Source organism: Salvelinus namaycush, chromosome 4 (assembly GCF_016432855.1).
Source record: "Salvelinus namaycush isolate Seneca chromosome 4, SaNama_1.0, whole genome shotgun sequence".
Lineage (NCBI taxonomy): Eukaryota > Metazoa > Chordata > Actinopteri > Salmoniformes > Salmonidae > Salvelinus > Salvelinus namaycush.
The window spans coordinates 66618561-66862353 of record NC_052310.1 but is presented as its reverse complement, the minus strand read 5'-3'; the positions used below and the strand labels follow the sequence as shown (position 1 = coordinate 66862353).

At 43.0% G+C, this 243793-nt stretch overlaps 3 protein-coding genes across 3 annotated transcripts; 2 read left to right on the top strand and 1 right to left on the bottom strand.

Moving 5' to 3' along the window:
- Positions 1-2836: 2836 nt before the first annotated feature.
- gpr142 (G protein-coupled receptor 142) lies at positions 2837-57115 on the bottom strand. Its single transcript, XM_038990891.1, is given in 5 exon segments — positions 2837-2956; positions 2958-3638; positions 3961-4118; positions 5984-6144; positions 57102-57115. Coding segments are annotated over 5 exon segments (1134 nt in total).
- A 1465-nt stretch (positions 57116-58580) lies between these two features.
- Positions 58581-83889, top strand: LOC120045970 (BTB/POZ domain-containing protein 17). Its single transcript, XM_038990890.1, has 6 exons — positions 58581-58683; positions 63376-63503; positions 63730-63887; positions 80412-80570; positions 80841-81000; positions 83134-83889. Exons 1-6 carry the CDS (start codon positions 58581-58583, stop codon positions 83887-83889), a joined length of 1464 nt encoding a protein of 487 aa, XP_038846818.1.
- Positions 83890-92662: 8773 nt separating this feature from the next.
- map2k6 (mitogen-activated protein kinase kinase 6) lies at positions 92663-159304 on the top strand. Its single transcript, XM_038990641.1, has 12 exons — positions 92663-92753; positions 140083-140146; positions 143973-144021; positions 145021-145134; positions 145425-145544; positions 151370-151486; positions 152704-152755; positions 154021-154148; positions 155137-155214; positions 156596-156735; positions 158089-158134; positions 158432-159304. Exons 1-12 carry the CDS (start codon positions 92663-92665, stop codon positions 158507-158509), a joined length of 1077 nt encoding a protein of 358 aa, XP_038846569.1. The 3' UTR covers positions 158510-159304.
- The last annotated feature ends 84489 nt before the right edge of the window (positions 159305-243793 follow it).

Here is a 243793-nt window from a genome sequence, read left to right as displayed (position 1 = left end):
TCATCATGGCAGGTAGTCATTTTAGTGTGCTTTCACATGTACATGATTTAAAATCAGTGAAGGCTGCTGAGGGGAGGAGTGCTCATAATAATGTCCGCAACAGAGCGAATGGAATGGCATCAAATACATGGAAACCATTTGTTTAATGCATTTGATACCATTTCACCTATTCCGCTACAGCCATTACCACAAGCCCATCCTCCCCAATTGAGGTACCACCAACCTCCTGTGTTTAAAATGTATTTTATGCCCTCCTGAGTGGCGAGACTGTCTAAGGCACTGCATCACAGTGCTTGCAAGTGTCCCTACAGACCTGGGTTCAATCCCAGGCTGGGTCATAACCTCCCGTGACAGAGAGTCCCATAGGGCAGCACACAATTGGCCCAGGGTCATCTGGGCTCTTTGCACTCTAGCAACTCCTTGTGGTGGGCTGGGCAACTGCAGGCTGACTTCACTTGTCAGTTGAATGGCATTTCCTCTGACACATTGGTGCAGCTTGCTTCTAGATTAAGCTTGCAGGTTTTAAGGAGCGTGGTTTGGTGGGTCATGTTTTTATTCACTTGACCTTTGCCTCTCCCAAGCCCGTTGGGAAGTTGCAGCGATGAGACAAGATCGCAATTGGATGTCACAAAAAAAGTGTATTATATAGTAGGCAATTAGCTTACTCTCAATTTCACTAAGACCAAATATATGCCATTTAGCAGTCGCTTTTATCCAAAACAACTTACAAGTTCATACATTTTACGTATGGGTGGTTGCAGAAATTGAACCCACTACTCTGGCATTACAAGCACTATGCTCTACCAACTGAGCTACAGAGGAACACAGGAGATGTAATCAACAAAAATGTGTCAATTCTCTCTTACTGCCTGTTCCTATTAGTGCAAACAAATTAACTATCTTATGTAGTTGAAATGTCTTCTCAAACCAGTTATACAATGGCTATGACGAGGACAGAAAACTATGTCCTTATTTAAAAGCCTTTCACTGAGGACTTATTGATGAGCCAGAGGTGCGTGATTAAATGCTTATTTCAAGATCAAAGTCTAACCATTGTTCATCAACTCTTGGGACTAAATTAATTAATTGCATTAAAAATCAATACACCAACAGATTGCACTTGCCAATTGTTAATTCAGTCGTTAGTTAGAACCATGTATAGAGAAGAGAACACTCAGCTCCAAACAAATACTGATATCACAAAGTGCTTGTTGATCCCATTTACACATGATAATGCAAATTTGTCAGTAAGTGTGGATGTTTCAAGAGGACACCTTAGCCCTGTGCTATTTACAATGAAACACAGGTTCTCATGCCTTATTGATGAAATATCTCATATTAAATATTGTCATTTGAATTTGTCCTTATCGTCTTATTGATGTTTCTAGGGGCTTGCACAGGAGCAGATGGAAAATGTACTTTCTGTGTGCCGTCCGTCAGTCTGATGTGGGATTTGTTTAGCTAGCTGAGCTGAAGCCCACAGGGGGAGTGTGTTTGTAGAACAGGGTCTTCTTCCCCTGCTGCGGCTTTTAGGCACTTACAGCAAGCATTCATTTAAACCTCCATCCACTTGCGTTTTCATGAAAAATAACCACAGCTGTGGTTTGCTCCTCGCTCTCACTGTTGAAATGAAGTACTTAATGCTATTTGTTTGCTTGATTGGTTCAGTTGTGCTGCTCAGCAAGCCTGTCACACTGTCATCTGGGCAAATAGGCATGTGAAATGTTCTCTTATAGTAAAGAATAATGCACTATATGAAAATACAGTCTTACTATTACTTAACTTATGTTCTGTAAAGGAAGAGCATTTTGAATTTCCTTCTATTGTAAAGTGATTCACATAGAACTAAACTGTCCCCCTGTAGAGAACTGAGAGGAAATGGTGAGGCTATGCTCAATGTGTAAATAGATAGATGAGCCATTCACTTTAAGTGGCATGCACATGATGAAAGCATCATCTCTTTTCACAGTGTCTCTTCTCTCTATGTGTTAACTAAAGCACCATGTTCATCTGCAGCCACCAAGACCAAATAATGTCCATATGGCATTCTTTCTTTTTTTACCAATATAAACAATAGCATGTTACATAATTACAACTAGCTTCCATATATGGAAAGTAACATAAAGTCAAGCCAAGCACTCGTAATGTTACAAGCCAAATCTTCCCCCTAACAAAAAATAAATACTTTGTGCCATTATAATCTGATTCCCACTGGACATAATAAATAACATGTTGAATCAGAAAACATTCTGCTTGTTTTGAGTCCAACAACAGTTCAGTAAAAGGCCCTTTTTGAGAATGTTCACCTTAAAGGGTGATTGGCAGCTGTCCACGGAACATGGCTGGAATGCACTCTGTGGTTCTCTGTGGTTCAGAGGTCATAAGTGCTTAGGGCGACCATGGGATAGGGGGATGGATGGTGGGATGGAGGGATAAAGAGATGGGGCAATAAGAGGATGGGTAAAGGGGGTTGATCTGGGGTCTCAGGGTGAAGGTCACATGGTTCGTGGGATGAGGGGATGGGGTGAGGGGAGGGTTTGGTCTCAATTAAGGGGGTGTCTAACCTTCAAGGTCACTTAGTCCGTGGGATGGGGTGTTGGGGGGACAGTGGAATGGGGGGATGGAGCGGACGGATAGAGGGATGGAATAGGAGGGAAGAGGAGGGAAGAGGGTACAGGGTTTGTCTCAATTAGTCAGGTCCCATAGTTAAGGTCAAAGTCACATTGTTCATGGGCTGGAGGAATGGCATAATAGAGGGGATGGAGAGATGGGGTGGACGAGGGGGTTGGTCTCAATTAGAGGGGTCTCATCTCAGGATTAAGGATCAAGGTCAGGGTCACATGGTCTCGTTAGGGGGGTGCGGTTGGTAGTCTCGGTGTGAGCGTTTGTTTGTCCCGCTAGACAGCAAGGACGTAGAGGCTTTGGCGGGGGCCTGCTGATTGTGGATTATCCTTCGGTGGTACAACGGACCCACCCCTGAGCAACAGAACATCCCTCACGGCCGCTCTGAATGGCTTACTGACGAAACAGTAGAGGAAGAAGTTGACTGCAGTGTTGAGCATGGCCAGCATGTTAGACAGGTCATAGGCCAGGTGGACCCGCCAGTCCTTGTGGACAGAGGACACGTATAGATGATAGATGACCACTATAGTCCTGGGGGCCCAAAGGATGGCGAACGCAGAGGTAATGGCGAGCAGCATGGCGGTGCTCTTACCCAGGCGCCGCCGAGGGGCCATCCGGGCCCCGCTACCACCACGCTCCTCCTGGCACGGGACCTGTTTCTGCCGCGCCTGCAGCCGGTGAATGATCAGCAAGTTCAGAACCAGGAAGATGCTACACGGCAGGAAGTAGATTATCGTCACATGTGTCCATATGAGGGCAGAGTCCAGGGAGGTGGGCGGGCGGGCGACGCGCCACATGTCAGACCACCAGAAGAATGGTATGCCTGACAACAGCGCCAGGAAAAAGACGACGGTGATGATCCGCCGCGCTCGTGCTGGGTAGCTGATCTGGCGGTGGAGGAGCGGATGGCACAGTGCCACGTAGCGGTCCACGGTTAGGGGTACGGTGGCCCAGATGGATGCGTGGTTGGCAGCAAACTCTGCCATGCTAACCGAGCGCAGCAGGAGGGTGGGGACCTAGAATACAATTAAACACAAAAACTACATTTTATGTGAGAAGTCAGGACAAAGAGGAGATTCACATGAGCAGCAAAACGACAACGTTGATCTACTGTACTTGAAACAACATGTAGGCAGGTCGATTAGAATTCAAACTTTCTCCCAAAATAGATCACTACACCTTTATCGTCCATTCATTACAACAAACAATAAAATGTTGTCCTTTGCTCATTTCTCAACATAATTGTGCCCACTTTTTTTCAGTGCACTGTCGGGGATTTGAGCTGGCAATCCTTTAGCTATACGTCCACCTCCTTAACCACTGGACTACTGTACCTACTTCACGGTGGAACACAGCTGTTTCTAGCAGAAAGCCCACGAAGATAATGAAGAGCTGGGAGAGGATGTCAGAGCCGGTAAGAGCCAGCAGGTACACATGCATAGCCTTCTTAGTACGGGCTGCCAGCCGGGATAGAGCCACCGCAGTCAGTATGTTTACTGATAGATTGAAGGGGGAGGGAGTGGAGAGAGGCAGGGAGGGAGTGTGTAGGCAGAGAGAGGGAGGAGGGAGAGACGGGAGGCAGAGAGAGGGAGGGGGATTGAGAGAGGGCAGGGTGGAGAAGGAGAGGGGGAAGAGGGAGAGAGGGGAGGGAGAGTGAGTAAGAGAGCGATAGAGAGAGAACATTTATTTAAACACCATTCAAAGTCCATTATACACTACATGACCAAAAGTATGTGGACACCTGCTTATCAAACATCTCCTTCCAAAATCATGGGATTAATATAATTCATCCCAAAGGTGTTCGATGGGGTTGAGGTCAGGGCTCTGTGCAGGCCAATCAAGTTCTTCTACACCGATTTCGACAAACCATTTCTGTGTGGACCGCGCTTTGTGCACGACCACATTGTCATGCTGAAACAGGAAAGGGCCTCCAAACTGTTGCCACAAAGTTGGAAGCACAGAATCGTCTCATTGTATGCTGAAGCATTAAGATTTCCCTTCACTGAAACTAAGAGGCCTACACCGAAACATGAAAACAGCCCCTGTCCAATGGCGGAAAGCTTTACACCACTCCAGCCAACTCACATTGCGCATGGTGATCTTAGCGTTGTGTGCGGCTGCTTGACCATGGAAATCCATTTCATGGAGCTCCCTACAAACAGTTATTGTGCTGACGTTGCTTCCAGAGGCAGTTTGGAACTCGGTAGTGAGTGTTGCAACCGAGGACGAACGATTTTTACTTACGATGCGCTTCAACACTCGACGGTCCAGTTCTGTGAGCTTGTGTGGACTATCACTTCGCGGCTGAGCCAGTGCTGCTCCTAGACATTCCACTTAAAAATAACAGCACAGTTGACCGGGGCAGCTCTAGCAGGGCAGAAATTTGACAAACTGACTTGTTGGAAAGGTGGCATCCTATGACGGTGCCACGTTGAAAGTCACTGAGATCTTCAGTAAGGCCATCCTACTGCCAATGTGTGTCTATGGAGATTGCATGGCCGTGTGCTCGATATTATACACCTGTCAGCAATGGGTGTGGCTGAAATAGCCGAATCTACTAATTTCAAGGGGTGTCCACATACTTTTATACATATAGTCTACTTGGCTCATGCAGTATTACCGGAAGATATTCTATGGAGGGAGATATTTGTTCTCAGGAAGCAGATAGTATTTCCAAGAGTCCCTTTTTTATAGCCTGGCTGCCGTAACAGTGTGTATGTGTATGTGTATGTGTATGTGTATGTGTATGTGTATGTGTATGTGTATGTGTATGTGTATGTGTATGTGTGTCTGTGTCTATGTGTGTCTGTGTGTATGTGAATGTGTGTGTTTTTCCAGTAGTGTGACACAGTAGCTGCATAGACTTCAGCTGTATTTATATGTAATCAGCTATCATTGTCTGGGGTTCTTTTCGGTGACTTGTCAACAGCACGATATTCCCACTAAAAACAATTGGCGCACATTCTGTCTTCAGCCCTCCGCTCCAACCCACAGACCTCTCAATCCCCACTGGGAGTAATTAGTTCACTGTGCCAAAAGGTCATCTGGAGGATTCAGAGTGAGGGAATGCAGGCGGCTGATCTCAGATGAGCCCTCTAGTCTCCTGCTTCCCCTCCCTCCCTACAACCATCCCTGCCTATGTTGAATCAATAGCACATCACTGTGATCGGCACGTCTGCCGATGTTGTAGCCCCACAACAACACCGACAATGTCAACACAGTTTACTTGAACTGAACACAATCCATTAATGTGACTGTTGTTTTGTCTTGTTGCTCAGGAACGTTGGAGTGTTCATTTTGGAGACTGAGACAGTGTGTGCGTGTGCCTGCATGTGTGCGTGTGCTGTATGCGTGCGTGTACCTGGTACTCCCACACAGAGGAGGGAGCTATAATAGATGACAGGGAAGAAGCCCAGAACACATGTAGACCTCTGCAGATCCCCGTCTCCTGGTTTCAGGCCCTGCCCTGAAGAGCTGGGCACTGTGATGTTGGGCCAATCAAACATGACCTTGGTCGTTCTCCTGGAAGAGAGAGGGAAAGATTTAAAGGGAGGGTGGGAAATGGGAAGAGAGGGAGGAAGATTTGAAGGGAGGGTGGCAAATGGGAAGAGAGGGAGGAAGATTTGAAGGGAGGGTGGGAAATGGGAAGAGAGAGGGGAAGATTTGAAGGGAGGGTGGCAAATGGGAAGAGAGGGAGGAAGATTTGAAGGGAGGGTGGGAAATGGGAAGAGAGGGAGGAAGATTTGAAGGGAGGGTGGGAAATGGGAAGAGAGGGAGGAAGATTTGAAGGGAGGGTGGGAAATGGGAAGAGAGGGAGGAAGATTTGAAGGGAGGGTGGGAAATGGGAAGAGAGGGAGGAAGGGAGATGGAGATACAAAGAGATGGAGGGAGAGAGGGAGTTGGGGAGATAGAACTATAACTATAAAATAACCATAAAACTATAAAATGACACTGAACAAAAATATAAATGCAACATGCAACAATTTCTACAATTTTACTGAGTTACAGTTAATATAAGGAAATAAATAAACTGAAATGAATTCATTGGGCCATAATCTATGGATTTCACATGACTGGGAATACAGATATGCATCTGCAAAGTTGCTGGATATTGGCGGGAACTGGAAAACGCTGTCGTACACGTTGATCTAGAGCATTCTTAGCGTTGTGTGCGGCTTTCCAAACATGCTCAATGGGTGGTGACATGTTTGGTGAGTATGCAGGCCATGGAAGAACTGGGACATTTTCAGCTTCCAGGAATTGTGTACAGATCCTAGTGACATGGGGCTGTGCATTATAATGCTGAAATATGAGGTGATGGTGGCGGATGAATGGCCTCAAGACAATAGGCCTCAGGATCTCGTCATGGTATCTCTATGCATTCCAATTGCCATCAATAAAAGGCATTTGTGGTTGTTGTCTGTAGTTTATGACTGCCATACTATAATCCCACCATGGGGCACTCTGTTCACAACGTTGACATCAGCAAACCGCTCGCCCACATGACGCCATACACGCTGTCTGCCATCTGCCCGGTACAGTTGAAAACGGGATTCATCCGTGAAGATCACACTCAGTATACAGTACCAGTCAAAAGTTTGGACACCTACTCATTCAAGGGTTTTTCTACATTGTAGAATAATAGTGTTGATGTCTTCACTATTATTCTACAATGTAGAAAATAGTAAAAATTAAGAAAAACCCTTGAATAAGTAGGTGTTTCCAAACTTTTCACTGGTACTGCATATATATATATATATATATATATATATATATATATATATATATATATATATATATATATATATATATAAACTCGTCAGACGTCATGATACGTCATCAGAAGTGCGCACTGAATTTGAGGGCTGAGAGAAAAGAGGGTGTGTCGGTTAAGTGTTTGGAATGCAGCCATTGACTGACCAGGTGAATCAAATCAAATAAAATACAATTTGATTAGTCACATGTGCCGAATACAACAGGTGTAGACCTTACAGTGAAATGCTTACTTACGAGCCCCTAACCAACAATGCAGTTAATTTTTTAGAGATATATATACTACCGTTCAAAGGTTTGGGGTCACTTAGAAATGTCCTTGTTTTTGAAAGAAAAGCACATTTTTGGTCCATTAAAATAACAAAAAATTGATTAGAAATACAGTGTTGACATTTTTAATGTTCTAAATGACTATTGTGGCTGGAAACGGCAGATGTTTTATGGAATATCTACATAGGCGTACAGAGGCCCATTATCAGCAACCATCACTCCTGTGTTCCAATGGCATGTTGTGTCAGCTAATCCAAGTTTATCGTTTTAAAAGGCTAATTGATCATTAGAAAACCCTTTTGCAATTATGTTAGCACAGCTGAAAACTGTTGTCCTGATTAAAGAAGCAAGAAAACGGGCCTTCTTTAGACTAGTTGAGTATCTGGAGCATCAGCATTTGTGGGTTTGATTACAGGCTCAAAATGTCCAGAAACAAAGACCTTTCTTCTGAAACTCGTCAGTCTATTCTTGTTCTGAGAAATGAAGGCTATTCCATGTTAGAAATTGCCAAGAAACTGAAGATCTCGTACACCGCTATGCACTACTCCCTTCACAGAACAGCGCAAACTGGCTCTAACCAGAATAGAAAGAGGAGTGGGAGGCCTCGGTGCATAACTGAGCAAGAGGAAAAGTACATTAGAGTGTCTAGTTTGAGAAACAGACGTCTCACAAGTCCTCAACTGGCAGCTTCATTAAATTGTACCCACAAAACAGCAGTCTCAATGTCAACAGTGAAGAGGCGACTCCGGGATGCTGGCCTTGTAGGCAGAGTTCCTCTGTCCAGTGTCTGTGTTTTTTTGCCCATCTTAATCTTTTCTTTTTATTGGCCAGTCTGAGATATGGCTTTTTCTTTGTAACTCTGCCTAGAAGGAATCAGGAGGATAAAATTATGGTCAGATTTGCGTAATGGAGGGCGAGGGACAGCTTTGTATGCATCTCTGTGTGTGGAGTAAAGGTGGTTAGAGTACTTTCCCCCCGGGTTGCACATTTAACATTTAACAAGTTTCCCGGCATTAAAGTCCCTGGCTACTAGGAGCGCCGCCTCTGGGTGAGTGTTTTCTTGTTTGCTTATGGCAGAATACAGCTCATTCAGTGCGGTCTTAGTGCCAGCATCAGTCTGTGGTGTATGTAAAAAATACAGATGAAAACTCTCTGGGTCGATAGTGTGGTCTACAGCTTATCATGAGATACTCTTCCTAAGACGAGCAAAACCTTGAGACTTCCTTAGATATCGTGCACCAGCTGTTATTTACAAAAATACATAGTCTGCCACCCCTTGTCTTACCAGACGCCGCTGTTCTGTCCTGCCGGTACAGCAAACAACCAGCCAGCTGTATGTTGATAATGTCGTCGTTCAGCCACGACTCCGTGAAGCATAAGATATTACAGTTATTACAGGAATCCAGGTGAAAGCTATGTTCCCTTATTGATGTCACCTGTTAAATCCACTCCAATCAGTGTGGATGAAGGAGAGGAGACATGGATTGTGTATGTCTGCTATTCAGAGGGTGAATGGGCAAGACAAAGGATTTATTTGCCTTTGAACGGGGTATGGTAGTAGGTGCCAGGTGCACCGGTTTGTGTCAAGAACTGCAAGGTTTTCCACACTCAACAGTTTCCCATGTGTATCAAGAATGGTCCACCAACGTGGTTGTAACTCAATATTAGGAAGGTGTCCTTAATGTTTTTAATGTGTACTCTATCTATCTATCTATCTATCTATCTATCTATCTATCTATCTATCTATCTATCTATCTATCTATCTATCTATCTATCTATCTATCTATCTATCTATCTATCTATCTATCTATCTATCTATCTATCTATCTATCTATCTATCTATCTATCTATCTATCTATCTATCTATCTATCTTTCTTTCTTTCTTTCTTTCCTTCTTTCCTTCTTTCTCTCTCTGTCTCTCTCTCTCAACTGTGTTAAGTGAGGTGAGTGAGGTGAAAGTGGACCATGGAGTTGGTCAATTAGACTGAGCTGAGCTCACAACAACAGATGGACAGGAATGACCCCATCAGTGGTGCTACACTACGCTCCATGATGTCATCATTTCAATCTTTATCTCTCTCTCTCTCTCTCTCTCTCTCTCTCTCTCTCTCTCTCTCTCTCTCTCTCTCTCTCTCTCTCTCTCTCTCTCTCTCTCTCTCTCTCTCTCTCTCTCTCACACACACACTGCCCTCCTCATCCCCTCTCTCCTTCACACACACACACACACACACACACACACACACACACACACACACACACACACACACACACACACACACACACACACACACACACACACACACACACACACACACACACACACACACACACACACACACACACCCGTGTGGTAGTAGCAGGATTTACAGCTTGTAGCATAGTGTCAATGTAGCGTATCGGACCTGAATAGGTTGCTCCTGCGGCATTCGGCATTCAGCGGTTCCCTGTCTTTATAATTTGTGGTGTGCTTTATCAGTGGAGGTGTTCTCTCTCTTTCTCTCTGTGTGGCAGTAATATTGACTCTCTTGTCTTTTTCATCACTCCTCTAGACTATATGGTGGAGTTATATTTCAGTACAGTATGTCATCAAAGCGGTTTTGCAGATCAGATGTGTGTTTAGCCATTTTAATGAGCCACACAGTCAGCATTTTGTTGTCTCCGATAATGTTGATACTGGAAGTGTTATTGTGTCTAACACAAAAAAATCACTCTCAATTATGCCAATTGATAGAAATTCTTTAAAATGGATGTAAGACTTTGACCATTTATGCTGTGCTTTAGAGAAAGGTCTAATTTCCCTTGTCTTTGGCACGACTAGATAACAAGACTTTACATTTACATTACGCGTAAAACACAGGCAGGTAATGGTTCCTGTAAGCCTGATGGTGCCATCTTTGGAACAAATCTATCTGTTTTAACAGTATTCCACTTCTTATCCATTTCCAGCCCTTGTAATCCACCAGTGAAATATGTTGTAATGAATCCTTTATTATAATGTCTGCTTACTCCGCCGTGCTCCGCTCCGTCAGTCTTTGCACGGAGTCAGCAGCGGCCCGATCGAGGGCCATAAATTAAGTTCCGGCTTGCCACTGTCTCTACCTCTCTACAGAGGTGTGCTCTGAGTACTTAAATCCCTGTATGTCATTATTCTGAAATATCTTTACTCATTTTAAGCGGTCTCTCTCACAGCCTGCACCGTTTATGTTATGTAAGTGCCACAAGCACACTTGAGACAGAATGTCCTGGAGTATTTCCCAAATGTAACCCTATTCCCCTACACACTAAAAACAAATGGTTCTACATAGTGCCAAATATGGGTTCTTTGGCTCGTAACCATAGCGGATCCCTTTTTGGTGCTATGTAGCAGGGGTTCCAAAATGTTTTCACCCAGGGCCCCTTTCCAGCATTGGGGGACATCAAGTGCCCCTCCCCCCTGCACGCGAGTGCCACGTCTATTTCTATGGGCACAAGCAGTGTTCATGACATAAACTGTTCACACCCCTCTTGTAAGTAGGTCTAATAAAAAAAATCCAACTTCTATTAGGCTGTTAAGCCTCAGAGCCTACCTCAGCCAGTTAAGTTATTTTATATAGGTCTAGGCTCCGAAGAAATAGACTGCAATTAAGCCCTCTTGTTGTTTGTAAAGTCAAATTAAGATTATTGTTGAAATGAATTGCTCGACTGGTGTAAGTTTTCTCCGTCTGTTGGTGTGCAACATTTGCATTACAAGTTAGCTGGCGGTTGCCGCCAGTTGTTTTTTAAATTGAACCTTTATTTAACTAGGCAAGTCAGGTAAGAACAAATTAAAATTTACAATGACGACCTACCCCAGATGACGCTGGGCCAATTTTGCACCGCCCTATGGCACTCCCAATCACAGTTGGATGTGATACAGCCTGAATTTGATCCAGGGACCATAGTAAAGCATCTTGCACCGAGATGCAGTGCCTTAGACCGCTGCACCACTCGGGAGCCATGACCAATATATATTAATGTTAATGTTCTGAATTTTTTATGTTCTAATATATATATATATTATATAAAAAAATATTTAAAAATAATAATAATAATAATACTTTTTCCCCTTTCCACGTTCAAGATTCCAATTGATAAAGTGTTTTTAGCCACAATCGGCCCCAACCCCAATTAATGCATTTGGGCACAGTCGATAGCGTGCTGGACTTTGGGCTAGAATGTTGAGGGTTCAAATTCTGCTCCCTGCTTGTTTCATTACGTTATTATGCCGGTCTCAGAGCAAATAGCCTGGATTGTTATTCCCATCTCATTCCTCGCTCTCTTCCACGTGGCTCGCTTGTGGGCGTGCTGGCAGGATGTACTTTAAAAAAATTCTGTGTATATGAATTACAAATCAGCCTTTACTTAAATCATGTTTCTAGTCTATTGCATAGTTACAATGTGTAATCATTGATGTCCCAGGAGCAGGAGTGGTAAACATTGTTGAAGTGTATAATTGTAATTCATCATTCAAAGAATGGAGTTTGATACACCTGGTATTGAATATGACTGGAAAAGAACGTGCTAAACAGCAATTTTCATAAATTTACTTTATGACAAAAAAATATGCACAATCATTTTGCTTGACTTGTTATGACGTTATAATTACTTAAATTTGCTTCCACCGTAATGTTTTGTCAGCCATCTTTGCTGAAGAAAGTCACCAGGGACGGGTGGCTCGTGTCAAATTCGTCATTGGAACCATCCAATATGAACTTTGGGACCCAAATGCATAATGAGTGCTCTTACTCCCCCTTGCGGTGGTCTGGAGCAATGAAGCCGTGACGCTGGGAACCTCTAAGTCCCGCTGTGTAAGCTTGCAACTTTAAAAGGAGGAACCACTGTACTGAACAAAAACATAAATGCAACAATCAACAGTTTCAACGATTTTACTGAGTTACAGTTCATTTTAGGAAATCAGTCAATTGAAATCAATTCATTAGGCCGTAATCTATGGATTTCACATGACTGGGCTGGGGTGAAGCCATGAGTGGGCCTGGGAGGGCATAGGCCCAACCACTGGGGAGCCAGGTCCAGCTAATCAGAACTAGTTTTTCCCCGCAAAAGGGCTTTATTACAGACAAAAATACTCCTCAGTTTCATCAGCTGTCCTGGTGGCTGGTCTCAGATGATCCCGCAGGTGAAGAGGCCGGATGTGGAGGTCCTGGGCTGGCGTGGTTACACATGGTCTGCGGTTGTGAGGCCAGTTGGACGTACTGCCAAATTCTCTAAAATTATGTTGGAGGTGGCTTATTAAATCATCTGGCAACAACTCTGGTGGACATTCCTGCATTCAGAATGCCAATTGCATGCTCCCTCAAAACTTGACATCTGTGGTATTGTGTTGTGTGACAAAACTACATGTTTTACAGTGACTTTTTATTGTCCCCAGCACCATGTACCTGTGTAACGATCATGCTGTTTAATCAGCTTCTTGATATGCCATACCTGTCAGGTGGATGGATTATCTTGGCAATGAGAAATGCTCACGAACAGGGATGTAAACAAATTTATGCACGAAATTTGAGAGAAATAATAGCTTTTTGTGTGTATGGAAAATTTCTGTGATCTTTTATTTTAGCTCATGAAACATGGGACCAACACTTTAAATGTTGCGTTTATATTTTTGTTCAGTATAGAACCCTTTTTTGAAGATTCTATAAAGAACCATGCTCACAAGGTACTACATGGTGCTATAAAGAACCCTTTCCTAAGCTTCTAAAGATAACTATTAAAAAAAGGTTCTACTGTATATAGCACCAAAAAGAGTTCCGCTATAGTTACAACCCTTTTTGGTGCTGTATACAACCATTTTTAATGGTTCCTTATAGAACCTTTATGGATAATGATTATTTAAAGAACATTTATCAATCTCAAAGGTTCTACCATATGAAGAACCATATACGGTAATTATTTTACGGTTAGACATATTATATTGTCAAATTTCTATAGGTGTTATTATTGACAAGTTGAACCCTGTGAGCTACCTCTGGAACAGCTGAGGATTCCTGAGGAGAAAAGTAAAACTGATGTAGACAACAGTTCTCAAATGACACAAGGCCATACCATCACTGGTCATCATCATATTTAACATGTAATGCGTAACGCAACAGATTAGATAAACTGGAATGACACTCACTCATGGTTGCACAAAATGAGCTGTGCGAAAACCACCCACCTAAATATTCTAATAGAGGAAATAACGTTTTTTGAACTGCAAAGAACCATTGAAGGGCTCAGTGTTCTTTGAATCATTATGGTTCCACGTAGAAAAATCACCCTTCCAAAACAACCCTTAAAGGAACCCTCTTTTCTTAGTGCGTTTACAATGTTATAGGCTCTGGTCAAAAGTAGTGCATAGGTTGCTGTTTGGGATGCTCATCTTAGGACAAGCTCTGAGAAAAATTATAGTCGTGAGAGAAACACATTTCTCTACTCCGTCTCTAGTATTATAGAGTGACAATGACTAAACCAGCTAGCAGTCGCGAGTCAACAAACCTGCTATCCTCTCTGTAATACAACATTGTCTTTAAGAGGTAGAATTATCCACAGAAAAGTATTCCACTATATACAAATCCAAGTCCAGCCATTGATATTGGTTTTAATTAATAGCCTCAATGTCAATGGAAAGTGCAGATACAAAAAGATGCCTGCATATGGATTTTCATATCATTCAAATATTTTATAGTGTGGATATTGTGGATATTATTCAGACTATTTTTTCAGACTACTACTCCCTTATTCCAAGAGGCAGCTGTGAATGTTTAGATTCCTGGAAGGACATTCTCTTTTTTAGCAAGATGTTCTTTATTACAGTAGTCAGCATATATAGTCAACGATAAGACTATACGCCTGAGACATTCTGTACCAAGTCACTGTCCACTTACTATAAGGTTAGTAGTCAATGTACAGCCTGAGACATTGAACATTGGGACAGTCCTTCTTGTGCTAGGTCAATGTCATGGTCCTCCAACTGTAAGGTTTCCCCCAGTGGATTCAGGATCCTTGGCAGAAATGATGTGTCCCAGAGAGGCTACACATGCTGAGGGTGAGATTGGACTGTGGATTCCTGGCTTCCTGAGAATGACTGTCTCCACCCTAATTGGTGTTAGAGCAACTACACCATACTGCTCTTCAGCAGCAGTCTGTAAAGCCTACACCGCCATTAAAGTCTTGCTACCCAGGGGAAATATAGTCCTATTGTATAGATCTGATATACTCATAGACAATCTTCATTCCCACCAGGCTGGTTTGCCAGCAAAGCATCAGCCTGAGCCGAGACAAAGGTCTCTGTGGAAATCTATGTGCAAATGAGGAAAACGCCTCATTCAAGACAACCAAATTAGTAGCCACTAGCCAACTCATGCAGGGTCTCATATGCAAATGCCTGTAGTGTATGGGACTGTATCCAGGCACTATTATAATAAAGGAAAGGGCTGCCCTGAGGTTCAGCTCCATCCAGATGAACAGTGGGGGAGTGGAGCACCTGTGAGTGGAGCAGAGGTAGCCTGGTCCCAGCGACCCATGCCATCGATGACCATATAGGAGTTGGCAAGACAACACAGAGCAAATTCTCCAGTGCCTATGTGGGTCCACACTTTTGAGTGTTAAATTAACACTGTGCTTAGTGAGGACGCTGTTCCACTTAGTCAGTTACGGAATTAACACTTTCAGTTTCATGAATAACACCTCATATAGTATTTTTAACACTAGAAAGGGTATATAGTTTACACCAATGGTGTTATGCAATAACACTTCATAAAGTATTTTTAACCATGACACCAAAAGGTACATATCTCTTGACAAGGTCCCTCAGTGTTGGGTTAAGGACACTGCAATACAAGTCTTTATTGCCACATGCCCCTATGTAAGTATTTACAAAAACTTCAGAACTGTTAGCATGCACAGTCTAAACTAATATAACGATAAATCACTTAAACTGGTACAACACTTCCATTCACAGGGTGCCAAAAATAACAGATTGAAGCCACGCCCCCAACAAGCCATGCCTCCAATACAGTGACAACCCGTCATTCAGGGCAGGTGGGGCAGAGCCTGTTTTGCATGTTATTTTGGCATTACGTGTCACATATCAGTTTACAAACATTGTAAAAAAAAATATATCATTGAGTTAATAAAGCTGCATACAATCATGGTCTCTTTCTTGTTTTCTTGAGTAAGGCAGCTCCAGAATGCAGGTGCTTCAGCCTAGCTCAGTGCTTTCTGTGGTGGTGGGGCAAGCCAGCAGAAAATATGGATTGTTGCACCGTGATTGGCTCAGTGTTCTGTCACTCATGCAGACATCACGTCACCGCCAAGTCCAAGGGTAGAGCTAGAAAATTCTAGCCCCATTGGGTGCTGCCATAGAGTTACATTAGAAGTGCCCAGCCAAAAAGGCTCAAGGTCATTGGGCACAGATAACATGACGTCAAATCACGTTATATGTACAGTAGCTAGCAGTCATCATCATGAATCAAATTGACAATCTACTGGCAAATACTTTTTAATCCTTGTCATATGAAGAGAAATAATGAAGCGAAATTATAGATAAAACATATCGGTGCTCATTGGCCATTGGACCTAAACATTACACAACAAGTTGGAAATCGCAAATTCAACAATGAGTGGTTTGGAAGGAATCAGTGACAGTGGCTAACTGCAAGCATTGCGAAGCAATCACTAGCCTGCTATTCAGTGGAGTGGCTGTGTGGTCCCAAATCTGGGATTAAGGGGCTCTTTTCCAGGTCTAAAGTGATAAACATTCAACATTGGCCATGCTGTCAATGAAGCATGATTTGTGCCAAGCTCAAAACAACTTAACTCGGAACTGCGAAAACGTGACTTCAGTGAGTTCAAGACAACTGGGAAGTTGGGAATAAACAAGCTCTGACTGGCAAAATACATTTTGAACGGTCATCCAAATCGGAATTGTAAATCCGGCCTCTTTCTAGAGCTACGACCTGAATATCAATGACGTCATCATGATTCGACCTTGTTTTTTTCCGAGTTCCCAGTTGTTTTGAAAGCACCATAAATCCAGAGAATGCCAGACTTTGACGACAAAATTTGCCCATGAAGGACTGCCGTGCCACCTTCTTGTTCAATAATGTATTGTTTGCTGCTGCATAAATGGTGTAATATGCCAGGGAGATATGTATACTGTAGCTAAGAAAGTAATACTAAGTGTATGTTGTGTAGTAAGATGTTCGTAGCCCATGTGCCTCACCCTAATAATTTGGTCTATTTACCCATTTTAATTTCGCCTACTGTTCTGACTTGGTGGTGCACATGTAGCCTATAACTTTGTTTAGAGAAATGTAATCATCGAATATTGTAAGAGCTTTCATTGTCTGCTTATAAGCCCCCTTTATTTATCCTACGTTCTGACTTGGTGTACAGGGAGAACATTGTAAGAATGGCCCATGTTCAGAATTCTGTCACTGTACATTTCAAAAGTGCTGAACAAATAGTTATATTGACTATGTCTGTCCTAGCTCGCTCATTAATGTCTTAATCAAAATTACAGATTGCCTCTTAACTGCTTGTCGTCCCCTTATGCCATAATTTGTACATCTCAATTGTCAGTAGAAACCACATTTGTTTAAGCAAGTCAACTATATCAGCTATATTTCTTTTAAAGGCAGTAAACAAGGTTGAATGAACTGTTTCACTGCCAGACAAGGCTCCGCTGATAGCCAGGTTTAGCAGTTGTAAGATGTTGGGACTGCTGTTGGGACAGCTTTATATAGGCCGTTTGTGGGCACTATTTGTCAACGTTACAGTGCAATTCCTATATTCTTTAGTGTTGTGTTGTGGCTTGGCTGGCATGCATTTTATGCCCCACCAAGATTTGCATGTTAAATCGCCACTGCTCAAATATAATTTCCCAGTATGCCTTTTCGAGTGACCACCCATGACTGTATTTGTTAGTGACAGAGATATGTTTGTTGAATTTGTTCATGTTCAGTTCTGTGGACTTCACCAAAAGAGATCCTACTGTAGGTGAATGTTATCAATGAAATGTTATGACAGTACATATATCATAAGTCCTTACTTTGATGGCCAAGTTTTACCTTAACACAGTGGTGTTAGGAACCTCTGGTTTACGGGCCACATCAGGCCTGAAAGTTATAGTATGCTGTCTTGCGAAGTGATTCTAATTGAATCCAGGTAGATCCAACAGTGGACTTTTTATTCACTCACAACCTGCATTCAGAAGAACTAGCTTGCTCTGTAATACAGAATGAGTACTACTTGGATTTCAATTACTTATTTTTTTACATTTATTTATTAAAAATTAATATTGAAAATAAATATGTTGATTTCGCAAATGTTAAAATATATTGTTGAACATAATATATTCTACGGGCATATCGGAGTTGTGATCCAATTTATAGGCATTACCAACAGAGTAAATGTGAAAATGCATTCAAAATGGTCGCCCTCTGCTGATGATTTGCAGGATGTGCAAAGATACAAGTAAAAGGAGGGTTGTGGATGGTAACATTGGCTAGGTTTCCATCCAATTGGCGACAGATTGTCATGCGAATATTCTAAAATCTGCATGAAGAAAATATGTGCATTTTCACACCAGTGGTGTGTTTCCACCAGACGGAGTTGTTGTGGATAAAAGTCAGTGTGTGATGACATAGTGCACACAAAAACAAATGTTTCACTTAAGTTTTCATATACTGAATAAAAATCTAAAGTTCAATGTGTTTCCATCGCATGTTTAATTCTACCGATAGTTTTGTTAGAGGCTTTAAATAGCAAATGTGCCTACTCTGGTCTTGGTACGTGTGCTCTAGCCAACAGCTCGAGAGATACAGTACAGGTAGACTAGTCTACATTATGAGATTATTATGGATAAGAATATTTGTATTTGTCAAACGGCAGTCAAGCATCGATCATCATGTCATAAGACCTTTTATTGGAAAGGAGCATCAAGATCACTGTGCACTCTCACCCTTTGAAGTTAGTCATAAATTATTTAATCTATTGCCTAATAAACTGCATGGTTTCCTGAGTTGAAGTGGGAAGACCACACATCATATCATCGCGTAACTCCAAGTTTACTTTGATATGATTTCCGCATAAAAGCTATTCCACCACCATTTCTCGCATAATTAATTTTACCGGCACAAATGCAGGAATGCCCACATGCAGGAACACCCCTGAATTGCAGGCTGCAGTTGCACACTGTTGGTTGGAATGGTTTGTTTCAATATCTATGTTTGTGCATGTACTGTACATTGATTGATTGATTAATCTTGTGCTACATAAACATAAATAAACATACATTTTTCTAAACTAATCCAGTCAGTCAGTTAGATTTTTTACACTCCGTTACTGAAATGTTTGTTCGAGTTTAATTGCCTTAGGTAATTATAATCCATAAAACGTATGTAATAACTCCATTATGTTGCAATTATAAAGCAATTGCCAAAGTCCTATGTAACAACAATGTTTCTATTGTAATAATCACAAAGTTATGGTAACACTTGACATCAAGTTCTTATATATGTGTAGTATTACCTTATGTCTCACTTATTAAGAAAAAAATATGTGTTACATCATTTTGAAGCTGCAAAGATGGTCTACTTGTCACGCTCGTCGTCCTCCTCATCTGAGGAGGGGAAGTTTGAAGGATCGGAGGACCAATATGCAGCGTGGTATGTGTTCATCATGAATTTAATAAACAGAGAACACTGAACAAACTATACAAAACAATAAACGAACAAGAAGCTATATAAGAAATGTGCTGACACAAGCAACTAACATAGACAATCACCCACAACCCACAATGACAAAACAGGCTACCTAAATATGGTTCCCAATCAGAGACAACGACTAACACCTGCCTCTGATTGAGAACCATATCAGGCCAAACACAGAAACAGACAAACTAGACATACAACATAGAATGCCCACTCAGATCACACCCATACCAAACAAAACATAGAAACATACAAAGCAAACTATGGTCAGGGCGTGACACTACTCTCATGTTTAGGTGATTCCATGTTCCTCATGTATTTAATTATACCTATAAGATTAAGATTCATATCTAAGTGCCCTCCAAACCATGTGCTTATGATCATATATTTAGAGTAATTAAACTAAGTGTTGTAAGTATTAGTTCTTCATTTAATATTTGGCAGCCATCGAGTAAATATTTTTGGGGCGTCAAATAATTTGTATATATTCAAATAGCTTCAAAAATTATTTGGTTTTCTGAGAGGTATTCTAAATACTTTCAAATATTATTTGTTTTTCTGAAACCCGTATTTGAATAGCAAAGAAAAAGTTGCCTTTTAGTTTAAACTCTTTATAAACTCTATTCGACTACCTTGAGAATTTGAAAAGTTGGTATTTTCAAATAAACTACAAAATATAACTATTTTTGGCCCAGGTCTGCTCAACATTGGTTATTAACACCAACACTGTGGTTCCTTTACACCATTGAGCGCTAATTTCATTCTTAGAGAGTTAATTTAACTCCTGCATCAACAATAGAAATGTTACACAGAAAAATCAACACTAGGTAACACTGGCCAATTTGCTGTGCATGAACAGTCCTGGGACAAGGCTAGATCTGAGCGGGGTTTGGTATCTTGTGTCCACCTCTGAGCTGAAATAACCTCCATCTTTAGATTAGCCCCTCTGCTCCACTCAGTCTTCTCAATTATTCATGCAAAGGGGCAGTTTCAGTTCACCTGCTGGGCGCTCGTCTCGCGGCCTGGGACTGGGAGATAGAGATAGCTAGGGCAGGGCTCAAGGACAGGACGCCGGCTGGTGCGGTCAACATAGTGATATTGTGCATTTCAGTGATATCACCATTTCAGATGAAGATCAGAGAAAGGAGAGGAGAAGAATATATTTCACCTTTTGAGAGGAAAGTGTGGGTGAGAGTTCAGGTTTCATTTTGGCAGCTAAGGCTGCTGCATACAGTACAGTGCTGGTTGTGACAGGAGGACAAAGGGAAAAGCTGACTAGACACCAGAATGTGCCAGTTAAAGAAGCCTTCAATTCACTCCTTTCAGTTCATAGTTAGACACACTCCCTCTCTCTCTCACACACACACACACGCACACACACACACACACACACACACACACACACACACACACACACACACACACACACACACACACACACACACACACACACACACACACACACACACACACACACACACACACACACACACACACACACACACACACACACACACTGGACGGAGCACTGCCGTTCACATTTTACAACTCTGAAACTGACCTGTATTTCCAGGGCAGGCGGCCACAGATATTAACATGACACAATCCAGAAGTACACTTTGGCATCAGAAGTAATTGGCTGCTATTTTTACTCCACGAATCACTCTAGAGTAACTCTTCCATATAAAACTTGAGGTTGTTGAAAATAACAGAGAGTCAAACATATCCTAGATGTGCAGATTCACAGAAAGTACTTTTTAGTCAGACTCTCTCTCTGGTTCATTTTATATTCATGTCATTTAGCAGACACTCTTATCCAGAGCGATTTACATGAGCAATTAGGGTTAAGTGCCTTGCTCAATGGCATATGGACAGACATTTCACCTAGACAGCTCAGGGATTCAAAAGAGCAACTTTCGGTTACTGGCCCAAAGCTAGGCTACCTGCCGCTCTTCTGCCTTCTACTAGGGAGTTTTTCCTCCATGGTGTAAACTTTTACAATCCTGCGCACTGTAAGGACTAACAATAAAAGTAAAACAAATGTAAAAATAATGTCAGAAAAGATAGAACTGACATAACTGTGTACCTCAAAGAACAGTAAATCATACAGTAAGAATCCAGTATATAAACATTTGAAGAGATAGCTGCCTTTCCCTTGTACTCTATTCCCATGTACGGTCAGCATCTGTTGTACCTGTGATGCCAGACTAAACTAGTCATCATGTGTCATCAGGTAAAAGGAGAAGTAAGACTCTTACCTTTACAACCGTTCTTCACAGTATCTCCCCATCTGTCTCATAGGTCCCTGTGTCTGTTGACCTCCATCTGTAGCCGATTCCCTACTGCTGCAGCTGCCAGTGACACTAACGACCCACACAGCCACTGGAGAAGAGGAAGAGGAGAGGAAGAAGAACAGAACTGAGCTCCCTGCAGCAGGCTCATCACTGCGGCGAGTGCAAGAGTAAGTGAATGAGGAGAGGAGGAGAGGAGAGGTGAGACCGAGGAGAGGGAGAGAGAAAGAGAGAGAGGGAGAGAGAGGGAGGGGTGGGGATCAAGAAAAGGGATATTGATCTTAGGATGGATAGAAACAGGTAAAGGAGGGAAACTGTTTGTGGAAAGCATAGAGAAATAAAGACAATGAGAGCAAGAAACAGCATAGAAAGTAAAAGCTTTTATTCAATAACCCTACAGTTTACATATAGCAGAGCTGTACACTCCCCAGACTGAAACCAGTCTGTGGACTAAAATGCAAGCAAACCTTTTTACCTAATTTCTACCAGCATGTCACATGTGCAACCAGAGGGAAAAAGAGACGCATATGAAGCTCTCCCTCGCCCTCCATTTAAAAAACCTGACCATAATTCTATCCTCCTGATTCCCGCTTTCAAGCAAAAACTAAAGCAGGTAGTACCAGTGACTAGCTCAATACGAAAGTGGTCAGGTAAAGCAGATGCTACGCTACAGGAATGTTTTGCTAGCACAGATTGGAATATGTTCAGGGATTCATCCAATGGCATTAAGAAGTATAACACCTCAGTCACTGGCTTCATCAATAAGTGCATCAACGACGACGTCCCCACAGTGACCGTGTGTACATATCCCAACCAGAAGCCATAGATTACAGGCAACATCCGCACCAAGCTAAATGTCGTTTATGCTCGCTTTGAGGCAAGTAACACTGAAGCATGCATGAGAGCACCAGCTGTTCTGGACGACTGTGTGATCACACTCTCCATAGCCGATGTTCACAATGCCGCGGGGCCAGATGGATTACCAGGACGTGTACTCAGATTATGCGCGTACCAACTGGCAAGTGTCTGCACTGACATTTTCATCCTCTCCCTGACCGAGTCTGTAAAACCAACATGTTTCACGCAGACCACTATAGTCCCTGTGCCCAAGAAAGCGAAGGTAACCTGCCTAAATGACTACTGCCCTGTAGCATTCATGTCGGTAGCCATGACGTGCTTTGAAAGGCTGGTCATGACTCACATCAACACCATCATCCCGGAAACCCTAGACCCATTCCAATTCGCATTCCACCCCAACAGATCTACAGATGACGCAATCTCAATCTCAATCTCAATCGCTCTCAACACTGCCCTTTCCCACCCGGACAAAATAAACAAATGTGTGAGAATGCTGTTCATTGACTACATCCCTCTGCAACTGGATCCTGGACTTCCTGAAAGGCCGCACCCAGGTGGTAAGGGTAGGCAACAACACATATGCCACACTGATCCTCAACACTAGGGCCCCTCAGGGGTGTGTGCTTAGTCCCCTTCTCTAATCCCTGTTCACCCACGACTGTGTGGCCAAGCACGACTCCAACACAATCATTAAGTTTGCTGACAACACAACAGTGGTAGGCCTGATCACCGACAACGATGAGACAGCCTATAGGGAGGAGGTCAGAGACCTGACAGTGTGGTGCCAGGACAACAACCTCTCCCTCAATGTGAGCAAGACAAAGGAGCTAATCATGGACTACAGGAAAAGTAGGGCCGAACAGGACCCCATTAACATTGACAAGGCTTTAGGGGAGCGGGTTGAGAGCTTCAAGTTCCTTGGTGTCCACATCACCAACAAACTATCATGGTCCAAATACACCAAGACAGTCGTGAAGAGGGCACGACAACACCTTTTCCCCTCAGGAGACTGAAAAGATTTGGTATGGGTACTCAGATCCTCAAAAAGTTCTACAGCTGCACCATCGAGAGCATACTAGCCGGTTGCATCACCGCCTGGTATGGCAACTGCTCAGTATCCGACCATATTGCGCTACAGAGGGTAGTGCGTACGGCCCAATACATTGCTGGGGCCAAGCTTCCTGCCATCCAGGACCTATATACTTGGCCCAAAAATTTGTCAAAGACTCCAGTCACCCAAGTCATAGACTGTTATCTCTGCTATCGCATGGCAAGCGGCACCAGAGCGCCAAGTATCAGTCCAAAAGACTCCTTAACAGCTTCTACCCTCAAGCCATAAGACTGCTGAACAATTAATCAAATGGCCACCCTGACTATTTATATTAACACCTTTGTTTTTACACTGCTGCTACTCGCTGTTTATTATCTATGCATAGTCACTTTACAAATTACCTCAACCTACCTGTACCCCTGCACATTGACTCGGTACCGGTACCCCCTGTATATAGCCTCATTATTGTTATTGTTATTTTGTTACTTTTTACTTTTTTTTTTACTTTAGTTTATTTAGTAAACATTTACTTAACTCTATTTCTTGAACTGCATTGTTGATTAAGGGCTTGTTAGTAAGCATTTCACGGAAAGGTCTACACTTGTTGTATTCAGCGCATGTGACAAATCAAATTTGATTTGATTTGATGTGAGACAGACTGTATAACACAGGCAAACCAAGGTGACAAATAAATGTCTGATTATTTAGCTGCATTAAATACACTGTAAAACGTTTCCTTTCATTCTTACAATAAATTACTGTCAGCACAGAAGCCAGTCAATTACTGTAGATTTACAGGACCTTTACTGAAACAAAAATGTACAGCATATTACTGGAGCTCCACACTACAGCAAAATGCTGTATTTCTAGAATTTACAGTGTACGGGATGCAGAGTGGTTAGTAAACTGTTAGTTTAAAGTGCAGGCAGCTTGTGCCGATGATGGGCAGTATTTATGTTACAGTGGATTTGGAAACTATTCAGACCCCTTGAATTTTTCCACATTTGTTACGTTACAGCCTTCTTCTAAAATTGATTAAATTGTTTTTTCCCTCATCAATCTACACACAATACCCCATAATGACAAAGCAAAAACATTTTTTTATTTTTAAATTTTGCCAATTTATATATATACACTTCCGTTCAAAAGTTTGGGGTCACTTAGAAATGTCTTGTTTCTGAAAGAAAATCTAATTTTGTGTCCATTAAAATAACATCAAATTGATCAGAAATACAGTGTAGACATTGTTAATGTTGTAAATGACTATTGTAACTGGAATAAGCAGATTTCTATGGAATATCTACATAGGCGTACAGGGGTCCATTATCAGCAACCATCACTCCTGTGTTCCAATGGCACGTTAAGAAAGTATCAAGAAACTGAAGATGTCATACAATGCTGTGTACTACTCCCTTCACAGAACAGTGCAAACTGGCTCTAACCAGAATAAAAAGAGGAGTGGGAGGCCCCAGTGCACAACTGAGCAAGAGGGAAGGTGTTGGCACAATGCTCCCGTTGTCTTGAGAGAAGTGGAGGGTTGGCACTCCCTAGTTTGATAAAGGAATGTTGCGTTTATATTTTTTTTAAATGTATATTTTTTTTAAAATCTGATCTTTCCTGTTTTGCTTTGTTCCACTTTGTGGTTTGCTTCCTATCTTTAAGTTTGGTCTGGGTTTTTCTTTTGTTTTCCTCTTTTGTGCGATGTTTAACGGTGAGAAATCGCAGAATGGTGATTTTACTAAATGACTGAAGAGTTTGACTGTGTGATATTAGGTGGCTTCTTGTGTAAATATTTTTCGTCTGGATTTTAATGATTTGTATGTCTAAATGTATAACTAAATGTATAACCACATTACAGATACATATTTCACACAGAACCACAAAGAATTTGAATTAAAAATAAATAAAAATAAAACATTGACTATTTGAAATGTTGATATTTTTGTAAAAACCTTTTTGAGTGCCATGTTTACTGTTAAATTCTAATTGTTTTTTGTTGATGTTTTGCCTTCTCACTCACTTAAGATTGTACAAACACTTAAGGGCAAAGTGTTGTATCACTGAGACTTGATTTCTGTGTTGGTTTTAAAACATGAAAAAGTCAAGTAACTATAAAACACATGAAGATGAAAATTTAACAGTGAGTAAAAGTATAAAATGCATCAATCTGAGCAACAGCAAGGGCAATATTCAGTAAACAACGAACATGTTGACCGAACGAGTTTGAGAAACAAAAGCCTCACAAGTCCTCAACTGGCAGCTTCATTAAATAGTACCCGCAAAACACCAGTCTCAACGTCAACAGTGAAGAGGCGACTCCGGGATGCTGGCTTTCTAGGCAGAGTTGCAAAGAAGCCATATCTCAGACTGGCCAATAAAAATACAAGATTAAGATGGGCAAAAGAACACAGACACTGGACAGAGGAACTCTGCCTAGAAGGCCAGCATCCTGGAGTTGCCTCTTCACTGTTGACGTTGAGACTGGTGTTTTGCGGGTACTATTTAATGAAGCTGCCAGTTGAGGACTCTTCAAGTCCCTGCTACTGAAAAACATCCCCACAGCATGCTGCCACCACCGTGCTTCACCGTAAGGGTGGTGCCATGTTTCCTCCAGACGTTACACTTGGCATTCAGGCCAAAGAGTTCAGTTTGGGTTTCATCAGACCAGAGAATCTTGCCTTTTACTGTCATGTGCCTTTTACTAAGGAGTGGGTTCTGTCTGGCCACTACCATAAAGGCCTGATTGATGGAGTGCTGCGGAGATGGTTGTCCTTCTGGAAGTTTTTCCCATCTCCACAGAGGAACTCTGGAACTCTTTCAGGGTGACCATCGGGTTCTTGGTCACCTCTCTGACAGCTCTAGGAAGAGTCTTTGTGGTACCAAACTTCTTCCATTTAAGAATGATGGAGACCACTGTGTTCTTGTGGACCTTCAATGCTGCAGACATTTTTTGGTACCCTTCCCCAGATCTGTGCCTTGACACAATCCTGTCTCGGAGCGCTATGGACAATTCCTTTGACTTCATGGCTTGGTTTTTGCTCTGACATGCACTGTCAACTGTAGGACCTTATATAGACATGTGTATGCCTTTCTAAATCATGTCCAATCAATTGAATTTACCACAGGAGGACTCCTATCAAGTTGTAAAAACAGCTCAAGGATGATCAATGGAAACAGGATGGACCTGAGCTCAATTTCGAGTCTCAATAGCAAAGGGCCTGAACACTTATTTTTATTTGTAATAAATTTGCAAACCTTTCAAAAATACTGTTTTCGCTTTGTAATTATGGGGTATTGTGTGTACTGAAAAAAAATATTTTATACATTTTAGAATAAGGCTGTAACATAACAAAATGTGGAAAATGGGAAGGGGAAGGGGTCTGAATACTTTCGAAATGCACTGTACCGTACAATACAATACAAAAAATATTTGGACACCTGCTCGTCGTACATCTCATTCCAAAATCATGGCCATTACAATGGATTTGGTCCCCCCTTTGCTGCTATAACTGCATTCACTCTTCTGGCAAGGCTTTCCACTAGATGTTGGAACATTTCTGCGAGGACTTGCTTCCATTCAGCCGCAACCGCATTAATGAAGTCGTGCACTGATGTTGGGTGATTAGGTCTGGTTCGCAGTCAGCGTTCCAATTCATCCCAAAGGTGTTCGATGGGGTTGACGTCAGGGATTTTAAAAATAAAAATATATTTCACCTTTATTTAACCAGGTAGGCTAGTTGAGAACAAGTTCTCATTTACAATTGCGACCTGGCCAAAATAAAGCAAAGCAGTGCGACACAAACAACACAGAGTTACACATGGAATAAACAAACATACAGTCAATAATTGTCACGCCCTGGCTAAAGAGAGGGTTTTTATTCTCTATTTTGGTTAGGCCAGGGTGTGACTAGGGTGGGCAGTCTATGTTCTTTTTCATAGGTTATTGGTTTTCTATGTGTTTGGCCTGGTGTGGTTCCCAATCAGAGGCAGCTGTCTATCGTTGTCTCTGATTGGGAGCCATATTTAGGTAGCCTGTTTTCCTTTGTGTGTTGTGGGTGATTAATTTTCTGTTTAGTGTGTGTTGCACCTGACGGAGCTGTTTTCGGTTGTCACTTTGTTGTTTTGCTTTGTAGTGTTCAGTTTACCATTAAAATGACGAACACTTACCACGCTGCGGTTTGGTCCTCTCCTTCTCCAGACGACAATCGTGACAATAATACCATAGAAAAAGTCTATATACAGTGTGTGCAAATGAGGTAGGATAAGGGAGGTAAGGCAATGAATAGGCCGTGGTGGCTAAATAATTACAATATAGCAATTAAGCACTGGAATGATAGATGTGCAGAAGATGAGTGTGCAAGTAGAGATACTGGGGTGCAAAGGAGCAAAATAAAATAAATAAATAACAGTATGGGGATGAGGTAGTTGGATGGACTATTTACAGGTGCAGTGATCTGTGAGCTGCTCTGACAGCTGGTGCTTAAAGCTAGTGAGGGAGATATGAGTCTCCAGCTTCAGTGATATTTGCCGTTCGTTCCAGTCATTGGCAGCAGAGAACTGGAAGGAAAGGCGGCCGAAGGAGGAATTGGCTTTGGGGGTGACCAGTGAAATATACCTGCTGGAGCGCGTGCTACAGTTGGGTGCTGCTATGGTGACCAGTGAGCTGAGATAAGGCGGGGCTTTACCTAGCAAAGACTTATAGATGACCTGGAGCCAGTAGGTCTGGCGACGAGTATGTAGCGAGGGCCAGCCAACGAGAGCATAAGGGGTCGCAGTGGTCGGTAGTATATGGGGCTTTGGTGACAAAATGGATGGCACTGTGATAGACTGCATCCAATTTGTTGAGTAGTGTTGGAGGCTATTTTGTAAATGACATTGCCGAAGTCAAGGATCGGTAGGATAGTCCGTTTTACGAGGGAATGTTTGGCAGCATGAGTGAAGGGATCTGTGCAGGGCAGTCAAGTTCTTCCACACCGATCTTGACAAACCATTTCTGAATGGACCTCACTTTGTGCACGGGGGCATTGTCATGCTGAAACAGGAAAGGGCTTTCCCCAAACTGTTGCCGCAAAAAAATGCTGCAGCGTTAGGATTTCCCTTCACTGGAAATAAGGGGCCTAGCTCGAACCATGTAAAACAGTCCCAGACCATTATTCCTCCTCCACCAAACTTTACAGTTGGCAGTATGTATTCGAGCAGGTAGAGTTCTCCTGGCATTCCCCCAAAACCAGATTCGTCCATCAGACTGCCAGATGGTGAAGAGTGATTCCTTTCCACTGCTCCAGTTCCCAATGGTGGCGAGCTTTACACCACTCCAGCCAATGCTTGGCATTGCGCATGGTGATCTTAGGCTTGTGTGCGGCTACTTAGCCATTGTTAAGAGAATTATGTTCTCAATGTTCATAAACTGAACTTCAATTGAACTACTCGGTCTGTTACCAAGAATTTGTAAGATTCTTGTTGAAATGAAACAGACAGAGGCCAGTCTACAATAGTCAGCAATGTTTATTTATGAGAGCTCTGCTTATCATTTCATGTACATTGGTTTATATACCTCTCATTTCGCAATAAATGTCCCTCCTCCTCTCAGACAATGACAATATAGTTTACAAGTCTTCTCCTACTCATACATTGCTTATCCCATCCTGCAACATGTTACACAATCTACTGCAAGCCCAAGGTTTCACCCCTCCCTGGATGGGGAGACTTCCTTCCCTGTTATCAGTTTCACAGTGGTCACAAGTTGTCTGCCACAGTTCCTTGTCTGCTAACAGTCCCTCTTTTCTTATGGACAAACATTCTTCATCATTATTCAGAGACAGGGTAGAATTCTGTTAGATATAGTCCTATCATTACTTTAAATGTATACATCATTTAGTCATTATACATAAAATTCATAACACCATGGAAACCCATTTCATGAAAATCCCAACGAACAGTTCTTGTGCTGACGTTGCTTCCAGAGGCAGTTTGGAACTCGGTGGTGAGTGTTGCAACCAAGGACAGATGATTTTTATGTGCTACCCACTTTAACACTTGGCAGTCCCGTTCTGTGAGCTTGTGTGGCCTACCACTTCCCGGCTGAGCTGTTGTTACTCCTAGACGTTTCCACTTCACAATATATTTTTTAATATATATATATTGTACCTTTATTTAACTAGGCAAGTCAGTTAAGAACAAATTCTTATTTACATTGACGGCCTACCGCGGCCAAACCCTAACGACGCTGGGCAAATTGTGCGCCGCCCTATGGGACTCCCAATCATGTGATACAGCCTGGAATCAAACCAGGGCCTGTAGTGATGCCTCTAGCACTAAGATGCAGTGCCTTAGACCGCTGTGCCACTCGGGAGCACTTACATTTGACTGGCCTGCTTTAACAGGGCAGAAATCTGACAAACTCAATTGTTGGAAAGGTGGCATCCTATGACGGTGCCACGTTGAAAGTCACTGAGCTCTACAGTAAGGACATTCTACTGCCAATGTTTGTCTATGGAGATTGCATGGCTGTGTGCTCAATTTTATACATCTGTCAGCAACGGGTGTGGCTAAAATAGCTGAATCCACTAATTTGAAGGGGTGTCCACATACTTTTGCATATATAGTGTACTTGGCTCGTGGCAGCGTTACGGTAGATATTCTATGGAGGAGGGAGATATTTGTTCTCAGCAAGCATATAATCAGTCTGTCTGTCTGTGTGTGTGTGTGTGTGTGTGTGTGTGTGTGTGTGTGTGTGTATAGTATGTCACGTAGAAAGTCACTGAGCTCTTCAGTACGGGCTATGGAGATTGCATGGCTGTACCCTTGATTTTTTACACCTGTCAGCAACAAGTGTCGCTGAAATAACCAAATCCACTAATTTGAACGGGTATCCACCTACTTTTGTCCTTGTTGTGTATTACAATACTTTCTCTGTGAACAAATTAACAACGGACTTTCTGCATGTTTATGGAGAAGGGCACTCAACGTGTACTGTACTGACACAAATGACTGATGATTGGCTTAAAGAAATTGATAATAAGACGGTGGGAGCTGTATTGTTAGACTTTAGTACAGCCTTTGATATTATTGAACATAATCTGTTATTGGAAAAATATATGTAATACTGTATGGCATTACATCCTCTACCATATTATCGGTTTAAGAGCTATCTATCCAATATAACACAGAGGGTCTTATTTAATAGAAGCTTGTGTGGTATCCTGCAAGGCAGCTGTCTTGGTTCTTAACTGTTCTCTTTTTTTTTTACTAATTATCTACCACTAGCCTTAAACAAAGCCTGTGTGTCTATGTACGCTGATGACTCAACATTATAGATGTCGGCAACCACAGCTAGTGAAATCACTGCAACCCTAAACAAAGAGTTGCAGTCAGTTTTGGAATGGGTGGCTAGTAGTAAATTAGTCCTGAACATATAAAAAATGAACTGCAACTGGTACAAATCATTCCCTAAGTTTCAGACTTCAACTGAATCTGGTAATGAATGGTGTGGCGGTTAAGCAAGTTAAGGAAACAAAACTTCTTGGTATTATATTAGATTGTAAATTGTCATGGTCAAGGCATATTGATTCAATTGTTGTAAAAATGTGGAGAAGTCTGTCTTTGATAAAGAGAAGCTCTGCTTTTTAACCCCACATTGTCACGCCCTGACCTTAGAGAGCCTTTTTATTTCTCTATTTGGTTAGGTCAGGGTGTGATTTGGGTGGGCATTCTAGTTTTTCTATTTCTTTGTTGGCCGGGTATGGTTCCCAATCAGAGGCAGCTGTCTATCGTTGTCTCTGATTGGGGATCATACTTAGGCAGCCTTTTTTCCACCTTAGTTTGTGGGATCTTGTTTTTGTACTGTTGCTTTCCAGCCCTAGAGAACTGTGAGTTTGGTTTTGTATTTGTTGTTTTTTCGGTGTCATTTAATAAACAATGATGTACGACTACCACGCTGCACCTTGGTCCGGTCCTTCCATCAATGATCCTGACACACATTCGACCTAACAAGTCCTGCAGGTCTCCCCAGCCTGGTGGGTCCTGTGGCAGCTCCACGCACCAGGCTGTCTCTCCGTCTCCTCCCTACAGGTGTGCCCGTCTGTCCAGCGCCGCCTGAGCTGCCCGTCTGTCCAGCGCCGCCTGAGCTGCCCGTCTGTCCAGCGCCGCCTGAGCTGCCCGTCTGTCCAGCGCCGCCTGAGCTGCCCGTCTGTCCAGCGCCGCCTGAGCCGCCCGTCTGTCCTGAGCCGTCAGAGCCGCCCGCCAGTCAGGAGCTGCCAGAGCCGCTCGCCAGTCAGGAGCCGCCCGCTAGTCAGAAGCTGCCAGAGCCGCCCGCCAGTCAGGAGCTGCCAGAGCCGCCCGCCAATCCGGAGCTGCCCCTCAGTCCTGAGCTGCCCCTCAGTCCGGAGCTGCCCCTCAGTCCGGAGCTGCCCCTCAGTCCGGAGCTGCCCCTCAGTCCGGAGCTGCCCCTCAGTCCAGTGGGGCCCTTCAAGAGGGTCGCCGCTCAAAGGACGCCAATAAAGTGGACTAAGACTATGGTGGAGTGGGGTCCACGTCCAGTGCCAGAGCCGCCACCGCGGACAGATGCCCACCCAGACCCTCCCCTATAGGTTCAGGTTTTGCCGCCGGAGTCCGCACCTTGGGGGGGAGGGGGGGGGGGGGGGGGTACTGTCACGCCCTGACCATAGTTTGCTTTGTATGTTTATATGTTTTGTTTGGTCAGGGTGTGATCTGAGTGGGCATTCTATGTTGTATGTCTAGTTTGTCTGTTTCTGTGTTTGGCCTGATATGGTTCTCAATCAGAGGCAGGTGTTAGTCGTTGTCTCTGATTGGGAACCATATTTAGGTAGCCTGTTTTGTCATTGTGGGTGGTGGGTGATTGTCTATGTTAGTTGCTTGTGGCTGCACTTGTTGATCTATAGCGTCACGTTTGTGTTGTTGTTTTGTATTAGTTTGGTTAGTGTGTTCTTCGTTAATAAATAGAAGAATGAATTCACATCACGCTGCGCCTTGGTCCTCCTCTCTTCCACATTACGACGAACGTGACAGTGATTGTGCGTGTGAATTACATTTCCATTGCATTACATTAGCACTAATACAAGACATTTTAATAAAACAATTATAACAATAATTATCTGTTCCTCATTGCTCTGTAGGGTATTGGTATTGGGAACTTGAGTAAGCATCGGGGATTCAGTTTATACTCAAAATCAAGGTTTCAAATAAAGCAACAGTTTGAATAACTAGATCTTCTAGCTGGAGCCAAGTATGGAATATTACAAATAGTTATGAAAATAGTTTTTGTTTTCAAGCATAAGAGGTTGCAGAAGAGGTCACCAACACTTTCTTTGCAGAGGAGGTCACCAATGTGCTCAACTGTACATTTGTCCCATTATGGCTGTCCTGCGGTGTCACGTAGGACTGCAGATATGAGTCGTGGCGGTGAGATGGGGGTGAGAGGGACTTCGAGGGGGTCAGAGATATGGGGATCACCAGACCAATGTATTTTACTGGTGATTTGCCCCATTATGGCTCTCCTGTGGTTTCAGGTAGGACTGCAGATCAAAGAAGACAGCAAGGAGGGCTAGGTGGGGGGTCGGAGATAGATGGGGATCGTCAGAGCGGAGCGAGGGTCTCCTCACTGTATGTACTATATGTTTACCATCCTACCGCCCCGCATATTGCACCACAGGCTTAGTCAAGTAGATAATGAACCCCAGAGCCATTGATCGTGCACAGGCATAATTCTATTTCAATCAGGCAGAGCCGATGGCCCGGGGCTGGGTGGTACGTGGGAGGAAGAATATGCGTTAGGGGGGTCTTGACACAAACACAAGAAGAGTGGATGCGAGATCTGCTGATTCTGAACGTACAGTTTTATGATACCTACTAATCTCTCTGCAAATATGCCCCATCACCGTCTAGTTTCAATCTACTCAGTCACTGCCTGCTACCTCCAACAGCTACAGAGGCCTCACTGCAGGGGTTGACGTCATTCGTTAAGAAGGAATGGTTTGTGTGTGTGTATGTGTTTTCAAGAAAGAATGAATCAGACAGAAATTAATCAGAGTTCTGTCCTTTCAAAGTCATAATATTTTATATTTTTCACAGGGGTTACATTTAACAAACCTGTTTTATGACACCATCTCCTCACACTTACAGCAAGCCGTCTATGTCCCAAATGGCACCCTATTCCATACATAGTGCACTGCTATTGACCAGAACCCAATGGGCCCTAGTCAAAAGTAGTGGGTTTTATAGATAATAGAGTGCTATTTGGGACACAACATGTCTCTCTCTCTCTCTGCCTCTAATGGTCAGATGTAAACCTGAGAGGAACCTGGCCTGTACTCTGTATTTTTCCATCTTTCGGTTATCCTGGATCCGAAGCCCTGCTGATATCTTGCACAGTCGGTTACACACACGCACACATACACTCTCACACACACATACATACGCTCCAACTCCCACTTTTTTGTTTTTTTCCCATGGTTAAACAATTATTGCATTTGATATCTTGGCGGATCCCCCACAAAAAAAATCGAACAATGCTGTGTGTAGTTTCTGTAATCACTGCTACAGCCATTTGTCGGCACTCCTTTAAGAGTAATAGTGTGCAATAGTTCAGTCCCCATTATTCCTTTTTACCATCGGCAACATGTTCTGCAAAAACACACTCCCCGATCACACATTCTAAGCAAGCTAGAATGACTTCTGGGGTGGGCTATCAGCTGATCATCCCAATGCAGAAATCAGGTGTTCTGCTGCTGACAAATAGTCAAACTGCAATTACCCCCTTTCCTGTCCCTGACCCATTATATAACTGGCTAAATGTCAAACATGCATGAAGTAAAGACAAGATTGAGAGCTCAGTTGAACTGTATGCACACAGAAATTATGTGGTTGAATTGTTGATGATCCCTTGTGTCCACATTATAACAGCCTTAGTCCATTATGGGGCTCTATAAGCATGGATATTATTTTGTTGTGGATGAATGCTCTACTAAAAAAAAGGCATGTATGAAAGGGACTTACTATGTCATGGAATGAATAATTTAGAATGCTCAGTTTAATTTATTTAATATGTAAGGCTATGAAGGATATTTTCCAGAAATAACACTTTGCTACTTGGCTCTCTCTTTTAAGTTGTTTCCCATATACATGTAGGTCAGCGTTATCTCTGACTTCCAATATCAGATTGGTTTTCTATCAGTTAATGTCATCTTTACATTTCTTTGATGTTGCCCTGAGGGACAAGCAGCTTTTTATTACTCACTCAAGTGGATGATGTTAGAATGTCCGCCTTCCCGCATGAAAAAGTACTCCTTAATCACTACTCATCACTACTACACAAGATCTACACAAAACCTAGTGGGTTTACTACTTGATTGATATTGATTGATTATATACAGTGACTTCAGAAATTATTCACACCCAATGACTTTTTCCACATTTGCTTTAGCCTGAATTTAAAATGGATTAGATTGATATTTTTTTGGCCTACACACAATAGCTCATAATGTCAAAGTGGAAATGTTTACAAATTAATAAAAAATGAAAAGCTGAAATGTCTTGAGTCAATAAGTATTCAACCCCTTTGTTATGGAAAGCCTAAATAAGTTCCAGAGTAGAAATGTGCTTAACAAATCACGTAATAAGTTGCATGGACTCACTCTGTGTGTAGTATTAGTGTTTAACATTATTTTTTTATGACTATCTCATCTCTGTACCCCACACATACAAATATCTGTAAGGTCCCGCAGTCGAGCAGTGAATTTCAAACACAGATTCAACCACAAAGACCAGGGAGGTATTCCAATGCTTTGCAAAGAAGGGCCCCTATTGGTAAATGGGTAAACAAATAAAAAAAGCAGACATTGAATATCCCTTTGAACCTGGTGAAATTTTTATTACACTTTGTATGGTGTATCAATACACCCAGTCACTACAAAGAAACAGGCATCCTTCCTAACTCAGTTGCCGGAGAGAAAGGAAACCACTCAGGGATTTCACCATGAGGCCAATGGTGACTTTAAAACAGTTACAGAGTTGAATAGCTGTGATAGGAGAAAACTGAGAATGGATCAACAACACTGTAGTTACTCCACAATACTAACCTAATTGACAGAGTGAAAAGAAGGAAGCCTGTACAGAATAAAATTATTCCAAAACATGTGTCCTGTTTGCAACAAAGCACTAAAGCAATACTGCAAAGAATGTGGCAAAGCAAATAACTTTTTGTCCTGAATACTAAGTGTTATGTCTGTGGCAAATCCAATACATCACATTACAGAGCACCACTCTACATATTTTCATGCATAGTTGTGGCTGCATCATGTTACGGGAATGCTTGTAATTGTTCAGGATTGAGAAGTTTTTCAGGATGAAAAATAAACAGAATGGAGCTAAGCACAGGTAAAATCATTGGCCGAGTTCCAGTTTTGACTTAAATCTACTTGAAAATCTATGGCAAGACCTAAAAATGGTTGTATAGCAATGATCAACAACCAATTTGACAGAGCTTCAACATTTTTGGAAAGAATAATGTGCAAATGTTGCACAAACCAGGTGTAGAAAGCCCTTACACTATGCCCAAACCGGATGCGTGCGTGCATCCGCTTGCGCCATCGTGCGCGCAAATTGATTTTGTCCCCCTACACCAAAAGCGATCACGACACGCAGGTTGAAATATCTAAACAAACTCTGAACCAATTCTATTAATTTGGGGACAGGTCAAAAAGCAATAAACATTTATGGCAATTGAGCTAGCTTGCAGTTGCTAGCTAATTTGTCCTATTTAGATAGATTGTCACGATCGTCTTCCTGAGAGAGAGAGGACCAAGGCGCAGCGCGTGAAAAATACATCTTCTTTTATGAAGGAAAAAACAACCACTTACAAAATGAACAAAACAAACGATCGTGAAGCTAAACAGAACTAAGTGCACACATGCAACATAGAACATAGACAACTACCCACAAAAGCCTACTGCCTATGGCTGCCTTAAATATGGCTCCCAATCAGAGACAATGAATGACAGCTGTCTCTGATTGAGAACCAATCTAGGCAGCCATAGACATAACTAGACAACTACACTCTACTCTGCCCCATACACATACAACACCCCTAGACACTACAAAACACATACATTCCCCATGTCACACCCTGACCTAACTAAAAAACATAAAGAAAACAAAGAATACTAAGGCCAGGGCGTGACAGTACCCCCCCCCCCTCAAAGGTGCGGACTCCGACCGCACAACCTGAAATAGAAAGGGGAGGGTCCGGGGTGGGCCCCATCATGGCGGCGGCTCGGGTGCGGGACGTGGCCACCACTCCACCATTGTCAATACCCGCTTTGGTAGCTTCCTCCAAATGGCCACCCTCCAAATTAACCCCACCGGACTAAGGGGCAGCACCGGACTGAGGGGCAGCACCGGAATGAGGGGCAGCTCCGGACTGAGGGGCAGCTCCGGACTGAGGGGCGGATCCTGGCTGGCTGGCGGATCCTGGCTGGCTGGCTCTGGCGGATCCTGGCTGGCTGGCTCTGGCGGATCCTGGCTGGCTGGCTCTAGCGGATCCTGGCTGGCTGGCTCTGGCGGATCCTGGCTGGCTGGCTGGTCATGGCTGGATGACGGCTCTGGCTGGTCATGGCTCGCTGACGGCTCTGGCTGGTCATGGCTCGCTGACGGCTCTGGCTGGTCATGGCTCGCTGACGGCTCTGGCTGGTCATGGCTCGCTGACGGCTCTGGCTGGTCATGGCTCGCTGACGGCTCTGGCTGGTCATGGCTCGCTGACGGCTCTGGCTGGTCATGGCTCGCTGACGGCTCTGGCTGATCCTGTCTGGCGGAAAGCTCTGGCTGCTCCTGTCTGGCGGAAAGCTCTGGCTGCTCCTGTCTGGCGGAAAGCTCTGGCTGCTCCTGTCTGGCGGAAGGCTCTGGCTGCTCCTGTCTGGCGGAAGGCTCTGGCTGCTCCTGTCTGGCGGAAGGCTCTAGCGGCTCCTGTCTGGCGGAAGGCTCTAGCGGCTCCTGGCAGACGGGCGGCTCTGAAGGCTCATGGCAGACGGGCGGCTTTGCAGGTTCATGGCAGACGGGCGGCTTTGAAGGCTCAGTACAGACGGGCAGTTCATGCGGCGCTTGGCAGACGGACAGTTCAGACGGCGTTGGGCAGACGGGCAGTTCAGGCGCCGTTGGGCAGACGGGCAGTTCAGGCGCCGTTGGGCAGACGGGCAGTTCAGGCGCCGTTGGGCAGACGGGCAGTTCAGGCCGGCTGAGACGCACTGTAGGCCTGGTGCGTGGTGCCGGAACTGGAGGTACCGGGCTAAGGACACGCACCTTCAGGCTAGTGCGGGGAACAACAACAGGGCACACTGGACTCTCAAGGCATACTATAGGCCTGGTGCGTGGTACCGGCACTGGTGTTACCGGGCTAAGGACACGCACCTTCAGGCTAGTGCGGGGAACAACAACAGGGCACACTGGACTCTCAAGGCGTACTATAGGCCTGGTGCGTGGTACCGGCACTGGTGTTACCGGGCTGAGGGCACGCACATCAGGGCGAGTACGGGGAGAAGGAACAGTGCGTACAGGGCTCTGGATACGCACAGGAGGCTTGGTGCGTGGTGTAGGCACTGGTGGTACTGGGCTGTAGACACGCACCATAGGGCTAGTGCGTGGAGGAGGAACAGGGCTCTGGAGACGCACTGGAAGCCTGGTGCGTGGTGTAGGCACTGGTGGTACTGGGCTGGAGCGGGGAGGTGGCGCCGGAAATACCGGACCGTGCAGGGTACTGGCTCCCTTGAGCACTGAGCCTGCCCAACCTTACCTGGTTGTATGCTCCCCGTCGCCCGACCAGTGCGGGGAGGTGGAATAACCCGCACCGGGCTATGTAGGCGAACCGGGGACACCATGCGTAAGGCTGGTGCCATGTAAACCGGCCCGAGGAGACGCACTGGTGGCCAGATGTGTAGAGCCGGCTTCATGGCACTTGGCTCAATGCTCAATCTAGCCCGGCCGATACGTGGAGCTGGAATGTACCGAACCGGGCTATGCACTCGTACAGGAGACACCATGCGCTCTACTGCGTAACACGGTGTCTGCCCGTACTCTCGCTCTCCACGGTAAGTACAGGGAGTAGGCGCAGGTCTCCTACCTGACTTCGCCACTCTCCCTTTAAGCCCCCCCCCAATAAATTTTTGGGGTTTACTCACAGGCTTCCTTGCTAGTCCCGTACCCTCATAACTCCGGTTCCTCTCTCCGGTTGCCTCTGCTCTCCTAATCGCCTCCAGCTGTTCCCATGGGAGGCGATCTCTTCCAGCTCGGATCTCCTCCCATGTGTAGCAACCCTTGCCGTCCAAAACATCCTCCCATGTCCACGAGTCCTGGTTTCTTTGCAGCTGTTGTTGGTTCCTCTCACGCTGCTTGATCCATGGTTGGTGGGTAGTTCTGTCACGATCGTCTTCCTGAGAGAGAGAGGACCAAGGCGCAGCGCGTGAAAAATACATCTTCTTTAATGAAGGAAAAAACAACCACTTACAAAATGAACAAAACAAACGATCGTGAAGCTAAACAGAACTAAGTGCACACATGCAACATAGAACATAGACATAGACAACTACCCACAAAAGCCTACTGCCTATGGCTGCCTTAAATATGGCTCCCAATCAGAGACAATGAATGACAGCTGTCTCTGATTGAGAACCAATCTAGGCAGCCATAGACATAACTAGACAACTACACTCTACTCTGCCCCATACACATACAACACCCCTAGACACTACAAAACACATACATTCCCCATGTCACACCCTGACCTAACTAAAAAACATAAAGAAAACAAAGAATACTAAGGCCAGGGCGTGACATAGATAGCTTGCTGTTGCTAGCTAATTTGTACTGGGATACTGGGATATACACATTGAGCTGTTATTTTACCTGAAATGCACAAGGTCCTCTTCTCCGACATTTAATCCACACATAAAACGGTCAACCGAATCGTTTCTACTCATCTCTCCTCCTTCCAGACTTTTTCTTCTTTGGACTTTATATGGTGATTGGCAACTAACTTTCATAATAAGGTGTATTACCATAACCGACCTCAGTTCATCTTTCAATCACCCATGTGGGTGATGGCACGTGGGTATATGCTTCTAAAAGCCAATGCTGAGATGGGAGAGGCAGGACTTGCAGCGCATTCTGCGACACAAATATAATAAACTTCTATTTTAGCACCTGGCAATGCAGAGGCTCGTTGGCGCGCGCGAGCAGTGTGGGTGCAATGCCTGAATAACATGCATGTGTAAATTTATTTTGCAATGCTTATGCACGCGATGCGACTGGTGTGGTCAGCATGTTGTGTTACTGCCTGAATTTAAAATGGATTTAAAAATATATATTCTCACCCATATACACACAATTATGGGGTATTGTGTGTATATGGGTGATAATACAAAAACAAATAAATATATTGAATTCAGGCTGTAACACAACAAAATGAATGCACTGTACATGTATCTGTAACATGGTATACTATATTAAAGGATGGAAACAAGTACTTACCTACACACATACATCGGTATGGTACTCCTGAAGAGCTCTCCCAACGTAGAGTCTTATTCTGGCAGCCCCAGCCAATTCCACGGTCCCCAATCCAAGCAGACGTGATTGGTGGTGGTGCATTTGGCATTGCCTCCACAGGAAAGAAAACTGCAACCATCCTTGCATTCACCCTTGCTACACACTCTGCAAACAATGTGACTTGTGTGCATCCGTCACTACGACTGGGTAGAGTAGATTACTTAAAAGGCTGCTCTGTGCAATTAAAAGTCACACTGGTCGTGGCATCTTTAACGATCCATCCATTTGAGCAGGATGCTGTGCAGATTGTTGCTCCCCCCTCAGACTTGCATCCCATAATCCCTGCCCCAATAATGAGTGCAGTGTAACACACAGGCAAATGACTCCACTTTCCTTTAGAGCAGATGTCAGTCTTTGGATAAGGCTGGTAGCCATCTGCACATTTGAGTTGTACCTGCTGCTGGTCAGTGATGTGGTAAGGCTTCTCGCAGTAATTATTAGACAGTTTGTCAAACATGAGTGGGCCACAACCATTTTTGTTCTACAACATCCACTGTGAGGAAATGTACGCTTTGAATGTTTTACTGTTCTTTCTTTTACCAGTGTTCACCAGATACAATAATCAGGATGAGATGCCTTCCTTCTCTAGGGCAAATATGTAGTGTACAAAATAATCTAACCGGTCCCTATATAATTTAGAGCACCCATTTGTTTTCTTGTTTCTGCAGCAGCAGTGTCGTCTGAACAGTGTCTAGTGAGTTACCTTTATCACTGAACCCTGTCCCTTTCATCATGTGATCGAATTGACTCAGCATGAAATATAATGTTTTGCCATTTTGAAATGTGGTTCCAACTTCAGATAAGTTTTTTATATATACACTGCTCAAAAAAATAAAGGGAACACTTAAACAACACAATGTAACTCCAAGTCAATCACACTTCTGTGAAATCAAACTGTCCACTTAGGAAGAAACACTGATTGACAATACATTTCACATGCTGTTGTGCAAATGGAATAGATAAAAGGTGGAAATTATAGGCAATTAGCAAGACACCCCCAATAAAGGAGTGATTCTGCAGGTGGTGACCACAGACCACTTCTCAGTTCCTATGCTTCCTGGCTGATGTTTTGGTCACTTTTGAATGCTGGCGGTGCTCTCACTCTAGTGGTAGCATGAGACGGAGTCTACAACCCACACAAGTGGCTCAGGTAGTGCAGCTCACCCAGGATGGCACATCAATGCGAGCTGTGGCAAGAAGGTTTGCTGTGTCTGTCAGCGTAGTGTCCAGAGCATGGAGGCACTACCAGGAGACAGGCCAGTACATCAGGAGACGTGGAGGAGGCCGTAGGAGGGCAACAACCCAGCAGCAGGACCGCTACCTCCGCCTTTGAGCAGGAGGAGCACTGCCAGAGCCCTGCAAAATGACCTCCAGCAGGCCACAAATGTGCATGTGTCTGCTCAAACGGTCAGAAACAGACTCCATGAGGGTGGTATGAGGGCCCGACGTCCACAGGTGGGGGTTGTGCTTACAGCCCAACACCGTGCAGGACGTTTGGCATTTGCCAGAGAACACCAAGATTGGCAAATTCGCCACTGGCGCCCTGTGCTCTTCACAGATGAAAGCAGGTTCACACTGAGCACATGAGCACATGTGACAGACGTGACGGAGTCTGGAGACGCCGTGGTGAACGTTCTGCTGCCTGCAACATCCTCCAGCATGACCGGTTTGGCGGTGGGTCAGTCATGGTGTGGGGTGGCATTTCTTTGTGGGGCCGCACAGCCCTCCATGTGCTCGCCAGAGGTAGCCTGACTGCCATTAGGTACCGAGATGAGATCCTCAGAGCCCTTGTGAGACCATATGCTGACACATGCACATTTGTGGCCTGCTGGAGGTCATTTTGCAGGGCTCTGGCAGTGCTCCTCCTGCTCAAAGGCGGAGGTAGCGGTCCTGCTGCTGGGTTGTTGCCCTCCTACGGCCTCCTCCACGTCTCCTGATGTACTGGCCTGTCTCCTGGTAGTGCCTCCATGCTCTGGACACTACGCTGACAGACACAGCAAACCTTCTTGCCACAGCTCGCATTGATGTGCCATCCTGGATGAGCTGCACTACCTGAGCCACTTGTGTGGGTTGTAGACTCCGTCTCATGCTACCACTAGAGTGAGAGCACCGCCAGCATTCAAAAGTGACCAAAACATCAGCCAGGAAGCATAGGAACTGAGAAGTGGTCTGTGGTCACCACCTGCAGAATCACTCCTTTATTGGGGGTGTCTTGCTAATTGCCTATAATTTCCACCTTTTGTCTATTCCATTTGCACAACAGCATGTGAAATTTATTGTCAATCAGTGTTGCTTTTTAAGTGGACAGTTTGATTTCACAGAAGTGTGATTGACTTGGAGTTACATTGTGTTGTTTAAGTGTTCCCTTTATTTTTTTGAGCAGTGTATATATTTTATTTCACCTTTATTTAACCAGGTAGGCCAGTTGAGAACAAGTTCTCATTTACAACTGCGACCTGGCCAAGATAAAGCAAAACAGTGCGACAAAACACAGAGCTACACATAAACAAACGTATAGTCAATTGTTTACAATATAAAAAGCTATGTACATTGTGTGCAAATGTAGAAGAGTAGGGAGGTAAGGAAATAAATAGGCCATAGAGGCGAAATAATTACAATTTAGCATTAACACTGGAGTGATAGATGTGCAGATGATGATGTGCAAGTAGAGATACTGGGGTGCAAAAGAGCAAGAGGGTAGTAATAATATGGAGATGAGGTAGTTGGGTGTGCTATTTACAGATTGGCTGTGTACAGGTACAGTGATCAGTAAGCTGCTCTGAGAGCTGATGCTTAAAATTAGAGAAGTATAAGAGACATAAGACTCCAGCTTCAGAGATGTTTTGCTATTCGTTCCAGTCATTGGCAGCAGAGAACTGGAAGGAAAGGCGGCCAACGGAAGTGTTGGCTTTGGGGATGACCAGTGCAATATACCTGCTGGAGCGCGCTTCACAAAATAGATGGCATCATGAGGCAGGAAAATGATGTGGATATATTGAAGCAACATCTCAAGACTTCAGTCAGGAAGTTAAAGCTTGGTCGCAAATGGGTCTTCCAAATGGACAATGACTCCAAGCATACTTCCAAAGGTGGCAAAATGGCTCAAGGACAACAAAGTCAAGGTATTGGAGTGGCCATCACAAAGCCCTGACCTCAATCCTATAGAAAATGTGTGGGCAGAACTGAAAAAGCGTGTCTGAGCAAGGAGGCCTACAAACCTGACTCCGTTACACCAGCTCTGTCAGGAGGAATGGGCCAAAATTCACCCAACTTATTGTGGGAAGCTTGTTGAAGGCTACCCGAATTGTTTGACCCAAGTTAAACAATTTAAAGGCAATGCTACCAAATACTAATTGAGTGTATGTACACTTCTGACCCACTGGGAATGTGATGAAATAAATAAAAGCTGAAAAAAATAATTCTCTCTACTATTATTCTGACATTTCACATTCTTATAATAAAGTGGTGATCCTAACTGACCTAAGACAGGGAATTCTTACTAGGATTAAATTTCAGGAATTGTGAAAAACTGAGTTTAAATGTATTTGGCTAAGGTGTATGTAAACTGACTTCAACTGTAGGTCTAACAGTTTGGGCCTAGAATGTCTCCCCCTTTGAAGAGGGGGATGACCGCGGCAGCTTTCCATTCTTTGGGGATCTCAGACGATACGAAAGAGAGGTTGAATAGGCTAGTAATAGGGGTTGCAATAATTTAGGCGGATAATTTTAGAAACAGAGGGTCCAGATTGTCTAGCCCAGCTGATTTGTAGGATCCAGATTTTGCAGCTCTTTCAGAACATCAGCTGTCTGGACTTGGGGAAGGAGAAGCGGGGGGGAAGGGGGGGGGGGCTCGGGCAAGTTGCTGCAGGGGGTGCTGAGATAAGTAATGGCTTTGGGCCATTGTTTAATTTTCTACTTGTAGCCCTGTCCTGCAGTTAAATGACCTAATCACCCTCTAGTGGAATGTTAATTTCTTTCAATATTTTGAAAAACCTGCCGAAAATCTGGTGTTTCTATGTGAAACGATGTTGTGATATTTCAGTCTGTGATGTATATAAAGTGTAATATTGGGATGCAAATTCAAAATGTTATGCATTTCAACTCTATATCTGACATGGCACAGGTGTTTTCTTTTTTAAGCCCATAACCATGTGTGTGAAGTGTATACTTTTGTTTCAAAGTAGATTTGTTTAAGACTACCAAGAAACACTGTGTGGCCCTGATTTAGCCCACTGCAGTAGAAGGTAAAGTACAAACTTTTTACATAGTGGAATTTCTGTATGACATCATTGTACTTTACATATATTATAGTCCAGCCAATATCATTGCAGATTAACCTTTGCCCTTGTATAGTCTTGCAGGTCCTTGATTCTCTAATAGATAATGGTCATATCTGGTACGGGCATAAAGACAATTCTATCGAGTTGGGCTTCTAAAGCTGCATAGTCAATCAGATCTTCAACACTTTTCGTGCATGTTGGACCATGGAACATTCTGGGCCATTGACAGTTTGAGTTGCTTGTGGCATTTCGCTGTAGAGCAAGACAGTCACATGTCTACTATCCATTACAGAGAGTTCCTCTACGAAGCACGCAGTAGCTGTTTGAGTGAAACTTGTTTTAGAAACAGTTTGGATGAATTCTATATGTTTCTTAAATTTGAGCACTAAAAACGTTTTCCAAACCACCTTTTCTGATTTTGATCAGAAATTGATTTGTATACCTATTACCATTGTTTCTTTTTTAATATTGTTTGTTTTATTTCCATTCGAATTCCCTCATATCAATCAAATCAAATTGTATTGGTCACATGCTTCGTAAACAACAATGCAGAGAGAAACATGGAAAAAGAAAACAATTATAACACAAGGAATAAATACACAATGAGTTACGATAACATGGCTATATACACTGGGTACCAGTACTGAGTTGAGGTGCAGAGGTACGAGGCAATTTAGGTAGATATGTACATATAGGTAGGGTTAAAGGGACTTGGCAACAGGATAGATAATGAACAGTAGCAGCAGTGTATGTGATGAGTCAAAAAAGTTAGTGCAAAAGGGGTCAATTCAGATAGTCCGTTTAGCTATTTTGTTAACTATTTAGCAGTATTATGGCTTGGGGTAGAAGCTGTTCAGGGTCCTGTTGGTTCCAAACTTGGTGCAACGGTACTGCTTGTTGTACGGTAGCAGAGAGAACAGTCTATGACTTGGGTGGCTGGAGTCTTTGACAATTTTTAGGGCCTTCCTCTGACACCATCTGGTATAGAGGTCCTGGATGGCAGGGAGCTCAGCCCCAGTGATGTACTGGGCCGTATGCACTACACTCTGTAGCGCCTTGCGGTCGAATGCCAAACATTTGCCATACCAAGCGATGATGCAGCCAGTCAAGATGCTCTCAATGTTGCAGCTGTATAATTATTTGAGGATTTGAGGGCCCATGCCACATCGTTTTAGACTCCTGAGGGGGAAGAGGTGTTGTCGTGTCGTGTCTTCTTCACACCTGTGTTGGTGTGGGTGGACCATGTTAACTCCTTAGTGATGTGGACACCAAGGAACTTGAAGCTCTCGACACGCTCCACTACAGCCCCGTCGATCTGGATGGGGGCATTCTCAGCCCTCCGTTTCCTGTAGTCCACGATCAGCTCCTTTGTCTTGCTTAAGTTGAGGGAGAGGTTGTTGTCCTGGCAACACACTAACCTCTTCCCTGTAGGCTGTCTTATCTTCGTCGGTCATCAGTCCTACCACCGTGGTGTCGTCAGCAAACTTAATGATGGTGTTGGAGTCATGCGCGGATACCCAGTCGTGGGTGAACAGGGAGTACCTTTTCAACCTGATCTGAGGTCAGATCAACTTTGGAGAAGCTGCAGTACAGGAGAAGAGAACAGAGATTAAGGTTTTTCCGGGTACCCATGACTGTTTTTCTAGAAGAAATAACAACACAACAAGCATTAACTGAAGGGAATATACTAGACCAAGATGTGCTGTTTTGCTAACTCTGTCACATTTATGTATATTGGTATGAACACTGAAATGTTGATTACTAAGCACTGTCCCTGTCAAATAAATCAAAATGTGTGTCTCTGCTAATTGGTAAAGGTGCGGTCATATTATCGTCAATAATAACAATAAAAAATAATACTATTCATAATAAGGGCTGTATTCAATCTGTATCGCTGAAATCTATCTACCTTGTACAGTGCATTCGGGAAGTATTGAGACCCCTCCACTTTTTCCACATTTTGTTACGTTACAGCCTTCTTGGAAAATGTATTAAATGTTTTCCCCCCCTCATCAATCTACACACAATACCTCATAATGACAACGCAAAAACTGTTAACATTTTTTTTTGCAAATGTATTAAGAAATAAAAACAGAAATTTCACATTTACACAACTATTCAGACCCTTTACTAAGTACTTTGTTGAAGCACCTTTGGCAGTGATTACAGCCTCGAGTCTTCTTGGGTATGACACACCTGTATTTGGGGAGTTTCTCCAATTTCATCTCTGCAGATTCTCTCAAGCTCTGTCAGGTTCTGCTCTGTCAAGCTCTGCTCTGGCTGGGGCAATCAAGGACTTGTCTCGAAGCCACTCCTGCGTTGTCTTGGCTATGTGCTTAGGGTCGTTGTCCTGTTGGAAGGTGAACCTTCGCCCCAGTCTGAGGTCCTGAGCGCTCTGGAGCAAATATCTCTCTATTCTTTCCTCATTCATATTTCCCTCGATCCTGAATAGTCTCATAGTCCCTACTGCTGAAAAATATCCCCACAGTATGATGCTGCCACCACCATGCCTCACCGTAGGGATGACATTGGCCAGGTGATGAGCAGTGCCTGGTTTCCTCCAGACATGACTTTTGGCATTGAGGCCAAAGAGTTCATTTTGGTCTCATCAGACCAGAGAATCTTGTTTCTCATGGTCTGAGAGTCCTTTAGGTGCCTTTTGGCAAACTCCAAGTGGGCTGTCATGTGCCTTTTACTGAGGAGTGGTTCCGTCTGGCCACTCTACCATAAAGGCCTGATTGGTGGAGTGCTGCAGAGATGGTTGCCCTCTGGAATGTTCTCCCATCTCCCCAGAGATCTTCTGGAGTTCTGTCAGAGGGACCATCGGCTTCTTGGTCACCTCCCTGACCAAGGCCCTTCTCCCCAGATTGCTCAGTTTGGTTACAAACTTCTTCCATTTAAAGATTATGGAATTCACTCTGTTCTTCGGGACCTTCAATGCTGCAGAAAGTTTTCAAGATGGAAAACTCCAAGATGGTGTAGCAGTGAAGACGTGTTTTTGTTCGTCCTCTCGTGTACTTTCTTATTTTTCTTATTTTTTGTATATATTTCAATTTTATTTTCACTCTTTTCCATTTTCAATTCGATTATACCTTCCGGTAACCTGCCTCACCCAATGTGATACGGAATCTCTATTATTTTAAATTTTAGAACACATTTTAGAACACATTCAAGAACCACCAGAAGCTAACAAGCTAATTAGCTACAAGCTATTTAGTCATTGTTAGCCACTGCTAGCGGCTTTAACCTTCTGCACAGATACCAGCCCTGTTTTTAGCCTGGATAATACTCACCAGTCTACCAGTATTGGACTGTCTCTCCACTACAACGGCGGATTCCTGCCGTAATCCCTGGACCACTACTTCTGATCTTCACAGCTAGCTAGCACCCACCGTGGCACCCAGTACCCGAAGACATCCCTGAGGCCCACCTCCCGGCCTACTCAGCTGCTCACCCGGACTCACCGCTGCTACCGAGTGGCTATAGTGGCTAACGCCCCTGCCACGAAGCTAGCACCAGTTAGCCGTGAGCCAGGCGCATCTCCCGGCTAGCAAACTAAATTCTACAATACCTCTTTCGCCATCTGGCTTGGATCCTCTGTCGACACGGCGCCCCGCCGCACCACCTCGACTGGTCTGCCGACGAATACTCCATCCGCTGTGCCTTCAACCGGCCTCCGTCGGAGCAGACGCTCCTACTAGCCCCGGGCTACTAACTTTAAACGCCGTGTTGCCCGCGTGCTAGCGTAGTGGTGACTACTTTCTCGGCTTCCCTGTTTCATCTACTGCTGCCCCCTGGACACTATGATCACTTGGCTACTTAGTGACACCTGTCACGGTGAGAGAAGATATTGAATACAATGAAATCACGTTTAACCTCACAGAAGCCAACAACGAATATGTAGCAGCCAAAATGAACATCAACCATCGCACCAAACTAGTGGCTGCATCAGTCTACTGCCTACCTGAAACAGACCCAAACTGACAAACCCACCCTGATCATGGGAGATTTTAATGCAAAACACACATATTTGAACTGTAATACCACCAACCACTCCAGGAAAGTCAGCGTCCTCAACAATGATGAACCCACCCACATCCACATCAATAACTCCTCCAACGACATCCTTAACCTCATCCTCTGTTCTCCCAACATGGCCTGAAAATTCCTCAACTTCTCTGTCAGCCACAATGTATGGCAGGCACTTTGTGTTTTTGATTTAACCAACCTGGAAGACCATGTGTGTTGATCACCTAGTTGGGACAAAACCCTGCAGTACCTGCAGCACCTGCAGAACTCCAGAAACAGGGTTGCCTACCCGTGATGTAGGGAGTGACCACCTCGCCATTCTCGCCTCCTTCTCCTTGCAGGTCCTTCAGGTTAACCCAAAAAAGATACATGATTATTAAAAGGTTGACTGGGAACAATTCAGAGAATGTGTGTTAAGGAAAACACATAACATCACAGACGCCCCAGAGGACCACCAGGATCAGCTGGCAGATAGATTGGGGAAGAGACTCACCCAGGCCAGAGAGGATACAATACCACTCACCACCACCAAGCCACCATCACAACAGCTTCCACACCTCATTAAACTCATGAAAGAGAAATGTAAACTAAGGAGAGAATTCATTAAAACAAGATCACCTCACCCTAAAACAGAAGTCAACTGGCTCCAGAACCACATCAAACACCAGCTCACTCTGCACAAGCAGAAGTAATGGTCCACATTCTACTATCAACTGGACAAAGACTCCAACCCCCCCCCCCCCCCCGCACTTTTTGGCAAAAAATAAAAAAGACTCAATACAAATGAGGTCCACAACACAACACCAGTCCTAGTCCAAAACTGCTAGCTCCTGGAGAAAAATCTAGAAAAAAGTACAAGCCTTCCGCAACTACCTACGACAAGTAAATGTATGCCCAGAAGATCCAAATGGTATTGAAAGTGTGCCAAAGCTGCTTCAGGTCTGTCTTCAAGTACTCCTCCCCAGCCTGGATAACCGAATCAACACAACAGAAACACAAGCTACAAATAATCCAGAACACAGCAATACGGGTGGCCTATCACCTCCGTAGATGCATACCTGTCACCTACCTTCACTAAATCTCCGGTCTGAAAACAATCAACGAGTGCCTGGACCTGTTGGGATAGAAATACATCCACAAAGCAATCAATGAAGAAAACAATAGAAAAAGCAATACTACAAAGACACCCCTCTCTCCACCATACTGAACACCGCCTAACTCTCACCCTACTCCTTACTCTAAACCGGGTCTGTATCCAAACCCCAACCCTACCCTTCCCCAAATGCAACCTCAAGACAAGACACTGAACAGTTCCTAACCTACAACTGAACCCACTGGGTTTTGGTCAATAAAAGTATTAGAATTTTTAATTTTAAAAATTATTATTTGATATTTTATTACCTTTTACTTTATGCTACTCCAACCCTTGTATGTATCTCTCTTACTATATTTTGTACTTGTTACTATTAACTACCAATGAGCTTTCCTTACCTCTTCGAATGCCCTGCCCACTTCCCTTTTCTCCCACCCTCCGCAACGGCGACCAATCAAGCCAGAAGAAATGGGTATAAAAAAGAGCAGATGCTCTGTGCTATTCAAGACCAAGACTACTACTAGCCCACTACTAGCTGTCATACATATGTAGGTACATGTTTCTTGTTCATGTTTGACTGGCTTTGCAGTCTACATGAGGGAGGAGGGATGCGAAAGCAACAGTAAGTGCATTCAACCAAGAAAGGTGAATCGACCAAATAGCACATCATCGCAAAAAAACGTAGGGATGGATCAAAATGTACATAATGGGTACCTGGAGGAAAATGGAGGAGGGTCACACTTTTTCAATTTCAGTCAAGGGGAGGGTTTAGTATTTTTTTAAACCTAGTCCAGGGGAGGGTCATGTCATTTGTAGTTGATGACATTCTATATTTCTCAGTGTTTTAGAATTAGGTACTTATTAGGCTATATATCGATGTATACCCAATGCAGCTCCTAATCTCTGATTCTCCACTGGGCGCACAATATCAAGTGGTTACTTTGTGTGGCTTCAATCAAATGATCCATAGCCTATAGGCTACAAAGTTCATGCTCGGAGAAGCACAGAGCAAAGTTATATTTCTAACGTAGCTGCTGGGATGGTGTAAAGAAAACTAGGCTGAATTACACACGGCAATGGATATTCCAACCCTGAGCATCGGCCTGCTCTGCTCTTGCTGATCAATAACTGTTTTGTGTGCTGTCTAACCAATGGCTGTGCTGTTTAGGCCTACATTGGCAGGCCTACGGAATCAAAGGCTTCTTCTGATTTTTTTAATGTTGATTAGGCCTAGTCCAAAAAAACGTTATTGCGTGCGGACTAGCCTATAACCTATGTTCTGTTCAGTTTCAGAAGGAGAGCACAAAGATGAGAAGGAGGACCGAGGTCAACTTTGATATCTTGCTACTACTATAATTTATTTTATTAATAAAAATATGTTTCTTACCCATGATGTATGCCTATTTATCAGAGTTATTGACCTCACAATAAGCCAGATTCAAATAACTTACATTGTGATGCTGAAACTTTAAGCAGCAGCTGCGGTACAATCAATCGGAAATGCACAGCTGAAAGTAGGCAAATTCGAGTAGCCATAATTTCAACCGTCTTCATTTTAATTAGACTTTACTAACAACAAGAGGGCTTTGTGTTGGAGCCTATTTCTTCCTAGTTTAGAAATAAGAGGTAGACCTACCTGTTTGACAGACGAAATTAGGCTATAAGCTGCTATATCCATAGATTTGTCGGTCAATTCCTCTACCCACCATGCACTCTTAAGCCTACCTTCATGTCAGTGAAGGGCTGTTAAGTTAAAACCAAGACTGAATTGAGGGGTTATGATAGGCTTACTTTTTTATTAAACCCAAAATATAAGCTTATATTACTCCAATGTCTGCAAATAATTGAATTGTAAACAGTGTATTCATGGGTTGCAAGTTGCGTCTTAATGTTATGAAGATTCTCTTGAGAACTGGTGACCTCTATACCAGCCAGTGTCTGAGGGAGGCCCGGGAAGATTGTCAAAGACCCCAGCCACCCACGCCATAGACTTTCACTCTGTTACTGCACAGCAAGCGGTACTGGAGCGCAATGTCTGGGACCAAAAGGCTCCTGAACAGTTTCTACCCCGAAGCCATAAGACTGCTGAACAGTTCATCAAATCGCCACCCGGACTATTTGCATTGACCCTTTATTTGTACTTACTCTCTTGCCCTGACTATATGCACACTCACTGGACTGTACCCACACACTCACACTCACACACACACACACACACACACACACACACACACACACACACACACACACACACACACACACACACACACACACACACGCACACACACACACACACACACACACACACTACATATGCCCACACACATAACACACACACTACATATGCCCACACACATAAAACACACACACATGCATATTGACACATACGTGCACACACACACACACAGACACACACTTTTACAGTCTTCATGTATGCTGCTGCTACTATGTTATTTATCTATCCTGATTGCTTAGTCACGTCTACCTCTACCTACATGCTCATATTAGCTCAACTACCTCGTACCCCTATGGTTGAGACCTTTTTAGAACGTTCACAATAATGGCACAACCGTGTAACGGAGGTGCAACCAATGAATAGACTCAAAACATGGTTCTAACCAGAGCCATCTAAATAGTCTACATACACCTTGATCAGTTCACATTTTGATGCCTTGAAATTAAATGTAGAAAGGGATTAATTTGAATTTTCTCCCTACAAATCTACACAACCTGCTCCACATTTTCAAAGTGAACAAAAAATGATAGGACATTTTCCAAATTAACACAAAATAATGAATGTGTATGTTTTCACATCCCAGAGTTAACACTTAGTGGAAGCATCTTTGGCAGCTATTACAGCGGTGAATCATTTCGAATAAGATTCAATACTTGAAAATACAATATATATAGACATCTTGGTTTTAATATTCTTTCACTTTGAAATGTGGAGTAGGTTGTGTAGATTTAATCCCTTTTTTAGATATAATTTAAGGCAGCATAATGAGAACACAATGGGTGTAATGAGTGCAATGGTTGTGTAGACTTTCACTAGGCACTGTATATGGCTCTGGTTAAAACTATTATTTCAATCTCATGGATAGTCAGTCCATAGATCTGTCTATAAATGTGTATGGTTACGTCTCTACAGCCCCATCCCTCAGATGTTTACCAAAACAAATGTCTTTAGTGTAGCTTTAAGGAAAATGTCAAGTAAAAACTATAAGAGAGTACATTATATAAAACAATGCCTGATGGTTTCTAAGACTGAAGCCTTTGTTTTGCCATCAAATGGTTTTGTTTTTTAAATGTTGTATGTTCATTCATTGTCTAGCTTTCATTTCAGTGATTGTTAGCAAGCTAATGAATGCTGTTACCATTGTCATTTCTACGTAGGTTATATCTGGTTTTAATAACTCAAGGAGTATTTTTTTCAAAACCCCCCAAATGTTTGTTTTTTTAACCTACTGTAGATAACATAGGGGCCATTTTAAATCGTTTCGCTGGCCGGGCCTTGAGGTTGACACGTGACATTACATCTTCTCTGAAACTGCATTTCTGTGTCTGCTGTATTCGGTTAGTCAATCCAAGCCAAATACAGCGGACACAATAAATCTAGGCTTAGGTTTCGGTGTAGGATGCCTTCATAATCAGAGTGATGAATAAGAATTTGTTCTTAACATTGTAAATAAGAATTTTTCTTAACGGACTTGCCTAATTAAATAAAGGTTAAATAAAAATTAAAAAATTAAAAAATCAGGGCCTGTTTGTTGAGCCTTTGTTGTATGGTGACAAGTTATTACATAATCGTAGAGGTTGGGGAATAAGTAGACTTTGCTCTGCTAGTTGTAGAGATGTCGAGAGACATCTGTCGAGAGAAACTGGGGAATAAGTAGTATGTGTCAACAGTGTGCACAACTGGTTAACTGAAGTCAGGTGCAGGAGAGCAGAGATGAGTGAACAGGCACACTTTATTTGGCAGAAGGAAAACAGTCAGACGCAACTGCGTAACGACACTGCGTAACGACACAAAGGCAAAAGCGAATAGCGCACTCGTCACACAAATAATGTACAGCATACAATACCACGGGTTCCAAACAAGACCCGGCGAAAAACTAGCATGAAGCGTCACACATGACACGTAACGAACAATTACACACACAGACATGGGGGAACAGAGGAATATATACACGTAGAGTGATGAGGGGATGTAAAACAGGTGTGCGGAAAAACAAGACAAAACAAAAGGAAAATGAAAGGTGGAGCAGCGATGGCTAGAAGACCAGTGACATCGACCGCCGAGCGCCGCCTGAACAAAGAGAGGAGCCGACTTCGGCGGGAGTCGTGACCGTATGGGAGGACATGAATATGTAAACTTGATGTCCTGCTGGAAAATGTCCTGGAAAAGGTTAAATGGATAGTTCACCCAAATTACAAAAGTACATATTAGTTTCCTTACCCTGTAAGCAGTCTATGGACAAGCTATGCCAGCAATACATGCTTTGGTTAAGTTCCCCTGGCACTATTTACAAGTGCTTACATGTTTGGGAACAGTGCCAACCACTGCCAGGGAAACTTAACCAAAGCATGGATTGCTGTCATACCTTATCCATAGACTGCTTACAGGGTAAGTAAACTAATGTGCAATTTTGTCATTTGTGGGAACTATCCCTTTAAGACGAGCTTTATCTCCTAATACCTGAGTTATTTTCTGTTTGTTCCTAGCTAAGGCCTATCTGAGTGATAATGCAGTAACGCGACATCCCAAATGGCACCCTATCCCCTATATAGTGCACTACTTTTGACCAGAGGCCTGCTGTCATACCTTGTCCAAGGAATAGGGGGCCAATTGAGATGCAGCCTTAGAGTTTACAGTGCTGGTTCCTGCATGTTATCAGACTCATACCACTGCAATGACACTCCTCTTGGCTGACACGTCCCATAAAAATGTACTCACAGATACCTTGATGGTGTCCCAAATGCCTTACCTATATAGTGCACTACCTTTGACCAGGGCTCTATATAGGGATAAGGTAGCCTAGCAGTTAAAAGAAACATCGCTGGTTTGAATCCCAGAGCCAACTAGGTGGAAAATCTTTCTATGTGCCCTTGAGCAAGGCACTTAACTCTAATTGCACTGGTAAGAGTGTCTGCTAAAATGTATTTCCTTTTGGGCAGGGTTGTGACGACATCAGTATCACGATACACAGTGGTATCATGGCAAGGAAACAAAACATGAAGTATTTTTTAATTCTTTAGGAAAACAGCCCTAATGTTGTAAACAAACATCATTATGTTGTCATCCAGAGGCTTAAAAAAAAAAACTTATATCACATAATATTTTACATGGAAAATCAAATATCGCGATACTGGTATTATCAAAACCCTACTTTTGGGACGGATTTCTTGTCTTCAGTGGGTTTTGAGGGTAAATAATTAATTGTCACAGAAGTGCTTTCTCTGGCTGATAGGGAGCCATTAGGTGGAATGAGCTGATTTGCTGTGCGAATGAATTCATCTGTTAACTTACAATGTGTACATACACTAATGTGATTGGTTACATAAGAACATCTTACAGTACACAGAATTAATTTAGTATTTAGTTCATTAACACGGATTGAGTTAGCAGGGGTTTAAAAAGGACAAAACAAGCAATCAGACACACACACACACACACACACACACACACACACACACACACACACACACACACACACACACACACACACACACACACACACACACACACACACACACACACACACACAAACTCAAACAGTCAAGACAAGATACAGAGGATTACTTTATCATCAGGGCGAAGGGAAGGGATCTCTTTATCTAGTGAGGACTCACAGATGGACATCATTATCTTCAGACTGTTTCCATGACGAACGCAAGGACTAATGTTGATTGATGCCAAGAGTTAGATAGCACAGAGGCTATGAGGCTGTGACTCCTTTCGATCATACAGACCAGCAGACGGTTTGTGTTTGACGTGAAGTGAGCCTACCCTCTTGTGGCAATAGGATGCTAGTGTTGATGATTGGCCAGATTTAAGACTCCTGTGCAAAATGTATAATCAAAACCAATGGGTTTATTGTGTATTTTCTGTTAAACAAGTTCTGGCACAAAAATGTGTATCTGAACACACATTAGGAAAGAGAGGGGATAAAATAGGAGAGGGAAAAAAGAGGAGAGCTGTCTCTGAGATCCATCCCAGAGTACTTCTTGCCCACATGGTTAAAGTCCATGCACTCTCTGCCGACCAGGAATTTGTTCTTTGGGATCCCAGCCAGACAATGTTGCCCCCTCTCCTCTCTGCTCTCCTAAAAGCCTAATTAAAAACCCAAAAGACAATGTGACTTCCTGCTTGGATGGTTATTGACTTTGACAGGTTCATCATACGTAATCAATAATCACCCCAGGACAGCCAGAATAGACTAAGGTCAACATTGATATGATACTGGACCACTGACTGCTACTGCTGCTGCTTCCGCAGCCAGCCATTGATTATATTCTGCTGGACTATCATGTTAAAGTTTGGTTCTTTGTGGGATCTTGGGGTAAATTAAAGCCAGTGCATGTTTAACCGGCAGAAGATGAATGGTGGCAATGTACATTTTTATGCCTTTCCCTAACCCTATATATTGTCTGTATATTTCCTTTGTCTATCTTCGATTATGTGTTATGTATGCACAGAGCCGCAACCAAAATTTTAATGGGGAAAGTAAAGTCATTATCTTATCTTATCTTTACCTTAACCTTACTCTTTCCTAAACCTAACATTAATCCATTTTATTCCTTAGGGGAGAGTGGGGTAAGTTGAGCCATTTTTAAAATTCAGTATCACTCCGTCAAGGGAAATATAGTATTCTTTCTAACAAAGATATCTACATTCAGCGTGTTGTGTATCCCTGGAAATAATCAGCATTCATGTAAACATAACCGTTTTGAAAACATAGCTTGTCCATAAAAAGTGGTCTCGTGGCACAACTTACCCTGCGTATGTGGTAAGTTGAGCCGCGGGACAAGCTAAATTAACCTGCCTGCCTACACATTTCTGTACAGAATTAAATATTACCACTACAATTTTAAAACAATGTCTATCTCTACTTCCCAAACACTTAATTCAACACATTCACAATTGAATGTTGTCTTGTAATTATGTTCAGCCTCTTTTAACACAGGCTTAACACCTAACAAACACTTTTAACATAGGCCAGGCCCTGTTGTTACCTCATATTGGGGTGGCAGGTAGCCTAGTGGTTAGAGCGTTGGACTAGTAACCAAAAGGTTGCAAGATTGAATCCCTGAGCTGACAAGGTAAAAATCTGTTGTTCTGCCCCTGAACAAGGCAGTTAACCCACTGTTCCTAGGCCATCATTGAAAATAAGAATTTGTTCTTAACTGACCTGCATAGTTAAATATATATATATTTTTAATATTCCAGTGATAATGCCTTGGAAGAAAAAACATATATTTGCTCAACTTACCCCAAGGCCAACATTTTGACTATATTAGCTCAGGATGCACTTTTATACTATGTTTAGGACCTCATATTGAAGCTTATGGAGACCCCAACTTATGTATAGAAAAATTGTAAAATTATCTACTTTGGTTTAGATACAAGCATCATGAAACCTCTAACACAATGAATTAATTTGACTTGCTGAAAATCTGTTTTTTGTTCCTAACTTGTTTAACAATTTTTCCATTTGGTTGGTTCCTTCACAAACTCCATGAAATGATAACCTCTTCTTAAATATTTGGTCAAATTATTAATTTGGTGTATATACTCCTAGAAACAAGGGTAGCTCAACTTACCCGTTTGGCTCAATGTACCCCACTCTCCCCTATGCCTAAACTTAAATTATCATTCTTTAGTGGGATCATAAGATCTGTGTTTTGTCTGTGTATAGGTCACATTCCAAAAGATGTTTGCTCGACACAAACAGATGGAACGATTGACCATTGATTGTCTCATTTATTGTCTCTCTAATTAATTAAACGTGATCTGGCCTGAAGCTTTAGATACATGATTGGCTTGGGTCGCTGTGTCACGCATAGGGACTGAGCTCGCTGGTAACACTGACACACAAACACATATACAATGAAATGTGCAGACTAACACTACCAAACCTAGTCAATACGTTCTATGGCCTCAATTGTCCCATTTGTATAGTAACCTGATGATGCCAGCATACTAGCTATGATTAAATAATTGAATGAGATATACTGTACATTATTTAGAAAATGTGGATATTTTGGTTGTCTCAGAGCAGGCCACACGCACTAACACACACGTACTAACAAACACGCACTATCAAACACGCACTAACACACTCAGGCACATAGATTTGTTTCGTACACCACAGCATGACATGTTACCATCAATTGATGCAGTAGTTTCTTTGCCAGTGAAGAATCTCTATCCTAGCACCTTCCTAATACTCTATCTCCTTCACATCGCAGCTATGACCGCCCAAGGCCTGCTATACAGATCCAGATCAATGACATGCACTGAGCAGCAATACACCCAAAGAAGAGAAAGTACTACAAAAATCAAAGCGGTCGTCATGACAATGGCCTACCCGGGCGGGCTGGAGACAGATTCAATCCACTAATCGATGGATGGTTCTATTGTATCTGTGCATGTGCAGAATCCTGCGGTCTGGAACTAGCGGATGTGTGCCAAAGTCTATAGACCTAGAAGAGCCAGTGTCCCATATACAGACCCCTCTTCCTCTTTCAGCATCAGGCCAGACCGACCGACGGAGCAGGACAGCCATAGGATACCACATGCCCAGCTAAGAAGGGGAGAAGAGAGAGACAGAGAAGGGGATATAGAGGAGAAAGAGAAGAAGAGGAGAATAGACAAAGAGAGGGAGGTAGAGAGAGATTGAGAGGAGAAAGGGAGACGAGTGAGACAGAAGAAAAGTACTCTCTGTAAGAGAAGAGGAAAAGAAGGAGAGATGCCTGCTGCCCTTCTCAGACCCAGAGTGCCCCTGGCCCAGACCAACCTGATCAGCACGCTGCTGTTGTCTCTCTGTCTCCACACCGGCTCCGTCACTGGAGGTAAGGCCACCCAACACCACCACTGTCTGTCTGACCCCAGTGACAACTCACCTTGCTGGGTAGGATGACAGCAACAGGGGGTTGAATTGAGATAACAAAACATTTCAGAGCAATGTATTGTAGATGGTCATTGTAGGTGCATATAAACCTTGGGGGCATAGTAAATGTAACAGTGGGAGTGTTTGATCCCTACCTAGCTAGCACATTTGGTTCCTTGGAAGTTTTGGGAACGTATTTTTAGGTTGCCGGTTCAAAGAAAGTTTTACTCTGATTTTGAGAACGTTTTCCAGTGCGGTATTAAACATTTTCTTAAAACTTTCACTGAATGTTTCAATAAGACTTTTAATACCACTGTTGGCTTATTTTGGATTAACTTTTTTGAACTCTTTCCTTGGGCATTAATTCCTTGGGCATTTTTTATTGTGACACAGCATCAGTGAGATGCAAACCTATAGGTTGTTATCAATAAAATGTCACTATAAGGTGCAGAGCGTTCGATTTGCCTGCTGGGGGGCAGGGAAACCCTAAACTCTGCTAAAACCATTGATAACTAGGTGCCGTTTTCAAGGGATTGTTAAATACATGTTAACTATTTACTGTAGTATCGTCACATCTTAAAGAGCGTAGTCAGAACTACAAATGTCTGACTATTCCATGTAAAACAATTGTGCACATTTAGCTCCATCGTCCGAGTTATACAGAAAGTAACTGCATGTGTTTAATGATCAGTAAACATCAATTGATCATGTAATTTCAGATACGTAAGGGTAGCCACACGATATCTCTCAATATTGGCCACCAGTAATTGGATATTTGAGTGATATAAAATAAAGTTTAACTATACCTGACAAGTATGAGTGGTTTAGGTAACTTTCCATCCTTTGTGGGCTCTGCCTGTCAAGCATCAGAAGGGCACATTTGCTAATAATGTTTACTTTGCAAGCTACCAGTAGAAACTTTGTACAGTTGGCTAAACATATATTAAGTAGACCTAATGTCATTTTTTCACTGACCAATTTAGTCCTACCTAGTGGCGTTAGCTAACATCCCTTTTTCAACATTGTTTTAAGAGTTTTTCAAGATTGCTGCTGACAGACATGATTGGCTACATTGATTGATTGACCACGTCAAACTGGCTGGCTAACAAATATTGTTTGATTTGCTTGCCGTCTATAGTGATGATTACAGTAGCCCGACAGACAACTTTACCAGGACTTGCCAATGTCAAGCTCTTTCCAAAAGCCTAATTTCTGATGAAGCAAGCTAAATAACATGCCAAATGAATAGGCTACCCTCACGTATCTGACAATACATGATCAATTGATGATTACTGATCATTAAAAGCATGCAGTTACTTACTGTATAACTCTGATGATAGAGATAAACAGTTACTTACTGTATAACTCTGATGATAGAGATAAACAGTTACTTGCTGTATAACTGATGATAGAGATAAACAGTTACTTACTGTATAACTCTGATGATAGAGATAAACAGTTACTTACTGTATAACTCTGATGATAGAGATAAACAGTTACTTGCTGTATAACTCTGATGATAGAGATAAACAGTTACTTGCTGTATAACTCTGATGATAGAGATAAACAGTTACTTGCTGTATAACTCTGATGATAGAGATAAACAGTTACTTGCTGTATAACTCTGATGATAGAGATAAACAGTTACTTGCTGTATAACTCTGATGATAGAGATAAACAGTTACTTGCTGTATAACTCTGATGATAGAGATAAACAGTTACTTGCTGTATAACTCTGATGATAGAGATAAACAGTTACTTGCTGTATAACTCTGATGATAGAGATAAACAGTTACTTGCTGTATAACTCTGATGATAGAGATAAACAGTTACTTGCTGTATAACTCTGATGATAGAGATAAACAGTTACTTGCTGTATAACTCTGATGATAGAGATGAACAGTTACTTGCTGTATAACTCTGATGATGGAGCTAAATGTGGAATAATTGGAAATGTGTAGACTATGCTCTTCATGAGGTGATGATATTAAAACCAAATAGGTATAGCTAACATTTATTTAACAATCCCTTGAAAACTGTATGTAGCTAGTTGTCAATGTTTTAGCTAAGCTGCCCCCCAGCAACCAAATCGAACACTCCGTACCGTATTGTGACGTTTTATTGATAAAGACCAATAATCTTCTGTTCCCTATCCATGGATTTAGTCCACTGTGCCACCAGAATAATATTCTTAAAACGTTCTTTGAACGTTACTAATGTTTTCTTGTGGTTTTTATGTAACGTCTTCTTGAAGTTCTGAGAACATGACTTTAAATAGAACCATGAGGAAATCTGCAGAAAACGTTATGCCGAAGTACTGAAATACCCACGGAAGAACGTTGTTTCTTAAGCGCTAGCTGGGTATCCTGCACAATTCCCAGAAAGTTATGGGAAAGTTGTATGCAAAATAACCATAGGACCACCACGCTCTCACCAAGCTCTAAGAAACATATGCTATGCTATGCACACTTGACCTACTCCAATTTGCCTACCGCTCCAACAGATCCACAGAAGATGCCATTTCCATCGCTATTCACACAGCCGTAACACATCTATGTGAGAATGCTGTTCATTGAATACAGTTCAGCATTCAACACTATTGTTACCTCCAAGCTCAACACCAAGCTCAGAGCCCTGGTTCTGGAGACCACCCTCTGCAACCGGATTTTGGACTTCCTGATGGGCAGACCACAGGCTGTGAGGATTGGCAACAACCCGTCCTCCACACTGGCTCTTAACACAGGGGCCCCCCAGGGGTGTGTCCTCAGCCCTCTGCTGTACTCCCTGTTCACCCACGACTGTGTTGTTTGCATGACATCAACTCCATCATCACGTTTTCTGCTGACACCATGCTTGTTGGCCTGATAACCTATAGTCAGCCTATAGGGAGGAGGTAAGTGAACTGGCATTGTGGTGCCAGTATTGTTTCCATCCCTCTCCTCGCCCCTACCTGGGCTTAAACCAGGAGCCCTCTGCACACATCAACAACTGACAACCACGAAGCATTGTTACAAGGGAAACAACTACTTCAAGGTCTCAGAGCGAGTGACGTCACCGATTGAAACGCTATTAGCGCACACCCCGCTATCTAGCTAGCCATTTCACACCGGTTACACTCACCTCCCTTTTGACCTCCTCCTTTTCCGCAGCAACCAGTGATCCACGTCAACAGCATCAATGTAACAGTTTTGCTTCCGTCCCTCTCTTCGCCCCTACCTGGGCTCGAACCAGGGACCCTCTGCACACATCAACAACTGCCTTCCACGAAGCATCGTTACCTATCGCTCCACAAAAGCCACGGCCCTTGCAGAGCAAGGGAAACAACTACTTCATGAGGTCTGATAGAAACTGTCTGAGCCTGTTGGTATCTACAAGCCATCAGCATTCTTAACACTTGAATTGGACTGACCACCTGCACTGACTCTCTGCACCTTAGCACACATGCACTAACTCACGCACACACAGATATACACTCATCCACACACACACATACATTCATGCTACACACACATCACAACTGCTGCTACAAGACTCTTATTATGATTGCTAAATACTGCACAATTTCAACACTTGCCCCCAATTCCCCAATTCCTCCTTCCCCAAAACAAGTGTAAATATTGTACTATAAAATGTTTTATCTATTCTACTGAGCCATTTACTTTATGTTTGTATTCTTATCTTTTATTATTTCTTATTGTTGTTGCATTGTCAAGAAGGAACCTGCAAGTAAGCATTTCGGTGGGCGGTGTATACCATGTGTATCCTGTACATACGACTAATAAAACTTGAAACTTGAATGTCAGTGACTGAAATAACAAAACAAAAACTGTTGATGCACAACCAAATTTCGAAATTGCACCTTGTGGATTTGTACCATTCTAACTATCAACAATAAGTTGAGACCCCGACTGAGTTTTGGGAAATTGAACCGCGGGCCTACAAAAGGACGGCTGCCAATTGCCCATTCCTGTTTTCAACAATTAGTGCAGTCTTATAGTAATTTACACTGTCATCCTCATGCCTGTGTGAATCAGTACTGGTTGAGATTTCTGGAAACATTAAGTTAAAGTGTAAATTTACACAAAAGTAACTGATGTTTCTTATTCCCCTTTCTTCCGGAAAAGGAAGTTTGACCAACAGAAAAAGAGGAACTGCCTCTGACAAATTAATAAAAGCTAAAATAGATCTTCAATTCAAATAATATAGTCTCTAAATCCAATTTGAATCTGGTCAGGGCATGTATCACAGCCTACATTAGCAGCACATTAATCAAAGTTGAATTAAAACTGACCTACGATCACCCAGACAGTGTGCACAGCTGTGATGATTGATCCCACGGATTGGGACTCTACCCCCTACTCCCAATAGTCATAGTGAAGGTTGAGGGGGCATAGATTGGGCTTTGTCCCGTTTCTTTATTTAACGACCATCCCTTCCCCCTCCTTCTCTTTTCCCTATCCATGGTGAGGGGGCCCAGGTCATCTCCTGCGTCTATGCCCTTGCTAAATATACCACTTTTCAACCTCATATTAATTATCTCCAGCATCATACCAGTGTCTGCATGTGAATACGGTAAATGTTTTGGTTTTGTAGCAACAAAAAGTTAAACCATAGAACGTCATTGCCCTTTAAAACCTAAAACTTCCTATTCTAGGCATAATGAAGGCTGATGAGATCCAGAATGGTGGCGTGGACACCATCAGCCACTCCCTTGCCCTGGTGCAGCGTCTGGAGGCCCTGCTGGCTCAGGGGAACGGCAGCGATGTGGCCCTCAGGGTGCAGGTAGGAAACTAGCCTAGAGAGTTAAAGAGGCGGGCCAGAGACCGGAGGGTTACCGGTTTAAAACCTGGGTCTTACTGGGAAAAATCTGGTGGCTGACACTGTCCTTGAACCTTTCTGTGTATTTATGTATGTGTCTTGGGAGGATAAAGGAAAGTGACAAATCGCAGTGTCTGTGACTTTAAAAAAAAGTAATCTTCTTCTCTTCCTCCTCCTCCTCTTCTTCCAGACAGTGGGAGCAGAGCAAGTAAAGGTGATCCAGGCCCACTCCCTGATGCTGTCCCTGCAGAGCCCTGTGTTCGAGGAACTGCTGCTCAGCCATAATGGCACCACCCTGGTCCTCCTGGAGACCGCTGAGTGTGCTGCCGTCTTTGACAAGTTCATCAGGTAATAATAATAACTAGATGGTAATTGTACATTAAGTACAATTGATGGGACTTGCTTTAACGCTTTAAACATATTTTTGTAGTGGTGGTAGAAGTTTAAAAAGTTATACTTTACTATTTAAAGCAAAGCAGTTCTAAAGTATGTATGGTTTTGAAAAACGTTATAGTAGTGATAGTGTCTGCAGTAGTAATTGTAGTGACTGGTTATAGTTGAAAAGGTAGGTAGATGAAAAGTTAGAATAGCTTGGACATATGAAAGTTGGTTTGCTGTACCTAGATTGAACAGTTTAAGAGTTACTGTTGGTGAGTTATATTGTGCTAATTTCTGCTAATTTCTATCGTTTCAGACGATAAACAATTTAAGAATTTGAAGTTAGGATAGCATGAACATGTAAAAGTTGGTTTGCTGTATCTAGAATGAAAGGTTCAAGAGTTACTGTTGGTGAGTTGTATTATGCTAATTTTCATTGTTTTAGACAATGAACAATTTAAGAATTTGAAGTTAGGATAGCCTGAACTTGTAAAAGTTGTTTTAGTGTCTCGAGTTTACTCTTGGTGGGTTATTTATGCAACTGTATATAGTTATAGTTGATAAATATCTTTAAAACACTGAAGTTAGGATAGCCTGAATGTTTTAAAGTTGATCTTATAGCATAATCTAGCCCTGCAGACAAAGAACCATATACTGTATGTGCATCATTCCCCATTTTCAGATAATCAATCATTTCAAATTGTTTTTGTTTGTGTACCACATCTGGAGTTTTGCAGCTAAAATGTATATGAAGCACATTTAACTATTCATACTAGTATTGGTATTTTTTAGTTACACAACACACACATTCTCCAGGTTTGCAACATTGTATCATTACTGCCTGACCAGGACCTCAGTCCCTGTGTCTGTTAATCAACACATTACACCAAGAGCTTTGACAGTTTTGATGATGGTCTCATTAGGGCGCCTACCTGCTCTTGACAGTCACAAAGACATGCGTTCATGTACTAGTCAGGCACTAATATCTCATTAAGGCACAAAAATAAACTGATGCCTGTATAATTCTACATGTCCCTAACAAGCCTAGCATAAATAATATAATAATAATAAGAAGAAAGGAAAATAAGCTAAAACAATGTAACGTCTATACAGGTCCATTAACCCATAACGAACAGTAACAATGATGACAGACAATCTGCTTGAATATCCTTGTCTAGCTTACACTACTTGAGATGGTCATACACTCTCTCTTTAGACCAGCAGCTGCAGGATTGCAAGTTCTGCTGGTGTATCATCTGCTTCAAGTTCATTGAGTGTACAATAATATGTCTATTCAGTCACTCCAAGCCTGAGAGAATCAAAGCCTGCTGCTTCTCATATGGGACTGTGTAGAATCCGCTGCAAAGCTGCAACCTGCGCTCCTCCGTCAACTTTACACAATACATTCTGCACGTAACATTATAGGCACACACTCGCCCTTATGCAGGAATCAGTGTAATGTTACCGATAGCCATTAATCATCAGGTGGATAGATAGATAGATAGATAGATAGATAGATAGATAGATAGATAGATAGATAGATAGATAGATAGATAGATAGATAGATAGATAGATAGATAGGATGTAAATGATACGTTCTCCGTACTAATCAAGCAACCACTTTCTTAATGTATAGCCTATTAGCTGATATGTTTCGCTGCAGCTAGTTAAACAGAACTAAATAACGTTGTTAGCCAGCTACCTACGTTAGCCAGCTACCTACGTTAGCCAGCTAGCAAGCTAGCTTGGTTGATATACGGTTCTTCCACGTACCTCTTTTGGACAAGTTTTCCCAGTTTTTCTTGCCCCTTACGATTAATATAGGGTTTCCCCGAAGGCCTCAATGTCTTTCATTGCTTGTCCTTCCAATCCTTTAGTTTGGTCTTTCTTTTCTTTCCTACATTTTGGCGATTTTCATCGGCAGCAGAAAATGAAAGTGCTTGTCCGTCCATTCTTGAGCCTATTTTAAAACATAAAATACAGTCTCATTAGTGCATGAACGTCTTGCGAAACCACTTCATTTAATAGAGATGAAATCAATGTCAAATAATAAATGTCACATATACAGTTGTTCATCACAAGGGCAAGATTGTAGTCAGTAGATGGGGTCAGCTGTTGTGTGGTTGTGGTCAGAAGTGATGTAGTTCTGGTCAGTAGTAGACTGGTCAGAAGTTGTGTGGTTGTGGTCAGTAGTTGCATGGTTATGGTTAGTAGTTTTGGTCAGTAGTTGTGTGGTTGTGGTTAGTAGTTGTGTTGTGGTCAGTAGTTGTGTGGTTGTGGTCAGTAGTTGTGTAGTTGTGGTCAGTATCTGTGTGGTTGTGTTCAGTAGTTGTGTAGTTGTGGTCAGTAATTGTGGTCAATAGTTGTGTGCTTGTGGTCTGTACTTGTATGGTCCAGTTGCTAGGCAACAGGAGCCTTGTCAACACTGCTCCCTTATACTGTAGCTAAAGCAAGTGTGAGAAACATGCTAACATACAGTTTGTTTGTGCTAATACTAAATAAATACTGCACATAGACCCACAAAACTTATTTGCTAGATTCGTGATAGTGTTTATAGACAAAGCAAGGAAAGTGAACTTCAACGCGATGTAGTTTATTGGAATTTGGAGCTGTTATTGGTAAATAATTAATCTGCTAGCTTCTGACATGACTTGCTGCATCTAGAAAGAGAGCAGTTGATGGGTAACTAAAAAAGCTATATCTACAGATTGATACAAGCTATTCCTAATATTTATTCTGTTTTGAAAAGCAGATAAGTAGATTAACATTTTATACTCATGTTTTTGTTTGACTTGTTGGGGTAGTGGTCAAAACGGCAGTTGTTTGGAAAAAGAGTGGTAATGCAGTTACTAAAACAGCTGTACCGTAAGTTCCGTAGTGAATATTGTTGTTCCGTAAACAGATATGAATAGCAGAGAAGTAGACGAAGATGTCCTACCCTCTAACTTTTTGTCTAACTTGTTGGGGCAGTGGTCAAAGTGGCAGCTGTCTGCAAAAAAGTTACAGAAAATGTTGTTGATGTGGTTACTAAATCAGCTGTAACTTTTTATCAGAATCATTTTTGGGGTTCAAACCCCATATTTGAGTAACAGAGAAGTAGACCAAGATGTAAACACTTTAACTTCTTCCCTAAGTTGTTGCAACATGGTCAAAGTAGCTGATTTGTGTCAAAAGTTGCATTATTGCATTTACAGTGAATGGAAGATGGAAGTGATGATTTCACAATGGGGCTTTTTAGAATCTTGAGGAATTCCCAAACAAGGAAATGGAGGACAAAAAGAAGGACAAAAAGTGTAATATTTTAAAAAGCATAAAAGTGATCAAAAGTTGTAAAGAAGCAACTCAAGCGTGACCATTCTGCATGTTTTAACATTTGAATGGTGTTTCTTGCTTAAACGGTGCAAGAGGACTAGTGCGCTTAAAGAATAAGAAGCATGTTGAAGATGGAAGCTGGGGCTTTTGCTTTGCAAGCCACACAATGATTCATTTGATTTATAAAGCACATTTCTCACATCAAAGGCGCTAAAGTGAGGGAGAGCATTGAGTGTGCTGCCTTCTAAGTTTGGGTGAAAAGGGAGACACACACACACACACACACACAAATATATATATATATATATATATATACACACACACATAGTGTGTTGCCATATCTGGTTCTTCAGTTGAGGAGGGAGACTAGAGGAAGTAGCCTGGATAACCATGTGGACCGCTGCCCTCCCCACTAGAGGAAGTAGGTAATAAGTCAGAGGGAATTATATCATGAGGAATTCCCCTCCTGGCAAGCTTTACACACCAAGGTTTAGGGTTAATTGAAAAAAAATTGGAGAGAGGGAGTTTTACTGTATATGTCACAAATGCTTTATATACAGTATTTATGACAGTGTACAACAGTTCTGTATTTTCATATAGCTTGTGTGACATCTTGTGGGTGTACTACGTAATTGACTAATTCAGCATGGTTGGTTGGTGTGAGAATACAGTATATAAATGAGTAGTAAAACCTAATGGTCTATGGAGGAGTCAGCACATCAATCATTGATCATAGTAGTGTTGTCACGATACCAGAATTGTTGGCTTCGATACCGATACTAGGTTTAGTATCTCAATACTTAATACCATCACAATACTTATTACCAAAACGATACCAAAACGATACCACAGCAAAAAAAGAATGCATATTAGCCAAAGAAACAGATTGACACTTGATCCAGACAGATAAACTCAGCTACTGCTCTGTTTAATCGTTGGGCTTCTTTTTAGTTCAATATCATGAACATTTTTCAGAGAGACATGTATGCATTAATTCATCAATTATACAATCAAACAATACATATGACTTTGTTTTTACCAATCTATTTATTTGAATGGTAAATCTCTGTTGATAAAATTTGGTAAAACAAGATGTAGCCTAGAACTATCCACAATACAGGTGAATGCATATTCAATAGGAGTGTGTGCATGCACTGCGTTATTACGCTTGTTTTGGCTGATTTCATGGGGTTACAGATGACAAACAATCTGTTTTTATTTACTGTTTACGGTTTTCATACTATCACAAACCAGTGGAGGCTGCTGAAGGGAGGATGGCTCATAATAATGGCTGGAATGGAGTTAATGCAATGGTACCAAACACATCAAACACATGGTCTCCATGTGGTTGATACCACTCCATTGACTCCATTCCAGCCATTGTTATGAGCCGTGCTCCCTTCAGCAGCCTCCACTGGTTTGTGATAGTACGAAAACCATAAACACAAAATATGCTGATTTCAAAGCTGATTGCCACCAAAAACTTTATTAATTCACTTATTCGAGTGACAAAGTGTCCCCATGAGTGACAGAAGACAGCCAATCACGGCGAAACTAGAGAACATTACCAAACCCTAAGCTCCGTATTTTCCGCTGGCTGCCCCACCACCAGACCAAGCACTGGGCTAGGCTGAAACACCTGCATTTTGGAGCTGCCATACTCAAGAATGCAAAAAAGAGATCAAATGTGTACTTGGCATTATTAACTCAATGATTATTTATATTTTTACATTCTCAAACTGATATGTGACACGTATTAATACCAAAATAACATGCAAAACAAGCAAAAATATATATTTAAATAATAAACAGTACAAGTCAAAAGTTTGGACACACATAGTCATTCAAGGGTTTTTGTCTATTTTTACTATTTTCTACATTGTAGAATAATAGTGAAGACATCACAACTATGAAATAACACATATGGAATCATGTAGTAAACAAAAAAAGTGTTAAATGAATCAAAATACATTTTATATTTGGGATTCTTCAAAGTAAACACCCTTTGCCTTGATGACAGCTTTGCACACACTTGGCATTCTCTCAACCAGCTTCACCTGGAATGCTTTTCCAACAGTCTTGAAGGAGTTCCAACATATGCTGAGCACTTGTTAGATGTTTTTCATTCACTCTGCGGTCCAACTCATCCCAAACCATCTCAATTGGGTTGAGGTCGGGTGATTGTGAAGGCCAGGTCATCTGATGCAGCACTCCATCACTCTCCTTCTTGGTCAAATATCCCTTACACAGCCTGGAGATGTGTTGCGTCATTGTCCTGTTGAAAAACAAATGATAGTCCCACTAAGTGCAAACCAGATGGGATGGTGTATTGCTGCAGAATGCTGTGGTAGCCATTCTGGTTAAGTATGCCTTGAATTCTAAATAAATCACTGACAGTGTCACTAGCAAAGCACCACCACATCATCACACCTCCTCCTCCATGCTTCACGGTGGGAACCACACATGCGGAGATAATCCGTTCACCTACTCTGCGTCTCACAAAGACACATCGGTTGGAACCAAAAATCTCAAATTTGGACTCATCAGACCAAAGGACAGATTTCCACTGGTCTAATGTCCATTGCTCGTGTTTCTTGGCCCAAGTAAGTCTCTTAATTTTATTGGTGTCCTTTAGTAGTGGTTTCTTTGCAGCAATTAGACCATGAAGGCCTGATTCACGCACTCTCCTCTGAACAGTTGATGTTGAGGTGTTTGTTACTTGAACCATGTGAAGCATTTATTTAGGCTGCCATTTCTGAGTCTGGTAACTCTTATGAACGTATCCTCTGCAGCAGAGGTTATATTGGGTCTTCCTTTCCTGTGGCAGTCCTCATGAGAGCCAGTTTCATCATAGCGCTTGATGGTTTTTGCGACTGCACTTGAAGAAACTTTCAAAGTTCATCAAATCATCTGGATTGACTGATCTTCATGTCTTAAAGTAATGATAGACTGTCGTTTCTCTTTGCTTATTTGAGCTGTTCTTGCCATAATATGGACTTGGTCTTTTTACAAAATAGGGCTATCTTCTGTATACCACCCCTACCTTGTCACAACACAACTGATTGGCTCAAACGCATTAAAAGGAAAGAAATTCCACAAATTAACTTTTAAAAAGGCACACCTGTTAATTGAAGTTCTTTCCATGTGACTACTTCATGAAGTGGCAACTGAGTGGCACGGCAGTTTAAGGCACTGCATATCAGTGCTAGAGGCGTCACTACAGACCCTGGCTCGATTCCAGGCTGTATCACAACCGTCTGTGATTGGGAGTGCCATAGGGCTGAGCACAATTGGCACTGCATCGTACGGGTTAGGGTTTGGCCTGGGTAGGCTGTCATTGTAAATAAGAATTTGTTCTTAACCTTTACCGAACCTCAACCCCGTATCCGGGATCACCCCCCACCCCCCCCCACACTGATTAGCATCGCTAGCATAGCGTCACAATTAAATAGTAGCATCTAAATATCATTAAATCACAAGTCCAAGACACCAAATGAAAGATACAGATCTTGTGAATAAAGCCACCATTTCAGATTTTTAAAATGTTTTACAGGGAAGACAAAATATGTAAATCTATTAGCTAACCACGTTAGCAAAAGACACCACTTTCCTAACTCCATCAGTTTCTTACTCCATCAGGTGCTATCACCAATTCGGCCAAATAAAGATATTGATAGCCACTAACCAAGAAAAAACCTCATCAGATGACAGTCTGATAACATATTTATTGTATAGGATAGGTTTTGTTAGAAAAATGTGCATATTTCAGGTATAAATCATAGTTTACAATTGCACCCACCATCACAACTCGACTAGAATAAATACACAGAGCAACGTGTATTACCTAATTACTAATCATAAAACATTTCTTAAAAATACACAGCTCACAGCAATGGAAAGACACAGATCTTGTGAATTCAGACAATATTTCAGATGTTCTAAGTGTTTTACAGCGAAAACACAATAAATCGTTATATTAGCATACCACATGTGCAAACGTTACCAGAGCATCGATTCAAGCCAAAGAGAGCGATAACGTAATCATCGCCAAAATATATTAATTTTTTCACTAACCTTCTCAGAATTCTTCCGATGACACTCCTGTAACATCATATTACAACATACATATAGAGTTTGTTCGAAAATGTGCATATTTAGCCACAAAAAAAACGTGGTTATACAATGACAATACTAGCAAAACTAGCCTGAAAATGTCGGGCGCCATATTTGACAGTGATCTTGTCTCATGATTAACTATTCATAAACTTGACTAAAAAAATATAAGTTGGACAGCTATCGAAAGACAAATTAGTTCTTAATGCAATCGCTGAATTACATTTCTAAAATGATCCTTACTGTGCAATACAGGGTTCGCCAAGCGAAGCTATACCAAAGAAAATGGCGGAATATGCGTTTAAAATTTTTCGACAGAACAACGATTTATCATCTTAAATATTTCTTACTATGAGGTGATCTTCCATCAGAATCTTGGGCAATGTATCCTTTCTTGGGTCTAATCTTCTTTTGGTCGAAAGATGTCCTCTTGTCCGTCGAAATGCCCACTAACGTTCGACCGGTACTGGAAACGTGCCCAAAGCTTCAAAGTGCATCACCAAGAATTGCCTCAAAATCGCACTAAACGGATATAAATTGCTATAAAACGGTTTAAATTAACTACCTTATGATGTCTTTAACACCTATAACGAGTAAAAACATGACCGGCGATATATAAGTGGCTAAACCAAAGCTTGGAAAGAGATCCAGTCCAACGTCCTTCGTGCGTCAGGCGCAGCAGGAAAAGAAATCCACTTCCGCCTTGTGCTGTTTTATACAGGCCCTGATTGCGCAATCGACTCCATTCAAATTGTCACCACTTACTGACATCTAGAGGAAGGCGTGGGCAGTGTTTGTATCCTCATAGGATTTACAGGGACTTTAAAACTGACCTGGGACCAGAGGCCAACATTTCTGAAATCTCACTCCCTATCAGGAAAAGTGCTGTAGAATGAGTTCTGTTCCACTCAGAGACATAATTCAAACGGCTATAGAAACTAGAGAGTGTTTTCTATCCAATAATAACAATAATATGCATATTGTACGAGCAAGAATTGAGTACTAGGCAGTTTAATCTGTAGAGCAAATTATGCTAATGCGAAACAGCACCCCCTATAGTGGCAAGATTAACTGACTATAATGAAGGTTAAATCAAATAAAAGCTGGTTGAGAGAATGCCAATAGTGTGCAAAGCTGTCATCAAGGCAAAGGGTGGCTACTTTGAAGAATGTCATTGTACAGTTGAAGTCAGAAGATTACATACACCTTAGCCAAATACATTTAAACTCAGTTTTTCACCATTCCTGATATTTAATCCTAGTAAAAATTCCCTGCCTTAGGTCAGTTAGGATCACCACTTTATTTTAAGAATGTGAAATGTCAGAATAATAGTAGAGAGAATTGTTTATTTCAGCTTTTATTTCTTTCATCACAATCCCCGTGGGTCAGAAGTTTATATACACTCAATTAGTATTTGGTAGGATTGCCTTTAATTTCTTTAACTTGGGTCAAACGTTTCGGGAAACCTTCCACAAGCTTCCCACAATAAGTTGGGTGAATTTTGGCCCATTCCTCCTGACAGAGCTGTTGTAACTGAGTCAGGTTTGTGGGCCTCCTTGCTCGCACACGCTTTTTCAGTTCTGCCTACACATTTTCTGTAGGATTGAGGTCAGGGCATTATGATGGCCACTCCAATACCCTTACTTTGTTGTCCTTTTTGCCACAACTTTGGGAGTATGCTTGGGGTCATTGTCCATTTGGAAGACCCATTTGCGACCAAGATTTAACTTCCTGACTGATGTCTTGAGATGTTGCTTCAATATATGCACATCATTTTGCTTCCTCATGATGCCATCTATTTTGTGAAGTGCACCAGTCCCTCCTGCAGCAAAGCACCCCCACAACATGATGCTGCCACCCCCGTGCTTCACGGTTGGGATGGTGTTCTTCGGGCTTGCAGTTCTATTTTTGTTTCATCAGACCAGGGGACATTTCTCCAAAAAGTATGATCTTTGTCCCCATGTGCAGTTGCAAACCGTAGTCTGGCTTTTTTATGGTGGTTTTGGAGCAGTGGCTTCTTCCTTGCTGAGCGGCCTTTCAGGTTATGTCGATATAGGACTCGTTTTACTGTGGATATAGATACCTTTGTACCTGTTTCCTCCAGCATCTTCACAAGGTCCTTTGCTGTTGTTCTGGGATTGATTTGCACTTTTCGCACCAAAGTACGTTCATCTCTAGGAGACAGAACGCATCTCCTTCCTGAGCGGTATGATGGCTGCGTGGTCCCATGGTGTTTATACTTGCTGCTATTGTTTGTACAGATGAACGTGGTACCTTCAGGCATTTGGAAATTGCTCCCAAGAATGAACCAGACTTGTGGAGATCTACAATTTTTTTCTGAGGTCTTGGCTGATTTCTTTTGATTTTCCCATGATGTCAAGCAAAGAGGCACTGAGTTTGAAGGTAGGCCTTGCAATACATCCACAGGTACACCTCCAATTGACTCAAATGATGTCAATTAGCCTATCAGAAGCTTCTAAAGCCATGACATCATTTTCTGGAATTTCCCAAGCTGTTTAAAGGCACAGTCAACTTAGTGTATGTAAACTTCTGACCCACTGGAATTGTGATACAGTGAATTATAAGGGAAATAATCTGTTGGAAAAATGACTTGTGTCATGGACAAAGTAGATGTCCTAACCGACTTGCCAAAACTATAGTTTGCTAACAAGACATTTGTGGAGTGGTTGAAAAAACAGTTTTAATGACTCCAACCTAAGTGTATGTAAACTTCCGACTTCAACTGTATGAAATATATTTTTATTTGTTTTACACTTTTTTGGTTACTACATGATTCCATATGTGTTCTTTCATAGTTGTGATGTTTACATTATTATTCAACAATGTAGAACATTTAAAAAAAAAAAAACATTAATTAGTAGTTGTGACCAACCTTTTGACAGGTAATGTATATTTTTTTAGCTAAACAGTTGGGGCTCAAAACCTTCCTTGAATGACGGGTCGCCACTGCTGCCAGGCCATTGCAGGATATCTTGGTTGACTCATTTTCCCCCGGCTTTGTAAAGACTACAGCCTGACAGGAGCCAAACTTCCTTGTTCCCACCCTCGAAGGCAGTCTTTTGAAAATTGGGGCGGTACTAGTTTACAGGTGCGATGTTACTGTACACTGACTATCCTCAAAGATTGCTAAAGAATTATTATGAATCTGATGATGCCTCCTTCCAAGAAGAGCTGGACGCCAAAATGTTAAATGTTCTTTTTAAATAGGAACATACAGCCCTATTTATTTCTAATCAAATCAAAGTTTATTTGTCACGTGTGCCGAATACAACAAGTGTAGACGACGTTACAGTGAAATGCTTACTTACAAGCCCTAACCAACTGTGCAATTTTTAAGTAAAAAATAGGTATTAGGTAAACAATAGATAAGTAATGAAATAAAAAAAACTGTAAAATTACAGTGTAAATAACAGTAGCGAGGCTATATACAGGTGGTACTGGTACAGAGTCAATGTGCTGGGGCACCGGTTACTCAGGCTCAATGCAAATAGTCCGGATAGCCATTTGATTACCTGGTCAGGAGTCTTATGGCTTGGGGGTAAAAGCTGTTGAGAAGCCTTTTGGTCCTAGAATTGGCTCTCCGGTACCGCTTGTGACTCATTAGTCTTGGAGTAATTACACCTGTAATTACAGCTAGCTAGCTAGCTAGCTAAAATTTGTCTGTGAGAAATCTCATATTCTACACCATGCTGGTACAGTAGGAATACAGACAAATGCCCATGAATGTGTAATAGCATTTTCATCTTTCTCTCACAGACAATACCGCTTGGATACAAAAAAGGTTATGACTCGAGGGGATGTGAAAGGTCCCATAACAACAATCTCCCCTTGTATTAAAGTGACTCCGACAACCTCACTGCACCACCACTTTGTAGAACTGTAGTATTTATTATACACTTTAGTAGTATATTTTCGTTCTACTGTATATATGTAATACATTGCCATAACTGTTCCTGCATACTGCTATGTAAACTCACTGTCACGCCCTGACCATAGAGATCCATTGTTTCTCTATGGTATAGTAGGTCAGGGCGTGACTGGGGTGTTCTAGTCTATTTCTATGTGGTGTTCTAGTTTATTATTTCTATGTGGCGTTCTAGTTTTCATATTTCTATGTTGGTGTGCTTGATATGGTTCCCAATTAGAGGCAGCTGGTAATCATTGTCTCTAATTGGGGATCATATTTAGGTAGCCTTTTTCCCACCTGTGTTTTGTGTGATATTGAATTTTGTATTTTGAGTTAGTGTATGTAGCACCTCTGTAGTCACGGTTCGTTGTTTGTTTCTTGTTTTGTTTTATAGTTTCACTTTAATAAATTATGTGGAACTGTAATCACGCTGCGCCTTGGTCCTTCTCTACAAACGGACATGACAGAATATCCCACCACAACAGGACCAAGCAGCGTGCCCAGGAGGAGAGTGTATCCTGGACTTGGGAGGAGATCCTGGATGGGAAGGGATCCTGGACTTGGGAAGAAATCCTGGCAGGACAGGATCGCCTTCCTTGGCAGGAGACGCAAGGAGAGAAGGGAGAACAGCGACGACGCCGGGGTTCGCGGCCACAAGGAAAGCCCAAAAGACAGCCCACATTTTTTTGTGGGGAGCTACACGGGTTGGTCGGCGGAGCCGAGGTGTGAACCAGTGACAACATGGGAGGAAGTAGAGAGGTGGTCGGTCGACCCAGGGAGAGTGCCAGAGCCCGCCTGGGAGTCAATGGAACAGTGCGAGGAGGGATACCGGAGAATGGAGTTGGCGAGGAGTATGCGGCAACGCAGGCGTTTGGAGGAGCGTGTAAACAGTCCGGTGCAATCTGTGCCGGTCCCACGCATCAGGCCTCCAGTGCGCCTCCCCAGTCCATTACGTCCTGTGCCTGCTCCTCGCACTCGCCCAGATGTATGCCTCCACAGCCCAGTACATCCTGTGCTAGCTCCTCGCACTCGCCATGCGAAGTGTGTCATCGTTCCGGTACAATTTGTGCCGGCTCTACGCGCCAGGTCTCCAGTGCGCCTCCACAGCCCAGTGCGTCCTGTGCTAGCTCCTCACACTTGCCGTGCGAGGTGTGTCATCGAAACGGTACCATTGATGCAGGCCATACGCACCAGGTCTCCGGTGCACCTTCACAGCCCAGTACGTCCTGTGCCTCCTCCCCGCACTCGCCCTGAAGTGCGTGTCACCAGTCTGGTGCCACCTGTACCGGCCCCACGCATCAGGCCTCCCCAGTCCGGTATGTCCTGTGCCTGCTCCTCGCGCTCGCCCTGAGGTGCGTGTCACCAGTCCGGTACCACCAGTGCCGGCCCCAAGCACCAGGCTTTCTGCAACGATCCCCAGTCCAGAGCTTCCTGCGACAGTTCCCGGTCCGGAGCATCCGGCGACAGTTCCCGGTCCGGAACCTCCGGCAATGTTTCACGGTCCGGAACGTCCGGCGACGGTCCACGGTCCGGAACCTCCGGTGACGGTCCACGGCCCGGAACCTCCTGAGACGGTCCACGGCCCGGAACCTCCTGAGACGGTCCACGGCCCGGAACCTCCTGAGACGGTCCACGGTCCGGAACCTCCTGAGACGGTCCACGGTCCGGAACCTCCTGAGACGGTCCACGGTCCGGAACCTCCTGAGACGGTCCACGGTCCGGAACCTCCTGAGACGGTCCACGGTCCGGAACCTCCTGAGACGGTCCACGGCCCGGAACCTCCTGAGACGGTCCACGGCCCGGAACCTCCTGAGACGGTCCACGGCCAGGAACCTCCTGAGAAGGTCCACGGCCCGGAACCTCCAGCGACGGTCAACGGTCCGGAGCTTCCAAACACGGCGTCCAGTCCAGCTCCATGGCAGGAGCCCTCCTCTGCGTCGATGCCCAGTCCAGACACGGCGTCCAGTCCCGCTCCATAGCAGGAGCCTTCATCTGCACCGAGGTCCAGTCCAGGCACAGTGTTCAGCCTGGGTCCATGGCTGGATCCGCGGGATGAGCGGGTTCTTCGTCCCGCACCAGAGCCACCATCGATGCTGGCGGATCCACGAGCTGAGTGGGTACTTCGCCCCGCACCGGAGTCGCCACCGACACTAATCATCCCCCCTACCCTCCCCATTTTGTTTCAGGTTTTGCGGCCGGAGTACGCACCTTTGGGGGGGGGGGGGTACTGTCACACCCTGACCATAGAGAGCCATTGTTTCTCTATGGTATAGTAGGTCAGGGCGTGACTGGGGTGTTCTAGTCTATTTCTATGTGGTGTTCTAGTATATTATTTCTGTGGCGTTCTAGTTTTCATATTTCTATGTTGGTGTGCTTGATGTGGTTCCCAATTAGAGGCAGCTGGTAATCATTGTCTCTAATTGGGGATCATATTTAGGTATCCTTTTTTCCACCTGTGTTTTGTGGGATATTACATTTTGTATTTTGAGTTAGTGTATGTAGCACCACTGTAGTCACGGTTCATGTTTGTTTCTTGTTTTGTTTTATAGTTTCACCAATAAATTATGTCGAACTGTAATCCCGCTGCGCCTTGGTCCTTCTCTACAAACGAACGTGACACTCACCTCGGTCTCTAGAGCAAATAAACTGTCTTGAATACAAGCAATGTTTACTTATTTCATATCGTGGCACAGTAATCGACTGTTTTATTAAAACATGTTGACTGTATTTAGTCACTTGTCAGTACACTTGTTAAAAAAAATGATAGAAAACACCATTATATACAGTGCATTCGGAAAGTATTCAGACCCTTTGACTTTTTCCACATTTTATTACGTTACAGCCTTATTCTAGAATGAATTAAATTAAAACATTTTACTCATCAATCTACACACTCTACGCCATAATGACAAATCGAAAACAGGTTTCTAGAAATGTTTGCAAATTTATAAGTAATAAAAACTAAAATACCTTGTTTACATAAGTATTCAGACCCTTTGCTATGAGACTCGAAATTGAGCTCAGGTGCTTCCTGTTTCCATTGATCATCCTTGAAAAGTTTCTACAACTTGATTGGAGTCCACCTTAAAACATTTCTGCAGCATTGAAGGTCCCCAAGAACACAGTACCCTCCATAATTCTTAAATGGAATAAGTTTGGAACCACCAAGACTCTTCCTAGAGCTGGCTGCCTGGCCAAACTTAGACATCGGGGGAGAAGAGCCTTGGTCAGGGAGGTGACCAAGAACCCAATGGTCACTATGAAAGAGCTCCAGAGTTCCTCTGTGGGGATGGGAGAACCTTCCAGAAGAACGACCTTCTCTGCAGCACTCAATCAGGCCTTTATGGTGGAGTGGCCAGACGGAAGCCACTCTTTAGTAAAAGGCACATGACAGCCCACTTGGAGTTTTCCAAAAGCCACCCAAAGGACTTTCAGACCCTGAGAAACAAGATTCTCTGGTCTGATGAAACTAAAATTGAACCCTTTGACCTGAATGCCAAGCGTCACGTCTGGAGGAAACCTGGCACCATCCCTACTGTCATGTCTTTGGCTGTGCCGGATTAAGTGATATGACATGCTATTCTATAAAATCCTTTCTCTGTAATTAATATTACCTGATTGAGCTAATCATGTAAATGTAATTAACTAGAAAGTCGGGGCACCACGAAATAATATTTATAGAGCAGTTATCTTCCGAATAAACTCTTAAAGACCTAGTAATATTTTACATCAATAGCAGTCAATATTAATCGTCACCTTATTTCAGTCTAATCTGAAAGTTGTAAACTCTTGGTTATCTTCACGAACCCTGACTAACAAGTTGAATCAGCAATACAAAATTGGGTTTAATTATGTATTTACTAAATACCTAACTAATCACACAGAATTACATATACACAGAATGAATCATACCTTGATTACAAATTATGTCATAAAGGAAAACGTCCCTAGCGGATGGAACAGATATGACAGCTGGTTACACAAAGAAAAGGGGGTTGGGTTTGAGTGAAAGAGTGGGAAGACTGAAGAACAAAGGGAGAACCGATGTCTCTATTGGGCCGTAGGCAGCTACTCTATTGTAAATACAGAATCTTATGCATTCTAAATTACCGCCCATTTGGAAAAGGAAAATGCAATAAATATTTACTCTGAGCTGCGGTTCAATATGTTGGTGGTAGATGGAAGGCCGTGTTGCACAACAGAGTCCTTTGTCCTTTGAAGAGTGTCTCTGGTGGTGAACGGGATACGTTGTAGTGTCGTCGTTGTGTGGTAGATGGGTTACTCTGTCCGTCCTTTCCTAGCCCACATTTACAGCGGCCGCTGCTAACTCAACGGTTAGGAGGTATCACTTCTGTAGTGAATAAGAGTTCAAAGTTCATACCATTCGCAACCAAAGCTCACGCTGAGGTTGGCTTCGTTCTGTAGTTATTATCTGAATCCTTCTGACATCGGACCGTCATCCTAATGTACCCGGAACAGGAGGTTACATTTTCGTCAAGGGCTTATATAGTGGAGGGAGAAGGGTGTGTTTCATAGTTTATAACCCATGTCTCTTCACAGGGGCGAGCCACTGATTGAGCAGAGCCCTAACCTTATGAAAACCCAAATCTCTCATTTGGAAGCTAAAATTACATTTAATCATTTCACAAATAATTTTATATTTAAACATTTGAATTACATGTTGTGTTAAAATTTTTGTTCAGTATAGAGTATATTTGTTGATCCATTGTCCTACTAAAAGTAGCTGAATATCTATTAATCTGTCACGATCGTCATAATGATTGGACCAAGATGCAGCGTGGTATGTTTCCATCCCTTTTATTAGGAAGAGAAAACTCAAAGAACAAAAACAATAAAGCGAACAAAACGAAACGTGAAGCTCAAAATTGTGCTCACAGGCAACTATACATAGACGAGATCCCACAAAGCACAAAGGGGAAATGGCTACCTAAATATGATCCCCAATCAGAGACAACAATAAACAGCTGCCTCTGATTGGGAACCATACCAGGCCAACATAGAAATATAATTCACCTAGATAACCCACCCTTAATCACACCCCTACCTAACCAACATAGAGAATAAAAAGCTCTCTAAGGTCAGGGCGTGACAATCTCCCCCTTCCCACTCTCTCTATCCAGGTACCTGTATTGTGGAGAGATCTCCCTGTGTCTGGAGCAGGCCACCTCTCTACACAAGCTGGCCACTAAGTACCGCGTCCAGGGCCTTCAGCAGGGGGTCACCCAGTACATGACCCAGAACCTGGCCAGCAACTCCCCTTCTGGACACGTGGTGGAATGGTACTGTACCATTTATTTATTTCATGTTTATTTAACCAGGAAGTCCCATTGAGGTCAGAAGACGTCTTTCACAAGGGAGACCTGTATTTTCATTATGACATCCATACATTAGTCTTTACAATAAAGATTGCATTCATTTACAACTAGTTCAACTTTTAAAACATATACTTGACTTAAATAATTGTTATCACTATTCCAGGTACAAGTACGTAAGGGCATCAGTTGGTAACATGAAAGCATGGACTGGACTATTTGTTGACACCATTGCAGGTACCAGTACGCCCTGCAGACAGGAGACGTGGCCCTGCGGGACAGCTGTCTGCAGTACCTGTCCTGGAACCTGTCCTCTGTGCTGCAGAGTGGGGAGTGGACGCATGTCAGCAACGACCTGCTCATGACCCTGCTGCAGCGCTCAGACCTCATCCTGCAGGTACGCCTACTCCTGGGTAGCCTGATCTCAGATCTGTTTGAGAGGCATTACTCACAAAACTCAGACAACAAAAAATACCATAATTTGGCCGATTTTCATGAAATGTAATCCATTGAATAGTCCTTTCTAACGCATATTTGAGAAATAATTAATGAAAGTCGGCATATTTATGACATTTTAGCCTTTCATCTGTAGATGACACAAAGCAAAAATTACTGTCATATGAAGCTTTACTGCTTGCTCTGTTATGAGCAGGGGCCGTAATAGCAAAACGGGGTCGCATTTTCAAAACGCCAGCCAACAAAAAAATCTGCGTTTTAACCATTGAGATTCAAGTGTTATTTTTCTTCAATAGAGTGATCAGGGGAGTGCAACTATAGTTTTCCTTCACACAAAATACATTAGTGCAACACATTCGGCAGAAAATAGCTTAATTTTCATCAGATGACAACATAAGTGCAACGCTAAATTAGCTTATGTAGTGGACAGTAAGTTTTTACATGTGCATATAAAGTTTATATTATAAATATCTCACATGTGACTCGTAATAAGATGAAGCAATTAACCTATTCAAATGTTTATCTGACTCCATAAAAATAATGAAATTATATACGCAAGCTTTAGGCAATGAGTTGATGTAGACTAACAAGAATTGGTCTTGACAATGGTCTACAGTACATTCGGAATGTATTCAGACCCCTTGACTTTTTCCACATTTTGTTACGTTACAGCCTTATTCTAAAATGTATTAAATTGTTGTTTTCCTCATCAATCTACACACAATGCCCAATAATGACAAGAAAAAACAGATTTTTTTAAATGTTGGCAAATTTATATATTAAAAAAAACTGAAATATCATATTTAAATAAGTATTCGGTACTTTGTTGAAGCACCTTTGGCAGTGATTACAGCCTCAAGTCTTCTTGAGTATGATGCTATAAGCTTGGCACACCTGTATTTGGGCAGTTTCTCCCATTCTTCTCTGCAGATCCTCTGAAGCACTCAGGTTGGATGGGGAGTGCAGCTATTTTCAAGTCTCTCCAGAGATGTTCAATTGGGTTCAAGTCCGGGCTCTGGCTGGGACACTCAAGGACATTCAGAGACTTGTCCCGAAGAAACTCCTGCGTTGTCTTGGCTATGTCCTTAGGGTTGGAAGGTGAACCTTCGCCCCAGTCTTAGGTCCTGAGCACTCTAGAGCAGGTTTTCACCAATGATCTCTCTGTTCTTTGCTCCGTTCATCTTTCTCTTAATCATGACTAGACTCCCAGTCCCTGCTGCTGAAAATCCCCACAGCATGATACTGCCACCATCATGCTTCACCGTAGGGATTGAGGAAGGTTTCCTCCAGATGTGACGCTTGGCATTCAGGCCAAAGAGTTCAATCTTGGTTTCATCAGACCAGAAAATCTTGTTTCTCATGGTCTGAGAGTCTTTAGGTCCAAGCAGGCTGTCATGTGCCTTTTACTGAGGAGTGGTTTCCGTCTGGCCACTCTACCATAAAGACCTGATTGGTGGAGTGCTGCAGAGATGGTGGTCCTTCTGGAAGATTCTCCCATCTCCACAGAGGAACTCTGGAGCTCTGTCAGAGTGACCATCGGGTTCTTGGTCACCTCCCTGACCAAGGCCCTTCTCCCGTGATTGCTCAGCTTGGCCGGGCGGCCAGCTCTAGGAGGAGTCTTGGTGGTTCCAAACTTCTTCCATTTAAGAATGATGGAGGCCACTGTGTTCTTGGGGACCTTCAATGCTGCAGACATTTTTTGGTACCCTTCCTCAGATCTGTTCCTCGAGACAATCCTGTCTCGGAGCTCTACGGACAATTCCGTCGACCTTATGGCTTGATTTTTGCTCTGACATGCACTGTCAACTGTGGGACCTTATATAGAGAGGTGTGTGCCTTTCCAAATCGTGTCCAATCAATTGAATTTACCACAGGTGGACTCCAATCTAGTTGTAGAAAAATATCAAGGATGATCAATGGAAACAGGATGCACCTGAGCTCAATTTCGAGTCTCATAGCAAAGGGTCTGAATACTTTCCGAATATACTTGTGTCTAATGTAATACTGGCTGCAAAATGAATTTCCCCGGCCCGTGGGAATAATAATGTTTTAAAAATATGACTTTGAATTGCAGAGTGAAATGGAGCTCTTTGCGGCACTGGAGGCCTGGATCAACCAGAACGAACCGGATGCTCTAACGGCCGAGAACGCTCTGAGAGCCATCCGTTATGCCATGATGCCCCCTCTGGAGCTCTTCCGCCTGCAGACCCAGTCTCCTGTTCTGGCCCGCTACCAGGAGTCGGTCCGGGACCTCCTCTACCAGTCCTACCAGTTCCACTCCGCCTCCCCCCTCCACATGGCCAAGTACTTTGACGTGAACTGCAGTCTATTCATGCCCAGGAACTACCTCTCCCCTGCCTGGGGGAGTCCTTGGGTCATCAACAACCCCATGAGGGACGACCGCAGCACCAGCTTCCAGACGCAGCTGGGCCCCAGCGGCCATGATGCCAACAAGAGGGTGACCTGGAACTCCCTGTTCTCGCCCCGTTGGTTGCCCCTCAGCATGAGGCCAATGTACTCCGAACAGGGTTCCACACAGCCGACACGCGTTGACGGAGGCCGCCTGCGCATCATTATTACTCCCGCTACGTCGAGTGCAGACTTTGCCGGGGTGAGCTTCCAGAAGACGGTGGTGGTGATGGCGAGGAAGCAGGGAAAGATGGTGGTGAGACATGTTTATAATTTCCACCAGAGCACCGAGGAGACTGGAGACTTCCTGGTGGAAGCCGATCTGCACCGTAAGACGTCTGAGTACCTAGTTGATGGTTCCCTCCATCTACACATTGTGGTCAAGCCGCTCTACCAGACCCTCATCGCTACCAAGAAATGACCACCTTCACTCTTTCTATGCGTCCCAATTCTCTATCCTTCTGCTCTAAGTGTGCACTTGTTCACTTGCCTTCAGGTCACTTGTTCACTTCCCTTCATGCATGTGGAGGAGTGCATGAGTGCACACTTCGGGAGAAATTACCCTCCTCCCTCTCCGTACATGCAGTGGTATGGTGGACACCATGTAAGCCAAGCACCGCCCTCTTAAAGCATCACACTCATATCGCATAATACGCAATGTCAAGGGAGAACCAACCCACCCCATCATGTCTGCAGTGTATGGGATACATGGATAGTAGACGATATCTGTTTGATAGCTTTTAGAAACATTTTGAACAGTATTTATTCAAGATCAATATGTCTTTCAAACTTTGTTTTAGCTATGTTTTAAATACTATTTATCTTGGTGCTATTATACGCCAGGCATTCACCTTAAAGGGGGATTTGCCATTCATCACATCTGACACGGTCACCCTGTTCAGGTGCTTATAGCCATTCTGTTTCTCATGTAGCATACCAAGGCCTACAAACCAAAGTACTAGAAATTGATAGTTAAATGGATTGAATCCATTGAGCCAGTTTGTATAATAAATAACACTAAGGTTATCAAAAACGTTTTTAGATTAGATTAATTGTCACTTATTTTTATTAATAATAGTTAATATTAGTTATCTTAGAAAATGTAAAAAATCATACAAAGTTTGAGGAGCTTTTATTAATATCAAGCTGTTCACTTAGGTTCAGAAACAGAGTGTTTCCTCTTCATTACTGTTGAAGATATATGTTGCTTGTGGTACCATCCAATAAAGCAAAGTTCTTCCAGGGCATTTTCTGTGTTTCCAATATTTTAGAGTGATGTATTACAAGTATAGCTTATGTCTTTGTTTATTGATTATGTCAGCATATGAGTGCATTCAAAGGGGGAACTTCCAAGTTTCATTTAATGTAAATCAAAATACACTTTAAATTAATATTGTGAAGTATCGCTACGACCTCCGCTGAGCCATCAAACAGGCAAAAGGACAATATTGGAACAAGGTGGAATCCTATTATACCTGCTCCGACGCTCGACACACGTGGCAGGGGCTACAGTGCATTACGGACTACAAATTAAGCCCTAGCCGTGACTTGCCCAACGATACCTCTCTACCAGACAAACTCAATGCCTTTTATACACACTTTGACAAAAAACAATGAGGAGCCCTGCGTAAGGGCCCCCGCTAATCCGTAGGACTCGGTGATCTCTCTCTCCGAGGCTGACATGAGTAAGGTTTTTAAACAGGTTAACACTTGTAAGGCCACAGGGCAAGACAGTATTCCAGGGCGTGTCCTCAGGGAATGTGCAGACCAGCTGGTAGGCGTATTCACAGACATTTTAAACCTCTCAATGTCCCAGTCTGTAATCCCCACATTTCAAGCTAACTACCATCATTCCTATCCCCAAAAAACCCTAAGCCATCCTGCCACAATGACTCCCACCCTCAAGCCCTCACATCTGTAATAATGAAGTGCATTGAAAGGCTGGTCATTGCACACATCAAGTCTATCATCCCAAACTCCAACTTGCATACTGCCCCAACAGATCCACAGATGCCGCAATCTCAATTGCACTCCACTCTGCCCTCTCCCACCTTGAAAAGAGCAGCGCCTATGTGAGAATGCTGTTCATCGACTACTGCTCAGCGTTCAACACCATAGTGCGCTCTAAACTCATCACCAGGCTCGGAGTCCTGGGACTGAACACCCACCTCTGCAAATTGATCCTGGACTTCCTGACGGGGCGACACCAGGTATTTGTATTTATTATGAATCTCCATTATCTGCTGCCAAAGCAGTAGCTACTCTTCCTGGGGTCCAGCAAAATTAAGGTAGTTATATACAATTTTAAATTGTATATTGTCCCACCGGGAACCAGGATCAAGAAGAAAAAAGTATGAAAATGTATGCACTGACTACTGTAAGTCGCTCTGGATAAGAGCATTACAACACATAAAAACATTACAATACATTTTACAACAGATTTCACAACACATTAAACGTGTGCCCTCAGGCCACTACTCTACTACCACATTTCTATAACACAAAACCCATGTGTACGTGTGTGTAGAGTGTGTGTGTTTTCATGTGTGTGGTGGTAAGAGTCGGCAACAACACCTCCGCTACACTGACCCTCAACACGGTGGCACCAAGGGTATGTGCTTAGCCACCTCCTGTACTCCCTTTTCCCTGTTTCAAGCCATAAGAATTCTTAAATTGTTTGTTAAATAGTTAACCAAATAGCTCCCCGGACTATATGCATTGACCCCTATCGTGGAGAAATTAAAAGATTATGTTAATTATACTGTTATTGAATCAAATGGTTGTTTTATTTAACAAAATAGGTTTCTTAGAACTCTATTGTGTCTGTGTGAACTGAGAGGAGCTTCTGAGATTTAACTCTAGCAACTGATTTAAAATGGTCTTGTCCTCTCTCAGAGCCCGCATTCAATAGAAGGAGTTGGTGTTGGAGATGGCTCGGGTATGGATAATGATGAGAGGAACTTTGTTTTGGGGGCCAGACCCTGATTTCTACACAATGAGAACAGTCTTTACAGCAGATACTGTCTAATGTGAATTATTGTCATCTTTCATACAAATCCTAACCTTGTGACTCATTCCATATATCTGTTGTTTGTCATGAACATTCAGGAGGATGTACTTTGCTATAATTTGCTGTGTCTCAAATCCGCTCGTTGGGCTCTCAACAAATCATCTAGGGGTGATTCATCGACCAGCTTCATTATTGCAATAATTAATCGATGTTATTAATACAGTGGCTTGCGAAAGTATTCACCCCCCCATTTTAGTCTCATCTGACCAGAGTACCTTCTTCCATATGTTTGGTGAGTCTCCCACATGCCTTTTGGCGAACACCAAACGTGTTTCCTTATTTTTTTCTTTAAGAAATTCCTTTTTTTATGGCCACTCTTCCGTAAAGCCCAGCTCTGTGGAGTGTATGACTTAAAGTGGTCCTATGGACAGATACTCCAATCTCTGCTGTGGATCTTTGCATTTCCTTCAGGGTTATATTTGGTCTCTTTGTTGCCTCTGATAAATGCCCTCCTTGCCTGGTCCATGAGTTTTGGTGGGCGGCCCTCTCTTGGCAGGTTTGTTGTGGTGCCATATTCTTTCAATTTTCTAATAATGGATTTTAATGGTGCTCCGTGGGATGTTCAAAGTTTCTGATATTTTTTATAACTCAACCCTGATCTGTACTTCTCCATAACTTTGTCCCTGAGCTGTTTGGAAAGCTCCTTGGTCTTCATAGTGCCGCTTGCTTGGTAGTGCCCCTTGCTTAGTGGTGTTGCAGACTCTGGGGCCTTTCAGAACAGGTGTATATATACTGAGATCATGTGACACTTAGATTGCACACAGGTGGACTGTATTTATCTAATTATGAGACTTCTGAAGGAAATTGGCTGCACCAGATCTTATTTAGGGGCTTCATAGCACGCACCACTTTTCCCTTTTTAATTTTTTATAATTTTTTGAAACAAGTATTTTTTTTCATTTCACTTCATCAATTTGGACTATTTTGTGTATGTCCATTACACGAAATGCAAATAAAAATCCATTTAAATTACAGGTTGTAATGCAACAAAATAGGAAAAACGCCAAGGGGGTGAATACTTTTGCAAGGCACTGTATGTTTTGAATAAAGTAATATTCTGATTGGTGATTGACATTGTCTCTCCTCATTATTGATTAGAATTTCCACAACACCCCTTTTTGCACTAACATGTTTGACTCAACACGCTGCTGCTACTGTTTACTATCTGTCACTTTATTCCTAGTTATATCTACCTCAATTACCTCATACCACTGCACATCGGCTCAGTACTGGTACCCCTTGTCTATAGCCAGGTTATTATTACTCATTGTGTATCTAGTATACTTTTATTATTACGTGTTTTAATTGTTGTTCACGAAGCACATGACAAATACAATTGTATTATATTTTCACCCATGACACCAACTCCATCATCAAGTTTGCTGACGACACAACCGTGTTCAGCCTGATCACCAATGCCGATGAGACAGCATACAGGGAGGAAGTCAGACACCTGGCAGTGTGGTGCCAGGACAACAACCTCTCTCACAACATCAGCAAGACCAAGGAGCTGATCGTGGACTTCAGGAAACAAGGGCGGGTGCACACCCTACATCCACATCGACGAGGCCGCAGTAAAGAGGGTCAAGATCTTCAAGTTCCTCTGTGTCCACATCGCTGAGGACTTATCATGGTCCTCTCACACCAGCACAGTCGTGAAGAATGCACGGCAGTGCATCTTCTCCCTGCTCTACAGCTGCTCCATCGAGACCATCCAGCCAGACTATTCTCCATGCTCCTGTCCGGCAGACAGTACCGGTACATCAAGGCTCAGACCAGCAGATTCCTTAACAGCTTCTATCCCCTGGCCACTGTTAAATTATTGTTTGCCATTACCATTTGTATCTATCTATTTTATCCTGCTACTCGTCACTATTACTCCTGTTCACATGTATATATTACCACTAGTATATTACCATAAGTATTTATATATTCCCGGTTTTTCCATGACATAGACTGACCAGGTGAATCCAGGTAAAAGCTATGATCCCTTATTGATGTCACTTGTTAAATCCAGTGTGCCTTGCAAAAGTGATTACTGTCCTCGTTATAAAATTATCAACTTTACCCTGTATAACTAAAGATGACCATACAGTATACACCGAGTGTACAAAACATTAGAAACACCTGTTCTTTCCATGACATAGACTGACCAGGTGAATCCAGGTGAAAACTATTATCCTTTATTTACTGAAAGAATGTCATATGAGCAAAATCATTTTGTGAACCGGCGATTCTTAACGTTTGAAAATATTCTTACATTTTTTTATGCTATATTTGGATTGGTTTGGGGTTGGCGGACCGATCCACTCATATCTTAAAAATGTGAATCGGTGACAGATGCATACTGGTGAATCGTTACATCCTTATTAGATACACAAACTCATCACCACGCACGCACGCACACACCCACCTACCACACATGTTGCAGTTGTATTTTTGTGCATTCAAATTGCCATTGTCTGGGTTTGTTTACATCCCTGTTAGTGAGCATTTCTTATTTGCCAAGATAATCCATCCACCTGACAGGTGTGCATATCAAGAAGCTGATTAAACAGCATGATCATTACCCAGGTGCACCTTGTGCTGGGGACAATAAAAGGCCACTCTAAAATGTGCAGTTCTGTCACACAACACAATGCCACGGATGTCTCAAGTTTTGAGGGAGTGTGAAATTGGCATGCTGACTGCAGGAATGTCCGCCAGAGCTGTTACTAACTCATTTAATGTTAATTTCTCCACCATAAGCCCCCTCCAACGTCGTTTTAGAAAGTTTGGCAGTACATCCAATCGGCCTCACAACCACAAACCATGTGTATCATGTCGTGTAGTCGAGCAACTTGCTGATGTCAACGTTGTGAACAGAGTGCCCCATGGTGGCGGTAGGGTTATGGTATGGGCAGGCATGTATTTTATCGATGGCAATTTGAATGCACAAAAATAAAAAAAATTCTAAGGTATCTGTGACCAACAGATGCATATCTGTATTCCCAGTCATGTGAAATCCATAGATTAAGGCCAAATTAATTTATTTCAATTGACTGATTTCCTCATGTGAACTGTAACACAGTAATATCTTTGAAATTGTTGCGTTTATATTTTAGTTCATTATATATATATAATAAAATACCGGAAATAAGAGAAGACGCTATATAGCCTTCAAACATGAAGCAGTTCTTCATGGAAGAGTGGGTCAAAATTCCTCCACAGCGACGTGAGAGACTGATCAACAACTATAGGAAGCGTTTGGTTGGAGTCATTGTTGCTAAAGTTGGCACAACCAGTTATTGAGTGTAAGGGAGCAATTAATGTTTCACACAGGGACATTAGGTATTGCATAACTTTGTTTAGGAAATAAATTAAATAAGTACGTAGCTGTTTCATTATTTGTTCACTCAGGTTCCCTTGATCTAATATTAGGTTTTGGTTGAGGATCTGATAAAATTCAATATCAAAAATATGCTAAAGTAGAGAAAATTAGAAAGGGGGCAAATACTTTTTCACAGCACTATAGCTATATAAAGTTTAATATAGTAGCCAGAGAAAACATGCTGATCATTTATCACACATAGCCATACTCAGATACTGCAGTAAAGTAATACAATGCTGTAATACAATATGCATAACTACATAATTGACTACAGTTCCGACAATCCTTTTCGCCCAAGCAGTAAGAACGTTTGTAAAACAGGCCAATGGTTCTTGCTATCTGGAATCCCTGGGACGTCCCTACCCCCCATTGAAGTTTACATTTAAATGGTTAAGGTAAGGATTAAGGTAGGTTAACGACCTCAACCCCGTATCCGGGATCACCCCCCACCCCCCCCCACACTGATTAGCATCGCTAGCATAGCGTCACAATTAAATAGTAGCATCTAAATATCATTAAATCACAAGTCCAAGACACCAAATGAAAGATACAGATCTTGTGAATAAAGCCACCATTTCAGATTTTTAAAATGTTTTACAGGGAAGACAAAATATGTAAATCTATTAGCTAACCACGTTAGCAAAAGACACCACTTTCCTAACTCCATCAGTTTCTTACTCCATCAGGTGCTATCACCAATTCGGCCAAATAAAGATATTGATAGCCACTAACCAAGAAAAAACCTCATCAGATGACAGTCTGATAACATATTTATTGTATAGGATAGGTTTTGTTAGAAAAATGTGCATATTTCAGGTATAAATCATAGTTTACAATTGCACCCACCATCACAACTCGACTAGAATAAATACACAGAGCAACGTGTATTACCTAATTACTAATCATAAAACATTTCTTAAAAATACACAGCTCACAGCAATGGAAAGACACAGATCTTGTGAATTCAGACAATATTTCAGATGTTCTAAGTGTTTTACAGCGAAAACACAATAAATCGTTATATTAGCATACCACATATGCAAACGTTACCCGACCATTGATTCAAGCCAAAGAGAGCGATATCGTTATCATCGCCAAAATATATTAATTTTTTCACTAACCTTCTCAGAATTCTTCCGATGACACTCCTGTAACATCATATTACAACATACATATAGAGTTTGTTCGAAAATGTGCATATTTAGCCACAAACAACCGTGGTTATACAATGACAATACTAGCAAAACTAGCCTGAAAATGTCGGACGCCATCTTTCACAGTGATCTTGTCTCATGGATAACTATTCATAAACTTGACTAAAAAAATATAAGTTGGACAGCTATCGAAAGACAAATTAGTTCTTAATGCAATCGCTGAATTACATTTCTAAAATGATCCTTACTGTGCAATACAGGGTTCGCCAAGCGAAGCTATACCAAAGAAAATGGCGGAATATGCGTTTAAAATTTTTCGACAGAACAACGATTTATCATCTTAAATATTTCTTACTATGAGGTGATCTTCCATCAGAATCTTGGGCAATGTATCCTTTCTTGGGTCTAATCTTCTTTTGGTCGAAAGATGTCCTCTGTCCGTCGAAATGCCCACTAACGTTCGACCGGGACCCCGAAACGTGCCCAAAGCTTCAAAGAGCATCACATAGAAATGCCTCAAAATCGCACTAAACGGATATAAATTGCTATAAAACGGTTTAAATGAACTACCTTATGATGTTTTTAACACCTATAACGAGTAAAAACATGACCGGCGCTATATTACTGGCTAAACCAAGGCTTGGAAAAAGGCCAGTCCGACGTCCTTCTTGCATTGAGCGCAGGGTCCAAAAGAACGCTACTTCCGTTATTTGGTGATTTATAGAGGCACTGATTGCGCAATCGACTCCATTCAAATTGTCACCACTTACTGACATCTAGAGGAAGGCGTGGGCAGTGTTTGTATCCTCATAGGATTTACAGGGACTTTAAAACTGATCTGGAACCAGAGGCCAAGATTTCTGAAATCTCACACACTGGGAGGAAAAGTGCTGTAGAATGAGTTCTGTTTCACTCAGAGACATAATTCAAACGGCTATAGAAACTAGAGAGTGTTTTCTATCCAATAATAACAATAATATGCATATTGTACGAGCAAGAATTGAGTACTAGGCAGTTTAATCTGTAGAGCAAATTATGCTAATGCGAAACAGCACCCCCTATAGTGGCAAGAAGTTTTAAGCAATGGTTAGGGGTTAGGGTAGGGACGTCCCAATGATTCCACATAGCACAAACCATAGGCCAATGTCTCACACCAAAGATGGTGGATAAATGAAGATAGTACACTCAGGCCTTATACCATTGAAAAAAAACTGTCAGTGCCGGTCTACATAACATGGTGCATCTTAGCTGGGTCTGGTCTACTTAGTTCATCGACTTTCATTGAACCAAAAAAAAAAACAGCGAGTGGGATGTCTCGCTTCCTTTTCCGTCGCTGGCTCACACTGTCTGATCGAAGTTAGTAGCTTTTCAGCTGCCAGCCGTAGCCCATTATTTAAGTGCCGCTGAGAATTCTTTGCATTACAATTGAAAAATTACCCATTTCCAGAACGTTTTGCAAAGTGTGCAATTGTAATATTGCTCTTTGCACGGACACACACGGTTCAAACGCAAAAAGGCTCCAAGTGCATAAAGATCGCTGCTTGTATTTTGCATCTTTATTGCAAAGCAAGCCGCTGAAGCAAGCTCCCGTGCGAGAGCGATGGAGGGAGGGAGTGAGAAAGAAGGCAAAGTCTTTTGTGCTTCCCCTCCCCCCGATCAAAGTAAAGGGGAAATGTCTCAGCCAAAGGGAGGTAAGAATATTACATGCGATCTGTGCAAAAATACTGATATGCAATCAGCTCTGCATTGTCTGCAGGTTGGATATAGTCAATGCATTTTAAAGTTTGATACGTTAAAAGGGTCAGCATTTCCTGTTTAGATATTTTATTTTGCAGAGTTCCTGGTAAGACGATGATGTCTAACAATCATTGCTCATTTTTACGGTATTTGCAGTCCTCTTGTACCAGAGATGTTATAGCGTAGATATAGCTGTCATACAGTCAGCAACACACTGCAGACATAACATTGCAACGCCTTTAAAGCATGCACTATCCATGCACATTTCGACGAGATGTTGCCTGTGCAAGGTAATACATCAAATGCATGTATTGCACTGCATTTGCACTTTCACACAAGGTGCATCCATTAACTGCGAACTGTGCGTACAGTATTGTGCATGCGTTGTACCCAGGTCAAGTTCAGTTCAAACGGCTTTTGAAAATCACACAAGTTACTCTGACCATTTTCTTCTTGTTGCGGTTTTGTTTTCACTGTCAGTGGTGCGTAATGGAAAATTATTGGGACGCCTCGTCCTAGTGACTGAGCTTTGATCCTGCAGTAATAAATAATGTAGACATTTAAAAAAAATAAAAGCTACATTTAGATTTGCTGTGTGAACGTCTACTGATGCAAACAGCCAAAGGAACAGGGAAATAGGCTATTCAAATACGAGTCTCCAAGCAAAAATGTCCTTGCCACAGTCAGTAAGTAGCTAGTAGAATATTTTATGTCAGCTCTAACAGCTTTCCCTTACGAAAACAGATTGCAGTATGCTGCAAATAGTGCTTACAAAATACGTTTTTTGTTATTGCAGTAATTTTACAGTGTTACGCCATAGCAACAATTACTGTGTCCAAAATATCAGTTGACTGCAGTTACTGCACTTTTACTGAAGTTTCAAAACGGCAATCTTTTTTTTGTAAGGGAATTCTCTCAAGACCACTGCACAAAACTAAGCCGAGAGACAATAATCAGAACCAACTTCTATAACCCTCTGGAATGCATTTCTACTGACCTAATGAATCCACAGGTGTCAAATGTATTCTATGGCAGGATGAGTGTCTGCAGGTGTGCGCTGCTCCCTTGTGCTTGGTTAATTAATGATTACTGATTTAATGATTACTGGTCACTGATTAATTAGGAGCTCCCCTCACCTGGTTGTCTAGGTCTCCATTGGACACACATTAAAAGATAAACCAGCAGACGCTGGGCACTCCATGGAATTAGTTTTACACCCCTGATCTAATCTTTTCAGACAGGATTTGCATCATTGAAAGTCTTGGAGTGTTTTCACACCACATGCCTAATTTATTTATTACTCCTATAATAAGATTAGCATAGCCAGGAGTACAAATATCGGATGTGTCACAAAGGGCACCATATTCCCTCTAGTTACATGGAACACAAACCGGCTGCGCATGCTGTCGTGCATACATTTATTTTGCCCCCCCACAACAAACACGATCACGACATGCAGGTTAAAATATCAAAACAAACTCTGAACCAATGACATTAATTTGGGGACAGGTCGAAAATCATTAAACATGTACGGCAATTTAGCTAGTTAGCTTGAACTTGCTAGCTAACGTTAATTTGTCCTATTTAGCTAGCTTGCTGTTGCTAGCAATTTTTATTTATTTTTAATTTTACCTTTATTTATACAGGTTTTTTCTCATTGAGATAATATCTCTTTTCCAAGAGAGACCTGGTCCAATAGCAGCAGGGGGAACAACGTTTCAGACAAAACAACTTACATACACTAACACAACATTAAACAAAACTATAAAGACACATACTGTACAACAATTACATATTACATTAAAAACACAAACATCTTGACTAAAAACAGCTGGCCTAAAAACAATTACACTCTTCTATGATATATACATCGATCAAGTGTTTAAACTCCACCAATGAAACTAGATCATCACATTTTTAAATGTTCAGGAGAGAATTCCAGGACCACGGTGCTAAGTAACTAAAACTATTTCTACCATGACCTGTTCTAATTTTTGGTACTGTTAGAAGCAAATCAGAATGGGACCGTAATTGATATTTATTTACTGACCTGACTAAAAAAGAACAGAGATAAAATGGCATTTTATCCAATATGGCCTTATAAATCAGTGTATACCAGTGTTTAAGCCTACGCAAGGTCAATGACGACCAGCCAACAAACAGCGCTGTAGAGATCACAATGATGTGTTAGACGTTTCTGATTTGTAATGAACCTGAGGGCTGCATGATGCACTGAATCAAGTGCTCTCAGGGTAGTGGCTGAGGCCTGCATATATATAACATCACTGAAATCTAAAACCAACAGTAATGTACATCGTACCAGCTCCTTCCTGGCCTCAAAAGAAAAACAAGCCTTATGCCAGTAATAAAATCCTATTTTCAGCTTGAGCTTCAGCTTGAGCTTCAAGTTCTCTACATGCACAGTGAAGCTCAGCTTATCATCCACCCACACACCCAAATATTTGTACACTTTAACTTGCTCTATAGTATGTCCAGCCAATGTAGCAATGACATGATTTGTAACATGCCTGGCATTTGAAAATACCATGCATTTTGTTTTACCCGAATTTAGAATCAGCTTTAAATCATACAGATTCTGTTGTATGATGTTAAATGCTCTTTAGGAATTTTCAAAAGCTAAAGATAAACTACTACCACTTGAATAAAGAACCGTATCATCTGCATAAAAATAAGATTCAATACGGATTCAATAAGATCCCCAATGTTGTTGATATACAAAATTAACAAAATTAACAGTGGGCCCAAAATAGAACCTTGCGGAACACCTGAGCACACCTTTATGGACTCAGATTTACATCCATCCGCCATTACACATTGTGTACGATTTGATAGGTAATTTATAAACCTATCTAGAGCATGACCAGTAACTCCACAACATTTTAACCTTTGCACTAACACAGCATGGTCCACGGTGTCAAAAGCCTTCGACAAATCAATAAAAACAGGCACACAATGTAACTTCTTATCAAGAGCACAGTGGATGTCATTTAAAACCTTCAATGTTGCTGAAACAGTCCTGTGTCCAGACCTAAAACCTGATTGCATTCCATTTAAGATGTTGTTTTCTTGGAAGTAGGTCTTTAGCTGCCTACTAACTAAGGACTCCAGTACCTTTGACAGTACAGACAATTTTGATATGGGTCGATAGTTGTCAAGTAGCGAGGGATCTCCACCTTTCAGGAGAGGCAGTACATCCTGGGATATAAACATTGAGTTGTTATTTTACCTGAAATGCACAAGGACCTCTACTCCGACAATTAATCCACACATAAAACGGCCAACCGAATCATTTCTAGTCATCTCTCCTCCTTCCAGGCTTTATCATCTTTGAACTTATATGGTGATCGCATCTAAACTTTCATTGTATTACCACAATAACCGTCAACAAAGTTCGTCTTTCAATCACCCACGTGGGTATAACCAATGAGGAGATGGCACGTGGGTATCTGCTTCAAATCAAATGTATTTATATAGCCCTTCTTACATCAGCTGATATCTCAAAGTGCTGTACAGAAACCCAGCCTAAAACCCCAAACAGCAAGCAATGCAGGTGTAGAAGCACGGTGGCTAGGAAAAGCTCCCTAGAAAGGACAAAACCTAGGAAGAAACCTAGAGAGGAACCAGGCTATGAAGGGTGGCCAGTCCTCTTCTGGCTGTGCCGGGTGGAGATTATAACAGAACATGGCCAAGATGTTCAAAATGTTCATAAATGACCAGCATGGTCAAATAATAATAATCACAGTAGTTGTCGATGGTGCAGCAAGTCAGCACCTCAGGAGTAAATGTCAGTTGGCTTTTCATAGCCGATCATTAAGAGTATCTCTACCGCTCCTGCGGTCTCTAGAGAGTTGAAAACAGCAGGTCAGGGACAGGTAGCACGTCCGGTGAACAGGTCAGGGTTCCATAGCCGCAGGCAGAACAGTTGAAACTGGAGCAGCAGCACAGCCAGGTGGACTGGGGACAGCAAGGAGTCATCATGCCAGGTAGTCCTGAGGCATGGTCCTAGGGCTCAGGTCCTCCGAGAGAGAGAGAGAATTAGAGAGAGCATACTTAAATTCACACAGGACACCGGATAAGACAGGAGAAGTACTCCAGATATAACAAACTGACCCTAGCCCCCCGACACATAAACTACTGCAGCATAAATACTGGAGGCTGAGACAGGAGGGGTCAGGAGACACTGTGGCCCCATCCGATGATACCCCCGGACAGGGCCAAACAGGAAGGATATAACCCCACCCACTTTGCCAAAGCACAGCCCCCACACCACTAGAGGGATATCTTCAACCACCAACTTACCATCCTGAGACAAGGCCGAGTATAGCCCACAAAGATCTCCGCCACGGCACAACCCAAGGGTGGGCGCCAACCCAGACAAGAAGATCACGTCAGTGACTCAACCCACTCAAGTGACGCACCCCTCCTAGGGATGGCATGAAAGAGCACCAGTAAGCCAGTGACTCAGCCCCTGTAATAGGGTTAGAGGCAGAGAATCCCAGTGGAGAGAGGGGAACCGGCCAGGCAGAGACTGGCCGGTTCCCCTCATTTAACACAGTAAATTCATCAGGCTTAAGCCATGTTTCAGTCAGGCCAATCACATCAAGATTGTGATCAGTGATTAGTTCATTGACTATAACTGCCTTTGAAGTGAGGGATCTAACATTAAGTAGCCCTATTTTGAGATGTGAGCTATCACGATCTCTTTCAATAATGGCAGGAATGGAGGAGGTCTTTATCCTAGTGAGATTGCTAAGGCGAACACCGCCATGTTTAGTTTTGCCCAACCTAGGTGGAGGCACAGACACGGTCTCAATGGGGATAGCTTAGCTGACTACACTGACTGTGCTAGTGGCAGACTCCACTAAAGCTGGCAGGCTGGCTAACAGCCTGCTGCCTGGCCTGCACCCTATTTCATTGTGGAGCTAGAGGAGTTAGAGCCCTGTCTATGTTGGTAGATAAGATGAGAGCACCCCTCCAGCTAGGATGGAGTCCGTCACTCCTCAGCAGGCCAGGCTTGGTCCTGTTTGTGGGTGAGTCCCAGAAAGAGGGCCAATTATCTACAAATTCTATCTTTTGGGAGGGGCAGAAAACAGTTTTCAACCAGCAATTGAGTTGTGAGACTCTGCTGTAGAGCTCATCACTCCCCCTAACTGGGAGGGGGCCAGAGACAATTACTCGATGCCGACACATCTTTCTAGCTGATTTACACGCTGAAGCTATGTTGCGCTTGGTGACCTCTGACTCGTTCATCCTAACATTGTTGGTGCCGACGTGGGTAACAATATCTCTATACTCTCTACACTCGCCAGTTTTAGCTTTAGCCAGCACCATCTTCAGATTAGCCTTAACGTCGGTAGCCCTGCGACCTGGTAAACAGTGTATGAACGCTGGATGATTCGTTTTAAGTCTAATACGGGTAATGGAGTCGCCAATGACTAGGGTTTTCAATTTGTCAGAGCTAATGGTGGGAAGCTTCGGCGTCTCAGACCCTGTAACGGGAGGAGTAGAGACAAGAGAAGGCTCAGACGCCGACTCGCTGCTTAATGGGGAAAACCGGTTGAATGTTTCTGTCGGCTGAATGAGCGACACCGGTTGAGCATTCCTACAGCATTTCCCTCCAGAAGCCATGAGAAAGTTGTCCGGCTGCGGGGACTGTGCGAGGGGATTTATACTACTATCTGTACTTACTGGTGGCACAGACGCTGTTTCATCCTTTCCTACACTGAAATTACCCTTGCCTAACGATTGCGTCTGAAGCTGGGCTTGCAGCACAGCTATCCTCGCCGTAAGGCGATCGTTCTCCTGTATATTATGAGTACAGCGACTGCAATTAGAAGGCATCATGTTAATGTTACTACTTAGCTTCGGCTGTTGGAGGTCCTGACGAACCATCTCCAGATAAAGCGTCCGGAGTGAAAAAGTTTAATTAAATAAAAGTTGTGAGGGAAAAACTAAAAATATAAACGGAAAGTAAAAACCGTAAAGTTGTCAGGTAGCAAAGTAAGGTTGGCAACAAAACGCACAGCAACACATCTGCTTCTATAAACCAATGAGGAGATGGGAGAGGCAGGACTTGCAGCGCGATCTGCGTCAGAAATAGGAATGACTTCTACTTTAGCCCTTGGCGTCGTAGACGCTCGCGAGCAGTGTGGGTGCAATAATTGAATAACATGGATTTCTAAATTTATTTTGCGACGCTCGCGCACGTGACGTGTCCGGTCTGGTCAGCATGTTAGGGCCATTACATTTTTTTGGGGGGACCAGTATTTCCAGCATTATCCACTAGGTTTGCTGCAGGTAGAAAATCCTGGGAGATGTTATTTAATTGACACACGCTGTCTACAATCAATCAATATCTGGTTGTGCATGAGCGTTTGGTTGGGGGATCGCCTAAAAGCGACCGTGTACTAGGTTCGGTTTGCTACTAGCAGAACTCCAGGTGAAGTGAACGTCTGTGCTTCGCATACTCCCTTTAAAAGACCTTCGCTGGAAAAAATAGAAAAATGCGGCAATATTACTGTTTGTCCCTCTTGAGATGCCGTAGCAACAACATGGCCAGTATACACTTCCTCCAAATATTTGGAATTAATTTAAGATAAATCAAGATCTGTTATTAATTTATTTTTAAAAAATTGCAGAGGAGGACTTAGTCGTGCAATTTTACATCTAACAAGGATGTTTGATGCAGTATTTCTCAACATTTGCATTTAAACTAGACATCTCTCGTTGAATGACAACAAACACTTAATTGAAGAATCCCTCCCGTCCATAGTTCCCACTCCTACTAGGAGTAGTACTGTTGACTAGTGATGTAATGATTCACCGATATGCATCGTTCCTAACATATATATATATATTTTTTTACACATGGCTGCATCGATCTGCGGACCAAATGTAGCATGCTTCAGTCAGAAAATCTATTCAAACATTACGAATTGCAGATTCCCAATTTTTTTTGCTCATATTACTTTTTTCTACCTTCCGAAAACACTTAATATTTGGTGACAACTGATGCGTCCTCTCCTTCAGTGTCGAACTAAGCATGTAACTGTGTTGACATCCATTGATCTATATGTAATTTTGCATGCCGAACAACCATAGGATATATCAGTAGCCTAGATAAACTGTGCACTGTGCCCAGCTTCGCGCGCTGACCGACAGGATGTAGGCGGCCTGTTCCTGATCTTACACATCTGCACAGCACCTACAGCATTCAAATGTTAAAATTGCGCGATATTATGCTTTATTAGTTGAGTGACAACCTATGTAATTTGCTAGGTTATCTATGCACTGTTGAAAATTGTGTTTTACGGAATAAAAGTAAGCTACCGGAGACACATCTCTTATCTGCCTATACCTGCTGAACAGCACTTACAATATATTTTATTTTGATTGTTCAGGTTCACCATAAGCAATAGTTTTGGTAGTTTTGCTTTAAACAATCAGTGTATATGGTCATTTTTAGATAACATCAAATGTAATTAGTCACATGCGCTGAATACAACCGGTGTAGACCTTACAGTGAAATGCTTACTTACGAGCCCCTAACCAAAAATGCAGTTTAAAAAAAATAAGGACAAGAATAAGAAATAAAAGTAACAAGTAATTAAAGAGCAGCAGTAAAATAACAATAGCGAGACGATTTACAGGGGGGTACCGGTACAAAGTCAATGTCTGGGGGCACCGGTTAGTTGAGTTAATAACTCAACCTACATGTACATATTAAAGGGACTATGCATAGATGATAACAACAGAGAGTAGCAGCGATGTAAAAGAGGGGAGGGGGGGGGGCAATGTTCAGGAGTCCTATGGCTTGAGGATAGAAGCTGTTTAGAAGCCTCTCGGACCTAGACTTGGCGCTCCGGTACTGCTTGCTGTGCGGTAGCAGAGAGAACAGTCTATGACTAGGGTGACTAGAGTCTGAATTTTTAGGGCCTTCCTCTAACACCGCCTGGTATAGAGGTCCTGGATGGCAGGAAGCTTGGCCCCAGTGATGTACTGGGCCGTTCACACTACCCTCTGTAGTGCCTTGCGGTCGGAGGCCGAACAATTGCCATACCAGGCGGTGATGCAACCAGTCAGGATTAGAGGTCGACCGATTACGATTTTTCAACGCAGATATCGATTATTGGAGGACCAAAAAAGGCCGATGCCAATTTTTAAAAACATTTTATATATATATATATATATATATATATATATATATATATATATATATATATATATATAGTGTGTATGTGTAATAATGACAATTACAACAATACTGAATGAACAATGAACACTTATTATAACTAAATATAATACATAAAATCTATTTAGTCTCAAATAATGAAACATGCTCAATTTGGTTTAAATAATGCAAAAACACAGTGTTGGAGAAGAAAGTTAAAGTGCAATATGTGCCATGTAAAAAAGCTAATGTTTAAGTTCCTTGCTCAGAACATGAGAACATATGAAAGCTGGTGGTTCAATATTCCCAGTTCTTCAATATTCCCAGTTAAGACGTTTTAGGTTGTAGTTATTATGGGAATTATGACGTGTCGACTATTTCTCTCTATACCATTTGTATTTCATATACCTTTGACTATTAGATGTTCTAATAGGCACACTAATATTGCCAGTGTAACGGCAGATTTCCTCCTCTTCGTCTGAAGAGGAGGTGTAGCAGGGATCGGACCAAGACGCAGCGTAGTTAGTGTCCATGTTTTAATAATAATCAACTGAACAAGACACAATACAAAATAACAAAAGTGACACTAACCGAAAACAGTCCTATCTGGTGCAATGAACACAAAGACAGAAGACAACCACCCACAAAACCCAACACAAAACAGGCTACCTAAATATGGTTCCCAATCAGAGACAATGAAAAACACCTGCCTCTGATTGAGAACCATATCAGGCCAAATAACAAACCTAAACATAGAAACACAGAACATAGACTGCCTACCCCAACTCACGCCCTGACCATACAAACTAAAGACAAAACAAAGAAAAAAAGGTCAGAAACGTGACAGCCAGCCTAATCTCAGGAGTTGATAGGCTTGAAGTCATAAACAGCGCTGTGATGCAAGCATTGCTAAGAGCTGCTGGCAAACGCAGTAAAGTTAACATGAATGCTTATGAGTCTACTGCCGCCTACCACCGCTCAGACTGCTCTATCAAATCATAGACTTAAATATAATATAATAAACACAGAAATACGAGCCGTTGGTCATTAATATGGTAAAATCCGGAAACTATAATTTTGAAAACAAAACGTTTATTTCAGTGAAATACGGAACCGTTCCATATTTTATCGAACGGGTGGCAACCCTAAGTCTAAATATTGCTGTTACATTGCATAACCTTCAATGTTATGTCATAATTATGTAAAATTCTGGCAAATTAGTTCGCAACGAGCCAGCGGCCCAAACTGTTGCATATACCCAGACTCTGCGTGCAATGAACGCAAGAGAAGTGACACAATTTCCCTAGTTATTATTGCCTGCTAACATTAATTACTTTTAACTAAATACGCAGGTTAAAAAATACACTGCTCAAAAAAATAAAGGGAACACTTAAACAACACAATGTAACTCCAAGTCAATCACACTTCTGTGAAATCAAACTGTCCACTTAGGAAGCAACACTGATTGACAATAAATTTCACATGCTGTTGTGCAAATGGAATAGACAAAAGGTGGAAATTATAGGCAATTAGCAAGACACCCCCAAAAAAGGAGTGATTCTGCAGGTGGTGACCACAGACCACTTCTCAGTTCCTATGCTTCCTGGCTGATGTTTTGGTCACTTTTGAATGCTGGCAGTGCTCTCACTCTAGTGGTAGCATGAGACGGAGTCTACAACCCACACAAGTGGCTCAGGTAGTGCAGTTCATCCAGGATGGCACATCAATGCGAGCTGTGGCAAAAAGGTTTGCTGTGTCTGTCAGCGTAGTGTCCAGAGCATGGAGGCGCTACCAGGAGACAGGCCAGTACATCAGGAGACGTGGAGGAGGCCGTAGGAGGGCAACAACCCAGCAGCAGGACCGCTACCTCCGCCTTTGTGCAAGGAGGTGCACTGCCAGAGCCCTGCAAAATGACCTCCAGCAGGCCACAAATGTGCATGTGTCAGCATATGGTCTCACAAGGGGTCTGAGGATCTCATCTCGGTACCTATTGGCAGTCAGGCTACCTCTGGCGAGCACATGGAGGGCTGTGCGGCCCCACAAAGAAATGCCACCCCACACCATGACTGACCAATCGCCAAACCGGTCATGCTGGAGGATGTTGCAGGCAGCAGAACGTTCTCCACGGCGTCTCCAGACTGTCACGTCTGTCACATGTGCTCATGTGCTCAGTGTGAACCTGCTTTCATCTGTGAAGAGCACAGGGCGCCAGTGGCGAATTTGCCAATCTTGGTGTTCTCTGGAAAATGCCAAACGTCCTGCACGGTGTTGGGCTGTAAGCACAACCCCCACCTGTGGACGTCGGGCCCTCATACCACCCTCATGGAGTCTGTTTCTGACTGTTTGAGCAGACACATGCACATTTGTGGCCTGCTGGAGGTCATTTTGCAGGGCGCTGGCAGTGCACCTCCTTGCACAAAGGCGGAGGTAGCGGTCCTGCTGCTGGGTTGTTGCCCTCCTACGGCCTCCTCCACGTCTCCTGATGTACTGGCCTGTCTCCTGGTAGCGCCTCCATGCTCTGGACACTACGCTGACAGACACAGCAAACCTTTTTGCCACAGCTCGCATTGATGTGCCATCCTGGATGAACTGCACTACCTGAGCCACTTGTGTGGGTTGTAGACTCCGTCTCATGCTACCACTAGAGTGAGAGCACCGCCAGCATTCAAAAGTGACCAAAACATCAGCCAGGAAGCATAGGAACTGAGAAGTGGTCTGTGATCACCACCTGCAGAATCACTCCTTTTTTGGGGGTGTCTTGCTAATTGCCTATAATTTCCACCTTTTGTCTATTCCATTTGCACAACAGCATGTGAAATTTATTGTCAATCAGTGTTGCTTCCTAAGTGGACAGTTTGATTTCACAGAAGTGTGATTGACTTGGAGTTACATTGTGTTGTTTAAGTGTTCCCTTTATTTTTTTGAGCAGTGTATATACTTCTGTGTATTGATTTTAAGAAAGGCATTGATGTTTATGGTTAGGCACATTTGTGAAACGATTGTGCTTTTTTCGCGAATGCGCTTTTGTTAAATCATCCCCATTTGGCGAAGTAGGCTGTGATTCGATGATAAATTAACAGGCACCGCATTGATTATATGCAACGCAGGACAAGTTAGTTAACCTAGTAATATCATCAACCATGTGTAGTTAACTAGTGATTGTGAAGATTGATTGTTTTTTGTAAGATAGTTTAATGCTAGCTAGCAACTTACCTTGGCTCCTTGCTGCACTCGCGTAACAGGTAGTCAGCCTGCCACGCAGTTTCCTCGTGGAATGCAATATCGGCGTCCAAAAATGCAGATTACCGATTGTTATGAAAACTTGAAATCGGCCCTAATTAATCGGGCGTGCCGATTAATCGGTCAACCTCTAGTTCAGGATGCTTTCGATGGTGCAGCAGTAGAACCTTTTGAGGATCTGAGGACCTATGCAAAATCTTTTCAGTCTCCTGAGGGGGAATAGGTTTTGTCATGCCCTCTTCACAAATGTATTGGTGTGCTTGGACCGTCTTAGTTTGTTGGTGATGTGGACACCAAGGAACTTGAAGTTCTCAACCTGCTCCACTGCAGCCCCGTCGATGAGAATGGGGGCGTGTTCGGTCTTCTTTTTCCTGTAGTCCACAATCATCTCCTTTGTCTTGATCATGTTGAGGGAGAGGTTGTTGTCCTGGCACCACATGGCCAGGTCTCTGACCTCCTCCCTATAGGCTGTCTCATCTTTGTTGGTGATCAGGCCTACCACTGTTGTCATCGGCAATCTTAATGATGGTGTTGGAATCGTGCCTGGCCATGTAGGCCTGAGTAAACAGGGAGTACAGGAGGGGACTGAGCACGCACCCCTGAGGGGCCCCTGTGTTGAGGATCAGCATGGCAGATGTGTTGTTACCTACCCTTACCACCTGGGGGCGGACCGTCAGGAAGTCCAGGTTTCAGTTGCAGAGGGAGGTGTTTAGTACCGGGGTCCTTAGCTTATTGATGAGCTTTGAGGGCACTATGGTGTTGAACGGTGAGCTGTAGTCAATGAATAGCATTCTCAAATAGGTGTGACTTTTGTCCAGGTGGAAAGGGCAGTGTGGAGTGCAATGGAGATTGCATCATCTGTGGGTCTGTTGGGGCGGGTTGCAAATTGGAGTGGGTCTAGGGTTTCTGGGATAATGGTGTTGATGTGAGCCATGACCAGCCTTTCAAAGCACTTCATGGCTACAGACGTGAGTGCTACGGGTCTGTAGTCATTTAGGCAGGTTACCTTAGTGTTCTTGGGCACAGGCACTATGGTGGTCTGCTTTAAACACGTTGGTATTACAGACTCGGACAGGGAGAGGTTGAAAATGTCAGTAAAGACACTTGCCAGTTGGTCAGCGCATGCTCGCAGTACACGTCCTGGTAATCCGTCTGGCCCGGCGGCCTTGTGAATGTTGACCTGTTTAACTTCTTGGGGATATAGGGGGTGCTGTTTCGCATTAGCATAATTTGCTCTACAGATTAAACTGCCTAGTACTCAATTCTTGCTCGTACAATATGCATATTATTGTTATTATTGGATAGAAAACACTCTCTAGTTTCTATAGCCGTTTGAATTATGTCTCTGAGTGGAACAGAACTCATTCTACAGCACTTTTCCTGATAGGGAGTGAGATTTCAGAAATGTTGGCCTCTGGTCCCAGGTCAGTTTTAAAGTCCCTGTAAATCCTATGAGGATACAAACACTGCCCACGCCTTCCTCTAGATGTCAGTAAGTGGTGACAATTTGAATGGAGTCGATTGCGCAATCAGGGCCTGTATAAAAGGCCAAAGACCGGATGTACCGTTCTTTTCCTGCTGCACCTGACGCAAGACGGACGTCGGATCTGCTCTCTTTCCAAGCTTGGGTTTAGCCACTTATATGTCGCCGGTCATGTTTTTACTCGTTATAGGTGTTAAAAACATCATAAGGTAGTTAATTTAAACCGTTTTATAGCAATTTATATCCGTTTAGTGCGATTTTGAGGCATTGCTTTGTGTTGCGCTTTGAAGCGCCGGGCACGTTTCGGGGTCCCGGTCGAACGTTAGTGGGCATTTCGACGGACAAGAGGACATCTTTCGACCAAAAGAAGATTAGACCCAAGAAAGGATACATTGCCCAAGATTCTGATGGAAGATCACCTCATAGTAAGAAATATTTAAGATGATAAATCGTTGTTCTGCCGAAAAATTTTAAACGCATATTCCGCCATTTTCTTTGGTATAGCTTCGCTTGGCGAACCCTGTATTGCACAGTAAGGATAATTTTAGAAATGTAATTCAGCGATTGCATTAAGAACTAATTTGTCTTTCGATAGCTGTCCAACTTATATTTTTTTAGTCAAGTTTATGAATAGTTATCCATGAGACAAGATCACTGTGAAAGATGGCGTCCGACATTTTCAGGCTAGTTTTGCTAGTATTGTCATTGTATAACCACGGTTGTTTGTGGCTAAATATGCACATTTTCGAACAAACTCTATATGTATGTTGTAATATGATGTTACAGGAGTGTCATCGGAAGAATTCTGAGAAGGTTAGTGAAAAAATTAATATATTTTGGCGATGATAACGATATCGCTCTCTTTGGCTTGAATCAATGGTCGGGTAACGTTTGCATATGTGGTATGCTAATATAACGATTTATTGTGTTTTCGCTGTAAAACACTTAGAACATCTGAAATATTGTCTGAATTCACAAGATCTGTGTCTTTCCATTGCTGTGAGCTGTGTATTTTTAAGAAATGTTTTATGATTAGTAATTAGGTAATACACGTTGCTCTGTGTATTTATTCTAGTCGAGTTGTGATGGTGGGTGCAATTGTAAACTATGATTTATACCTGAAATATGCACATTTTTCTAACAAAACCTATCCTATACAATAAATATGTTATCAGACTGTCATCTGATGAGGTTTTTTCTTGGTTAGTGGCTATCAATATCTTTATTTGGCCGAATTGGTGATAGCTACTGGTGGAGAGAAAAAATGGTGGACAAAGAAAAATGGTGTCTTTTGCTAACGTGGTTAGCTAATAGATTTACATATTTTGTCTTCCCTGTAAAACATTTTAAAAATCTGAAATGGTGGCTTTATTCACAAGATCTGTATCTTTCATTTGGTGTCTTGGACTTGTGATTTAATGATATTTAGATGCTACTATTTAATTGTGACGCTATGCTAGCGATGCTAATCAGTGGGGGGTGGGTGGGGGGTGCTCCCCAAGTGGGACGCAAGCGTCCCACTGTCCCAGAGAGGTTAAAGGTCTTACTCACATCGGCTGCGGAGAGCGTGATCACTCAGTCTTCCGTAACAGCTGGTTCTCTCATGCATGTTTCAGTGTTATTTGCCTTGAAGCGAGCATAGACGTAGTTTAGCTCGTCTAGTAGGCTCGTGTCACTGGGCAGCTCTCGGCTGTGCTTCCCTTTGTAGTCTGTAATGGTTTGCAATCCCTGCCACATCCGACGAGCGTCAGAGCCGGTTTAGTACAGTTCAATCTTAGTCCTGTATTGACTCTTTGCCTGTTTGATGGTTCATCGGAGGGCATAGCGGGTTTTCTTATAAGCTTTCCGCTCCTTGAAAGCAGCAGCTCTAGCCTTTAGCTCAGTGTGAATGTTGCCTGTAATCCATGACTTCTGGTTGGGGTATGTACGTACGGTCACTGTGGGGACGACGTCATCGATGCACTTGTTGATGAAGCCAATAACTGATGTGGTGTACTCCTCAATGCCATTGGAGGAAACCCGGAACATATTCCAGTCTGTGCTAGCGAAACAGTCCTGTAGCTTAGCATCTGCTTCATCTGACCACTTTTTTTTATTGATCTAGTCACTGGTGCTTCCTGCTTTAATTTTTGCTTGTAAGCAGGAATCAGGAGGATAGAATTATGGTCAGATTTACCAAATGGAGGGCGAGGGAGAGCTTTGTTTGCGTCTCTGTGTGTGTGCAGTAAAGGTGGTCCAGAGTTCCCCCCCCCCCCCTCTGATTGCACGATTTAACACGCTGATAGAAATGTGATAAAACGGATTTATGTTTCCCTACATTTAAAGTCCCCTGCTACTAGGCGCGCCGCCTCTGAGTGAGCGTTTTCTTGCTTGCTTATGACAGAATACAGCTCATTCAATGCTGTCTTAGTGCCAGCCTCTGACTGTGGTGGTATGTAAACAGCTACGAAAAATACAGATGAATACTCTCTAGGTAGATAGTGTGGTCTACAGCTTATCATGAGATACTCTACCTCAGGCGAGCATTAGCTCGAGACTTCCTTAGATATCGTGCACCAGTTGTTGTTTACAAGAATACATAGACCGCCGCCCCTTGTCTTACCAGATGTCACTGTTCTATCCTGCCGGTACATCGTATAACCAGCCAACTGTATGTCGATGTTGTCGTCGTTCAGTCATGACTCCGTGAAGCATAAGATGTTACAGTTTTTCATGTCCTGTTGGTAGTTTAATCTTCCGTAACTTGTCGATTTTATTGTCCAAAGATTGCAGGTTTGCTAGCAGAATGGAGGGAAATGGGGGTTTATTCGATCGCCTACGAATTCTCAGAAGGCAGCCCGACCTGCGCCCTTCGATCTCTGCCTCCTCTTCACGCAGATCATGGGGATCGGGGCCTGTTCCCGAGGAAGCAGTGTATCCTTCATGTCGGGCTCGTCAGAGTCATGAAAGGAAAAAGAGGATTCTGCTAGTCCGTAGTGAGTAATCGCAGTCCTGATGTCTAGAAGTTATTTTCGGTCATGAGAGACGGTACCGGCAACATTATGTACAAAATAAGTTACAAACAACGCAAATAAACGAACAAAAAAACAATCGGTTGGGGACACGTAAAACGTCAGCCTTCATCTCCTGCGCCATTTTAATGATATACAGGATAATGTTGATAATTTAATAACGAGGAATCACTTTCGCGAGGCGCATGCATGGCCAAAGCTGGAGGAGAATATAAGCTCACTAAACTTCTAAACGTTAAAAACCATTCGATTTTGAGATGGGGGTAGAATCCAAACTTGTGCTATATATTCATTGCAAAAAAAAAAAACAGGCTACATTGCCCCTCCCACCCCCTAATCTGATAGTGGTAGTCGGGTCATAGATGCCTAGCCTACCTTATTCACACAAACACACACACATAGTACATACACCATAGACATGCATCATTTACACTCACACACGCACACATACAGAAGTCAGCTCAGACAGATCCAGTTCAGAGGCCCAGCTCATGAGCTCCATCAGCAGCAGATTTGATTTTAATTTAGAATGGAAATGAATGTGTTTATGCATCTAATGTTAGTGCATCATATCGCATTGAACAGAATCGCATAGATTCATTCTCTAATCAAATGGAATAATTTCAAACTTAAACGAATCGTTCCTATATCGGAGCTAGGGTTGCACATTTTGGTGAAATTTCAGAAGTGGAAACTTTCTGTGGGAATTACCAGGAATATATGCAAATTAATATTGATAGTGTTTAAATGTAGATGTTTTTTGCAGTGGATATATTTACCATATATGGAGACAGAAACATTTTACCTTATCATAAATAGACATAACTGCAAATGATTAAATCCTTCCAATAGAAAAAAAAAAAAAAACATTTTAGTTACGGATTTAACTTTAATTAAATGAGTTGACTTTTCACATGGGATGATTTCACTGAACAACAAAAGGGAATATGATCCCCAATGATCCATCGCATCTCCCAAAAACGTTTTCAACATACATCTGTAAAATGATAGTCTAGAAACTAAAGCTTTGGTTGGCTTCCATGTCTTCTCACTGGACCTCCTCAATATCCACCTCTTGAACATCAGACTCAGAGGCCTCATCTTCAGTGTCACTTTCCAACCTTGTTGAGGATGGCTCGTGGTCAGGCTCAAAAAGCCTCAGATTTGCCCAGATGGCCACCAATATTTCAACCCTTGTATCGGTCAGCCTGTTTTGTGCTTTGGTGTGTGTGTTTTCCCAAACAAGGACCAGTTGGCTCTGAGGCGGCTGATGTTGGTGGGATTTGGAGGATGATGGAGGCAACAGGGGAAAGAGCCTCAGATCCACCTCACCTCGAATAGAAGTACTTTTGTCAGAGGTTGCTTGTTGTGAGCGCTGAGGGAATTTTATGCACTTGGCCAGATGATTCTGCATCTTTGTTGCATTCTTCACATATGATTTGGCACAGTATTTGCAAATGTACACCGCTTTTCCTTCTACATTAGCTGCAGTAAAATGTCTCCACACAGCATTTTCCTGTAAAGATGAGAAAAAAAGAGTTAAAAAACATTCAATTCCATGTACATATAAATAGTTAAGCAGTTAGATTATACAACTCCTTTGTAAGATAAATGTTTTAAAATGAAACATGTATGGAACAGGTGAATTAACACTCCTCAGCTAGCAGGCTCAAGCAAGCTAAAACTAACTAGCAGAAATAGTTAGAAATGATTTAAACACACTTTGCTGTAGGCTACTATTTACTAGTTAACAAAAATCATGTATGTCATATAAAATATATTCACCCCACCCAGTATTGTAATCAAAACTTACCAGAAAGCATGTAGTCCTTGGCTCAGACAGTGTAGTAGTGTGGGCTCAATAGCATCTCATTAGTGTGCAAGATCTTGAGAATCAGCTGTACATGTGATGGAAGCGTGCACTGCACATGTGATGGAAGAATGCACTGTGCATGCAGAGGGTTGCAATTTCATTGAATTGGGAATTGTTTAACCAAAATATGCCACAAGACCTAGAATTGCCTTATGTGTATCCCACAAAAAAAGGTTCACTGTTAGCTTAACTTTTTTGATGAATTTAAGCAAAATTCCCGGGCTTAACTTCCCATGGAAAATTTCTGGAAATTTACCGGAAAGTGTCAGACCCTTTGCAACCCTACCCCCAACATAATACATTTTTTTTGTGGACCCGGACAAGCACACCTGATTCTATTTGTCAACTAATCATCAAGCCCTTGACAAGTTGAATCGGGTGTTTTTGTCCGGGGATCCAACAAAAATGTGTGCTGTTGGGGATAGGGCTGTGACGGTAATGGTATTTCGGATGACGTAATTGACCATCTAAATGATTGCAGTGTCCGTAACCGTTCGAATATCGCACATTTTCTCCGCTCCTGTGAATGTACATCCATGGGTGGACTTTCAGCCATTGCGAGTGTACCCATAGGAGCAAAGCATGAAATAAAACCAGGTAGTAAAAGCAGGAAGTGTACCCATCAATATGTGCTGTGATTTGTTGATTCAACTGATCAATAACAACAAAAACATTCCACTGCATGAGCCACATCTGAGATGCGTTCAACAAGGGAAAACGTTTGCGAACCCTAGCTAACATTTAAAAAAGTTTGAAAAGGTAGTGTGTGGCAAATTAAAATGTCGAATATTTTTTTATTTTACCTTTATTTAACTAGGCAAGTCAGTTAAGAACAAATTCTTATTTTCAATGACGGCCTAGGAACAGTGAGTTAACTGCCTGTTCAGGGGCAGAACGACAGATTTGTACCTTGTCAGCTCGGGGATTTGAACTTGCAACCTTTCGGTTACTAGTCCAACGCTCTAACCACTACCCGGCTACCCTGCCACCCCAATGAAGAACAGCGGAAGCACTATGGGTGAGTAAAGGCACTATTTGTCAATTAACTTGCAATTGAACAAATGTTGAACTTTGTTAATTTACTTTTTTTGTTTTTAGCAGAGTAACGTAAACTCACCCCATTCCGTACAAATGTGCGTAACCGCGACATTCAAACGAGGCTACAAAGAAACTAATGGGACTGTAGCGACTGTGTTGACTTCAAAATCGGTGGTGTGAACTAGGTTTCTATTCAAGCATTGATCGACATGGTAATGGTTCTATAGTATTGGAGAAAAGTTGAAAAAAACTGACCCTCCGTTACATCTTGACGTGTCATGTCGTAACGTACAGCACGCATAAAGCAACTATTTCTGTCTTACAATCTCTCTCCACCAGGTGTAGCACTTCTCTCATCGTTTAAAAACAAGAAATGGACAGTGACGGGGGTAAGGGGAGATACCTAGTCATTTTTTTCGTCATCATTGCATGCGATCATCATTCTCAAAGCCGCTGTTTACTTCTAAGATCACTTTAGCACCGCCCTAAAAACCCGATTCAAATTCGACACAAACCTTCAAATAGGTATGTAATGACTCATTATATAAACTCTTAATAGTGTTTTATTTACATTTTAGAGGCGATAAGGTGATAAGTTGGACAGATCGAGTGAAAAAAGCAATTTTCCCACACGACATCTGTCCTTCTCACTATCACACATTAGTTTCACTTCCCCACCCTCCATTTTTAAAAAGACCCGACGGGGCTCATTGCCTGCTTGAATTATGCAGAAACGGGCAGTGTTTAGGTCATGTAATTGATTTTGTTGAAGAAATTGTGCTTTACAATGGTATTGACATTACAGTTGATCTGGAAGTATTACGTTTTTGGGCGCTAAAATAAGGGCAATTGTACGGACCAAGGCGATGTACGAGTTTACGTGAGTTTACGTTAACTAGCTTGGTTACTTAGCTAACTAGAAACTCAAGCAGCCTCGTCTTAGCAAGCTTAGCTGGCTAACATTAGCTAGCTTACTCGCTAACCTTTAGCTAGGCAAACTGTTGGTTTGTTTTGTTCTATTTCAGAATTTAACTGGACCTACTCATCTGTAATGGTTTTGATCAATACATGGAGAAATTCTGAAGACAAATTTGAGAGCCCCGTTACCAAGAAGAGTGATGCCTGGGAAATTGTAGCTCTAATGCTTCAAGAGAAAAAGTTATACTGTGACATGGGAGACATGCGATGCGAAGTGGAGTCTGCACAGGTGTGTGTTGCTATGTAGCTACCTCCTCTTTGTCTTTCTTCTCTTTCTTTCCTTTTGCTAGCTTGTTCTCTCACTTTCAGAGAGAGAGAGAGACTGTCTTAGTGTGGCTCAGTTGGTAGCGCTTGCAACACATTCCCACGGGGGACCAGTATAGAAATGTATGCTCCCTTTTGACTGAAATGGAAATGTTGTTAAAGTTCACTCATGATGCCAAATTGTCTGTCACACAGGTACAAGGCCATCATTGATGGACATCAGAAGACTGGTCAGGGGAGAAGAAAGTGAGAGTTCTACTTCATGGAGGATGCGGTGACCCCCGCAGTCATTATATCATCTTTTCCCACACGCAACACTCACACCAACCCCAACATCACTACACACACAACATACAGCACACAATACTAATTACACTGTCACTCAGCCCAGCACCTCCACAGATACCCCACACACAGCATGCTACAGTAGCACTGAAACCCGGTCACCCTCTCTCTCTAATACAACACCTTATAACCCTCATACCAACACCACTCCCTACAAACAATACGAAAATAATACCAGAAGAGATGCTCGAGGGCGAAACTGGACAGTATCATTGCACTTCAAGAAACAAAACAAACACTTCAAGCACAGAGTGAGAAACTATTTTCTTAAACAGTTTACCGCTGCTCTCCAGAATTTCAATGAACAGTAGCCTAAATGTATTTATTTATTTATTGTTTAATTGTCAACTAATAACTCATTCTCCTGAGATTTTCCTTGATTGTATGTTTAACTGAAATTGTTAATACCCAATTGTTTTGGAACATGTTTTATTAAAATGGAAACATAAATAACTGGCTTTGTTAACTTGTGTTTGCACACAAACACACACCAAAAAAATCTCATGTAATACAATAATAATTTATTGATCAAATATGGTTATGTACTATACCTGGGGTTCCCAACTGGTGGTCCGTGGACCAAAATACTAAAATACTGTTACAACACCAGCAAATCAGCTCCAAGTAATTAACATTTTGGAAATCTGTTCCAAAGTATTCACATGCGTAATGGCAAGACACATTTGGTCATGTAGTGTATGTGGACACCTGCTCGTCGAACATTTAATTCCAAAATCATGGGCATTAGTATGGAGTTGGTCCCCCTTTTGCTGCTAAAACAGCCTCCACTCTTCTGGGAAGGCTTTCCACTAGATGTTGGAAAATTGCTGCTGGGACTACAACAACAACCTTTCATTCAATCGAATAAAATAAGAAGAATATGGTATCAAAATAAACTGGTGTGAGTGTAAATGTGTGTTGTAGCTTAGTTCTCCCTCTTCAGCTAGGCTAGTTCAGGTTCTCTCTCTTCAGCTAGGCTAGTTCAGGTTCTCTCTCTTCAGCTAGGCTAGTTCAGGTTCTCCCTCTTCAGCTAGGCTAGTTCAGGATCTCTCTCTTCAGCTAGGCTAGTTTGGGATCTCTCTCTTCAGCTAGGCTAGTTTGGGATCTCTCTTCAGCTAGGCTAGTTCGGCATCTCTCTCTTCAGCATCCTGCCTGTCAGGGATGGGGTCAGGGACGGGGTCAATGGTGGCCTCCTGGTATTTCCTTGGTGAATCCTTCATGGATCAGGACCAAGTTGTGGAGAACACATGCACTGGCAATCACATGGAGTACTTTGTTTAGAAGGAACATTTCCAAGTGCAGCAGTCTCCGCCACTTGAGTAGCCCAAAACCCCCTCTCAATTGTTCGAAATGTGGACCTGATTTTGAAACGCATTTGTTCATCTTGAAGGTGGCAGCTGTTTCTGAATGGAACAATTAAGTCCACACTCAGGGTATGCAAAATCCCTGAGCAGATTCTATTGCTCGGGTAGTGGGTTGGTCTCCAGGTGGGTCTTGAGGTCGCTGGTCATGTACATTCTGGCATCGTGCACAGAACCAGCATTCGCTGTGTAGATGTTTGTTAACATGAGCTGGCTGTCGCATACTTCCTGGAGTTGAAAGGTGGAATGGCCATTTCTGTTTATGTAGTCATCTCTATTGTTGGAAGGTCCCCTGATGGTAATATGGATGACATCTATACACCCAATCACCCCAGGGAACCTTGTCTTTTTCTCGAACGCGGCCTGTACTACTGATAGTTGCTCTACAGAAGGCCACTTCACATAGTCAAGCACCAGCTGTGTGAGGCCTGTGACCACTTGAACGAGGTGGTGATGCAATGTTCCTTTGTTGAGATTGAACTGGTCTGCCACTCCCCTGAAACTTTCCTGGTTGGCCATCAGCCACAGGGAGGCCAACACCCTATTTTTAATGAGTTCACCTCTGTGAGGCACCATAGGAGCCAGGTCCTCGCACAGTATCTGGAACAGAACAAAATAACAATCTGTTAGCTCTGTCTTTAAGCTAAAAACACTTAATCTGTTACTCCTTGGTGTTGTTGCATTACTGCAAAGTCTACCAGTAGCCTATTGATAGGCAGCTTACAGTAGCGTGCCGTGGGCCTGGGGCCTGGGCCTTCAGTGAGGTCCTACACAGTCCCACCCGAATTAATCCACCTCTTATTACAGAAACGCAGTATAACCAGGCGTTGCGTCACCTTGAAATTGACATTTTTATTCAGAGAATTGCAGGGGAAGAGTACAATACAGCACAGTTCAACTAATAGGCAAGAACATAGTCGAGTGCAACAGAGTTATATTAATATTCTTCTTCTATCCATTTCTGGTCCACAAACTTTGAGCTTTAAGTCCCCAAAAAAATAAATACAGTGTGTTCACTAAACAGCGCATTGTCGCACCCAAAGCAGTTTCACCGTGATGATAAAGACACATAACTATTCACTGAAAATAAAAGAAAGAAAACAAATAATTTGCAACATAGGCTATTTGCCATTTTATTTTGTTAATATATAGGGTATTTAATATTAACGAAATAAAATGCGAAACATACATACACATTTAATAAAAAATAACATTTATTGTATGCCTACTCACCAAAGACTGATTATTTGAACACAAAATCCTTCCTCCTTTCTTTCCTCAAGAAGACTTCAATGACTCTGTTGTACAGTCTATCTGTGCGTTTTAGTTCCACCAATAAGTCCTTTTCTATCGACATGGAGGCTAATGCTGAAAGCCGAGTCTGTCCAGTAGCATTTCTGGAATACGTTTTGATTCGCTTTAAGGCCGAGAATGACCGCTCGACAGAAGCCGTGGACACAGGGATAGTCACTGTCACACATGCCAATGTGTAAAGTTGCCCCATGTCCTCATTCAGATTTTTCTGCTTAAGGAAATCAAGGAGATCAGAGGGACTTTTCCCTTCAAAATCAGTCATAGCATACATTACAGTCAGTTCTGTTTTTAGCTTGGATAGGTCGAACAGTGTTCCGTGACTCTCTGTTAAGCTGGAGAAGGCTGTTTGCGGGAATTTTTTCCGGTAGGTCTGAAAGTGCCGGGGGTCCAGGAGGGAGAGAAACATTAATTTTTCGTGGTCTTGAAACCTGTTTCGTATCTGGCAAAGAATGTTGTCCAGAATATTGCTGTGGAGTTGTTGATAGTATGTGCGAGGGTCTCCTTGTGGGCCTCTGCGTGCGCTGGGTAAACTTGAGATGCGCGCTGTGTCATCGTAGATTTGACTGAACCTGCACCTCTCTCGCTCAATTGTGTCACAAAACTCGTTCACCCTTGTCAGGCAGAATTGTACATCCAAAGTTTGTTTCTGTAGAATTCCAAAAAGCACATCCGAATAATTAAAAATCCCATTGAATGTTTCAAGCAAAAAACAAAACTCAAAATCATCCAAACGTGCATTAAATCCATCAGCCATAAGCACAGTATCCCCGTCATGGTCATCATGATGTTCCAGTAAGTGGTTAAACAGCTCCTTTAGGGCAACTCTCTTTTCAAAGACTGCATTGACCAATCTAGATGTATATTGCCACCTCGTTGGTGCAACCTTAGGAAGACGACGCTTGCAGATGTCATCCAGCAGTTGCGTGCGCTTAGGGGATCGTGAGAAAAATGCTGCAAGGCCATTGAGGTTGGCAAAGAAGACCTTGCATTCTTTAAGCTTTGAGGCTCCTTGAGTCAGTACTACATTTAGTCGATGTGCATAGCAGTGAATGAATAAGGCCATCGGTGCCCTCTCCTTAACTTTAGCCTGCACCCCATTGAGTCCAGATGCCATGACTGCTGCACCATCAAAACACTGCCACAACTTTATCCAGACTACATTCATTTTCCTCCAAGAAACGGAAAATAAGAGTGGCAATGTCATCAGCTCGCTTGCCGCTTGTCACATCTTCAAATCAGATAAATCGCTCCTTGACTCCTGTGTCCGCCACATAACGCAGGACGAGTGAGAGCTGTGCTGCATTTCCCACATCTGTTGTCTCGTCCACCATAACAGCAACAAAGGGAGCTTTTTTAATCTCCATTTTGATCTCTTCCCCCATCACTTCAGCAATAGCATAAATTAGGTCATTTTGTATTTTGCCGGACGTCCCAATGAACACTTTGTTAGTGGACAGGTGGTATTGTAAATCTGTGTTGCTTTCAGAAAGAAAAGAAAGAAGCTCCACGTAGTTCCCTTTGTTTGTGGAGTCAGCACTTTCATCGTGTCCCCTAAAAGAAAGTTCCTGTTTACCCAAAAACATGACACAATCAATGAGTCTTTTCAATATTTCCCTATTTTTCTTCACCTTTTCATTGTGCAGCTCCGTTGCCCTGCGCGATTGTTCATTGAGCTGTAGATCCACTCGGGTGTCCCCAAAAGTTTTCAAAAGCACCATTGCTTGTAAGTGCCCAGCCGTACTTTGGTGTCTCGTTGCTGCCTTGGTTAGACAACTCAAGTTTGCAAAGCCAGTGTGGCTCCAAACACCAAATCGATCACTTGCAAATAATAGGCATTCCCAGCAGTACAGTTTGCAGTGCTTCTCGGAGCCTGTGAGCCATTGATAGCGCTCGTAGTTGGAACTTTGAAAGTGGCGAACGAACCCGTTTCCCGCCTGTGACAGGCTTTGTAGCATCGGCGTCGGGCGACCTCTCCTTACAATGTCTAACTTTTCTTGAAAAGTTCGTCTTGAGAATGGCGTTATAATTATATCCTCGACCAAATCGATATCTTCTCCTCCTTCCGCCATTGTGGGTTGAAAAAACAGCTTAGTCGTACGCAAATTAATTCGTTTATCAAATTCAAATTCAAATCAAATTCAAATCAAATTTCCTAGTTCTGAGGATCTGCATAGACCTGCCCATAGGACCTGCTTCTCAATATTGGTAATCCAATCAAAAGACGTGCACGCACTACGCCTGCTAGCTGGCTCCTGTGTAACACTGGAGCCAGCCAGCAGGCGTACAATAGCCAACTCTAAAGCTGATTGGTTGACACTAAATTTTCATTTCCATTCACTTTAAGCTACAAGCACCCGCACTGTTGATTCTGAAGGCCTGAGGGCAGATTTTAGACCCCTGGCAACACATGATGGCTGAATATGATTGGATAAAAGATCTAACATAAAGGCCAGCCCTCCAAATCTCAACCTGGGGCTGGAAGCAGTGCAACCAAGAGGAAAGCTATGAAATGAAGAGTATAATTCTTACTCTGGGGAATAATTTAATACATATTTGTGGGAAAATATATTTTAAAAAATATATATATTCTGATGATGTTTAGGCCAGCAGAGAAGGCCTTGCTGGCCCTGACGGCCCACCACTGGCAGCTTACATAGGTTTACAGTGCAGAGTACTTTAATAGTATAACTTATGAGGATGGTGTTACTAAATTAATGAATTAGGCCTATTAAATTATAGGTAAATCATTAGCCTACTTTTTACATATGGACACTGAAACATCATGTATTGGCCTATATTTTGCTATATACCATGCATTCGGGAAGTATTCAGACCCCTTGACAGCCTTACCCGTTACAGCCTTATTCTAAAATGTGTTGTTTTCCCCCCCTCATCAATCTATACACAATACCCCATAATAACAAAGCAAAAATAGGTTTTTAGAAATGTGTGTGTGTGTGATTTATATATATTAAAACACACACACTACCTTTTCAAAAGTTTGGGGTCACTTAAAAATGTCATTGTTTTTGAAAGAAAAACAGTTTTTTTTGTCCATTTAAAATAACATCAAATTGATCAGAAATACAGTTTAGACATTGTTAATGTTGTAAATGACTATTGTAGCTGGAAATAGCAGATAAAATAAAAAATAAAAAAAACAGCCGTACAGAGGCCCTTTATCAGCAACCATCACTCCTGTGTTCCAATGGCACATTGGAAAAGGCTAATTGATCATTAGAAAACCCCTTTGCAATTATATTAGCACATCTGAAAACTGTTGTTCTGATTAAAGGAGCAATACAACTGGCCTTATTTAGACTAGTTGAGTATCAGCATTTATGGGTTTGATTACAGGCTCAAAATGGCCAGAAACAAAGACCTTTCTTATGAAACTTGTCAGTCTATTCTTGTTCTGAGAAATGAAGGCTATTCCATGCATGAAATTGACAAGAAACTGAAGATGTCATACAATGCTGTGTACTACTCCCTTCACAGAACAGTGCAAACTAGCTCTAACCAGAATAGAAAGAGGAGTGGGAGGCCCCGGTGTACAACTCTGCAAGAGGACAAGTACATTAGAGTGTCTAGTTTGAGAAACAGACGCCTCACAAGTCCTCAACTGGCAGCTTCATTAAATAGTACCTGCAAAACACCAGTCTCAACATCAACAGTGAAGAGGTGACTCCGGGATGCTGGCCTTCTAGGCAGAGTTGCAAAGAGAAAGCCATATCTCAGACTGGCCAATAAAAATACAAGATTAAGATGGGCAAAGACACTGGACAGAGGAACTTTGCCTAGAAGGCCAGCATCCCGGAGTCACCTCTTCACTGTTGATGTTGAGACTGGTGTTTTTGCTAACATAATTGCAAAAGGGCTTTCTAATGATCAATTTGCCTATTAAAATGATAAACTTGGATTAGCTAACAACGTGCCATTGGAACACAGGAGTGATGGTTGCTGATAATGGTCCTCGGTACCCCTATGTAGATATTCCATAAAAAATCTTCCGTTTCCAGCTACAATAGTCATTTACAACATTAACAATGTCTACACTGTATTTCTGATCAATTTGATGTTATTTTAATGGACAAAAAAAGTGCTTTTCTTTGAAAAACAAGGACATTTCTAAGTGACCCCAAACTTTTGAACGGTAGTGTATAGTTTTTATATATGTATATATAATCACATTTTACATAAGTATTCAGGCCCTTTACACAGTACTTTGTTGAAGCACCTTGAGTCTTCTTGGGTATGACCATACAAGCTTGGCACACCTGTATTTGGGGAGTTTCTCCCATTCTTCTCTGCAGATCCTCTCAAGCTCTGTCAGGTTGGATGGGGAGCGTCGCTGCACAGCTATGTTCAGGTCTCTCCATAGAAATCCGGGGTCTGGCTGGGCCACTCAAAACATTCAGATACTTGTCCCGAAGCCACTCCTGCGTTGTCTTGGCTGTGTGCTTATGGTCGTTGTCCTGTTGGAAGGTGAACCTTCACCCCAGTCTGAGGTCCTGAGCGCTCTGGAGCAGGTTTTCATCAATGATCTCTCTGTACTTTGCTTCGTTCATCTTTCCTTCAATCCTGACTAGTCTTCCAGTCCCTGCCGCTGAAAAACATCCCCACAGCATGATGCTGCCACCCATGTTTCACCATAGGGGTGGTCCAGGTTTCCTCAACGTTACGCTTGGCATTCAGGCCAAAGGGTTCAATCTTGGTTTTATCAGACCAGAGAATCTTGTTTCTCATGGTCTGAGATTCCTTTAGGTGCCTTTTGGCAAAGTCCCAAGTGGGCTGTCGTGCATTTTACTGAGGAGTGGCTTCCGTCTGGCCACTCTACCATATAAATGCCTGATTGGTGGAGTGCTGCGGAGATGGTTGTCCTTCTGGAAGGTTTTCCCATCTCCACAGAGTTACTCTGGATTTCTGTCAGAGTGATCATCGGGTTCTTGGCCACCTCCCTGACCAAGGCCCTTCTCCTCCTTTTGCTCAGTTTGGAAGATTCTTGGTGGTTCCTAACTTCTTCCATTTAAGAATGATGGAGGCCGCTGTGTTCTAGGGGACCTTCAATGCTGAAGACATTTTTTTTGTACCATTTTCCCGGTCTGTGCCTCAACCCTTCTGCTCACCTGACTTAGAATTCCTCACAATCAAATGTCAACCGCATTATCTACCAAGGGAATTCTCTTCGATTATAATCACAGCCGTATATATTCCCCCCCAAGCAGACACATCGATGGCCCTGAACGAACTTCATTTGACTCCATGTAAACTGGAAACCACATATCCTGAGGCTGCATTCATTGTAGCTGGGGATTTTAACAAGGCTAATCTGAAAACAAGACTCCCTAAATTCTATCAGCATATCGATTGCGCAACCAGGGCTGGTAAAACCCTGGATCATTGTTATTCTAACTTCCGCGACGCATATAAGGCCCTCCCCCGCTCTCCTTTCGGAAAAGCTGACCACGACTCCATTTTGTTGCTTCCAGCCTACAGGCAGAAACTAAAACAAGAAGCTCCCACGCTCAGGTCTGTTCAACGCTGGTCCGACCAATCTGATTCCACGCTTCAAGACTGCTTCGATCACGTGGATTGGGATATGTTCCGCATTGCGTCCAACAACAACATTGACGAATACGCTGATTCGGTGAGCGAGTTCATTAGAAAGTGCATTGGCGATGTCGTACCCACAACAACTATTAAAACATTCCCAAACCAGAAACTGTGGATTGATGGCAGCATTCGCGCAATAACTGAAGGCGCGAACCACTGCTTTTAACCAGGGCAAGGTGACTGGAAACATGACCGAATACAAACAGTGTAGCTATTCCCTCCGCAAGGCAATCAAACAAGCTAAGCGTCAGTATAGAGACAAAGTAGAGTTGCAATTCAACGGCTCAGACACAAGAGGTATGTGGCAGGGTCTACAGTCAATCACGGATTACAAAAAGAAAACCAGCCCCGTTGCAGACCAGGATGTCTTGCTCCCAGACAGACTAAATAACTTCTTTGCTCGCTTTGAGGACAATACAGTGCCACTGACACGGCCCGCTACCAAAACCTGCGGACTCCTTCACTGCAGCCGACGTGAGTAAAACATTTAAACGTGTTAACCCTCGCAAGGCTGCAGGCCCAGACGGCATTCCCAGCCGCGTCCTCAGAGCATGCGCAGACCAGCTGGCTGGTGTGTTTACGGACATATTCAATCAATCCTTATCCCAGTCTGCTGTTCCCACATGCTTCAAGAGGGCCACCATTGTTCCTGTTCCCAAGAAAGCTAAGGTGACTGAGCTAAACGACTACCGCCCCGTAGCACTCACTTCCGTCATCATGAAGTGCTTTGAGAGACTAGTCAAGGACCATATCACCTCCACCCTACCTGACACCCTAGACCCACTCCAATTTGCTTACCGCCCCAATAGATCCTCAGATGACGCAATCGCAACCACACTGCACACTGCCCTAATCCATCTGGACAAGAGGAATACCTATGTGAGAATGCTGTTCATTGACTACAGCTCAGCATTTAACACCATAGTACCCTCCAAACTCGTCATCAAGCTCGAGACCCTGGATCTCGACCCTGCCCTGTGCAACTGGGTACTGGACTTCCTGACGGGCCGTCCCCAGGTGGTGAGGGTAGGAAACAACATCTCCACCCCGCTGATCCTCAACACTGGGGCCCCACAAGGGTGCGTTCTGAGCCCTCTCCTGTACTCCCTGTTCACCCACGACTGCGTGGCCATGCACGCCTCCAACTCAATCATCAAGTTTGCGGACGACACTACAGTGGTAGGCTTGATTACCAACAATGACGAGACGGCCTACAGGGAGGAGGTGAGGGCCCTCAGAGTGTGGTGTCAGGAAAATAACCTCACACTCAACGTCAACAAAACAAAGGAGATGATTGTGGACTTCAGGAAAGAGCAGAGGGAGCACCCCCCTATCCACATCGACGGGACAGTAGTGGAGAGGGTAGTAAGTTTTAAGTTCCTCGGCGTACACATCACGGACAAACTGAATTGGTCCACCCACACAGACAGCGTTGTGAAGAAGGCGCAGCAGCGCCTCTTCAACCTCAGGAGGCTGAAGAAATTCGGCTTGTCACCAAAAGCACTCACAAACTTCTACAGATGCACAATCGAGAGCATCCTGTCAGGCTGTGTCACCGCCTGGTACGGCAACTGCTCCGCCCACAACCGTAAGGCTCTCCAGAGGGTAGTGAGGTCTGCACAACGCATCACTGGGGGCAAACTACCTGCCCTCCAGGACACCTACACCACCCGATGTCACAGGAAGGCCATAAAGATCATCAAGGACAACAACCACCCGAGCCACTGCCTGTTCACCCCGCTGTCATTCAGAAGGCGAGGTCAGTACAGGTGCATCAAAGCAGGGACCGAGAGACTGAAAAACAGCTTCTATCTCAAGGCCATCAGACTGTTAAACAGCCACCACTAACATCGAGTGGCTGCTGCCAACATACTGACTCAACTCCAGCTCACTTTAATAATGGAATTGATGGAAATTGATCAAAAATGTAACACTAGCCACTTTAAACAATGCCACTTAATATAATGTATATGTATATACTGTACTCTATATCATCTACAGCATCTTGCCATCTTTATGTAATACATGTATCACTAGCCACTTTAAACTATGCAGTTTTATGTTTACATACCCTACATTACTCATCTCATATGTATATACTGTACTCGATACCATCTACTGCATCTTGCCTATGCCGTTCTGTACCATCACTCATTCATATATCTTTATGTACATATTCTTTATCCCTTTACACTTGTGTGTATAAGGTAGTTGTGGAATTGTTAGGTTAGATTACTCGTTGGTTATTACTGCATTGTCGGAACTAGAAGCACAACCATTTCGCTACACTCGCATTAACATCTGCTAACCATGTGTATGTGACAAATAAAATTTGATTTGATTTTGATTTGATTTGTAAACCCCATCCTGTTTCGGAGCTTTACGTGAAATTCCTTTCGACCTAATAACTTGGTTTTTGCTCTGACATGAACTGTCAACTGTGGGATGTTATATAGACAGGCGTGTGCCTTTCCAAATCATGTCCAATGAATTTAATTTACCACAGGTGTACTTCAATCAAGGATGATCAATGGAAACAGGATGCACCTGAGCTCAATTTTGAGTCACACAGCAAAGTGTCTGAATACTTATGTAATTAAGGTATTTCTTATGTTTTGCAAACATTTCTAAACAATTTTTTCGCTTTGTCATTATGGGGTATTATGTGTAGATTGATGAGCAATTGTTTTTATTTAATCAATTTTAGAATAAGGCTATAATGTCACAAAATGTGGAAAATGTGGAGGTCTGAATACTTTCCTAAAGCACTGTAGAAATATACATTTTTTCTGCTTTTAATTCTGTTGCATGAGATGCAATTCTAGGTAACTAGATAATTGAGGCTGGGCTTGTTTTATTATTATTGATTTTATTAAGGAAATCAGACAGAGTTCAGATGTTATTGAAGAGGGGCACATATCATACGTAATACATCCGATACATTATGCAAATTACCTGGAAGGTCTCCCAATCCGAAAGTGAGCCCGAAAGGAGAGGTCGGGATCACCTCATCTTCAATCCCATCAATTGCAACTGCGAGTAGGGGAAGCAGTGCTTCAAAAGAATCGGGCCCAAAATAAAAATAATCATCCACAATTGCTTCAGCTGCAGCAAGCATATCTACTCTTCTTGTTGCATCCGTTTTTTGTTTTGCCAAAAACTAACAAATGGAATGTGTTTGTTCAACAAACTGTTGAAAACAAACCTAGTTCGCCACAAGCGTTGTTTGCTGCTACTGCATTTCGGGTGGCGTTGCTCAGGCAACCTAAGACTTGTTTGCTACAGCACCTTGCTTGTTTCAGCAAGGAGCAACAAAGTTTCATCACGTTGAGTCAATATTGCCGTAGAAACGTACTCAAGCGCATGAATGCGGCCATCCCGCCTTCAGTCAGCTGTTCGCCCCTCCCCAATTTAAATAAACGGTTATGACTACATCCATAACTGTCGTTTATATGGTAATTGTGCCAGCCAGTGTTTCCGTAATGAAATTGTGGCACCGAACATTTGACCGGCAGCATTTGAATTTACTGGACCCATGTCCATTGGGTGTGCAACATGATTAGGGCGTGCTCAGAATTACAGAAATCCCTTTTCGATTAGTGTAATTAATCCTAACATAACATGTAAGTCGAGGATGCAATGACCTGTGTCCTTACCTCACACTTTGTAGATGTTAGCATAATATTTACCTTTCCTCAGACGACAAGACGAGTTTCAAGTTTGGGGAAGAACATTTTCAGCATAAAAATTCACCTATATAATAAAGCATTCCATGCATCATCATTTGCAGACTTATGTAAGATAGTCTACTATTCATAATGTGATGAGTAGATTGGATAGTCATAAGTTAGGTTTGCAATATAACTCAATCACTGTTCGCAAAAAAGACTGTTCAATGCATATCTGAACGAATATAGTGTAGAGACCTGGGCTATAGGCCATATCACATACGTTTCTTTCTTTTCACCGGAAAAACACATTTCATGCAGTTTTACTAAACTTTATATGACTGGCGACATTAGCACAATCTTTTTTAATAAGACAAATTACAGGGTAGCCTACTCTGCTGACACTGACAAACAGATCAGTAAAAATGACGTTGTACGTATAATAAGCCTCTGAGAAGGGGAAACACATTGAATGTCACGTCCATCTAAACTGGAGGAGGAAATTATTATCCAGAAACAAACTTAAGTGGCACTGACCCAACAATGATAAAGAGTGAATATGTGCAGTGCGCACTCACTGTGGATATGGCCTGTGCTCTCAACTGGTGCCAATAAGATTGTCTATATGCCTACTGTTGTTCACAAAATTAAGTTCAGAATTTGTATAACTAAAAGACAGATTAAGAGTATTTTCAGTGTCTTCTCTTTACAGCAAAAGCCATTTGCTTTCCAGACTAGGTTTTCTTGCGATTATATTTAGAAATATTACGATATTCCTGGCTGGGCCTCTACTTTTCACTGACAGTCACAACTCAACAATCATGTATTTAGTATTTGCAGTGCGCGCTGCCCAAATTGCACATGTTGCCTTTCGTTCCGACTGTAGGCAATGCAATTTAAAACAATCCACAAATATTTTTTTTGAAGACTAGGGGAAAGTAATGATCCTCTGTGGTCAAATCATGCTTTAGTAGCCTATCATTTTATTTATTTCTGTAAAGACCGGAGTAGGCTAATTAGGCTATATCATTCAGTTTACTTAGGGAAAGCGTCCCCTAGCCTAATGAACACGCCCCCTATGCGCCCAAGTCAATCTACTACCCCCATGGTAGAAAAGTTAACTATTTCTATTGGTCAGCTTGTTGAGAAAGAAATAGCCCAAACAGAATCTAGGACAGTTGTGGGACGATAGATCCCAAATTCATACAACCAGTAGGCCTAGGCTACATAATATATATTTTTTAAAGTATTTGATGCAACAGATCAGAACGTTTTGCTTAAAATGTTGATAAACGATTATTTCTTAACATTATTAGCGCACAAGGCAGTAGGCTACGCACGAATGTTCATTTGGCTACCGGACAATGAAAGAAAGTTGAAAACCAATCAAACATGAGAGAAATAGGCTACTGGTTTCAATGGCATATGGTTGTCTTTATAAAATAATTGCCTCCAGGGATATGGTTGGCTTTTTGCCTAGGCTACTTTGAAGCAATGTAAAACATGCCTCGTAAAATGTTCAAGTTTCAAACAATTAAGTAGCTAAATGTTTTCAAAATGCATTCTGCCTTCAGCTCATTGCGAAGTGGTGTGTGACACGCTGATGTAGCCTTCCTTTCGTTGCCTATGCATTTGAATGGCGAATGGGAAGCGTGCTTCAATTACCAGTTGAGAAATAAAAATACATAAATAAAAAGCTCTTTTTAAACGTGGCCCAAAACATATTTTTTTTTTTTTTTACACACGATTGCATTTAAAATTGTTGCACAATGATTTGGTTTATAAAAGCGCTGTCTGACAGATTTTGCGCTCAAAGGCTCTGTATCTGTATGAAATTCCATGAAACTATGCAAATTAACCCATAGACCGATAAGCATGATTGGTCAAATATATTTACATCAACTGGTATTTCTATCAATGATTAGGCTAAAAAGCATTATTTTGATATGGGATTTTATTTATTCTCCTGGACAATTGGCTGGTGCCAATTAATTTTTTGGGCTTTTCAACAAAAGAAAATGGCCAAAAGCCAGCTATTAGCGGCTAACGGAAACCCTGGTGCCAGCCCTAGTTGGGGGTCCTCGAGCACCGGAGTTGGGAAACACTGCTCTACAGTGCGTGTTTGCAGGAATAGTTCAGGTTAATATCCATACATTACAACACAATAAGACCACCACCCAAGCCATCTGTGTATTGAGTTTGATGCATCAGGATAATAGTTGGATGTGTATTGAGCTTGATGCATCAGGGCAATAGTTGGATGTGTATTGAGCTTGATGCATCAGGACAATAGTTGGATGTGTATTGAGCTTGATGCATCAGGGCAATAGTTGGATGTGTATCGAGTTTGATGCATCAGGACAATAGTTGGATGTGTATTGAACTTGATGCATCAGGGCAATAGTTGGATGTGTATTGAGCTTGATGCATCAGGGCAATAGTTGGATGTGTATTGAGCTTGATGCATCAGGACAATAGTTGGATGTGTATTGAGCTTGATGCATCAGGACAATAGTTGGATGTGTATTGAGCTTGATGCATCAGGACAATAGTTGGATGTGTATTGAACTTGATGCATCAGGACAATAGTTGGATGTGTATTGAACTTGATGCATCAGGACAATAGTTGGATGTGTATTGAACTTGATGCATCAGGACAATAGTTGGATGTGTATTGAGCTTGATGCATCAGGACAATAGTTGGATGTGTATTGAACTTGATGCATCAGGACAATAGTTGGATGTGTATTGAGCTTGATGCATCAGGGCAATAGTTGGATGTGTATTGAACTTGATGCATCAGGACAATAGTTGGATGTGTATTGAGCTTGATGCATCAGGACAATAGTTGGATGTGTATTGAACTTGATGCATCAGGGCAATAGTTGGATGTGTATTGAACTTGATGCATCAGGACAATAGTTGGATGTGTATTGAGCTTGATGCATCAGGGCAATAGTTGGATGTGTATTGAACTTGATGCATCAGGACAATAGTTGGATGTGTATTGAGCTTGATGCATCAGGACAATAGTTGGATGTGTATTGAACTTGATGCATCAGGACAATAGTTGGATGTGTATTGAGCTTGATGCATCAGGACAATAGTTGGATGTGTATTGAACTTGATGCATCAGGACAATAGTTGGATGTGTATTGAGCTTGATGCATCAGGGCAATAGTTGGATGTGTATTGAACTTGATGCATCAGGGCAATAGTTGGATGTGTATTGAACTTGATGCATCAGGACAATAGTTGGATGTGTATTGAGCTTGATGCATCAGGGCAATAGTTGGATGTGTATTGAGCTTGATGCATCAGGACAATAGTTGGATGTGTATTGAGCTTGATGCATCAGGGCAATAGTTGGATGTGTATTGAACTTGATGCATCAGGACAATAGTTGGATGTGTATTGAGCTTGATGCATCAGGACAATAGTTGGATGTGTATTGAGCTTGATGCATCAGGACAATAGTTGGATGTGTATTGAGCTTGATGCATCAGGGCAATAGTTGGATGTGTATTGAGCTTGATGCATCAGGACAATAGTTGGATGTGTATTGAGCTTGATGCATCAGGGCAATAGTTGGATGTGTATTGAGCTTGATGCATCAGGACAATAGTTGGATGTGTATTGAGCTTGATGCATCAGGGCAATAGTTGGATGTGTATTGAACTTGATGCATCAGGACAATAGTTGGATGTGTATTGAGCTTGATGCATCAGGGCAATAGTTGGATGTGTATTGAGCTTGATGCATCAGGACAATAGTTGGATGTGTATCGAGTTTGATGCATCAGGACAATAGTTGGATGTGTATTGAACTTGATGCATCAGGACAATAGTTGGATGTGTATTGAGCTTGATGCATCAGGGCAATAGTTGGATGTGTATTGAGCTTGATGCATCAGGACAATAGTTGGATGTGTATTGAGCTTGATGCATCAGGACAATAGTTGGATGTGTATTGAACTTGATGCATCAGGACAATAGTTGGATGTGTATTGAACTTGATGCATCAGGACAATAGTTGGATGTGTATTGAACTTGATGCATCAGGGCAATAGTTGGATGTGTATTGAACTTGATGCATCAGGGCAATAGTTGGATGTGTATTGAGCTTGATGCATCAGGACAATAGTTGGATGTGTATTGAACTTGATGCATCAGGACAATAGTTGGATGTGTATTGAACTTGATGCATCAGGACAATAGTTGGATGTGTATTGAGCTTGATGCATCAGGGCAATAGTTGGATGTGTATTGAACTTGATGCATCAGGGCAATAGTTGGATGTGTATTGAGCTTGATGCATCAGGACAATAGTTGGATGTGTATTGAGCTTGATGCATCAGGACAATAGTTGGATGTGTATTGAACTTGATGCATCAGGACAATAGTTGGATGTGTATTGAGCTTGATGCATCAGGGCAATAGTTGGATGTGTATTGAGCTTGATGCATCAGGACAATAGTTGGATGTGTATTGAGCTTGATGCATCAGGGCGATAGTTGGATGTGTATTGAACTTGATGCATCAGGACAATAGTTGGATGTGTATTGAGCTTGATGCATCAGGGCAATAGTTGGATGTGTATTGAGCTTGATGCATCAGGACAATAGTTGGATGTGTATTGAGCTTGATGCATCAGGGCAATAGTTGGATGTGTATTGAGCTTGATGCATCAGGACAATAGTTGGATGTGTATCGAGTTTGATGCATCAGGACAATAGTTGGATGTGTATTGAACTTGATGCATCAGGACAATAGTTGGATGTGTATTGAGCTTGATGCATCAGGGCAATAGTTGGATGTGTATTGAGCTTGATGCATCAGGACAATAGTTGGATGTGTATTGAGCTTGATGCATCAGGGCAATAGTTGGATGTGTATTGAGCTTGATGCATCAGGACAATAGTTGGATGTGTATTGAGCTTGATGCATCAGGACAATAGTTGGATGTGTATCGAGTTTGATGCATCAGGACAATAGTTGGATGTGTATCGAGTTTGATGCATCAGGACAATAGTTGGATGTGTATTGAACTTGATGCATCAGGACAATAGTTGGATGTGTATCGAGCTTGATGCATCAGGGCAATAGTTGGATGTGTATTGAACTTGATGCATCAGGACAATAGTTGGATGTGTATTGAGCTTGATGCATCAGGGCAATAGTTGGATGTGTATTGAACTTGATGCATCAGGACAATAGTTGGATGTGTATTGAACTTGATGCATCAGGGCAATAGTTGGATGTGTATTGAACTTGATGCATCAGGGCAATAGTTGGATGTGTATTGAGCTTGATGCATCAGGGCAATAGTTGGATGTGTATTGAGCTTGATGCATCAGGACAATAGTTGGATGTGTATTGAACTTGATGCATCAGGGCAATAGTTGGATGTGTATTGAACTTGATGCATCAGGACAATAGTTGGATGTGTATTGAGCTTGATGCATCAGGGCAATAGTTGGATGTGTATTGAGCTTGATGCATCAGGACAATAGTTGGATGTGTATTGAGCTTGATGCATCAGGACAATAGTTGGATGTGTATTGAGCTTGATGCATCAGGACAATAGTTGGATGTGTATTGAGCTTGATGCATCAGGGCAATAGTTGGAAGTGTATTGAACTTGATGCATCAGGGCAATAGTTGGATGTGTATTGAGCTTGATGCATCAGGACAATAGTTGGATGTGTATTGAGCTTGATGCATCAGGACAATAGTTGGATGTGTATTGAGTTTGATGCATCATTACAATAGTTTGATATATTATGAGGACAATAGTCATCAGATAAATTAACACAGTCACAAAGTACAACATAATCAGGTTAGAAAACAGACCACCACAGTAGGGCTGGGAATTGCCAGGGACCTCACGAAAACAATATTATCACGATACTTAGGTGCAGATACGATATGTATTGCAATTCGAAACTGTGATTTTATTGCTATTTTATGTTCAAAACATATTGCTCACTATGTCTTCTGTAGAGAGACGAGAGAGAGCAAGGGAGCATGAGAAAATGAATTCAGATCAGACATGCAAATAGAAGTGCTGAGAACATGTTGGCTCGCTATTTAAAAGAAGATGGAGAACAAGCTATAGGATGAATAATACCTGAGTTATTTTTAAATCTAAAAATCGATACTTGGAGTCAAAGTATCGATATTATATTGGCCAAAATAATATTGCGATTAGTAACTAATGATTCCCACCCATCATTAGTAACCTATCTGTGCATTGAGCTTGATACATCAGGACAGTAAGAGTCACGACAGTTAGGCCTAACATGACACATTCATCTGAACAAGCTTTGAGGTCTCTGTGTGCTGGAGCTCTTTGTGAACTGGACTGTGTGCCGTGCAGCTGAAAATGAGAGGAGCATAAATCCAGGCTTGTCTTCGTTCACCCTCCGAGGAGTAACCGCCCCGCGATGCATGCCATCACAGCAGGTCTCGAACACTGTTTTCTCCTTCCCTGGTCTCAAAGGGCAATCGAAGGAGGGCATCTTAAATGCCACCCTATTCCCTATAATAGTGCACTACTTTTGACCAGGGCCCATAGAGAATAGGTTGCCATTTGGGACGCAAATGGCAACAGTAGCGCAGTGCTCCTAGTGCATGTCAAGCACGCCAACATAATAAAATCAATGGCTCACAGCTGAATCTTAACGGTGATCTTGAAGTTTCATGAGTAAGCAATCAATGTTTTCAATACACATCATTGGTGGGGCTGACGCCTTTTGCATGCTTTTCTCTTTGTATAAGCTCCCTCCCTGCAACCATCCTAATTTTGTAAATTATTTTTTATTCAGTGTGTATTTGACTGGAGGACCGTTTTTAGTACATCCGTGTCATGTGTTTAATGAAATTACAGGCCGACCAATTCTGGTCTTTTGCCCAATTATTGGAAAAAGATCTAATCGAACAAAATAACATTTAGTGGAAAAAGATTGGCCTGCCTGTGTAAACGCAGCCTATCAGGATAGAGGGTGAACTTTGGCTCCCCGGCTCAGCTGGAGGCAAAACAGCACTTGTCATCATGGCTGGATTAAATGTGCAAATGTGCACTTAGCTGTCCCCTGCCTGATTACCAGTTACATAAAACCTCCAGCTAGCACACGGAAGAAAGGAAAACATGTCATGCCGCTCCTCTTGCAAAGTAGTGCATTATATAGGGAATATGGTGCCGTTTGGGACGCACACAGTGACAGTCCTCTGGATGTGCGACAGACAGACTGTCTGGAGGTAAATACACTTGAATTAATTCCAGATAGACATTTTGTTCCATATTTAAATACTGATTATTATGAATGTTAGTTTAGCTACTCTTGCATTTTTTTCCCCTCAATTTTGAATGAAAAGTGCTTGAATTATGTGAATCCCAGCTAAGAGGAATGGTGGATTTTATTTTAGCAACACACCTGTTAGGGTTTTGTAAACAGATCTCTCTCCAGCCGTGTGTGTGTGTGTGTGTGTGTGTGTGTGTGTGTGTGTGTGTGTGTGTGTGTGTGTGTGTGTGTGTGTGTGTGTGTGTGTGTGTGTGTGTGTGTGTGTGTGTGTGTGTGTGTGTGTGTGTGTTGAATAAAACATAGCAGGTCACCTGGTCCCAGCAGTCAATAATTTTTAATCTAATCTCGGGGACCAATTTTTTATATATTTTTTCTGTTCTGTAACAGCCTCTCACCTCCAGCCAAATCTCCAGGCCGAAGCCTGGCCAAATCAAACAGCCCAGTAGGCCTAAATCCTGTGAAAATCTGCTATGAGAGAGTTAGCAGGCTGCCACGCTTGGACTCGTAAATAATGCTAGCTCATGTTAGGCTGCTACCAGACCAGCAACTGTTATGGCTGTTCAAGACAAGTGCTTCACTTAATTTCTAAGTTATCGACTTGATCTTACTATGCCTTGGGCCATTCTTCGCACTCTTGCAGATAAGGGTTAAAAACAGGTGTACAATACGACATGAAGATCACATGTATTGGTCGGTCCCCCCATAGTTGAGCAGTGATCTCATGTTGTTGTCATCGTGGTGAAGTTGGCTGCCCCCTAGTTAACCACTACTTAAGCAGGACTGTGCACTGCAGTGACCTGAAGCTGATACACTTACGCACACACAACACCGCCGAGAGTATCGTTAAGTAAACCTCAACCGTCTAAAAAGCGTATAGCCTTGTGGTTGCTGGTGGTGACGAAATGGTTCCCAGTGGAGCTTCACAACATGACAGCTGTAACCCAAAGGATATATACTGAACAAAAATATAAATGCAACAATTTGACTTAGTTCATTCATATCAGGAAATTGAAATAAATAAATTAGGCACTAATCTATGGATGTCACATGACTGGGCAGGGGCGCAGCCATGGGTGGGCCTGGGAGGACATAGGCCCATCCACTTGGGAACCAGGCCCAACCAATCAGAATTTGTTTTCCCCCACAAAAGGGCTTTATTACAGACAGAAATACTCCTCAGTTTCATCATCTGTCTGGGAGGCTGGTCTCAAACGATCCCTCAGGTGAAGAAGCCGGCTGTGGAGGTCCTGGGCTGGCATGGTTACATGTGGTCTGTGGTTGTGAGGCCGGTTGGACGCACTGCCAAATTCTATAAAACGATGTTGGAGGCGGCTTATATGGTTGAGAAATTAATATTCAATTATCTGGCAACAGCTCTGGTGGACATTCCTGCAGTCGGCATGCCAATTGCACGCTCCCCCAAAACTTGAGACTCCTGTGGCATTGTGTTGTGACAAAACTGCACATTTTACAGTGGCCATTTATTGTCCCCAGCACAAGGTGCACCTATGTAATGATCAAGCTGTTTAATCAGCTTCTTGATATGCCACACCTGTCAGGTGAATTGATTATCTTGGCAAAGGAGAAATGCTCACTAACAGGGGTTCTAAACAAAACATTTTTGAGAAATTTGCTTTTTGTGCATATGGAACATTTCTGGGATTTTGTATTTCAGCTCATGAAACATGGGACCAACACTTTGGAAGTGTAGGGTATCTCACAGACTGCCTGGGTGGCCAGTAGGGGCATAACAGCCGCAGGCTCAAGATATGTTATTTTCATCCCTCTCTCTCTCTGTCGTTCTCTGCTCTGGCCTGCCCCCCTCCCATTTCTATTTCCCTCTCTCCCTCCGTCCATCCCTCATGCCGATGTCTTATTCATATCTTCCTCTGGGTCTCTGGAATTTAATTGAGGACCTCTTAAGATTGTTGGGATTCCGGGCAGTGTGGGTTTGGAAGAGGGAGAATAAGCAAGCTGGTTGGTTCCGCCTGCTATGAAAGCCACTCTGGGTTTATTATCTGCAGTGTGAGGCATGAGCCTGTCTGTCTGCACAAAGCTTTTGCTCTATATTCACAGTGCTCAAAGCACTGTCTCCGGCAGCCTTGGTTTCAGCAAAGATCGCTCTGGCAGAGGTCACTGGCTGTTTTCTTCGCCATTTCTTTGGCTTCAGTACTACTGCTTTTAATTACATGCTGACTACACCGGGCATGCACGTGCGTGCGCTTTTGCGCACATGTTGATTTTGTCCATCCACACCAGATGCGATCAGAACATGCAAGTTGAAATAAAAAAGAACTCTGAACCAACTATATTCATTTGGGGACAGGTCGAAACACATGAAACATTCATGGACATTTAGCTAGCTTGCTGTTACTAGCTAATTTGTCATTGGATATAAACATTGGGTTGTTATTTTACCTGAAATGTACAAGGTCTTTTTTTTGTTGCTGTATCTTTGTAGAATATCGACCCATTTTGAGTCACACAAAATTGTGTGTTCTCTACTCAGAAAATTAATCCACAGATAAAAGGGGAAACCTTGTTAGTTTCTCGTAATCTCTCCTAGTTCAGTCTTCTTCTTCTGTGGATTTTATATGGCGTTGGCAATCAACTTTAAGGTGCATTACTGCAACCAACTGGAGTGGGGTGTGGTCTTCATTCGTCTCTGTCACCCGAGTGGGTACATGCTCCTAAAACCAACGAGGAGATGGGAGAGGCTGGACTTACAGTAACTCAAGCATCTAAAATAGAACCAAGTTCTATTTTAGCGCCTGGCTACTCAGACGCTTGTTGATGCATGCAAGCAATTTGGATTAAATTATTGAATAACAGAGTACCAGTCAAAAGTTTGGACACACCTACTCATTCAAGGGTTTTTCTTTATTTGTACTATTTTCTACATTGTAGGATAATAGTGAAGACATCAAAACTATGAAATAACACAAATGGAATCATGTAGTAATCAAAAAAGTGTTGAACAAAAAAATATATATTTTAGATTCTTCAAAGTAGCCACCCTTTGCCTTGATGACAGCTTTGCACGATCTTGGCATTCTCTCAACCAGCTTCATGAGGTAGTCACCTGGAATGCTTTTCCAACAGACTTGAAGGAGTTCCCACATATGCTGAGCACTTGTTGGCTGCTTTTCCTTCACTTTGCGGTCCAAGTCATCCCAAACCATCTCAATTGGGTTGAGGTTGGGTGATTGTGGAGGCCAGGTCATCTGATACAGCACTCCATCAATTTCCTTCTTGGTCAAATAGCCCTTACACAGCCTGGAGGTGTGTTTTGGATCATTGTCCTGTTGAAAAACAAATGATAGTCCCAGTGAGCGCAGACCAGATGGGATGCCGTATCGCTGCAGAATGCTGTGGTAGCCATGCTGGTTAAGTGTGCCTTGAATTCTAAATAAATCACTGAAAAGCACCATCACACCTCCTCCATGCTTCACAGTGGGAACCACCCATGCGGAGATCATCCGTTCACCTACTCTGCGTCTCACAAAGACACAGCGGTTGGAACCAAAAATCTCAAATTTGGACTCATCAGACCAAAGGACAGATTTCCACCGGTCTAATGTCCACTGCTTCTTATTATTGGTGTCCTTTAGTAGTGGTTTCTTTGCAATTCGACCATGAGGGCCTGATTCACGCAGTCTCCTCTGAACAGCTGATGTTGATGTGTCTGTTACTCTGAAGCATTTATTTGGGCTGCAATCTGAGGTGCAGTTTATTGCCTATTTCTGAGGCTGGTAACTATGATGAACATATCCTCTGCAGCAGAGGTAACTCTGGGTTATCCTTTCCTATGGCGGTCCTCATGAGAGGCAGTTTCATCGTAGCGCTTGAGAGTTTTTGCAACTGCACTTGAAGAAACGTTCAAATTTCTTGACATTTTTCGGATTGACTGACCTTCATGTTAATGTTTTAAGTAATGATGGACTGTCATTTCTCTTTTCTTATTTGAGCTGTTCTTGCCATAATATGGATTTGGTATTTTACCAAATAAGGCTATCTTCTATATACTATTATTTCATAGTTTTGATGTCTTCACTATTATTCTACAATGTAGAAAATAGTAAAAATAAAGAAAACCCTGTACTGAGTAGGTGTGTCCAAACTTTTGACTGGTACTGTATGTGTACATTTATTTTGCTACGCTCACGCATGCAACGCGTCTGGTTTTGTCAGCTTGTTAGTCTACAATGTAAAATTAAACTTGCGTTGAATGTTGAGATCAGCGAGAAAAAGCCTAAAAGGGGAGACTTTATATATGATTTTACATTTTGCAAGATAATATGGAATAACTAAAAACCACATCTGTATTTGCATACTGTAACTTGCCAAAATTCTCTCACAGATGTGAAAATATATGAGCAGAATTGTAATCTTAGGAAGAGCTTTTTTTAAAGGCCTGTTTTTGAAACTAACCATATTTTATTGGCTCAGGACAGACAATGCAGCATATTAGCTTATTCTTTCCTTGTACACTGTAAATTATATAATCTATTGATCCTATACCTTTCTCTCTTTCGTTCTCTGAGTAACGATCACTGGACATATTTGTTCTAGCTCAACTGCAGGTTCCATTTGTTGTGATTTTCCTCTCTGGAGAGATCTGATAGAATCCTAATGTTTAAACAGGCCTGCCATAGGTCTGTGTCCCAAATGGCACCTGTAGTGGACTACTTTTGACCAGGGTCCATAGTGCACTATATAGGGAATAGGGTGCCATTTGGGAAGTACACTAGGTCTGCTCCAATCACTTAGTGACATCTTGACTATGCGTGCGTGATTGAGCTATATTCAAATGTTTCTCTCTGCTCATGTAATTCTTTGACATGTATGTCAGTGCATGCATTGTCTTTTTGTATCGTTACGAGTTACTTCCCTTTGCGCACATGTATGTCTATCTCCCATGCATGCAAATCTGTGTGAATGAATGTAAAGCAAGCCTATATGCTACATATTAAATCAGCGTGCATTCAGCAGGGAGCGGTATCTGGCTGCATTGTGATGATTTGCATGTTTGGCCTCTGTGGACTGGAGATGAAAGCTTTGAAAGCTGTTGTCTTCTCGATGGAGCAGAGCGTGCTGTGTCTTGTCCTATCCCATTGAGCCAGAGACTTGGAGGCTGAGGCTTAGTTCCGTGGAGTTTTGCTGAATCACCTAGCAGCATGGCATGCCATGCACAATCATTGTGAAAGCCTGGTAAAGTTGGTGGTGGTGCTCAACCAAAACCACTAACCAGATATTATTTTTGGCCGAAGTTTGGGTTATGAAAATGCATTATTTGAGGTAGTGAGGAAACAGAGGACCAAAGAGAGAGCATGCCTGAAGTATACCCTGCCAGAAGTATACCCTGCCAGCCTGGCATGCATAGTCATTGAGAAAGCTTGGGGAAGCTGGTGCCTGGTACTTAGCCATAATAACCACTCACCAATTCATTGTTTTGGCAAAGATAGCAGTGAGAGTTGCCAGCAGCTTGTCCAAAGGATGTAACGTTGCATAACATACTGTTAGAAATGTATCGTGTAGAACAGATATGATTCTCAGATAGAAAAGGGAGTTGTGTCAGCTCTATTCATTCTATTTCTATCTGCAGCGTTCAGAACATTTCAGGCTGGCAGGGTATGTTATAGGAAGGCTCTCTGTTCGGACCTCAGCCGCCCAAGTTTCACTGAACACACATGCCAGGTTTTGAATAGAGCAGGGAATATTTTGACAGTCTGAAACCTGCAGATAGTTTCATTTGTTCTGTGTCCAAATGTAGTCAAATGTAGACTTATTAGAAGACTATAGTGTCAGTTTTCATTTAGGCTACTATTGTTGTCTGTGTAAATGCGTGTGGGAGGGACCCGAAGTGACATTTTGGTGCAACAAAGCTGCTTTGGAAAGTGGAAGCCATAAGGCATGCAGTGAGGCAGCACAGAGAGAGAGGTGGTGGGGGTGGCACACCCTGGGCTGTGGTTTTAACAAACCAGGACACCCTGTGTGTGGGTGTTTTATTTATATTTGTGAGGTTTCAGTTAGTATGGTTTCCAGCTGTTATGGAATGGATGGTATCGTGGATTGTATGATCGTTTTCCTCACAATACTTGAGTGAAACTTTTTCAACAAAAAATATTCTAGTCCCGTGAGTTCATTGACTGAGTAGACATCATGGCCTACCAGATGTGCACCTGCAGTGGCACTGTCAACAGTGAGCATTAGCCTACAACATCATAGCACAGACTTTGCATTGTCAGGTGGGTTTACCTGACAATGCAAAATACCGCTGTGTGCTGTGGGATTCTCCCAAGTACTTATCTTCAGTTACTTTTAAATGTTCTCACGTTCCAAAACTTGCCGATCAAAGCATGAACAGTATGCCTCCTGGTGCAAGTCAAATCACTGCGCTTAAAGCCAGGTGGTGTCATCACCTGTTTACAGTGTGTGACATGGATGTGTGGCCCAGCCCTGCTGTGTGAGCAGACCTGGATTTAGTGAGCAGACCTGGATTTAAATATTATTTGAAATTGTTCAAATATTTTCAGCGTTTGCTTTAGTCTGCCTGGACTGCCAGGCGGGGTTTCCAATGTTGGGACTTTTTATATTGGTTCTGTTGCAACAGGCAAGCTCAATCAAGCACAGCTAAATTACATGCAATTATTTCAAATGGTAGTTAAACCCAGGTCTGTGTGTGGAAGCACTAACTTCCTCATCCAGTCAGGGGAGGTGTGAACCAGATGCTCGCGTGCACGCTCACACATACACACACTTTGTCGGCGACGGCAACCTGTCACTCATGCCCCAGTCACACCATCAGCAGTGTCTGTAATGCCCTGTTACTGTGGCGTTGTGCCATTTAAACCCTCTGCACGCTCAGTGCAGTACCTCCAGATGAAGAGAGCTCTAACCCACCTGGCTCCACCACTGCAGACATATCTCCTCTCCTCTCGCTGCTCGCAGTCTAACCCACCTGGCTCCACCACTGCAGACATATCTCCTCTCCTCTCGCTGCTCGCAGTCTAACCTACCTGGCTCCACCACTGCAGACATATCTCCTCTCCTCTCGCTGCTCGCAGTCTAACCCACCTGGCTCCACCGCTGCAGACATATCTCCTCTCCTCTCGCTGCTCGCAGTCTAACCCACCTGGCTCCACCACTGCAGACATATCTCCTCTCCTCTCGCTGCTCGCAGTCTAACCCACCTGGCTCCACCACTGCAGACATATCTCCTCTCCTCTCGCTGCTCGCAGTCTAACCCATCTGGCTCCACCACTGCAGACATATCTCCTCTCCTCTCGCTGCGCGCTGTCACAGGGCTTGTTGTGCTCAATTAGGATCTGGAGTCACTCATTGCATCCAACCGTAAGTGTCTGACTGGCTGTCGGGTGTTGGGCTCGGGCTCTGGAAGGGAAAATACACTACAAGATGGGACATCTGAGATGACTTAAAGGAACATTTTTAGAAACTCCAGTTTACAATTGATTGTGGTCATCCAAACTGCTGTTCTAACTTTGTTGAATGTGATTTGCTGTCTTCAGGTGTGTGTGTCTGTGTGTATAATTGTATTGTTCTACACGTTGTTTATTGCTGTCCTTTCTGTCTCCCTCCAGGTAAGAGGAAGCCGGTGCTCTCGCTCTCCAAGGACGTGTTTGAGCAGCCTCCTGCTGCTGCCGCGTAAGACTTTCAGTCGTATTTATCTGCTTTATATGACAACTCTTTGTGTATTCCAACAACACTGTGTTATTCCCCTTGTGTAATTACAAAAAACGCTCACTATGCAATTAAAACGTGGTTACTAAAGTAGCCTAATAGTACCAAAATTGTATTACCATGTCGTTACTAGTGTAATTACAGTGTTACTTGAGTACAAAGGTACAAGAGCAACTTAATATATTAATATAACGTGTTCCCCTGTTTTTTATGATACATGATAATATGAATGTCTTGTTTTGCACACTTTGTACAAAATAATAAAATGCAGGACGACAGAATCTTTATAAAATGTAGCTATACTTTATTAACTAAACTCTGGCGTAACAGATGTGATTGTATTCTCTTTTGCGTTGTGTAAAACGTAAAAGAAGGTCACGTATTGGTCCCAGTGTCTCTGACATAGAATGAGCACATAAGATGTGCGACATGCACCAAGATGACTGCTGTAGCATGGATCGCCTGCACAGAATTATCAGACTGGGGAAAAATCAATAATATACTCTGCCGGTCAAAAGTTTTAGAACACCTTCTCATTGAAGGGTTTTTCTTTATTTTTACTATTTTCTACATTGTAGAATAATAGTGAAGACAAAAACTATGAAATAACACATATGGAATCATGTAGTAAATATGTTTTATATTTGAGATTCTTCAAATAGCCACCCTTTGCCTTAATGACAGCTTTGCACACTCTTGGCATTCTCTCAACCAGCTTCATGAGGTAGTCACCTGGAATGCATTTCAATTAACAGGTGTGCCTTTTTAAAAGTTAATTTATGGAATTTATTTTCTTGCTAATCAGTTGTGTTGTGACATGGTAGGGGGGTATACAGGAGATAGCCCTATTTGGTAAAAGACCAAGTCCATATTATAGCAAGAACAGCTCAAATAAGCAAACTGAAACAACAGTCCATCATTACTTTAAGACATGAAGGTCAGTCAATCCGGAACATTTCAAGAACTTTGAAAGTTTCTTCAAGTGCAGTCGCGAAAACCATCAAGCGCTATGATGAAACTGGCTCTCATGAGGACCACCACAGGAATGGAAGACTCAGAGTTACCTCTGCTGCATAGGATAACTTCATAAGAGTTAACAGTGTCAGAAATTGCAGCCTAAATAAACGATTCACAGAGTTCAAGTAACAAACACATCTCAACATCAACTGTTCAGAGGAGACTGTGTGAATCAGGCCTTCAGGGTCGAAATGCTGCAAAGAAACCACTACTAAAGGACACCAATAATAAGAAGAGACTTGCTTGGGCCAAGAAACACGAGCAATGGACATTAGACTGCTGGGAATTTGTCCTTTGGTCTAGAGTTCAAATTGGAGATTTTTGGTTCCAACCGCCGTGTCTGTGAACGAATGACCTCCGCATGTGTGTTTCCCACCGTAAAGCATGGAGGAGGAGGTAATATGGTGTGGGGGTGCTTTGCTGGTGACACTGTCTGATTTTATTTACAATTCAAGGCACACTTAACCAGCATGGCTACCACAGCATTCTGCAGCGATACACCATCCCATCTGGTTTGGGCTTAGTGGGACTATCATTTTTTTTTTTTGAAGGGAACTTCCTCAAGACTGTTGGAAAAGCATTCCAGTTGAAGCTGGTTGAGAGAATGCCAAGAGTGTGCAAAGCTGTCATCAAGGCAAAGGGTGGCTATTTGAAGATTCTCAAATGTAAAATATATTTTGATTTTCTTGGTTACTACATGATTCCATTTGTGTTATTTCATAGTTTTGATGTGTTCACTATTATTCTACAATATAGAAAATAGTAAAATATTAATAAAAAGGTGTTCTAAAACTTTTGACCGGTAGTGTAACTATAAAAAAAATACAAAACACAATATGTATGAATACCCGAAAGAGACAAAGATTGAGCATATAAGATGTGTGAAATGCACCAAGATGGCTGCTGTAGTATGAATCTGACTTGCACCAAGATGGCTGCTGTAGCATGAATCTGACTTGCACCAAGATGGCTGCTGTAGCATGGATCTGACGTGCACCAAGATGGCTGCTGTAGCATGGATCTGACGTGCACCAAGATGGCTGCTGTAGCATGGATCTGACTTGCACCAAGATGGCTGCTGTAACATGGATCTGACATGCACCAAGACGGCTGCTGTAGCATGGATCTGACATGCACCAAGATGGCTGCTGTAACATGGATCTGATATGCACCAAGATGGCTGCTGTAGCATAGATCTGCAGCAAGGAGAAACCACCATGTATGAATCATGAGCTAAATACTACCACCATGACTTCAACAGAGCATGCTAGCTAATCGCTCATACAGCAATCATATCAAAATGCATGGCTAGAATGACGTCAAACTGTATATTATGCACCAATTAATGTACGTGTTGAACTCGTAAACATCGTAAATATGAAAACAGAACACAGCACTTCAGAACATGATCTACTGCCTGCACATAATTATTGGGCTGGAAAGAATTTGTTTGAGATCTCCCCCTATCTGTAAGCGCAGCCAATGACATTACACCTTATTGACGTCTGACTTGAACCTACCAAGTAAAATACATAAACATTAAATACACATTTTTGCAGTGGCAAGTGGAACCATAAATAACCACGTTACGCTGGTATGTTCGTGTCTCCGGGCATGATGAACTGCAATAACCTCACGACCTGGTTGGTCTTAACCAATCATAGCACAGTATGATATGACAGCAGAATGCAACCGATTTTCGATTTAAGTATGTTTCACATTAATATTACAGGATACAATGCTGCTAAATCAACTTAATGATCCTAAAGATGTCACTGACGACTCTGTCTCTTCCCATGACTAATGAGGATAGAGGAGGCTAGTTAGAGATGACCTTTTGGATGCGTTCACATACTGTTATATTTGGCGCAATGCCCCAGTGATTATTGTTGATGGAGCACATTTTCACTGTCAAAAAGAAGATAACTGTGGACTAATGCTCAGTTTCTTACATTAACATTTAGGCTACATGCAGTTATTCACATGAAATGTGTAAATCATAATGAATTAATGCATACCAGTGTTGGGGTCCATTCTGAATTGAGTTGCAAATTGCTCTGTAATTCCAATTAAATTATTGAATTTGAATATCATTGGAATTTAATTTGTTTTAAAGAAAGTAGAATTTATTTCAATGAAATGTATTCTACACGTCACCAAATGAATGTTTAATTTGACAGCATATATGGTCAGCAATGCCGTGCAGCATAAGGTTGAAATGTTTCATTTTTAAAACTCAATTTAAACTATTTAAAATAATTACAGAGGTCTGGAAATATTCTAAGATCATGTTGTGGGTTGTCTATAATAATGAATAATTCCCTTAACGTTTTTAAATATCAGAAGATGAAAAAATCCCAGAATGCATTAGATCGAACACTGTAGTATGCAAGGGAACAATCTAACATCTCTTGACAAAGAAGAAAAATACAGTTTGACATCTGAATTATAATCAAATTAATATTTGAAATGGTATGTGTATTTTTTTGCATTAATAAGTGGCATATCCTTTCGATAAACTATTTGTCAAGTGAATGAGACTTTCATGGTTCACGTCTCAGTTGAATTGGTTTAAATTATTTACATTTTACTTCAATTCCAATTTTCTGCATCTTGTGGGGTGTGGCCAATTCAAATTCATTGTCTGAATTAAATTAAATTAATATAAATATATTAGTTTAATTCAGAAATTCCAAATGTACCCCAACCCTGATGAATACAGAAAATGTTGTACATGAACTGTTTTGTATCCTAACAACTGTCTACCTTACAGACCCCCAAGAGATTTGGATTCGAAAGCTTGTGTGACCATCGGAGAGAAGGTACCTCATCTAGTTAATGTTCAGTATGCTATCTCTTACTGTCTCTCACATTCTTACCTTTCGTCTACCACTATGTTTTTTCCCACACATGTTCCTTTGACAAAACCTTTATATAAAACTGAAGAACTTACATAAACATACGTTTTACATCTGTGTATAGTTGTTCTAACCTCTGTATACTTTAGGTTGAGTTAGGTCCTCTCTCTGTGGTCTGAATGCAGAAAGCTGAAAGCTTGGCTCAATTAAGGGTCTGAGCCATAAAGAACGGCCTAGCAAACATTATGACCCAGATTGAACACTTCTGATTGTAGGCAGACTGGAATGTGCTTTACTGCCTGACGGGCAGAAAAAATATTTATTTTAAACTCATCAAATATGTGGAATTTTCCATTGGCAAAGATGCAAGGTTTTTTTGTCTTACAATATAGCCTGAAGTCAGTCAGGGCAGCAATTTATTTTTTGGTTCTTGTATGAAGTATAAGAAAACAAAAATGGTCCCATGATATACGTAAACTATTCTTTCAGATGAAAATGGGCATTTGTGGTGTCTTTGGACTCAACCCATCAACCCCTTAGAAGAGACTATATACAGTATTTAGTGTTTCAATGTTGATGTTCCATGTTGATAAAAAACTTTGGTTGGAGTAGATGTTTAAACAAAGACGTAGCTCAGAGCCAAAGCAGAACTCTCAAACAAAGAGAATAAGAGACCCCGTAAAATGACCCCGTATGTTGGTAGATTAGGATTTAGTGTTTCTTTTCGTGTTTGTCGCTCTCTGTTTCTGTTTGTTTGCACAAGATGAGGATTGGGTACCAAAAACCCCAATGACCTCTTGTGACTCAATATTTCTATCCCTCTTTTTGTATTCAATGATTACTTCAAGTATGGGAGAAGTAAGGGAAGGAAGGGAGATTTTTACCCAGTCTTGCTCTCTCTCATTACATCACTGTGTTTGAATCCAGCCTGACATGGCACGCTCCCCTGTCTGTCCTGTGCAGAACGTTGTGGTGAAGGCCGATGACTTGGAGCAGATCGACGAGCTGGGAAGAGGGGCGTATGGTGTGGTGGACAAGATGAGGCACATGCCCAGTGGCTTGATCATGGCAGTGAAGGTATGTGAGATTTGATGATGTAATTGATGTTCACTTTCAGGAGATCTAGGTCAGGTTACTATAGCAAAAGCGCTTATACAGGCAGCCTAATTCTGATCTTTTTCCCCAATATTTGGTAGTTTGACCAATCAGGTCAGTTATTTTGCCAATAATTGGGCAAAAGATCAGAATTGGGCTGCCTGTGTTAACGCAGCCATAGTGACAGCTGTTGATGTAATACATTTGTTGGATGGATGGATGGATAGACTTGATTTATTGATTGATTTGATGTCCTTTCGCTCCCACCCTAGAGGATCCGTGCCACAGTGAACACCCAGGAACAGAAGAGACTGCTGATGGACCTAGACATCTCAATGAGGACAGTAGACTGCTTCTACACAGTTACCTTCTACGGCGCACTCTTCAGAGAGGTAACTAGCTACTTTATAATAACAATAATACTTAGACATTATAGGGTGTTTTTCTTAAACCCAAATACGCTTTACAATAAACAGCCTATTTGTTTATTCAGTCCCCATACGTTTTTGCAATTGCAAAAGCTACTCTTTATGGGGTTCTCCTACTGACTTAGTTTATTCCTATAAGGAACATAGGCTTCCTACAATATCATTACAAAGATGTCAGAGGACAGAGCCTTGTAGATATGCTTTTAAGTATATTGGCACCCTTGCAATTTCAAACGGAGTGCAATGAATCAGAATGTTCTGTTATCTCTTTTTAAAACAGGCTATTTTTACCCTGTAAACAAATAAAAGAGGATTCCTCAAGGGTTCTATGGTAAGGGGGATCTTTCTATGTGGAGAAATAATTACTAAAATAACCCTTTGAGCTCTTTAATGGTTCTTTGCAATTCAGAAAAGTGTTCTTTCATCTTTGAGTTATAATTCAAATGTAGGGGCGGTGGCTCATTTAGAATATTTTGAGGCTTGCTTTGCTCTCAGTTCTTTTTGTGCAACCATGAGTGAGAGTGTCATTCCAGTTGATCTAATATCTGGTGTTATGTCATTACATGTTAAATTATGGTCAGTTGTCTTGTGAATGTTTATTAAGTCAGTGGTTCTCAATTCTTTCATCAGGGATCACCAGCTGTGTTTATTTATTTTATTCGCGAAAAAGGACTGTCGTTGCTCCAATGTGTACCTAACCATAAACATCAATGCCTTTCTTAAAATCAATACACAGAAGTATATATTTTTAGTATAATATTTAGCTAAAAGAAATCCAGGTTAGCAGGCAATATTAACCAGGTGAAATTGTGTCACTTCTCTTGCGTTCATTGCACGCAGAGTCAGAGTATATGCAACAGTTTGGGCCACCTGACTCATTGCGAACTAATTTGCCAGAAGTTTACGTAATTATGACATAAAAGGTTGTGCAATGTAACAGGAATATTTAGACTGATGGATGCCACCCGTTAGATATAATACGGAACGGTTCCGTATTTCACTGAAAGAATAAATGTTTTGTTTTCGAGATGATAGTTTCGGGATTGGACCATATTAATGACCTAAGGCTCGTATTTCTGTGTGTTATTATGTTATAATTAAGTCTATGATTTGATAGAGCAGTCTGACTGAGCGATGGTGGGCACCAGCAGGCTCTTAAGCATTCATTCAAACAGCACTTTCGTGTGTTTTATGAATTCAAGCCTATCAACTCCCGAGGTTAGGCTGGTGTAACCGATGTGAAATGGCTAGCTAGTTAGCGGGGTGCATGCTAATAGCGTTTCAAACGTCACTCGCTCTGAGACTTGGAGTAGTTGTTCCCCTTGCTCTGCATGGGTAACGCTGCTTCGAGGGTGGCTGTTGTCGATGTGTTCCTGGTTCGAGTAGGAGCGAGGAGAGGGACGGAAGCTATACTGTTACACTGGCAATACTAAAGTGCCTATAAGAACATCCAATAGTCAAAGGTATAGGAAATACAAATGGTATAGAGAGAAATAGTCCTATAATTCCTATAATAACTACAACCTAAAACTTCTTACCTGGGAATATTGAAGACTCATGTTAAAAGGAATCACCGGCTTTCATATGTTCTCATGTTCGGAGCAAGGAACTTAAATGTTAGCTTTCTTACATGGCACATATTGCACTTTTACTTTCTTCTCCAACACTTTGTTTTTGCATTATTTAAACCAAATTGAACATGTTTCATTATTTATTTGAGGCTAAATTGATTTTATTGATGTATTATATCAAGTTATCAAAAACCTATAAAAAATAAATAAATAATAATAATTATCAAAAACAATTATCAAAAATAAGTGTTGAAAAATGATGCAGCCACCACCATGCTTGAAAATATGAATAGTGGTACTCTGTAAAGTGTTTGCCAATTTGTTTTTTCAGTATTACTTAAGTTGACTTGTTGTTAACAGAATGCATGTTTTGGATAAAAAAAATGTAATCTGTAATTTAGGTTTATATTGTGGAATAATTACAATGTTGTTGATCCGTCCTCAGTTTTTTCATATCACAACCATTCAACTCTGTAATGTTTTAATTGGCCTCATGGTGAAATCCCTGAGCAGTTTCCTTCCTCTCCGGCAACTGAGTTATGAAGGGCACCTGTATCTTTGTAGTGACTGGGTGTATTGATACACCATCCAAAGCCTAATTAATAACTTCAACATGCTCAAAGGGATATTCAACATCTGATTTTGATATCTTTACACATCTACCAATCCATGCTCTTTGTGTGATGCATTGAAAAACCTCGCCGGTCTTTGAAGTTGAATCTGCTTGAAATTCACTGCTCGATTGAGGGACCTTACAGATTATTGCATGTGTGGGGTACAGAGATGGGGTAATCATTAAAAAATCATGTTAACCACTATTATTTAACACGGATTGAGTCCATGCAATTTATTATGCGATTTGTTAAGCACATTTTTACTCCTGGACTTATTTGGGCTTGCCATAACAAAGGGGTTGCATACTTATTGACTCAGGACATTTCAGCTTTTCATTTTTTATCAATTTCTAATATTTTATATGAACAAAATTCCATTTCACATTGTTATATTGTGTGTAGATCAGTGACACAAACTCTCAATTTAATACATTTTAAATTCAGGCTGTAACACAGCAAAATATAGAAAAAGTAAAGGCATGTAAATGCTTTCTGAAGGCACTGTATATAGCACCAAAAAGGGATCTGCTATGGTTATTTGGCACTATATAGAACCATTTTTTGTTAGTGTGTAGGCACCTGCAACTTAGCACAAGTAGGATAAATTACACTTGCCAAGAATCACTTGCCTCCAACCAAATTAATTAGAATGTTGAAAAAATGTAGTCCAGAACATTTTTGACTTTGTGGCCAGTTGTAAATTAAACAAATACAAGTGTAAACAACAAATGTTTTTTAATGTAAACTTATTTTAGGAGAAACAGTGAATCGTGCATCAGTGCCAATATATTTGGCCGCATCTGTATGTTCATAGAGGCAGGTACCTGTCACGCCCTGACCTTAGAGATCCTTTTTATGTCTCTATTTTGGTTGGTCAGGGCGTGAGTTGGGGTGGGCATTCTATGTTTTTGTTCTATGTTGTCTATTTCTATGTGTTTGGCCGGGTGTGGTTCTCAATCAGAGGCAGCTGTCTATCGTTGTCTCTGATTGAGAACCATACTTAGGTAGCCTTTTCCCACCTGTGTTTTGTGGGTGGTTGTTTCTGTCTTTGTGTCTGCACCAGACAGAACTGTTTCGTGTTGGTCTATTTTTGTTATTTTGTCTTAGTGTTCTGAGTTAAATAAATATCATGAACATGTACCACGCTGCACCTTGGTCCACTCCTTCTTCCTCAGACGAACGTCGTTACAGAACTACCCACCACCAAAGGACCAAGCAGCGTGGTGTAATGGACTCCTGGACATGGGAGGAAATCCTGGACGGCAAGGGACCCTGGGCACAGACGGGAGAGTATCGCCGTCCAAAAGAGGAGCTGGAGGCAGCTAAGGCGGAGCGGCGATGCTACGAGGAGTTGGCTCGAGGAGGCGTGCACGAGAGGCAGCCCCAGATATTTTTTTGGGGGGGGGCACACGGGGAGATAGACCTGAGCCAACTCCTCGTGTTTGCCGTGGGGAGAGATTGACCGGGCAGGCACCGTGTTATGCGGTGATGCGCAAGGTGTCCCCAGTGCGCACTCATAGCCCGGTGCGCTACATCGCAGCTCCTCGCATCGGCCGGGCTAGAGTGCGCATCGAGCCAGGAGGGATGGTGCCGGCTCAGCGCATCTGGCCTCCAGTGCGTCTCCTCGGCCCGGGTTATCCTGCACCAGCCCTACGCACGGTGTCCCCGGTTCGCCAGCACAGCCCAGTGCGGCCTGTTCCAGCTCCCCGCACTTGCCAGGCTACAGGGGGTATCCAGCTAGGACGAGTTGTGCTAGCTCTGCGCTCGAGACTGCCAGTGCGCCTCCACGGCCCAGTGTATCCGGTGCCTCGGCCAAGGAAGAGGCCTCCTGCATGTCTCCCCAGCCTGGCGAGTCCTGTGCCTGTGCTAAGCCCTAACCCTCCTGCATGTCTCCCCAGCCTGGTGAGTCCTGTGCCTTCTCTCAGAGCCAGGCCTCCTGTGTGTCTCTCCACTCAAGTGGGTGATCCATGGCAAGAACCCTCCAGTGGTGATCCATGGCACGAAGCCTCCAGTGATGATCAATGGCAAGAAGCCTCCAGTGATGATCCATGGCAAGAAGCCTCCAGTGATGATCCATGGCAAGAAGCCTCCAGTGATGATCCATGACACGAAGCCTCCAGTGATGATCCATGGCACGAAGCCTCCAGTGATGATCCATGGCATGAAGCCTCCAGTGATGATCCATGGCAAGAAGCCTCCAGTGATGATCCATGGCACGAAGCCTCCAGTGATGATCCATGGCACGAAGCCTCCAGTGATGATCCATGGTAAGAAGCCTCCAGTGATGATCCATGGCACAAAGCCTCCAGTGATGGTCCATGGCACAAAGCCTCCAGTGATGATCCAAGGCACGAAGCCTCCAGTGATGATCCATGGCAAGAAGCCTCCAGTGATGATCCATGGCAAGAAGCCTCCAGTGATGAGTCTCCCTCCTGTCCGGAGCCGCCAGACTCTCCCTCCTGTCCGGAGCCGCCAGAGTCTCCCTCCTGTCCGGAGCCGCCAGAGTCTCCCTCCTGTCCGGAGCCGCCGCGAGTCTCCCTCCTGTCCGGGGCCCGCTGCGAGGGTCCCTGCTCCAGAGGCGCCACATAAGTGGGCCAAGCTTAAGATGGAGCGGGGTCCACGTCCCGCACCAGAGCCGCCACCGCGGATAGATGCCCACCCAGACCCTCCCCTATAGATTTAGGTTTTGCGGCCGGAGTCTGCACCTTTGGGGGGGGGGGGTACTGTCACACCCTGACCTTAGAGATCCTTTTTATGTCTCTATTTTGGTTGGTCAGGGCGCGAGTTGGGGTGGGCATTTTATGTTTTTGTTCTATGTTGTCTATTTCTATGTGTTTGGCCGGGTGTGGTTCTCAATCAGAGGCAGCTGTCATTCTATGTCGCTGATTGAGAACCATACTTAGGTAGCCTTTTCCCACCTGTCTTTTGAGGGTAGTTGTTTTCTGTCTTTGTGTCTGCACCAGACAGAACTGTTTCGTGTTGGTCTATTTAAATTTTTTTGTCTTAGTGTTCTGAGTTAAATAAATATCATGAGCACGTACCACGCTGCACCTTGGTCCACTCCTTCTTCCTCAGACGAACGTCGTTACAGTACCTAGTTACTATCTTAGTCCTCTTCCTAACTATATGGAACATAAGGCTTCCTACACTGCCATTACAGCCTTGATTTATACAATGATGTGCTGCCATTCAGACCGGTACCATAGAGATGTGGGAGGGCATAGCTTTTTATGTTGTAGTCAACATAAACAAATAAAGAATTCCAGATTTTTCTGGATGTAGTTGCCTTCCTCCTGAAGAGAAAAGAGCGTTCCACACGATATCCCTCCACAGCAGAGCACATTGGGAAAAGCTCTTTCCTGTTAGTCGAACCGTGTGTCAGGAATGTGGTCCGACTCTGTTGTGTTTTTCCAATCCCTCCCTCAACCCCTCTCTCCATCTTTGTCTTCCCCTCTTTCCATTTATTTTTCTCTCTATCTCCAATCTCTCTACCCCTCTCCCCATCTATCCATCTCCCCCTTTCGACTCCCTCCACCATCTCTCCATCTGTACATCATACTGTATCCTCCACTATATGAAAGATTGCCCCTTGTTATGTAATCAGGGTGATGTGTGGATCTGTATGGAGCTGATGGACACTTCTCTGGATAAATTCTACAAGCAGGTGATAGATAAAGGCATGACCATCCCCGAGGACATACTGGGAAAGATGGCCGTCTCGGTGAGTAGGACTAGGGCCCAATCCAAATCGTCCCCTGCGCCCTATGTACAATCATACTAGTAGAAGTTTCACCATATTGCTTATACCAATCAAATCCTCTCAGATCTCCACAAATGCATAGGGCATAGAGTTTAGGTGATGATTTGGGATTATTTGGTAAAAGCATGCGTTTTCTTTTTGTTCCATCTTTGAAATGCAAGAGAAAGGCCATACATTGAGATAGGATTCTAGGTGTAATTTAGATGTTATCCACAAGATGGCATCAGTGTGTGCAAATTTTCAGACTGATCCAGTGAAGAATTACATCACTACACAATATTTTGTATCAATATAAATTCGTTGAATTTATGAATGTTCAAGTACATAACTATAGAGAACATACAAAATGATATGGTAATAAACAATTAAAGATTACAGGAATGTCATACATGATGGATCATTAGTATCCCTACAGAATATACACTAACCTTCAAACATCTAGATGGCTGGTCGGGGTGGGTGTGGAGCCAGAGACAACAGTGGGGTCAAACTGTAGAACCCGGTTCCTACATTTGAATATACAAAATGATGCTACATTTTATCTGTGGGACCCTCAGGATGACAAATCAGAGCAATATTACTGAATTTAAGTACATTATTTACCTTCAGAGTTGAATGTATCAAACCAGTTTCCGTGATAAGTGTTTTGTTGTGGTCTATCCTCAAACAATATGTTTTTGCTGTAATAGCTACTGTAAATTGGATACTGCAGTTAGATTAACAAGAATTTAAGCTTTCTGCCCATATAAGACATGTCTATGTCCCTGAAAGTTGGCAGTTGTTTACAATGTCACATTATTGCATATTGAGCAACAACTGTCCCGGTTTAGGGACACCGGTCCCGTAGAGGTTAATTCATATGAGTAGGACTAAAGTTATCAGTCAGCCTAGAGACCAAGATGAATAATACATGGGTTGGTTATGTGTAGGAATATACAGTATATTATGAACGTATTGTTGTCAGATCAGTCAGTCTCTAGACCAAGAGGAATAGCCTATTACTGTACGTGGGTATACATGTAGTTGACTAAATGTGTTAATTCATGCTAGATGCTTAATATACTAAGAATTCATAAATAATAGATGCAACCATATGGATTCCCCAATCTCCTTCTCTTTCTGCTGATGTGTCGGTGTTCTGTTCTAATGTTCTTATGTTCTAATCTCCCTGGTTACAGGTAGTGAAGGCTCTGGAACATCTGCACAGTAACCTGTCAGTGATCCACCGAGGTAACATCACAGAGTTAAATAAAACGTTTTATATTAAAATATGTATATGTTACTGCCAAAACTAAAGGAAACACTTGAGTAAATGATGGATACAAAGTATGCTGTGGTTCCTGAGTTAATTAAGCAATTAACATCCCATCATGCTTCGGGTCACGTTTAAAGGATATGTGTCTCAGTCCCCAGATCTCAACCCAATTGAACACATATGGGAGATTCTGGAGCGGCGCTTGAGACAACGTTTTCAACCACCATCAAAACACTAAATGATGGAACTTCTGGAAAAATGGTGTCGCATCCCTCCAATAGAGTTTCAGACACTTGTAGAATCTATGCCATGGTGCATTGAAGCTGTTCTGGCAGCTTGTGGTGACCCAATGCCCTAATAAGACACGATGTTGGTGTTTTTATTTTATTTTTGGCAGTTACCTGTATTATGCATCTCTATGGGGTACACTTTAAAACAGTTGGACTAGTGTCCATCCTTTAAAACCATGTCTCACCGAAGGTCAAATACTCTATTTCTTGTGTCTAAAACCTCAGTGTTCCATGCGTCTGTTTCTGTATTAACATTGCATGTAGTCATTTAAGATGATTGCAGGTTACTAAAATAAAGTGAAAACTGTGCCTAGCCAGCGATCACAGTCCTTCTGCAAAAGTGTTTTGAGGGCTGTTGTCACGCCCTGACCTTAGAGATCCTTTTTATGTCTCTATTTTGGTTTGGTCAGGACGTGAGTTGGGGTGGGCATTCTATGTTTTGTTCTATGTTGTCCTTTTCTATGTGTTTGGCCTGGTATGGTTCCCAATCAGAGGCAGCTGTCAATCGTTGTCTCTGATTCAGAACCATACTTAGGTAGCCTGTTCCCACCTGTGTTTGTGGGTAGTTGTTTCCTGTTTTGTGTTTTTTCACCTTACAGGACTGTTTCGTGTCGTTCACTCTCTTTGTTGTTTTTTTGTCATTCAGTGTTCAGTTTATTTGATTAAATTTACTATGAACACTTACCACGCTGCGTGTTGGTCCGATGATTCCTATTCCTCATCATCAGACGAAGAGGAGAGTCGTTACAGCTGTGTGTTTGAGACTGTTAACTGCTTCCCAGTTCTGTCACTGTGGCTAACTGACTCAGCAGATTAAATCAGTGATGACCCTGTATCTCTTTCACTTCCGTCACACTCCTCTCTGTCTCTTCCATATCTCTTTCCTCCATCTCTCTCTCTCTCCTCTATATCCTTCCATCTCCTCTTTTTCTCCCCTCTCTCTCCCTCAGATGTGAAGCCATCAAACGTATTGATCAACACACAGGGCCAGGTGAAGATGTGTGACTTTGGGATCAGTGGTTACCTGGTGGACTCCGTGGCCAAGACCATAGACGCTGGCTGCAAGCCCTACATGGCGGTGAGTGGGTGTGTGGTAAGAGAGGTATAAGGGTTTTAAAAGATATAGAAAATAGATGTCTACTCAGTAAAATCAAACTATAAAGGATTTAGGCTTAACGATGCTCATGAGCCAAAGCGGGTCCCCAAAACTGTTGGACAGCTGTGTACGTCATCCAATTCCTATGATATGTTATGTCCTGCAAAAATGGTATGAAAATAAATACATTTCCTACAATTCACATGACCTATTACGAATTCCAATTCATACAATATGTTACTTTTTATTTTATTTTTTACATTGAACCTTTATTTAACTAGGCAAGTCAGCTAAGAACAAATTCTTATTTACAATGATGGCCTACACCGGCCAAACCCGGACGACGCTGGGCCAATTGTGCACCACCCTATGGGACTCCCAATCACGGCCGGTTGTGATACAGCCTGGAATCGATCTAGGGTGTCTAGTGACACCTCAAGCACTGAGATGCAGTGCCTTAGACCGCTGCGCCACTCGGGAGCCCAAATGCTGGCTCAGTGAATAACTGTTTACAGAACAGAGATATGATACATGATGTTCATGTTAATGAATTATTGTACAAGTTTGACTGAGCTGAGCTGACTGCTTGCTGCCTATATGTTTAAGTGCTACATGTCTCTATGTTATGTCATTAGCCATGCCCTTTAATAACCGCAGTTAGCTTTTAACTGCTGTGTGCCCAAACAGTGTGTCCACAGAGCCTTTGATTGGCTGAGCAGTTTTTAGGGCCTGGTAGCACTCAGAGAACAGAATGGGTTGTGTGTGTTTGAGGTACAGATGATGGGGGGAGTTTGGGTCGTCTAGGACAACTAATGTTAGTTTGCGATACTAAAGTGATATTATCCGGGTCTCGTGTATGTGTGTGTGTGTGTGTGTGTGTGTGTGTGTGTGTGTGTGTGTGTGTGTGTGTGTGTGTGTGTGTGTGTGTGTGTGTGTGTGTGTGTGTGCGCGGTTCTGTTCTGTCCCCCAGCCAGAGAGGATCAACCCAGAGATTAATCAGAAAGGCTACAACGTCAAGTCTGACATTTGGAGTTTAGGAATCACTATGGTGAGTCTCTATAAAAAATGTTACTTATGCAGATTATTCATTTATAATAAAAAAAGGTATGATTATTACACTAGTAGGCCTATATTATATTATTTATGAATGCTACAGTAACCACAGATTAAATGTTTCATAGAGAAGATTTTAGTTTTCCTGGGTGACATTTTGTACATTGCTAGTAATAGTCATGTGGAGAGAAAAAAAGTAATATTGAATTGAAATTAATTATTGTGCAAATAGAACATGTTTTTCATGTTCAAGAAAGGCCCTGCCTTCTTTCAGTGAGACATGATGACCCTCTACTGCTCTGCTCCAGGAGAGCTGTTACATATTCCTCTCTCTCATTTGCACATCCTAAATTCTGTCACACCCAATAACAGTTTGGTGTCAAAAGAACATGTGATGATCCTCCAGCTGCCAATGGTAGTTTTCAGAAATGTAGCTGTCTAGGGCAGGGGTATTCAACTCTTAACCTCCGGAGACTGCTGGTTTTCTCTTCTACCTGATAATTAATTGCACCCGCCTGGTGTCCAAGGTCTAAATCAGTGCCGATTAGAGGAGAACAATGAAAAAACACAGTGGAACTGGATTCAAGGTCCAGAGTTGAGTTTGAGGGGTCTAATGTCACAAATCACCCAATTTCTGGCGTTTAACGACAGATTCTTTAGCTTAGTGCATTTTATGTACAACAATACAATGCTGCATTCCTATTCATAGGTTGCACCTCCATTACTAGGTCGCGTCATGCCATTGTTTTGAATGTTCTAAAGCCACCCTCTACCGGTGACGCAATACTGGTGCCCTAAAGTCGTGATAATCCCAGTCATTCTGGCCGGAGGCTAACGACTGTTTAGTGTAAATTACACTACAGTGCCTGGCAATACGATTACATTGCTAAAGTAGTCAAATGTTTAGTAGGAAACAACTTTGCCAGCATTATCATGTCAAATTTACTTTCGACATACGGCAATGTTGTCATTAGCCAGCAAAGTTCCTCAAAAATAGCTAGCAATGCTAACTTTAGCTATCTTAAATCAGGTGACCTCTCGATTTTAGCTAACTAGCTACCGTTATACTGCATCGAAAGTCAATCTGGCGACATCAAAATGATGACAAAAGGTTTTACTACAAATGATTTGCCTCTCTTTGAAAAGCATTGTATTTCCAAGCCACTGTAATGCACTTTTGATTAAATGTTCATCAGCGCTCATTGACGATGCATTGAGTAGAATGCTCAGTTGCTCATCAGTATAAAACAAACGTTCAAAATAATATTGTGACGAAACATGCAACCCATGAATAGCCTGCCCTCTAGCAGTGCCCTGTGATATCCTGTGCCCTGTCATATCTCATGCCCTGTCATATCCTGTGCCCCCCTCTTCAGATTGAGCTGGCCATCTTGCGTTTTCCCTATGACTCGTGGGGCACCCCCTTCCAGCAGCTGAAGCAGGTGGTGGAGGAACCATCCCCCCAGCTTCCTGCTGACCAGTTCTCCCCTGAGTTTGTTGACTTCACCTCTCTGTGGTATGTTCTCCTCTCCTGTAAACCTAGCCTGGTCCCAGATCTGTTTGGGCTGTCTTTCCAAGTCTATGGTCGTTGTTATGTTTGTCAAGACAGTGACAATTGGATTTGGCAAGATATCAGAAGCAGATCTGGGACCAGGCTTACCTGTACATAATTTAGGCCCTACAAAAGTGTTGTCAATGTCAGTTATGTCAGTATTTTCTTTCTGTACCTTGCCTCGTCTAATTCCACTCAAGGTCTTTGGCTATTGTATGAGTCCTACTTGAGCGCTTGCTGGATTGAGACTCACAAGTGAATTTCTCTTGACAATTTTTCCAGTTGTTGTAATAGCCACAAGCACTTTATGACCAGGACAGAATGTGATGCATGTGCCTGGGTTCCAGAGACTAGGCTACCCTCTGTGGAATGTGTCTAAATAGGCATTCTCACCAGCCTGTTATGTCTACCGCGCACTGTTAGGTCTCCACACCAAATATTTAATATCTACTCATGCCGTTTTTCCCTTCACACAACCCTAAAAGGTTTTACATTTGTTTTACATGTAGGCCTACAGTGCAGAAGATAAATTACATTTTCCCACCATAAAACCTTGCTAATGGGTCATCTTGGTCTGTTGTGTTGTACAATGTAGGCCCTAGTTTTTCGGTTTTATGGCGGTCCGAAATGGAAACCTATTACCTACAGCAGAGATGAGAAACTTTGATCTGGGTGGGGGCCACAAAAAATCTGAACTCATGAGGGGCCGGGCACTAGCCTTTTGGGAGCCCCCACCTTGCGAGCAAAACATTTTAGCAGCCTCCCTCTCAACAGCGGAGAGAAAAAAATGTAAGCTTTAAAGTTAATTTCCTGCATTTTGACATTGTTGTTGCATTTTGAAAATGTTGCCATTTTATAGCAAGTTTGCTGCAATTCTACACTTTTGCCATGGGGCATAGAGAAGATTTAGCAATTTTATAACTCATTTCATATTTCTACTCATTGTGCCATGGAGCAATGATAATTTGTTTCAGTTTTACAGCTAATTTCTGGCAATTCTACTCATTTTCCATACTGCTATAAAAAATGTTTGCAGTTTTGAATATGATATCTGAGTGAGAATGATTAACAAAATCAATGGGGGCCCCCCCGATCAGTAATTTGACCATGATTACTAGAAGTTTAGTTAGCTGGCAAAATGAATTTACCAATCTTTGGGTTTTTACTCCGTTGACATGTCCGCTTGCAGCTGATTCAATCTGGAGTAGAGTGGAGTGGGAGACACATTACCAGATATGAGTCATCTAACAGTATCTCTATATGAATCATAGACATTGCAGTTGTAATCCTTTCTGTCATTGCCCTTTTCATTCCCAGCTTAAAGAAAAATTCCAAAGAGCGGCCAAACTACCCAGAACTCATGGTGAGGTTTTTTTTTTACTTTGGAGATGTCTTATTATTTAGTTACACACTTTATTTTCAACTCTAAGAAATGTTCAATACAAAGTGAATGTGACCATGCCCTCTTCCATTACTAACAGTTGACCACTTGATGGCAGACTTAGTCCAGTAATAATTAATTTATATCCAATCAATGCTATTGATTATATATCAAACTTTTGTTGAGTATATTATTTTTTATACTGTATTTGATTTTACATGAATCACTTAAATTGTCTCTTCTCATTTATTTTCTTATCTTTTCTTCTCTTCATCCCAGCAACATCCCTTTTTCATCTCCCACGAATCCAAAGAGACTGACGTGGCTTGCTTTGTCAAGGTCATCCTCGGGGACTGATAAGCAGCCCCGCTCCCTGATCTAAGACAACGCTCTGACCAATTGCCACAGGGGGAGGCGGGCCTTACAAAAAAAGCACCAATCGCAAACCCTGTTACCTGCGGGACTCCAACGCCTCCCCAGTTCCCGACCCCTCCCTCTGGCACAGATGCAAATGGACAGTAGAGGAACTCCGAGGAGATGAATGAGGAGAATGATGCCCAACCATGTTGGAGGAATGAGGAGTTAGCCTTAAGGCCTCAAGGCCCTCACATATTAGATATAGGCAATGGGGCAACGTGTAATTTACTGTTGTTTTGAGGATTGGAGGGCTGAATGGATGAATTTATGATGAATTTAACTATGTGAAATGCGACTCCCGCCGACTCTCTAATTTTGTCCCACCCTTGTTACTGTACGAGACCCACTGCTCAAACAGTGATTTGGATGTTAGTGAATTTAGGAACGTGTGGATTATGCCCTGTGCTATTGGTCATTCTCTAATATATATTTAAACCTGGTGTGAAAACATAAAACAACTAAAAGTGATAAATATACATATGTATAATCTAAATGTTTGTATTTTACTCAAAGAAAGTTGTATTGGTTTACTAATAGACTGCACATGTACAGAACATATCTACTATATAATGGGTGGGTTTCAGTCCCCTTAGATAAACAGATAGTTACAGAGAGATTCAGATTCTATGACTGTCCAATGGTTGAGCTGTAGACCGGGAGACAGGCTGGAGGCCTCAGTCAGACCTGCAATGGGTTCTTCAAAGGAAGTTACTGCAGTTTGCTCTTAACTGCTCTCTAATGTTGTGGGCTGTGTGTTTGGGAGGGTGGGTGGGTGGAAGCCTTCCATGCATGTGTTGTGAGATATATGTGGGCGATGTCATTGTTGTGGGAGGGGTACATCTATTCCTTCCTAGTCACTTCCTGAATATTCTTCTGTTCAACTCGAATAGAACTGGAGATAAGTTATACAGTTATTATTATTTTAAAGATATATAGCTTATTTATTTATACTGATGAGATACAGTATACTGCAGTGTGCTTATTTTATTAACTGCTGTTTTCCCTTTGAAAACTTTACATTAACAATAGAGAAATTTCTTATTTTACTGTTTGTGTGTATTTGTTGTGTGTCGCACTTGACAGGTAATGCTTTACTGAAACAGTTACTCATAACGCAAGCCTTATACACTGACTATACATTAAGGACACCTGCTCTTTCCATGACAGACTGACCAGGTGAAAGATATGATCCCTTATTGATGCCACTTGTTAAAATCATTTCAATCAGTGTAGATGAGACAATTGAGACATGGATTGGGCAAGACAAAAGGTTTAAGTGCCTTTGAACGGGTTATGGTTGTAGGTTCCCGGGGGCGCACCGGTTTGTGTAAAGAACTACAATGCTGCTGGGTTTTTCACGCTCAACCGTTTCCCGTGTGTATCAAGAATGGTCCACCCCCCCACCACTGTGAGAGGCATTGGAGTCAACATCGCCAGCATCCCTGTGGAACGCTTTTGACACCTTGTACGGTCCATGACCCGACGAATTGAGGCAGTTCTGAGGGCAAACGGGAGGGGGGGTGCAACTCAATATTAGGAAAATGTTCCTAATGTTTGGTATACACAGTGTATGTGCTGCTCTAAAAAGTCAGAAAACAAAAACTGTATTTGTATTGGTGGTCTCATCTTTATTTACTCAGCATGTGTCCATTTCTGTCCAATTGAGTAATTTCTGAACAATATTTAGGGGACCCCTTTTGGCTCAAGCGCACCACAAGAAGCAAACATAATGTATAGTCTCTTTTGTGCAGTGTCAGCCCCTCCACATTTCTCTACATTATCAAATGTACTATACCGGCTTAAACGCTGCAGGATTATATAGATTCAACATTAGCTTGCATAGGTTACATAATTAAAGTTTTCTGCGCTTAACCTCTCCCCCACACTTACCAAAACCCAGAATACTTTATAGTAACCCAGGCTACTTAATAACTAACAGGGTCAGCCCCTCCACATTTTTATATATCATCAAATTTACAGTACCTTCAGAATGTATTCATTCACACCCCTTGACTTTTTCCGCATTTTGAAGTGTTACAGCTTGAATTTAAAATGGCTTGAATTAAGATTTATTTTTGTAACTGGTCTACACACAATACCCCGTAATGTCAAAGTGGAATTGTGTTTTCCCAAATTTGTACAAATTAATACAAATTAAAAACTGAAATGTCTTGAGTCAATAAGTATTCAACCCCTTTGTTATGGCAAGCCTGCATAAGTTCATGTAACGGTCCGGGTGGGGTCCGGGTGGGCCTCATTCATGGTGGCGGCTCGGGTGCGGGACGTAGACCCCACTCTACCATAGTCATTGCCCTCTTCAAGGGCCTCTTCAGAGGGACGACCCTCGCCTCCGACCTAGGGTCTAAGATCCTAATTAAAGGCCCCACTGGACTGAGGGGCAGCTCCGGACAGAGGGGCAGCGCCGAACAGAGGGGCAGCTCCGGACAGAGGGGCAGCTCCGAACAGAGGGGCGGCTCCGAACAGAGGGGCGGCTCCGGACTGGCAGGCGGATCCTGACTGGCGGGCGGCTCCTGACTGGCGGGCGGCTCCTGACTGGCGGGCGGCTCCTGACTGTCGGGCGGCTCTGGCGGCTCCTGGCTGGCGGGCGGCTCCTGACTGGCGGGCGGCTCTGGCGGCTCCTGACTGGCGGGCGGCTCCTGACTGGCGGGCGGCTCTGGCGGCTCCTGACTGGCGGGCGGCTCCTGACTGGCGGGCGGCTCTGGCGGCTCCTGACTGGCGGGCGGCTCCTGACTGGCGGGCGGCTCTGGCGGCTCCTGACTGGCGGCTCCTGACTGGCGGCTCCTGACTGGCGGGCGGCTCCTGACTGGCGGGCGGCTCCTGACTGGCGGGCGGCTCCTGACTGGCGGGCGGCTCTGGCGGCTCCTGACTGGCGGGCGGCTCCTGACTGGCGGGCGGCTCTGGCGGCTCCTGACTGGAGGGCGGCTCTGGCGGCTCCTGACTGGCGGGCGGGCGGCTCCTGACTGGCGGGCGGGCGGCTCCTGACTGGCGGGCGGCTCTGGCGGCTCCTGACTGGCGGCTCCTGACTGGCGGGCGGCTCCTGACTGGCGGCTCTGGCGGCTCCTGACTGGCGGGCGGCTCCTGACTGGCGGGCGGCTCTGGCGGCTCCTGACTGGCGGGCGGCTCCTGACTGGCGGCTCTGGCGGCTCCTGACTGGCGGGCGGCTCTGGCGGCTCCTGACTGGCGGGCGGCTCCTGACTGGCGGGCGGCTCTGGCGGCTCCTGACTGGCGGGCGGCTCCTGACTGGCGGGCGGCTCTGGCGGCTCCTGACTGGCGGCTCCTGACTGGCGGCTCCTGACTGGCGGGCGGCTCCTGACTGGCGGGCGGCTCCTGACTGGCGGGCGGCTCCTGACTGGCGGGCGGCTCTGGCGGCTCCTGACTGGCGGGCGGCTCCTGACTGGCGGGCGGCTCTGGCGGCTCCTGACTGGAGGGCGGCTCTGGCGGCTCCTGACTGGCGGGCGGGCGGCTCCTGACTGGCGGGCGGGCGGCTCCTGACTGGCGGGCGGCTCTGGCGGCTCCTGACTGGCGGCTCCTGACTGGCGGGCGGCTCCTGACTGGCGGCTCTGGCGGCTCCTGACTGGCGGGCGGCTCCTGACTGGCGGGCGGCTCTGGCGGCTCCTGACTGGCGGGCGGCTCCTGACTGGCGGCTCTGGCGGCTCCTGACTGGCGGGCGGCTCTGGCGGCTCCTGACTGGCGGGCGGCTCCTGACTGGCGGGCGGCTCTGGCGGCTCCTGACTGGCAGGCGGCTGACTGGCGGGCGGCTGACTGGTGGGCGGCTCCTGACTGGCGGGCGGCTCTGGCGGCTCAGGACAGAAGGGCGGCTCCGACGTCTCAGGACAGACGGGCGGCTCCGACGGCTCAGGACAGGCGGGCGGCTCCGACGGCTCAGGACAGAAACGGCGTACCGGAGACCAGACACGCTGAGCAGGCACAATACGCCCTGGCTGGATGCCCACACTCGCATGACACTTTCGGGGGGCTGCCCTATAGCGCACCGGGCTATGGGCACGTACTGGTGACACCGTGCGCTTAACCGCATAACACGGTGCCTGACCAGTAACGCGCTGCTTATAATAAGCACGAGGAGTGAGCTCAGGTCTGATACCTGGCTTAGCCACACTCCCCGTGTGCCCCCTCCCCAAAATAAAATTTGGGGGCTGACTCTCGTACCTGTCGCGCTGCCGTGCTACCTCCTCATATAGCCGCCGCTCAGCTTTCTCTGCCTCCAGCTCTGCTTTGGGACGGCGATATTCCCCAGCCTGTGACCAGGGTCCTTTCCCATCCAGAATCTCCTCCCAGGTCCAGGAGTCCTGCGATCGTGCTGCCCGATACCACGCTGCTTGGTCCTTGGTTGGTGGGTGATTCTGTAACGGCTGTCGTCCTCTTCTTCCTCTGAAGAGGTGTAGCAAGGATCGGACCAATACGCAGCGTGGTAGGTGTCCATGTTTTAATAGGGAAAACTGAACATGAACACAAATACAAAAACAATAAACGTGAACAAACCGAAACAGTCCCGTGTGGCACAAACACTGACACAGGAAACAATCACCCACAAAATACCCAAAGAACATGGCTGCCTAAATATGGTTCCCAATCAGAGACAACGATAAACACCTGCCTCTAATTGAGAACCAATCTAGGCAACCATAGACTTACATAAACACCTAGAATGAACACAACCCCATAAATCTACAAAAAAAACCTAGACAGTACAAACACCCTAGACGAGACAAAAACACACAAACCACCCTCGTCACACCCTGACCTAACCAAAATATTTAAAGAAAACAAAGAATACTCAGGTCAGGGCGTGACAGTTCAGGAGTAAAAATGTGCTTAATTTATTTTTTCTCATTCTGTGTGCAATAGTAGCTTTTAACATAATTTTTTTATGACTCTCATCTCTGTACCCCACACATACAATTATCAGTCAGTCAGCAACCTCCACTGCTTTCAGCACGACAATGACCTAAAACACAAAGCCAAATCTACATGAGTTGCTTACTAAGAAGACAGTGAATGTTAGGGAGTGGCTAAGTTACAATTTTGACTTAAATCTACTTGAACATTTTATGGCAAGACCTGAAAATGGTTGTCTAACAATGATCAACAACAAATTTGACAGAACATTTTAATTTTGAATAGAATAATGGGCAAATGTTGCATAATCCAGGTGTTGAAAACTCTTAAAGACTTACCCAGAAAGACTTCCAGCTAACATGTATTGACTCAGGTGTGTGAATACTTATGGAAATTAGATATTTATTTATTTTATTTTCAATACATTTGCTAAAATGTATACATATGTTTTCACTTTGTCATTATGGGGTACTGTGTATAGATATGTGAACAAAATGCAATAATCCATTTTGAATTCAGGCTGTAACACATCAATGCAAATGCAATCGAAAATCACATCAAATAGTATCATGCTTTAAAATCTTGCCTCACTGTGATTGATCAATTTGAAGAAAGAAGTTCAACAAATTGTGGATTAAGTCAAGGGGTATGAATAGTTTCTGAAGGCACTGTACCTACTTGGACTGCAGTATCATATTAACTCGCCACGTGCTTGCATAAATTGCAAATGTAGCTGTTAATGCACTTACCCTCTCAAGCCCAGTCTACTAGATTGGGAAAGGGGGATACCTAGTCAATTGGATGCATGCGACTGAAATGTGTCTGCCATAATCAACATCCACAGCACCCAGGGAACAGTGGGTTAACTGCCTTGCTCAGAACAGATTTTTAAGTCTTGCGTTCACTAGTGGCTTGATGCTGTGGCAAAAACTATACAACTAATTTACATGAGATTTCAAAAACATTTCTGAAACTAGTCTAGTTTGATGGAATCCTTGGTTGTTGCATTTTGTTCTTGTGGTGGCTGAAATTGTATAGTAGGTCAATGTCCATTACTATTGTGCTGCTTTCGTAGAGTGACTGGCAGGATGGATGATGATTTTGAGTCTCTTTGCTATTATGCAAGCACTCTCATGTCATCAATATGAAAACTTGAATTGTTATGATCCAGCAGAATGGGAAGGCAGGGTATAACTATGGCTGTTGTGGTAACCGTATTACTGCCACACTGGCAGTCATGAGTCATGACCGCAGTGAAATTCTATTGAGTCACAGTAATCTCTTATGCACTCTGGACATGCGTTGGTAGTACCCAATTCACTAACCACGCTAATGGCCTGGTACTCAGCGCTCTGTTGTCCCTCTAACACAGTGGTGTCAAACTCATTCCATGGAGGGCCTAGTGTTAGCTGGTTTTTGGCCTTTCAATTAAGACCTAGACAACCACGTGAGGAGAATTCCTTACTAATTAGTGACCTTAATTCAACAATCAAATACAAGGGAGGAGTGAAAACCCACAGTCACTCGGCCCTCCATGGAATGAGTTTGACACGTGCTCTAACCACTCTGACATCAATGCAAATGCAATCAAATCAAATATTCTAATCATCTTATTTGTCATGTGCCGAATTCAACAGTGAAATGCTTACTTACAAGCCAACAATGCAGTTTTAAGAAAATACTTTTATTTTTATTTTTTAAGTATGAGATAAGAATAACAAATATTTAAAGAGCAGCAGTAAATAACAATAGTGGGGCTATATAAAGGGGATACTGGTACAGGGTCAATGTGTCAATGTGCGGGGGCACTGGTGTCGAGGTAATTATGTACATGTAGGTAGATCAAACACATCATCAAAATAGTATCATGCTTTTACAACTCACCTCACTGTGATTGATCAATTTGAAGAAAGAAGTTCAACAACAGGTTGAAACTGAGTGGAAAACATGGTCGTGGTGGATGTTGTTTCAAAACCTAACACAACGAAAGGGAGAACGCTTTCTAAGGTGATGATTAATTCAAAACACCCCTACTATTGGAGCTTATGCATACGCATAGGCCTATATATGAACCCAAGTCCGGGAGAAAAAAACTGGTTCATTGGACTGATTAATTGTGCAGGGCGGCTAACATTTAGCCTACAATTATAGTGAATTTGATTTTGAGTGGCCTTTTCATAATTAATAGGCTGATACATTGCTTTAGCTGCAGAATATCTCACTACTGTATGTTTCCATCTCCTTTCTCGTCTTCATTACTTTCTCAAACGCACAGAGTGGCTGTCAACAATTTAATGAAATATGTTACTATCAATGTTCCCGAACAGATTTCACTTGGTTTCCCAAATTAAGCACTGAGTAGCTGCAGGAACAGGGTTGGAGAGCCCATGGCACAGTGCTCAAACAGTGCTTGATGCGTGGAATGAAATATGTGTTCTTATAAGCCCAGACATTTCTGTATTAAAAACTCAAAACAACGTTTTAAATGAGAATAGGCTATTGGTCTGAAGCCCGAAATAGAAAGGGAATTCACATGAGCACCACAATGCCTATTCCACCCATGCTCTACCAAGGTTTTCCAGCACAAAGCTTTGACATAATACAGTAGCTATGTTGGTATTGTACTTTAAACTATGTGTAGGCAGGTGGCCTAAGATTCAAACCTCCCACTCCGTTATAAAACCAGAGTAGCTTACGAAGTGCATATGGGTGATGTCTTTTTCCCCTGCCCCTGTTCCTGCCCGTTTGATAATGGGCCATTCTAAACTAATATGACATTTTAGTAAAGACAAGATTAAAATTGAGTATAGTCTGATAAGTGAAAATATGATCACTTGATGATTAAACAGGGTGTGCAGCCTGAGGCAAGGAACAGAGCACAAGCTTTTTTTTGCGACTTTCTCAAATCATCAATAGCCTATAGTTGCATCATGCAGCCCACATATACTTTGATTTCTAAAGTTTCCAAAATAACTCAAAATCTAGCATATATGACCTGTTTAAAATTATCACTATTACGCTGAGCATAGCCACTTCATATGCGCACTCGCATATAAAATCATATAATATAAAAAAAGGCACAGGATTTATAAGCATATCTTGTCTGCTAAATTAACCATCCTATAGTCTATGGCATGGCGCACAGCCAGATAACATACAGTAGGCCAATTTATAATCTACTCTTCTGAAATACATTTTCTTCATAACATAATGCATCTTTAGACCTGCCTAAAATAAATAATGGATGTATTGTGATGGTGTAAATGAAATAGATTTATTTGACTTGTTTAAATGTAGATGTTCCAAGGGTGCGCATCAGCAACTTGTATGTGTGGAGGCCTGGAGATACTAAACGTGTTTATGTTAATTAACGATCAATTACAGTGAGACTGGCAGTAATTTGCATGACAGTAATCGGCTGACAAAATTTCATGACAGCAACAGCCTTAGGTATTATTGCATTTCAAAAATGAAATACACAGTTCTCTGTCAAGACATTGTTACCAGGTTGTCAGTTTGTGCTTTTTTTAAATACATTTTTTATTTCACCTTTATTTAACCAGGTAGGCTAGTTGAGAACAAGTTCTCATTTACAACTGCGACCTGGCCAAGATAAAGCAAAGCAGTGCGACACAAACAACACAGAGTTACACATGGAATTAACAAACATACAGTCAATAATATAATAGAGAAAGTCTATATACAGTGTGTGCAAATGAGGTAGGATAAAGGGGGTGAGGCAATAAATAGGCCATAGTAGCGAAATTATTACAGTATGGCAAATTAAACACTGGGGTGATAGATGTGCAGAAGATGAGTGTGCAAGTAGCGGTACTGGGGTGCAAAGGAGCAAAATAAATTACAATATGGTGATGAGGTAGTTGGATGGGCTATTTACAGATGGGCTATGTACAGGTGCAGTGATCTGTGAGCTGCTCAGACAGCTAGCTGGTGCTTAAAGCTCGTGAGGGAGATATGAGCCTTCAGTGATTTTTGCAGTTCGTCCCAGTCATTGGCAGCAGAGAACTGGAAGGAAAGGCGGCCGCAGGAGGAATTGGCTTTGGGGTGACCAGTGAAATATACCTGCTGGAGCGCGTGCTGCGGGTGGGTGCTGCTATGGTGACCAGTGAGCTGAGATAAGGCGGAGCTTTACCCAGCAACGACTTATAGATAACCTGGAGCCAGTGGGTTTGGCGATGGATATGAAGCTAGGGCCAGCCAACGAGTGTCACGGCTGTTGAATGAACTGGACATTTTCTTATTATTTAAAAAAACGCAGAACAAAACAAACACTACAAAACAAACCGTGAAGCTAAAGGCTATGTGCCATAAACAAAGTCAACTTCCCACAAAGACAGGTGGGAAAAAGGGCTACCTAAATATGGTTCTCAATCAGAGACAACGATAGACAGCTGTCCCTGATTGAGAACCCTACCCGGCCAAAACATAGAAATACAAATAATAGAACATAGAATACCCACCCCAACTCACACCCTGACCAAACCAAAATAGAGGCATAAAAAGGATCTCTAAGGTCAGGGCGTGACAACGAGAGCATACAGGTCGCAGTGGTGGGTAGTATATGGGGCTTTGGTAACAAAACGGATGGCACTGTGATAGACTGCATCCAATTTGATGAGTAGAGTGTTGGAGGCTATTTTGTAAATGACATCGCCGAAGTCAAGGATCGGTAGGATAGTCAGTTTTACTAGGGTATGTTTGGCAGCATGAGTGAAGGATGCTTTGTTGCGAAATAGGAAGCTGATTCTAGATTTAATTTTGGATTGGAGATGTTTAATGTGAGTCTGGATGGAGAGTTTACAGTCTAACCAGACACCTAGGTATTTGCAGCTGTCCACATATTCTAGTTAGAACTGTCCAGAGTAGTGATGATGGACGGGTGGGTAGTTGTGGGCAGTGATCGGTTGAAGAGCATGCATTTAGTTTTGCTTGCATTTAAGAGCAGTTGGAGGCCACGGAAGGAGAGTTGTATGGCATTGAAGCTCGTCTGGAGGTTAGTTAACCTTACTGGCTCTGGCGTTCCGCTAGCGGAACTCCTCCCACATTCCACTGAAAAGGCAGAGCGCGAAATTCAAAAGATATTTTTTAGAAATATTTAACTTTCACACATTAACAAGTCCAATACAGCAAATGAAAGATACACATCTTGTGAATCCAGTCAACATGTCCAATTTTTAAAATGTTTTACAGCGAAAACACCACATATATTTATGTTAGCTCACCACCAAATACAAAAAAGGACAGACATTTTTCACAGCACAGGTAGCATGCACAAAGCCAACCTAACTAACCAAGAACCAACCAAACTAACCAAGAAACAACTTCATCAGATGACAGTCTTATAACATGTTATACAATAAATCTATGTTTTGTTCGAAAAATGTGCATATTTGAGGTATAAATCAGTTTTACATTGCAGCTACCATCACAGCTACCGTCAGAAATAGAACCGAAGCAGCCAGAGTAATTACAGACACCAACGTCAAATACCTAAATACTCATCATAAAACATTTCTGAAAAATCGATGGTGTACAGCAAATTAAAGACAAACATCTTGTGAATCCAGCCAATATTTCCGATTTTTTAAGTGTTTTACAGCGAAAACACAATATAGCATTATATTAGCTTACTACAATAGCCTACCACACTACCGCATTCATTCATCAAGGCACGTTAGCGATAGCAATAGGCACGTTAGCGAAAGGGAATAAACCAGCAAAAGATATTAATTTTCACATAAACCTTCATCAGACAGTCCTATAACATCAGGTTATACATACACTTATGTTTTGTTCGAAAATGTGCATATTTAGAGCTGAAATCAGTGGTTATACATTGTGCTAACGTAGCATCTTTTTCCCAGAATGTGCGGATATTTTTACGACACTCAACTATTCTGACCAAATAACTATTCATAAACGTTACTAGAAAATACATGTTGTATAGGAAATGATAGATACACTAGTTCTTAATGCAATCGCCGTGTTAGAATTCTAAAAATAACTTCATTACGACATACAGCTTAGTTATAGCGAGAGAGTACCCAAAATCTGGGCGCAAACGACTATTTCACATGTTCGACAGATATATGAAATAGCATCATAAAATGGGTCCTACTTTTGATGATCTTTCATCAGAATGTTGTACAAGGGGTCCTTTGTCCAGAACAATCGTTGTTTGGATTTAGAATGTCCTCTTCTCCAGTCAATTAGCACGGAAAGCTAGCAAAGTAGCGCGAAGCTCTCCTTCCTGAACAAAGGCACACAACGCAACACGCCTAACGTCCCGAATAAATTTCAATAATCTAATAAAACTATATTGAAAAAACATACTTTACGATGATATTGTCACATGTATCAAATAAAATCAAAGCCGGAGATATTAGTCGTCTATAACGGCAGCTTTTCAGAAGGCAAAACCAGGTCCCTTCACGCGCTCTCCAGAAAACAGGAAACTGGTGACACGTCATGCCGAGAGCTTTTATTCGACCCCAGATCAAGTTATACACTCCATTTCTTCTCTCACTGCCTGTCGACATCTAGTGGAAGACGTATGAAGTGCATGTATACTGATATATATCAAGGACATTTATAGGCAGGCCCTAGAACAGAGCATCGATTTCAGATTTTCCACTTCCTGTCAGGAAGTTTGCTCCAACTTGAGTTCTGTTTCACTCACAAATATAATTCAAACGGTTTTAGAAACTAGAGAGTGTTTTCTATCCAATAGTAATAATAATATGCATATTGTACGAGCAAGAATTGAGTACGAGGCCGTTTAAATTGGGCACGATTTTCCCCCAAAGTGAAAACAGCGCCCTCTGTCCTCAACAGGTTAACACAGTGTCCAAAGAAGGGCCAGAAGTATACAGAATGGTGTCGTCTGCGTAGAGGTGGATCAGAGAATCACCAGCAGCAAGAGCGACATCATTGGTGTATACAGAGAAAAGAGTCGGCCTGAGGATTGAACTCTGTGGCACCCCCATAGAGACTGCCAGCGGTCCGGACAACAGGCCCTCCGATTTGACACACTGAACTCTGTCAGAGAAGTAGTTGGTGAACCAGGCGAGGCAGTCTTTTGAGAAACCAAGGTTGTTGAGTCTGCCGATAAGAATATGGTGATTGACAGAGTCGAAAGCCTTGGACAGGTCGATGAATACAGCTGCACAGTATTGTCTCTTATCGATGGCGGTTATGATATCGTTTAGGACCTTGAGCGTGGCTGAGGTACACCCATGACCAGCTCGGAAACCAGGTTGCATAATGGAGAAGGTACAGTGGGATTCGAAATGGTCGGTGATCTGTTTGTTAACTTGGCTTTCGAAGACCTTAGAAAGGCAGTGTAGGATAGATATAGGTCTGAAGCGGTTTGGGTCTTGAGTGTCCCCCCCTTTGAAGAGGGAGATGACTGCGGCAGCTTTCCAATCTTTGGGGATCTCAGACGATACGAAAGAGAGGTTGAACAAGCTAGTAATAGGGGTTGCAACAATTTCGGCGGATCATTTTAGGAAGAGAGGGTCCAGATTGTCTAGCCCTGCTGATTTGTAGTGGTCCAGATTTTGCAGCTCTTTCAGAACATCAGCTATCTGGATTTGGGTGAAGGAGAAATGGGGGAGGCTTGGGCGAGTTGCAGTGAGGGGTGCAAGGCTGTTGACCGGGGTCGGGGTAGCCAGGTGGAAAGCATGGCCAGCCGTAGAAAAATGCTTATTGAAATTCTCAATTATCGCAGATTTATCGGTGGTGATAGTGCTTCCTAGCCTCTGTGCAGTGGGCAGCTGGGAGGAGGTGCTCTTATTCTCCATGGACTTTAGTGTCCCAGAACTTTTTGGAGTTAGTGCTACAGGATGCATATTTCTGTTTGAAAAAGCTAGCCTTTGCTTTCTTAACTGCCTGTGTATATTGAGTCCTAACTTCCCTGAAAAGTTGCATATCGCTGGGGCTATTCGATGCTAATGCAGTACGCCAAAGGATGTTTTTGTGCTGGTCAAGGGCAGTCAGGTCCGGAGTGAACCAAGGGCTATATCTGTTCCTGGTTCTACATTTTTTGGAAGGGGCATGCTTATTTAAGATGGTGAGGAAAGCACTTCTAAAGAACAACCAGGCGTCCTCTACTGACGGAATGAGGTCAATATCCTTCCAGGATACCCGGGCCAGGTCGATTAGAAACGCTTGCTCGCTGAAGTGTTTTAGGGAGCGTTTGACAGTGATGAGGGCTGGTCGCTTGACCGCAGACCCATTACGGATGCAGGCAATGAGGCAGTGATCGCTGAGATCCTGGTTGAAGACAGCAGAGATGTATTTGGAGGGCAGGTTGGTTAGGATGATATCTATGAGGGTGCCCGTGTTTACGGATTTGGGGTTGTACCTGGTGGGTTCATTTATAATTTGTGAGATTTAGAGCATCTAGCTTAGATTGTAGGATGGCTGGGGTGTTAAGCATGTCCCAGTATAGTTCACCTAGCAGCACGAGCTCTGAAGATATATGGGGGAAAATCAATTCGCATATGGTGTCCAGGGCACAGCTGGGGGCGGAAGCTGGTCTATAGCAAGCGGCAACGGTAAGAGACTTGAGAGTAGTTCCTGGAGAGTAGAAGCTCAAATTGTTTGGGCACAGACCTGGATAGTATGACAGAACTCTGCAGGCTATCCCAGCAGTGGATTGCAACTCCGCCGCCTTTGGCAGTTCTATCTTGTTGGGAAATGTTATAGTTAGGGATGGAAATTTCAGGATTTTTGGTGGTTTTCCTAAGCCAGGATTCAGACACGGCTAGGACATCCGGGTTGGCAGAGTGTGCTAGGGCAGTGAATAAAACAAACTTAGGGAGGAGGCTTCTAATGTTAACATGCATGAAACCAAGGCTTTTAAGGTTACAGATGTCAACAAAATGAGAGTGCCTAGGGAATGGGAGTGGAGCTAGGCACTGCAGGGCCTGGATTAACCTCCACATCACCAAAGGAACAGAGTAGGATAAGGGTACGGCCAAAGGCTAAAAGAACTGGTCGTCTAGTACGTTCAGAACAGAGAGTAAAAGGAGCAGGTTTCTGGGCACGGTAGAATAGATTCAAGGCATAATATACAGACAAGGGTATGGTAGGATATGAATACAGTGGGGGTAAACCTGTGCATAGTGTGACGATGAAAAAAATATTGTCTCTAGAAATATCATTTAAACCAGGTGATGTCACCACGTGTGTGGGAGGTGGAACTAAAGTGTTAACTAAGGCGTATTGAGCAGGGCTAGAGGCTCTAGAGTGAAATAAGGCAATAATTACTAACCAAAACAGCAATGGACAAGGCATATTGACGTTAGGGAGAGGCATGCATAGCCGAGTGATCATAGGAGTCCAGTGAGTGGCTTCAGGCAGCTAGCGGGCCGGGGATAACAAGCTAGCAGAAGGGCCTTTGAGGGACGTCGCGACGGAAGAAAGTCTGTTTTGGCCCCCTCGTGCTGTTATGTCGGCAGACGGATCAGCAGGGCTCCGTGTGGTAAACCAGGCAATTGGCAAAATAGGTATAGTGGCCAAAGAATTTGTCCGATGGGCCTCTTAAGCTAACAGTCCAATGTGCTCTAGACATCTAGCGGGCCGCGGCTAGCAGGCTAGCGGATGGGCATTCAGGGGACGTCGCGACGGAGGAGCCAGTTGAGAGACCCCCTCGGGCGAATCACGTCGGTAGTACAGTCGTGATGGGTCGGTGGGGGTCCAGGCCAGTCGACAAAATAGGTATCGAAGCCCAAGGAGTGGCTAGCCGGCATATGGGCCTAGCAGATGGGCCTAGCAAGGCTAGCTCCAGGCTTATTGGTTCTTGCTTCGGGACAGAGACGTTAGCCAGGAGTGGCCACTCGCATAGCAGCTAGCTAGCTGCGATGATCTAGGTGAAAAAAAGCAGTGTGTCCTGCTTTTGAAACTTCCAACAGTGCTTTAAGTAAAATAGTTATATTATTTAAATGTTGCTTAACGAGATTACAAAGATACAGAATTACAAACTGCATACATTCATAACTGTATTCCTGTCTCAAAGACCCAGATTTGAACATGTTGTAAATTAGTGTTAGGGCAGCTGTGTTCTCTGTGCCACCTTGGTGTTTAGTCCCACTTTTCTCTTATCTGTTGCTGCACCTTTCTTTCAGCTCTCTAACTTTGCCGATAACTTCTTCATTGAGGAAAATGTACTTACTATGATTGTGATATGTGGTTGTCTCGCCTAGCTATTTTAAGATGATTGCACTAACTGTAGGTCGCTCTGGATAAGAGCATCCGCTAAATTACTAAAATGTAAATGTCTCACTACAATCACAGACTCCATACCTTTCATTACCAGACCCCCTGCATCCCACAGTAGTGGACCTATTGTCCTTCGCCTCTTGGCATGACAGGTGCTGTGCCATCAACAAACATGATTGCTAGGGTCTGCTCACCCACCATGTGGCACTGATTTGATCCCAGCACTGTTCAAAAGAATGTCTCTTTTGAATGGTGTTCCACTGTTAGCAACTTAAAGCCCATCCTCTTCCATAACTGTTACTGTAAAACGGACAATGTTTTATATTAGATTAGACTAAAGATGGATTATAGGACCACAAGATATAAGTCATAGGTCGTACTTTTTATTTAGCACAGACATAAATACTTATTTTGTAATGGACAGGCAGTCCAAATCTGATATTCTTTTCACTAATTGCTCATTTGACCAATCAGATCGGCTCTGAAAAAGATCTGATGTGATTGGTCAAATACGAATTAGTGGAAAAAATATCAGAATTGGGCTGCCGATCTAAACGCAGCCTAGGTGTGTCCAGTAATCTCCACCCATCTTCTCCAATTCTGAAACAGTCCCATCATTCCAGCTTGCTATTTTTTTGAAGTATAGCTTTTAACTCTACATGCACGCATGCACACACACACTCCCTATCTCTCTCATACACACACACTGACCACTGTGAGTCTTGTGACCACCCACTGATGTCCTGGCCGGGTCCCTTTAGTTGCATTTAGACAGGCAACCCAATTCTGATCTTATTTCCACTAATTGGTCTTTTGATCAATCACATCAGATCTTTTCACTTCAGATCTTTTTTAGAGCTGATCTGATTGGTCAAAATACCAATTAGTGGAAAAAAAGATCAAAATTGGGCTGCCGGTTTAAACGCAGCTTAATAGGCCCAGTCTCCTCTCTATTCATCACACACACCCTCATTATCACTCTGATTAAATTAACCAGTGGGTCATAGAGCTGGTTTGTAAAGCCAGGGAACACGTGAGTTCAGGCTGAGGACAGGAAATCTAAGTCGGGGACATTTTGTCTGTGGCCACCTATTATTTCGGGATAGACTCTTAACATCAAATCAAACAGCTGGCCAGCACCCACGCAGGATGGGGAATATTTGGTTCTGTGCCAAGATTAGTGCCCTGATTCGGTGATTAAGGGCTTGTAGTAGAACACAGGCAGTTAGTAATTACGTCCCCATCTGCTAGTCTCTTTTACAGTGGCGATTTTAGCATGTAAATCTTGGTGGGTCAAACAAAGCCAGCAAAGCCACAACGCAACACTAAAGAATACATTAATTGCACTATAACGGTGACAAATGGTGCCCACAAACTGTTAGGGCCTACATAAAGCTGTCCCAACAGCAGAGCTTTCTTAGACTGCAGATGGACAATGGAATGAATCCTTACCACTGCTACACCTGGCTATCAACGTAGCCTTGTCTGGTGGCGAAACAGTTCATTCAGCCTCATTTACTCCCTTTGAAAAAAAACTGTAACTGATATGGCTGACTTGCTTGAACAAATGTGGTTTATACTGACAATTGAGATGTACAAACTATTGCATAAGTGAACAACAAGCGGATAAGAGGCAATCAGTAATTTCAATTAACACATTCATGAGCAAGCTTGGATGGACGTAGTCAATTAAAAAAAATTCAGCACTTTTGAAATGTACAGCAACATAATTCAGAACATGGGCTACAGTATTCTCCCTGTACACCAAGTCAAAACCATAAGATAAATTAAAGGTGACATATAGGCAGACAATGAAAGCTCTTAAAATATTTTAGGATTACATTTCTCTAAAACAGGCTATAGGCTACATGTGCACCACCTAGTAAGAACAGTAGGCTAAGTTATGAGGGGGAAAGGGACCAAATAATTAGGGTGAGGCACATGGGCTATTAACAGCTTACTAAACAACATAAACTTAGTATTACTTTCTTAGCTTCAGTATACATATCTCCCTGGCATGTTACATCATTTATGCAGCAGCATACAATACATGTTTGGACCTGGCGTGACAGTCCTTCTTGTGGACAGATTTTGTCATCAAACTTTGTCATCAAAGTCTGGCATTCTCTGGATTTATAGTGCTTTCAAAACAACTGGGAACTTGGGTCAACTGGAAAATAAGGTCGAATCATGATGTTAGTGATCTTCAGGTCGGAGCTCTAGAAAGAGTCCAGAGTTCCCGACTTGGTTTTCCGAGTTGGATGAACGTTCAAAACATATTTTGACAGTCGGAGCTAGTTTTTTTCAGAGTTCTCAGTTGTTTTGAACTCACTGAAGTCTGAGATTTCCCAGTTCCAAGTTTCCAATTGTTTTGAACGGGGCAGAAGTCATGCTGGATTGACAGCGTGGGCAATGTTTTCAAATTTTTCTGACCCATGGTGTGTTGTAAGTAAATGTTTATCCTTTTAAGCTTGGAAAAGAAACCCTTAAACCCAGACTTGGAGCACACACCCACTCCACTGAATAGCAGGCTAGTGATTGCTTGGCAAAGCTTGCAGTAAGCCACTGATTCCTTCTAACTTCTCATTGTTGAATTTGCATTAGATTCCGTCTCTCACAGTTGAAGTGTACCTATGATAAAAATTACAGACCTCTACATGCTTTGTAAGTAGGAAAACCTGCAAAATTGGCAGTGTATCAAATACTTGTTCTCCCCACTGTATATATATATATATATATATATATATATATATATATACATACACTACCGTTCAAAAGTTTGCGGTCACTTAGAAATGTCCTTGTTTTTCAAAGAAAAGCAAAAAAAATTGTCCATTAAAATGACATCAAACTGGTCAGAAATACAGTGTTGATATTGTTAATGTTGTAAATGACTATTGTAGCTGGAAATGGCAGATTTCTACATAGGCGTACAGAGGCCCATTATCAGCAACCATCACTCCTGTGTTCCAATGGCACATTGTGTTAGCTAATCCAAGTTTATCATTTCAAAAGACTAATTGAACATTAGAAAACCATTCTGCAATTATGTTAGCACATCTGAAAACTGTTGTTCTGATTAAAGAAGCAATAAAACTGGTCTTCTTTAGACTAGTTGATTATCTGGAGCATCAGCATTTGTGGTTTCGATTAGCATTTGTGGCTCAAAATGGCTAGAAACGAAGACCTTTCTTCTGAAACTCATCAGTCTATTCTTGTTCTGAGAAATGAAGGCTATTCCAATGTGAGAAATTGCCAAGAAACTGAAGATGTCGTACAATGCTGTGTACTACTCCCTACAAAGAACAGAGCAAACTGGCTCTGACCAGAATGGAAAGAGGAGTGGGAGGCCCCGGTGCACAACTGAGCAAGAGGACAAGTACATTAGAGTGTCTAGTTTGAGAAACAGACGCCCCACAAGTCCTCAACTGGCAGCTTCATTAAATAGTACCCGCAAAACATCAGTCTCAACGTCAACAGTGAAGAGGTGAACTCCGGAATGCTTGCCTTCTAGGCAGAGTTCCTCGGTCCAGTGTCTGTGTTTTTTTGCCCATCTTAATCTTTTCTTTTTATTGGCCAGTCTGAGATATTCACCGTATATAGATTTTTCTATTGTGTTATTGACTGTACGTTTGTTTATCCCATGTGTAACTCTTTGTTGTTTTATCTTGGCCAGGTCTCAGTTGCAAATGAGAACTTGTTCTCAACTGGCTTACCTGGTTAAATAAAGGTGAAATTAAAAAAATATATATCGCTTTTTCTTTGCAACTTTTCAACTCATCCCAGAGTCACCTCTTCACTGTTGACATTGAGACTGGTGTTTTGCAGGTATATATATTTATATTTGATGTTTTAATTATTATTTTGTTTGCTAAACAGGTGGGGCTCCAAACAAGTGGGGCTATGCCTGAATGACTGGTCATCACTGCTCTTTTAGCTGGCCAGTGCACTTGAGATTTGGTTCTGGTTTCCGAGATTGGTTGACAACCACGTGAAAACAAATGGGACTCTTCACTCAAATCAAATCAAGTTTATTTTATATAGCCCTTCGTACATCAGCTAATATCTCAAAGTGCTGTACAGAAACCCAGCCTAAAACCCCAAACAGCAAGCAATGCAGGTGTAGAAGCACGGTGGCTGGGAAAAACTCCCTAGAAAGGCCAAAACCTAGGAAGAAACCTAGAGAGGAACCAGGCTATGAGGGGTGGCCAGTCCTCTTCTGGCTGTGCCGGGTGGAGATTATAACAGAACATGGCCAAGATGTTCAAAATGTTCATAAATGACCAGCATGGTCAAATAATAATCAGGAATAAATGTCAGTTGGCTTTTCATAGCCGATCATTAAGAGTTGAAAACAGCAGGTCTAGGACAGGTAGCACGTCCGGTGGACACTCATGTTGCATGTGTTTCTTATATCTCGTCAAATACCATTCTATGTCAAGAAATCTATGCTTGATGCTGTTTATCTTTTAAATTAATCTTCGAACACTGAAAAGCTTTAATATCTTTAGCATCATATAGCTTGCATATGGTGAAAGGAAGTTTCAGCTCAGCCAATGTTAGGGGCAGTTTGTTTGGTTACTGTTTGAATTTACTATTGGTATAGTTTCAAGTGGTGCTGTTGAAGTTGATTGAAAGTACATATGTTATTTATGTGCATAAGAGGTTGCGGACAGTTTTTTTGTCATATTTAAATGTCTAGTGGATTGTCAGATGAGAGGAGAGGGCTCCGTTTTGTTCTGACCGTATAGATTCTATAATATAAATTCTGGCTTATGTCGGACAGTTGCGTTGTCGGACAATTGTGTTGTACTCTACTTATGCTGTGATTGAATATGTGTGGGGGGGAGGGGCAGTGCTATCTTTATCACCACTGCTCCTGCACTGAGCTGTATTTTACGGGAAGATATCACCAGTCACATGTCTTACACACACACACACACACACACACACACACACACACACACACACACACACACACACACACACACACACACACACACACACACAGGGAGCCTGATGTGCAATGAAAGGATGATTACCTTTCTCTCTCTCTCTCGTGTGTATAGGAGTGTCCGTGCGTGTGTGTTCACATCTGTGTGAGTGTGTCTCAGTTCACGTCTGTGATTCTATTTGTGTGCTGGTTAGTAGTACCCACATGCTGTTGAAATTGCCACCCTGTGTTTGTCCTTGTGGCAGGATGTCACAGTGGAAAATATGTCCATTCGATTATATGTCCTCGTTATCATTTCCCACTGTCTGATGATTCTTCCTGGTTTCTGACTTTGGGAGTTTTTTCCAGCTGTATCTTTTGGGACTTTGTGGTTGGTCAAATGTGAATTTTCCTTTCGGGAATTGGAGGGTTGGTTATTAATGAAAAAGGTCAGAGGTCACCGGTCAGATAGGTAGAGATGAGTCGTTCTAAATGGTCATAAACTAAGAATCATAGGAAGTAGTACTTGTCATCATCTTCCTCAGCCTCTTCCTCCTCATAAAACCGGTGACATGATGACATCCCATTCACAAACTGGAAATGAAATGCTTTTCGTCAGTCTGTAGTTTCCCCCATTGTTTATGTTTGTCTCTATGGAATAAATAATGTATCTGTCATGGAGAAGAAGCTGTTGTCTTCTCTATACACTTAAAGCCCTTTCTTCAGAAGCTGTAAATCAGTCGTGAGCAACATCATGGTTCTGTTATTTATTTGCTGGACTATATCAAGTGTAAATATGTCGTGTGTGTCTGAGAAGTGTGGGATTTCATGGAAATGGATGCTTGAATACTATGCTTTTGTTTTCACACATTATTGCACAAAACTTTTGCTTGAATGTCCCGCGTTAAGGTGAGCTGTGTAGCCATCAGATTCACTGTGTTGTAATATGGAAACTTGTGTAACTTTAGAGCTTAGCGTCTCTCTGAGGCTGATGGATACCTGTATGCAGGTACATGCAGCTGTGCTTGACTTAGAACGTCGCTGTGTTGAGCTCTTTTGTGGGGAATTCAATTCAAGCCATGATATAAGGGCACGAGGTGAGACCCAAATGCAGACACAGGAGGCAGATGGTAGAGCTCCAATATTTATTATATCAAAGGGAGTAGGCAAAGGCAGGTCGGGACAGGCGAGAGTTCATAAACCAGGTCAGAGTCCAAACAGTACCAGAAGATAGGCAGTCTCGAGTTCAGGCCAGGCAGGGGTCAGAAACCAGATCCGAGTCCAAAACAGTACAAGGGGATAGGCAGACTGGTAGTCAGAACAGGCAGAGTGGTCAGGCAGGTGGGTTCGGAGTCAGGACAGGCAAGTGTCAAAACCAGGAAGGCTATAAATAATCAGAGACTGGGAAAAATAGGTGCAAGGAAAAACGCTGGTTGACTTGGCAAACAAGACAAACTGGCACAGAGGGACAGGAAACACAGGGATATATACAACAGGGATAATAAGCGACACCTGGAGGGGGTGGAGACAATCACAAGGACAGGTGAACCAGATCAGGGTGTGACACAGGATTGTGTTGGTGGGAGTGAGACTAAGGGTGGGTGGACGGGTCCTTATTGTCAATGCTAACTGGTCTCAGAAAATATATTTTGCAGAGAAGGTTGCACATGCAACTGTAAGTAAGGAAGTGGGGGGGGGGCATGTATTTGATTGTTTTGTTGCATGATGGGTGGGTGGGCAGGAGTTAACGTGGCAACAGATGCCTCCGGTAAGACAAGGCGTGGTGGCATGTGTCTATTTGTAAATAACAGCTGGTGCATGAAATCTAATACTAAGGAAGTCACGAGGTAGAGTATCTCATGATAAGCTGTAGACCACACTATTTACCAAGAGAGTTTTCATCTACAACAACAAGCTGTATAACGCCATAAGCAAACAAGAAAATGCTCATCCAGAGACTGCGATCCTAGTGGCCGGGGACTTTAATGCAGGGAAACTAAAATACGTTTTGCCTCATTCCTACCAGCATGTTAAATGTGCAACCAGAGGGAAAAAAAACTCTAGACCACTATTTACTGCACACACAGAGATGCGTACAAAGCTCTTCCTCGCCCTCCATTTGTCAAATCTGACAAGCAAAAATTAAATCAGGAACTCGCTCAATACCAGTGACTCGCTCAATAAGGAAGTTGTCAGATGACGAAGATGCTAAGCTATAGGACAGTTTTGCTAGCACAGACTGGAATAAGTTCCGGGATTCCTCCGATGGCATTGAGGAGTACACCACGTCAGTCACTGGCTTCATCAATAAGTACATCGATGACATCGTGTCACGAGAATTTTGCTATCTCTATGGTTGAACTCAACTATCACTCAAGCTTTGACCAATTCCCAGAGGTTGTAAGGCTCTGGTTAATGAAGAATTAGACAAAGTCTGAGTCTGCAATAGATCAACACTTTTTTCAGAGAGCGCTCTGCCCCTCAAATGCAGAGCCAGTATTTTTATACACATACACACACACAATTTCTTATCATAGGCTACTCCCTGCTTAGACAGGCACAATAATTTTTTCCCACTACCCCCATACATAGTTATCTCATCTCACAGTTGCTCCCTGCTTGCATAGCTACAAAATAATACAATGCCCTAGTTATAATTCTAACCAAGCTACACACATCTTCAGATTATATTCTTATGATTCTAACACATTTCACACAGTTATACAGTTTCAGGGTGGAATACTTTAGTCATTATCTTAAACATACAAATTATTCTATCACATCGTGCCCACAGTGACCGTACGCACATACCCCAACCAGGATGCTTATAAGAAATCCCGCTATGCCCTCCGAAGAACTGTCAAACAGGCAAAGCGTCAATACAGGACTAAGATTGAATCGTACTACACCGGCTCCGACGCACAACGGATTTGGCAGGGCTTGCAAACTATTACGGACTACAAAGGGAAGCACAGACGCGAGCTGCCCAGTGAAACGAGCCAACAAGACGAGCTAAATAACTTCTATGCTCACTTCGAGGCAAGCAACACTGAAGCATGCATGAGAGCATCAGCTGTTCCGGACGACTGTGTGATCACGCTCTCCGTAGCTAATGTGAGTAAGACTTTTAAACAGGGCAACATTCACATGGCCGTAGGGCAAGACGGATTACCAGGATGTACATGTGCTGACCAACTGGCAAGTGTCTTCACTGACATTTTCAACCTGTCCCTGACCGAGTCTGTAATACCAACATGTTTCAAGCAGACCACCATAGTCCCTGTGCCCAAGAACACCCAGGTAACCTTCCTAAATGACTATCGACCCGTAGCACTCACGTCTGTACCCATGAAGTTCTTTGAAATGCTGGTCATGGCTCACATCAACACCATTATCCCAGAAACCCTAGACCCACTCCAATTTGCATACCGCCCCAACACATCCAAACACCCAGAAAAGGCTACTCTCCTCAAGGTTATCCTCACAAATAATCCTGATCGGTATCAGTCTGGTGTTTTCTGTAATGACCTTAGTGATCACTGTTTCACAGCCTGTGTTCGTAATGGCTGCTCAGTGAAACGATCTGTCCTGATTTGTCATAGACACTTGTTTTAAAACTTTAATGAGCAAGCCTTCCTTCATGAACTGGCTTCTGTAAAATGGTATAGAATCAGCTTGATCCCTTCTGGCGAAGACGCTTGGACCTTCTTTTTTGATATTTTCAGTGGTATAGTTAACAAACACGCCCCCATAAAGAAAATAAGAATTAAAAACAGGTTCAGCCGCTGGTTCGACCGTGATCTTGTAGAGTTACTCCACCTCAAGAATTACATTTGGCGAAAGGCTTGGCACAGGCATACTCAAGCTGACTGGTTATTGTTCAGGCAATAAGGAGCAGTTCTCTCTCTGTGGGTCTAACCCCAAGAAGTTCTGGAAAATGGATAAAGACCTGAAGAATAAACCCTCCTCCTCACAGCTGCCCATGTCTCTTAATGCCTTCCAAGCAATGGGAACCTCCCCAGAAAGGAGAGACAGGTTAAAACATTTGGAGATAGGCTTGGCAATGATAGGGGCAGCAACCTTAAAGAAGAAAGGGTCTAAACCTTCTGTTTTTTGGGGTTCAAGTTTAAGGAGCTCCTTTAGCACCTCGGACTCAGTGACTGCCTGCAGGGAGAAACTTTGTAGCTGGGCAGGGGAAAAAATATGGAGAAGCATCGGGGGATAGTCGCATTAGAAGGGGTGAGGAAATGTTGGACAGGCAAGGAGGATCTGAGGACCCATGCCAAATCTTTAGGTTTTGTCGTGCCCTCTTCACGACTGTCTTGGTGTGTTTGAACCATGTTAGTTTGTCGGTGATGTGGACACCAAGGAACTTGAAGCTCTCAACCTGCTCCACTGCAGCCCTTTTGATGAAAATGGGTGTGTGCTCGGTTCGCTTTTTCCTGTAGTCCAAAATCATCTCCTTTGTCTTGATCACGTTGAGGGAGAGGTTGTTGTCCTGGCAGGTCTCTGACCTCCTCCCTTATAGGCGCTCGTCGTTGTCGGTGATCAGGCCTTCCACTTTTGTGTCATTGGCAAACTTAATGATGGTGTTGGAGTCGTGCCTGGTTGTGCAGTCGTGAGTGAACAGGGAGTACAGGAGGGGACTGAGCACGCAGCCCTGAAGGGCCCCTGTGTTGAGGATCAGAGTGGCGGATGTGTTGTTACCTACCCTTACCACCTGGGGGCGGCCCGTCAGGAAGTCCAGCATCCAGTTGCAGAGGGAGGTGTTTAGTCCCAGAGTGGTGTTGGTGTGAATGTGAGCCATGACCAGCCTTTCAAAGCACTTCATGGCTACAGAAGTGAGTGCTACGGGTCGGTAGTCATATAGGCAGGTTACCTTAGTGTTCTTGGGCACAGGCACTATGGTGGTCTGCTTAAAATATGTTGGTATCACAGACTCGGACAGGGAGAAGTTGAAAATGTCAGTGAAGACACTTTGGCCAGTTGGTCAGCGCATGCTTGCAGTACATGTCCTGGTAATCCGTCTGGCCCTGCGGCCTTGTGAATGTTGACCTGTTTAAATGTCTTACTCACATCGGCCTCGGAGAGCGTGATCACACAGTCTTCTGGAGCAGCTGGTTCTCTCATACATGTTTCAGTTATTTGCCTCGAAGTAGTTTAGCTCGTCTAGTAGGCTCGTGTCACTGGGCAGCTCTCGGCTGTGCTTCCCTTTGTAGTCTGTAATGGTTTGCAAGCCCTGCCACATCCAACAAGTGTCAGAGCCGGTGTAGTATGATTCGACCTTAGTCTTGTATTGACTCTTTGCCTGTTTGATGGTTCGTCGGAGGGCATAGTGGGATTTCTTATAAGCTTCCGGGTTAGAGTCCCACTCCTTGAAAGCGGCAGCTCTAGCCTTTAGCTCAGTGCAGATGTTGCCTGTAATCCATGGCTTCTGGTTTGGGTATGTACGTATGGTTACTGTGGGGACAACGTCATCGATGCAGTTATTGATGAAGCCAATGATTGATGTGGTGCACTCCTCAATGCCATCGGAGGAATCTTGGTGGCATATTCCAGTCTGTGCTAGCAAAACAGTCCTGTAGCTTAGCATCAGCTTCATCTGACCACTAGTCACTGGTGCTTCCTGCTTTAATTTTTGCTTGTAAGCAGGAATCAGGAGGATTGAGTTATGGTCAGATTTGACAAATGGAGGGTGAGGGAGAGCTTTGAATGAGTCTCTGTGTGTGTGCAGTAAAGGTGGTCCAGAGGTTTTTTCCCTCTGGTTGCACATTTAACATGCTGATAGAAATGAGGTAAACGTATTTAAGTTTCCCTGCATTAAAGTCCCTGCTACTAGGAGCACCGCCTCTGGTGAGCGTTTTCCTGTTTGCTTATGGATGAATACAGATCATTCAGTGCTGTTTTAGTGCCAGCCTCTGACTGTGGTGGTATGTAAACAGCTACGAAGAATACAGATGAAAACTCTCTAGGTAGATAGTGTGGTCTACTGCTTATCATGAGATACTCTACCTCAGGCGAGCAATAGCTGGAGACTTCCTTAGATATCGTGCACCAGCAGTTATTTACGAAAATACATAGTCTGCCGCCCCTTGTCTTACCAGACGCCGCTGTTCTATCCTGCCGGTGCAGCGTATAACCAGCCAGCTGTATTTTGATAGTGTCGTCATTCAGCTACGACTCTGTGAAGCATAAGGTATTACAGTTTTGAATGTCCCGTTGGAAGTTTAATCTTCCGCATAGGTCATCTATTTTATTGTCCAAAGAATGCACGTTTGCTAGTAGAATGGAAGGAAGTGGGGGTTTATTCAATAGCCTACGAATTCTCAGAAGGCAGCCAGCCCCTTTTTCTCCGCCTCCTCTTCACGCAAATCACGGGGACCTGGGCCTGTTCCCGAGAAACCAGTATATCGTTCGCGTTGGGATCATCAGACTCGTTAAAGGAAAAAAAGGATTCTGCCAGTCAGTGGTGATTAATCGCAGTCCTGATGTCTAGAAGTTATTTTCGGTCATAAGAGACGGTAGCGGCAACATTATGTACAAAATACATTTAAAAAAAGTTACAAACAATGCAAATAGACTAACAAAAAACACAATCGTTTGAGTAAAACGTCTGCCTTATTCTCCGGCGCCATTTTCATTTTGTTCTGCGACATTATTTGCCTGTTTGTGGCCCACCTCTTAGCTTGCACGATTTTTGCCATTCTCCTTCGACCTCTCATCAACAAGCTGTTTTTTGCCCACATGACGGCCGCTGACTGGATGTTTTTTGATTGTCACACCATTCTCTGTAAACCCTAGAATCTGTCATGCGTGAAAAGCCCAGAAGGCCTGATGTTTCTGAGATACTGGAACCGACACGCCTGGCACCGACGATCATACCACGGTCAAAGTCGCTACCGTAATTGGAAATATTGAATGATGGATGAATGAATGAAATTCATTGAGGGGAGTGGTTTGTATTTCACAGTATTTTATTGTAATTACAATAGGTTGGTGCAAGGAAGTTGGCCGCTAGGTATTGTGTTTACACATTACATCATATTAATTAATATTTAGTTATATCACTTGCACTTCTAGAGGCTTAAACAAAGGCTTCCAAACTGGCAGCGACTACAGGGCAAAACATGCCAAAAGGACATGGCAAAATACTCAATCATTTAAGATGTAAGACTAGCTGCCACTCCAAACTGTCCTCTTTTTAATTTAAATTGATAGCACACATAACCACTTTGGAGTTAAATTGGTACAGCATTCCCACTCACAAGTGCAACAAATATAGCCTCTTACTGTAACGACTGCTCTCCTCCTCTTCGTCTGAAGAGGAGAAGCATGGGTCGGATCAATACGCATCGAGGTATGCAGTCATAATGAATTTATTTAAATGATAGACGAACACGAAACACTTAAGAATTTACAAAATAACAAACGCAGTCAACAGACCTGAACAAACGAACTTACATGAAACACGAAGAACGCACGAACAGGAAAACAGACTACATAAAACGAAACGAACAAACAAACCGAGACAGTCCCGTGTGGCGCGACAAACACAGACACAGGAGACAACCACCCACAAACAAACAATGTGACACCACCTACCTTAATATGATTCTCAATCAGAGGAGATGAAAACCACCTGCCTCTAATTGAGAACCATATCAGGTACCCATTAAACCAACATAGAAACACAAAACATAGACTGCCCACCCAAACTCACGTCCTGACCAACTAACACATACAAAACTAACAGAAAACAGGTCAGGAACGTGACATAACCCCCCCCCTTAAGATGCGAACTCCGGGCGCACCAGCACAAAGTCTAGGGGAGGGTCTGGGTGGGCATCTGACCACGGTGGTGGCTCAGGCTCTGGGCGAGGTCCCCACCCCACCATAGTCAATCCCAGCTTACGTCTCCCCCTCCGACTGACCACCCTCCTATTACACCCACTTAATTTACAGGGTAACATCAAAATAAGGGGCAGCACCGGGACAAGGGGCAGCACCGGGATAAGGTAGCTCAGGACAGAGAGGTAGGTCAGGATAGAGAGGTAGCTCAGGATAGAGGGACAACTCCGGGCTGAAGGGCAGCTCCGGACAGAGAGACAGCTCTGGACTGAGGGGCAGTTCAGGATTAATGGCAGCTCTGGGCTGAGGGGCAGCTCATGGCTGGCTGACGGCCCTGGACGCTCATGGCTGGCTGACGGCTCTGGACGCTCATGGCTGGCTGACGGCTCTGGACGCTCATGGCTGGCTGACGGCTCTGGACGCTCATGGCTGGCTGACAGCTCTGGACGCTCATGGCTGGCTGACGGCTCTGGACGCTCATGGCTGGCTGACGGCTCTGGACGCTCATGGCTGGCTGACGGCTCTGGACGCTCATGGCTGGCTGACGGCTCTGGACGCTCATGGCTGGCTGACGGCTCTGGACGCTCATGGCTGGCTGACGGCTCTGGACGCTCATGGCTGGCTGACGGCTCTGGACGCTCATGGCTGGCTGACGGCTCTGGACGCTCATGGCTCGCTGGCGGCTCTGGCAGATCCTGTCTGGTTGGCGGCTCTGGCAGATCCTGTCTGGTTGGCGGCTCTGGCAGATCCTGTCTGGTTGGCGGCTCTGGCAGATCCTGTCTGGTTGGCGGCTCTGGCAGATCCTGTCTGGTTGGCGGCTCTGGCAGATCCTGTCTGGTTGGCGGCTCTGGCAGATCCTGTCTGGTGAATGGCTCTAGCGGCTCCTGACTGACTAACGGCTCTGACGGCTCGGGACAGACGGGCGGCTCAGACGGCACTGGGCAGACGGATGGCTCAGATAGCGCTGGGGAGACGGATGGCTCAGATGGCGCTGGGGAGACGGATGGCTCAGATGGCGCTGGGGAGACGGATGGCTCAGATGGCGCTGGGGAGACGGATGGCTCAGATGGCGCTGGGGAGACGGATGGCTCAGATGGCTCTGGGGAGACGGATGGCTCTGGCCGGATGAGGCGCACTGTAGGCCTTGTGCGTGGTGCCGGAACTGGAGGCACCGGGCTAAGGACACGCACCTTCAGGCTAGTGCGGGGAGCAGGGACAGGGCACACTGACCTCTCGAAGCGCACTATAGGCCTGGTGCGTGGTACCGGCACTGGTGGTACCGGGCTAAGGGCACGCACCTCAGGGCGAGTGCGGGGAGAAGGAACAGTGCGTACAGGGCTCTGGAGACGCACAGGTGGCTTACTGCGTGGTGCCGGAACTGGAGGCACTGGGCTGGAGACACGCACCATAGGGAGAGTGCGTGGAGGAGGAACAGGGCTCTGGAAACGCACTGGAAGCCTGGTGCGTGGTGTAGGCACTGGTGGTACTAGGCTGGGGCGGGGAGGTGGCGCCGGAAATACCGGACCGTGCAGGCGTACTGGCTCCCTTGAGCATTGAGCCTGCCCAACCTTACCTGGTTGAATGCTCCCCGTCGCCCGACCAGTGCGGGGAGGTGGAATAACCCGCACAGGGCTATGTAGGCGAACCGGGGACACCATGCGTAAGGCTGGTGCCTTGTAAGCCGGCCCGAGGAGACGTACTGGTGGCCAGATATGTAGGGCCGGCTTCATGGCACTTGGCTCAATGCTCAATCTAGCCCTACCAGTGCGGGGAGGTGGAATAACCCGCACCGGGCTATGCACACGTACAGGAGACACCGTGCGCTCTACTGCGTAACACGGTGTCTGCCCGTACTCCCGCTCTCCACGGTTAGCCTGGGAAGTGGGCGCAGGTCTCCTACCTGCCCTTGGCCCACTACCTCTTAGCCCCCCCAAGAAATTTTTGGGGTTTCTTCTCGGGCTTCCTTGCTAGCCGCGTACCTTCATATCTCCGGTCTTGAGCTTGATTCTCCGGCTTCCAGCCACGTCTCCTTGCTGCCTCCTCATATCGCCGCCTCTCTGCTTTCGCTGCCTCCAGCTCAGCTTTGGGACGGCGATATTCTCCTGGCTGTGCCCATGGACCTTTTCCGTCCAATATTTCCTCCCAACTCCAATAATCCTGTGTAGCAGGCCACTGCTCGAATTCACGCTGCTTGGTTCTGGTTCGGTGGGTGGTTCTGTAACGGAATTCCTCCTCCTCTTCATCCGAAGAGGAGAAGCATGGGTCGGACCAATACGCATTGAGGTATGCAGTCATAATGAATTTATTTAAATGATAGACGAACACGAAACACTTAAGAATTTACAAAATAACAAACGCAGTCAACAGACCTGAACAAACGAACTTACATGAAACACGAAGAACGCACGAACAGGAAAACAGACTACATAAAACGAAACGAACAAACAAACCGAGACAGTCCCGTGTGGCGCGACAAACACAGACACAGGAGACAACCACCCACAAACAAACAATGTGACACCACCTACCTTAATATGATTCTCAATCAGAGGAGATGAAAACCACCTGCCTCTAATTGAGAACCATATCAGGTACCCATTAAACCAACATAGAAACACAAAACATAGACTGCCCACCCAAACTCACGTCCTGACCAACTAACACATACAAAACTAACAGAAAACAGGTCAGGAACGTGACACTTACAAGGCAAAATGTGTTAATGAGCCAGAAACAACAATACCATGCACCCACTAGTGGTCAAAAGGGTTTTGGCACTCCAAAGATACGGTAAGGTACTGTATTCTGTGGGGTTGAATTAGAGTATCATTCGGAAATACAGCAACTCTTTCCCCACCCACAACAAAGTATTTTGCTATTGATGATACCGACAATTACCACATAAATGACAGTTTTCTGCTCAGAGAAATGGATTTGCTCAATGTTTTGAACAAGAGAAGAATGAGGTCAGACATTATTGATTGCACCCCATAGGCAGTGACTGATTGTTAGTCTATGTGTCCTCTGACCTGACCCAGCTAGTCTGTCATTGACACACCACCTTGGAAGGCTGAGGTCTAACCGTGTCCCCAATGTCCAGCTCCAACCTTTTGGATATCCACTTTCATTGGAATGAGAATATACAGTAGCTAACCGAAATGTATTTTTAACAGCCCTTACATTTTCTGCGTGCCAACAAAGCTGTTTTTCTCCTTGGCATAGTCAGACGTCATTTGCTTCCTCTCTCACCTCAGAGTTTGGTCAATATACTCATAGACAATCTAGGAATGATGCCTTTCACTTAGCTCTGGGCATGAGGGTTGGTTTAACGCTTTGTTATTGTCTCGTACAAAACTAGTTTTGCCCAATAGTTGACCCCTGACCTCTGGCTTAATACAATAACAGCCTCACCTGTTGATGCAATAATCATATCTGGGTGAATGATAACTCTGAGATCTGCGTCAACCAAAATGTAAAAATTTGATGACTCATTCTATTGAAGAAAAAGATCATGTTTGTCACGTGCATATTGTATGTCCACTCACTCTAGGTAATGTCCCAGTATTAATGCTTCTGTATGGCCTAGCAGGGTCCTGGGTTGCATGAGTACTGGCTTGCTTTCTCAGTGCACTGGTTTGAATTTCACAATATAAGCGACTGACTTCCCATACTGACAGTTGATGATGTCATGGAAACTATTCTTTGAGTGCACTTAAAAATAATAATTTGTAATGAAACGCAGGCTCTCTCTTTCTTTTGGGGGTGGGGGTGGGGGTGGGCAGATTGGTTGATGGTGGAGGTGGAGTTGGAGGGGGGGTTCTGTTAGATTATGTTTATTGAACGTGAATCTATGTAACCACGAGCAGCCCTTACGTCCTCCCTGGTCGAAGGCAAGAATTCCTCCTCCCCCACCTCTGATATTTGAAAAAGAAAAGGAAACAACGCCTGCTCTTAATGCCCTATTTTTTTTTACTGCCCGTACCGGCCAAAGTTTTTGAACGCTCTCACTGTAATTATATCACAGAACAAAGGCTTACTTGACTTCCTTCTGCAGCCCCTTCTTCCTGCAGCAAAGCCACATTGCTCACTACTCATGCAGCGCCCATTGAATATAATGGAGCGCCACTTAGGGCTGTGGGTTAGTAGCTGTGTGATGTGACAACTGACGTGACTGGGAGCAGTGGATATTTGTATTTCAGTAGGGGCAGACAAAAAGGCCCAACTAAAGCATAAGGTCTTACATAAAGATGAAATGTAATTCTAAATCAAAGTCAGGAACTCTCCACAGAATCTTCTTTGACCCGTGTCTTACATGACGTCCCAAATTCACAGAGGTCCGTAATGGACCGAGAGATCCCAAAAGTAACTTTGCTGGATAACAATGGATGGTTTTGTGAGGGGAGAAAGTATGGTGTGTGTGTGTGTGCATGCATGTATGTGTGTGTGCGTGTATGTGTGTGTGTGTCTGTCCATTGGAGAGAGAGTGAACAAGTGAGAGTTGAAGCAGGCTACATGTTCTCAAACGGGAACAGGGAAAGAGTTGAACTTGGTCGGGTGGGGGTTTTCAAAGGAAAGAGGGGGTTCGTGGAGGTTAGAGGGGGGCTTGTGCACCTGCGTTAAAGTAGCTTCTTGGGAAAGGGAAGAAAACAGGATGTGAAACTCAAACAACATCCTGTTGCTTCCCTTGCCTCCCCTCCTCCCTCCCTCCCTGCCTCCCTTCCCCCCCTCATCTCCCTCCCTCCCTCCCTCCCTCCCTCCCTGTCTCCCTCCCTGTCTCCCTCCCCCTCTTCCATCTGTGCCTCTCCCTCCTCTCCCTCCCTGCTTCCCCCTCCTCCCTCCCCACTCCCACTCCTGCCTCCCCCTCCTCCATCCCTACCTTGCCCTTCTCCTTCCCTGCCTGCCCTGTTCTCCCTCCCTGCCCTCCCTCCCTGCCTCGCCCCACCCCAAATCCCTATGCTGTTTGTACTTATGCTATTCTTGCCTCCTGTGTAGAAAATGGGAAAGGGATGAATCAGGGGTGTAGAATGGGGGTGAGGAGGGGCTCTTCCTGTTTTCTGGCCTATGCTCATCTCCACTATATTCACTGGCTTGACTGGACTGACTGACACACTCACCAACTCTTTCCTATTCATCTTTTTTATTCAAATCTGGGTTTGTAGATCCTGTTGTGAATGTGGGAAATGTGATTCCCTGCCCGTGTATGTTTGTGTCAATTCACGTCTGTGATTCTCTTTCTGGGTTAGGTTAGTGTGAGTGAGAGGAAGAGGAAGAGCACGTCCTTATCTGTAAATATAGCTGAAGAGGTATGATCTAGCTTTCTAGTCAGTCATCTTAAAATACAGGATATTCTTCCTTGTGGGAAATGTTTAACGCTTGTGGAAACCCCTTGGATAAAATACGAAACATCCGGTGTCGAGATGCAGGAACATTCATCCTGTTACAAGTAAGAGGCACATTGGCTCTGCACAACCTGTTGTTTGAGTGTGTGTATGTGCATGCATGTGTTTGAGAGAGAGGTGGCCAACTACAAAAAAAAAGACCGGCAGGTTTGTCACCCTTTTCTATTTCCTTAATAACTGAAGAAACACGTGTATGAACTGTGCCTGCCGGTGCATTCAAGCCTTGTGGACAAAACCACATGAGTTTCACGTTCCACATGTGATCACGTGATCTTATGTCAAGTTAATAAGATAACATGTGAAAGTGCAAATTAAATTTTCACATGCAATTTTCACATTTTCACAAGTAATGAAATGGTATGGGGGTTTTAAGGTAAGTGGTATTCTGTTGAGCTAAAAGAGCGTAAACATTTTTATTCAATATGATCACATCTGACATGAGCACGAAGTGCTAACTTTTCAATATGACCCCACCTGGGATTTGAACTCAAAACCTTGGGATTTTGGATAATCTGACCTTTCTACAGTGCCACAAAGTCTGACACAAAGTCATTCTCAGAAGTCCCCTACAGATTCATTACCTATAATACATCTCTGTATTTAGCAAAAGAGTGCCTTCCGCACTGCTAAAGTAATCTGACTATTCTCTCATTATTGATTTAATTTACTTATTACTGCAATTTGAGGATTTTCTGTAAAGTTGTCAAATGTTGGTGGGCATATTATTCTGTTTTAATGTTACTCCTTAATATGATTCATATAACAGTTTTTCTGGAGTGTATTTTTAACAAAACTGAGATTTACTTTGAAGTGCAAAGTTTAGGAATACAGGTGAAATCATTTATTGACACAGACATGGTTGCAGGAAGTTTGGAATGCTATGAAACAAGAGATTGTGAGTTCAAATCCCAGGCAAGGACATGTTGAATAATTATTATTGTATAAACATACGCAATTGAATCATGTGTGTCAAATATGTTAGTTGAAAACACTGCGACTGTGCAATGTACTGGGGACATCCTAATTTGTTTGCAGGGTGTTACCTATGAAAGATATCCACAATTGAAACTTAATGTGAAATATCATTACATATGAAGTGTTCCCAAACCACAAGATTTCACATGTGAAAGGTTATGCAATCACATATGAAACTACATGTGAAATATCATCACATGTAAAGTGTTCCAAAACCACGGTTTCACCTGATCAAATTTTACATTTGTAAAGTGTGAAAATTGACATGTGAAATCATGGATTTTCCACATGTGAAATCGTGTTTTTTCCACAAGAGCAGTTCAAGCACGATTAAACTTATTCTATGCAAATCTGTTTGCCCTGTTGAATCCTGATTGAAGATACCTGTTTCTTCAGTCTTTACTGGCTTTTTTTTGTTAATCTTGCTAAATATTGATAGATATTATCATGTTGTGTGACTGAAACGTCAAGCAAGAAAAAGGTTGTATGTTTAAGTGCTGTGCACAGGCACATATGTTTGTGTAAGTTCCACATGGTCAATGTTAAGAGTTGGTTGGCAGGAACACACACACACACACACACACACACACACACACACACACACACACACACACACACACACACACACACACACACACACACACACACACACACACACACACACACACACACACACACACACACACACACACACACACACACACACACACACACACACACACACACACACACATCATTCTTACTAAACCACTTATCTGGTTGGTTTGTCTCTGGAACTTAAACTGAAGGGATAAATTCACACTCTCTGGCCACAGAGAGTAGAAAAAGAGGAACCCTGCTAAACAGGAAGTGACCATCCCGGTTGTGTGCAGTGGAAGGGGAAGGGGAAGGGGAAGAAGAAGTGTTAAAGTTATTAGCCAAGTGGGAGCAGGGTGTTTAGGGGGCATCCTGTGCACAACTACTGCTTCCTGCCCCTACTTCCATTTCCACAAAACAACGATAGAGCAGATCGGAGGGGAGAGGAGAGGGAGAGGAGAAACACAGGAGTTCTGTACTCACTGACCAGCCAACATATTAACCCACGCCTCCCAGATACATTAACCCACGCATCCCAGACACATTAACCCATGCCTCCCAGATACAGGACTTCTGTGCTCACTGTACAGCCAACACATTAACCCACCTCTCCCTGATACAGGACTTCTGTACTCACCGACCAGCCAACACATGAACCCACCCCTCCCAGATACAGGACTTGTGTACTCACTGACCAGCCAACACATTAACCCACCCCTCCCAGATACAGGACTTGTGTACTCACTGACCAGCCAACACATTAACCCACCCCTCCCAGATACAGAACTTCTGTACTCACTGACCAGCCAACACATGAACTCACCTTTCCCAGATACAGGTGCAGACACACAGGGAAACTCATTGTAATAGAAGAACATGTATGCCCCTGTATCCAAATCATACACATAGTTTCCCATGGATGGAACGTTTTAATTTTAGACAAGCGGGGGCATACACACACACAAACACATGCTTTGTACAAGATGTGAGTAAGACATTTAAATGTGTTAACACTCGGCTACCATCCAGAAGGCGTGGACGGCTACCATCCAGAAGGCGTGGTCAGTACAGGTGCATCAAAGCTGGGACCGAGAGACTGAAAAACAGCTTCTATCTCAAGGACATCAGACTGTTAAACAGCCATCACTAGCACAGAGAGGATGTTGCCTACATACAGACTTGAAATTATTGGCCTTATAATGCCGCTTTAATAATGTTTACATATCTTGCATTACTCATGTCATATGTATATACTGTATTCTATACTATCTGTTGCATCTTAGTCTATGACATTGCTCATCCATATATTTATATATTCTTATTCCATTTCTTTACTTAAATTTGTATGTATTAGGTATTTGTTGTGGAATTGTTAGATATTACTTGTTAGATATTGCTGCACTGTCGGAACTAGAAGCACAAGCATTTCGCTACACTCGCAATAACATCTGCTAACCATGTGTATGTGACCAATAAAATTTGATATGTACATCTTGACCCACCCAGTTACAACCAAAATAATCAGATTATTCTGCATTATGAAATTATTAAATGCAATAAACCAGATGATGCAAGAGAGAGCGGGAAAAGGAGAGAGAGAGAGATAAAGAGAGAGAGTGAGTGAGAGAGCATTGGAGTGATTGACAAAGCCTGTTCTTGGTACGGCTCCAGCCATTTTCCATTGAAAGATTCTGCTGTGCCTGAACCACCTCATCCACTCTCTCCCCACCTCTCCCTCTCCTCCTCCTCTCTCCCTCTCTCCATGCCACCTCTTCTGTGCTTGACAGTCAGCTGATGTGCATGATAAGTAATTGGGATAATTAAGGAGTTTTGGTTTGCTGGGCAGGCTGTAGGCAGTAGAGCCCATCCCAGAGTAGACACTCTCTGTCCACTGTCCCAACTGTCCAGGCAGTCTGTACCTGTCTGCCTGGTTCTCCCAATCCTGGACTAAACCAGAATGAGCATGGGAATCCATACTAAACTCAGCAAAAAAAGAAACGTCTTCTCACTGTCAACTGCGTTTATTTTCAGCAAACTTAACATGTGTAAATATTTGTATGAACATAACAAGATTCAACAACTGAGACATAAACTGAACAAGTTCCACAGACATGTGACTAACAGAAATGGAACAATGTGTCCCTGAACAAAGTAACAGTCAGTATCTGGTGTGGCCACCAGCTGCATTAAGTACTGCAGTGCATCTCCTCATGGACTGCACCAGATTTGCCAGTTCTTTCTGTGAAATGTTACCCCACTCTTCCACCAAGGCACCTGCAAGTTCCTGAACAATTCTGGGGGAATGGCCCTAGCCCTAGCCCTCACCCTCCGATCCAACAGGTCCCAGACATGCTCAATGGGATTGAGATCCGGGCTCTTCGCTGGCCATGGCAGAACACTGACATTCCTGTCTTGAAGGAAATCACGCACAGCAGTATGGCTGGTGGCATTGTCATGCTGGAGGGTCATGTCAGGATGAGCCTGCAGGAAGGGTACCACATGAGGGAGGAGGATGTATTCCCTGTAACGCACAGCGTTGAGATTGCCTGCAATGACAACAAGCTCAGTCCGATGATGCTGTGACACACCGCCCCAGACCATGACCAGACCCTCCACCTCCAAATCGATCCCGCTCTAGAGTACAGGCCTTGGTGTAACGCTCATTCCTTCGACGATAAACGTGAATCTGACCATCACCCCTGGTGAGACAAAACCACGTCTCGTCAGTGAAGAGCACTTTTTGCCAATCCTTTCAGGTCCAGCGACGGTGGGTTTGTGCCCATAGGCGACGTTGTTGCCGGTGATGTCTGGTGAGGACCTGTCTTACAACAGGCCTACACGCCCTCAGTCCAGCCTCTCTCAGCCTATTGTGGACAGTCTGAGCACTGATGGAGGGTTTGTGCGTTCCTGGTGTAACTCGGGCAGTTGTTGTTGCCATCCTGTACCTGTACCGCAGGTGTGATGTTCGGATGTACCGATCCTGTGCAGGTGTTGTTAAACTTGGTCTGCCACTGCGAGGACGATCAGCTGTCCGTCCTGTCTCCCTGTAGCGCTGTCTTAGGCGTCTCACTGTACAGACATTGCAATTTATTGCCCTAGCCACATCTGCAGTCCTCATGCCTCCTTGCAGCATGCCTAAGCCACGTTCACACAGATGAGCAGGGACCCTGGGCATCTTTCCTTTGGTGTTTTTCAGAGTCAGTAGAAAGTCCTCTTTAGTGTCCTAAGTTTTCATAACTGTGACCTTAATTGCATAAGCTATTAGTGTCTTAACGACCGTTCCACAGGTGTATGTTCATTATTAATTGTTTATGGGTCATTGAACAAGCATGGGAAACAGTGTTTAAACCCTTTACAATGAAGATCTGTGAAGTTATTTGGATTTTTACGAATTATCTTTAAAAGACAGGGTCCTGAAAAAGGGACATTTCTTTTTTTGCTGAGTTTAAGTGCCAAACATTTGCCCTCCCACCCTGGACGATCCATCTCTCCCCTCTACCCCTTCCCACTGGCTTATACATGGGGTGTTGGGCGCTAGCGGGTGCAGCTGTTGTTACCCATCTTAACCACCTATGTCAACATACCCACCTACCAACAGAGTGAGACAACAGTGCACATACCTGCACACGCACACCCCTGTGATCACTCTCTAAAAGCATTTCACACACAATAAAAAACTTCCAGTGTGTGGTACGACACCCGATGCCAGCGTAATCCTGTGGTTTAGGCTGGTGGTACTGGTACTGGCAGGCAGCTGTCTAAACTGGAGTCACTGCTGGGGCATCACCATTGTGGATAGGCGGGAGGGCTGTGGGTTCACAGGCTCTCACTAAACCTCTCACTCATGACCACTTCATTACCACAGAATACTGAGAATAATAGCCTTTTAATAATAAGTAGTATTCTTAATCTGATTTAATTTATCCAATTTGTGAGTCCTATTTGACTTGATGAATATTGAAGTAAGTAAGTAAGTTTGAAGTCGGAAACCAATTATGGCAAAGAGGGGAATAACAGTACCATAAATATTTTGTGTTTTATAATTTAATGGCTGCATCCCGCCACCGTGATCGATATGACAACAGCCAGTGAAAGTGCAGGGCGCCAAATTCAAACAACAGAAATCTCATAATTAAAATTCCTCACACATACATGTGTCTTATATAATTTTAAAGGTAATCTTGTTGTTAATCCCACAAGTGTCCGATTTCAAATATGCTTTTCAGCGAAAGCACTACAAACAATTATGTTAGGTCACCACCAAACCACAATAAGCACAGCCCTTTTTCCAGCGAAAGATAGCAGTCAGAAAAAGCCGAAAGAGAGATAAAATTAATCACTAACCTTTGATTATCTTCATCAGATGACACTCATAGGACTTCATGTTACACAATACATGCATGTTTTGTTTGATAAAGTTCATATTTATAACAAAAAATCTGAGTTTACATTGGCGCGTTACATTCACTAGTTCCAAAAACATCAAGTGATTTTGCATAGCCACATCGTTTCAACAGAAATACTCATCATAAATGTAGATGATAATACAAGTTATACACGTGGAATTACAGATGTACCTCTCCTTAATGCAACCGCTGTGTCAGATTTCAAAAAAACTTTACGGAAAAAGCAAATCATGAAATAATCTGAGACGGAGCTCAGAACAATACCAAATTATCCGCCATGTTGGGGTCAACAGAAACCAGAAAATACATGATAAATGTTTCCTTACCTTTGATGAACTTCATCAGAATGCAGTCCTAGGAATCCCAGGTCCACAATAAATGCTTGATTTGTTCGATAATGTCCGTTATTTATGTCCAATTAGCTACTTTGGTTAGCGCTTTTGGTAAACAATTCCAAAGTCACAAAGCGCGTCCACTATAACGTGACGAAATGTCCAAAAGTTCCGTAACAGTCAATAGAAACATGTCAAACGATGTACTGAATCAATCTTTAGAATGTTGTTAACATACATCTTGAATAACGTTCCAATCGGAGAATTAGATTGACTTCAGAAGAGCGGTGGAACCGAGGTCCTCCTCATGTGAATGCGCATGTGAAAGCATGGTCAGCTCGTGGCAGCCCTGACTAATTCCTGTCTCCTTCGGCCCCCCTTCACATTAGAGTCATCAGACAAAGTTCTATTGACTGTTGACATCTAGTGGAAGCCGTAGGAAGTGAAAACTCATCAATATCTCGCTGCAATTTCAATGAGAGCTTGGTTGAAAATCTGCCACCTCAGAAAAAATTCAAACAGGAAGTGGAACTTCTCAGGTTTTTGCCTGCCATATGAGTTCTGTTATACTCACAGACATAATTCAAACAGTTTTAGAAACTTCAGAGTGCATATAATTGGTAGCATTGGATAGAAAACACTTTGAAGTTTCGAAAACTGTTAACATAATGTCTGAGACTATAACAGAATTGATATGGCAGATGAAATCCGAAGAAAAACCTACCAGTCATTTAAACTCGTTTTCAACCACTCCACAAATGTATTGTTAACAAACTATAGTTTTGGCAAGTCGGGTAGGACATCTACTTTGTGCATGACACAAGTAATTTTTCCAACACTTGTTTACAGACAGATTATTTCACTTATAATTCACTGTATCACAATTTCAGTGGGTCAGAAGTTTACATACACTAAGTTGACTGTGCCTTTAAACAGCTTGGAAAATCCAGAAAATGATGTCATGGCTTTAGAAGCTTCTGATAGGCTAATTGACATAATTTGAGTCAATTGGAGGTGTATCTGTGGATGCATTTCAAGGGCCTACCTTCAAACTCAGTGCCTCTTTGCTTGACATCATGGGAAAATCAAAAGAAATCAGCCAAGACCTCAGAAAAACAATCGTAGACCTCCACAAGTTTGGTTCATTCAATTTCCAAATGCCTGAAAGTACCACTTTCATCTGTACAAACAATAGTACGCAAGTATAAACACCATGGGACCACGCAGCCGTCATACCGCTCAGGAAGGAGATGCGTTCTGTCTCGTAGAGATGAACGTAAAAGTGCAAATCAATCCCAGAACAACAGCAAAGGACCTTGGGAAGATGCTGGAGGAAATAGGTACAAAAGTATCTATATCCACAGTAAAACGTGTCCTATATCAACATAACCTGACAGGCCGCTCAGCAAGGAAGAAGCCACTGCTCCAAAACCGCCATAAAAAAGCCACACTACGGTTTGCAACTGCACATGTGGACATAGATCATACTTTTTGGAGAAATGTCCTCTGGTCTGATGAAACAAAAATCGAACTATTTGGCATAATGACCATCGTTTTGTTTGGAGGAAAAAGGGGAGGCTTGCAAGCCAAAGAACACCATCCCAACCGTGAAGCACGGGGGTGGCAGCATCATGTTGTGGGGGTGCTTTGCTGCATGAGAGACTGGTGCACTTCACAAAATAGATGGCATCATGAGGCAGGAAAATTGTGGATATATTGAAGCAACATCTCAAGACATCAGTCAGGAAGTTAAATCTTGGTCGCTAATGGGTCTTCCAAATGGACAATGACCCCAAGCATACTTCCAAAGTTGTGGCAAAATGGCTTAAGGACAACAAAGTCAAGGTATTGGAGTGGCCATCACAAAGCCCTGACCTCAATCCCAGTGAAAATGTGTGGGCATAACTAAAAAAGCGTGTGTGAGCAAGGAGGCCTAAAAACTTGACTGAGTTACACCAACTCTGTCAGGAGGAATGGGCCAAAATTCACCCAACTTATTGTGGGAAGCTTGTGGAAGGCTACCCGAAATGTTTGACCCAAGTTAAAGGCCATGCTACCAAATACAAATTGAGTGTATTTAAACTTGTGACACACTGGGAATGTGATGAAAGAAATAAAAGCTGAAATAAATCATTCTCTCTACTATTATTTTGACATTTCACATTCTTAAAATAAAGTGGTGATCCTAACTGACCTAAGACAGGGAATTTTTACTAGTATTAAATGTCAGGAATTGTGAAAAACTGAGTTTAAATGTATTTGGCTAAGGTGTATATAAACTTCCGACTTCAACTGTATATATTCAAGACACAAGTCAAATCATAGTGTAGAAGCAGGTGAGATGGTACTATTATTTTTGGGTATTTTGTGGTGGAAAACTGAGCTTGTTGTTGAGCACAGCACGTTGCACACAACAAGCTTTCCATTTCCCCTATCACAAGGGGATTTATGGCAGATTTAAGATCAAGTCTTCAACTCTGCTGCGGTCAATCCTATTACTTTATTAGGAATTTATTATAGTAATTGTTTTTATTTAACCTCATGAGGTGGAGATAAAATATATAGTAAAATCTTTTTTTTGAACATGTGCTATTTTTTACAGAATGGGGGGGGGGGGGGGGGGGTTGGTTCTCACAAAGTTACACTCAAAAGGTACCTAATTGGTGGGACGATCCATAGACCGAATGTATAAACAATGAATTTCCACAAATAACATACAACACACAATATAACACTGTAAACTAAGGCCTATTCCACCAAAGGCCTTCACCAAGCTCTGGCCCACCCTCACGTGTCTGAAGGAAGCACTGTGGTCCTCCCGCAACCTGCTGGTAGCGAAACGAGTCGAGACCACCCCCCAGGCAGTGGCCATGGTAGCCACGGAAGCCCTGGGGTGGTACAGAAGGGGGCCTCGTGTCAGGGTTGTGTGCGGAGAATTTTGGAGTCAAACGCAGGACACAGGTGTTGAGCGAAACCACAGTGTTTTACTCAAAATAAATGCACAATTCCACAACTGGAAAATAAACAGATACATACACGTATCAACTACAACACCTAACGCACAAACAATCACGGACAAAACAGAAATGAAAGCCAGAGGGTTAAATAGGGAACATGATGGGGGAATTGAAACCAGGTGTGTATAATACAGACAAAACAAAACGAAACTGAAAAATGGATCGATGGTGACTAGAAAGCCGGTGACGTCGACCGCCGAACACCACCCGAACAAGGAGAAGGGCCGACTTCGGCGGAAGTCGTGACACCTCGACCCTAAGCGAAGGGTCCCCCACAACACCCAAGGTCCCGGCGGCCACGGCCTGACAGCGCTGTGGCATCTAGGGCAATGCGCCTAGGGGAGGGATCTCCTCTGGGCCCCGACGGACAGGACAGTGATTGATTCGGAGGAGCAGGAGGAGGCGAGTTTGATAAGGACTCACCCCGTTCCTGTACAAAGGACCGAAGACAGCTTTTTAACAAAGTTACTTTTTTTTTACATGTTTTCATGTCTTAAAAATGTTTTACTCTTGTTAAATCATTTGTACACATTTTAAATTGCTTTTACAGATTTTATGTTTTTACAAAGAAAAGTAATTTTATTCATGGTTATTTCTATTGTTTTTAACAACATGTTCTTTTTAACAAATTTAAATGTAATATTCAAATGCTGTTTTTATGCTTTTATGCCATTTTTATGTGTATAAATGTTGTAAATATATAAATGAGCTGTTTTAAAAGGAAATGAGATAATAACACTTTTCCTAAAGAAAAAATTACTTATTAAGCTTGGAACATTTTTGTAATTTAAATTTGAGTAGCATAAGTTTAACAAACGTAGATATTGAAGAAAACTATTCTAAAAGTCAACCTGCAAAAGAGCATTCAGGGAAATATTATAATGATGGGTGTGGTTTAAGTTCAAAGTGATGTGTATGAGTTAAAGGTCTGTATTAGGGTAAAACTCTGCCCTCAAAATAAGGCCTTATGGTCACGCCCTGACCTTAGAGAGCCTTTTTATTCCTCTATTTGGTGAGGTCAGGGTGTGATTTGGGTGGGCATTCTATGTTTTCTGTTTAGTGTCTGTGCCTGACAGAACTGTTCGCTTTGTTTTTTTGTCTTTGTTATTTTGTTATGGTGTCATCAATAAAAAGATGATGTACGCCTACCTAGCTGCGCCTTGGTCCACACTTCCTTCTAGCACCAACGAGAGCCATTACACTTATGAAATACATATGGTATTGTGTTAAATACAGTGCATTCGAAAGTTCAGACCCCTTGACTATTTCCACATTTTGGTTACAGCCGTTACAGCCTAATTCTAAAGTTTATTGAAAAAAATTATTCAATCTACACACAATACCTCATGACAAAGCAAAAACAGGTTTATAGAATTTTTTGCAAATTTATAATAAAAAACACCGGAAACGTTACATTTATATAAGTATTCAGACCCTTTACTCAGTACTTTGTTGAAGCCCCTTTGGCAGCGACTACAGCCTCAAGTCTTCTTGGGTATGACGCTACCAGCTTGGCACACCTGTATTTGGGGAGTTTCTCCCATTCTTCTTGCATTCAGGCCAAAGAGTTCAATCTTGGTTTCATCAGACCAGAGAATCTCGTTTCTCATGGTCTGAGAGTCCTTTAGGTGCCTTTTGGCAAACTCCAAGTGGGCTGTCATGTGCCTTTTACTGAGGAGTGCCTCCGTCTAGCCACTCAACCATAAAGGCCTAATTGGTGGTGTTGCAGAGATGGTTGTCTTTCTGGAATGTTCTCCCATCTCCACAGAGGAACTCTGAAGCTCTTTCAGAGTGACCTTCGGGTTCTTGGTCACCTCCTTGACCAAGGCGCTTCTTCCCCGATTGCTAAGCTTGGCCGGGCAACCCAGCTCTAGGAAGAGTCTCGATGGTTCCAAACTTCTTCCATTTAAGAATGATGGAGGCCACTGTGTTCTTGGGGACCTTTAATTTTGCAGAATTTCTTTGGTACCCTTCCCCAGATATGTCCCTCAACACAATTCTGTCTCGGAGCGTTTTGCTCTGACATGCACTGTCAACTGTGGAACCTTATGTAGACAGGTGTGTACCTTTTCAAATCATGTTCAATCAATTGAATTTACCACAGGTAGACTCCAATAAAGTTGTAGAAACATCTCAAGGATGATCAATGGAAACAGGATGCACCTGAGTAAAATGTTTGTTGGGGGGTTTAACACTGGAGAATTTGCTGTGTGAATATGTCGCCTAGTTGGAAATTACCTTTAAATGTCAATCAGCGGTCCTGATTGAATCTTGGCCTAAGTCTTGTCAACGTTATAGTGAAAAGTTCACTACTATATTAACAAAGTGTAGTATGCAGATTGGAGTTATCCTTGCCTTCAAGGCTGAGCTTCCCTCAGAGCAATATTGAAGGAAACCTCAAATGAGTGGTGAAGTGGTATTGTGATATACTTTACATCAAATGTGTAATTTTGTGTTTTCTTAGTACTTTAGTAGACAGAAAATGCTGAATTTGTATATCAGTGCTAAGCCTCTGCTGCTCAAGTGGTGTCCTCCTGTTACTTTTCATTGTATATCACACTATCAGTTTATCTTCATCCATATTGATGTTACTCACAGCTGTGTATTTAAACCATGCATGGGGCATTCACACATGATCAGACTCTCCCATGGAGATAAAATAGACCTGAGAAGTGCTGTGTTGCTATGGGCTTCTTCTAATGCGTCATTAATACAGTGTGGCTGTATTGTGTCCAATGGCCTCTGTCTTTGTTGAACTTCACAGTGGTTTTGCAAGCCCGGTATGGTGTCATCTATCTGATACTGTTGACTGATCCCCTCTTCCATGACATGTAAAGCTCCATCTATGTGCTCCAGAATCAAAAGCCTTCTAAGACTCTGGCTTTAATAGTTCAGGGCCTTCGGGGACGGAACTGACCGTACCGGTAATTTAACAGTGGAGGATTAATAAACACATCAGTAAATATATATACACACACACACATACACACACACACACACAAAATTGTGTGTTACAATTGTAGCACTATGATGTTGTGATATATCCCTGGACTGGAACCCTATCCTTTCAGCATAACACGGACCCCGGGCAAGTAACAATAAGAAGTTCCGCAGTCACATTGAATGACCCAGTGATGGTTCTGACTGTGCCGTGTAATTGTTAGTAACTAGGTCAAGAGGCTTTATATACACACATACTTAAATGTATATCTTCTTGTGTACATTCAAAATGTCAATAGTGTGTAAAGGGTTACACATATTTAAAAGGGAGTCAGTTTAGCATTTGCAATTTGTGCATAAGTCCAAATATCCTTTAGAAAATATAATTGTCAAATTTTTGCAACCACAAAAGACTGCATGGTTATAATTTGTCGGACAAAACTAATTTCCCCCAACAAATATAGCATATTACAAATAGTAAACAGGTCTCTATATGGGAAGCCCTGTGGAGCAGGGTTGTGTTTTGTTTGTACGGTACCGTAAAGTTAGAGGATGTTGACTTAAAGTCATGCGTGCATGCATTTTATGTATAGGTGACCCTTGGGAATTGAACCCAGTATCCTGAGCTACAAAGGGCCACATGTTGTGTAATTGCATTCACTTGTGAGTGGTTGAGAGGAGATAAAGAAAATAGATCATTATTGTGTCGGAGGCTTGGAGCATTTTTTTTTTTTTGGAACACCCTCACTGTCTTTATCTCTCAGGTACTGCAATATAATCTGTAGGCAAACAAGCGGTTGGAGAGGAGGGTATTCCATCTTATAGCTCTGACACACCGGTAGCATTGTGAAACGTTTGCCTGCCGACAGTACTTACGCCTCTGAACAGAGTGTCAGCAGTCAATCTCTTTTGTGTTCACACAGCAAAGACCTTGAGGTTGTCAACCACCCAGCCTTGTTAAAATACTCCAAACCAGAAGGTGTCAGTAGCGTTGCTTGGCAATGCATTTCCATGTGTGTTGCTTTATGGTCTAGTCTGTTCCTAGAGAGCTACCCTCCTGTTGTAACTAACCTGATTCAGCTTATCCACCCAGATAATTATTAGAATCAGTTTTGCTAGATTATGGTTGTAGTGAAAACCTACATGACGGTAGCTCTCCAGAAACAGGGATGGAGAGCCCTGCTAGTCAATGTTAGCTAGATTTCTAGCTACCTAGCTGCACTAATGTTGCTATTGTTGTAGAAAGCCCTTGTTGATACTAGCCAGATGACTACAGCTAGATAACTAGCTAGCAAGCAAAGAAACAATTGTATTCACTGTCCATAATCGCATACAGCCCATAGATACATTTTTAGCCAGCTGGCTAACATTAGCTAAATGGTTAGCATGATTCACTAGCTAGCTAGCTGTTGTGCTAGCTAGGTAAAGTAAAGACACTGCATTGACTCTGGGCAGCCAACTACAGGCAGCTGCTTCATGGAAACAAATCCATTGTGATTTCATTATAATGTTACTAGCTACAGTGGACAGATAGCTACTGTAGCTTGGTAAAGCATTTAGTGTTGTGTGCATTGTGCTGTACTTACCACCTTATTAGTTTCCTATGAAGTGTATGTGACTGCCTTGCTCAGTTAACAAACTTAATGTTGGCTAGCTAGCTAACTAATAAGCTAGTGGACATGATCAATCCTAACAAAAAATATCATTCTTCAAGCACAAAACTCCTTCGCTGGACTTAAAAGATGTAAAGACTAAAAAAAGAAGTAATATGCAGCTTTATTGTTTTAGTTAGAACAATTCTGATGAAAAAGGGTCAGTTAGACTGGAAAAAGCAACCTGGACTCAGGGGTAGATGTAATAACATAGGGTGTATCTACTTTTATTTCAAAGCACTCTAGTCTGAGTGTGCCAGAGCACAGAATAACTGATGAATTAACAACGCTCAACACCTGTTGAATATGGCCGGTGTCAATAAACTTCGGCAAAAAGGCGTAATTCAATTGTTGCCAGCAGCACAATTACAATCACCAACACTCTGGATAACATGAAAACAGCCTAACCAGCTCTGCTAGGGTGAGTAAAATGATCAGAGTGAGTTGTTCTCTCATTTGTGTCTGGAAGTAGCTAGCAAGCTAGCCAACGTTAGACAGTTAGCTTGGGTGCTTGACTGCCGTTGGGAGGTCAGAACGCTCTGATCAAACCTACTCCTCGGCCAGTGTCCAGTGTGCGCTCTGAACGCTCCGAGATTGTTACTAACGGAAAATCTAACAACGCTCTGAGTTCACGAATGCCCAGAGCGCACTCTGAGCACATTCTGGCACTCCAGATTGAATTTACGAACACACCCATAATTAGAGTATATCCGGGACACTCCAAATAGTATGATACACTATGTTACATTCCATATGGTATGGATTTGTGGATGTCTATCATCCATTTCATATGATATTTTACAAATTGCAATTGGTACAATATATTACACATTTGCAAAACGTATGATATGTTACCAATTACAATTTGTAGTGGCTAACATTAGCTAGGTGGCTAATGCTAACCTGTTAGAGGTTAAGATTAGGGTTAAGGTTAGGGTTAGGAGTTAGGTTAAAGGGTTAGGTGAAGGGTTAGCTAACATGCAGTTGCGAAGTAGTTGCGAAGTAGCTAAAAAGTAGTAAGTAGTTACAAAGTTGCTATTTAGCTAAAATACGCAACCTCTGGGTTGCTAGACGTTTGCATTATACGCCCACCCTTCTACCCCAACCAACCACCCTACTTTCGATTTTTGCCTTAAGTAACATTCTGTCTTTTGTAACCATACCAAACATTTACTACGTCTAGTCTAGTCTATGAGACCAGGCTGAGAAAAAGTGCCGTCTTTTTTCCTTTTTCTTGCCACTCCTGTCAGCTCCCCCACATAGAGGTTTGTGCTCTCTGATTGGCTCAAAATCAAGTTGTCGGCCACTGCCGAGCATTTCTATTCTACAAGTAGAAACAGCAGGTTCGTTTGTACCGGTTTGGTACACAGCAGGTAAGTATTTTGTTCTAGCAAGAGAAGGAACGGCCTCCTAATGTGATAAGTACCTATCGGCAGACTCATTCTCCGTGTGTTTCATGCTAAGGAAGAGGAATTTCCCTTGCAGTCAAAGAAACTTTTAGAAAATCAGGGGGAAAAAAGAATACGAAAGAGAAGGAAAAAGGAAGGTGGGCGGTGGAGGGGGGCTTCAGACGTAATTCCAGGATGTAGTGTGAATTTATCCCTGCAGTTTAAGTTCCAGAGACAAACCAACCAGATAAGTGTTTTAGTAAGAATGATGTGTGTGTGTGTGTGTGTGTGTGTGTGTGTGTGTGTGTGTGTGTGTGTGTGTGTGTGTGTGTGTGTGTAAGAATAGGAACGTCATAAAGTCAATAGAGGACAAGAGAGCAGAGAGTTGTTGGCACGGTCCCTCGGTTTCTCCCCTTGTGGTTCCATTGTATCGTATATCTCCTGCTCATATTCTTTCCACCAGCTCTTCCTCCCTCTGCTCGGCGTAATTCAAGACCACACAACACACACTCTGTTGAGGCCTACCCGGGTCTAAAAACAAAACATTACAGCGAATGGATAAAAAGAAGAAGCAGGCATGGATCAGAATAGACTTTCTCTTTATTCCATTGCTTAGCTTAGCCAAAGAAATGATGAGGTTCTTAGTGAGTGATCATGTCTGCATCCCAAATGGCGCTTTGGTCAAAAGTAGTGCATTATTTCAGGAATAGGTTGTCATTTGTGATACACGCCATGTTATTTTTTCCATTTGGTTTTGTCTGTTTGCATTTTTCCATTCGAAAGGCCAGACTGATCATGTTCCTCGATCGCATTTTGGTTTTCCCTTGTTAAAGACAAAATAGAACCGCAACTAGAGGTTACGTTTAGCTTAACAAAGGATCCATTTGGAAGCCCTATAAACTCATGTGTCCCATCTAGACTCAATGCATCAATCCATCTTTCAATCTCTCTCTTTATACATCTGTAAATATAAAGAATAGCTTAAGGTCACTGCAAGGAAACTAACATTACTGTAGTAGGCCACCATAAAGAGGGAAATCCTTAGATCGGTTCAGTGAGATAGATATAGAGAAGTTATAGAACATTTTGTAAGCACAAAGATGTTGAGAGTGGAATAAATTAGTGGTTATATAGACCACAGGGAATGTGTTGCTGCTCTTGTTGTTGTTAGGTCTGAATGAGGGAGAAAGTGTGGGTTTATGAGTGTGATATTGATTGTATGAGTAAGCGTGTGATTCCATCAGTTAAAGTTATTGAGTATCTCAAAGGATGATCTTATGATTGGATCAAAAACACTACTCAGCTATAGGTGGGTGCACTCATAGAAATAAGGGTATGGTTAGGGTACAAATTGTTGCCTGGAATACAAAAACAATAAAAATATACATAATGTACATTCAGAAGTACACTCTGAGAACAAAAAGGTGCTAAGTAGAACCACACAGGGCTCTTTGGTTTGCCCCCTTAGGGGAATCCTTTTTGGTGCTAGGTAGAACCCTTTGCAGAGAGTTCTCCCTTGAACCCTCTATGTAGGATTCTTCAAAGAACGGTTCTATATGGTTCTACCTAGAAAGAAGGGTTCTACCAATTCCATATAGCTTAGTAACCCCCCCCCCCCCCCCCCACTGAACCAAAATATAAATGTAACATGCAACAATTTCAAAGATATTACTGAGTTCATACACTGCTCAAAAAAATAAAGGGAACACTTAAACAACACAATGTAGCTCCAAGTCAATCACACTTCTGTGAAATCAAACTGTCCACTTAGGAAGCAACACTGATTGACAATAAATGTCACATGCTGTTGTGCAAATGGAATAGACAAAAGGTGGAAATTATAGGCAATTAGCAAGACACCCCCAATAAAGGACTGGTTCTGCAGGTGGTGACCACAGACCACTTCTCAGTTACTATGCTCCCTAGCGCATGTTTTGGTCACTTTTGAATGCTGGCGGTGCTTTCACTCTAGTGGTAGCATGAGACGGAGTCTACAACCCACACAAGTGGCTCAGGTAGTGCAGCTCATCCAGGATGGCACATCAATGCGAGCTGTGGCAAGAAGGTTTGCTGTGTCTGTCAGCGTAGTGTCCAGAGCATGGAGGCGCTACCAGGAGACAGGCCAGTACATCAGGAGACGTGGAGGAGGCCGTAGGAGGGCAACAACCCAGCAGCAGGACCGCTACCTCCGCCTTTGTGCAAGGAGGAGCACTGTCAGAACCCTGCAAAATGACCTCCAGCAGGCCACAAATGTGCAGTTGCGGCATGCAATTATGCTTGTTGTCTGTAGCTTATGCCTGCCCATACCATAACCCCACTGCCACCATGGGCCACTCCGTTCACAATGTTGACATCAGTAAACTACTCGCCCACATACACACTGTCTGCCATCTGCCAGGTACAGTTGAAACCGGGATCAATCCATGAAGAGCACACTTCTCCAGCGTGCCAGTGGACATTGAAGGTGAGCATTTGCCCACTGAAGTCAGTTACGATGCCGAACTGCAGTCAGGTCAAGACCCTGGTAAGGACGATGAGTACGCAGATGAGCTTCCCAGAGACGGTTTCTGACAGTGGGCAGAAATTCTTTGGTTGTGCAAAACCACAGTTTTTGAGAACCCACAGTTTCATCAGTTGTCCGGGTGGCTGGTCTCAGACGATCCCGCAGGTGAAGAAGCCGGATGTGAAGGTCCTGGGCTGGCGTGGTTACACGAGGTCTGCAGTTGTGAGGCCACTTGAACATACTGCCAAACTCTCTAAAACGTTGTTGGAGGCGGCTTATGGTAAATAAATGAACATTAATAAATTCTCTGACAATAGCTCCTATGGACATTCCTGCATGTCAGTATGCCAATTGCACGCTCCCTCAACTTGAGACATCTGTGGGATTGTGTTGTGTGACAAAACTGAATGTTTTAGAGAGGCCTTTTATTGTCCCCAGCACAAGGTGCACCTGTGTAATGATCATGCTCTTTAATCAGCTTGATATGCCACACCTGTCAGGTGGATGGATTATTTTAGCAAAGGATAAATTCTCACCAACAGGGATGTAACCAGGATTTTGGGAAAATCTGCACATTTTAGTTAACTGGAATTTTGCAACCCTACTTGCAGGCCTGATACGGTCTGTAAACCATGAGTTTCAGGCCACTGTATATGGGTAAAACTAGGCCTTCTGAGATAGCCTATGTAATGTCATAAAGAGTTTAATTTGAATGATAATATTTGCCTAGGAACTCACTTGGTGAAGGCCAAAGGTTTGAGAACAAACAAATTCAACGTCTCTGTCACTAACAAGTACAGTCATGGGTGATAACTCATTTGAAAGGCACACTTTGACATTATATTGGAGACATGGATTAGTGGGGGTGCGGCTTTCAGTTAGTTAATTTTGGCCACCGGTGAGTGTCGCTAGACCCAGGTCTGAGTCACAGTCGGGGCTACGCCCTGAACTTACTATATTGGTGTCAGGAGTGGGATGGCGGAGAGGTTTGTACACGTGAGGGACATGGTATAGAGAAGAGGTACAATTTTGCCACTTAAAAGGAACAAATGGCAGTACCCTAAAAAGGTAAATGTGTACCCTTTCTAATGGTATGCTTTTGTACCTGTGGACTATATTTAAGAAAGGTACTATCTATGTACCTTTAACTAAAGCTACAATGGACATACTTTACAGGGTACCACTACAGTGACAAGCGTTTGTACCCTTTCAAGTACAATTCACAACCATTTTTTTCTATGAATGTGGAATAGTCCTGCCAATACCGCTTGGGGAAATTAATAGAATTAGAAGAAAGAGAACTCACATACACCTATATTAGGCCTTGGCAGCAGAACAATAGAAGTAAATCTCGTTGCTTTGCTCAAACACAGACCACAGTTGAGCACTCATCCTTGTCAGGAGAGAGATGAAGTGTCTTGTACTTCCCCTAGGCTCCCTGCCTTCCCTTAGTGTGGGATAAAGAATAACCCCACCTGCTGTTGTTCTACCATTACATAGGTTGCATCTTAAATGGCACCCTATTCCTTATGTAGTGCACTACTTTTGACCAGAGTCTCTTGCCAAAAGTAGCGCACTACAGTATATAGGGAATATGAGGCCATTTTGGATGCTGACATACTGCATACCGTTATCAAAAAGGCCACAGTTAGGAGTACTTTGAGGTCATCCCCTCGACCTGTGTGATTGGCATGGACCAACAACCATAATTACAGAGCTGACCTTCTCCTAATGGCTGCCAATGACACATTTGATGATGGAAAATACATGATACCCATCCCCAATGACATCTAATAGCTTCCCGCAAACATCTCCCCACTGATATACATCTCATTCACATCTCATTAATTAGCACTGAGCCAAGGGATGGAGATGGATAGTCTTGGGCTTCATCCCGAATGGGACCCTATTCCCTTTATAGTGTACAGCTCTGGTCAAAAGTGCTCTGGTCAAAAGTAGCGCACAATGTAGGGAATAGGTTGCTATTTGGGACAAAGACCTGGAGATGGAAATTAAATGATAAATCCTTGACTGATTTACATCTCATTCATTGGTACTGAGCCAGAGGTTGAGACGGCAGGCCTTAGAGAAAAGATTGAAGGGCATGAGCCGGGAGTATTTTGTTTGTTCCCATCAGAGATGTTTAATGGACAGCATTGCTGGGTTATTAATGCTGGGTTATTGAGATATGACCCAGCAGGTCATGGTTTAGGCTTTGTTTTGTAGGAGCATGGCAGACAGTTCATTTTAGCCACCCATGAGAGTAAATGTCCTTCATTTTAATATTTTCTGTTGTAAAGTTAATACATGTTAAGGTTGAACATTGATTTTGTTCAATGAGTCTTAAAGCTGTGTATGTGTATGAGTTCCTTGAAAGCCTATGTAAATCCCATTGTTGGGGTACAATAAGGTAGTATACCTTATTAAAATGTGTATGACATTTACTATCATGGGTGGCCAATAAGATCTATCTGAAAACCATGCTCCTAATAAGCCATGCCTCCTGAAAATAACCTAAGGGTTATATTAAAAAAGACCCAGCTGCTAGGTCAACCCAGCATGAGAGTAAAAAATACCCAACTGATGGTTAAATTAACCCGTGTTTGGGTAATCCGAACAACTCAACATGTTAGGTTAATCAGGCAGCCCAACTGGCTGAGTCAAAATAACTCAGCGTGTGTTCTTTCCAATAGTTACCCAACATTGGGTTACCAAATAACCCAAATTGGGTTGTTTTTAACCCAGCATTTTTTTGAGTGAAGTGAACTATATTGAATTTACATTAAGTTGCCTTTTTACCTGTGACGCTATTATTACTATAGCAACAACATAGTAATAGAGTGAATCATTGTTGAAGTAAGCAACAACAAACACAGGACTGTTTAGGATATTTGACACGTATATAGCCAACAATAGATGGCCTTTAAAACGCTGTCCCATCCACATCCTTTCTTACATGTTACATAACATCAACACATCAACATTCTCCAACAGCGGTTGCTTTGTATATTAATCCATAATGCCGCCCAACTCAGCCGTGCATCAGATCTCTACTGGGCTGACAGAGTGTACATCTCAAATGGCACCTTATTCCCTACATACTGCACTACTTTTCACCAGGGCCCACAGGGAAAAAATAGCATTTCTCTGTAGGGCCACAACTGCCAACACAGAAGAGGCGCAGCCATTCATACGAAGCACGGCAGAGACGCAGCAGTACGGAGAGGCTGTCGTTTGTCAGCTGTGTCAGAGGAATGCAAGTTAGACAGGTGGAGAGGGTATTGAGAGTGGGAGTCGATGAGTGTGTCCCAAATGGCACGCTATGGGCCCTGGTAAAAAAAAGTGGGCTATATAGGGACAAGGGTGCCATTTGGGATGCAGACTACGTCATGTCACAGAGCCCCGCATGCAAACTACCAGGAAAACTGGTTGTGGTTCGATTATAAAAAATAAAGAACTATCTTTAAATTCCATTGTAAACTTGTAATCTACTATATTACTCCCCTGTGTGGTGTGTGTGTGTGTGTGTGTGTGTGTGTGTGTGTGTGTGTGTGTGTGTGTGTTTGCACGTGTGTGTGTGTAATATTTTTCTATGGTCACCCAGGGTTGCGGTTCCTACAGGAAGCAGGCTGTTGTCATCCAAATACGGCCCTCTCTCTCTTCTCTCTATATCTAGTTCCTGAAGGTAGGAAGGGAAGCAGCCCCCGCCCCCACTATATTTAGACCACAGCTGTCCTCCACGGAAACATCCAAGGCCCCTAGCAGCCCCAGGGAAGAGAGACGAATTGCACTTTAAACTTAGAGTCGGTGAGTAGAGTATGCTGTCAGGCAAGCGTGGGACTACAGAAACTGCATAGATAGGTGGAGGGTGTGGGCTAAGGATTGGTGTTTATAAGCTGTGAGGACTGCAATAACGGTTAGACAATAAATAGATACATATTTATAAAGACATGAGGGAGGAACACATTATGTGCCTCCGTATGCCTTTATGAAGTCCTGCTACAAAAGCCTTTATTTGAACATGTTCAGGTGTATGAGCACACGTGTGTGCCAGTGGCGTGTATTAATGGATGCCGAGAGAGAGAGAGAGAGAGAACAAAGGAAAATTCATGTGACTTGTAGAATCCCTGTTGTAGAATCCCTGTTTGTTTTTAGACTCGCGTCACCGAGTTTTCAGTCAGTGTGAACTACCAAAGTTTCCAGATGAGCTGGGTGTATTTCAACAAGCACTGTTGCTGGAAAGATAGATAGAGAGGAAAGCTGTAGTGAAACTTTAATCTGCACTAGATCAGACAGCCTCTAAAATAAAGGTTTCATCCACTCGTAAAGAGCTGTTTTTATTATGTAAAGGTTAAGCAGGGGCCGGAATGCCTCCCTCCTGTATTTGTCTTAATCATGCTCCTGTTTCCACAAAGGGGCAGATACACCACAGCCACATTCAGCCACGTTCAGTGCTGTATATGATTTACTACCAGCCAAGTCCACTGAGTTCAGGGATGTAGTGTCAAAATGAGTTCCCCACGCCTTCTTATAAAAAGTATGTTATTGAAACTAATCTTCATAGACAATAGAGAATGGATAAAGGCAAGCAGGCAGACAGTCATCCTATGCACTAGCTTTGATAAGGAATGACGTTCTCAAGAATGTCTCTTCACAGATCCTATAGTCACGTGCACAAAGGAGACATTATTTTCAAGGATGGACTTGGTGAGCAGCAACGCATGGAAATTACAGGTTCATATTTGTCAGAGGATTCAATCAAGAGATATTTGAGAAAATGTTTGTCTCCTTTGGGGAGAACAGGAAACCTTGGGACAAGCACACTTCCGAGATGAAGGCACAGATCACAAGCAACCATGGAAGTGTTTGAAATCTGACCAGTGATCAAACAGGTCAAGGCTTACAAACGTCAAACTGCAGTTTGGTTACATAAGTTAAAAGCTAATGATTGGTGGTAGCTCTCCAATTGAAACTTAATATATGCCATTTAGCAGATGTATTTATCCAAAGCAATTTACAGTCATGTGTGGATACATTTTACATATGAGTAGGCCCAGAAATTGAACCCACCATCTTGGCATTGCAAGCGCCATGCTCTACCAACTGAGACATACAGAACCGTAAGTGACCCGATTCAACAAATAAAAATGCAGCATGATGTCATTCGTGACAAAAGAAAGCTCTCCAAGGCAATTGTATTTACATTAGAGTCCTAAAGGTTTTACCGCAACTCTCTGCTCTCGTCCATTCTGTCCTGTGAACGTTCACCTGATAGTAGGAAAACCATTGAACCGTTTGTCAGTAGTAGAGTTGGTTACACTTAATTGTCTTCTGTGTGGTAGGATGACAACAACAGAGAGAGAGAGAGAGAATCAGTCCAAAGGAGTGGGTAAAACAGAGAAAGACAGTGTTCTTGTATTCTGTGGTCAGTTTGGATAAGACAGGACAGAGAGAAGAGAGGAAAAAACAGCATCACCACAACTAACATCAGAGAAAGATCTTTTAAAAATACAGTGTGGTTCTGAATGTAAGAGAACAGAAACATAAATAACAGAACAAATGAATAACAGACCAAATGCTCAGGGTGTCCCGGGGTTAGATATGGACCCTGGGGGTAATCAAATACTCACCTGTTTGCTTATATAACATTCTTATATAACATTCCCCAATAAAACAAGGTCAAATTCTAATTCTAATTTACTATGACTCCAGTTGTAATTTCAGGCCTCCAGGAGTGAGTTTACCTGACTCACTGACTCTTAATCTGTGGCTCGTGAGTCGTGTTGTCTGGGACTGCCTTGTCGTGCCTCAGGCCGGAGGAACAATGTCACCGGGTAACCATCATGTTTCAGGTAATGGCCACTAGCCACAAAGGAAGCCATCAATCCGATTTTATTTCCAGTGAATAAAGCAGTGGAGGCAATGGAAACCATGTGTTTGATGTAAACTCAGCAAAAAAAGAAACATCCCTTTTTCAGGACCCTGTCCTTTAAAGATAATTCATAAAAATCCAAATAACTTCACAGATCTTCATTGTAAAGGGTTTAAACACTGTTTCCCATGCTTGTTCAATGACCCATAAACAATTAATGAACATGCACCTGTGGAACAGTCGTTAAGACACTAACAGCTTACAGACGTTAGGCAATTAAGGTCACAGTTATGAAAACTTAGGACACTAAAGAGGCCTTTCTACTGACTCTGAAAAACACCAAAAGAAAGATGCCCAGGGTCCCTGTTCATCTGCGTGAACGTGGCTTAGGCATGCTGCAAGGAGGCATGAGGACTGCAGATGTGGCTAGGGCAATAAATTGCAATATCTGTACAGTGAGACGCCTAAGACAGCGCTACAGGGAGACAGGACAGACAGTTGATCGTCCTCGCAGTGGCAGACCAAGTGTAACAACACCTGCACAGGATCGGTACATCTGAACATCACACCTGCGGTACAGGTACAGGATGGCAACAACAACTGCCCGAGTTACACCAGGAACACACAATCCCTTCATCAGTGCTCAGACTGTCCGCAATAGGCTGAGAGAGGCTGGACTGAGGGCTTGTAGGCCTGTTGTAAGGCAGGTCCTCACCAGACATCACTGGCAACAACAACTATGGGCACAAACCCACCGTCACTGGACCAGACAGGACTGGCAAAAAGTGCTCTTCACTGACGAGACGCGGTTTTGTCTCACCAGGGGTGATGGTCAGATTTGCGCCTATCGTCGAAGGAATGAGCGTTACACCGTGGCCTGTGCTCTGGAGCGGGATCGATTTGGAGGTGGAGGGTCCATCATGGTCTGGGGCAGTGTGTCACAGCATCATCGGACTGAGATTTTTGTCATTGCGGGTAATCTCAACACTATGTGTTACAGGGAAGACATCCTCCTCCCTCATGTGGTTGCTCATACTGCTCATTCTGTGTGTGATTTTCTGCAAGACAGTAATGTCACTGTTCTGCCATGGCCAGCGAAGAGCCCAGATCTCAATCCCATTGAGCGTGTCTGGGACCTGTTGGATCGGAGGGTGAGGGCTAGGGCCATTCCCCCCAGATATATCCGGGAACTTGCAGGTTCCTTGGTGGAAGAGTGTGGTAACATCTCACAGCAAGACCTGGCAAATCTGGTGCAGTCCATGAGGAGGAGATGCACTGCAGTACTTAATGCAGCTGGTGGCCACACCAGATACTGACTGTTACTTTTGATTTTAACCCCCCTTTGTTCAGGGATACATTGTTCCATTTCTGTTAGTCACATGTCTGTGGAACTTGTTCAGTTTATGTCTCAGTTGTTGAATCTTGTTATGTTCATACAAATATTTACACATGTTAAGTTTGCTGAAAATAAACGCAGTTGAGAATGAGAGGACGTTTCTTTTTTTGCTGAGTTTAGATCTCACAGTCTCACGTCAGAATTGGACGTTCATTCAATTATGAAGTTTGCAGACGACACAGCATGATTACCAATGACGATGATAAAGCCAAAAGGGAGGAGGTGAGGGCCCTGGCGGAGTGGTGCCATGAAAATAGCCTCTCCCTCAACTTCAACAACTTCAGGTGGCGTAAGAAAGTTGGCTTGGCCCATAAGACCCTCACAAACTTTTACAGATGCACCATTGAGAGCATCCTGTCAGCTGTATCACCACCTGTTATGGCAACTGCACAGCTCGCAACCGCAGGGTCTTTCCAGAGGGTGGTGCAGTCTGCCCAACGCATCACCGAGGGCACACTGCCTACCCCCCAGGACATCTACAGTACCTGTTGTCACAGAAAGGCCAAGAAGATCATCAAGGACCTCAGCCACCCGAGCAATGGGTTGTTCACTCCGTTACCATCCAGAAGGCGGGGTCAGTACAGGTTTATCAAAGCCAGGACCGAGAGACTCAAATATATCATGAAAGTTTGAAAGTTTCTTCAAGTGCAATCGCAAAAACCATTAAGTGCTATGAGGAAACTGGCTCTCATGAGGACCGCCACAGGAAAGGAAGACCCAGAGTTACATTTGCTGCAGAGGATAAGTTCATTAGAGATAACTGCTCCTCAGATTGCAGCCCAAATAAATGCTTCACAAAGTTCAAGTAACACACATCTCAACATCAACTTTTCAGAGGAGACTGCGTGAATCAGGTCTTCATGGTCTAATTGCTGCAAAGAAACCACTACACCAATAATAAGAGACTTGATTGGGCCATGAAACACCAGCAATGGACATTAGACCGTTGGAAATCTGTCCTTTGGGCTGAGTCCAAATTTGAATGTGGAGTAGGTGAACGGATGATCTCCGCATGTGTGGTTCCCAACGTGAAGCATGGAGAAGGAGGCATGATGGTGCTTTGCTGGAGATACTGTCTGATATTTATTTAGAATTCAAGGCACACTTAACCAGCATGGCTACCACAGCATTCTGCAGCGATACGCCATCTCATCCGGTATGCACTTAGTGGGACTACCATTTGTTTTTCAACAGGACAATGACCCAACACACCTCTAAGCTGTGTAAGGGCTATTTGACCAAGAAGGAGAGTGATGGAGTGCTGCATCAGATGACCTGGCCTCCACAATCACCCTACCTCAACCCAATTGAGATGGTTTGGGATGAGTTGGACCGCAGAGTGAAGGAAAAGCAGCCAACAAGTGCTCAGCATATGTGGGAACTCCTTCAAGACTGTTGAAAAAGCATTCCAGGTGATGCTGGTTGAGAAAAAGGCAAGAGTTTGCAAAGCTGTCATCAAGGCAAATGGTGGCTACTTTGAAGAATCTCAAATGTATTTTGAATTTTTTGTTGTGGCTTACTACACTTTTTTGCTTACTACACAATTCCATGTGTTATTTCATAGTTTTGATGTCTTCACTATTGTTCTACAATGTAGAAAATAGTAAAAATAAAGAAAAACCTTGAATAAGTAGGTGTGTCCAAACTTTGACTGGTACTGTATAAACTATTCGGACCCCTTTACTTTTTTGTTACGTTAAAGCCTTATCCTAAAATGGATTAAATAGTTTTTTCCCCCCTCATCAATCTACACACAATATCCCATAATGACAAAGCAAAAACAGGTTTAAAAAAAAAATGAAATATTGTATTTACATTTTAGAATAAGGCTGTAACTTTACAAAATGTGGAAAAAGTCAAGGGGTCTGAATAGTTTCCGAATGCACTGTATATACACACACATTTTTACTCCAGACTCCAACGTTGCTCGCCCTCATATTTCTTAATTCCATTCTTTAACTTTTTGGATTTGTGTGTATTGTTGTTTATTGTCCGATATTACTGCTCTATTGGCACTAGGAACACAAGCATTGTGAATAAGAATCTGTTTTTAACTGACTTGCCTAGTTAAGGTTAGCTATTAACTCTGAATGTTAAGATTTGGGATTGGGTTAAGGTTTGGGATAGGTTTAAATACAAAACATTTAAAAATGACTTTCTATAGCTGGATTTAAACTTGCTACCTTTAAAATCAGAAGCAGATACTTATGCCCATCCACCAACCCTGTCCACTACACCCTTGCAAAACCGAAACCGACTTGAAGGTAACAGTGCTCACTGTTGCAGCTAGTTCCCATTTTCCATGTCATCGCCCGACATCCTCAGACATGGATGTACATCGAATACTGACTTGTATCACGGGTGACCTGGCTTTAGTCCTCACCACCACAACAGAGCTCCCCCAGAGCACATCCCACTTACAGTTTCAGTTTCCATTGGCAACAGCAGCACTAAAGATTTATCACAGCTATATGTCTCAGCTTTCATCAGACTGAGACTGCAAAAACTTTCTCTGGTGTGAGTCATGACAACATGTCCTTCAACCATCCCTACCCTATGCTTAGTGTGACAAAGCTTCATTTGAAACTCTGCACAGTCATAGAGAGAGTTATTTCTAAACCGAAACAGAACTTGTTGTTTTTGACCATCATCCGGAGTACAAAGACGCACAGCTTTGACGGAGATAAATCCTTTTGGGGTATTTCCCAATTTATATTCTGTGTGGTTTCCCCGTCACTCCCAGCTGTCAATTAAGCACATGACAGACAGAGACATGAACACAGGAGGTCCCCTCTCTCTTTAACTTAACCAAAGTGAACAAAGCCGGGTAGCACGGTACTCAAAAGACATCAAGCGACATCAGCGTAATTCCAGTCATGCCTGCTGCCATTTAGGCCCAAGTCAGCCCTTTTATGTACTGTACTTTTAGAGGTGGGTCATGGTGTCACCAGGCTTATCTTTTTAGTTTCAGGGATAAACGGAAAAGTACAACTGGTGCACATCAAACTGCTGGGCAGGATGTAGTCTGTAGGGCCAAAAACCCATATGAAACACATTGGTTTCAACTGCTCTTCAATTCGTGCACCTTGGTTTGAGAGCAAGGTAGCGGCAGTGCTCCTTTCCCTCTGTAGTCAGCTGGCTAGCCTACTGCTAGTTGGTTAACGTAGCTTCCAAACACATGCTGCTAAAACAGCTGTCTGAAACCAAAAATAACAGCAACTGTATTCCCTAAACTATTTTACCATATGGCATAAACTACCAGGGGGTCTGCCTTGAGGGAGAAATTATCCCTGAATTTCTCACTAGGAGGCTGATGCACCACTCAGTTACTAAACAACAACAACGGGTCATCAGTGAACAGATTGGATGACAGAATAGAGAGATAAGGGCTTCTCACTGCTAACAACGTCACTCCCCTGAAACAAACTAAGGTCTAATTTCACTAGAGTCAGGTCAGGGTAATGAAAGTGTTGTCGCTGTCCTGAATAACCCTGTCCAACAGGAGTAATATTCAGTATCTGCACATTTTAACGCACAAACATCTGATCTAATCTTTACACTAGCTATCGCTTTAACAGGCCCAGGGACAACCAATTCAATTAGTAAAGGAGCAATAGAGAGAAGCAGGGATGGTGAGATAGAGGTTGGTTTTCCACTTCGAACCAGGCCGACAGGTAACAGGAGAGGGCTGAGGAACCAACTGCTCCTGGATATCCTGAGATAAGGAAAAGATGGAGGGGAGAGAAGGGCATGGCAGGGAAATGGTCCAATTCAATCACTTATCAATAGAACATCCCTCGTCATCCCTATTGCCTGATCTGGCAGACTCACTAAACACAAATGCTTCTTTTGTAAATGATGTCTGAGTGTTGTAGTGTGCCCCTTGCTAACAGTAAATAAATAAAAAACAAGAAAACATTGCCATCTGGTTTGCTTAATAAGGAATTTGAAATTATTTATACTTTAACTTTTGACACTTATGTATATATTACACCAAATACTTTTAGACTTTAACGCAAGTAGTATTTTACTGAGAGACTTTCCCTTGTACTATAGTGATTGGTTAACACTTGTCGACACACAGTCCTTGCCGTGTCTGAATCCTGGCTTAGGAAGGCCACCAAAAATTCTGAGATTTCCATACCCTACTATAACACTTTCCGTCAAGATAGAACTGCCAAAGGGGGAGGAGTTGCAATCTACTGCAGAGATAGCCTGCAAAGTTCTGTCATACTTTCCAGGTCTATGCCCAAACAGTTCGAACTTCTAATTTTAAAAATTAATCTCTCCAGAAATAAGTCTCTCACTGTTGCCGCCTGCTACCGACCCCCCTCAGCTCCCAGCTGTGCCCTGGACACCATCTGTGAATTGATCGCTCCCCATCTAGCTTCAGAGTTTGTTCTGTTAGGTGACCTAAACTGGGATATGCTTAACACCCCGGCAGTCCTACAATCTAAGCTAGATGCCCTCAATCTCACACAAATCATCAAGGAACCCACCAGGTACAACCCTAAATCCGTAAACATGGGCACCCTAATAGACATTATCCTGACCAACTTGCCCTCCAAATACACCTCTGCTGTCTTCAATCAAGATCTCAGCGATCACTGCCTCATTGCCTGTATCCGCTACGGGTCCGCGGTCAAACGACCACCCCTCATCACTGTCAAACGCTCCCTAAAACACTTCTGCGAGCAGGCCTTTCTAATCGACCTGGCCCGGGTACCCTGGAAGGATATTGACCTCATTCCGTCAGTTGAGGATGCCTGGTCATTCTTTAAAAGTTACTTCCTCACCATATTAGACAAGCATGCTCTGTTCAAAAAATGCAGAACTAAGAACAGATATAGCCCTTGGTTCACTCCAGACCTGACTGCCCTCGACCAGCACAAAAACATCCTGTGGCGAACTGCAATAGCATCGAAGAGCCCCCGCGATATGCAACTGTTCAGGGAAGTCAGGAACCAATACACGCAGTCAGTCAGGAAAGCAAAGGCCAGCTTTTTCAAGCAGAAATTTGCATCCTGTAGCTCTAACTCCAAAAAGTTCTGGGATACTGTAAAGTCCATGGAGAACAAGAGCACCTCCTCCCAGCTGCCCACTGCACTGAGGCTAGGTAACACGGTCACCACCGATAAATCCGTGATAATCGAAAACTTCAACAAGCATTTCTCAATGGCTGGCCATGCCTTCCTCCTGGCGACTCCAACCTTGGCCAACAGCCCCGCCCCCCCCGCTGCTACTCGCCCAAGCCTCCCCAGCTTCTCCTTTACCCAAATCCAGATAGCAGATGTTCTGAAAGAGCTGGAAAACCTGGACCCATACAAATCAGCTGGGCTTGACAATCTGGACCCCCTATTTCTGAAACTGTCCGCCGCCATTGTCGCACCCCCTATTACCAGCCTGTTCAACCTCTCCTTCGTATCATCTGAGATCCCCAAGGATTGGAAAGCTGCCGCGGTCATCCCCCTCTTCAAAGGGGGAGACACCCTGGACCCAAACTGTTACAGACCTATATCCATCCTGCCCTGCCTGTCTAAGGTCTTCGAAAGCCAAGTCAACAAACAGATCACTGACCATCTCGAATCCCACCGTACCTTCTCTGCTGTGCAATCCGGTTTCCGAGCCGGTCACGGGTGCACCTCAGCCACGCTCAAGGTAATTAAACGATATCATAACCGCCATCGATAAAAGACAGTACTGTGCAGCCATCTTCATCGACCTGGCCAAGGCTTTCGACTCTGTCAATCACCATATTCTTATCGGCAGACTCAGTATCCTCGGTTTTTCTAATGACTGCCTTGCCTGGTTCACCAACTACTTTGCAGACAGAGTTCAGTGTGTCAAATCGGAGGGCATGTTGTCCGGTCCTCTGGCAGTCTCTATGGGGGTACCACAGGGTTCAATTCTCAGGCCGACTCTTTTCTCTGTATATATCAATGATGTTGCTCTTGCTGCGGGCAATTCCCTGATCCACCTCTACGCAGACGACACCATTCTGTATACTTCTGGCCCTTCCTTGGACACTGTGCTATCTAACCTCCAAACGAGCTTCAATGCCATACAGCACTCCTTCCGTGGCCTCCAACTGCTCTTAAACGCTAGTAAAACCAAATGCATGCTTTTCAACCGTTCGCTGCCTGCACCCGCACGCCCGACTAGCATCACCACCCTGGACGGTTCCGACCTAGAATATGTGGACATCTATAAGTACCTAGGTGTCTGGCTAGACTGCAAACTCTCCTTCCAGACTCATATCAAACATCTCCAATCCAAAATCAAATCTAGAGTCGGCTTTCTATTTCGCAACAAAGCCTCCTTCACTCACGCCGCCAAACTTACCCTAGTAAAACTGACTATCCTACCGATCCTCGACTTCGGCGATGTCATCTACAAAATAGCTTCCAATACTCTACTCAGCAAACTGGATGCAGTTTATCACAGTGCCATCCGTTTTGTTACTAAAGCACCTTATACGACCCACCACTGCGACCTGTATGCCCTAGTCGGCTGGCCCTCGCTACATGTTCGTCGTCAGACCCACTGGCTCCAGGTCATCTACAAGGCTATGCTAGGTAAAGTGCCGCCTTATCTCAGTTCACTGGTCACGATGGCTACACCCACCCGTAGCACGCGCTCCAGCAGGTGTATCTCACTGATCATCCCTAAAGCCAAAACCTCATTTGGACGCCTTTCCTTCCAGTTCTCTGCTGCCTGCGACTGGAACGAATTGCAAAAATCTCTGAAGTTGGAGACTTTTATCTCCCTCAACAACTTTAAACATCTGCTATCCGAGCAGCTAACCGATCGCTGCAGCTGTACATAGTCCATCGGTATATAGCCCACCCAATTTACCTACTCACCCCCCATACTGCTTTTATTTATTTACTTTTCTGCTCTTTTGCACACCAGTATCTCTACTTGCACATGATCATCTGATGATTTATCACTCCAGTGTTAATCTGCTAAATTGTAATTATTCGATTTATTGCCTACCTCCTCATGCCTTTTGCACACATTGTATATAGATTCTCTTTTTTTCTACCATGTTATTGACTTGTTTATTGTTTACTCCATGTGTAACTCTGTGTTGTTGTCTGTTCACACTGCTATGCTTTATCTTGGCCAGGTCGCAGTTGCAAATGAGAACTTGTTCTCAACTAGCCTACCTGGTTAAATAAAGGTGAAATAAAAAAAATAAAAAAAAATAAAATTGATTTTCTTTATCATGACTATTCGGTCTGGTTGGCTGATACAAGTAACAGAGAGGCAGAAAGACAGAGGAGCGCTCCTGTTACCAACAAGAAAAACAAAAATGCCACTCAAACAGAAGGGGAACTAACAGTCACTGACCAACAACCAAAACTAAACAGGTGGGGTTTTAGGAGAAGTTCTGAAAGACACTCATGGGGGTGTCCACTGAAAGTTGACTAACAACAACTGGAACCTAAGACACCCACCATGAGAGCTCACAAATTTTGCCAAAGAGGTAAACAAAATAAAAACCCACACCAAACTTAAAGACAGGAAGCAAAGCAAACCAAAAACGTGGAACAAAACAAAATCTGACAAAGCAATGTTTTCCTAGAAATCAAGTAGGGCATTACAACTAAATGTGTTGACAATCCACATCTCCCAAGACAGCTGGAGCAATGGGCTCGCCACTCTTAAATAGCACTTGGGCCAGCACAGGTGAAACACCTTCCCACTAATGAAACGGCAATGAGCACAGGTGTAACACATACAGAATGCTAACACATATTGACGAGGTGACACCAATCGGTGCACCCTATGTGCTAACGAGCTTTACATGCTAAAGCCCACCCTCAAAACATAAACGTAAAAACAATAGCCTGTAACAGGCTGCATCAACAGCCCCCGCTCTGGCCCAACTCTATTCCTTCCTCAGACAGCAGCAGAAACACAGATAGAAAAGACTCTAGCTAACCACCTTATACTAAAATATCCACACACACCACTAGCCAGCCATACAGTGCCTTCAGAAATTATTCATACCCCTTGACTTAATCCTGATTTTGTTGTATTGCAACCTGAATTCAAAATTGATAAAATTCATTTTCTCACCCATCTATACACAATACCCAAAAGTTATCTGAAAAAGTGGACAGGGTAGATTTATGATGAGATATGGATAAGAGCAATATACTTTTATTTGATAATTGGCAGCCAAGCATTGGTCATCAGCATTCAAAGACAACACAAGATGAATAGGAAATGTGTGTCAAGCTCATGACTGTCCATCATTAAGTTCATCATAACTTATTGTTTAGAATTATTACTTCATGTATTTTTTTATAATTTTACATCCTTTGGATATTTCTATCTGTAGCCCACATTTTTTCGATATTTAAATAATAATGAACTTGATTCATCCATTGTCTTAATGATGGAGGATCATTTGATTTCCATTTTTTATTTCTGAGAAAAGAAATGCCCAACCCATTGAGTATCTCATCGCACCCTCATATGCCATGTCTTGAAATATGCAGATAGATGGACGAAAAGTACATTAACATTGCTAAATGTACTGGATTAAGCGTCATTTTTTGTTAATTTTAATTTGGTTAGTTACTGTATGTTCCAACACTCCTTCCATCTTGTGCCAATGTCAGTTCTTTTTAGGTCTTGGTTCCAATAGTTTCTATTTTATTTTGAAGAGATTGTCAGTGGGATAGGCTCTCTGCAAGGTTTTTTATATCTTCCCTATCATATGAGCATCATAACTTATTTAATCTGCCTATAAACTCTTAATGCTTCTCCACGTCGTAGTGGTACCTACAGTACAACCTATCATATCATCGCATGACTCCAAGTTTAGTTCAATGTAATGATTTATTATATAAATATTTGTGGATAAAGGAGCTTCCACCACAATTGTCACATAATTATACTTTTTACAGACACAAAAAGATCCCACCATGTTGAACAAATAAATTGTCTGGCGACATTTATGAAATTGTACCGGCACATCCGGTTTCCATCAAACCTGTCATGATATATATTTTATACTGCATTAATTAACTTGCATAAAAATTGTGATTGGAAAGGATAGTGTCACCATAAAAGGTGAATGGAGGGCACTTTCCAGGTGGAGTTACTGTTGTCACGATCGTCTTGACTTTGAAGAGAGGACCAAAACGCAGCGTGTGAGAAATACATTCTCTTTTTATTAGAGAAGAGCAACCAACGAAACAAAACAACTAGCTATATAAACAAAATGGTGCTGACACTGACCACTACACAATGACATAGACAATTACCCACAAACACATGATGCCCATGGCTGCCTTAAATATGGCTCCCAATCAGAGACAAATGAAAGACATCTGTCTCTGAGAACCACTCAACCATAGACATACCTAGAAACATTCACTAAACACAAACCCATACACTAAACCCAACACCCCCTATACCATATAACCACCCAAGACGAGACAAAACACAAACATTCCCCATGTCACACCCTGACCTAACTAAAATAATAATGAAAACAAAGAATACTAAGGCCAGGGCGTGACAACTGTCTAATGCTTATTCACATGTGCATAGTTTTAGAATGTCTGATTTATAATGGGAAACATGCATATATATGGCATGCAGCAAGTTTTTAATTCTCAATATTTTAGACTATTTTAGATTTTTTTTTAAAGTATGACCTGACGGAAAACTGTGATTTTTATTTGTTAATTTTAGGTATTACCAATACTCAAAAAATCTCTGAAATGTGTTAATGCAGCATACTGTTAATTAATGCGCATTGTGGAAAAAAATCTCTATTTCGAATGGTACTGTAATTCCACCCCACAAAGTACCATACTGTATCTTTGGCGCACCAAAACCTTTTGAGCACTAGTGGGTGCATGGAATTGTTGTCTCTGTCTTATTTTAACATATTTTGAGGCATGCCTTGTAAGAGGCTATATTTGTTGCACCTGTGAGTGAGAATGCTGTACCAACTTAACTCCAATGTGGTGATAGTGCCCCAATTTATTTTAAATATATAATGGACAGATTGGAGTGGTAGTAAGTCTTTAAATGGTTGAGCATTTTGCCATGTCCTTTTGGTAAATTTTTCGCTGTAGTCACTGACATTTTGGAAGCATTTGTTGATGAATATTTGGTGTTTTATATCACTTGCACTTCTAGAGTCCTTAAATAATATTAGTGATGTTACATTTGATACCGGAGCTCTGAGGCATGCGTCAAAATTGATAAGCAGTTCAGTTCGAAGCAGTTTGCCGATGCCTGAATACTTTATCAGAAGCACGTGATCAATGACATCCAAAGCATCCTTTTGTCGAACAACCACCTGATTGGTTTGGTATTGGTTTCGGTAGAAGACAAAAAGGCTGCACTGCGTACACGCTACGACGTGTGCAACATCATCTATACTGAACAAAAATATAAATGCACCTAGTGTTGGTCCCATGATTCATGAACTGAAATAAAAGATCCCAGAAATGTTCCATACGCACAAAAATATTATTTCTCTCATATAACACATTTGTTTACATCCTTGTTCGTGAGCATTTCTGTTTTGCCAAGATAATCCATCAACCTGACCAGTGGCGGTCAGTGACCTTTAAAGATGAGGGTGATACTTTTTTTAATGAGCATGGCCTTATTTTTATTACAGCATATTGGATGACTGTCATTAATTTTCCATTCACCCAGCTCAATGTAACATCAATAGGTTAAGGCTACTAAGTGATACTGAAATGAACCTAGCCTTGTTTATCCCCGCTTGGTTACATTTGCTTCCGTTTAAGAAAAGTCTTTCAACAGAATTGGAAAAATGAGTACACCCCTGATCACACTCAACAGTTCACTTTCATAGCAGCCACATAAAAACAGCACGATCAAATCAAATCAAATCAAATTTATTTATATAGCCCTTCGTACATCATCTAATATCTCGAAGTGCTGTACAGAAACCCAGCCTAAAACCCCAAACAGCAAGCAATGCAGGTGTAGAAGCACGGTGGCTAGGAAAAACTCCCTAGAAAGGCCAAAACCTAGGAAGAAACCTAGAGAGGAACCAGGCTATGAGGGGTGGCCAGTCCTCTTCTGGCTGTGCCGGGTGGAGATTATAACAGAACATGGCCAAGATGGTCAAATGTTCATAAATGACCAGCATGGTCAAATAATAATAATCACAGTAGTTATCGAGGGTGTAGCAAGTCAGGACCTCAGGAGTAAATGTCAGTTGGCTTTTCATAGCCGATCATTAAGAGTATCTCTACCGCTCCTGCGGTCTCTAGAGAGTTGAAAACAGCAGGTCTGGGACAGGTAGCACGTCCGGTGGACAGGTCAGGGTTCCATAGCCGCAGGCAGAACAGTTAAAACTGGAACAGCAGCAAGGCCAGGTGGACTGGGAACAGCAAGGAGTCATCATGCCCGGTAGTCCTGACGCATGGTCCTAGGGCTCAGGTCCTCCGAGAGAGAGAGAGAAAGAAAGAGAGAAGGAGAGAATTAGAGAGAGCATACATAAATTCACACAGGACACCGGATAAGACAGGAGAAGTACTCCAGATATAACAAACCGACCCTAGCCCCCCGTCACATAAACTACTGCAACATAAATACTGGAGGCTGAGACAGGAGGGGTCAGGAGACACTGTGGCCCCATCCGACGATACCCCCGGACAGGGCCAAACAGGAAGGATATAACCCCACCCACTTTGCCAAGCACAGCCCCCGCACCACTAGAGGGATATCTTCAACCACCAACTTACAATCCTGAGACAAGGCCGAGTATAGCCCACAAAGATCTCCGCCACGGCACAAACCAAGGGGGGGGCGCCAACCCAGACAGGAAGATCACGTCAGTGACTCAACCCACTCAAGTGACGCACCCCTCCTAGGGACGGCATGAAAGAGCACCAGTAAGCCAGTGACTCAGCCCCTGTAATAGGGTTAGAGGCAGAGAATCCCAGTGGAGAGAGGGGAACCGGCCAGGCAGAGACAGCAAGGGCGGTTCGTTGCTCCAGAGCCTTTCCGTTCACCTTCACACTCCTGGGCCAGACTACACTTAGTCATATGACCTACTGAAGAGATAAGTCTTCAGTAAAGACTTAAAGGTTGAGACCGAGTCTGCGTCTCTCACATGGGTAGGCAGACCATTCCATAAAAATGGAGATCTATAGGAGAAAGCCCTGCCTCCAGCTGTTTGCTTAGAAATTCTAGGGACAATTAGGAGGCCTGCGTCTTGTGACCGTAGCGTACGTGTAGGTATGTACGGCAGGACCAACTCGGAAAGATAGGTAGGAGCAAGCCCATGTAACGCTTTGTAGGTTAACAGTAAAACCTTGAAATCAGCCCTTGCCTTAACAGGAAGCCAGTGTAGGGAAGCTAGCACTGGAGTAATATGATCAAACTTTTTGGTTCTAGTCAGGATTCTAGCAGCCGTATTTAGCACTAACTGAAGTTTATTTAGTGCTTTATCCGGGTAGCCGGAAAGTAGAGCATTGCGGTAGTCTTACCTAGAAGTAACAAAAGCATGGATTAATTTTTCTGCATCATTTTTGGACAGAAAATGTCTGATTTTTGCAATGTTACGTAGATGGAACAAAGCTGTCCTTGAAACAGTCTTGATATGTTCGTCAAAAGAGAGATCAGGGTCCAGAGTAACGCCGAGGTCCTTCACAGTTTTATTTGAGACGACTTTACAACCATCAAGAATAATTGTCAGATTCAACAGAAGATCTCTTTGTTTCTTGGGACCTAGAACAAGCATCTCTGTTTTGTCTGAGTTTAAAAGTAGAACGTTTGCAGCCATCCACTTCCTTATGTCTGAAACACAGGCTTCTAGCGAGGGCAATTTTGGGGCTTCACCATGTTTCATTGAAATGTACAGCTGTGTGTCGTCCGCATAGCAGTGAAGGTTAACATTATGTTTTCGAATGAAATCCCCAAGAGGTAAAATATATAGTGAAAACAATAGTGGTCCTAAAACGGAACCTTGAGGAACACCGAAATGTACAGTTGATTTGTCAGAGGACAAACCATTCACAGAGACAAACTGATATCTTTCCGACAGATAAGATCTAAACCAGGCCAGAACTTGTCCGTGTAGACCAATTTGGGTTTCCAATCTCTCCAAAAGAATGTGGTGATCGATGATATCAAAGGCAGCACTAAGGTCTAGTAGCACGAGGACAGATGCAGAGCCTCGGTCTGACGCCATTAAAAGATCATTTACCACCTTCACAAGTGCAGTCTCAGTGCTATGATGGGGGTCTAAAACCAGACTGAAGCATTTCATATACATTGTTTGTCTTCAGGAAGGCAATGAGTTGCTGCGCAACAGCTTTTTCAAAAAAATTTGAGAGGAAGGGAAGATTCGATATAGGCCGATAGTTTTTTCTATTTTCTGGGTCAAGGTTTGGCTTTTTCAAGAGAGGCTTTATTACTGCCACTTTTAGTGAGTTTGGTACACATCCGGTGGATAGAGAGCCGTTTATTATGTTCAACATAGGAGGGCCAAGCACATGAAGCAGCTCTTTCAGTAGTTTAGTTGGAATAGGATCCAGTATGCAGCTTGAAGGTTAAAACCTCTACTTCATCACCCTCCCGGATCCGGGATCCTCCTCATCAAAAAAGCTGACTAGCATAGTCTAGCCTAAAGGGACAGTGATATCATATAATATAATTTTCATGAAATCACAAGTCCAATACAGCAAATGAAAGATAAACATCTTGTGAATCCAGCCATCATTTCCGATTTTTAAAATGTTTTACAGCGAAAACACAATATGTATTTCTATTAGCTAACCACAATAGCCAAACACACAACTGCATATTTTCACCATGTTTCCACCGCATAGGTAGCTTTCACAAAACCGACAAAATAGAGATAAAATTAGTCACTAACCAAGAAACAACTTCATCAGATGACAGTCTTATAACATGTTATACAATACATTTATGTTTTGTTCGAAAATGTGCATATTTGAGGTATAAATCATAGTTTTACATTGCAGCCACCATCAAAAATAGCACCAAAGCAGCCAGAATAATTACAGAGAGCAACGTGAAATACATAAATACTCATCATAAAAATAAAATAAAAAATAAAATAAAAAATCAGAAAAATACATGGTGTACAGCAAATGAAAGATAAACATCTTGTGAATCCAGCCAATATTTCTGATTTTTTAAGTGTTTTACAGCAAAAACACAATATAGAATTATATTAGCTTACCACAATAGCCAAACACACAAACGCATTTATTCACCGCAAAGGTAGCTTTCGCAAAAACCAGCAAAAGATATAAAATTAATCACTAACCTTTGGACAACTTCATCAGATGACAGTCTTATAACATCATGTTATACAATACATTTATGTGTTGTTCGAAAATTTGCATATTTATAGCTACAAATCCTGGTTATACATTGTGAATACGTAGCAACGATTCACCAGAATCTCCGGAGATATTTTGGACACTCACCTAATCTGACCAAAGAACTCATCATAAACTTTACATACAAATACTTGTTGTATGACAAATGAAAGATACACTGGTTCTTAATGCAACCGCTGTGTTAGATTTTTTAAAATAACTTTACCACAACATACAGCTTGGGTTATTGTGAGACAGTGCTCACCAACACGGCGGAGAATAGACATCAACATATTACACAGAAATACGAAATAACATCATAAATGTTGTCTTACTTTTGCTGAGCTTCCATCAGAATGTTGTACAAGGAGTCCTATTTCCAGAATAAATCGTTGTTTGGTTTTAGAATGTCCATTTCTTCTGTCGAATTCGCGCCACAATGCTAGCCAAGGTTGCTAACATTCCCATCCTCTCTTGGCGCAAAGAATGGAAAACTCCAAAAGTCCCAATAAACGTTGAATAAACTGATAAAACTCGGTTGAAAAAACCTACTTTATGATGTTATTATCATATGTATCAAATAAAATCAGAGCCGGAGATATTCGCCGTGTATACCGAATGCTTTTCAGAAGACAATGTTGAGGTCCCTCGCGCGCCGTCGAAGACAAAGAAAATACCGGACCTGTCACTCCAAAAGCTCTTGTTCGGCCTCAGATCAAGCTAGACACCCCATTCCACCTTTCACTGCCTGTTGACATCTAGTGGAAGGCGTATGAAGTGCATGCATATCGATAAATAAAAGCCAGTTGAATAGGTAGGCCCTGAAACAGAGCCTCGTTTTCAGATTTTTCACTTCCTGTATGGAAGTTTGCTGCAAAATGAGTTCTGTTTTACTCACAGATGTAATTCAAACAGTTTTAGAAACTTGAGAGTGTTTTCTATCCAATAGTAATAATAATATGCATATTGTATGATCTAGAACAGAGTACGAGGCCGTTTCATTTGGGCACTGTCACGTTCCTGACCTGTTTTCTCTTGTTTTGTATGTGTTTAGTTGGTCAGGGCGTGAGTTGGGATGGGCAGTCTGTGTTGTTTGTTCTATGTGGGAGTGTGTTGGTTAATTAGCCTTATATGGTTCTCAATCAGGGACAGGTGTTATTCATTTCCTCTGATTGAGAATCATATATAGGTAGGCTGTTTTACACTGTTAGTTTGTGGGTGATTGTCTTCCGTGTCTGTGTATGTTGCGCCACACGGGACTGTTTTCGGTTTGTTTGTTCGTTCGGTTTTTGTGTAGTCTATTTTCCTGTTCGTGCGTTCTTCGTGTCATGTAAGTTCGTTTGTTCAGGTCTGTTGACTGCGTTTGTTATTTTGTAAATTCTCAAGTGTTTCGTGTTTGTCTATCATTTAAATAAATTCATTATGACTGCATACCTCGATGCGTATTGGTCCGACCCATGCTTCTCCTCTTCAGACGAAGAGGAGGAGAGCAGCCGTTACAGAATCACCCACCAACAAAGGATCAAGCAACGAGGGAGAGAGAAGCAACAACAAACGCAGGATTACAGGAATTGGGAGGAAATTCTGGACCGCGAAGTACCAGGAGAATATAATCGCCCCAAAGCTGAGCTGGAGGCAGCGAAAGCAGAGAGGCGGCGATTTGAGGAGCAAGCACGGAAACAGAAGGTGGAGAGGCATCTGGGTTATAATTCATGGGAGGAGATCGACAGATGGGCGATCGACCCAAGGAGAGTGCCGGAGCCCGCCTGGGATTCAATGGAGCAATGTGCGGAGGGATACCGGAGAATGGAGGCAGCACGACGACTCGGTAGGAAGCCTGTTAGACAAGCCCAAAAATTTATTGGGGGGGGGCTTAAAGGGAATGTGGCGAAGTCAGGTAGGAGACCTGCGCCAACTCCCTGTACTTACCGTGGAGAGCGAGAGTACGGGCAGATACCGTGTTACGCAGTAGAGCGCACGGTGTCTCCTGTACGTGTGCATAGCCCGGTGCGGTACATACCAGCTCCTCGTATCTGCCGGGCTAGATTGAGCATTGAGCCAAATGCCATGAAGCCGGCTCTACATATATGGCCTCCAGTACGTCTCCTTGGGCCGGCTTACATGGCACCAGCCTTACGCATGGTGTCCCCGGTTCGCCTACATAGCCCGGTGCGGGTTATTCCACCTCCCCGCACTGGTCGGGCGACGGGGAGTATTCAACCAGGTAAGGTTGGGCAGGCTCAATGCTCAAGGGAGCCAGTACGCCTGCACGGTTTGGTATTTCCGGCGCCACCTTCCCGCCCCAGCCTAGTACCACCAGTGCCTACACCACGCACCAGGCTTCCTGTGCGTCTCCAGAGCCCAGTTCCTCCTCCACGCACTCTCCCTATGGTGCGTGTCTCCAGCCCAGTGCCTCCAGTTCCGGCACCACGCACTAAGCCACCTGTGCGTCTCCAGAGCCCTGTACGCACTGTTCCTTGACCCCGCACTCGCCCTGAGGTGCGTGCCCTTAGCCCGGTACCACCAGTGCCGGTACCACGCACCAGGCCTATAGTGCGCTTCGAGAGGTCAGTGTGCCCTGTCCCTGCTCCCCGCACTAGCCTGAAGGTGCGTGTCCTTAGCCCGGTGCCTCCAGTTCCGGCACCACGCACCAGGCCTACAGTGCGCCTCATCCGGCCAGAGCCATCCGTCTCCCCAGCGCCATCTGAGCCATCCGTCTCCCCAGCGCCATCTGAGCCATCCGTCTCCCCAGCGCCATCTGAGCCATCCGTCTCCCCAGCGCCATCTGAGCCATCCGTCTCCCCAGCGCCATCTGAGCCATCCGTCTCCCCAGCGCTATCTGAGCCATCCGTCTGCCCAGTGCCGTCTGAGCCATCCGTCTGTCCCGAGCCATTAGAGCCGCCCGTCTGTCCCGAGCCGTCAGAGCCGTTAGTCAGTCAGGAGCCGCTAGAGCCATTCACCAGACAGGATCTGCCAGAGCCGCCAACCAGACAGGATCTGCCAGAGCCGCCAACCAGACAGGATCTGCCAGAGCCGGCAACCAGACAGGATCTGCCAGAGCCGCCAACCAGACAGGATCTGCCAGAGCCGCCAACCAGACAGGATCTGCCAGAGCCGCCAACCAGACAGGATCTGCCAGAGCCGCCAGCGAGCCATGAGCGTCCAGAGCCGCCAGCGAGCCATGAGCGTCCAGAGCCGCCAGCGAGCCATGAGCGTCCAGAGCCGTCAGCCAGCCATGAGCGTCCAGAGCCGTCAGCCAGCCATGAGCGTCCAGAGCCGTCAGCCAGCCATGAGCGTCCAGAGCCGTCAGCCAGCCATGAGCGTCCAGAGCCGTCAGCCAGCCATGAGCGTCCAGAGCCGTCCGTTATTTTGATGTTACCCTGTAAATTAAGTGGGTGTAATAGGAGGGTGGTCAGTCGGAGGGGGAGACGTAAGCTGGGATTGACTATGGTGGGGTGGGGACCTCGCCCAGAGCCTGAGCCACCACCGTGGTCAGATGCCCACCCAGACCCTCCCCTAGACTTTGTGCTGGTGCGCCCGGAGTTCGCACCTTAAGGGGGGGGTTATGTCACGTTCCTGACCTGTTTTCTCTTGTTTTGTATGTGTTTAGTTGGTCAGGGCGTGAGTTGGGATGGGCAGTCTGTGTTGTTTGTTCTATGTGGGAGTGTGTTGGTTAATTAGCCTTATATGGTTCTCAATCAGGGACAGGTGTTATTCATTTCCTCTGATTGAGAATCATATATAGGTAGGCTGTTTTACACTGTTAGTTTGTGGGTGATTGTCTTCCGTGTCTGTGTATGTTGCGCCACACGGGACTGTTTTCGGTTTGTTTGTTCGTTCGGTTTTTGTGTAGTCTATTTTCCTGTTCGTGCGTTCTTCGTGTCATGTAAGTTCGTTTGTTCAGGTCTGTTGACTGCGTTTGTTATTTTGTAAATTCTCAAGTGTTTCGTGTTCGTCTATCATTTAAATAAATTCATTATGACTGCATACCTCGATGCGTATTGGTCCGACCCATGCTTCTCCTCTTCAGACGAAGAGGAGGAGAGCAGCCGTTACAGGCACGATTTTTTCCAAAATGAAAACAGCGCCCCCGTATTGACAAGAAGTTTTTAAGAGGCCATGATTATTTTTATCATTGTGTCAAGAGATATAGTACTAAAACACTTAAGTGTCTCTCTTGATCTTAGGTCCTGGCAGAGTTGTGCAGACTCAGGACAGCTGAGCTTTGGAGGAATACGCAGATTTAAAGAGGAGTCCGTAATTTGCTTTCTAATGATCATGATCTTTTCCTCAAAGAAGTTCATGAATTTATTACTGCTGAAGTGAAATCCATCCTCACTTGGGGAATGCTGCTTTTTAGTTAGCTTTGCGACAGTATCAAAAATACATTTTGGATTGTTCTTATTTTCCTCAATTAAGTTGGAAAAGTAGGATGATCGAGCAGCAGTGAGGGCTCTTCGATACTGCGCGGTACTGTCTTTCCAAGCTAGTCGGAAGACTTCCAGTTTGGTGTGGCGCCATTTCCGTTCCAATTTTCTGGAAGCTTGCTTCAGGGCTCGGGTATTTTCTGTATACCAGGGTATACCAGTTTCTTATGACAAATGTTTTTAGTTTTTATGGGTGCAACTGCATCTAGGGTATTGCGCAAGGTTAAATTGAGTTCCTCAGTTAGGTGGTTAACTGATTTTTGTCCTCTGACGTCCTTGGGTAGGCAGAAGGAGTCTGGAAGGGCATCAAGGAATCTTTGTGTTGTCTGAGAATTTATAGCACGACTTTTGATGCTCCTTGGTTGGGGTCTGAGCAGATTATTTGTTGCGATTGCAAACGTAATAAAATGGTGGTCCGATAGTCCAGGATTATGAGGAAAAACATTAAGATCTACAACATTTATTCCATGGGACAAAACTAGGTCCAGAGTATGACTGTGGCAGTAAGTAGGTCCAGAGACATGTTGGACAAAACCCACTGATTCGATGATGGCTCCAAAAGTATTTTGGAGTGGGTCTGTGGACTTTTCCATGTGAATATTAAAATCACCAAAAATTTGAATATTATCTGCTATGACTACAAGGTCCGATAGGAATTCAGGGAACTCAGTGAGGAACGCTGTATATGGCCCAGGAGGCCTGTAAACAGTAGCTATAAAAAGTGATTGAGTAGGTTGCATAGATTTCATGACTAGAAGCTCAAAGACGAAAACGTCTTTTTTTTAATGTAAATTGAAATTTGCTATCGTAAATGTTAGCAACACCTCCGCCTTTGCGGGATGCACGGGGGATATGGTCACTAGTGTAACCAGGAGGTGAGGCCTCATTTAACACAGTAAATTCATCAGGCTTAAGCCATGTTTCAGTTAGGCCAATCACATCAAGATTATGATCAGTGATTAGTTCATTGACTATAACTGCCTTTGAAGTGAGGGATCTAACATTAAGTAGCCCTATTTTGAGATGTGAGGTATCACGATCTTTTTCAATAATGGCAGGAATGGAGGAGGTCTTTATCCTAGTGAGATTGCTAAGGCGAACACCGCCATGTTTAGTTTTGCCCAACCTAGGTCGAGGCACAGACACAGTCTCAATGGGGATAGCTGAGCTGACTACACCGACTATGCTAGTGGCAGACTCCACTAAGCTGGCAGGCTAGTTAACTTCTAGTTCCTCCCAAACCCGGATCCGGGAGCACCCCCATCAGTAAAAAAGCTGACTAGCATAGCCTAGCATAGCGTCACAAGTAAATACTAGCATCTAAATATCATTAAATCACAAGTCCAAGACACCAGATGAAAGATACACATCTTGTGAATCCAGCCATAATTTCTGATTTTTAAAATGTTTTACAGGGAAGACACAATATGTAAATCTATTAGCTAACCACGTTAGCAAAAGACACCACTTTCTTACTCCACCATTTTTTTACTCCATCAGTAGCTATCACAAATTCGACCAAATAAAGATATAAATAGCCACTAACCAAGAAACAACTTCATCAGATGACAGTCTGATAACATATTTATTGTATAGCATATGTTTTGTTAGAAAAATGTGCATATTTCAGGTATAAATCATAGTTTACCATTGCAGCCACCATCACAACTCTCACCAAAGCGACTAGAATAACTACAGAGAGCAACGTGTATTACCTAATTACTCATCATAAAACATTTCTTAAAAATACACAGCGTACAGCAATTGAAAGACACAGATCTTGTGAATGCAGACAATATTTCAGATTTTCTAAGTGTTTTACAGCGAAAACACAATATAGCGTTATATTAGCTTACCACAATAGCAAACATCACAACAGCATTGATTCAAGGCAAAAATAGCGATAACGTATAAACCACCAAAATATATTAATTTTTTCACTAACCTTCTCAGAATTCTTCAGATGACAGTCCTATAACATCATATTACACAATGCATATAGAGTTTGTTCGAAAATGTGCATATTTAGCGGCACAAATCGTGGTTATACAATGAGAATAGTGGCCAAAAATTCAAGCAATCTGTCCGGCGCCATCTTGGAGAGGCACCTATTCTAATCGAAAACTATTCATAAACTTGACTAAAAAATACAAGTTGGACAGCAAATGAAAGATAAATTAGTTCTTAATGCAATCGCTGAGTTAGATTTTTAAAATTAACGTTACTGCGCAATACAGCGTGCGCTAAAGCGAGACCGCCCCATAATTCATGGCGGAATTATTATTTTACATTTGTCAACATAAGTACGAATTAACAGCATAAAGACTGCTTACTATTAGCTGAGCTTCCATCAGAATCTTGGGCAAGGTGTCCTTTCTCCAGAACAATCGTCTTTGGGTTGAAAGATGTCCTCTTGTCCGGTCGAAATAGCCGCTAATGTTAGCCACCAACTGGAGAGGTGTCCAACTCGTGAAACCGCATGACAAAGAAATCCCAGAAAATCGCAATAAACTGCTATAAACTGCTATAAGTCGGTTTAAATTAACTACCTTATGATGTCTTTAACACTTATAACGAATAAAAACATGACCGGAGATATAGAACTACTAAAACGAAAGCGTTTGCAGGACGCCATTGTGATGTCTTCTTGCGCCAGGCGCACCGTTGAAAAGGACGGTACTTCCGTTCCACGGTCTTATATAAGGTCCCAGATTGCGCAATCCACTCCATTCAAATTCTCCCCGCTTACTGACATCTAGAGGAAGACGTATGCAGTGCATGTAGCCCGATGGCTTACATGGGGACTTATAAACTGACCTCAGAACAGGGACCTCGATTTCTGAAATCTCACTCCCTGACAGGAAATGTGCTACAGAATGAGTTCTGTTTCACTCAGAGAAATAATTCAAACGGTTTTAGAAACTAGAGAGTGTTTTCTATCCAATAGTAATAATAATATGCATATTGTACGAGCAAGAATTGAGTACGAGGCAGTTTAATTTGAGAACGATATTTTAGTAAGTTGAAACAGCACCCCCTATATTGACAAGAGGTTTTAACAGCCTGCTGCCTGGCCTGCACCCTATTTCATTGTGGAGCTAGAGGAGTTAGAGCCCTGTCTATAATGGTAGATAAGATGAGATCACCCCTCCAGCTAGGATGGAGTCCATCACTCCTCAGCAGGTCAGGCTTGGTCCTGTTTGTGGGTGAGTCCCAGAAAGAAGGCCAACTATCTACAAATTCTATCTTTTGGGAGGGGCAGAAAACAGTTTTCAACCAGCGATTGAGTTGTGAGACTCTGCTGTAGAGCTCATCACTCCCCCTAACTGGGAGGGGGCCAGAGACAATTACTCGATGCCGACACATCTTTCTAGCTGATTTACACGCTGAAGCTATGTTGCGCTTGGTGACCTCTCACTGTTTCATCCTAACATCGTTGGTGCCGACGTGGATAACAATATCTCTATACTCTCTACACTCGCCAGTTTTAGCTTTAGCCAGCACCATCTTCAGATTAGCCTTAACGTCGGTAGCCCTGCCCCCTGGTAAACAGTGTATGATTGCTGGGTGATTCGTTTTAAGTCTAATACTGCGGGTAATGGACTAGGGTTTTCAATGACTAGGGTTTTCAATTTGTCAGAGCTAATGGTGGGAAGCTTCGGCGTCTCAGACCCCGTAACGGGAGGAGTAGAGACAAGAGAAGACTCGGCCTCAGACTCCGACTCGCTGCTTAATGGGGAAAACCGGTTGAAAGTTTCTGTCGGCTGAATGAGCGACACCAGTTGAGCATTCATACAGCATTTCCCTCCAGAAGCCATGAGAAAGTTGTCTGGCTGCGGGGACTGTGCGGGGGGATTTATACTACTATCTGTACTTACTGGTGGCACAGACGCTGTTTCATCCTTTCCTACACTGAAATTACCCTTGCCTAACGATTGCTTCTGAAGCTGGGCTTGCAGCACAGCTATCCTCGCCATAAGTCGATCGTTCTCCTGTATATTATGAGTACATCGACTGCAATTAGAAGGCATCATTATAATGTTACTACTTAGCTTCGGCTGTTGAAGGTGCTGACGAACCATGTCCAGATAAAGCGTCCGGAGTGAAAAATTTGAATGAGGGACAAAAGTTGTGAGGGAAAAACTAAAAATATAAACGGTAATTAACCTGTTTGGGCTGCAGGGGCAGTATTGAGTAGCCAGATAAAAGGTGCCCATTTCAAACGGCCTCGTACTCAATTCTTGCTCGTACAATATGCATATTATTATTACTATTGGATAGAAAACACTCTCTAGTTTCTAAAACCGTTTGAATTATATCTGTGAGTCAAACAGAACTCATTTGGCACAAACTTCCTGACCAGGAAGTGGAAAGTCTGAAATCGATGCTCTGTTCTACTTCCTGCCTATAAATGGGCATGATACGTATGAGTATACATGCACGTCATACACCTTCCCCTGGATGTCAAGAGGCGGTGAGAGAAGAAATTTAATGTTTATCTTGGTCTGAAGTGGAATACAAGCTCTTTGTATGACGTGTCCCCCATTTCCGGTTTTCTGGAGAGCGCGAGGTGGTGCCTGGATTTGCCTTCTGTTTAGCTGCCGTTATAGGCGACTACTATCTCCGGCTTTGATTTTATTTGATACATGTGACCATATCATCGTAAAGTATGTTTTTTCAATATAGTTTAATCAGATTATTGAAATTTTTTCGGGAGTTTTGCCGTGTTCCGTTCTCTGACTTTGTTGACGATGGAGCGATTCGTGCCACTTGGCTAGTGCGCTTGCTAAATCGAGAGGGAAAGTGGCCGTTCTAAATCCAAACAACGACTGTTCTGGACAAAGGACCCCTTGTCCAACATTCTGATGAAAGATCAGCAAAAGTAAGAAACATTTTATGATGCTATTTCATATATCTGTCGTGCATGTGAACTAGTCGTCGGCGCCCAACGTTTGGGTACTCTAGCTATACCGAAGCTGGATGTCGTAATGAAGTTATTTTTTAGAATTCTAACACTGCGATTTCATTAAGAACTAATGGATCTATCATTTCCTATACAACATGTATTTTTTAGTTATGTTTATGAATAGCTATTTGGTCAGAATATGTGTGTCATAAAAAGTGTCCGAAAAATATCCGAACGTTGTGGGAAATAGTAGCTACGTTAGCAGAATGTATAACCACCGATTTCAGCTCTAAATATGCACATTTTCGAACAAAACATAAGTGTATGTATAACCTGATGTTATAGGACTGTCATCTGATGAAGAATATCAAGGTTAGTCAAAAATGATATATCTTTTACTGGTTTGTTACGATCGCTAACCTTTTGCTACTGGGAAATGGCATGTGTTTCTGGCTATTGTGGTAAGCTAATATAACGCTATATTGTGTTTTCGCTGTAAAACACTTAATAAATCGGAAATATTGGCTGGAATCACAAGATGCCTGTCTTTCATTTGCTGTACACTATGTATTTTTCAGAAATGTTTTATGATGAGTAATTAGGTATTTGACGTTGGTGTCTGTAATTATTCTGGCTGCTTTCGGTGCAATTTCTGATTGTAGCTGCAATGTAAACTATGATTTATACCTGAAATATGCACATTTTCCGAACAAAACATAGATTTATTGAATAACATGTCATAAGACTGTCATCTGATGAAGTTGTTTGTTGGTTAGTTTGGTTGGTTCTTGGTTAGTTAGGTTGGCTTTGTGCATGCTACCTGTGCTGTGAAAAATGTCTGTCCTTTTTGTATTTGGTGGTGAGCTAACATAAATATACGTGCTGTTTTCGCTGTAAAACATTTTAAAAATCGGACATGTTGGCTGGATTCACAAGATGTGTACCTTTCATTTGCTGTATTGGACTTGTTAATGTGTGAAAGTTAAATATATAAAAAAATCTTTTGAATTTCGCGCCCTGCACTTGAAGTGGCTGTTGTCATAAGTGTACCGACGCCGGGCTGCAGCCATAAGAAGTTAAAAAGTAAAAACCGTTAAGTTGTCTGCTAGCAAAGTAAGGGTGGCAACAAAACGCACAGCAACACGTTTGCAAGTTCAAGAGGAAGTGCCGACACACGTCGTAAAAACAGGATGTGGTACTATCGGTTACGCACCACTACTATCGGCTACGGTACTATCGGCTACGCACCAACGATAACGGTAGATCACTTTGCTCGTTGCATATATAATTCCTAATCTAAGCACTCTTCTCCTTTTACCTTTTCCCTTCGCTTGTGGACATCAGTGCACAACACATCAGCTGTCTGTGACAGGCAAAAAAAACTTTCCAAGCCAAACCTTCATATCATGACCGCTAACCACTGCACACAGCCTACATCGTTGTCACAACACAGTCAACTAAAACTAGTAGAACTAACGTGTTAGTTAACCCACTACAATTATGCAGTGCGGTGTATAGTCAGAAAGCAGTTTAGCAGTTACACCGGCGGGCCTCAGTGGCAATAAATTAATAAAATTAAAAACACACCTTGACTTGGAAGAGTTCCAGTGTTGGATAGCCATCTAGCTAACATAGCATCCCTCTCTGTTTGAGCCGGGTATTTGAGTAGGCTAAACTAGCTAGCTGCATAAGCAGTTTGGCAGTTTAAAGTTTAAAAAAAAAATACAACCAAATATAGCTAGCTCTCGCTCTCTCTCGCTCACTCTCTCTTGCTTCTCCTTAATTTTGGAATAAATTAAATTGTTCAAAACTGTTCAACTATTGTCTTTCTCTCTCTTTGAGTCAAATACCCACCACATTTTATGCACTATCCTGCTAGGTAGCTTTCAGTACTTGATTAATTCTCTGATCCTTTGATTGAGTGGACAATATGCCAGTTCATGCTGTAAGAGCTTTGAGGATGTCCTCTGGAAGTTGTCATAATAACTGTGCAAGTCTATGGAAGGGGGTGAGAACCATGAGCCTCCTAGGTTTTGTATTGAAGTCAATGTATGCAGAGGAGGACAGAAGCTAGCTCTCCCCTTGCTACATTATGGTGCTACCCAGAATGCTGCTGAGGATACTGTTGATCTTCATTGCAAAACAATGTGTTTTAATAAATTATTTGGTGACGTAAATATATTTAAAAAAGTTTTATCTAAAAAGGATAACTCTGTATTTTTTCACATAACACAATGCCACAGATGTCTCAAATTTTGAGGGAGTGTGCAATTGGCACACTTACTACAGGAATGTCCACCAGACCTGTTGTCAGATAATTTAATGTTCATTTCTCTACCATAAGCCACCTCCAATGGCATTTCAGAGAATTTGGCAGCATGTCCAACCGGCCTCACAACCGCAGACCACGTGTAACCACGCCAGCCCAGGACCTCCACATCCGGCTTCTTCACCTGTGGGATCATCTGAGACCAGCCTCTAGAATAGCGGATGAAACTGAGGAGTATTTTTGTCTGCAATAAAGCCCTTTTGTGGGGAAAAACGAATTCTGATTATCTGGGCCTGGCTCCCCAGTTGGTAGGCTTGGCTCCCAAGTGGGTGGGCCTATAGCTGTGCCCCTGCCCAGTCAGGTGAAATCAATAGATTAGGGTCTAATTTATTTATTTCAATTCACTGATTTCTTTATTTGAACTGTAACTCAGTAAAATTGTTGAAATTGTTACATGTTGCATTTACATTTTTGTTCAGTATGTAATAATGTGGCTGTTCTAAATTATTTTGACCAGCAGGTGCCACTAGCGTACACTGTGTTTATCAAAGCCTCGAGTAATAAACTTATTTTCGACACAATTGGCTGGAAAGCCTCAACGCATCAGGAAGCTTTACATTGTACGTATTCTTTTCAGAAATTGCGCACGCAGATATTTAATGTGAATTTTATGCAACAGTTATAAATGAGGCCCCTGAGTCCTTTGCAACTCCCTGTGTTGGGGGGAGGAACCACACCCAGGGATAGCCAAAAATTACAAAATACAGATACGTTGATCTTTATGGTATTATATATCATAATCAACTACAAAATACATTAGAATTATACATCACTATCGTATCAATTACATTTTCCCTCAACAAAGTATTTATCAACATTATTACATATACATGTAT

Bases quoted from the DNA above. Each gene is read 5' to 3' on its own strand.
- LOC120045970 (XM_038990890.1), top strand. From the start codon at position 58,581: ATGCCTGCTGCCCTTCTCAGACCCAGAGTGCCCCTGGCCCAGACCAAC. The intron at 80,571-80,840 runs GTACTGTACCAT...ACACCATTGCAG, and splicing joins TCTGGACACGTGGTGGAATG to GTACCAGTACGCCCTGCAGA. The intron at 81,001-83,133 runs GTACGCCTACTC...TTTGAATTGCAG, and splicing joins GCTCAGACCTCATCCTGCAG to AGTGAAATGGAGCTCTTTGC.
- map2k6 (XM_038990641.1), top strand. From the start codon at position 92,663: ATGGAGGGAGGGAGTGAGAAAGAAGGCAAAGTCTTTTGTGCTTCCCCT. The intron at 151,487-152,703 runs GTGAGTAGGACT...CCCTGGTTACAG, and splicing joins TGGGAAAGATGGCCGTCTCG to GTAGTGAAGGCTCTGGAACA. The intron at 155,215-156,595 runs GTGAGTCTCTAT...CCCCCTCTTCAG, and splicing joins GGAGTTTAGGAATCACTATG to ATTGAGCTGGCCATCTTGCG.